Source organism: Lissotriton vulgaris, chromosome 1_1 (assembly GCF_964263255.1).
Source record: "Lissotriton vulgaris chromosome 1_1, aLisVul1.2, whole genome shotgun sequence".
In the NCBI taxonomy this organism is placed as follows: Eukaryota; Metazoa; Chordata; class Amphibia; order Caudata; family Salamandridae; genus Lissotriton; species Lissotriton vulgaris.
The window spans coordinates 1132854074-1133142431 of NC_141685.1; the positions used below are offsets into that span (position 1 = coordinate 1132854074).

At 47.3% G+C, this 288358-nt stretch overlaps 1 protein-coding gene across 1 annotated transcript; it reads right to left on the reverse strand.

The window, feature by feature from the left end:
• Positions 1 to 28482: 28482 nt before the first annotated feature.
• ACVRL1 (activin A receptor like type 1) lies at positions 28483 to 212001 on the reverse strand. The gene is made up of 10 exons (XM_086963787.1): positions 211620 to 212001; positions 134893 to 134969; positions 82440 to 82670; positions 81427 to 81638; positions 78258 to 78357; positions 71254 to 71400; positions 58729 to 59004; positions 54656 to 54853; positions 41174 to 41304; positions 28483 to 32376 (listed from the first exon to the last, which is right to left on the reverse strand). The coding sequence occupies exons 2-10, from the start codon at positions 134957 to 134959 to the stop codon at positions 32245 to 32247; spliced, it is 1494 nt and encodes a 497-aa protein (XP_086819913.1). The 5' UTR covers positions 134960 to 134969; positions 211620 to 212001; the 3' UTR covers positions 28483 to 32244.
• Positions 212002 to 288358: the final 76357 nt, after the last annotated feature.

The following is a 288358-nucleotide window of genomic DNA, read 5'->3' on the forward strand; positions in this document are numbered from 1 at the left end:
TGGCGTTTTTTCAACTTCTCAACCATAAGTCGATCCCGTACATTTTAGTAGAATACTTAATCACCGCCATGTTTTTACTAGCCACCCAACTCGGTTTTCTTTTCATATTACAGAGAGGTTCACGCACATTTTTTGCCGTGACACGACCCATCCACCGGCAGTCACCACGTAAACCATTAAGGTTAGACCCATTGCATTAGGATACATTAGCTTAACGTATTTGGACACTGTTCCGACGTTTTAATGCATGAACCAAGCTTTTCCCCGCGTGTCCTTCACCTACTGTTGCACCATTATTTAAACTTTCGTGAGACAGAAAGGAATGATTACGATTTTTACAGCGCTCCTTCACCTACATAAAATCGCACAAAACAACCACAGATTTTTAATGGCATGTCACAAGCAAAACACCACTAGAGGTCATGTTTATTATTTCTCAACTGCTGCATGTTTCATGGTACCCAGGCTTTTTCTTCACACCTCACAAATCACTTTCACACTTGTAATCAAACAGAATATAACACTCACAATAGCTCATCCTGTAACATGGATTGAAATGTTTCATTTTAATGCTTTCAGAATTTAAGTCCCCTGATGACGGGCAAGCCCGAAATGCATTGGGCATAAATGTTCAAATAAAGATGCAAACTCTACATACTATGGAAGTAATAGTATGGAACTGAAAATAAAATAAATATACAACTGTATGAAACAACCCACAAGAAACATTTTGTGAACATTTATTGAAATTGATCGAAGGCGTGCCTATTGGGGACATTACTCTCACAGGAGACAACACACCCTTCTCTTAGTCATGTCTCTCCCTGGATGTCCGTCTTTTTTTCTTTAGCAGACTTTATTGCACACCCTTGAACGGTTCACTGACATCATAATATACATCATGACGTGTACATTTGGTGTTTTGTTAAAACATTTCCATTACATATATTCTCGCGCAGAATGTTATACAATAGAGCTAGTTTTTGTAGGCATGGGGAGGGCTGACATCAAGTCTCGAACTGGGTTCCCTAGTTCCAAAGTCAGCTGCTCAGGGTCTTAGGCCACACCCTCTCCCCACATATTGCTGGGCATAGATATCAGTGTGTTCTGCTGGTAGTGGCCGAGATGAGTAATTAATTTTTTTCTTGTTTGTTTTTCTGTAGTCACCTCGAGAGGGGGTAGTGCCTGGGGCTGTAGAAGTTTATGAACTGAGTAGCTCACGCTGACACCATGTGTGACCTTGGGCTAAGTTGCAAGCCAGTTTACCCATCACACATTTTAGGAAGAATATCACCAGGTGTCTCTAGTTGGGAGACTGCATCACCCCAAAGGTGATTTCATGCCATTGAAAGACTGCTGGAAAAATAAAGCCATGTCTGGAGAATACCACTACACATCAGTATCTTACCAACGCAGTCACCACGCAGTCTCTTCTCTCTATCTTATGATGTCTGCCCTGCCACCATGTACTTCGGACGCACACCCTCACACCTCCTCACACTCACACACCCTCACAACCTCTCACCTTCACACACCCTCACACACCCTCACTCACGCTCACACCCTCACCCACCCTCCCACCCCATCACTCACCCTCCCACCCCCTCACTCACCCTCCCACCCTTTCACTCACCCTCACCCCCTCACTCACCCTCACCCCGTCACTCACCCTCACCCTCACAACCATCTCACCCTCACCCCCTCACACCCCCACACACCCTCACACCCCCTCACCCTCACACACACCCTCACACCCTCTCACCCTCACTCACCCTCACACCCTCACCCACCGTCACCCACCCTCACACCCTCAACCCCTTACACCCTCACAACCCTCTCACCCTCACTCATCCTCTCACCCTCACTCACCATCACCCCCTTACACCCCCACACACCCTCACCCTCACACCCCTTCACCCTCACCCTCACACCCTCTCACCCTCATCCTCACACACCTCCTCACCCTCACACCCCCTCACTCACCCTCACACCCCTCACTCACCCTCACAGCCTCATCCTCATACCCTCACCCCCCTCACCCTCAACACCCTCTCACCATCACTCACCCTCTCACCCTCACTCACCCTCACCCCCTCACACCCCCACACACCCTCACCCTCCCTCACCCTCACCACCTCACCCTCGCACACCTCCTCACCCTCACACCCCCTCACTCTCACTCACCCTCACACCCCCTCATCCTCACCCTCACACCCCCTCACCCTCACACCCCCTCACACCCCCTCAACCTCACTCATCCACCCTCACACCCTGCACCCTCTCACCCTCACACCCCTCACTCTCACACACCCTCACCCCCTCCCCCTCACACACCCTCACACCCTCACCCTCACACACCCTCACACCCCCTCACCCACCCTCACCCTTACACACCCTCACACACCTTCACCCACCCTTACTCACGCACCCTCACTCACACACCCTCACCCTCACACACCCTCACCCTTACACCCCCTCACCCTCACACCCTCAGCCACCGTCACCCACCCTCACTCACCCTCACACCCTCACCCCCCTCACCCTCACAACGCTCTCACCCTCACTCATCCTCTCACCCTCACCCCCTTACACCCCCACACACCCTCACCCTCACACCCTCTCACCTTCATCCTCACACACCTCTTCACCCTCACACCCCCTCACTCACCCTCACACCCTCATCCTCATACCCTCACCTCCCTCACCCTCAACACCCTCTCACCATCACTCACCCTCACCCCCTCAAACCCCACACACCCTTACCCACCCTCACCCTCACACCCCCTCACCCTCACTCTCACACACCCTCACACCCCGCACCCTCACTCACCCTCCCATCCCCTCACCCCCTCACTCTCACACCCTCACACCCCCTCACTCTCAGACACCCTCACACCCCCTCATCCTCACCCTCACACCCCCTCACCCTCACACCCCCTCACCCTCACTCTCACACACCCTCACACACCCTCACACCCCACACCCTCACACCCCCTCACCCCCCTCACTCTCAGACACCCTCACCCTCTCCCCCTCACACACCCTCACACTCCCTCACCCCCTCATCCTCACATACCCTCACACCCCCTCACCCTCACCCACCCTCACCCACCCTCACCCACCCTCACCCTCACACACCCTCACTCACACACCCTCACACACCCTCACCCTCACACACCCTCACCCACCCTCACCCTTACACCCCTTCACCCTCACACCCCCTCACCCTCACTCACACACACTCACACACCCTCACGAGCATAGCATAACAAAACATAGCATAGCATAACAAAACACAGCATAGCATAGCATAACAAAAGAAAAGCATAGGATAGCAAAACATAGCATAGCATAACAAAACAAAGCATAGGCTAGCAAAACAAAACAGCATAACAAAACAAAACATAGCATAGCAAAACACAACAAAGCATAGCATAACAAAACAAAGCATAGCATAACATAACAAAGCATAGTAAAACAAAATATAGCATAGTATAACAAAACATAGCATAGCATAACAAAACATAGCATAGCATAACAAAACATAGCATAACAAAAAAACAAAACATAGCATAACAAAACACAACAAAATGTAGCATACATAACAAAACATAGCGTTGCAAAGCATAGCAAAACATAGCATTGCATAACAAAACACAACAAAACATAGCATAGCATAACAAAACACAACATAGCATAGCATAACAAAACAAAGCTTAGCAAAGCATAACAAAACATAGCATAGCAAAACACAACAAAACATATCATAGCATAACAAAACAAAGCATAGGATAGCAAAACTAAGCATAGCATAACAAAACAAAGCATAGGATAGCAAAACAAAACATAGCATAGCATAACAAAACATAGCATTACATAACAAAACATAGCATAACAAAACACAACAACACATAGCATAACAAAACATAGCAAAACACAACAAAACATAGCATAGCTTAACAAAAAACAACAAAACATATAATAGCATAGCAAAACATAGCATACCAAACACAACAAAACATAGCATAGCAAAATAAAGCATAGCATAGAAAAAGACAACAAAACATAGCATAGCATAACAAAACATAGCATAGCATAACAAAGCATAGCATAGCAAAAGATAGCATAACAAAACATAGCATAGCATTACAAAACACAGCATAGCATAGCATAACAATTCAAAGCATGGGATAGCAAAACATAGCATAGCATAACAAAACATAGCATAGCATAACAAAACACAGCATAGCATAACAATTCAAAGCATAGGATAGCAAAACATAGCATAGCATAACAAAACAAAACATAGGATAGCAAAATAAAACATAGCATAGCATACAGCATCACTCCGCACCACTACAGCATCCCTCAGGGGCACCACAACATCACTATGCGCTACCACAGCATCACTGAACGCCACAGCATCACTCGTTCGCCATCACAACATCACTCAGTGCCACCCCAGCATCAATATGTGCAACCATTTAACAACACCTGGTTCAAATATGTTTTCTCAATGTTTCAAGCTTTATTACAAATGTAACAAAAAGATGTTAATATTTCACTTCTGTTCTTGGATTTTCGTCACAATTAAATACACTGAACATAATCTTCACAAAAGTTATTTACAAAACTTTAACCTATTGCCAATATGAATTACAATAACTTTTATTTAAGTATTAGTTATTGGAAAAAAAATTAAAAGCCATTGTCATTTGTAATATCAATACATGTAAGCCACGTAAATACAACACATATTGCATTACAAATGCTATAGGTGTCACATTTGCGAAAGTTATAACTATTGGCATTGTAAATGAGACCGCAATTAATTTTGCTATTTTCAAAAACAAAACATAAATACAAAATGTGTAATTTACAATACTAATAGCTCAAACTTTCCTAATGCGAGACCTATTGCATTGCAAATGCTTGTTCATAAAACGCTATCACGCCTGCACACAGGCAGCGATCACTACCAGAACCCCATCCGTCCTGCCATCGAGCAAGACACCATTGAGTAAGTACCGTTTTGCTGTGGCCCCCGATCTCCGTGCACTCTGATATTGTTGCTACGATCCCCCTAGCTCACGACCTCTAGCTCCCTTTCTACTTTATTTCATAGAATTCCTGGGCCGGAGCCCAATTGCTGCCGCGCTCACAGCCCCTAAAAAACGCCTCGAAAAGTAAGTATCGCCAGGCCTCCTTTTTAGGTTTTGCCTGGGGCACGGAGCTTTAGCTCCGCCCCCAGGAGAAATCTTTAGTTTTCAGTATGGGTGCCTTGAATACGCCCTCTGTTCCATTGGCTAGCTCCATAAATGGAGGCTAGCCATTGGAACAGAGATCTGTCCGTCAAGGCCGGACCAGATTCGGGGGCGTTCCCGCAATTTTTTCCCTCTCCGCCCCTCTGTGCGCGTCATCTCGGCGGTGGGCGTGTTGTTTTTTTTTTTTCTGTCGGGGCGTGTTTTCTCATTCCGCCGAAGATGGCGCCGGGGCCCGTCGACCACTGTTTCTCCTGCTCAATGCTCAGGTAAGCAGCATGTATTAATCTCGTTCCCCCCTCCCGCTCTCCGTGTGCCCGTTCCCGCCCCTGCCCCCCCTCCCGCTCTCCGTGTGCCCTCCGCTGTCGAGTCCTGGCGGCGGCTCAGACACCCTGTGTTTCCATGGGGGTTGCCTTTGTGTAGGCATAGCGCACTTGGTGTAACGTTGTTGTAGAGGCGATTCCACACGTTCTCAGTCGTGTGGTAATTGTCCCAGGTTGGAAGGCCACAAATTGCGGCGAATGTTTTCCCCGAGGCAAACCGGCAGCACTCCCAGTGCAGTGGATTGAGACGGTGGGGAGCTTTGGTGTAGTGGGGGGGGGGGGGGGGGGGGGGTGGTTCTATGCGCAGGAGTGCAGTCGTGGATCCGTGGGTGGTCACTTGCGTATTGCGGCGAATTTCCAGGCGTGTTGTCTGTGTGTCTTGCGGACACCTGCAGAGGGTGTGCGTGTGGAGGGTGGGCCATTGCATATGGAGCTGTGTGCAGGTGCGGGAGAGCTGGACTGTAGGGGTTGCTTTCTCACGTGTGTTGGTTCCGTGCACGTCATCAAGTACAAAGTTGTGCTTGGGTTGCACAGAGCGTGGGTGCACATTCGTGGTTGAAACACACGGGCTGTTGACGGTCCGGAATTGTGGAGGTACGCACGTTCTAGGTGTGTTCTATTTGTGTGTGCATAAGTGCGTTCTTGGTGCTTTAAATCAGCATGCCACAGCGGCCTCCATGGTAAGGGCCTGCAGTCAACGATCTGCCGTGTCAGTCCGGGCGTGTCAGCACTTCTCTAGTTGTGTATCACAAGATAAAATCAGCCGCCGATATACATGCGTATTCAAAAAGTGCCTTACAACATGCTCCGGGTGCTTTGCGATAAACTGCCAAGTGCTCATCAACATTCTCAAAGTGCTTCATGATAATCTACTGAGGCTGTCTCATGTTAACGCTCGACAAACCCAACCCGTAGTGCCTGCTTCATGATAATCTACTGAGGCCGTCTCATATGTTAATGCTTGTTCTTCCCCGTTTCCAGTCGGCTGGCGTTTCCGTCTTTGTGAGCTCCTCACGCCCCACCCCCCTCCCCCTACTCCCCACCCCCCTCGTTGCTTGTTCTTTCTGCTTGGGTTATCTGGGAGGAACAGTGCCCTCAAGCTACTCAGCTTGCGCCTGGGCACTTACACATTTCATTCAATATGTGTTCTTAAATCGGGGAGACGCAGGGAGGGGGGGAGGCGCCTTGGTTACTGGGGTTTATTTTGCGCACAAATTAGGGAAAACGTGTTTTTTCTTCCCCGTTTCCAGTCGCCACAAGCCGTCGGCTGGCAATGCTGCCTTTGATGCTAGTTACCTTAATCTGCAGCATCGCTCTGTGCTCACACTCCTTAGAGCTCTGTGTGGGTATTGTTCATCACAGTGTAGTTCGTTTGTTGCCAGGCAGGTGTGAATTGTCATTAACACTTCTGCACAAACTGCATTGTATTTCTGGATATTTTCAAGACCAGTTATGTTGTCGCCAATTCTGTATAATTCTAGTCTGAAGTAAAAAGATTGTGTCGTGTTAATGCAAGAAAGAATTCTGCCCTTTTTAAAGAAAAAAACACCTCGCATATGCCAAAAAAGGAACTGCGGAGCGCAGGCGGTTTAAAGTAATGCTTAACTATGGAGTCAAGACATTTAACTGGACCTCACAGTTTATGCAATTCCCTAAGGAAATGTGCAGCGTAGGCGGTGTAAAGACACTTAACTGGGCCTCACAGTTTATGTACTGCCCTTTACTGACGCCTACTCAACTTGTCCAATTCTGCGCCTCTGGCATTTTACCCATACGATGTATTTACCACACTTGACAGTTTCAACAACAATAATTATTTCTAGGTTAACCAGCTCAAAAGTTACTAAAAACACGAGCCTGCGCGTTTTGCTAAGGTTGGCTGGTCACCTTTTATTTTACATTTTCCGAGACAGTATTGTTGTGGTGCAAAATGACCAAATAGTGAAATATTTCCAGAGAAGGAGCCACATAATTTGATTTAGCCACGCAATTTAGTGAACACAGCCGCATCATTTTGTCCCCTATTGCCGCTTAAATGCAGTGGCCATGACTGTACTATAGTCGTACAAATACAAGGTATCTCGTCCTACAACATTCAGAATTATGTGTTGCACTGTGGCAGTGAAACAACTTTATTTTACTAGTGTTAAAAAACTTGCACAACGCCCCTGTAGTGCGGCATCACGGCCACCGGTGGGGCCCTGGGGTGGGGGCCTCCGAGACAGGTTCTACATGACAGGGGCAGTCACGTCTCCCTCTGCTGAGAGCGTGAGGTGTGCATTCCATCTGGGGTGAGGTAACGAGAACCCCTCAGGGAGGGGGCAGGGCGCGCCGGGGGCCAGTAGCGTCACTGTGCTGCGAGGGACAGGGGAGAGGCAGGCCCTCGCCCCACAACTTTTAAAGTTTTTTTGTTTTCTTTTCCTCCCCCGTGCCGCAGGAGCTGATCGAGGTGGACAGCGACGCCGTGGCCTTAATTTCTACAAGCCCCTAAATGCATCACAAAAGTGCCAAATTCAGACTGGCGAGATCCTCACACTTGGATCTGGGACACGCCAGGGCTCTCGGCATAAGCTTCTTCTTGGCATAACAGAATCTAGTTGTGTGATCAGACTGGCAGAGGGAGCAAGGTTGGAAGAGCGGGGAGGGGGGCTTCAGGGAGGCATCAGAGCAGTCACTGAGGTACCCCTTCTGGACCTTGTCTGTACATATCATTGTTATCAGGCAAGCTATGTCCTCGTGACATGGAGTCATCTGGTCATCCTAGGCAGACTTTTGAATGTGCCAGTGAGGTTGAAGGCGACGATGCCAGCAGAGGGAGTGTCCAATGGAAACCTGAAATAGGTAGATGTATGCATGGTTGGATGTCATGTTGCAGGAGCCCTGGCACTTCTTTTTAGGTTTCGCCTGCCGCAGTGTCTGGGGCTCGCAGTGTGTGTGGGGTGTGACTCGCAGTGTGTGGGGGGGGCTCGCAGTGTGTGGGGGGCTCTGTGTGGGGGGGGGGGCTCTGTGTGGGTGTGGGGACCCGGAAGTGTTTGGCCGGCCGACCAATCCCTGCGTGGCCGGCCGGAAGTCCCGCCCCCGCAGCCCGGTGACAGGAGAAGAAGCATGGCGGCTGGTTGGCCGGGCTCCCGTGAGCTGAGGGAGCCCGGCGGCGTCTCTCTCCCAACTCTTCAGTTGTCCAAAGTTTTCCGACCATGGAGCGGCATGGAGCTTGACCTCACTGTGTATGTTGTTTGAAGAAGTTTCTAAGCGGCTGCCTGCGTCCATCTGGGAGTGGCTTGTATGGGATATATTGTCCCCCATAACATTTGTAATATGGCCAATTCAAGTCACCAAGGAGCATTGTGACCTTCTAGGGGAAAGGGTCCGAAAGCGGGTTACTTAAAAAGGTCTTGGAACTGCAGGTGTCTTGCAATATCATTTTAATGTATAGTTAGGAAAGAATATATTCTTTATAATGAACAGTTGCAGAATAACTCTCTCCAAAGCTGTATGGAACTCTGAGGGTCTGATGTACATTGCCAGACAGTGTGTGGGGCTTGCAGTGTGTGTAGGGCTTGCAGTGTGTGTAGGGCTTGCAGTGTGTGTAGGGCTTGCAGTGTGTGTGTAGGGCTTGCAGTGTGTGTAGGGCTTGCAGTGTGTGTGGGGGCTTGCAGTGTGTGATGGGGGCTTGCAGTGTGTGATAGGGGCTCTCAGTGTGTAGGGGGGCTCAGTGTGTGGGGGTCTCGCAGTGTGTGGGGAGGGCTCGCAGTGTGTGGGGGGCTCGCAGTGTGTGGGGCTCGCAGTGTGTGGGGGGCTCGCAGCGTGTGGGGGGGCTCTGTGTGGGTGTGTGTGGGGGGCTCTGTGTGGGTGTGTGTGGGGGGCGTTGTGTGACTGTGTGTGTGGGGGGCTCTGTGTGGGTGTGTGTGGGGGGCTCTGTGTGGGTGTGTGTGAGGGGGCTTTGTGTGGCTGTGTGTGTGGGGGGCTCTGTGTGGGTGTGTGTGTGGGGGGCTCGGTGTGGGTGTGTGTGTGGGGGGTGCTCTGAGTGTGTGTGTGGGGAGGCTCTCTGTGGGTGTTTGTGTGTCATTTGCGAGAGATAAAGCTAGTGGCATTGTAAATGACAATGCCATTTATTTATGTAAAAAAAAACATAAATAAAAATAATGTCAAGAGCAATGCCAATAGCTCAAACTTTAACAAAGGCAAAACCATTGCATTGTAAATGCTTGTTTTCCGTTGTCACTGCCTATTCTTTCCATCACACCCACCATCCCCCTCTCTTTCCCCACAGCAGTCCGCATAGTACCCCGCCGCGCCGCCCATCTCCAGGACAGGCCGGTTAAGTGAGTATCGGTTTTAATCACTATTGCACATAGCGCAGTCTTCTTTCTAATAGTAATCCGTGCAACTTAACCTTCTCTCGCCCACTCTAATAGAAGTGCTCTACTCTATACAGCCAGTAGTACAGAGACTGCCTTACTTCGTATCCATTCCGGAGAACGCGTGATTCACACGCAGGTATACCCCCGACCCCTATCGATCTTCTATCACTTGTTACTGCACTTAGAACTTCGATTCACTGCGCCGGAAAATTGTTTAAATTTTCATTTAAATTGTTTTCACGAATGAAAAAGTCACGGGTTGTTATCACTGCGCCGCATTTTGTAAATAATTTTAAATTCCTCATCTTGTACCAACCCTAAACACATTGGCTATCGATCTGATAAGCATGTCTTTCGACTCACAATTGTTAAAGGCCCCACTTAGCAACCATTTCTTGCACCAATTGTAGCTTAGCCACTCGAAATTGTCTCCATCTGCCTGAGTGCTACACAGAGTGTGTTTTTTCGGCATGCTACCAACTTGCAATCAGTTTATGCCTAGCATTCTAACGCAACTTGCATATGTTTTTTCTTCTTTTTCTCCCCATTTCTCCCTCTACTTTTATGTAAATGTCATACAGGCTGAGGTTAAAATGTTCTCAAGACAAACATGATAATTTTTTGTCCTGATGATGATGCCTGCATTTGTGAGTGGCATCGAAACGCTGTCGACCTAAGAGCACCATATGTATTTAAACATGTTACATAATGTTACTTACAATGGTATGCTAATAACAAAACCAAGTCTGTAAAACTGAATACTAGTACAGACCGCCTTGTGCGCCCTTACATAAACTGTTTTCTCTTGTTTTGTCTTGTCTCCTATGGGTCACTGGATGTGCCCACTTCGTGTATAAATGTTAATTATATTAATCAGTGCCAAATACTGAAACCAATAAAATCCTGTCCGGCTGGACAAAGGACATACGTACTATTTAGCCTCTGAAGTGCAGCACTACCTCCCCAGTGCTGTGCACGACCATTGGACATCCATTCAGCACTAGTTCCAATGGACAGCGCAGCACTGGGGAGGGATATTTGCGCCGCATCTAAGGTGTTAGTGTATGCCTATCATTTACTTGATCCTGCAATATTACAAGCGGCACGCTCAGCTGATCCATTGCGGTAGGAAAACTCCACGCTCTCTTTCTTTCCGGACTTCACCCAGGCGGTGCAAAAACTGAGACAAAGCTTTCTTCCCGTAAAAAGGAAACTCAAAGACAAGGGCCTGAGATACTCTATGCTGTTTCCAGTGAAACTCAGTGTGGAGTAGGAGAGGAAGGCCTGGTTCTTCGGCAACCAGGAGATAGCATCGGACTGGGTGGACAGTAGAGTGCCGGAACGTTCTGAGGAGCGACATCAGGAAGCGACGGAAGAAGGACAGGAGCGAGAATGACACCAACTACGTGGACTGTTGAACTGAAATCATGGCCAGCTGAGATGGCTTAGGTATTCGCTTGAGTGGTCACACTGGAGGGACACTGACATTGATCCTAATTCAGGAGGAATTTTTTGCTGGGGGTGAGGGGCTGAGCGATGGTTCCTCCTTGTTACTACCTTTAGTTATTTAGATTAGGGTGGGGCAACAGGCACACTGCGAGTTGGGGTGGGGCATTGGCCTTATGCAGGGGTGCAGGGTGGAGGGGAGGGATGGGTGGCAGCGGGGCATGATGTTTGTTAATTTTTTTGATTGCAAGAGATTGTTCGTAAATACTGTTTATGTTTACGTTGGGTGACACAATCGCAGTGTACAGTGAAAGGAGAGGGGTAAATGTCTCGGAGTGGGCAAGGATCGGTGATCAAGGCGCTAAGCTGGAATGTTAATGGCCTGGGAGATAGAATCAAGAGGGGGATGGTGAATCAGTTTATAAGAAGACATGCCCCAGATGTTGTTTTGCTCCAGGAGACCCACCTGATCGGTAATCGATGTAAGGCCTTACATAGAGGCGGATATAAGTTAGTGGCGCCTGCAATCCGATCTACATGGGTGGACCAGAGAGGCAGATATGTGGGTGTTTCAGGACATCTGGAGGGTAGAACTGTGACATTCCTTTCAGTCTATGTACCGCCTGGTCTCCAGTCCGACACTTATCGTGATTTGAGTGCGGTTTTTCTCACGCTGCCCTTGGGCCCTTTGATTCGGGGGGGTGACCTTAACGCAGTATTAGATGGGGAGTTAGATAGACACCCAAAGCGGATACTCACACAGTCCCAAAGGTGGCTCCCAGATTTTCTAGAAACGCTGGGATTGGTGGATAGTTGGAGAGTTCGACACCCCACACAGACGCACTTTACTCATGTGTCTGCTGCGCATAATAGTATGTTGAGATTGGATTATGTCTTAATACCAGCAGCTGAAGCAGTAACAGTCAGAGAGGCCAGATACCTGGGTAGAGGCATATCAGACCATTCTCCCCTATGGGTGCGACTGGATAGTGGGCGCTCTGTGGCCGGTAAAGTTGCTCCCATTAATGCATGGCATTTAAAAGACCGAGCACTAAGAAGGAGATTATCCGAGCTTCGGATCATTATTTTCGGGAAAATGAGGGTAGTGTCACTTCAGCGGGAACACTTTGGGAAGCATACAAAACGGTAATTAGAGGTGAGGTCCTTTCCCTGGTAGCAAGGAAGAAAAGGAAACGTCAAGAAGATATAGTTAGGGTGGAAGGCGAGGTGGTGACACTGGAGATGAGAGTGGCTGAGTCCCTAAGTCAGGAGGGTCTCCATCTTCTAAAGTTGCGACAAGACGAGTATAGGAGTCTCACCAGAGAGAGAGCAATCGATCAGAATAATATCACACAGAGCCGAGTGTATGAGCATGGAGATAAGGCAGGGAAGCTGATTGCATGGCTAGAGTGAAGGGAGTGGGCATCTAGGCTAGTGCCAGAACTGGAAGGGAGTGACTCTAATATGATCACAGATCCACAAGAGGTGGCAGAGGAGTTCTCAGAATATTACAGGGGGGTAAATACCTCGATCAGTACATACTCTGAGGAAGAAAATAGTGAGATGATCAAAGACATAGGTATGCCGATGCTGTCAGAAGATGATAGGAAATATTTAGACTCCCCCTTCGCAGATGACGAAATAGCGCAGGCTATACGTGGGACGAAGTCTGGGAAAGCTACTGGCCCCAACGGGATACCTATTGAATTATATAAATTGCACGCCCAGAGGCTCGCACCATTTCTTTGCACCATGTTTCATGAGAGCCAGGAGGAGGGCCAACTGTCCTAAGACCAGCGCGTGGCCAACATTGTAGTGATTCACATGTCATTGAAGCCCAGGACGCAGTGCTCCTCCTACAGGCCTATCTCACTGCTCAATGCTGAACCTAAAATACTGGCCAAATTGCTGTCCACGAGACTGGTTAAAGTTATCACCACCCTGATACATCCTGATCAATCAGGGTTTATGCCGCGCCGAAACACTGCCTTAAATCTGCGCAGGTTACATAGTGTCCTCGGTCGCTCCTCGACCTTGCAGGAACCGGCTGTCCTAGTGTCTCTCGACGCCACGATGGCATTTGACAGAGTTGAGTGGTCTTATTTATTTGCTGTATTGAGGAAAATGGATTTTGGGGAGGAATTTATTTGTTGGGTCAGATTGTTGTATGCCAATCCCTTGTCCAGAGTAGTGGTTAATAATTGTAAATCAGTGGATTTCCCCCTTGAGAGGGACACAAGACAGGGCTGTCCTTTGTCTCCGCTTTTATTTGCACTGGCGCTGGAACCCCTGGCAGCGTGGGTCCGATGGGACCTAACGATACGAGGGCTGCGTTGGACGGCGGAGTGGGAAGACAAAATTTCGCTATATGCTGACGACATTCTGCTGTGTCTTACTAGGCCCAGAGCCTCTCTGATTTCCTTTTTTGATATATTGGCAAATTTTGGTAGGTACTCCGGGTGCGCGATTAACTGGTCAAAATCCGTATTATTTGTCTTAGCGGCGGAGCCACCAATGATTCCGCAGTCATGCCCCTTGCAGATTGAGCGGGTGGGTTTTACATACTTAGGAATTTATATAACGTTTGACTCGAAGCTTAGATTTACACGCAATCTGGGTTCTCCTCTGAACCGGTTTAAAAAAGATGTGGAGCGCTGGAAGGCTCTCCCGCTATCACTACTAGGGAGAGCTGTGCTGTTTAAAATGATGTCACTTCCAAGGTTCCTATATGCCCTTCAGAATGCGATGGATCCAGTTCCGATATCCTATTTTAAAGAAATAGAGGCGGGGCAGAGAAATCTCCTCTGGGACGGACAGCCTAGAATAGCATTTTTAAAGTTGACCCTACCTTGGTATGATGGAGGTATTGGACTCCCAGATCTGAGTAAATACTACTGGGCCTCCCAATTGGCTGCAATCAATCAAATAATATACGGTCTCCCACAAGATCCTGGCTATGCCATGGATCGTGAGCAAGCACCGGGAGGAGACGTAAGCAGGGCATTATATGCTAAAATTGGGAGATTCCCATTAACGGGACCCACAGCGCACGCTGTGAAGGTGTGGCATACTGCCAATAAAGCATTGGGCTGGGAGGGGAAATTAACGCTAGCAACACCTCTGCTTAATACTGAACAATTGGGGAGCCTGTGGAAATCGAAGGGCTTCGATAAGTGGGCTCTAATTGGTATTTCCCAGATAAAAGATGTCTGGAGCAAAAATGGGATGCACACTTTTGACGCTCTGAAAGTAAAGTATAAGCTACATGATAACAAACATTTCCGCGATCGGCAAATTAGGCATGCTCTCCTTGCCCGTGTCCCGGGGGGTGAGATGCCCCCTGATGCTTCGCCACTAGAAGACCGAGTTTTAGACGGACACCTCCCCGTGAAAACTATTTCCCTAATATATAGAAAGCTGGTAAATCATATGGAAGACCCATTAAGGAGACTTAGAGATCAGTGGGGGGAAGATGGTATGGAACTGGATGATGAAGACTGGACGGAAGCAGTTTCCTCCCCTAAGGTTGTGGCTATCCAGATGAGATTACGACTTGTGCAGTTAAAGATCCTCCCTAGGGTATATATTACTGGACCTCGATTGGTGCGGATGGGGCGGGGAGAGAGTGCCGACTGTAGGAGAGGATGTGGCGAACCTGGGACCTTTGTCCATGTCCTGTGGCACTGTGAACAAATACAAGATTACTGGTCAAAGGTTCATGAAGCAATGGCGGTGGTGCAAGGGAAAGAGGTGCGACTGGAGGCCCGAAGATGCCTATTGAATGTGTGGGAACCCACAGATCTTACTACATATCAGAAACAGTGGGTAACACTGGCCTGCATTGTGGCCAAAAGAAATATAGTGCACTTGTGGGGGGCATCTCGAGCACCCGTATTACGAAATGGGCTGAGGATTTAGACTGGTGCATGCTAAGAGAAAAAATGTATATGTCGCCAGGGGTTGCCCGGGCAAGTGGGGGAAGATCTGGGGAGCATGGAATGACTATAGGGGGGGATGTGTGAACCACCTGAAATAAGACTTGAAGCAGAAGGGCCAGAATCCCCTGGATCCTAATTATGGAATATCATTGTATTACATCCTATGTCGAGACGTTGTCACCCTGGTACTGAAGAAAATGTATTTTCACCCGACGTCTGTTACGTTGTTTTATTTTGTATTTCTAATAAAAACACATTTTTTTAAAAAAGAACATAGTAGGGTGGCAGGATCTTGCAAAGATGGGCTTGAAACTTGTTCCTGGTTCACCCAATCCTGTTCAACTCAATGGCACTGTAATTCTGTCAATTTCTGATGATAACAATTCTTTGGTTGACGACATTACTAAGGAATTTCCAGAAGTTTTCAATACAAAAATTGGTAGAATCAAAAAATTTGAGCACCTGATTAAACTTAAGCCGCATGCCATACCTGTCATTAATAAACGTAGATTCACCCCCCTTAGCGTAAGAGATAATCTTAAAAAATTATTGGATAAAATGGTCTCTGAAAATGTTATTGAATCTACTTTCTTCACAGTGGGTCAGACCATTGTAATCGTGAGGAAGAAAGATTCCAGCATTTGCCTCTGTGCAGATCTTCGGTCACTCAATCAAAATATCCTCATAGACTGTCACCCCTTACCCAAAATTCAAGACCTTTTAACTGGCATTGGTGTCTCAAAGTTTTTTATTTTGCTTGATCTGCGCAGTGCTTATCACCAGACTCCCCTTGCTTCTCAGTCCACTAGTTTGACAACCTTTATCACCCCATTTGGAGCCTATAAATATCTAAGATTACCATTTGGGCTAGCCTCAGCGGCGAGTGTTTTTCAAAAGTTTATGGATTCTCTACTTAAAAATATCAAATGTGTTCAAGCATATCAAGATGATGTGTTAATTTTTTCAAAGGATAAAGAAGAACATGTTAAAACAATTAAAGAAGATCTTCCACGTTTTAGGGATGCAGGAGTCACCCTAGGTCAAGACAAATGCAAGTTCTTTAAGTCAGAGGTAGATTACCTTGGCTATTCCATCTCTTCAAATGGTATCAAGCCTAAATTTTCACTTACCCAGGTCATCTCAAATGTTCAGATACCCAGAGACAAGGATGCCTTAAAATCTTTCCTGGGTATGACTGAATATTATTCCAGGTTCATTCAGGGATACTCACAAATTGTTCAGCTCTTACGAGAGCTTCTAAAAAAATATATAACATTTTTATGGTCTGTTGATGTAGACAATTCTTTCAATTTGATCAAGAAATCAATCCTTGAGTCACCAGCATTGTCTTCGTTCATGCCTGGTGTTAAATGTTCTATTTCTGTGGTCGCGAGTCAATTAGGCTTGGGTGACGTTTTATGTCAATGGTTTAGCTCTAATGAAAAAACCATATGTTTTGCTTCAAGGTCCCTCTCTCCTGCTGAAAAAAAATATAGTACCATTGAGAGGGAGGCACTCGCTTGTTCATGGGCGGTTGAAAAGTTTAAAAGTTATATATGGGGCTCACATTTCTTTTTATTAAGTGATCACAAGCCACTTTTACACTTGCTGAATAGTAATGGGACAGGGAAGGCCTCCGCAAGGTTGGTACGCATACTCTCCAGACTACATGAGTTCAACTTTACCATTCGCCACATTTCAGGTGGGTTAAATGTCAGAGCTGACTGCCTCTCCAGGCTTCCCCTAAAAGAAAACTCTACTATTACAACACAATATGATGAAGTAGAGTGTGTTGTTGCTTCAATTAATGATTCCATTTCAGTTTTTCCTTTCCTGTCACAGTCTGATTGGCTTAAAGCATATGAGAATGATCAGACTTTGCAGGCAGTTAAAAACATGATTATATGTGGTTGGCCAAAGGAGGGTTCTTTACCAGCTTCTTTGAAATCATATGCTAAGGTCTCAGCAGATCTTTCCATTGTGTGTTGATGTTTTAATGCGTGGGGATCAGTGCATTCCTCCTTCTTCAATTCGCATGAAGCTGGTTGAAGCTGCACATGAAGGTCATCTGGGTATAGGAGGTACCTCAAGGAATCTTAAAGAGCACTTTTGGTGGCCTGCCCTTGATAAGGATGTTACTCTCTGGGTTGACAAATGTGATGTTTGTTTATTATCAGATAAGCATTGGAGGATTAACAAACCAACCTTACATTCTGTTCCTGTGCCTGATGAGGCTTGGTGTAAGATTGCAATTGACTTCGCAGGCCCATTTGAACTTGTGTCAAGCAATGAGCGTTATATCATCGCTCTCATCGACTATTATTCTAAATGGGTTGACTTTGATTTTTGTGATTCACCTAGTTCTCTTTCCGTCATAAGATTTCTTAATATAATTTTTCAGTCAGAAGGATGTCCAAAGGAGATAGTTACGGATAATGGGTCACATTTTTGCTCATCAACCGTGCAGGATTACTTTACTAGTCGTGACATTAAACATCTCAAACTAGCTCTTTATGCTCCATCTTCAAACGTACTGATTGAAAGAATGAACAGATTTATTAAAGAAGGAATTCAATCAGCCTTAGCGTGCAATCTTCCAGTTGAGTTGTTTTTGAGAAAGAAAATTTGGTCATACCTCACACTACGACAAGGATTTTTCCTTTCAGACTTCTCAAGAAGAGAAATCCTAATGGAAGTTTTTGCCCAAGTTGGTTAAAGGTTCTCAAAAAAGACATTTCATCTTGTGTAGCTTGTCATGACAAACTCATCTTTAAAAAAAATGTTTTGCTTAAACAGGATCTACAAAAAAAAGTACTTTGACTCGTCTTCAGTCATCAAGGACTTTCAAATAGGTGATTGGTTCATTTTCCAAAATCCTAACAAAGCAAAAAAAAGGTTTGTCAACATTTTCGTTACCCATTCAAGTTGTCAAAAGTTCTAAAGGATCTCTTTTCCCAGAAAGGAAAGGGTGGTGGAGTAAGAGAGCAGTTGTCAAAATTTCAGAAGAACAAGCCAAAAGAATACTTATGCTCAAATCTCCTTCAAATGACTATGATTGTGCACATTTTCTTTTGGGCTCTCCTTCTGACAAGTTTCAAATCCTGTTTTATCTTTTGCGTCTGGTTCACCCTCTTCTTCTAAACTTTCACCAGTGAGTCAACCAAATATATCCTCATCAAATTTACAGTGCGAATCATACAAACCTCATCGCAACTGTACTATTCCTTCTAGGTTCAAAGACTATTACATGTCTTAATTTTATATTTATAATTTGTTAGTTTTCTTTTCATTTTATAGGAAGAGAGATGATGTAATGAGGTTTCCTTGCCTCACCTCATGTAAGTCTGTTTTCCATTTCCTTTGTGAATTGTCTGTTCCACACTTGGAACAGTTTTGCATGATTCTATGTTCTACATGCCGGTTTACTTCTAGAGAGTGTATCTTCAAACATGTTGATGTTTGAAGATGCATTTCTCGTGATCCCGCTCTCCAGTTATGCTTGCTGCTGTTGTGCGCCATTCACCGGTTGACCTGGCTGGAGAACGGCAGCATTCCTGTGATTTGCTGAATCAGAAGAATAAACCTTACTTTGGATTTTACTTTCATGTACCTGCCTCTTCTTTATGGATTTGATTATTGGAAACCAAGTACTTCACACTCAGACAGGCTCACATCCATGCAACAGGGCACAGCTGTGTGTTCACTACCAGTGGAGTGTCTTCGCCCCCAGGCTACAAGAATACAGGAGGCACATGTGACCTCAGAGTTCGTGAATTCTAAATGAGGGGCGTGACCATAGGAAAGGGAAATCCGTGTTGCCAAAGAAACCAGGAAGCCTGGAACAAAACACCTGAAGCAAAACTGAAGTAAGCAGATAGAAACATGCTGTGGACTCAACAGACACATTCACAGCTAAGAGCTCAATTTTATCTTTACATCCGATAGCTACACCGTGGACCCCTTGTTAGGTGTGGCACCTTCAGGCAGTCTTGAATGTTTACCCAAAACTACTATCCAGAGTACTGGAATTTTTAAATTATACATACAATGTTAAACAAGCACTGGTAAAGCAAATTGGTACGGCCTTGACAAGCCTAACATGCTTTTTAATGGGTTTTTTTTGCAAACACTTGTAATATACATTAAAAGTGATACATTAAATAACAAGCATTTGCAATGCAATAGGTCCTGCATTACTGAATGTTTAAGCTATTGGTGTTGCATTATTATTAGCAATGCCAATAGCTCAAACTTTAATGATGCTAGACCTATTGCATTGCAAATGCTTGTTATTACTTGGAGATACTGTCAAACGCAAATCCTGATTTGCATTAGATAGTAAATCCCACCCTAACACTTTGCACTGGGTTTGCGTCACACAAAGGGACGAAAACCCGACACAAAGCAGCAGCTGACCTGTTCCTTATATTAATGAAGACATCTTATGCACCTGGTCAAAGTATATATAAACCACTACTTATGATATTGTAGCTTTAATTTTAACTCGAGTCCAGATGAATGACTGGAATGTTGTTCTGGATGCTACAAAAGATCATTGTTTCCACTTCTGGAAGCCACGTGGAGCAATGCGCCCAGCCATGGGGGTTACACCGGAGCATGTCGTCCAATCCTACAAGCCTCAACGGGCTACTGTGTCGTGTTCATGAGACCACATCTAGGAAAGGACTATAGATCAGAGAACTAACTGGCTAGAAAAGTAGACTAGTGGTCTAGAGAAGGATTAAAGAAAGCCCAGAGAGGGGCACTACGATGTTCAGTGGCATGAAGCCCTGGGGACAACTGAGGAATCTATATGTGTGAGTGCACTGAAGGAAAGGGGGCGTGGCAGCGGCATCCAGATTTTAAAAATAGTAATCACTGAACCATTGACTATGCATGTCTACAGCTATCATGATGAGACTGGGAAGAGGTGCCCACGAACAACCTTAAAAAAATATATTTACAGACCAGGAGTAAATGCATGGGTCATATAGAGCAGATATGAAGCAGACAAACGCTGTAACAAAAATAATCAAGCATTAGCAAACCAATAGATCTGGCCTTCTCAAAGCTTGTCATGTTTTTTAACTTTTTTTTTGCAATACACATGCAATATATGTTAAATTGGCAAAAATATAAGAGGTTGTTCAAAATAAAGGCGTATCTTGCTAGCCTAGGAAAACCAGCCCTAGCACTGACGTGTAGTCCTTTCAGGCTGCTGTGCAAAAATCCATCACTCACAGTACAAGGCAGTCAGTGGATGAAGTGGGCAGTGCCCCATTCTGTATGCTGCAGTGACCAGATTTACACCTAAACAGACCAATGGGTGAAGGGGTTGACCAAAGCCCCACTAAATATGTATATGTATGTACATTTTGTATTTTTATTTAAAACGCAGGCTGGCAGGACAGCTAAAGCTGCCTCTGGGCCAGACCTAAATATTTAGGTTACATCGGCCCACCAGTCCTGGCACTGAAGTGGAATATTATTATTATTTTTGGGTGGCTATGTCACTCACTTTGAAGACAGCCAATGGATAAATTGAGCTAATCCAATGTCCCATGCTGCTTGCTGTTCCGGCTTTAGGGCTTTGTGACTGGTGGTGCCGGACCAGGTGTAGAGCTCACGGAGCGCTGTATTTTGAAATAATAGATGTTGATAAAAGTACTTGATGCTGAGTTCCTTCTGCGCCTAGCAATTGTAAGACAATAATAAAAAGATCAAGATAACTCTTGAGAAAGAGAAGTTCGGACCAGAGCTGCCTACTTTGGAACTGCGAAACTAGACTCAAGTTCCTGCATTGGCTCAGCATTTTGTTATTCTGGGCAAATCACTTAGGGGCAGATGTATCAAGATTCCGTTTTGCGAATCATAAATAGCGATTTTTTGCGAATCGCTATTTAGAATTCGCAAAATGGAATGTATGTACAAAATCACTATTTTTTAGCGATTCCTTATTATTCTTTATTTGCGAATTCGCATTTTGCGAATTCGCAAATAAAGAATAATTTCCAATGCATTCCTATGGGCCAGGAGGCCCATAGGAATGATAGTGCAATAATTCTCAAATTGCAAATTCGCAATTTGCTAATCGCAATTTGAGAATTATTTCAAGGGTGCAGGGGTGTCTCAAAGACACCCTGCTGCACCCCTGAAATTTACATGTGTGTGCATGTGGCACACATACATGCCCTATGGGCATGTATGTGTGTCACATGCCACCCTCACAAATGCCAAATAGGGCATTTTTAAGTGAAATCGCAAATTACCACCAACTACAAGTTGGAGTAATTTGCGATTCCTTAACACAAAATCGCAATTTCTAAATGTTTCATACATATCATTTAAGGAATCGCAAAATTTGCGCTTCCTTAAATGCTATGGCAAAATAAGGAATCGCAAATTATTGCGATTCCTTAAATTGCGATTTTTTCATACATATGGAAAAAATGCAAAAAGGCTGTTTGCGAGTCGCAAAGGCCGAAATTCTGCGAATTTCGGCCTTTGCGAGTCGAAAAAGCCTTGATACATCTGGCCCTTAATCTCCCATTCCCTAAAACAAGCTGACTCTGTATAATGGAACTGGAGCTAATGTAAGGCCTTCCAATGCCCTTTGGCCGAATTGGCCCTGTATAAGAAAACTGCAAACTCTTGTCATTAACGTACCTGCTGATGAGAATTTGACCCATAATATAGCGCAGATGGTTAATGTGCCTGCTGCAAACTACGTCATACAGCAGGTCACAGAATTCCATTTTATTTAGTTAGCTCAGTAGGGTACTGCTTTTGTCACAGAGATCCCTTTGTTACTCGCAGTGTATAAGTTACCATCTTAATATAGAACAGTGAACTATGTACTTGAGTCTAAGAGCTGCATGTAAACTGCTAATCTTAGGTTAGAACCTATGTTTTAACCTAGTCTTTTGTTATCCTAAGTCTGCTAAAATGGGGATTCATTTGGGTAGAAATTATTATTAATAAAACCAGCTCCAACCATTGTGATACGTTTTAAATCCTGAGTTTGTGAGTTTGAGACCAAGCACTCTTGAAATATAGTGCCTACTGGTATGGATGTCTTGTGACTCCTACACCTTATAGTCCTCTTTGTCTTATGTAACATTTCCTATTCATTTAGTTACACACTTGTATGATTCATTGTCTCTGCATAGTATGTGTGTGTGAGATGTAAAGTGCTCTGACATCCTACATTGGTATGAGTAGTGCTACAAAAGAAACAAGCACTGGCGTTGCCAATAGGTCTCGCAGTAGGAAAGTTGGAGCTATTGGTTTTGTAAATGACAAAGCCCTTTATGTTTTTAAAATGAAAAAAAAATAAAAGGCATTGTTATTTGCAATTGTAATGGTTCCAACTTTCCTACTGCGAGACCTATTGGCAACGTGAGTGGTGTTGCATGTGTGAGTGGCGTTGCGTGTGTGAGTGGCGTTGCGTGTGTGAGTGGCGTTGCGTGTGTGAGTGGCGTTGCGTGGGTGAGTGGCGTTGCGTGGGTGAGTGGCGTTGCGTGGGTGAGTGGCGTTGCGTGGGTGAGTGGAATTGCGTGGGTGAGTGGCGTTGCGTGTGTGAGTGGGGTTGCGTGGATGAGTGGGGTTGCGTGGATGAGTGGGGTTGCGTGGATGAGTGGGGTTGCGTGGATGAGTGGGGTTGCTTGGGTGAGTGGCGTTGCGTGGGTGAGTGTGGTGTTGCGTGGGTGATAGTGGGCTTGCGTGGGTGATTTCCCTTTTAATGAATATTTATTTTTTTAATCATGGTGAGCTGGCCACAGACATGTAGCCCCTAAGCACCGACCATACCCTTGTATATAACCCCCAGCAATTAAGGTTGTTGCAGGGTTAGAAACAACTCATGCAGCATAAACACAGGCAGGGCAAAACAGTGGTTTCACAGCAGAATCGGCAGTCTGAAAACCGTAGCAAGGCACAGGGTTTGGGGGACGGGCAAGCAATGAAGAGACAGGAAACAAATTAAATGGGGGAGGGAGGGCAGGAACGATTGGAAAGCTCGCAGAGGAGGAGAGATAAAAGCTGCAAATGCAGTAATAGAGTGATAGATAGAAAATACAACTTTGCTCAGGGTACTTTATCAATGAAATAAATATTCATCTAAAAAAGTTTGATTTCAAAGCGTCCTGTCCAGCTTAATGAGTGCGTGTTGCAAGCTGGTCAATGATGCCACAGAAAGGGCTTAAAAGTTTCCCCTCTTCTGGTAAGGACATGGATGGCTGCGCACTCTATGCACGGGGAAGGGTGGGTTGAGGGAAACGTTGCATTCGTGCTCGGAGGGTGGGGGAGGGCTCAACACCAATCCGGAAGGTGAGAGCGCTCACTTTGAAGCTCCGTGGGCTCCTGTGGTGACCTCAAACCAAAAGCTGTCTGGAGGCGCTGAGAGGCGGAAAAAGTTACTGGCAGCAAACGAATCGCGGCCGAGGTGGTCTTAAGAGGAAGGCTGTAGAGATCCAACTGTGTGGAAAAGGAACAGAGTGAGGATTTGGGTAGTGCTGACAGTGGAAAGCACTGTAGGAGTGGCTGGGCAATGTTGAAACTTACTCAATATACACCGGAAGGGAGCCCCTAGGATAAAGTGTGTCCAAGTGGGCAGATGCTGTGGTCAAAACAGCAGTTTTGAAGGGAGGCGTCGAAGCGCGTCCAACTGCAACGAGGAGACAAGGGGAGAGGAAGTAAACAAGGGCACTTCAATTAACCCAGGGAAGCGGATAGGAGGAGGACAGCACGGGAACTTACTAGATTGGATCGAGGTGCGTTCTGTTTCGGGGATCCGTTTACTGCGGGCTGAGGTGGGCGCTGTGGTCAAAACAGCAGTTTTGAGGGGAGGAGTTGAAGCGCAGCCAACTGCACCGAGGAGTCAAGAGGAGAGGAAGTTAACGAGGGCACTTTAATTAACCCAGGGAAGCGGACAGGAGGAGGACAGCATGGGAATTTACTAGATTGGATCAAGGTTTGGAGAGAGAGGGGAGGTGCTGGTGTGGGAGGGGGGAGGTGCTGGTGTGGGAGGAGTGCTGCTAGGGAAAGGCTGTGATTGCGTGGAGAGAGAGGGGAGGTGCTGGTGTGAGAGAGGGGAGGTGCTGGATCAAGGTTTGGAGAGAGAGGGGAGGTGCTGGTGTGGGAGGCCAGACAACAAAAAATAGGCGGCTTGTTTTACCCGGCGAACGTCGAACGTCACAATGGCAGCTTGGGAGCCGTGCTTGAAATGTAAAAATAGAAGTGCAGGGACTCGTTTCTGAGAAGTGCCGCCGGTATTGTCTAATTAAATGTATTATATCTCTTGAGAAGTGCCGGTACTCTCCCTCTTAAAATACTCCGTTCCGGGCAGCACCGGCCCATTTAAAGCACTGCTTACGGTAATTTACAGGAGGGGGGCGGTAAACGCACAGGACGGCGCCACGCAGAGCAGCAGAAAAGGACAGGCAGAGAGTTGTATCACATGTAAAGCTGGAGACCCTGTAAACGGGAGTCAAAAGCAGACCGGGAAGTGAGCAAACTAGAGGGACCAGGTGTCAGGTCAAGGGGCGAGAGGCGTGTAGAGATGACTAGGGGCTGAAACTTCCCCTTATTTTGCAACGCGCTGAACATTCGGAGGAGATGTCTGTGTGTCACGGAGACGTCCTTTGATGAGTTACTGCAAGAAGTAGGCGATTTGTACAGAACAGCACATTTCCATGCCACATTCCTGTAATACTTCCAAGGACAGACGTAATCCGTTTTATTTGCACAGAAATATGTCAAGCAAGTTTCCTGACCCTCTCCAAGTGCCCCGTGCAGTGCACGAGGCAGCTCCGAGCTCTTCGACAAACAAGCACAGGCCCGGGCACTGTCGCAAGAGGCTCGAGAAGGAATCCTCAGCCGGCGCGGGCTGTACAGCCAAGACGGCGAGCTGGCAGCGAAGGAATAAACACAACGACGTGATGCTTCCGAGAAATGCAAGGCAGAAGCCGTCTGGCCTGCCGTGACGTTCAATAGACTGTCTGGGGAATGCGGCAGGCTGCAGCAGTCCTGTCGATACTGCGAACGCTTCCGACCAACCACCCCTCCTGCCCCCACCCAGCGTACAGACTGGTTACTGTGTAGAACCTGAAGCATGTCAGCCAGGGTCTCACATGCAAGCAGGCCTCGTTCCTCGGAATTCGAAGTGAGGGGCGGAATGAATGTAGATCACACAACGGCTTTGGGAGCGGTGTTTGGTGCGAGGTGAGTTTAGTGCCAGGAGTCCTTTCCCTACAGAGAGCGCAAGACCTAAAGAGAAATCAACATTATAAAATGGAAAGGAGTAAAGCAAACACCCTAACCCTGGAAACAGGGCAGAGATTCCAAAAGACCGCATGGCAGGGTAAAACAACAAGAAAATACGAGAAGGGAGGGGGGAGGAGAGAGTGCGATGCGAGAAGCCGGATGGGGGCGGGAGAGCCTGGAGGGGGAGCGTGAATGCGCGGATTGGGAGGGAAGCCTGATGGAGGCGGGAGAGCCTGGTTGGTGGGCGTGAATGCGAGAGAGGGGAGGTGCTGGTGTGGGAGGGGGGAGTTGCTGGCGTGGGAGGAGTGCTGCTAGGGGAGGACTGGGCTGGGCTTGGATGCGATGCGCGTGCATGTACACGGGCACTGCATGAAAACCGCGGGGCTGAAAGCCCTTTGGTTTGAAGATGTTTTCGCCACATGAATTCTCGCTACGCTCGATGCGCTTGCGCGCATCGATAGGTCGCGAGACCTAAATAGGCGGCTTGTTTTACCCGGCGAACGTCGAACGTCACAATGGCAGCTTGGGAGCCGTGCTTGAAATGTAAAAATAGAAGTGCAGGGACTCGTTTCTGAGAAGTGCCGCCGGTATTGTCTAATTAAATGTATTATATCTCTTGAGAAGTGCCGGTACTCTCCCTCTTAAAATACTCCGTTCCGGGCAGCACCGGCCCATTTAAAGCACTGCTTAGGGTAATTTACAGGAGGGGGGCGGTAAACGCACAGGACGGCGCCACGCAGGGCAGCAGAAAAGGACAGGCAGAGAGTTGTATCACATGTAAAGCTGGAGACCCTGTAAACGGGAGTCAAAAGCAGACCAGGAAGTGAGCAAACTAGAGGGACCAGGTGTCAGGTCAAGGGGCGAGAGGCGTGTAGAGATGTCTAGGGGCTGAAACTTCCCCTTATTTTGCAACGCGCTGAACATTCGGAGGAGATGTCTGTGTGTCACGGAGACGTCCTTTGATGAGTTACTGCAAGAAGTAGGCGATTTGTACAGAACAGCACATTTCCATGCCACATTCCTGTAATACTTCCAAGGACAGACGTAATCCATTTTATTTGCACAGAAATATGTCAAGCAAGTTTCCTGACCCTCTCCAAGTGCCCCGTGCAGTGCACGAGGCAGCTCCGAGCTCTTCGACAAACAAGCACAGGCCCGGGCACTGTCGCAAGAGGCTCGAGAAGGAATCCTCAGCCGGCGCGGGCTGTACAGCCAAGACGGCGAGCTGGCAGCGAAGGAATAAACACAACGACGCGATGCTTCCGAGAAATGCAAGGCAGAAGCCGTCTGGCCTGCCGTGACGTTCAATAGACTGTCTGGGGAATGCGGCAGGCTGCAGCAGTCCTGTCGATACTGCGAACGCTTCCGACCAACCACCCCTCCTGCCCCCACCCAGCGTACAGACTGGTTACTGTGTAGAACCTGAAGCATGTCAGCCAGGGTCTCACATGCAAGCAGGCCTCGTTCCTCGGAATTCGAAGTGAGGGGCGGAATGAATGTAGATCACACAACGGCTTTGGGAGCGGTGTTTGGTGCGAGGTGAGTTTAGTGCCAGGAGTCCTTTCCCTACAGAGAGCGCAAGACCTAAAGAGAAATCAACATTATAAAATGGAAAGGAGTAAAGCAAACACCCTAACCCTGGAAACAGGGCAGAGATTCCAAAAGACCGCATGGCAGGGTAAAACAACAAGAAAATACGAGAAGGGAGGGGGGAGGAGAGAGTGCGATGCGAGAAGCCGGATGGGGGCGGGAGAGCCTGGAGGGGGAGCGTGAATGCGCGGATTGGGAGGGAAGCCTGATGGGGGCGGGAGAGCCTGGTGGGTGGGCGTGAATGCGAGAGAGGGGAGGTGCTGGTGTGGGAGGGGGGAGATGCTGGTGTGGGAGGAGTGCTGCTAGGGGAGGAGAAGCCGGATGGCGCGAATGCGAGAGAGGGGAGGTGCTGGTGTGGGAGGGGGGAGTTGCTGGCGTGGGAGGAGTGCTGCTAGGGGAGGACTGGGCTGGGCTTGGATGCGATGCGCGTGCATGTACACGGGCACTGCATGAAAACCGCGGGGCTGAAAGCCCTTTGGTTTGAAGATGTTTTCGCCACATGAATTCTCGCTACGCTCGATGCGCTTGCGCGCATCGATAGGTCGCGAGACCTCATAAAATCATTGTGAGTGAGGGACTATGGAGATATGAGGGTCGCCACTGGAGGGTGCAAGTGAGCGAATATGTGAGGGCGTTCAATGGGGCTGGGTGCCAACAGAGATTGTCACGCTTGGCGCCCCCAGCATTAAAATGGTGCTGGCTGTATGCCATGGTGGATGGCAGCAACATGTGAATGGCACTCCCTCAGGCCAATGGAAGACGATTTCTGACAAAAGCCCATGCAAGTATGTATTGAGGTATGTATTTTTTAAGGCGTCAATCCTAACAATATATTAACATAGACAGGGGTATATGCATGGATGAATCAAACAGCAGATGCAAGGTAGAAAAACTCTGTAAATATTATTTTTTTAAAAGACCCTAAAGACACATGGGAACATTGGTCCTGGAAAAGCCAGCATGAAGCTGCAGACCATATGTAGAGACAATTTGCAAGGATTAGACAGTGCGGGGTAGATTTACAAGCCCCTTGTGACACTTTTGCGCCACCATTGCATCACTTTTTGTGACGCTGCGGCGGCATAAATAATGTGCCACACTGCTCCATACTTATGAAGTGACGCATCTGGATGCATCACATTTCGTAAACTCCTGTGCTTTGATCTGTAGGTGATCCTGTCAGGTCAGGGCTCATCCACGAGCCCAGGAAAAGAGAATAGCTGTAAATTAGTAACCCCTGGATGTGGGGAGGAAGTGAAAATCTTTGCTCATATTTCTTGTGAAGTCAAAAGACAATGTGTAGGCCAATGGCAGAAGCTCTTTATTGCACTTTTATTAATATACCACAATAAAATATGTATCTAACAACCTACATATAAATATTTCACACACAATAATACATATTGCACTATAAGTTAATGCCATCTCTGGCATGCCCTGTGACAAAGTAAAGAGGGATGGTGGCAATGACCATTGCTCTGCCGCTACGCATGTCTCAGAACACTTAGCTCACTCCTCACTGAAGACGTTTTTCAGTAAATCCAAGGTTTGTGTGTGATCATCAGATGTTCTTTGCTAACCCTTAATCCACCTTTGTCGAAAACTACGTCAAACTGGCTGCATGTGGGAAAATTGAGGGAAAAAATACGGTTCTGGCGAAATATCGACTACGACAATAACGTAAAGGAAGCATAGATTTACTATTCTTAACTCTGTAAATACATCCCTTGAAGACATATATATCGTTATGGACTTATAAATGGAGATAAGAACAGAAAATCAATACTTACCTATACATCCTATATATACTTATCATCACAATATTGTGGTAGTCTATATTTTGACCATGGTATTTTGGCAGGGCAATATCAAAATATCAATATTTTGCAGCAAACCGGTTAAACCCAAGCCGTGCATGGGTGACACGGTATTAACGAAGGGTAACCAGGACTTGCCCATGAAGGATCAGGTCTTTAATTGCTAAATTCTATTCTGAAAAGCAAAGGATATCACAAAGGAAAATAAAGTTAAGTGTGCATTTGGTTCTGTTAAAAATATCCTTGTCCTTTTCAGTGGAGCTGTTCAAGCAAGAGCCGATCCTGGAAGGCATTATAAATTTGTTCAACCAAGCAGGCACTTCTGCACTGGCTCTCACTTGAGTCAAGAGGATGCCCTTGTCGAATTGGCAACCAATATCAACAATATGGTCCGTGATATACAATCACTGTTGTAAGTTGGATTCCAGTAGGAGACACTACCCGACTTGATCCTCAGTTCATCGATGTGGATTTGCACCTGGTTTCTACCACTGTGTTTCCACAAGTATGTGGAAACTGACAGAATCAGTAATAAATAAGGAGGAAAGTGCTAGGTAAGTCTGGGCCCACATGTTATTTCATGTTCTGTGTTCCAGGTAATCAAACTAGGAATTATATGTTACAGTGGCGGAAAACCATCTGGAAACAGTCATTCTATCCCCGGTATATCTGTCTCCCACACCATGCAACTCAGAATTGGGGCCTAAATCTTTAGTAAGTGTTTTCAAGGCTGTGTTGGTCTAAGTAGAGATTCTGTATTTTGTAGGCTCTATTTATGAAAACTACATGAAAACTGATATCCCTTTACTCAAGTGTGACCCTTATGACTTTTTTGCTTTATATATGTGTGTAGTCACGTCTTTAGTGGTGCTGCTTCCACTGGTATGCAAGGTTCGTTCACCAGGGAATGTATGGCTGGTGTGCATCCCAAAAAGGCTTCCATCAGATCCCATCCTACTTTGGACCATGATAGGTCAGGCAGTGCAAGGTGTTCTGGATAACCTATGACTATGTAGGTAATACACTCTTATATATAAATATATCTCCTCCCCCCCCCTGGAAATCTGGCATGGATCCATTCCTGGTGGACCTAGTTTGGATAACTCAGTTATGTATATTTGCAATGGCTCTAACAATCTCTGATGTTCCATTTAAAACAACTATATGAGTTTGAAATAATCTCTTACTCCGTACGTAATTTCACTTGCAAGAAGATTCTCCACGACTATGTTGGCAAAAACAGGTTTGCTAAAGTTTGAAGATGTAAATGCAGGTTGAGACCCTTTTTGTTCCTAAAGGCTTCTGTTGTGTTTGAAGGATTTGCTAAATTTCCATTCATTGGAGCAACAATAAACCAGATCTTTATGGAGGATCACACAAAACCTTCTGGAATTCAACCTATTAGAAGTGAAAGAATAGGTACTCTGGCCAGGGTCATTTGGTTAGATCCAAGCAATGGGCCAATTGCAAACACTCTTCCTCAAACTTAAGGGATAGTAGGTGTAAACAAAGTGAAGTGCATGAAAAGATAATCCTGCCCCTGCAACGTGTGCGGGTCATCAGAGATATTGCTTTCTCAAGAACATTTCTAAGTTTGTAGCAGTTGCAGATAGTTTTTGAGGCTCCTCGACCACATCAAAGCTGCCAGATGCACTGCAAGTGAATGCAAGGAGAAATTGATGTTCCAAATAATGTTCCCCCTGGCAGGCGATCCTTTCCCCTGCCAAGCAAAACTACTCTCTTCAAAGTGCCGAAATAGACAGGGAATCTTTGGTTAAAAACAGGTCTAGTTAGGAACACGGGTCTTGGTAATGGCCCGGTTGGACAGATCTTTTTGGGTCTACAGGAAGTTGGAAATGGGCCACCTTATAAGTTTATCAGCTCTCCTCCTGAACCAGTCACTAAGCACAGTGCCACCTTTATTCACCAGAGAGGAGCTATTACAATACGTAAAGTGGCTGCATACTCAGGGGATTAGGATTGAGCAGTGGATTTCAGGTTTTTTGAGTCCACCATGAGTGTTGATTTAGGGTTTTTGATGTCTTAATTTGTCACTTTTTCAAATAGCTTTGGAGCACTGATTTTTAAAAAATCTTTGATGACATTTAGGGTGTCAGTTTCTTATTTTCGATAACATACAGTGTGACTTGTGCTGGTCCCATGTCGTCATGCAGGTTATTGTTTTTATTTGTTTTGATGTTTTTCCACAGTCTTTTATTGTATGCGGGTTATTGATTATGCTGCTCTCATTCCTCCCTGGGTGATGAATGGAGGTCTTTGATGGCATGCTACATGTCAGCTGCAGGGCTCTGAAGGCACGCTGGTTGTCAATATCTTCTTTAATGGCCCAGTCGGTGTCTACAAGTCCTTGATGGCTTGTTGAGTGTCTTTCTGATGGCTAGCTAGGTGTTGATTGCTGGTCTTTGAAGGCAAGCTGGGCGTCAAGTGAATGTCTTCCATGGCATGCTTGGCGTACTTTGTTGGGCTTTGATGGAGCAATGCATATCTTGCAAGTCTTTGATAGTACAATTGACGATATTGTCAGGTCTTTGATGGCAATTTGGGAATTGTCTGTAGGTCTTCTGAAAACAGATAATTTGCAGGCCCTCTTAAGGCATTATGTTGTTACTGTCATATCTTTGATGGGAGCTGTTTGTCCATTTTTGTTTGTTTTGATTGCACACTAGCTGGATTTCAAGCCTCGTGGTAACATGGGTGAAGATTTTATGTCTTTGAAAAAACATTGGGTGTTGATTGCACATCGCCTGAAGATACATAGTGAATTATTATTTTACAGTGTGCGGTGGACCTTTGGGTCTTACTATGGCATGAACAGCATTGATTTATGGTTCGGATGGCATTTTGGGTGTCTGTTTCGGATCAGTGATTGTACAATATCTGCCGGTAACAGATTCCCTAAATATAGATCCTTTTTTGATGTCATATCATTGTTATCAAACTTGCCAACAAAGCCTGTTCTTTAACAGCTCCCTCGTGTTGATTGTTGGTCTACTGATAGCAAACAGGATGTTGTCTTTTGGTCCTGGTACACGCTGGCTTTTAATTACAGAAAACTTTGTGTTTTGAAATTCCAAAACCACTTTAGTTCTCAGGAAGAGATGGGCTGTGAAGGTTGCGTGACAGTGAAGGTTCCTTCCAAGGCATGCCCTTTGATGGTCAGTCTCTAAAACTGTCCCCAGTACAAGGTATGCGAGCCTGGGTCAGATGGACTTCCCTCTGAGCCATTAACACTCCTGCTTGGGGTTGGCGGCGTTGTTGAGCTTATTCAGAGTCTTTTTAATCCTGAGGGCTGTCAGGCGGGCAGACGGGCTTGGGTACCAGCATTCCTTCATGGTTTTTGCCAAAGCTGATAGAATCTGGAGACAACAGAGAGAGAAGTTGATGCAAAAGAGAAACTGCGGTTGATAAATATACCATAAGAGGCTATTTTTTGTGGACAGTGTGGGACAGTCTCAAGGATTCATTAAAAGGGAGCTCCATTTTCTGAGTAGGATTAGAGAAAAAGTTCCTGTCTAAATTTTGTGTTTTGGGACTTGCACTTTCTTAAAGTGGCAAGTCAGATGTCCGATGTACAAAATGCTCAGAAAGCCTCTGCAAATATGTCATATATTATTATTAATGTTGGTAATAATACCAAGAAGAATAACAACAACAAGTTAAATAATAATCATATTATTATCACCATCATCATCACTATAGCACTACAATAGTATGTTGGTGTGTATGGTTGAATATTTCTATTTAGTGAGTCTCTGTATTATTTTGTTTTTGTTTTGTCTTTGTCCTGCCTGTGTTTTTAGGTCTCGGACCAAAGGCTTTTCAAATTCGCGGGCGTGTTTTTGCAGTTTTCTCGCCGTGACGTCATCCGTCACTCAACAGCAAAAACCACGCCCCCGAAAGTGAAAATGTCGCCGCTTTTCGGACGCCATTTCTGCCCGACCACCGCCGCAAGAAGTCGAGAAGCTGCCGAGTCCTCCGGTGAGTTCTTGCTGTCCTGCCCCCCCTTGTTGCTCGTGCTTGCTGTCCTGCCTCCCTCGTTGTTCGTGCTTGCTGTCCCCCCTTGTTGCTTGTGCTTGCTCCCCTGCCCCCCATGTTGCTCATGCTTGCAGTCCTGCCCCCCCTCGTTGCTCGTGCTTGCTGTCCTGCCCCCCCTCGTTGCTTGTGCTTGCTGTCCTGCCCCCTCATTGCTCGTGCTTGCTTTCCTGCCCCCCGTCGTTGCTTGTGCTTGCTGTCCTGCCCCCCTCGTTGCTTGTGCTTGCTGTCCTGCTCGCTTGTTGCTTGTTCTTGCTCTCCTGCCCCCCCTCGTTGCTCATGCTTGCTCTCCTGCCCCCCCTTGTTGCTTGTGCTTGCTGTCCTGCCCCCCTCGTTGCTTGTGCTTGCTGTCCTGCCGCCCATTGCTTGTGCTTGCTCTACTGCCCCCTCGTTGTTCGTGCTTGCTGTCCTGCCCCCTCGTTGCTTGTGCTTGCTCTCCTGCCCCCTCGTTGCTTGTGCTTGCTCTCCTGCCCCCTTGTTGCTTGTGCTTGCTGTCCTGCCCCCTCGTTGCTTGTGCTTGCTCCCCTGCCCCCTCGTTGCTTGTGCTTGCTCCCCTGCCCCCTCGTTGCTTGTGCTTGCTCTCCTGCCCCCCCTCACTGGTTGTGCTTGCTCTCCTGCCCCCCCCCTCGTTGCTTGTGCTTGCTGTCCTGCCCCCTCGTGCTTGCTGTCCTGCCCCCTCATTGCTTGTGCTGGCTGTCCTGCCCCCTCGTTGCTTTTGCTTGCTGTCCTGCCCCCTCATTTCTTGTGCTTGCTGTCCTGCCCTCTCGTTGCTTGTGCTTGCTGTCCTGCCCCCTCGTTGGTTGTGCTTGCTCTCCTGCCCCCCCTTGCTGGTTGTGCTTGCTCTCCTGTCCCCCCCTCGTTGCTTGTGCTTGCTGTCCTGCCCCCTCTTTGCTTGTGCTTGCAGTCCTGCCCCCCCTCATTGCTTGTGCTTGCTGTCCTGCCCCCCCTCGTTGCTTGTGCTTGCTGTCCTTCCCCCTCGTTGGTTGTGCTTGCTCTCCTGCCCCCCCTCGCTGGTTGTGCTTGCTGTCCTACCCCCCTCGTTGCTTGTGCTTGCTGTCCTGCCCCCCTTGTTGCTTGTGCTTGCTGTCCTGCCCCCTAGTTACTTGTGCTTGCTGTCCTGACCCCCTCGTTGCTTGTGCTTTCTGTCCTGCCCCCTCGTTGCTTGACCTTGCTGTCCTGCCCCCTCGTTGCTTGTGCTTGCTGTCCTGCCCCCTCGTTGCTTGTGCTTGCTCTACTGCCCCCTCGTTGTTCGTGCTTGCTGTCCTGCCCCCTTGTTGCTTGTGCTTGCTCCCCTGCCCCCTCGTTGCTTGTGCTTGCTCTCCTGCCCCCCCTCGCTGGTTGTGCTTACTCTCCTGCCCCCCCCTCGTTGCTTGTGCTTGCTGTCCTGCCCCCTCGTGCTTGCTGTCCTGCCCCCTCATTGCTTGTGCTTCGCTGTCCTGCCCCCTCGTTGCTTGTGCTTGCTGTCCTGCCCCCTCATTTCTTGTGCTTGCTGTCCTGCCCCCTCGTTGCTTGTGCTTGCTGTCCTGCCCCCTCGTTGCTTGTGCTTGCTCTCCTGCCCCCCCTCGCTGGTTGTGCTTGCTCTCCTGTCCCCAGCTCGTTGCTTGTGCTTGCTGTCCTGCCCCCTCGTTGCTTGTGCTTGATGTCCTGCCCCCCCATTGCTTGTGCTTGCTGTCCTGCCCCCCCCTCGTTGCTTGTGCTTGCTGTCCTGCCCCCTCATTGGTTGTGCTTGCTCTCCTGCCCCCCCTCGCTGGTTGTGCTTGCTGTCCTACCCCCCTCGTTGCTTGTGCTTGCTGTCCTGCCCCCCTTGTTGCTTGTGCTTGCTGTCCTGCCCCCTAGTTGCTTGTGCTTGCTGTCCTGCCCCCCCTCGTTGCTTGTGCTTGCTGTCCTGCCCCCTCGTTGCTTGTGCTTGCTGTCCTGCCCCCTCGTTGCTTGTGCTTGCTGTCCTGCCCCCGTTGCTTGTGCTTGCTGTCCTGACCCCCTCGTTGCTTGTGCTTGCTGTCCTGCCCCCCGTTGCTTGTGCTTGCTGTCCTGCCCCCCCCTCGTTGCTTGTGCTTGCTGTCCTGCCACCTCGTTCGTTGTGCTTGCTGTCCTGCCCCCGTTGCTTGTGCTTGCTGTCCTGCCCCCTCGTTGCTTGTGCTTGCTGTCCTGCCCCCGTTGCTTGTGCTTGCTGTCCTGACCCCCTTGTTGCTTGTGCTTGCTGTCCTGCCCCCCGTTGCTTGTGCTTGCTGTCCTGACCCCCTTGTTGCTTGTGCTTGCTGTCCTGCCCCCTCGTTGCTTGTGCTTGCTGTCCTGCCCCCGTTGCTTGTGCTTGCTGTCCTGCCCCCCCTCGTTGCTTGTGCTTGCTGTCCTGCCCCCTCGTTGCTTGTGCTTGCTGTCCTGACCCCCTTGTTGCTTGTGCTTGCTGTCCTGCCCCCTCGTTGCTTGTGCTTGCTGTCCTGCCCCCGTTGCTTGTGCTTGCTGTCCTGCCCCCCCTCGTTGCTTGTGCTTGCTGTCCTGCCCCCTCGTTGCTTGTGCTTGCTGTCCTGCCCCCCGTTGCTTGTGCTTGCTGTCCTGACCTCCTCGTTGCTTGTGCTTGCTGTCCTGCCCCCCGTTGCTTGTGCTTGCTGTCCTGCCCCCCCTCGCTGGTTGTGCTTGCTGTCCTACCCCCCTCGTTGCTTGTGCTTGCTGTCCTGCCCCCCTTGTTGCTTGTGCTTGCTGTCCTGCCCCCTAGTTGCTTGTGCTTGCTGTCCTGCCCCCCCTCGTTGCTTGTGCTTGCTGTCCTGCCCCCCGTTGCTTGTGCTTGCTGTCCTGACCTCCTCGTTGCTTGTGCTTGCTGTCCTGCCCCCTGTTGCTTGTGCTTGCTGTCTTGCCCCCCACCCCCCTCGTTGCTTGTGCTTGCTGTCCTGCCCCCTCGTTCGTTGTGCTTGCTCTCCTGCCCTGCTATTGGCATTGTAAATGACAATGCCATTTATTTATTTATTTATTTTTAAAAACATAAATAAAAATATTGTCATGAGCAATGCCAATAGCTCTACCTTAAGAATTCGGAGTCCATTGCATTGTCAATGCTTGTTTTCATTTGCTTCCTGGGTTATGTTAACAATTATTTTCGAATAGTAGTTGATACTTGTTAAATACTGTAAGCTAAATTGTCAGGTAAACCTGATTAATTGGTTTGGACTTGTACTACTATTTCTTACGTCACGTAGATAAAATCACGTTTACGGTTTTCTAACTTTATATTGTTCTATTTTCTGGACTCTTGTAAACTATTAATCAATGTAATATAAATATCACTGGGCAATTGAAGATTTTGCCTCTTCGCTAGGCTGGGATGGGGCTCCGCTGCTAACCTTTTCTTAAAAAAAAATTGTTTTTCTTAATCACTGCTTCCTGCTTATCCATAACAAGGACATGCATGTACATTTTCAACATCTATAGTCATCGTGCATCCAAAGCTTTGAACATGACATCCCACTGTTTCACTCGATCTCACTGCCCGTGAGCCTAGTTACTCTAGTTTTGAGCAGAAGTACATTTTTTGTTAAAGGTAGGGTCTGCATCCTAAAAAACAATATAATAACATGATAACCAAAATAGGGAATCTAGATTCACACTTATCCACCCCCACCCACTTGGCAGCGACAGGCAGGCGGCGCTGTACCTCTACTATAAAAAATCAGGGGGTGCACTCGAGACTTGTTTATGGTTCATGTGTTCATGGTGCGAGGGGGCATGCTTGGTGACGTTGCATTAGCTGGTGATAAAGTGGGCCCAACGATTGTTTAACTTTGCATGCTCTCATTCGTTGCCATGGACACTTCAGTCAACATTTGTCCCCCTTCCAAAAGATCACTCTCCGCGTTCTCATCAGAACGTACTGCTCTGAGGCGGCATTCCTCAGCTACCCCACACTTCCAAAAATCATCCCTCCATTTTTCCCATTTGGGCGGTGCTGGGTGTATCCAGTGGATCTCTATCCGCCGTTTCGCCAGGACCAGTCCTCATAACGCAAACTTATAGCGCCTTCTAGTTCCCTTCTTCAATCAATCAATCAATCAGGACACTTGTAAAGCGCACTACATACCCGTGAGGGTCTCAAGGCGCTGGGGTGAGGGGGACTCTGAGTAGTCTTCTGAAGACCAGTAGGTCTTGGGTCTGCGGTAGGTTGGTGGGGAGGGTGTTCCAGGCCTTGGCGACGAGGTGGGAAAAGGATCTGCCTCCGGCTGTCGTTCTTCGGATGCGGAGGACAGCGGCGAGGGCGGCAGAGCGGAGCTTGCGGGTTGGGGTGTAGAAGCTGAGTCGTCTGTTGAGGTACGCTGGGCCGGTGTCGTGGAGGGCTTTGTGTGCGTGGGTAAGGAGCTTGAAGGTTATCCTCTTGTTGACAGGGAGCCAGTGTAGGTCTATAAGGTGGGGGTTGATGTGGCTGCGGCGGGGGATGTCGAGGATCAGACGAGCCAAGGCGTTATGGATGCATTGCAGCCGTCTTAGGAGTTTGGCCGATGCTCCTGCATAGAGGGCGTTGCCGTAGTCCAGCCTGCTGGTGACGAGGGCCTGGGTGACTGTTCTTCTTGTTTCAGTGGGGATCCATTTGAAGATCTTGCGTAGCATTCGGAGTGTGTTGAAGCAGGAGGAGGAGATGGCGTTGACCTGCTTGGTCATGGTGAGGGTGGAGTCGAGGATGACCCCCAGGTTGCGTGCGTGGCCAGTGGGAGTCGGAGCGGTTCTCAGTGCGGTCGGCCACCTGGAGTTGTCCCAGGTCGAAGGGGTGGGCCCAAGGATGAGGAACTCCATTTTGTCAGCTTTAGTCGACTGATCCTCATCCAGTCGGCGACGTCCTTCATTCCTTCGTGGAAGTTGGTTTTGGCTGTGTGAGGGTCTTTGGTGAGGGAGATGATCAGCTGGGTGTCGTCGGCGTAGGAGATGATGTTGAGGTCGTATTGACGGGCGACGTGGGCGAGGGGTGCCATGTAGATGTTGAACAGCATCGGGCTGAGGGACGAGCCCTGGGGTACGCCGCAGATGATCTCGGTGGCATTGGAGTGGAAGGGGGAAGGCAGACGCTCTGGTTTCTGCCAGAAAGGAAGGAGGTGGTCCAGTCCAGGGCCTTCCCTTGGATTCCGGCGTTGTGTAGGCGTGTGCATAGGGTGAGGTGGCAGACTGTGTCTAAGGCGGCTGAAAGGTCCAGGAGGATGAGGGCTGTTGTTTCTCGGTTGTCTAGCAGGGTCCTGATGTCATCCGTGGCAGCGATGAGGGCGGTTTCGGGTGCTGTGGTTGCTGGGGAAATCGGACTGGGATAGGTCCAGGATGTTGTTGTCTTCGAGGTAGCGGGTCAGCTGTTTGTTGACTATTTTCTCTGTGACCTTAGCCAGAAAAGGGAGCAGGGAGATGGGCCGGAAGTTCTTGAGACCTTTGGGGTCCGCCGTTGGTATCTTGAGTAAGGCGTTGATCTTGGCGTGTTTCCAGCTTTCCGGGAAGGTTGCTGTCTCAAAGGAGATGTTGATGGCCTTGCTGAGCTGGGGTGCGATGGATGTGCTGGCTTTGTTGAAGATGTGGTGGGGGCATGGGTCTAGCGGTGAGCCGGAGTGGATGGTCTTCATAATATCGCTGGTGTCCTTGTCGTTGACGCTTGTCCAGGAGAGTAGCTGGTCGGTGTTTGTGGTGGTGGTGGGGGCGGTGGCAGTGGCCGTCGGGGCGATCGTGGCATTGAAGCTGTTGTGGATGTCGGTGATCTTGCGGTGGAAGAAGGTAGCCAGAGAGTCGCATAGATCTTGTGACTGCGGGATGTCATTGGCGTTGGAGCTGGGGTTGGAGAGTTCCTTCACGATGTTGAAGAGCCCCTTGCTATTGTGTGCATTGTTGTCTAGGTGGTCCTTGAATGAGGCCCTCTTGGCGGCTCTAATGACCCTTCTTGGGTGTCGGAAGCACGCCCAGGAAACAGCGTTTTTTGGAGGTGGCGATTTGCACCGCCGTTGCTGTACTAAGGGACAGCACCACCTGGTTCTAAAACTGTACAGTACCAAGTCATATGCAGAAATGTGTCGGGGTCCATGCCACATCGCGGACACGCAGAAGACAACCCTGGGGTGAACCGTTTAGTCATCAATGGAGCGCACACCGCTAGCCCCTCCTCCGGATCGCCCCTCGGGACTCTGGCACTTGCAGTTCTTTAGTGGATCACCCAGGTGGGTGCAAGTCGGTACTTGTAGGACTGATGAATCTCTAGACCCGATACATGTCCCGGGTTTTAGGATATCGCCCGAGACATGTCTCGGGTTTCGGAATAACTTCCCTCATCAGTAGAGAAAGATCGTTAGGGGTGGAAGAGAAGGTCGCCACACAACAGTCAAAGGCCTCGATGCCAGAACCGGCACGCAGGTGCGTCGTCCAAGAGCCCGTCGGCCCAAAGCTCAAGGGAGCCATATTGTCTTTAGTCATCAATGGAGCGCACACCGCTAGCCCCTCCTCCGGATCGCCCCTCGGGACTCTGGCACTTGCAGTTCTTTAGTGGATCACCTAGGTGGGTGCAAGTCGGTACTTGTAGGACTGATGAATCTCTAGACCCGATACATGTCCCGGGTTTTAGGATATCGCCCGAGACATGTCTCGGGTTTTGGGATAACTTCCCTCATCAGTAGAGAAAGATCGTTAGGGGTGGAAGAGAAGGTCGCCACACAACAGTCAAAGGCCTCGATGCCAGAACTGGCACGCAGGTGCGTCGTCCAAGAGCCCGTCGGCCCAAAGCTCAAGGGAGCTATATTGTGTTTAGTCATCAATGGAGAGCACACCGCTAGCCCCTCCTCCGGATCGCCCCTCGGGACTCCGGCACTTGCAATTCTTTAGTGGATCACCCAGGTGGGTGCAAGTCGGTACTTGTAGGACTGATGAATCTCTAGACCCGATAAATGTCCCGGGTTTTAGCATATCGCCCGAGACATGTCTCGGGTTTCGGGATAACTTCCCTCATCAGTAGAGAAAGATCGTTAGGGGTGGAAGAGAAGGTCGCCACACAACAGTCAAAGGCCTCGATGTCAGAACCGGCACGCAGGTGCGTCGTCCAAGAGCCCGTCGGCCCAAAGCTCAAGGGAGCCATATTGTGTTTAGTCATCAATGGAGCGCACACCGCTAGCCCCTCCTCCGGATCGCCCCTCGGGACTCTGGCACTTGCAGTTCTTTAGTGGATCACCCAGGTGGGTGCAAGTCGGTACTTGTGGGACTGATGAATCTCTAGACCCGATACATGTCCCGGGTTTTAGGATATCGCCCGAGACATGTCTCGGGTTTCGGGATAACTTCCCTCATCAGTAGAGAAAGATCGTTAGGGGTGGAAGAGAAGGTCACCACACAACAGTTAAAGGCCTCGATGCCAGAACCGGCACGCAGGTGCGTTGTCCAAGAGCCCGTCGGCCCAAAGCTCAAGGGAGCCATATTGTGTTTAGTCATCAATGGAGCGCACACCGCTAGCCCCTCCTCCAGATTGCCCCTCGGCACTCTGGCACTTGCAGTTCTTTAGTGGATCACCCAGGTGGGTGCAAGTCGGTGAACCGTGCTCGTCGCTGTGGATCAGGTATGTCTGGTGTAGGTAATAAAACTGTATTCACTTGAACCGTGCATTAGTTGTAGCCTCTGCTAGCTACGGCAAAGCTCTCCTTCGCTCGCCGTCTGTCAGTGAAACAGGCAGGTCGTCATCCCATCTTGCTGCTAACCTACAGGTGATAGGAGGATATTCCTTTCTCTCGCTGGAGGTCAGGATGGGGGCAGCAACTAACGCCCTTGGTAATTTGAAGATATTGTCCCTCTGTAGGGTCAGTTTTTGGCACTGCAGTCAATAGCACTGATGATAGAAGAAAAGTGCAGCTCTAGGGGTTAGTGTGAGGAGCCATTGCCAGTACCTCTGGCAGTCAGAAGATACTGCTTCTGTCTGTCCGGGTCAGCCCTTAAGCCTAATGTGGATAAGAATGTGAAATAAAGGGTCTGTGGTTCCTTAAGGGTCCCTGATGAATGTGGATTATGCTACTTGAAGCCTTCATCGAGCACCTGGTACTCCACAAGTGTTCGCGTATTCACTATTTGAAGCCTCTGAGGAGATGTGTTCGGACCAACGGCATCTGCCACCCATACTACAAGCGAGTGCGCACTTACTGTGTCTGAATAGTAGGTGTTGGGGATGACTGGTCTCTGCTGGTCCTTGCACACCACCTTCTTCATGTCTTCAAAGCTCGGGTCACTTGGCACTACATCGAAGAAAGGAGGCCTGTACTCGTCCACCATCCCTGCAGGAGAAAAACAGAGCCGGTGAGTGCAACTACTGAAGCCGTCTACAGGTACTGCAAGTTCAGGCAGGCATGCACCTAATATCTGTGATACAGAGTCATTCTTCGAACTATTTGTTTGCTATTTTCACTTTTAACAGGACTCACCTTCGTAGTAGTATCAATAGCAATGTGTTACCACCACCTGTACATCCGCCAGTATTTTAATGCTGTTGCACCATCCACACTTTGCTTTTGATACTGCTAACTTCTGAAAAACCCAACAAACGGATGCACTAAATGACGTATTTTTAATCTTCTGCTTGCCGAAAGTATGGCAATGCTTACTACCAAAAAGTTTCCCACAATATTTCAGGACTGGGTTTATCATCTCCTCTAATATTTGGGGGTATTTCTATGCCTCCCCTACGAATTTCAGGGAAAGCATAAAAGTAGAGGCACTCCCGGGTAGGGGGGCAGGCGTGGAGGGGCAGCATAGACAAACTGGGGAGCTTGAAAACGTAGAAACTAGGTGCACAGCACCTGTAATCCCTGGCACAAGTTAAGCACTGAATGGCAGGGAGTACGTAGGGTGTGATGCGAAACGGAATGACTTTTTTGTGGTGTCTTGTATAAATGGGATAGCATCGTGTGCTGCGGTGCGTTATTGTGTGTTATGTAAAGTGATGCAATATTATGCTACGGATGGTATGCGTAGTGCAGTGTAGTATGAAATGGTAAGGTATATCGTTTTGTGAAATATTGTCATGCTGTCCCATGCTGCGTCATGACATGATATCGTATGGCATGTTGTGTGTGACGTGTTGCATTACGTTCTGGGTGTCACAGTATATTATACTATTATAGGAAGAGTTGCGTTACATTACATTATAGCTAACGCTATGATGTGGCCTGGATGAGATCGAATGTTATATGTTATGTATGTTGTGGTGTCATATGTTATGTGATGCTACACTGTAATATCGTATACTAAGGCATGATATGACCTTATAGAGAACAAGGTCGATACAAAAAGCACCACTGCAGGTTTTGGTAGTAAAACATTTTTCCCCGGCGGTGAGCGTAAAATATGACGTAGGTACAGCCGGGGCTCATTCCTTCAGCTGTGCAGTGTACATGGAAACTTCCGGCTGCAGGGCCCGCGCGGACAGGAAGCAGGGACAGCCCCGGTGGCGCACGTCCAGCTCTTCCCCGCTGCGTTCGCCGCCTAATCAGTGCTGTGCAAACAGAGCGCTGATTGAGTGTAAACCCGCCTTTAATCACAGCCCTGGGTGCTGACACCAGATTACACTGTTTATGATTCTCGCCCCTCCTGACATTACGAGCGCTGATAGAGGGGGCTTTCTGCACCCGGAGCCAGCAATATGTGGTCTGGGCGTGCTGCGGGAGAGGGACAGCAGCAACCTCACTGCGCGCTCCAGAGCCAGGGCTGCAGGGCCAGCAGCCGTGCCCTCCCAGAGGAAGCGTTTACAGGCCTGTACGGGCCTTTCAAAGAGCTAGCGCCTACAGGAGCAGCACTATGCGAATCGTGAGCTAACTGATGATGAGCTATAGGAACTGAAGCAGTTAAACGTGCGTTACGGAGCAAAGACTTACACAACCAACAATGTACGTTCAAAGAGCAAGCGATTACTGGACCGACAATGGGCGCTCCAAACTGGACCGGCGGCAATGTGCGCTTCAAGAGCGCGGTTACTGGATCAGCAATGTGCACTCAAAGAGCAGGCGGTTACTGGATCAGCAATGTGCGCTCCAAGAGCGCGGTTACTGGATCAGCAATGTGCACTCAGAGAGCAGGCGGTTACTGGATCAGCAATGTGCGCTCCAAGAGCGCGGTTACTGGATCAGCAATGTGCACTCAGAGAGCAGGCGGTTACTGGATCAGCAATGTGCGCTCCAAGAGCGCGGTTACTGGATCAGCAATGTGCACTCAGAGAGCAGGCGATTACTGGATCAGCAATGTGCGCTCCAAGAGCGCGGTTACTGGATCAGCAATGTGCACTCAGAGAGCAGGCGGTTACTGGACCGGCAATGTGCACTCAAAGAGCGGGCGGGTTACTGGACCGGCAATGTGCACTCGAAGAGCGGGCGGTTACTGGACCGGCAATGTGCACTCGAAGAGCGGGCGGTTACTGGACCGGCAATGTGCACTCAAAGAGCGGGCGGGTTACTGGACCGGCAATGTGCACTCGAAGAGCGCGCGGTTACTGGACCGGCAATGTGCACTCGAAGAGCGGGCGGTTACTGAACCGGCAATGTGCACTCAAAGAGCGGGCGGGTTACTGGACCGGCAATGTGCACTCGAACAGCGGGCGGTTACTGGACCGGCAATGTGCACTCGAAGAGCGGGCGGTTACTGGACCGGCAATGTGCACTCAAAGAGCGGGCGGGTTACTGGACCGGCAATGTGCACTCGAAGAGCGGGCGGTTACTGGACCGGCAATGTGCACTCAGAGACTGGGCGGTTACTGGATCAGCAATGTTCACTCAGAGATCAGGTGGTTACTGGATCAGCAATGTTCACTCAGAGAGCGGGCGGTTACTGGATCAGCAATGTTCACTCAAAGAGCGGGCGGTTACTGGACCGACAATTTGCACTCGAAGAGCAGGCGGTTACTGGATCAGGAATGTTCACTCAGAGAGCAGGCGGTTACTGGATCAGCAATGTGCACTCAGAGAGCAGGCGGTTACAGGACCAGCAATGTGCACTCAAAGAGCGGGCGGTTACTGGATCAGCAATGTGCACTCAAAGAGCGGGCGGTTACTGGACCGGCAATGTGCACTCAAAGAGCAGGCGGTTACTGGACCGGCAATGTGCACTCGAAGAGCGGGCGGTTACTGGACCGGCAATGTGCACTCGAAGAGCGGGCGGTTACTGGACCGGCAATGTGCACTCAAAGAGCAGGCGGTTACTGGATCAGCAATGTGCACTCAGAGAGCAGGCGGTTACTGAATCAGCAATGTGCACTCAGAGAGCAGGCGGTTACTGGATCAGCAAATGCACTCTAAGAACAAGAAGTTACTGGACTAACAATGTGCGTAACAAGAGCAAGTGGCTACTGGACCAGCAATGTGCGTAACAAGAGCAAGCGGGTACTGGACCAGCAATGTGAATTCCAAGTAACTTACAGGACCAGCAATGTGCGTGCCAAGAGCAACCGGTTACTGGACCAGCAATGTGTGTTCCAAGAGCAAACAGTTACTGGACCAGCAATGTGTGTTCCAAGAGCAAACGGTTACTGGACCAGCAATGTGCGTTCCAAGAGCAAGAAGTTACTGGACCAGCAATGTGCACTCCGAGAGCAAGCTGTCTGGACCAGCAATGTGCACTGCAAGAGCAAGCGATTCCTGGAACAGCAATGTGTACTCCAAGAGCAAGCGGTTACTGGACCACCAATGTGCGTACCAAAAATCAAGCGGCTACAGGTGCAGCAATGTGCACTACAACAGTAAGCAATTACCATGCCAGCAAAGCACACTCAAAAAGTAAGCAGCTTCAGGTCCAGCAAAGCATGCTACAGGCGCAAGTGGTTACAAGACGAGCAATGTGTGCTACAAGAGCAAGCGGTTATTGGACCAACAATGTGCGTTCCATGTACCTTACTGGTCCAGCAAAGTGTGCTCCAGGAGGAAGCAGTTTCTAGACCAGAAATATACGCACCAAGAGCAAGTGGTACCAAACCAGTAATGGGCGCTCCAAGAGTGCAGTTACTGGACCAGCAATGTGCGCTCAAAGACCAAGCAGTTACTGGGTCAGCAATGTGCCCTCCTAGAGCACGGTTACAGGACCAGCAATGTACACTCCAAGAGCAGGCGGTTACTGGATCAGCAATGTGCGCTCCAAGAGCGCGGTTACTTGATCAGCAATGTGCCCCCAGAGAGCAGGCGGTTACTGGACCGGCAATGTGCACTCAAAGAGCGGGCGGGTTACTGGACCGGCAATGTGCACTCGAAGAGCGGGCGGTTACTGGACCGGCAATGTGCACTCGAAGAGCGGGCGGTTACTGGACCAGCAATGTGCACTCAAAGGGCGGGTTACTGGACCGGCAATGTGCACTCGAAGAGTGGGCGGTTACTGGACCGGCAATGTGCACTCAGAGAGTGGGCGGTTACTGGATCAGCAATGTTCACTCAGAGATCAGGTGGTTACTGGATCAGCAATGTTCACTCAGAGAGCGGGCGGTTACTGGATCAGCAATGTTCACTCAAAGAGCGGGCGGTTACTGGACCGGCAATTTGCACTCGAAGAGCGGGCGGTTACTGGACCGGCAATGTGCACTCAGAGAGCAGGCGGTTACTGGATCGGCAATGTGCACTCAGAGAGCAGGCGGTTACTGCACCGGCAATGTGCACTCAAAGAGCAGGCGGTTACAGGACCAGCAATTTGCACTCAAAGAGCGGGCGGTTACTGGATCAGCAATGTGCACTCAGAGAGCAGGCGGTTACTGGATCAGCAATGTGCACTCAAAGAGCGGGCGGTTACTGGACCGGCAATGTGCACTCAAAGAGCAGGCGGTTACTGGATCAGCAATGTGCACTCAGAGAGCAGGCGGTTACTGAATCAGCAATGTGCACTCAAAGGGCGGGTTACTGGACCGGCAATGTGCACTCGAAGAGTGGGCGGTTACTGGACCGGCAATGTGCACTCAGAGAGTGGGCGGTTACTGGATCAGCAATGTTCACTCAGAGATCAGGTGGTTACTGGATCAGCAATGTTCACTCAGAGAGCGGGTGGTTACTGGATCAGCAATGTTCACTCAAAGAGCGGGCGGTTACTGGACCGGCAATTTGCACTCGAAGAGCGGGCGGTTACTGGACCGGCAATGTGCACTCAGAGAGCAGGCGGTTACTGGATCGGCAATGTGCACTCAGAGAGCAGGCGGTTACTGCACCGGCAATGTGCACTCAAAGAGCAGGCGGTTACAGGACCAGCAATTTGCACTCAAAGAGCGGGCGGTTACTGGATCAGCAATGTGCACTCAGAGAGCAGGCGGTTACTGGATCAGCAATGTGCACTCAAAGAGCGGGCGGTTACTGGACCGGCAATGTGCACTCAAAGAGCAGGCGGTTACTGGATCAGCAATGTGCACTCAGAGAGCAGGCGGTTACTAAATCAGCAATGTGCACTCAGAGAGCAGGAGGTTACTGGATCAGCAAATGCACTCTAAGAACAAGAAGTTACTGGACTAACAACGTGCGTAACAAGAGCAAGTGGCTACTGGACCAGCAATGTGCGTAACAAGAGCAAGCGGGTACTGGACCGGCAATGTGAATTCCAAGTAACTTACAGGACCAGCAATGTGCGTGCCAAGAGCAACCGGTTACTGGACCAGCAATGTGTGCTCCAAGAGCAAACGGTTACTGGACCAGCAATGTGTGTTCCAAGAGCAAACGGTTACTGGACCAGCAATGTGCGTTCCAAGAGCAAGAAGTTACTGGACCAGCAATGTGCACTCCGAGAGCAAGCTGTCTGGACCAGCAATGTGCACTGCAAGAGCAAGCGATTCCTGGAACAGCAATGTGTACTCCAAGAGCAAGCGGTTACTGGACCACCAATGTGCGTACCAAAAATCAAGCGGCTACAGGTGCAGCAATGTGCACTACAACAGTAAGCGATTACCATGCCAGCAAAGCACACTCAAAAAGTAAGCAGCTTCAGGTCCAGCAATGCATGCTACAAGCGCAAGTGGTTACAAGACGAGCAATGTGTGCTACAAGAGCAAGCGGTTATTGGACCAACAATGTGCGTTCCATGTACCTTACTGGTCCAGCAAAGTGTGCTCCAGGAGGAAGCAGTTACTAGACCAGAAATATACGCACCAAGAGCAAGTGGTACCAAACCAGTAATGGGCGCTCCAAGAGTGTAGTTACTGGACCAGCAATGTGCGCTCAAAGACCAAGCAGTTACTGGGTCAGCAATGTGCCCTCCTAGAGCACTTTTACAGGACCAGCAATGTACACTCCAAGAGCAAGCGGTTATGGGACCAGTAGTGTGCACTCTAAGAGCAAGCAGGTACTGGATCGCCGGTGTGTATTCCAAGAGCAAGCAGTTACTGGACCAGCAATGTTCACTCCAAGAGCAAACAGTCTGGACCAGCAGCTTGCTCTGCAAGAGCAAGCGATTACTGGACCAGCAATGTGCACTCCAAGAGCAAGTAGCTACTGGATCTCCTGTGTGCGTTCCAAGAGCAATCGGTTACTGGACCAGCAATGTGCACTCCAAGAGCAAGCAGCTACTGGATCTCCTGTGTGCGTTCCAAGAGCAATTGGTTACTGGACCAGCAATGTACACTCCAAGAGCAAGCGGTTACTGGACCAGTAGTGTGCACTCTAAGAGCAAGCAGGTACTGGATCGCCGGTGTGTGTTCCAAGAGCAAGCAGTTACTGGACCAGCAATGTGCACTCCAAGAGCAAACAGTCTGGACCAGCAGCTTGCTCTGCAAGAGCAAGCAATTACTGGACCAGCAATGTGCATCCAAGAGCAAGCAGCTACTGGATCTCCTGTGTGCGTTCCAAGAGCAATCGGTTACTGGACCAGCAATGTGCACTCCAAGAGCAAGCAGCTACTGGATCTCCCCTGGCTGTCTGGACCAGCAATGTGCACTGCAAGAGCAAGCGATTCCTGGAACAGCAATGTGTACTCCAAGAGCAAGCGGTTACTGGACCACCAATGTGCGTACCAAAAATCAAGCGGCTACAGGTGCAGCAATGTGCACTACAACAGTAAGCGATTACCATGCCAGCAAAGCACACTCAAAAAGTAAGCAGCTTCAGGTCCAGCAAAGCATGCTACAAGCGCAAGTGGTTACAAGACGAGCAATGTGTGCTACAAGAGCAAACGGTTATTGGACCAACAATGTGCGTTCCATGTACCTTACTGGTCCAGCAAAGTGTGCTCCAGGTGGAAGCAGTTACTGGACCAGAAATATACGCACCAAGAGCAAGTGGTACCAAACCAGTAATGGGCGCTCCAAGAGTGCAGTTACTGGACCAGCAATGTGCGCTCAAAGACCAAGCAGTTACTGGGTCAGCAATGTGCCCTCCTAGAGCACGGTTACAGGACCAGCAATGTACACTCCAAGAGCAGGCGGTTACTGGATCAGCAATGTGCGCTCTAAGAGCGCGGTTACTGGATCAGCAATGTGCCCCCAGAGAGCAGGCGGTTACTGGACCGGCAATGTGCACTCAAAGAGCGGGCGGGTTACTGGACCAGCAATGTGCACTCGAAGAGCAAGCGGTTATGGGACCAGTAGTGTGCACTCTAAGAGCAAGCAGGTACTGGATCGCCAGTGTGTGTTCCAAGAGCAAGCAGTTACTGGACCAGCAATGTGCACTCCAAGAGCAAACAGTCTGGACCAGCAGCTTGCTCTGCAAGAGCAAGCGATTACTGGACCAGCAATGTGCACTCCAAGAGCAAGCAGCTACTGGATCTCCTGTGTGCGTTCCAAGAGCAATCGGTTACTGGACCAGCAATGTGCACTCCAAGAGCAAGCAGCTACTGGATCTCCCCTGGCTGTCTGGACCAGCAATGTGCACGGCAAGAGCAAGCGATTCCTGGAACAGCAATGTGTACTCCAAGAGCAAGCGGTTACTGGACCACCAATGTGCGTACCAAAAATCAAGCGGCTACAGGTGCAGCAATGTGCACTACAACAGTAAGCGATTACCATGCCAGCAAAGCACACTCAAAAAGTAAGCAGCTTCAGGTCCAGCAAAGCATGCTACAAGCGCAAGTGGTTACAAGACGAGCAATGTGTGCTACAAGAGCAAACGGTTATTGGACCAACAATGTGCGTTCCATGTACCTTACTGGTCCAGCAAAGTGTGCTCCAGGTGGAAGCAGTTACTGGACCAGAAATATACGCACCAAGAGCAAGTGGTACCAAACCAGTAATGGGCGCTCCAAGAGTGCAGTTACTGGACCAGCAATGTGCGCTCAAAGACCAAGCAGTTACTGGGTCAGCAATGTGCCCTCCTAGAGCACGGTTACAGGACCAGCAATGTACACTCCAAGAGCAGGCGGTTACTGGATCAGCAATGTGCGCTCTAAGAGCACGGTTACAGGACCAGCAATGTACACGCCAAGAGCAAGCGGTTATGGGACCAGTAGTGTGCACTCTAAGAGCAAGCAGGTACTGGATCGCCAGTGTGTGTTCCAAGAGCAAGCAGTTACTGGACCAGCAATGTGCACTCCAAGAGCAAACAGTCTGGACCAGCAGCTTGCTCTGCAAGCGATTACTGGACCAGCAATGTGCACTCCAAGAGCAAGCAGCTACTGGATCTCCCCTGTGCATTCCAAGAGCAATCGGTTACTGGACCAGCAATGTGCACTCCAAGAACAAGTGGTTACTGGACCACCAATGTTCCTTTCAAAAAATCAAGCGGCTACAGGTGCAGCACTACAACAGAAAGAGATTACTGTGCCAGCACTGCACACTCAAACAGCAGGAGGTTTCAGGGCCAGCAAAGCATGCTATAAGCACAAGTTGTTACAAGACGAGCAATGCTTGCTACGGAAGTAAGTGGTGAGAGGACAATCAGTGTGCACTACAAGAGCAAACAGTTACAGAACCAGCAATGTGTGCTGCAAGAGGCTACAGGACCAGCAATGTACACCCTATGAGCAAGCAGAAACAGGACAAGAAATGTGAGCTCCAGAAGCTAAAGTAGTTACAGGACCAGTGCTGTGCACTCCAAGAGCAATCATGTACAGGACAAGCAATGTGTGCCACACAAGCAAGAGGCTGCTGCATGGGAGCAATGTGCAATCCAAGTGCAGTCGGTACAGTGACCTGCAATGAATGCTTCAATAGCAAGCAGCTACATGACCAATGATGTGCATTCCAAGAGCAAGTGCCTACAGGACCGTCAATACCTGCTTCAACAGCAAGCAGTTACAAGATGAGCAATGTGCCCTGCAGGAGCACGCAGCTACAGGATCAGCAATGTGCACTCCAAAAGGAAGCATCTACAGGACCAGCAATGTGTGTTGCTACAGCAAGAGGCTACTGGACAAGCAGCATGTGCTTTAAGAGGAAGTGGCTACAGAATCAGCAACGTGTGCTATAATAGCAAGCAATTACAGGACAAATAATGCATGCTTCAAGATGAAGTGGCTACAGGACCAGCAATGAGCTTTAAAAGAGATGGGGCAATTAAAAGACCAGCATTGCACATTCCATGTGTGTGCTTTAAGTGTGCAAGGTTGAGAACAGAGTCAGTACTAAGCAACGTATGCCAGACGGCTTACAGGAGTAGTCATGTAAGGTAGTGATGGGTGATCCAAGAACTGTAGGAGTTACATGATCAACATGTGGGGTGCAAGTACTGCAGAGGTTACAAGGCAAGTAATATGTACCTCAGCGAGTACCGAAGAAGTAATGATTACTTTGGGGTGCAGTCGCTATCACAGGACAAGTTAGTAATGTGTGACATGAGTGAAGGAGTCATTATGGGATTGGTAAATTGTACCCTCTAAATGTGTTTTCAAGTGCTGCAATATAAAGTATGACCATGATTGTACTACAGGACTTGTCTATCACTGTTCTACAGAATATGTTTGTAGGAAATCCAGATTTTCTATGTGACCATCCCAGATTTTTTGCCTTTTGTTGACACTATATTTTTGCTGGCTTTAAAACTCTGTGAACTTTACCCCTGCTAACTAGTAATAAAGTACCCTGTGCTCCCCCATTCAATACCTCTACCTAGTATATGGTACAAGTGTACCCAGGGCCTGTAACTTAAATTTCATTTGTGGACTGCAGAACCTATTGTGCTATCTACAATGGCAGTGCAAAATGGCCTCAGGCCTACCATTGTAGCCTGACCATGTAAAATGTAGAAGTGCAATTTGATCGGTTAAAATAAAACATATTGACAGGTCAAAAGCTCTCTTATAAATGTTAGTAAGTTACCCCAATGTAGACCTGGTAGCCCTCAAGGCAGGGTGGATGCTATTTAAAAGTAGGACATGGAGAGATTTAATGTTAACATGTCCTTACAGTGACTTGCACCCAAAAGCTACGTTTCACTGTGGCAGGCCTAGCAGTTCTACATAGAAAACCACAGTACTTATTAAAATCCTAATAATGTATCTCAGGAATGGGACTAGCTAGAAAAATAATTAGGTAACTTTTTTTTAATAAATATTAAGGAAAAGTAACTTTTAAGACAGTTGCTCTTTCCCTGCCTGAAGCTCCTGGCAGCTAATTTGCATTTGCTCTCCAACTTGTCCCAGCCAGGGGTTAGCATTGGAATAGGTGTGAAAAAGGTGTGAAATGCCTCCAAGGAGCACAGTAAGTGACAGGTCGACCTGAACTGGCAGGGATGACTTCCTTGAGCTCACCAGAATGGTGTGAACTGTGAGCATCCTTTTTAGCATTACAGTGTCAAGACCTGCTGGAGTGTCAAATCCTGCTTGACAGGTCTACTGAGGTTTGCATATAACACATGGTGAAGACTTGAAAAGAAAGAAACAGGATGTGAAGACAATTTTTATGTATCCACTGTCTGGTTGCTTGAAAGCTTTTTGCCTACCAGATGTCTATCTCTGAGTGTATTGGAGTACAGTGGCTGCCTCAAAGAGAATTTCTGAATTAGATTGGGGGGCTCACTAGGTTTACAATATTACACTCCCCCAACCCCTAGAGCCCAAATTGAGTATGGCAGCAGACTTTCACCATCTTGAAAATTCCCAAATTGAGTAGAGTTGGACCCGGGAACGGTTACCCGAATTGTTAGGACCTGCGGAGGAGCCATTCATAACCACTACCTCATGACAGACATAAATGTGACATCTTCAGGCATTCCCTTCAGAAGACTGCTTTTGATTGGCTAGTTGGCCTGCTTTTTAAAATAATTCCTTTTCTCTGGTTGGTTAATATTGTGCATCTGTCCAGCCTTTCGGTGCTTCGTTCCCTACCCGCGGACATCACAAACTGATTATTTTGGTTGGTCAGCTCTGGCCATCTCTTGACTCCTCGCTTCCACACCCTTCCCTCCCGTCACACGCAAATTCAGCGTCCATCCATGTCGTTGTATGGCGGGGGGAACATTTAGCCCCTTTTCCACAGGCCACTGGCCTGCTGTTGAAGACTGTCATAGGATCCAGGAGGTATGATCAAGATTAAACAAGCATTCACAATGCAATAGGTCTTGCATTACTGAAAGTTTGACCTATTGGCGTTGCAAATGATAATGCAACGCCAATAGCTCAAACTTTCAGTAATGGAAGACCTATTGAATTGCAAATACTTGTTATGTTTAGTCGTTGTACTATAGAATGTGTCGCCCATTGTAGTACAGAAGGAAGCTGCCACTATTCTACAGAATGGAAGGTGACCATCGTACTTCAGAATTTGCCAATCACTTAATAAAGAATGAAGCTGCCATTGTTCTACTGAAAGTGACCATCACTGTACCTCAGAATGTGTCTGTCATGGTACTACAATATGGGCATCTTTGCATTACAGAATGTGGTCCTTCCTGCGCTACAGAAATTGGCAGTGACGTTATTACAGAGCATGACCATTAATATGTTTCCTGTTGACAAGGACGTCCTTCTGTAGGTAAGCTTGCAGCTGTATGCGCCACAGTGCAGCAATAAGGTACTGCATGACAGCGGCAGAGAGTAGCGTGTGTAACACACTTCAATGTACAGCATGTGAAGGCAGCGTTTGTTTAGTTTTGCATGTGTGGCACATTAGAAGGAAACTCATGCCACTAAGGCCTAAGGGCCAGTTGTATGAAGAATTAATTTTGCGAGTCTCTAATTCCGCTTTCTTGCAACGCGCTATTAAAGACTTCCAAAATGAATTGTGCTAATGTGTCTCAGGCACATTAGCAATTCACAATGGGGTCGCAAATGACCTGCTTCATCAATATTCATGAGGCAGGTTGCAATTTGTGGCCCATAGGGAATGGGCAGTAAAACAAGGATGGTGGCCTACTGGGGACAGCAGACCACCATGTTTGTGTTTGCTTTGTTTTTTTTCCAAACGCAGCCCGATTCCTTAAAGGAAAATGGGATCCGTTTAAAAGAATAAAAAAGAAAAAGTTTATTTTCATTTTTTAAGGGCAGGCAGTGGTCCATGGGGCCATTGGCTGCTCTTAAAAACCTATTTCGCCTCCATTTGCGAATGGGTTTTCATCAGAATGAACTCGATTGTAAACAGCAATTTTTTTGCGACTGGTATTCAGTCGCAAAACATATCCACCAGCCTTTGTGACTCACGATTAGGAAGGGGCACCTTTGAAACTCCCCTTTCTAACACTGACTGACAAACTCATTTTGCGATTCGGTAACAGGTTACCAAATCGCAAAATAGGGGTTTGTAAATGGGAAAAGTCTTTTTTGCAGTTTCAAAGGGCTTCTAGCCCTAAATTACTAGTGCTGTGTTAATTCCGATGATGCTTGTAATGGGAGTTACTGTTCTTCCCTGATGGCTACCTTATGGTTCGACGCTATTGCAATTTACAGAATGAGCAAAATTCTGCATTGCCTAGATCAGACATGGCCGCCTTCGGAGACTCATTGCTTGTAACCAGTTTTTGACGTGACTGTTGTAATTAGCAATCAAAAGACGGTAAGTCAGGATGTATGGCAAGCATACTTCCTTCCTCTTTCATTGGGTCAAGCGGGAGAACTTCTACAGATGGACCCATGGGTTTCCTTTTGCAAATGTTGATCTGCCTCAAGGGAAGCCACTGACCTTGGCAGGAGGAAGACAGGCGGGAACTCCTGCTCTGCTGGAAATGGCTTCAGGATTGGCAGTAGGGTTCGGAAAGTGAACGGCAGGTGGCAGTGTCAAGCGGGAATGGACCCCTGTTGTTGGAAAGAGGAGAGTGTTTTCAACCACTCCCATTAGATGAAGGCAGGGTGTGGGGCTCCTACATTGCACCTCTCTTAATAGAAAGGTGAGGCTGGGGTTAGTCATTCCCTGTTGGAAGGATTTTAGCGGCTTCTCCTCATCCTGCAAGTGGCAGAACAAGTTGAATGTTCTTCCAATGGGAGCACCATGTAGTGTTTTCTGTCGCTGACTGGACACTGTGCCCAAACTTTGTGTTAGAAGATACTGCATGATCCTTTTAGGCAGTTAGTAAATTGTGTCTGGACAACACTTACGTAAAGCACACATTTGTAGAGCCTGCACTGACAGCGGTTCCTTTTCATTATAATGCTGCTTGTTTCTGTGCAAGTTAAAACTTGCAAATGCTGTGGAAGAGGCTGCAAGCTAACTGAACACAAGTCAGTGTTTTAGCAGTGCAGCAGCCTACATGCATTATAAAATCCCTCTGGTGACCCTACGTGACCCAATCCAGCACAATATGGTGCCTCATCGCGACTCACCATTAATGACTGTCCTTCGAGTGATCTCCCACAGCACCAGGCCATAGGCCCAGATATCCGTCTGTTTGTAGGATTCAAAGGAGTCTGTGCGGATAGTTTCATCCAGAACCTCTGGTGCCATATAGCGCTTAGTGCCAACTCGCGGGTTGTTTCCAATATCCAGGAAATCACCATTCTGGGAATGCATGACAGCCAGACCTGAAAACAAGAGATAAACACATGCATCAGAACTGGACTTGAAAACATACACCTGCATCAGAGCTAGACCTAAAAAAAAAACACACTTGCATGCATAAAAACAAGAAACACACACCTGTCTTGGAGGCAAACCACATACTCGCATCTGTCAGAGCCAGACCAGGCAGCTAGAAAGACACAGCTGCTCCTAGTCAGTCTTAATGTAAGTTGAGTTACAAATTTTGAAACCCAAAACCCACACATGCATCCGCCAGCTTAAAAACAAGAAACTCATACCTGCATCAGAGCGAAATCTAAAAAAATAAACATAAGCCTGCATCAAAGCTAGGCCTGAACACAAGAAACACACCTGTGTCAGAGCCAGACCCAACACAATAAATATGCATCTGCATCTGAGCCAGACCTAACACAATAAACACAAACCTACATCAGAGTCAGACCTAACACAAAAAACTAAGTCTGCACCAAAGTTAGACCTGCAAACTAGAAACCCACACATGCATCTGCCAGACCTGAAAACCAGAAACTCACAGTTGAATCAGAGTCAGATCTGAGCACAAGAAACCCACATCTATATTAGAGCAGAAGAAACATACTCGTTCATCAGGCAGACTGAAATACGTACCTGCATTGAAGGCAGACCTAAAAATAAGAAATATATGCCACTACCAGAGACAGATACAGCACAAAAAACACACTACAGTATCTAAGCCAGTCCAAAATACTAGAAATTCCCCCCAGCATCAGAACCAAAACGAACACAAGAAACCTATACAAGCCTCAACCTCACTCAAAAACAAGCATTGGTATAGCCAATAGGTCGCGCTTTTGGGACCTTATAAGTATTTAGTTATGCAGCACAATATCCTTGGTACAACAACAACAATTGTTGCATGGCGAAACACTTATAAGGTCCCAAAGGCGAGACCTATTGGCTATGCCAATGCTTTTTTATTTTTACAAATTAAGCATTGCTTCAAGTACACATCTACAGACAACAAGCAAGGCTAAGTCCTACCTAGAGAGTAAACAAATAACCAATCTGTGCTTACAGCCTGAACGGCAGCAAACACACCCGGCGTCAGCAATCTACCTACAGAGTTGAAATACTGTGTCCAGTACAACAGACGCTGGGGTTCGAGGCCTTTGAGGTGAAGAACGGCCTTGGTGCGAACAAAACAAAACTGTGAAACCGGAAGGCAGGACAAAATCTCGCACGTGTAAAGAAAGATGGGATGGAAGAAAGAACGGGTGACAGCAGGAAAAGAGGGAGGAATAAGGGAAGGATTGCAGGTGAGGTAAGAAGTAAGGCAGGTGAGGGAAGGAGGAAGAAGGAATATAGAAAAGACAGACGGAGAAAGGACAGACAGAAGGAAGAAAAGAGTGAAGGATGGAATAATGGAAGAGAGGCAGGAAAGAAAGGTAGGAAGCAAGGGAGCAGGGAAAGGAGAAAGAATGGAAAGTCCGGGATCCTGGGGCAAAGGATGGAGCGGCCGGCGGATACTATGGAGGGACAAATAGAATGAGGGAAGTAACGCCAGGGAACGTGAGAAGGAAAGGGAGGGATGTAAAAAAGGTAGGGCAGGAGGAAACATGGAAGGTAGGAAGGATGGACGAAAGAGGGAAGGTAGGGCGGAGCAGACCGAGGGAGGGGGAAAGAAGGAAGGTGGGCAGCCAGGGAAAGAACCTAGGGAGGGACAGAGAAAGGGGGCAAAGAGGGAAGGAATAAATGGAATGAGAAAATAATGGGGCAAAAGAAAGAAGGAAAAAGAAAAGGACGAGGGAATTAAGTAGGCAAATGTGAAAGAACAAAGAAACAAAGCGCAGGGGTGAAGATGCAGTTAGGTACGGGGAGAAAAGGATGAAAGATAGGAAGAACTAGGGCATATTCACAAAGAGCCGTCCAGACACAGCAAAAAAATCACAAATAATGTCCGTGCTGGAGGCGGCAGCTGGCAAAGCAGAGGAACACATGCTGACTTCATAAATCTGGGACAGGAGGCCTGGAGGCGCGCCCCTCCACGAGTCTTATCAGAGCCATTAACTCTCAGCATGACTCCCAGAGAAAGGCTTCGAGAGCAGGGTATGAGTGCAGGGGCCAGGGCTGGGCTTTTAATTAAGGCGTGAGTGCTGCTTTCACAGCCAGGTTCCAGTGAGGGGGGCGGTGCGGCTCCGGTGGCTCAGAGAGAGGCAGTCACTGACTGCGCTGCTGCAGCTGCAGTCAGGGAGTGAGAGCAGCACCCGCAAAAAGGGGAGAGAGTGAGGGAAGCTCCCTCAAAAGGGCAGATAGTGAGTGCAGGTCCCACAGCCAGGCTTGAGTGAGGGTCCCAGAAAGCGCTCAGTCACTGCAGCTGGTGCAGCTGGTATCAGAGAGTGAGCAATGAGAGCATCTCCCTCAAAGGGCGGAGAGAGTAAAGCGTGTGTGCAGCTCTGGCAAAAAGGCATAGAGAGCGAACAGTCACTGCACATCGAGCAGCAGGTATCAGAGAGTGAGGAAAGAGTTCAGCTCACATAAAAGGGCAGAGTTTGAAGAGTCGGTGCAACTCCTGCCAAAGGACAAAGGGGGTGAGAAGTGAGTGCAGCTCCTGAAAAAGGTAAAAAAGTTTGTGGAGTGAGTGCACCTTTCTGCAAAGAGGCATAGAGTGAGCGGTGCAGCTTCCGCAGTCGGAATCAGAGAGTCAGTGAGTGCAGTTCCCACAAGAAAGAACAGAGTGAGTGCAGCTCACAGCAGCCAGACTCGGACAGTGAAAAAGTGAGTGCAACTCCTGCAAAATGGCACAGAGTAAGGAGTGAATATAGCTTCTACAAAAGGGAAACAAGGAAAGAGGAAGGAGCAAACAAGGAGAGAGGAAGGAGTAAAAAAGGAGAGAGGAAGGAGTAAAAATTGAGAGAGGAAGAGAGAAAGGAGTAAAAAGGGAGAGAGAAAGGAGTTAAAAAATGGCAGCGCGGCCATGAAAGTGATGCTGTAAGGGTGCCCACAAGCCATGCACTTAATGAGCCATGACGAGAGAAGAGAGCCAGATGGCGCCTCTGCTCGTAACTGTGTGTGTAACAGCACGTTCTACGCCACACAAAAAGCTGTGGCCGGCTTTTTAAAGCCCACTCACTAAATGTCTCTTCAGCGCATGCGCTGGCTCAGGCGAGACCTAAAAAGGAACACATCCCTGCATCATAGCTAGGTGAAAAAACAAGAAACACATGCCTACGTCAGAATCAGAACTGACACAAGGAAACACACACTTACGTCACAGCTAGACCTTCAATGAACACATGCTTGCAATGCATCAAAGCAGATCTAACAGTAGAATCACACAACTGCATCAGAGCTAGACCTGAACACAAGAAAAACATGCCAGAGTCAGAGCCACACCTTAAACAAGAAACACACTGCTGCCACAGAGCCAGACCTAAAAACAAGAAACACACACCACATCAGATCCAGACCTGAAAAAAAATACAGTCCTCCATTAAAGCCAGACCTGAAAACAAGAAACACACATCGCATCAGCAACAATAACAAGAAACACACGCCGCCATCAAAGCCTTGAAAATAAGAAACACATGCCTCCATCAGAGACAGACCTGAAAACAAGAAGCACATGCCTCCATCACAGGAAGGTCTTGGCAGAGCATCTGAATATGTGACGATTTGCCTTGGTGCTGTTGTACAGAACAGGGATCACAGTGGAAAGAATGGGCTCCAGATGCATAAACAATGACACAGTGTGTGTTACCCCTGAAGTGCTTATGGAAGCCACTCAGGTGTAACACACACTGGTGTCCACGTTTCCAGTTCATTGGGCATGAATCCCCAACCCTGACTTCATTGGCCACAACACCACTGACTCTGTATAGATCTCAGGACTCTGGCTCACCCAAGTCTGCGATGCAGCACTGTTTGTTGGCCTTCACTAGGATATTGCGGCTCTTCAGGTCACGGTGCGCTATGGCCGGTTTGCCTTGTGTCCCGAAGATCTCCACGTGGAGGTGCACCAGTCCACAAACAATGGAGAGCGCCAGCCGCAGACATCCCTCCACGTCCACATTGGTCCTCTGCAGGTAGTCATACAGCGAGCCACTCTCGTGGTAGTGGGTGATGAGCCAAAGTTGGGTGCTTGAGTTCCGGGATGTCATGTCTGATGCGATAAACCCTAAGACAGGTGAACAAAAAGCATGTGGTGAGCATTCTCGTACTTTACAGAAGTCACCACTCCAACAAGTGCCTATTCGTGGCTCTTCCTCCTACTTTCAAGGTAACCTCCACCCCAGCTTCAGAGCAAGGATTCTTAGAGCCCATTAGCCCTAGCAGCAAGGCATTATTTAAAGCAAATACTTGTAATCTGGCCTCCTCATCTGGCCATTTGTGGTTGCACCGTAATCCAGTTAAGTGACAACAGTGCAGAAAAGAATCATCTATGTTACATTACTACGTCTTTTAAATTATTCTTTATGTAAAGCCACCATATTTGTGAAATATAGTGCTTATCTTGTGTGAGGTTGAATCTAGTGCAGGATATAGCTAATGGTGTTAAAGTGCACATCCCCATGCATTGTATAGAAAAAGAAACAAAATGTACTGGGTTTGGTTACTGAGGACCATATTTTCTGAAACAGATCAAATCAACCACTGTCTGTCCTGCACTTTTTACACATGACTAAAGAGATGCTTCAAGTACAATCAGCATCACACTGGAAATCGCAAGTAAAAAGAAAGTGTAGTACAACTAAAACTTGGCATGTCCCCAAAACGCCAATGTTTATATAAACATGTACACACATTTTCTCCTATAAAACAGTACGTTAAAACCCAACTAATTAATATTTTGAGAACAGGAGTGTCTCAACAATAACATACACATTTACCAGATATAAAACTCAAGGTGCACAACTTGCGCCAGAAAAGAAACCATAACAGCAATAATCATGTCCTGAAGAAGGTATCGCAGCAGCAAGGGGTGTAGCAAAGTGCTCTTTTTGCCATTTTCACCCCCACTTTTTGCCTGGTATCTGATGCAATTTTGACAGAATTGCACTGGGTTCCTGCTAACCAAGTCCCCAGTGCCAGATCTCTTTCCCTAAAACTGTACATATGTTCCCCCAATTGGCCATAACTTTAGCACCCCATGGAAGTCCCTAGTAAATGGTACCTCGAGTACCCAGGGAATGGGTACTAAAGAGGGTTCCTAAGGGCTGCAACATGTATTGTGCCACCCTAAGGCACACCTCACCTAACTCATGCAGACTGCCATTGCAGGCTGCATGTCTTGGTGCAGATAAAAGGGAAAACACAACATGGCACACATCCCTGTGTCAACATACAAAGACCTGGTTATGTATCACACATATATTTCCAAATTACAGGGGAATGTCACACCTTTTCTTTTTTAGTCAGACAGTGTTTTATATCTAATCATACACCCATGTGTCCTTTTTTATAAAAACAACTTAAAAACAGGCCGGTATTCCACAGAGCTTGACAAGTGTTCAAACCTAAAAGGTCAAGGAAGTGACTCACGTAAGCAACACCTAAGGAGCAATAGGTAGGTACTCACCAATTAGCTCACTATGTCATCATCAGCACTTGGCCGACAAAAACGGAAACCAACTCCCAGTTATTTTTGAAAAAGGAAAAGCAATGTGTCAACAGAAGTGATATTTATTCAAATCCAAACAATCCAATCCCTAAAGACCCCCGTTGAAAAAGGAGGCCTATTGTGCTACTCCCACATGATTAAAATTGAGTTACGGAAACAAAAAACAACTCTCTTTAAATTTCGTTGTGCTCCTTAGGTGTTGCTTACATGAGGCACTCCCTTGACCCTCCTCACTTTTTAGGTTTGAATACTTGTCAAGCTCTGTGGAATAACGGCCTGTTTTAAAGTTGTTTTCTAAAAAAAGACACACATGGAGTGTGTATGATTAGATATCAAACCCTGTCTCACTAAAAAAGACATGGTGTGACATTCCACTATAATTTTTATATCTATGTGTGATACATAACCAGGTCTGTTGATAATATTGAGTGGAGGGCGTCTTGGTTTAATTTCCCTTTCCAGCTCCCCCTTTTGAAATACACCTCCCTTTGTGGCATGCCTGCAGACACAAGCAAAAGGAAAAATTGATGGACGGGATGCTAAACAATGCAAACATTCATCCCCAGTCAGAAAGATCTGGGTTTAATCGATCGTTCTTTTTCTCACCATGTCACCCCAGTTGGACCCAGCCACTTGCAAATCAGTCTGGACCCTGTTCCTCCTGGGAACAGTCCAGCCCGAACTGCCAAGCCAGGCCCTCCCAAGGCCAGAAACAAGCATCCTGGGACCAGTTTTGGGGCATCACCCCTCATCAACCAGGCTAGCTAGAATCCAGTGGCGCAGTTAGCACGGGGCCCACGTCTGGACATACCATTCCACTTAGGGCACCAAATGCAATGGCATGCAGTATAGGTATGCCACCCCTACAGCAGGCCTTAAAGCCATAAGGTAGGGTGCACTATACTACATGTGTGGGCAAATATGCATGAGCAAATATGCCCAAGTGATGTCTAAGTCAATTCTTAGGTATCACACGTGCACGGGGAAGCCATTTAAATAGATGTGCTGGACACTGGTAAAAACAAGTTCCGCAGCTACATGATGGCTTCACTGAAATCTATGCTCTTTGGTATTGAACACCTTATAATAATAAACCCACACTGATTCCAGTGGTGGATGTATTAATACATGCACCCAGAGGGCACCTTGGAGGTGCCTCCTGAAAACCTGCCAGCCTATAGTGTGCTGGCTGACTGACGTCCACCAGCCTTTCACCACAGACAGGTTTCTGACCCACTGCAGGTGAGAGAAAAATTACCTGATCTGGCCGGAGGTGTTGTCACCTCCACCAAGCAGGATGGCTAATAATCAGCTTATCAAGACAGTAGGCTTTTGAGGCCTCTGTCGCTTTTGATATATAACTGCAGCATCCCAAAACAGAGGAAATGCCAACCCCATGACCTGGGCCCATTTTGCACCAGGAATGTTTGGAAATTAAATAAGCAGGGTGGCATGGTGCACTACCAGGCCAGTCACACCTCTAATGTGAGCTGCCTGATTTGCCCCCTTTCTGAAAATTCCACCATCTTGGGGATGGCAGAATTAGTAACTCTGGGACAGGGTTATGCTCACTTCCCATAGGAAATGGTCATAGGTGAGGTGTAGTAACCCCTAGGGTAAGTAGCCTATTTTCTATCAGCCTTCATTCCCCTTAATGCCTCTAAGTCTAGAATCTAGGGGGGCCCCTGGCACCAGGAAAGCAGATTCTGATGACCTAAGAAGAAGAACACAGAAGAGTCACAAAGAGCAAGAACTGAGGAGCAGCAACTGACTTGGCTCCAGCCGCCTGCCTGCTGCCCCCAACAATTGTGCCAACGATGACTCGTCCTGCATCTGCTCTGCCTCAAAAGCCTGGTTAGATTGCCAGCACTTTAAGGAGCAACCTGTATCTCCCGTGGAGTAGCAGAGCGACTTTCCTGCACCTTGCAGGCACCCAAGAAGAACCCTTAGGACTTTGTACAGTGATAACCCGACACCGTAAAGCACCATTGCACCTGTAACCCCCCCAGCCTGAGTCTAAGTGGGCCAATGGTGCCAACGGGGTTCTGATACCCCCAGAGTCGTACTTCACCCTGGGTTTGCCCAGGCTGGACTCCCAGTCGCCACCTGCATCCTCTTTGTGCAGGCCCCCTCAACCACAAGTGTCTCCAGCAGCGCGGACCCGACGCCTAAAAGCACCATGCATCTGGGCCCCACAGCCCGGGGAGAAGTGGACTGACGGTGTCCTTACCTGCCAAGCATCTCGAGGACTAAGCCCCCCTGTGGGTTCAACTAGACTGCCCCCCCCCCCCGTCCCAAATTGAAGCATTTTATCACGAGGACCATTTCCTATTGAAACGAACGGGGCACCTGACACCGAAAAGCACCACTGCACCTGGAGCTCCCAGAGCCTACTGAGGTGTCCTGTTGGTGCTGCCTTGGACTTTGCCCCATACTTAACTCCAAAAGATCGGTTCTGTAAGTCGCTGCTAAGTACCCGTATGCAGTATATGTGTTTTCCCCCTTAGAATACCATTACTGCTTTAAAGACAATACGTGCTATTTTCCATATTGGCGTGGATCTCCTTATTTAGTGTGTGTATAATTTATTAACTGTGTATATGCAACAAATGTCTAACACTCGTCCTTAATAAGCCTAAGTCTGCTCGACCACACTAAGACAAAAAGAGCACCTTGGGATTGTTCAAGTAAGCACCTGTCCACTCATAATGGATTCCTGGACTCTACACAATATAGCTCTTTTTGGTATATTAAATAAAGAGCCAGCTTCCTCCTGGAGGCAAAACATTTGTCAAACAGCTGACCAAAGTTTGACATTTTGCACAATTTATTAAAAATCCACTGGAGTTGCCGTGCATACCGTGGGATCACACTGTAGCCAATACAAAACCCCTTGTAGGCATGTTGTCACAATTTTTCGCCAGATGTGCTGTCGTTACTTGTTGACAATGAACATCAGTAATGAACAAGTAGGGGTAGCGCCTTTAACTCCTGCTTTCATTTCGTGTCCCAAGTCAAAGGGAACATGAAGGCCCTATCAGGAAGAAAACGTAACCAGAGCTCTAAGTGATATGTTCTTGTCAATAGCATTGACCTCTTTCTCTAGACCGTCAGCAGTAAGTGGGAAGCTAAAAGTAGGACACGCCTCAATCTGTGATATCAACAAGTGTCAAAAGGTACATGCTGCAACTTTCCCTACGCCAGCCCTATCATCATTTATGAGGAAGGGTCACTAACGTTTGATTTCGCCTCAACCATACATATTTAGATACCGATGGGTGAGGGATTTTATACATAGACGTTATCCTATGACACTCACTTATCTAGGAGTGTGTTGTAACCAAGTGGCCTCTTCCACTTTACAGAAAATTGAGGACAAATTCGCCCCAGATGAGATGCCTAAGTGCCTCCATCTTGACATATCTATTAGCCCTTTTGTAGGACGCCACTCTGTATCACTATAGGTGAGTCCTTTTCAATGGAGGAATGCTTTGAGTCTATGGCAAACACACCAGACACACATTTTTAGGTCGAGGACTCCGTCACACTGCGTAAGCTGTGGGGCGGAGCTCCGAAGATTTAATGTTTTTTAGTAAGGGGGCTTGAACCCGTCCCCCTTCTCCATTGGCTGGCTTCCTAAACGGAGGCCAGCCATTGGAGGAGAGGGACATCACTTGGTTCAAGCCCCGTCTTTTTCAGATTCAGGGGACGTTTTTTAAAGCTTATTTCTATTTACTTTCTCTCCTCTTCCCATTGGCTGGAATTTTACCTTCTAGCCAATAGGAAGAGGAGAGAAAGTAAACCACGCCCCCGAATCTGAAAAAGACTATGCTTTCTCCAAGGCATTTCTGCCTCGCCTCGGAGAAACGTGGACGTTTGGAGGCACCTCTCCTGAGTGGCAGTCGCATTTCCTCTCTACTTCAGTCCGTGTTGAGAGCATGTGGGTCTAAGCGAGTGCGTGAGGTAAGAGGGAGCTACCGTCTTTTAGAAAACCAAGTAAAACAATGCTAACGGTGCAGATGGAGTGACCAGACCGAGGTAACAATTGCCGCCCCCTCTTGAATATTCTTGGATTACATCGGCACAGATGACACGTTTAGCTTTAGAAAGCAATCCTGGATCATCCAGATTGGATTCGTCGTGAGCTATTGTACGGGCAGGGATCGCAACGGTCACCAGCCAATAAATAGGGCACCAGTTCGTGGCTGCGCATTTGCAGAGAGTCTCGGTTTACAGTTCTCCTTTCAGAGCGTGGTTTCCGACGTGGTCGTTCGTGCTTGTCACCGTTTACCAGACGCTGAAAGAAAGTTGCCTGAGCTCTGCGACTTTACTGCCCAAAGGATCATTGGAGAAAGGCTCGAACATCCCAGTGGCACTCGCTGGCATCACCCAGGCATGTGTCCGGGTGGGCAGCTGAGGCCAGCTGTGGAAGTATGCTCACTCGTGACCCCGCGAGCCCTGCTTGCAGAGCCAGCCCCCTGCTTCCGGGCCACGTTTTCCGCAGCTCTCTCCTTTGTTGTCAGCCCCCTTGATGGATGGGGGGCAGTACAACCCGGCAGGACAAAAAGCTGCACCCTCGATTTGTGTTCATTTGCATTAAAGTGCTTGGAACAGCTGTTTTGCTCGCAGAACCGGAGAGGCCGCAATCTGTCCTGGCTGTATTTGTCCTGCCTCCCGGGGTGAAAGACTGCAAGATTAATTGCTTTGAGGGGGGAGTCGGCGCTGCGAAGAGCCCTCGGGTGGGAGGGGCGCGCTTTACATGTGAAACGACCAGAATCAAAGGTGAGGCCGGACATGTGTAAAACAACTTGTGTATTGACATGCAGGGGAAAGTGAAGGGACGCCCCCGCCTCGGGGGTAGGTTTTTCGCAGCCAGCAGGTAGCCCGGCCTCCGGTTTCACCCTTCAAACCAATGTCAAGGATACTTTGCTTTGCACAGGGAGGTGTTACACAACTCGTGTAAAGGTGCACTTATCTGCGAAAACAGCACTTAAATGTCTTGGTGTTTGTTGACAGGATAAGGGGGAGGTGAATATATTCTATCTATATACATATATACTTATATATATATATATATATATATACATATACATACACACATATATATACACACACACACACACACACACACATATATATATATATATATATATATATATATGCACACACATATATATATATATATATATACACTAGCAGCCCGCCCCGACCTTGTCCAGGAGCATTCAGGCTTCCCCTACCCCCGCCTGCCCCGACATTGGCAAGCAGCCCGTGCCCCTGCCCACCCCGCCCCCCGCCTGCACCGACATTGCCTTTCCTCAGCCGATCTGTTTTCCCACCTGGCCCGACCCCCGCCTGGCCTGAGTCAATGGAGGTCGGACAGTACTACCTTCAAAATGTTCCACCCGTCACCTTGTTAGTCCCTGTCCCCCGCCTGCCCCGACCCGATATATATATATATATATATATATATATATATATATATATATATATATATATATATATATATATATATATATATATACATACACCTACTCCACTTCAATGTCTAAGAAGCGCTGTAAATAACAGGTATCACAATTGCCAAACATGATGATAGTCCATTTATGGATTGCTGAATGATAAAAGGCTATTTGCTTCACTTATTTTTGAATATGAACTTTGCAGACATCAGCAGTGAGTGTTAAACTCAGGAGGCTACTTTGTTATCTGGGCACTGCCAGGAGACAGACATTAGGCCACCAGGTCGGTGAGAGATGAGAAGTAAAGCGTGGCCCTCTGCCCCTCAGCAAAGTTCCGGTTCTTCACTAAACCCCGCCTTCCGCTGTTTCTGCTCCTTCCTGTACATTTGCCTCGGATTCAGAGAGAGGTGCAGTTTTCACCCGGAGAGGGATCATAAGTGCAGTTAAGAGGCTTTCGGAATCTGGCCTCGGGGGACAAATAAAAGGGCGGGCCCGGAGTGAGTTAACCAGCGCCGCTATGCACTCTCCTGCAGCCCGCACTGCTGGCGGGGGTGCGTGTCGGGTCCTTTCTCGTAGCGCACAATAGACGTGATTTATTGCCCTGCAAGGGGTGAGTTGGCAGTTCCATGAGCCATGAACGCAGAGGCACTGGTTGCTTCTTTGAAGAAAGGTGTGTGGCTGCACTTTATTGGGCTGCAGGCCCAGATGTTCTGCAGTGACTGCACCTGACCTCTCTGGTATGCTCAGCTCTACATCCTAATGAGCAGGGTTGGATTGGGATCAAAAATAGGCCCGGGCACCCAAAGAAAAAAAAAATTGCCTGAGTGCCCACCCTACTGATCCGACCCTGCTAACTAGGTCCTTGCTGCTCACTACTTACTGGTCATATAGTATAGACCATAAATATCGAACAGCTGACCCCACCCCAACAACAGAGATCAATGAAGGACATAGATGGACTGCTGTATAGCAGCAAAGAGATATAAGGGAAGAGGATGTCTAAAGACATTTGATAAGACATCAGATATCTGGGGAGTACAGAGAGCCCTTTCAAGACTTCGGAACGGTATAATATAACTTGTGAGTGCCCACATATTAGATGAGAGAGGTGAACTGGTATTGCGTCAACATGTTATGTTATGTTATGTTATGTTATGTTATGTTATATTAAATTTGTAGAGCGCACAGCTACTCAAAGTATCCCGGCGCTAGTTCCAGAAAGCCCAGCACACTCCCATCTAAAAAGGAAAAAAAAAGGAAAAAGAGAAAACCTCAGAAAAGCAGAGTTTTTAATTTCTTCTTAAAAGCTACCGGGTCCGACACCCTCCTAAGGGCCAGCGGAAGCTCATTCCAGTCTAGGCCTGCTTTGCGGGTGAAAGAACACCCGCCCAGCCTGTGGGAATTGAAACATGGGTTCTGTATTAAGAACTGGTCAGAGGAGCGTAGTTGCCTAGAAGGTTTGTAAAAGACAAAGCGCTTCTGAAGATAGAGCGGACCCAACCCATACAGGGCCCGTTGGACAATGGACAGCATTTTGAATTTAAGACGGGACTCAACTGGGAGCCAGTGCAGGTGACGTAGATGGATCCGCACACTCTGTCTTAGAGATAGTCTCAGGAGTAGTCTGGTTGCCGTATTCTGGACTACCTGCAGCTTCTTAGTCAAATAACCCGGACATCCCACCAGGAGAGCGTTGGCATAGTCCAGGCGGGAGAGGATCAGAGCCCGGACGACCGTCTCTTTGGCACCACCTGGCAAGATGGGGAGAAACTTCCTCAGAATTTTCAGGGTGCCAAAGCATGCTTCTCCTGTACGTATATCCAAAATTTGGTCTGGCGTAATTTTGTGACATTACACATGATGCAAGTCTAAAACTCTAGAGCCTGAATACATTCCTAGAAAATGCATTTAGATGATCTTCTGTATTTTCATCATCATTACGCTGTACTTGTAGAATGGCGTTGATTTGGGGGGCTGATGGAAAAATCTGAGTCAAATGTGACCTCCAGGTTTTTACTTTCTGTGATAGAGTAAACATCCTTACCAGATCTTGTGGCCAAACAAATGTTATTGTATCAATGATCACACCTTCCGGAGTTAACATTTTTAACACTGACTAATTCAGGCATGGGTAAATCTCTTTAACCTAAGCTCTGTGTGGGTGTAAATGCAATAGGTCATGCATTTGCGAGTGATTAAGCTATTGGCATTGTAAATGACAATGCCATTTATTTAACGATTACGCTATTGGCAATGTAAATGACAATGCCATTTATTTATGATTTAAAAAAAAAAAACACCCCCAAAAAATGTCATGAGCAATGCCAATAGCTCTACTTTTAATAATGCCGAGACCATTGCATTGTAAATGCTTGATTACTTACTACTATTCCTATACAGGTTGCCCCTTCGTATTTTGTCCTGATGAAGACCCCGATTAAAGGTTTTGAATGACCATTCTTTTAGCGGGTCAAAACGTCAACAACCTTTATGTACCTTGACCACCTTTATATACGTTAGCCTGGACTACAACATTCTCCTTGAAAAGTGATTTAATTTACTAAACCTTGATCCACAACCAGAAGGATATTGAATAGGCTATCTTAACAATAGACAGGCTGTGTGCAGTTGCCTGCGTGCATTGTGGTTCATCTTTTCAGTTCTTAAACTGTAAATATTCACCAGCATTCACTTTTGCACAATTGTCACTTGTTCCCTTGAATAAGCAACCACTGTGTTCCGAATCAGTAAAAATTTAATATAGGTGGACCTTTGTATATTTTATGTCTTTGTTGTTGTTATTGCTGTTTTCCCCTCTGTTTTGACACCATAAAGGCTCTTAACGATTCAGTGTGAGTTTGATCTGTGAGAATTTGTTTCTCTGTTTGGCAAGAAATCTTGACGTATTCCCGTTGGACCCTTTCGTTGCGTGTATCATGCTTTTTATCACAGTTTTTGTACAATTTTATTGTTGGGAATGCCACTGGGGCCTCTTCAATCTAAAACAATATTGAACAATAGCATAAATGTTATTTTGGTCACAAACATTACCATAGCAGCGCCTGTCACTTAAGGAAACTATTTTGTGTGTGGATTTGCTTCTTGTGAAATATTAGAATATTGTCGCTCATAATGAAGTTATCCAATGGATGAAGAGTGGTGACCCACTGCCCCATGCTGTAGTGGGAGGAAGGCAAATGTGAATGACACAACAACAAACCAATGGGTGAAGAGGGCATACTGAAAATGTACATTGACACATCTATACTAATATAATAAAGAGAGAGCCCAAACCTTTGAGGTGGGTAATCTCAGAAACCACAGCACCAATCACAACACCCAATACAGCGTTGGAAAGGTCAGTTGCATCAGAAGGACATAGGCTATGCAGACGCCCACCATATACATTTAAAAGGTAAAAGAACCGTGCCAGCAAAGTAATCCCTTGTGGACGTGTCTGCGTTGTGCTGTGGGCGTGTGCTGGGGGCGTGACAAACGCTGGGGGCGTGTGGTACATTCCGGCCTTCATGCCATGTCTCATATTGTGTGCTAATCCCACCCTGCTTCCTTTAAATACCCCTGCACCCCATAATCATAACCCACCCTTACTCCTTAAAATACCCCAACACCCTTAAACACTAACCCATCTTAAAGCTATAAATATACCCTGTACCCCAAAACCCAAACCTATTCCTAAACCCTAAAAATACCCCTGTACCCCACAACCCAAACCTAGCCCTGAACCCTATAAATACCCCTGTACCTCAAAACCTAAACCTACCCCTGAACCCTAAAAATACCCCTGAACCCCAAAACCCAAACCTAGCCCTGAACCCTAAAAATACCACTGTACCCCAAAACCACCCCTGAACCCTAAAATACCCCTGTACCCCAAAACCCAAACCTAGCCCTGAACCCTAAAATACCCATGTACCCCAAAACCCAAACCTAGCCCTGAACCATAAAAATACCCCTATACCCCAAAACCCAAACCTAGCCCTGAACCCTTAAAATACCCCCTGTACCTCAAAACCCAAACATACCCCTGAACCCTAAAAATACCCTAATACCCCAAAACCCAAACCTAGCCCTGAACCCGAAAAATCCCCTGTACCCCAAAACCCATACCTATCCCTAAACCCTAAAACTACCCATGTACCCCATCAAACAAAACTATATCTGAACCCTTAAAATACCCAAACACCCCAAAACATATACCTCAGTACCCCCAAACATATACCCCTATACCCATACTTACCTTATCCAAACATTTTTTTAAAACATGCTTTTACCATTCATGCATTTACAACGAATTTCATTGTAAATATATGCGTAGTAAAAGCATATAAAATATAATGCCATGCGTTATAATGGCATTGCGGAGTCATGGTACTTTCGTAATGAAAGTATGCGGAGTGATGGTATGCGGAAAGAAAGTTGCTGATTAATGGGTGTTTACCCTCCCCCGGTAAGTACATTGGTGGCACGGCGGCCCACATCTCCAGCAACATACTCATATTTTTTCACCACCCATTTGAAAAATGCACAGGTCTCTCTCATTGATGGCCAGCACCGACATACACTTTTAGACACACCTCCCGCCAAAGGTTCTAGAATTGCGAACTTTAGAGCTGGGGAGCTATGTTCGAATCTCGGCATCAGCTCAACATCCTGTGATTCCAGGCAAATCGCTTTGTCTCCCCATGCCTACCACAAATGAATGTGTTCTTCTGTAATGCAAATTGTGCTCATGCCATGTTGTCGAGTTTACGCTATATAATATTGCAAGGAAAAATAAAGTAGGGAAACTCGAGTTCACACACTACTGAACGCATACTCTTAAGTGCATCAGCAGTGCACTGTGAATCGGAGCGTTTCACAGGCCTGTCACAGATAAGAATTGCTATCAAAACGAAATCCTACAAAACAATATACTACTGGCCGGCAGCAATTCATAACCAGACAACGTCGGGACGGGCTGCTAGTAATTTTAATAAATTCAAAAGGCCTTGACAAGACCTAAAAAAGGATGAAACCTGAAGGTTGCCCATAGTAATTACCAGTGACTAAGGTTAGTGTAAGCTTTACGTTTGGTATCTTTCATGTCGTTACACCCCTGCATCACATCATGTTCCGGGTCACATAACATTGTACAGTTGTCGAGTTATCATTGTCTTGCTCACACCAACATAATTACTGAATGTCATGTGTTCATACCCCTGCCTTATGTCCTTGTGCACTACCGTGTGCGTTCTCACCCTTTGGGTTGGCAGTGTGCGCGGTCATGTGCCATGTCACGCTCATGAATGACTCGTTGGTAATCGTTGGCTCGTGCTTAACTTACCAAGAATGTTCTCGTGCCTCAGGAGGACTGTGTTGTAAATTTCAGTTTCCCGAAACCATGACTGCTCGTCGCGAGAAGAGAAGATCTTCACTGCCACGCTCTCACCCTGCCACATGCCTCTCCACACCTCTCCATACCTGCCTTTACCTGTGGGGTGAGAAAAACATGGCACATGGTGTCCGCGGCTAACGACTGAAACATACAAGTAAGCATTATGCAAATGCTGATAATATATAAGGCAAGTAATGGATTATAAATAAGCCACATAGTGTGCATCTTGAGTTGCCTCCATGTACATAATTTGTGCAAACCAAATTATATTGCACTCCTCTCTATCCATAGTACCTAGACTGACCATTTTCTACCCCTTCGGTCTGTCCGTAGAACTAAATCTAACTATGTGCTATTCCACGCCTACGACTGTCATATCAAGTCACCCAATATACCCCTTTGTGCCTTTGTCGTATTAAGTAGGACTATTTTCCGCTCCTTGCTTCGAGGTACTATGCCTTACTATATACCACTCACTGTCTCTATCTGTAGTACTCGGACAGTCAATATACCACTCCATGCCAGTGTCTGTAATACTAAATCAGACTATATTCTACTTCTTGCCCCTGTCCCTTGAAGTAAGGCAAGGAAAATGGTTAGACTTAAGGCCTGGTTTAGACTGTGGTTGCTCTTTCAGGGCGACCTAGTTTTATACTCTGTTGCCCTGATGGAAAATTGCACTCTAAATTTAGAGATTTCGATTGCCGCTGTGGACAATTCTTAAATTGGTAGAAACTGCCTCCACAGCAGTTCCTGTCAATGTATCGAAAGTGTGCCATACGGCTCCATAGACATGATGGAGATGTACAACACACTTTCAATTTCTTTTTTTACTTAAAAAAAAAAAGTCCCAAAACTGGATTTTCTTTTTGAAAATAAAAAAAACAATGAGCCACTCCCCATGGACTTTTTCTCAATGGTGGGAGGCATTGCAATGATATTTCATTATTGCCTTGGTAGAGGGGTGTGTCCGTGGGGTACCCCTCTCCGAACACAATCTTACCCCCAGTAGCTCAACCTTTTTCCTAGCAGCTTCTAGAAAGTAAAGGGTCCAAGGGAAACCATCCCCCGGGGCCAGAAGTGTAAGTTGGGCAGGCACATTGCCTGCCACTGTGCCTATGTCTGGGGTGGGTGGTTTGTGCAAACTTTTTGTCTCCCCTGCCCACGAGGAGCTTGGGCAGGGGAAGTGCCCAAGCAGGAGCAGAAGAATTGCTCACTCTTTGTGCAGCAGGAGCACAAAGAAGATGCCAGCTCTCGCGGAGCACTGGTAGTACGCAGGGATGCTGTGGCCTTGGAGCATCCCCCGTGACACCCAACAAATAAGTGCCTAAGTCTGTGGGTGCCCTAGGTGGGCTTGGGCCACCCACATCAAATAAGAAAAACCAAGAAGGCACAAGGCGCAAGACCACAGTAATGAGCGTAGCAGAGATCCATTCATTGTTTTTGCACAGAAACGGATGAGGAGTGCCCCATAATGCCCCTTGAGGAGTTTAAAATGTATCTTTTTGCATCTTGTGATGGCCCAAAAATACATAGGGGCAACACCAAAGTTTCCAAAGAGTGTTGTGGGGGCTGCAGGGAGGGCAGCAGCCACCCATAATGCCCCATATAAAGGTCCTCTTTAACTTAAGTATGCTTGGGTTTTTTGTCCATGACTCCCTGAGAAGTTTATCACTGTTTAAGCATTCTTAGAGCTGGAGCTTTTGCTCTTGAGCTCTGGAGTGCCGGGATCTCTTTTGGTTGATCATAAGGCTTGCATTTTGTGGCCTGTTGACTGTAAAGAAACATTCTGACACACATCTTCAATTTAAAATGCGTTATTGACCATAATGATATTGATCATACAACGTGTTACCATTATATTGAAAGCTATCAAAGATTAATGGTAGGCTTATGATTTTAATGGTGGTGTAATATTGAAACATAACATGTGGCTGATTTTCCTAATGTGGTACATCCTGCCAAATCAGGCCTTCCTTATGTAGAATGGCACCCCTTATGTTGTGATGTGGCATCTGGTATAGGTGACAGGGGGATAATATTATTTATTAGGGTGTATGTAAAAAAAAGTGCATTTTCTTTATAAAAGAAAAGGCACTGACTGGACAATGATTTATTGAGTATTTTTGTTGTGTTCCAGCGAATTGGGATTACTAGCCCACACCACTTCCCCTGAGAAGCCAATGGACTGCTCTGCTTCGGGGAACATACTTTACAACGGAACTTTTACAACGTGGTACCGTTACCACGCAGGTTTTACAACGAACGTCGTAACAACGACTTGCGCTGGAGGGCACTGTAGGATAGGGAATAGTTCAATTTACTATCCAAAACCTTCCCTACTATCCACGGGGACTGGAGTTGGAATAGTAAATTAAACTATTCCACTATCCAGCGCCCCCCAACGTAAGTCGTTGTAACGACTTGCGTTGTAAAGCCTGCGTGGTAACGGTGCTCGTGGTAATACCGCGTGTTGTACCGTCATACATCCCTCTGCTTCACTTCCTTGAGAGAGTCAAGTGCCACAATGGGTACATGGTTATTAGTAAAGTAAATAGAATATTGTGGACTTTTTGCTTGTGAAAGGCTCCCATCATTCACAGCTATTAAACCAATTTCTTACAACATTTCTTTCTCCGATGTCTCTTCAAGAAATTATACCTCCCTTGCACCATCCCAGGAAATGAGAGAAGCATGAACAATGCACCGAAGGATGAATCAACAATAATTTCGTGATATCACGTATCACAGAACTCGAAGTCATGACTTTGGGACAGATTTTGAGTTTGGAGTACAGGGTTCTCTTGTCAGAAATGCAACAGAGTACCTTGTCTGCCAAACGAGTGGATCGTAAGCTTTTCGTTGGCGGAGCCCTCATTGGCTTTGTCAATGAAAAGCTTCCTATGATTGCCCAATGTTGCATGAGCCATCCTAAGAAGGGCATTACACCTTCTGCCCTGTTTACAGAGGATGCTGTAAAGTCTTTTTTTTCTGGCCATCGCTGCAAGGAAAAACCTGGCAGTAAGGAACGGAAAAAAAACCTCGACTTCTTGGGCGAAAACTCTCAAAGAGGAGACCATTCGTTTTTTGTTTTTCAAATAGTAGTCCGTCAGTGTGGAAGACCCTGACAAACGAAGTACCATCTGCTAAAGTCTAAATCGGGCTTAAAATGCCAATCTGCAGTACTTTTGTGTGGGACTTCTGCTTTTTGCGAAACTGAAGTTTATTGTGTGTCAAGCACTGTACAGCTGTCTTTTGTTTATTATAAAGGAAGGAAAGAGGAATGTATGCCCGGGTCCCATGCAGCAGCACGCCGAGAAGAGTGTCGCGAAATTCTCGTGCTATACAGTGTCATAGTAAGGGATGCCATCAGGAGGTAACATTTTATCTTTCTGGACTCTGGACAGTGCAGTACCAGGTCCCTAGAAGCAGGGGCGGCTCTAGGCTCATGGCGGCCCTGGGCAGGGAGCGTAGGTAGGGGGCCCGGAAGAGGGGGTCCGGGCGGGGCAGAGCGCGGAGGCCATTGAAGAGGGGGGGGGGGAGGGGGGGTTAGGGTGTTTGGAAGTGGAACAGAGCCAGAGGCCGCCAAATCCCTGCCAGGGGCCACCACGCAAATATGTATCCATCCTCAGAGGATTATTATATTAAGGCTATATATTGCCGTGGAGGCCCCTGGGGTTTGGTGGCCCTGTGCAGGTGCATAGCTTGCACATGCCTAAGCCCGCCCCTGCTAGAAGGGAGGTTTCCTACAACATAACTTTGTGTTACTCATCATTCATATTCTGTTTCTCGTTGAGTAAGTGGCCTGGACAACCATCTGCCACAGGTTGTCAGAAGATGGACATCACCAATCAGAATAAAGTGGTTTCATAATGGAGACCTGACAAACTTCAAAACCCTTAATTGAGAGTTTTTGGACTTGTGTATGGCCTCCTACTTTCACCGGGGATCACTCCCCTGACACATCCTTATGAGCTTAACAAAGGGCGGGGCACTGTTACAGAGTGAGTGATGCCAGAAGTCAAGCACTCACTAAAGGGGAAAGAAAGGAGAGAGAGAAAGGGAAAGGATAAGGTGCTGGGTCTGGGACTCAGTGGAAAGGCAAATCTTGTCTCTTGTTGCCCTCACACACCCCAAATGATGTCATGCTTCATCATTCATGCAGCACACATAAAAGCAGCAAACAAGAGGAGAAATAATACATTTCTCCTCGTTGTGCCCTGTTAAAACAAGGTTTTCCCTGGTCTTCATTTTGGCGCAGCCGCATATTTACGCGACCCTTGTAAATATGGGGCAGAGTCAAAATCAATGGGTGTTGTGGTGGAACGCCCACCACTACACCCATTGCCCACCCGTTTCATGCTAAGTGTAGCGTGAAAGGGGGCCTTATTTACAAGGCACCGTTAAGCCACGTTAAGTGGTTTGACGCTGCCTTGTAAATAAGGTAAGCTCAAATCGCTGCCACAACGTCCGAAAAAGTGACGTTATGGTGGCCAATGGGGCTTGTAAATATGCCCCTCTGTTTCTCCCTTTCTGTGTTGAAGTTGGCTTTACAAGCTTTGCATTTTTAACCATCACCCTATATTCACACATCGTATTCACACACACACACACAAGCACGCACGCACACATACAGACGACACACACCTTGCACTGGGTCACACCTCCTTGACTTTGCATTGTGTTGTGATATGAAGCCCCACTCGGTGCAGGATAGAGGCTTCGTTGTGCCTTCCTTGATAACGTGTTGTCGTGCACGATGCACACATAGTCGGCGAGAGGAGACTTGTGCAATGTTAGCTCGGAGACTGCGCTGGAATCTTCTGCTACCTTAACCCATCCCAAAATTTGCCTATGGTGTTGCAAAATCTCATTTCAGCCAGTAACTTATTGCACAAAGTACCATATAGAAATGATAGTACAGAGGTGTATATTTACACAGTAATGGCGGAGCATTGATGTTGAGCACAAAATGCTAACACCACGCTCCGCCTTTCCAAAAACACAGGAATGGACTGTAGTTACAAAAATACAGCACATCCCTGCGTTTTCCCTAGCGCTGGCGCTAAATTAATCTGCCCAGCACCAACACAGGCACCCTTGCACCATGGTGCATGGGTGCCTGCGTTGAGGAAATGATTCTTTATGTGCAGGGAGGGGCCCCTTGCTTCACATAAACAATCACTAATGTTGATTTGTAACTCCTATGTGTGCTGCACACATCGAAGTGGCAAATTATCATTTTTTTTAAATGATCGTTTATGTGCAGGAAAGGACACCTTCCTGCACATAAACAATCATATATGGCGTTTTGCTGTTTCTATGTGTGCTGCACAATCAGGGCCGGACTGGGAACCAAAACCGGCCCTGGCAAAGTGCTCGGCCGCCCCCTCCCCACTCGGGGGAGTTGGAGGTGCCGCCGAGCGCTTTGCTAGGGCCGGTGTTCGGCCGATTTTGTTGCAGGGTCGATTTTGCAACTATGCTGCAAAAATGGCCCTGTAACAAAATCGGCCCCCAGGGGCTCAAAACCGGCTCCCACCCTTGTGGCGCACCGGGGGATTGCCCGGTGCCCGCTATAGCCAGTCCGGGCCTGTGCACAATGCAACACACATTGAAACAGCAAAAACGGGGAGCAATTAAGCATTTATCCTCGATTCACCATGTTAAGACCAGGTTTTTCCTGGTCTTAATTTTGGGTCTCCCTCCTATTTACGCTAACCCTTGTAAATAGGGGGCAGCGTTAAAATCAATGGGTGTTACAGCAAAACGCCCATCGCAACACCCACTTCCCACCCCTTTCACGCTAAGTGTGGTGTGAAAGGGTGTCTTATTTACAAGGCGACGTTAAGCAAAGTAAAGTGGCTTAACGCCACCCTGTAAATGATGCGAAGCCCCTATCGACACGGGAATGTTGTTAAAAGTGATGTTCCTGTGGTGATAGGGGCTTGTAAATATGCCCCAGAGTTTTTAAGTCGAATAGCAATATGCGGCAAACGGGCTTTGTATAAACCTGCAGTAGTTTTGTGTTTGTAGTCATGTACCAAAGGGCTGCTGGTGTATTTTGTGCAACAGCGGCAACAGCTAAATGCATACTCCTAGCACCTCCTCTCAGCCCTACCTCCCAAGGTGCAGCGAGTGTGTATGTGTATGTATGTATGTGTGTGTATGTATTTGAGCTTGTAAAGCGCACTGCTACCCGTAGGTTTTCTGGCGCTGTATAACGCTGGGGAACCCGTCCTGGCTTTCCCTGTGAGATGGTCCTACTGGGCACCCCCAAGGTGAAGCCAAGCATCCCCGGTGTTGATGGGGCCGTTTGTGGAGATTAAGCAAGGTATTGCCCAGAGTTGCTGAGTGGGACCCATGGTTAGAGTGGCACAGAGGCAAGATTTATCGAGCCTGCTGACATTGGGCCAACACCCTGTGTGGCCCAATACACTGTTACATTTGGAGTTGAGGTGGCACAGTGGTTATGGCTTCACTGGTCCTACTAAAGCAGGATGACCAGGTCTGATTTGCACATCACTGGTCTCTGTCTGGAGTGGGCAACAATGCAATGGACTGGAATGTGGCCCAGAGTATTGACTAGTGGCTGACTCTAAAGGGGCCATCTGGTGAAGAGAAATAAAAACAGCTCTCTTTATCCAGTTCTGCATCACTAACAATCATCAACAATAATTATTCCAGAATGTTCCTTAGTTTGGTGACACCTGTTGGGATTTTGAGACATACTGTGACGTCATTCACTGGATGACACATTTAAGCCAACAAGCATTTCTCCTATCACTATTTTGTTTAGTTTTAATAGTTATCAAGTCATCAAATTATATTGCATTTTACGTGAGAGAGGACTTTTGAACTGACACTAATATTTCTGGAACTTGCACACCATATTGAATCCTAATTTGCTTCTGTCTCTACAATGAACAGTTATGAATAATAGAAAGGTCTCTCACCCACGCACTCGACGAGCGTGATCTGCCGCGCCACGGTCCTCTGCACCAGGAAGGGTAGGCCGGAGCCACTGCCCGTGGTGCAGTTGTCTTCCAGAAGGTCCTGCCAGTTGCAAAGGGGACATCTTAAGGTTTTGTATTAGGTAGAATAATAACTTACAATTATTATACAATCGATGAGTATGGCAGATTTGTCAATATGCAAGGGGTGCTCAGAAAGCGTCAATGTCGTATTGACTGGACAAGAACACACCCGCTCAGCCACATACTAAGACATTTAGTCACATCACATTAGAACTATTATATTGATATCATTTAACAAGCAGATTCACACCACAATAATGACGTATGGCATAATTGGGGGTGAATGTCTGAAAAGTTTCAGCGCTCCGTCCATAAACTCTTTGTGTGTGCTCGGTTCGCCTAAGTGTGGCAGGGTATGCTCAGACGTGGGCCCCTTGCTCACTTTGCCACTGGATTCAAGCTAGCCGGGCTGATATGGGGTGTTATCCTGAAACCGGTCCCAGGATGCTTTTTTTCCGGTCCAGGGAAGACCTGGCTTGGCAGTTCGGGCAGGACTGTTCCCATGAGGCACAGGGTCAAAACTGATTTGCATATGGCTGGGTCCAAACTGGGGTGGCGGAGTGAGCTAAAGAAAGATGAGGGATTCAACCTGAGAACTGTGACTGGGGGTGAGTGTCTGAAAAGTTTCAGCACTCTGTCCATCATCTCCTTGTGTTTGCTTAAGTATATTTATGCCATGCAAGTTGTAGGTATATATGGTACATTCCGGGAAAAAGCATTCCAGTAAATAAAAAACCCAGACTAATGGCCTTATTTAGATTTTTGCGGACAGGATACTCCATCAAAATTTGATAGAAATTTTGTCTGCCATATTACAAGTGCCATTGGCTATAACCAGGGACTCACAAATGATGCTTTTCTATGGCAGCAGTGTTTTCCGCATGATTATGGATTTGCTGCATTTGTCACCTACACAATCCTCTGCTGCAGATTTAAAAAAATAGTTTCTAGCTCAAACGGATCAAAAATTAATAAAAACATTACAAAGTACTTTTGCGCTGTGGATGGCAAACAACCAGTCGCGGTCGGCAGTGGGAGTTCCTGCAGGGCGGTGACGTGGGGAGGGGGAGGGGCAGGGTAGGGGGTAGTAATGTATGGATTACGGAGTTTAACAGGTAAGTAAACATATAAATAAATAAAACTAATTTCGTTGCGCGCACTGCATTGCTTTTGGTGATGCAGTGCACCCAACTAAATTCATTTTATTTATTTATATGTTTACTTACCTGTTAAACTCCGTAATCCATACATTACTACACCCCACCCTGCCCGTCCCCCTCCCCACGTCACCGCCCTGCAGGAACTCCTACTGCAGACCGCGGCTACAAATAACAAAGGCTTACTGGTCATTTTTCAGTTGCTTATTGCTGTATTTGGCTGTTGAACTAGTTCTAACGTGATGAAGTCGTTGCACAGACAGTGTTACGAGATGTAAACAATTACGAAGCATTGCTATAAAAATGTGCTGCATTACGCTGCATAATTTGTCTTTCCTTGCTGCATAGTTTGATCCACCTTGCTGTATAGTTTGGTTCTCCCCTGCTGCATAATTACAGTGACCCTGGTTATAACACTCTTGCAATGTGGTGGATGGGACATAAGCCACATTGTATGTGACGAAGTATCCCATAGGCCAAGCCCTAAGTAGACTTCTATCAACCAGAGTGCACGTCAAATTCCATGTCATTACCACAAGACACATTCATTCATGTCATAAAACAATGCTTAATGCCCCGGATCCTTTCTAGATTCACTTCCACAGTTTTAAAAACAACTCAAGAAATACTCGCAAGAGCCAGTTATTGTGAATGGATCTCACCACACTGATTTAACCTGTTGCGCTCTTGTTATGGTTATCTTTCTTTTAATATTTCACATGAAAAAAGCAACACGAGTCATACATGTAAATCCCGATTGCACTATGCTATTTATGATGATTCACTCATTCACCACTAATCCTTTTTGGGTTCCAGAGCAGCGTACTACTCACTGAAAAGCTCTTTGACGCCTCATATGGAGTAGTAAGCGCTATATTAATGCAATTACAATTATTGAGTGATAGAAGAGGCATCGTGACCTACTTGATTCATAGCCTCCCTGCACACTCAACAATGGTAATAAATATGATATTTACAGTCATTTTTGAAGGAGGTGTGGGGCATCAAATTCCATGAGAAGTTTCCCCTTTCATATATCATGACCCATTCAATATTGGTAATAAATAGCATAATACTCTCTGCACATTTCTCTTTCTCACACTTATTATGCGTTTAGGCAATTCCATTGTACGACTATCAGCTTTTGAGGAATTGTTATTTTTCTTATTCCACATATCATCGTACATGTTAAAAAAATTCTTGAAAGCGCTGATATTCCAAGACACTGCCAAGTCATAAGTGTGCAATGCACAAATAGGACAACAGGTCACGACTCCAAAGCATATGCTTAAAGTGCAGTTTTCTTGTTTTTGGCTTATGCTTTAGATAAAAAATGAATATGTAATTCTGCCTAGAGAACCTATTTTATAAATGGATTATTATAGTGACGGCCGGTGCAAGTAAGTAGGAAGAGGTGGTGGTGGTGGGGGGGGGGACTTGGGAGCGACAAAGGACAACGTGGTAAACTAAAATGAAAAAATAAAAGAAAACCACTTACCTTGCGCTTGCCGCATCGCAGTCTGCTGTACAATAGGACAATCCAAAGTGTCATGGTAGGAATGATCTAAAAGCTCCCATGGTATTTTACCAAAGGCAACCAAGCTACAAACACATGGAATGCACACCTACCATGTGACATAGAGCAAAAGCTACAGGAGTGTGTGCTATTACTGCTCACTACTTTCACAACATTGGCACCCATACAGGCAGCAACAAGGTTGCTGCAACACAACCAGACCTCGTGTCAGTACCTCATGATTCACCACCATACACTCTTCCAATCAAACATCTAGGTCCACCAGTGACTTGGCCTGACAGATTGAGGGCCAGACTAGTGGCAGCTTCAAGCTGTAATAATACTAGATAATGTAACATAACTTGTCTTGCAGCTGTTGACTGTGGCTCCCAGCAAAGCTTGGAGAAGAACTCACCCCCAGTGTGCTGTCACCAACAATGGACGCCTTCAGTAGGTCTGGGTCTCCAAGTTCGCTGAGTTGGGCCAGCAGGCGCTTCCTGCTCCGACATCTTTGTTTCCAAATGAAGAGAGCGATGAGACTAGTCACGAGTAAGAAAACTAGCAGCGGAAGCAGGATGGCCAACAGAAGGTTCCTTGCACTGGTGTCAGGAGGCAGGTCCCCCAGCACTTCAAAGACAAGAGGAAGAAAGTAAAGAGGTAAATATCAAATGCTCTGGATCGGCTCTCCACTGCCTGTGCCCCGACTACTCATTCTGAGCACCGCTTCCGCTCAGCACAGGCTGCAGCCCATAAACTAAATCTTCTGTCTTCCACTTGTTTTCTTTTTCCACCAGTTATCAAAAACGCCAGCATGCATTGCACTATAACTAGGTTTTCATTTCTGATCCTCACCTTAGACTTAAAGTAAAAATCCATGCCCAAGTCTCAACTGAGTATCAAAGGGGGTGCAGGCCCACATAATGATTCTGCCCCAAGCTTCTCATTTTGGACTGAAACTTATTGAAGCAGATATAAATGCCTGGAAATTCCTCTAGTCATGAGAAAGACTTCAAGAGGTTCTGTAGGGCTGACCTACAGCTGTGTACCAGACCTCCAGAACACCTGGATGCACTCGCTTCTACAGCCATGATGTCTGATAAAAATTTAGGCCAATGGGCAGTAGCGTAGCACTTCAAACTGGAGGCGTTCTACCAAAATATCCAGCTTTTTATGTAGACTTACACTTAAACGACTGCACAGTACTGAACCCCAACATATCATCAGGTAAGTAGATGTGGTGTCAAAAATACAAAGTCTATTCTTCTCATGTATGCCTCCCCTGACAAAATGTTGGAAGTAGATATTCTGGAGTCAAATTATTAGGAGTTGCCCAACCTATTCCATGGACTGGCTTTCTTCTGCAGCATGCATCTAATTCTGGAGCTCACAGGACAGGGAAGCGCGCCAGTTCTGGTCAAGACTGCTCACCATGGATGCTGACTTGGAGGTCCCTGTTGCAGTCTGGTGAGCGGCAGCACTTCGTGGCCGCCACGCCTTCGATGATGCTGTTACAGTGGTTCTCGATGTTTGAGTTGTAGCAGCCCTTCCGTTCAGTTAAAATCCCAGAGTCTTGCTGTACACTGACAAAGCACGCTGCCCCGAGGCAAAGATTCCCAGTGCAGTAAGGATTTTCGCAGACACAGGTAAAGAAGGATATTTCTGTAAACATGGAACAGAGACAGACATTATTTGCTGGAGAGCATTTCTATATGATCTGGAATTAAAATAATTCACACAATATAGCAGATCCGTTGTTTAAGATATTGATGGCTAAACCCAATCTTTTTTATTAGGTAAGATTGTATGAGACTGACGTGCACCAATGTACAGATTAGGTAGTACGGTATGGTTCTGTACCCCATTATCACAGTTGAAATATTGACCAATATATATGTATCATGGCTATAATATGTACTTCTAAATATTATCACTGTGGAATTAATATTAGTAAATCTACACATATCTTCACAATACTATCTGAATCAATATCATTCTTTCAATATATGTAGTGGCTGATATTTCAGGAGTTCCTTTTATCTGGCACAACCAGAAGATATCAACGCTCTTATTTGGTATCACATGGGGAACGAGGAAATGAAATACTATTCTGTTTATTCTGTTGTTCCTTGCATTGTGCCCCTGTATATTTTATTTTTTTCGGTCAATTCGGTCAGTCCCGCAGGGCTCAGCCCTCAGTCCTCTTTTGTTCAACATCTACCTGGCCCCCCTCTTCACGCTCATTGCCAACTGGGGTGTTCAGGCAATTTCTTATGCCGATGACACCCAGCTGGTATTCCCCTACACAGAAATGACACAGGAATCTTTTGCAAATTTCAAAGGCTGTCTCCAGGACATTGCACACTGGATGAATACCAACAAACTAAAATTAAACGCCAATAAAACCGAAGTCATCTTCTTCGGTAAAGGCCCTGTCCCAGCCCCAGAGCTATGGTGGCCGGTGGAAATGGGTCCCTCACCCTTGCCCAGTCACTCGGCAAAAAACCTTGGAGTGAGATGGGATGATAAGATGTCTTTCTCCTCCCATGTCCAACAAGTGGCCGGCGGCTGCCTAAGTAAATTAAGAAACCTCCGTAAATTTCTTAAACTCCTTCCCGAGAGTTGCAGGAAAATGGTAGTCCACGCAACTGTCACTTCACGGCTGGACTACGCCAATGGTCTTTACCTGGGCCTCCCTAAATTCTTAATCCATAGACTGCAGGTAGTTCAAAATGCGGCTGCGAGGCTGCTACTGCGAATTCCATTCAAACAGTCAGTCTCTCCGCATCTTCGAACCCTGCATTGGCTGCCTGTCGCCAACCGGATAAAATTCAAAGCCCTGACACTCGCGTTCAGATCTCTGCATGGCTCCTGCCCATTCTACCTAAAAAAACGCCTTCCTAGGTATACCCAACTTCGTGCATTACGGTCTAATGACCGTATCCTGCTGGCTGTCCCACGAGCAAAAAAGGCGCGCCTTGGTGGTCGCACCTTTTCAGCAAATGTCTCTGTGCTATGGAACTCCCTACCTCAAGCAATCCAGCAGGCTCCATCTGAACCCTGCTTTAAGAAGTTGCTAAAGACTTGGCTCTTCTCTCAGCCTCGCTAGGTCTCCCTCTCCTGCCCCTGGACCTCTGTGGTACGTGCCATTCTTCTAGCGCCGGGACACCTCCCTGTGAGGTAGCTGTTCGCGCTCTATAAATCACATTATTATTATTATTATTATTATTATTAATTCCGTGTTAATCTTTTTTTCCCTTACTGTGCTGCCTGCTGCTAGCTCCCCCCCAGTTCCCACCTAAATCCGACCACCCCTGACCCCCCCGCCTCCCAGCTGCAAGTCCCGCCCCCCTACTCTACTTAATGGTGGCCGCTGCGGTGGAGCGCTAGCAAGACCCCAGACCCTCGGTCTGAGATCTGCTCTTCCCCAGCAGCTCCTCTGTGCCGTGCTCTGCCTCTGACCCCACCAGACAGGGTTTGAGACTCCTTGGTGCCCGGTGCTACGTTTTTGCCCCTGGTCGCGCAGGTATTGGCATTTTCTTCCTCTTGTTGTCATCGCATTGTGCCCTTGTATTTTTTATTTTGTCTCCGTTCTGTTATTCTGTTTTTTCTGTTGTTCCTTGCATTGTGCCCCTGTATATTGTATTTTTTCAGTCTATTCTGCGTTATTCTCTTTTTCCCCTACTGTGCTGCCTGCCATTAGCCACTAGCTCCCACCCCTGTTCCCGCCTAAATCCTCTGCCCCCGACCGCCCCACCTCCCAGCTGCACGTCGCCCCCCCCCTCAACTACCTAATGGTGGCCACTGCACGGTCACACAGCGGATGTGCGCGGCGGGGCACCTAAGGCAAGCCCGTCTGCGCCCGTCCGCGACCTGAACATGACCAGTGCCAGGAACCCTGGATCTGCAACCACCTGCCATGACGACACCACCACCCTCCTTGCACTCAACCCCAGAAAACTCAGAGACTGCCAATGGACCTCACCAAACACAAACCTCGGCCAATTCTCCTGCCTCCACTGCAGCCAGACCTTCACCACCACCACGGCCACCAACACTCCAGACGCCAACACCGGCGACACCATAAGGTGCATCCTCCTCAATGTACGCACCGTACACAAACACGGCATGGAAATCTGGAACCTACTCGACTCTCTCTCGCCTGATATCGCCTTCTTCACAGAAAGATGGACCAACGCCTCCTCCGTCCCCGACAACAACAACGCAATCCCGGACGGATACAAGATCCAGAGGAAGGACCGCCCAAACCACCCAGGAGGAGGTCTTGCCATTGCCCACATCACAGATTTCATCGCACCCCACGCCATCGCCTTAATGGACTACATACTTATTGGAGACCTGAATTTCCAACTCGACAACCCCAACAACCACCACACCACCACCCTCCACGACAACCTTGCCAACATCCGACTTAAACAACTTGTCACCACACCAACCCCCAGAGCAGGACACATCCTCGACCCCATCTTCACCGCAGATAAAACTTCCACTTCAGCCACACAATGCAACTGCCATGGACCGACCACCACTGCTAACACTTCACAGTCGAAAAAACACAAGGCACCCAAACCTGCCCCACACCCACCACGAAGGAACTAAAGCAAGGTTAGCAACGAGCAACTCCACTCCACCCTCAACCGAGACGACCGCATCTGGGCATCCAACGCAAACAGCGCAGCCAGAGAACTCCACACCCTGATCCGCAACTGTGCAGACGAGCTCACCCTGCTTCGCTACCACGGCAACAGACCCCACCACCTCTAAACTCAACTTCCAGAAAGGAATGCAAAATGACGCAGTCTGGATGACCAACAGCTGCCTGAAACTCAACGCCGAGAAGACAGAAGCCCTCGTCCTTGGAACCACCCCCTCAGCATGGGACCACACCTGGTGGCCAACCGCCCTCGGAAGCCCAGCTTCCCCCACAGACCACGCCAAGAACCTCAGCATCGTACTCGACTCATCCCTCACCATGAACCGACAGGTCAACGCCGTCACCTCCAGCTGCTTCAACACACTCCCAATCTTCCGAAAGACCTTCAAATGGATCCCCCATGAGACAAGAAAGACAGTTACCCACACACTCATCACCAGCAGACTGGACTATGGAAATGCACTCTATGCCGGCTTCAACAAGTCCCTACTCCGCAGACTCTAGACAATACAGAACGCCGACGCCAGACTCGTCCTTGACATCCCCAAGCACAAACACATCAGCCAGCACCTATGAAAACTCCACTGGCTCCCCATGGAGAAAAGAGTCACCTTCAAGAGCCTCACCCACACCTTCAAATGCCTACACACGAGCCAAAATACCTTAATGACAGAATCAACTTCTACGTACCAAAGAGAAACCTCCAATTTATTAACCTCGCTCTGGCCGAAACCCCGTGCATCCCCAGAGCCGGGGATGGCAGAAGATCCTTCTCCCACATCGCAGCCAAGACCTGGAATGAGCTACCGGCAGACATCAGATGCACCCCTTCCCTGAACACCTTCAGGAAGACCCTCAAAACCTGGCTCTTCGGTTAGGCGGATCTGCTGACCCCCCCCCCCCCCCCCCCACCACTTCAGCGACTTGAGACCCTCACGGGTGAGTAGTGTGCTTATAACCTCCTGATTGATGGAGTCATGGAAACATCCTTACAGGGTTAATAAAAGCATGCCCGGGGAGTGAACCATGCTCCGATTGCGGAGTTTTCCGCACTCCACGCTCCGCAAATCACATGCTCATGTTCCCCAACGTTAAGTCGGCAAGCAAGGAAAATCCACCTCCCAGCGAGAAATTTCCATGCTTGCTCGCACACCCCAACATTAAGTTTGCGAGCTGAAGCGAGAAAAACCCACTTCCCGGCGAGATTTCTAAATGTGGGCAGTCAGATTTCTAAATGCAGGCGAATGCGAGTGGTCACGACCGCTCACGTTGAGAAACCTTCAGTTAGCATTGAGAAAGTTAGCGCTTGAGTAGAAAATCCACTTGAGCGGCAGAAAAGAAGCAGCGCCCACTTGTGCTACACATGGTGCAGTTCATTTAGATTTTCCAGCACAGGACAAACACCCGGTGCTGAAGATCAACACAAACAGATGTAACCAAGTGCACACTGATGCTTGCGAAACTGCACGTTTTATGGTCACTTTGTGGAGTTCCGCGTAGCGGAACTCCCCGAACTCCGCCCAGGCGTTAATAAAAGAAGGTTCCATAACACTCATTAATGAGATTCTTTGTGGTATAATTAATGTATTGCTTTTTTCCCATTTCCTTATTAGTTTTACAACATACAACAATAACAACCGGTCGGGAACCCATCCCGGTTCACAGAGCAAACACATTGGAGTTACATTGTCCTTCCCGTCTGCCCCATAATCCAATATCCAGCATTATAATAAGAATGCACGTCATCGTGTATTTGGCATGTTTGTGTTAAATTTCATGAAAGACCTTGTGTGTTGGAGTCCAAGTAAGCAGTTATGATGAAGTCGAGGGAAATCATGTTGGAGTCCAAAGACGCTGTTGTGTTGTATGCTAAGGAAGCTGGCATGATGGAGTCCAAGCAAAGATTTGTGCTTGTGTTGGAGTAGCTAAAATTGGATGTGTTGCGGTCCCAGGAAGCTTTGTGCTGCCTTCCTTGGAAACAGTTGAGTCCCAGACGCATTGTAGAGTGTTAGCCCTAGCATCTGTTTGTTCTAGCATCCTAGATAGCAGTTGCGCTAGAGTCTCAGGAAACAGTTGTCATAGAGTCTATGGAAATAGTTGTGGTGGGGTCATTGAAAGAGGCTGTGTAGCAGAACTATGACGTTTTTGAGTCTATGAAAGCTGTCTTAACGGAGCCCAAAAAAAGAGGTGTTTATAGTCCATTGATGTGGTTTTGTCTAAGTCCACTAAAGCAGCTGCATTGGAGTACATTGAAGCTGCTGTATTGGAATCCATGAAAGCTGCTGCATTGGAGTTCACAGAAGCAGCTGCACTGGAGTCCATGGAAGCTGCTGCATTGGAGTCCATGGAAGCTGCTACATTGGAGTCCATGAAAGCAGCTGCGTTGGAGTCCACGGAAGCTGCTGCGTTGGAGTCCTTGGAAACTGCTGCATTGGACTTCATAGAAGCAGCTGCATTGGAGTCCATGGAAGCTGCTGTGTTGGAGTCCATGGAAGCTGCTGTGTTGGAGTCCACGGATGCTGCTGCGTTGGAGTCCACGGAAGCTGCTGCGTTGGAGTCCTTGGAAACTGCTGCATTGGACTTCATAGAAGCAGCTGCATTGGAGTCCACGGATGCTGCTGCGTTGGAGTCCACGGAAGCTGCTGTGTTGGAGTCAATGGAAACTGCTGCATTGGAGTCTATGGAAGCTGCTGCGTCGGAGTCCATGGAAACTGCTGCATTGGAGTCCATGGAAACTGCTGCATTGGAGTCCATGGAAACTGCTGCATTGGAGTCCATGGAAGATGCTGCATTGGAGTCCATGGAAGCTGATGCATTGGAGTCCATGGAAGCTGCTGCATTGGAGCCCATGGAAGCTGCTGCATTGGAGTCCATGAAAGCTGATGCATTGGAGTCCATGGAATCTGCTGTGTTGGAGTCATGGAAGCTGCTGCGTTGGAATACACGAAAGCTGCTGCGTTGGAGTCCATGGAAGCTCCTGCATTGGAGTCCATGAAAGCTGCTGCGTTGGAGTCCATGGAAGCTGCTGTGTTAGAGTCCATGGAAGCTGCTGCGTTGGAATCCAGGGAAGCAGCTGTTTTGGAATCCATGGAAGCTGCTGCATTCGAGTTCATGGAAGCTGCTGTGTTGGAGTCCACGGAAGCTGCTGCATTGTAGTCAATGGAAACTGCTGCGTTGGAAACCATGGAAACTGCTGCGCTGGAGTCCATGGAAACTGCTACATTGGAGTCCATGGAAACTGCTGCATTGGAGTCTATGGAAGCTGCTGCATTGGAGTCCATGGAAACTGCTGCGGTGGAGTCCACGGAAGCAGCTGCAATGGAGTCCATGGAAGCTGCTGAGGTGGAGTCCACAGAAGCAGCTGCGTTGGAGTCCACAGAAGCTGCTGCGTTGGAGTCCACAGAAGATGCTGCATTGGAGTCCCTGGAAGCTTCTGCGTTGGAGTCCATGAAAACTGCTGGATTTGAGTCCATGGAAGCTGCTGCATTGGAGTCCATGGAAGTTTTTGCGTTGAAGTCCTTAGAAGCTGCTGCGTGGGTGTCCACGGGAGCAGCTGTATTCGAGTCCATGGAAGCTGCTGCGTTTGACTTCATGGAAGCTGCTGCATTTGACTCCATGGAAGCTGCTGTGTTGGAGTCCATGGAAGCTGCTGCGTTGGAGTCCATGGAAGCTGCTGCGTTGGAGTCCATGGAAGCTGCTGTGTTGGAGTTCATGGAATCTGCTACATTGGAGTCCATGGAAGCTGCTGCGTTGGAGTCCATGGAAGCTGCTGCATTGGAGTCCATGGAAGCTGCTGCATTGGAGTCCATGGAAGCTGCTGCATTGGAGTCCATGGAAGCTGCTGCATTGGAGTCCATGGAAGCTGCTGCATTGGAGTCTATGGAAGCTGCTGCGTTTGACGCCATGGAAGCTGCTGCGTTGGAGTCCATGGAAGCTGCTGCGTTGGAGTCCATGGAAGCTGCTGTGTTGGAGTTCATGGAAGCTGCTGCATTGGAGTCCATGGAAGCTGCTGCGTTTGACGCCATGGAAGCTGCTGCGTTGGAGTCCATGGAAGCTGCTGCGTTGGAGTCCATGGAAGCTGCTGTGTTGGAGTCCACGAAAGCTGCTGCGTTGGAGTCCAGGTTAGTGATTGTGAATGTCAAGGAGCCACTTTTGTTGGAGTCCACGGTAAATTTCTGCCACCTTCCTGTGTCCAAGAGAATCGTGTTTAAAAGCCTTCGTACTTGCCACCATGCCCAGTGTGTAACTGATACTCTCTCTATCCCGCCCCATTTCACCAGGTATAGGACTGCTGGTGCTCAGTCCTCCAATGACTATTTCTTGAATGTTGCATCAATCAGTGAATCAAGGAAAGGTGGTAGGTCATTCTCGTGGCTCAGTGTGTGGCTCATTGGTAATCTGCAGACTTCGTGGCGCAGCAGATTTTCAGTTAGGATAGCTCCATGTAACATTATTTTGATCTGTTTTTTCTTGAATACTGTTTGGGAATCCCATCTATCTACGTATATGAGTGCATGTGAGATGTTAGATTCTCCTAACAGTAATGGAGCTGACAGTATGGACGTTGCCTTGTCATCACTATAGCTGTTTTTCTGCCATGATTGCTAAAATTATGCGAAATTGAGCTATTAAGTAGGATATGGCCCTCTGTCTCTAACAGATATGGAAAACAGAAGAATTGCGCGCACAAGATCAGTTATTTCGTGTAGTTCAAGAAAGAGAGGGAAGTTAATGAATGCCCCAACAGGAAAAAGCTGCACAAACTATTTTGAAATTCCAGGAATCTCTTGAGATGGACTCAATGTAAGTGGATGTGATAGAGCCCAGGCATGGGGTTCTATCGATGTCCTCAAAATCTGTGCTGGGATCCATGGATGTGGCTGCTTGGAGTCACAGAAACCAATTGTGTTGATCACACAGCAAGCCCCCGTACCACAGGCCATTGAATCTCAGTTATGTACTCGAAAAGGGTGTGGTGGGGGGGGGGTGGTACTCATGACCTGTGCTTTCGGTATCCCAAGCTATATAAAGCACTAAAGAGAATTAACGGGGGTTTATTCTGACTGAACAACATTTTTGAGTAAGTTCATTCCAAGTCGTCCAACATGGCCGATCCTTGGGGCCAAGTGCTCCCTCAGGGAGCAAGAAAGCCCCAAGGACACACGTCACATGATGCATGGAGGGGACATATCCAGGAAATGGATGCAGACATGGAAAAATAAAAGGTCAGCCGTCCCTTTGAGCCACCGGCGAAGGGATTGCAGGGAAGAAACAGGAGGCTCTAATTTTTCGGCACCAAGTACTGACAAATTAATCACCATTCCCATTGATTGGGGGGAGGGGCACAATTCACCTTACAAGAGACTACATTCCCCCGTTAATAATTAATACATTTTTTTCTGAGAGGGGATTTTATTGTGATTGCTACTCTAGAACCCTACATCACCGACATCGAAAACCTAATTGTGCCAAGGTTCTCACTGTTAAGTGTGTGACTACAGGGAAGCACTCCCCTGATCCCTGCATTGAGAAAAATGTCCTCAACATTCGGGTAAGCATGTGATATCCGCACGAGATGCTTGAATACCACCCATCTCTACACGTTGTGTGCTATGCTTCACTGTGTACTGTGTGAAACAAAACACGGTGTGTGTGTGTTTGCATGAATAAATATGTTCTGCTGGGAAAGAAACCTGCATATTTGTTGAAAAGCGATTTATACTCTGAACACAGAAAATTTCGTGTAGATTTCCAATAGAAATAGCACATAACATTTATGCTATGTTGTATGTTGTTTTGTATTGTAGGCGTGTGCAGTATTGTCTCTACATACATGTGTTGTAGTGTCTCATTATCAAAAATGTCTCACACTAAGCCAGAGACTTTACATCCTGATGAAGCAACCGACCCATACAAGCAAAACAAATCCAGCCAAAATATGCTAGTGCACTAAAGACGGTTGGGTCGTTAGACCCCATGTCAGTTAATACCTTCACCACATTTTAATCCAGTCAGGGTAACGTAGAATAGAGTGACCACAGTGGACAGCTCTAAACTGTTTTAAGTTCCTTCGATTCTCTAGCCCCTAACACTGCCTTTAAAAAACAAAAAAATCCTTGCCCCCACATCATCTGGTCGAGACCATGCGAACACCATCTGCGGTCCGGGTGTGGGAAAGCCCGTTGAGGAAGCAGGCCACAAATTGTGGGTGAGGTATTTTCATTTCCCAGAGGAAACTCTTCGGGAATTTCGAAGGCAAACTTGTGTAATTGTAGCCCCATTCTTTCTTTTTACTGATGTCCATGGAAGCTGCCAACATGCAACCTTGTTTGTGGTACGTGTTGTGTCCTGCGAAACACGTTCTAGAGTCTCGACAGACACCGAGTTAGTAGCCACTCCCCTATGGGAGTGGGCACACTTGCACCCCCACACGCATCCCTCACAGGCGTCACGAGTGAGGTGACCCTGTCAATAAAAGGACCCGGGTGCACGTGCTCGTGGCCAGTTGATTAACCATAGCCACGGTGTCTGCGTCAGTCATTTAGCATCATGTGGGCCTACAGCCCTAAATACAACAGTACGGAGTAAATGGCAGCTAAGTAAAACATACAGACAATGTATGGCTCTACCTTCATCTTTGAAACTGCAGTGAAAATTAGAAAATAAGATAATTTGCCCTTAATGTGATTGGTAAAAAAAATGTAAGTGTTGATATGAATATACAAGAAAGCATCATTTTTTGCCATAAAGAAACAAAAACCTCTGGAAATGTGCACCATTATTTTAGGAAATCCCTCTTGAGTATACATTTTCTGGATGCCCTTTTCTACATAATCATTTATGCTTAGCATCCACAGATTGTTTGTTCACAGAGGGCCCTATGCTTTTGGTTGGTTGATAGCTTTATTTCGATATGCAGATATCATAAAAGAATTACAAATGTATATAAAACAGCACATCGTAAAGAAAAACTGTTGCAAGTTAAAAAACAGGTGAGATAAAAGAGTTCTGTTTGTACATCAAATAAATTAATTAAAATGGAATTAAATTGAAATAGACAGTCTTTTTAATACTTTGTAGGTAGGCTTTCAGGTTGTGACACGACTTACCTATCATTTTAAAGAGGGAAAGTGACTGAGATAGAGGTTGAGGTCGAGGACGGCATTGCTAAGGCGGCACAAAGACGTCTGTCGCTCAGCTTCTTGTGGGTTTGTGGCCAGAAGGGAAGATTAAGTTGTGAAAATCAAAGCATGGTTTATTTTTCACAAAAGAATCCCATTGGCCTCGAGATGCAGAAAGAGACAGGAGTTTTCAAAAGGATCTAACATCCGCTCCCTTCAGTAGTCGCCATGCACCTCGCAAAAGAGGGATCAGCGTATTTGGGAGGATTAGCAAGCCATAGACATATCAAAGGACAAGGGATCATCATTCAAAAGTCTGAACAATCTCCCTGCCACTCTCTTATTGTCTCCTCCTGGTCTAGTCTGTACTCTGTCTAGACGCGACTCCCCTTACAGCGCCGGACACACACTTCACTTTACCTGTCATGGGAAGAAGGTGCTGGTCTCAAAGGCAATATTGGTCTTTCTAGGGTTTTTTTTATGTATCTGAGCTTGAAATGTATTCAGTAGCCAGGTCCTTTGACAATAACAATGATGTCATTGACCCAAATTGTTGGTATAGGAAAACAGTCACCAAGACACCATCAGCAACCATTTTCAGTAAAGGTTGGCGTCAGGGATGAGTAAAGACCTTAGGCAGAGCGAGTGGGTTCACAGAGGTCCTTATGCCCCACTTAAGGGCACTCTTCCCATTGGATACTGATTTCAGGCCCTTGAGGTTACCGTGCGGCAGGAGTGCACAAAGAAACCAAACCTCTTCTCCTTGGAGGCTAAAGATCTACAAGATGGCCTATCTAAAATCACAGAGTTTCAGGGTCACACAAGCAGCCATATTGGTTGCGGAGGGAGGGTGTTAGGTGACAGAGGGATATAAGGCTCTTGTACATAGGTGTGTCTCAGTAAAACAAAGGGGAATATTTACAAGCCCCTATCCCCACCACGACGTCACTTTTCTCGCCGTTGTGGTGGAGATGGGGCATCACCTTTTCACAAGGCAGCGTTAGGCACCCTATACTTGGCATGAAAGGGGTGGGCAATGGGTGTTGTTGTGGGCGTTCCACCTCAACACCTATTGATTTTGACAGTGCCCCGTGGCATAAATATGGGGCAGCTACAAAATTAAGACCAGGAAGAACCTGGTCTTAAGCTGGCACCAGTCGCGGCTAGGGGTTCGCGCGGGGAATTTAATTTAAAAAAAAAACCTTACCTTCCTGGGTCCCACACCGTCTCAGCTCCTGGCCTGGTCCTGTGGAGAATGAAGCAGGCAGCCTCCCTTCCCTTCCCTTCCCTAAGCCAATCACAATGATGCAATGGCAGCATTGTAATTGGTGGGGACAGCTCCCAGCCATGCGCCTATGGGGAGGCCATTTTCTCCATGTAGGTTGCATTCAGCCTACATGGAGAAAAGGGAGAGTGTGCATGACTGGTTTGGTCGGCCCCAGAGAACGGCCAAACAATCAGGGCCCGCAGCATTGGGCTAGGCACTCCTCCCCTGCCCTCCAGCAGACCTGAAACCAACCAAAATCTTCTGCTTTCTTGCAGTGCAAGAAGCAGAAACATAAAATTGTAGTTTTATCGTTTTTTGTTTCTGTGTCTCGCACTGCGAGAAAGCAGTGGGGTGACGCTCCTCCTCCCTAATGGAGGAGCTGCAACTGCCTGGCACAACAAGGAGAAATGTTTAATTTCTCCTCGTTTTTGCTGTTTCCATGTGTGCTGCGTTGTGCAGCACATATAGAAACAGCAAACTGCCATTGCTTGTTTATGTGCAGGAAAATGTTCCTTCTGCACATAAACAATTATTAAAAAAATAACGTTTTGCAACGTTTATGTGTGCTGCATTAATCAGCACACACAGAAGTTACAAAGGGCCATTTCAGATGGTGTATGTGCAGGAAGGGACACCTTCCTGCACATAAACAATCCTTCCCCTCAACGCAGTCACCCTTGCACTATGGTGCAAGGGTGCCTGCATTGGCATTAGGCAGCTTTATATAGCGCCAGAGCAAGGGGAAACGCAAGGCTGTACCGTATTATTGTAAATACAGCGCAACCCTGCGTTTCTGAAGAGGCAGATCGTGGCGTTAAGCCAAGGAGGCTAACACCACACACCACCACTTCCTTGTAAATATGACCCAAAGTCTTTCCTTTTTGTGGCAAACCACTACTGAAAGATAACTCCTGTCTACAAAATTAGAGTTGTGAGCATGAAGTCAATAAGCTCAATCCTCCTGGTAAAAGGTTCATTAAATGTAAAAAAAAATGGCTGTTATTACATTTTTATGCTATGTTACCTATACGTCCAGGTATGTGATTGCCTCCTTTATCTAAATGAAGCATGTTTTTTGTGGTGCACAGAACTCTGGGAAGCAGAATTTCAACTCAGTTGGAAGACTCACAATCAATGCCACCTGTTACAGATGGTCAATATGGCATGTGATGGGATGCATTCTGTTGTGCCCACTGCCTTTCTTTCCAGGCAGCTCTACCACTTGAACATATGAAAACACTAACAATATAAAAGGAACAAGCATTTGCAATGCAATAGGTCTCACATTTGCAAGAGTTTAAGGTATTGGCATTGAAAATGACTATGCCGTTTATCTATGTGTTTGTTTTTAAAACAGATAAATAAAAAGCATTTTCATTTACAATGCCAATAGGGTGATCTCTTGCAAATGCGAGACCTATTGCTTTGCTTCCTGTTGCAGCGGAAGAGAGGGAGCAAATGGGGACAGGAGGAGGAGTCCGCTGCAGTGAGCTGTGCCGTTTAAAAGAATGGTGTGGCTCGCCGAAGTCTATTTTTTCAATATTGTAAGATATTGGTAAAAACCGCAGCACGCCGCCTGTGGCGCACTGCTTACTAAATCTTACAATTTTGAAAAAATAAACCTCGGCGAGCCGCGACGAAGTAAAGAAATGCGCAGCTCGCCAAAGTCTATTTATTTTAATATAGTAAGATTTTGGTAAGCAGTGCAGCATGCCACCTGTGGCACGCTGCTTACTAGAAGCATACAATATTGAAAAACTTTCTTTTCTTCATGATGGCTCGCTGAAGTCTATTTTTTCAATATTGTAAGAATCTGGTAAGCAGCGCAGCACACCACCTGTGTTGCACTGGAGGAGAAAATCATTAAAGAAAATAGTGCTGACAGACGGTAAAGAAAACATACGTGTAACTAAACAAGTATAATGGCCAGTCCTCATGGGAGGTTACAAATGTAGACTAGGCGTTACTAAGGAGGGACTAGCAAGCCTATTAACAAATCAGAAGCCACTATTTACAAAGGACAATGACACACGCCAATAAAAAATATGGGCGGAGAGTGGGAAGAGCTTAAAGTCCATACCTGAATACAGCATGCCTCGCAGAGCAGCGTATGCACTGCTCAGGCCCAACCTAAAAATTAATGGCACAGCTCTAGGAACTCCACTTGTCTTTTTTACCTCCACTATGAATGAAGACTATTAAAGTTTGCTAAATTCCTGTGTTCCTATCGTAATGGACCGAACTTCACTTCACTTCACTAGTTTACAGGTACACAATTGACATGAGTGAGGCCTTGTCCGAATGCCAGAGCTGCCAGGGGTTAACCATAAGGCTTTATTATTAAATTGCACATGAACGTCAATTCAGGAAGTGACATCACACGCCCTTTGACCCTCATTTTCACTCACACATACATTCTTACAAATACTCACACATTCACACTCTCTCTCACATAAACACACTCTCACCCACAAGCACACACACAACCTGCATTTAAAACCATTTTTTTTACTAAACTCAGCTGCCAGGCAAGGTCATATTCCAGCGCATTAATATTAATAAAAAATATTACACTATTAGTGAATAATGTACTATTATTCACAATTAGTGTAATAACAAATTGACAGAAAACAAGGAGAGTGGAACCCTAAAAGACGTCCATAAAAAGAGCTGCTGCAGTGTTCCTTCCAGGCACTCATGTTGACACGTCTGAGGCCAGGGGTCACAAAGGCAGTGCCAGGGGTCGCAAGGGGAAAACCAGGGGGTCACTGCGATGACCCCTGGCGACCCAAATGACGTCCATGAAATTGCATCAGACAAGTGGTTACATGTGCAAAAAGATAGTCAACACTTTTGGAAAGAGCATATCTTTGTAAGGAACACTGCAAACCGGATGTATTTCAGTTTCGCCACGTGACTTTGTGTTGAAGCACACGTGGCACTCGTTTTGCATGTTCGACATGTCATGCTGTAATCTTCCCAACTAAACTAATGTCATTATCTTAAAGGTGGCATCTCTTATTACCTTAATTTGTCTGCGTACAGAAAACCCCGAATGAAGGGGCATATTACCAAGGAGTGCGTTGGAAAACGCACAACGCACATTCCCGTATCGCTGGATTTCATCGCCGTTTTAGCGCGCAATTATCAATGCGCATTAGGCAGGGGAATAGAAATCCGGCGATATGGCACATTAGCGCATTAAAACAAACGTTGTTTTCACGCGCTAATGTGGGCCTTGATAATATGGGGGGGCTGATCCACACCCCCATGTTATCAATGCCCAACGCCTGGTCTGAGCAGCCGTTGAGATACCTGCGATAAATGAGTTTATCGCAGGTCTTTTCCTCCCATCGCCTTCCTTGGTAATAGGGTGTTCCCACCTCCAACCACATTTTTCATGTGGTTGGACGTGGGAACGCCCACTTTGCATGTCATTAGCGATGTTTATCGCCGACATGCAAAGTGGGCTTGGGCCAGGCTTTAAAATGCCCTTGTTAATAGGGCTCTAGCAGCATCGCCGCTTTCTCGGCACAATTCGCCGAAAAAGCGGCGATACTTGCCCTTGGTAATATGCCCCGAAACCCCCACAACTGTACTGACGTTAATTAGTTTGTTTTCCAAGGGTGAGTTTTAAGAGGCCAAAAAAGGACTCCTTCTGCCAGCCACTGCAGTAATGATAAATCTTTTGTGTCTTAGTATCTGCAAGAACCTAATCACAACGCAGGATCTAACTTCCTTGGAAATTCCTCCAGCAGTCTGCTTCCTGGTGAAGGTCAGCGTGTGCCTAGGGAGCCAGATGGCTGCTGTTATTGTTGTCTGGGCGGGGAGTCGCCGCACCGGGCCCTCCCTTGACCGACTCCCAAGCGTCAGAGGCCTTTGAAATAGAAGTAGGGAGGCATTTCAAAGGAAGTTGGTAGGGAGCCATGTTACTATTCAGAGCCGCAAGGAGGCATGTCCCATCAAACACCAAACACAACAAAGAGCTGCAAAAATGCACTAGCCCAAGAAAAAGGAGTCAGTAGGTAATCTGCTTGAAAAGCAAGCAATCTAGAATTTATAAAATCCTGTCAATTAACAAGCTGTGGCCAACCACGCTGGAGTTTCTTTAGAGATAACTTAGCTGTCTGACTCCATCTTAGGGCTCGCGCTGGAGATCCTTGCATTGTACTAAACTGCGCCTTCATCTATCACACTGCTACTCGCTGTGTCCTAAAAAACGATAACTGCACCTCAGTGGTCATCACGCATGACATGGAAACACTTCCTACATAGGATCAAAAACAAAGATTACACCCTTCCAACTACACACCATAGCATATTGCTCATGTAGGCAAGTGCTTCAGTTCCTCACAAAGTGGTAGTAAGCGCTATATAAATACTGCAATACAATACAATACTCGCATACATGGCAGCCATGTGAGCTGAGCCTCTTGGCTGTGGTGCTCAGTTCCTCGAAATGAGGGGGGATGGGGTGTATCAGGACAAAGCAAGCAGTTGAGACAAGTCAAGTAGCTCCGTTGTAGACCAGAACACTTAGTTCCAAGTTTTGTGTCCAGAACACATTAAGAACTGGGAATTGGAACCTGGAATTGGGATTACATGGCTTGATGCCAGGCACATGATGTGCTGTTCCTGTGTCTTTTTTTACAACGGAGTGCAAAGCCAATGTCTAACAAAGGGAAGACGGTGCCTCACATAGACCTGCGGTGGTCTTTGGGATAGAAATTAGGATGTTTTGGTGGCCATGGCACCAAGACCCAAGACTTCAGTTGCACTTTACAACTGACTCCCAACATTCTACATTACAATATATTACTCACAATGAGGCCAATCCACAAAGCATTTATGAGTATTGGATGCAGTATTTAAGAATTGGTTTTTTAAGTACTCTAACGTGCCTTTGAGAGTGGATAACAAAATGGTAAACTCCCTATGGGTAAAAGTGCCAAACAGGGAACAGTCCTTTCTATTTTTACTAATTGTATACGATTTTTCCCATTTTACTCCCATTTTATACATTTGGTTGCCAAGTCACAAAGATGTGTAACACGGCAGGACTGGGAACAGAAACCAGCCCTGGCAATCAGCTCGACCGGCTGGGGGAGCTGGGTGGGGTGTATGGGTGGGGGTACGAGTGGGAAGCACCTCTCCCTCTGCCGCTTTTGTTATAGGGGCTGATATTGTAGCACTGCTGCAAAACCGGTCCCGTGTAACAAAAACGGCTCCCACGGGTCCCAAACCAGCCCCCATCCTTCCGGCCCACCGGGAAAACGCTGGGTGCCTACTACGACCAGTCTGGCCCTGGTGTGTATGCGTGCGTGAAAGACTACTGCTATAATATTAGTGCCTCAAAGTGCTTCCACAAAATTAGCTTGTAAATCCTGCCTAGACATATCTACATTTACATGTTACAGTGCCCTAGGTGTAGCCAAGGTCTTTTTTTGACAGTTTCATATAGCGCAAACTTGATACAAAGGTATCAGAGCACTTTATATGAGAACCAGTTGCAGTACAGACAGACACATTCATTTTTTTAGGCATGGGAGATTAAGTGATCTGCCCAGAATCACAGGATGTTTGAGCTTCCCGCCAGACTCGAACCTGGTCCCCCAGCTTCAAAGTCAGCCTGCCATGTCCCTCCACGATCGCTTGTGCAGCAGCCTCGATCCCTTGATTGTAGCCACAATCTACACACCTGGCCATGCCTTCCTATCGGAAACTCTAGTCCTCCATGTGCAGCCATGGTCCACTATAGACAGCCATGACATGCCACCAAGTGCCACTTGCTGCCACTGCTCCCCATGGGCAGCATATGGCGGTGCTTCTTTGTTCACCGCGTTTAACGCACACTATACCCCTTGTCTTCCGCACAGTGAAGGACTGCTACCCCTGAAGATGCTTTGCAGCAATACTACCTGGAAAACTTGAGTCCTTGCCTAAAGTGCCTCATATTTTCACCTAAGAGTTTGAAATTGTTTAATTGTGTTTTACTTGTATACAAATGTTTTAATCCTCTTTGTATGATTTTTAACTAAATCGAATAAAGATTCTTTGACTGACTTGCCTCATATTTTCACCTAAGAGTTGTTTGGCTCTCTGCATTTTCAAATATTCTATATTTTCTATGATGAGTGGTTTATGCAACACTAATTCCCAGTAGTGAATGGTCTTTTGGGAGTCTCCCTACAGGCCAATGGTGTGTTCCTACACTCAAGGGTTCCGCCTTTTGAAGAGCTCCTCATTAAGGGCGCATTCACAATCACTTTTGAGGTCTAGAAGAAAGGGCGACAATTCTTTTCCCTTCATCTTTCTTCTTCATTAAAATTTTTATTCTTTAATGTCTGGAAATGTACAATAAGAGAGCAGTATTTGAAAGTAGAAACAACACCACCAAGTAGTACATTTACAAGAAATGTTTATGCCACCTACATGTAGTGGGTAATTAGAGCGAAATCAGAGAATACTAAGAAAGATAATCAGAGAAATATGCCTAAGTCAGGTACGAACAGAAGATGTTATAGAATTGCTTGGTATTACTAGTTATCCACCCATATCTCACTTAGGAACCCTAGTTGCAGGTGAGGATGTACAAGAAGGGTTGGGGCAATAATTAAAGTTATTGATTGGTTCCTAAGTCCTTATTGTTGTTAGTACATGAATGTGACACTTCTGTCACAACTGCCTCTCCTGTCCCTGTAATAAAGCTCATACATGTCTGTTGTATGAGCTACAGATCAAGACCTGGAGTGGTAGCTGTGGACTACATTCAAAGCAATGTGAATGTGTGCACCACTCTCTATATTGCAATAAATGCGTGGGTCTTGCCTAAGTCCTGCTGTTGGTCACAGGTAGAGGTAGAGGTGCAGAAGACCAAGTGTCAAGAGTAAAGGGTCAGTGTTCAGATCAAAGGCCCTTATGGCATCGTGATAAGTACCTTTACCAGAAACACTAAGGGCTTCATTTAGATCTTGGCGACGGGTTACTCCTTCACAATGGTTACGGATATCCAGCCCGCCAAAATATAAATCCCATAGGATATAATGGGATTTAAATTTCGGCAGGTGGGATATCCGTCACCACTGTGACGCAGTAACCCATCCGCCAAATTCTAAATCAGGCCCTAAGTAATGAAGTGGTCAATCAAATCCAGCTCCAATTTACTACTTTTTCACGCAGCACAGTGCAGCAGCCGTAAATGCTGCACTGGGTAAAAGAAGAGAGGAGGAGAGCTCCAAATTTACTCAAATAAAGCACTCCCCTTCCCTCTCCCTAGCGGCAGTGCTGGAATTAGCTGCCGTGCTCCACAAGACGCCTTTGCGCCAGGGTGCAAGGGTGTCTCCGGGAGTCTAGCATAGGTTTTGTACTGGAAGGGTGGCCTTCTAGTACAAAATACTATGATGAGACTCACTTCAAATCCTTTCCCATTTTGTATGCATGATGTACAATGCAGCACAAGTTTGACAAGGAAGGAGAAATTAAAGCATTTATCCTTCCTTGCACCTACCTGAAAAGGGCACAGTTTTCTAATGCTAAAACTTGTCTACTTTGTTTAGGTTATTGGGTTTAGCATCAGAAACCTTGGGTAGTTGTATGGAAACACCAATGCTCCACCCATGGTACGCCCCCTTGGCGCTACATAAGGCAAAGAAGAGCTATGCGATGCTTTGCCCTACTTTCACGTTATTTCCAGCGGTAAAACAAATTGAGGGCTGGAAAGTAAATTGCAAAAAAAGATTTTTTGCCTATTTGCCTCACTTTTGTGATGCAAACAGGGCGTATAATCTTAGCAAACCTCTCCCAGAAAGCATTCAGCAACGACAAAACCCTTAAACTTGACACTCAAATGATGATTGTTATACCCTAAGGACATTAAAAGAACAATATGAGCATCTGAAAAACAAAAGAAACAAACAAGATGCCTTTCCAGCGATCTATAACTAATAACAACTCCTACACATACCAATCAGTATCGCACAACTCGTCAAAGTATTGTTGTAGGGGCATCCCACAGTCATATTAAAACATGTAGGTGACCTAGACCCTAATAGCTAATGAGATGTCGTCAGTAACTACAACACTGAGTACCAGTTCGATGTTACCTCCAGGTGTACATCTAAGACAAAGAAATACTACACTGGAGCAATCACATGACAAACAACCTCATCTAAACACAGATTCCATAATACACAAAAAACTTCTACAGATTGATGAAAGAAGAAATATAGGCTTGCTTTGATATACAGCTCAATCCGGCACAAACAACATTTCCTAAATCCCCTTGAAAGAATTGAAAGAGAGGTGATTGATTAATCAAAGCAACGTGCTCTCAAACAACATACATCATAGAAATGATAACCATTGCAAAAGTAACTTAACACAACACTCAACATCGCAGTCTATTGCTGAAAAATGATGCAGTGTTAACTAAGTATTCACAACATGGCGGTACCATGCAATAGTCTCCAGATAACACGTCAAATGACAGCGTTAAAATCAATGGCAACCACAAAAATGCGAAACACGAACGCAAAAAAAGTGGCGATGAGGCCAATCGCAATAAAACAAGCAGCGAAAACCAGTGGCAAGACTGCAAATCCCACGAATCTGGCGGGAAAATGCACTATAAAAGCTACAAAAACAACACACCAGAAACAATCCAAAGTGCGTAGCAACGTGGATGCACCCTGACCAAGTGCAGAGGCCAATGCGAACACCACAAGCCTCACAGATCACCAGCAAGGAACAACAGGGTCGGGGAAGGCCAAGGAGAACAGGGAGAGGAAGACGGGGTGCAGTCCGCAGGAAAACCAGATCAGCGTCACAGAGGTGATAGAACACTACCATCAACTGACCAACAACTAGACTACCGTGAATGCAGTGGGAGTGTCGAGGAGGCCAATGGAGGAGGCCAAGAGGCGCTGGAATGATGTGAAAATCTAAACCATGCACCAAGCCGCTGCCAACAGGAAGGCAGCAACGGCGACAGGAGGTGGGAGTCCTGCGCCACAGGAGGAGCTGGAGGAAATGGAGGCCACAGTCCTCAGTGTGGAGACGGTGCAAGGAGTCGGGAGTCCAGACACAGCTTGGGAGGACCTGGCACAACAACAACAGTGTGAGTAACGGCCAGGGACTGGGGGGACGGGGGGAGATGGGCACAATGGCACACATGCACAACATGCACAACGATGTGTAGCACACTACACACCCACAGTTACCCAGGATCATGTCCCTGATTCCCGTGGCACACTGCAGCACACACACATAGGAATCACAGCACAACCCACGACAATGTGGCACAAAGTGCAACACCAACACTGCAGACCAAGGGACACAACTGGGCATGCACATGTGCAGAAACAGGCCATTCACATTGAACAGAGCTGGAAACTGTGAGATACATATGTATGTGTACAACCTCACATCTGTCACGTAGTCCAAACGTCCACTGTCCCCCTCAAATTGCCAGCACCCCCAAACAGTCACAATGTACATTGTCACACAGTCTGCATGTCAACAAGAAAAAATGCGCCAACATACATATCAACACAAGGTCAACATGCATCTCCCCTTCACATTACAGAGGGACAAACAACACCTCCAGCAGGGCAGACCAGACAACCCATCAGTGATGCTGGAGATGACCACCACATCTCCGACACTGATGCCCTACAACACCTCATGGACATCTCAGGCAACCCACCCCCAGGAGCAGGGCAGCCAAGCTACATAGAGGAGACCCCAGCCCCTGCACAGACCACACAGCAGGAAGCACCTGCCACCACAGCTGGCTCCCAGCACGCCACCGAGCCACACATTGCATTCAAATGCGAGGTGTCAGAATGCCAAAAGGAGTTGTCCGAGCAGGTGCAGTGGGCTCAGAGCTCATGGAAGCAAAACTACATCACATACAGGGTGTCGATGTCCCATCATGGACCACCTACACCCCACAAAGGAAACCCACATTGCGAATGAGACACATGCATTTGCACATTTCCTGTTCTGAACCACGCCCAGAGCCCCGAAATTACCATTGACACACCCACGCTGGACCCCCGTACGACAGCCCAGTACACCCATCTTATGTACTGAGGGACTGACGACAAAGCTACATCTCCAAGCTCTAACCCGCTGCCTGACATGGCTTGCGTCCACTGTACACAACACAATGTAATGTTTAGGGCCCGGGGCCCTCATACACACATCATGACCACACGGACACACCCAGATAGTTTTTGGAACTGGCAATGGGCACGGGTGCCGGCCCCTTTATTGGCAGGGTCACATGTACAGTGACCCCTGTGTTGTGGGGTGAGTGTAAGCCAGCCCTCAGGGAGTTGTTGGTGCTGGCAACAAATACAACAGTGAAAACTATGAATACAGAAACAGAAAACACTAGCATTACAGAGACAACTGCGGAGCATAATAGAGGTAGCCGGAGCAAGTCCAGAGGTCACACAATGTGCAAACAGAAGTGTCCGTGAGTTGCAGTGCATTGAGGTTGGGGCACTAGAGCTGAGCATGCCCTTGTGAACAAATTCTCTAGGTTTGCGTCCCGTCGGGACATTCCTGATGCAGCTGCAGTGGGTGGTGTCACGAGCGGGCGGTGTGGGTGGGTGTTGTCACGAGCTGTCTGAGTCAGAGGTTGGCGAGGTTGTCGAGCATGGCGGTGGAGTTGGTGTCGTTGTTGTTCTCGAGATGAAAGTTCAGGTTTCCTAGGAGGATGTAGTCCGTGGAGGCGAGGGCGTGCGTGCTGACGAAGTCGGCGATGGAGTCGCTGAACTTAGGTCAGGGTCCGGGGGGTCTGTAGGTGAGGGTTCCTCTGAGGGTGGTGTTGGGATCGGTGTGGATCTGAAAGTGCATGTGTTTGGCGGTGCCGAGTGTGTTGTCGGTGTTGGTCGATACTCTGAGGGTGTTCCTGTGGACAATGGCGATTCCTCCTCCTGTTCCGTTGGTGCGGTCCCTGCACGTGATCTTGTATCCTTCCGGGATGGCAATGGCGATGTTGGGTGTGGAGGCAGGGTTCAGCCAGGTCTCTGTCAGGAAGGCGGCGTCAGGGGAGGTAGAGTCGAGGAGGTCACAGAGTTTGACGGCGTGTTTGCCGGCACAGTGGGTGTTGAGGAGGATGCAGCTGAGGTCGTTGGATTCCTTGGTGCGCGGTTTGGCTGGCCGGATGCTGCTGAAGTTGCAGTTCCGGCAGGTGAAGGGTCTTTGGGTGCGCTTTGGGGTTGCCCGGTAGCAGGTGTGTTCTCGTATGGGGTTGAGTTCGCGGAGGGTGCTGGTGTTGTAGTGCTGAGCAGGGGATCAGGCAGAAGATGGTGTCCTAGACAGGTGTGAGCATCTCCGTCAGTCTGCCAGTACGACCATTTTGACAATTGGAGGTAGGAGTTGGTCCTGGTGGCGGTGGAGTATGCCTCCTGTGGTGATGCGACATCCGGACCTGTCAGAACTCGATTTGATGTGTGAGCCCTAGTGGACCGCAGTTGAAGCCGGAGGCAGAAGACAGCACAGGGCCACAGAAACATGACATTGACAACCCCAAGGCCATCGTCACAGAGGCCATCCAATATTCTATCAGACAGGGTCCATGACTTCAGCTGCACAGGGTTAGTGGCCCTGGATGCACAGCGGCCGGCACAGGCACCCTGCCACGGGACGGTGATTTGCGGTGCACTGAGGTAGGGCCACGCAAACTGAGCGGGTCCTCATGGATGTCTGAGGTGAATGTGGTGGAAGGTTGCAGGGGACAGTGGAGTGTGTCCTCCAGGGCACGATGCAGAGGGCAGAGCCGTGCGGAAGCAGCAAATGGAGGAGTGAAATCCTGTAGCCTTGTTTCACCACCATTTAGGTATCAGCTACATGAGGATGAAGACAACCCCCAGTCCATAGACTCCGATGCCACCAAAGTTCAACCAAAGAGTGTACATGAATGTCGGGGAACAGTCTTAGTGACACCAGGGTTGAGAGGGGATGCAGTCTGTGATGATGCCGGTACAATGATATGAACTCGGTCATTGCTAAATAAAGACTCAGTCCCAAATGTGTGACCTAATCAACCGCAGTGTAGTCCGGAGGCAGCAGTCAGCAGTGGCCCACAGCCATGTGTTGTTGGCTCACGGTGCACAGAGTTAGTGACACCAGGGCAGTTGACTGTAGTGTTCAATCACCTCCGTAACAATGAGCCTTTTTCCCTCCTAACTGCCATGCGTCATCCTCCTACACCTCTCCTTGCGTGCAATGATATGTACTCTGCCGTTGAAAAATTGATGCTCAGTTCCAATTGTGTGACCTACTTGGGTGCAGCGTGCGTCGAGGGCAGTAGTCCGCGTGGGCCCACAGATAAGTGCGGTTATGATGCACTACTAAAACCTGGTGGCACCACATTGAAGGGAGTATAGTGACATCAAATTAGCCATAAATATTGTTCTCTGCCATAGTGTAATCAAGACTCAGTTCCAAATGTGTGACCTACTAGTCCGCTGTGTAGACTGGTAGAGTACGTCAACGAGAAAGGAGTACTGCAGGCCTTGCTCGTGGAGGCCGTGATGGTTTTAGCTGGTTGCCAGGTTCGTGGGCCTCGGTCTTGAAGCTTGCACCGGCACTTGGTGGGCCCTCTTCGACACACGCCGATGTCGGCAGGTGAGCATTGAGGCCTGGGTGCGCAGGGGCGGGCAAGTCAAATTCGGGAACTAGCAGCCTGGGGTGCTACAGGCGCACAGGATCGCAGGCCACACCACTCACGGCGATGGCCTCATGGCGGGTTGAGGGGCACTGCCCCGCCAGAAATGTTGGGCATTCCAGAAAGGGACCAGACCCAGAGCTACCTGCTTTTTATTCACACCGCTAAGCTGGCCTGGCGTACACCGGGCCAGCCCACTCCGCTCACGCATACTGGGGGGACGTAACAAGCTACATTTCCTCGATCTTCCACTGTGGCTGGGGTGACATGGTTGCGTTCACTGTCTACTACACTCCATACACCAGCAGTGTATGTCGACATGGATATATGTGTGGGCTGCATACTGCAGTCTGGCCATCACATCCACGCCACACTTGGCAATGGATACATTCTCATTCATGGGTCACTTGCCTCCTTCGCACATGCCTGGTTCGCACCTCTCCCCATATTCAACTATTGTGTGGCTGAGGTGCAATGACATTGATGGCTCATATACATTGCTGGCCCAGGTTCCCACAGTAGGTTGTGCTGTCGTGTCTGGTCGGTGGGCATGTTGTTTGACATGTTGTATGTGAGTTTGTAATATGTGCATTCCCAGTGTTGTGTGTTGCATGCTTGTGGAGTTGAGGTGTGTTGTGTTCATTTGGTACTTGCCAACGAGCAGTGCGTTTCCTTAGGTGCCATCCTGGAAGTGCCGGTTGATGATGAACTGTCGGAAGATGTAGGAATCAGGCACACTGCCTGGGTGGTTGTCGGCGACTTTGTTGGAGATTTCCCGGAGAACGGCTATTGCCTGCACATTGATGGAATGCGTGTGCTTTCTGTTGCGGTTATTGTGTGCAGTGTTGCCAGGGGGCACCAGTAGGACACAAGTGCAGTCAATTGCACCCACAACATGCAGGAAGCCAGCTATGGCGTAGACGCCTTGCTTGGTCTCCAGCTGTTCCAGCGCAGTGTGGGGTTAGTATAGGTACTGGGGTACCAAGCTTGTGATGACATCCAGTACAGGTTTGAGGAGCTTTGATAGGGCTCCTCCGACTCTGGCAGTTGTTGGTTGGTAGGAACCAGAGGCCGACAGGTGCAGCACGGCCAGCAGCTTTGTCTGAGGTTGGATGTTGGTTGTCCTTTTGAGCCTGTGGTGTGTAATGTCATTCTCTGGTGTTGGGTGTGTGAGGTTGGTGCGTTTTCAGGGGGTTGCTGTCTTTACGTGAGCTGCCTCAGTGTTGGTTGGAGGGTAGGCGGTTGGGATAGTGGGTGTGGGGTGTGGTCCTGGGGGTGGTGATAGTGGGTGTTATGGCCCTCTTGGGTGTCAGGGCTGCATGATCAGTGGCTCCATGGCATCTGTTGCCCTTCAGGTGTAGCTCTGGGCTGGGTTCCCTTTTGTGGTGCAGGCTGTCGTCCGACTTTACACCAGGTCAGAGCTGGCATTAATTTCCTGCTGCTAATGTGCCTTATCACCTGTTTTGTGATCTTATCGCTGATCTGGCTGATCGTTGAGAATGTTGCGGAGTGGTGTTGTTGAGGCTTTTGGCACGGGAACGCCTACTCTGCATCGCATTAGCGATAGTTGCCGGGGTCATCTGTGGCAATGTTTTTGCGGCTAATATTGTGGGTACACTGGTAATATGGGCTGTTATCACCTGCTTGTGAATAGGGCGTTAGTTTTATCGCAACTTTGGCTGCGATAAAGTGCCAATAACACAGTGATAGTTCCTTGAGAATATACCCATAGGGTGACAGAGGGGTGTTAGTTATGCCTAATTATACTGAATGCACGTATGAACGACTTAGCAAACAGCTCAGAAGAAGCAACAACCACAGAATACTACTACAACAAAATACGTTTATCTGTCTGTACCATACGCGTGACCTGGTACCACTGTCTGTTGTAGAACATGGTCCACACATAAAAACCAAACAAAAGTCAAGGTCGGTATCTTAAAGGACAAATCCAAAATACATCCCACCAAAACCTGTTTACAACATATGGGACAAGGTATTCAACCACGATTCGACTAAGCTTAGCTGGGAATAACAATGAACAGACCTGGAAACACCATTAAATGTACCCAAAAGAAGGCTCCTTCTAACCTCCAGGCTCCAAGGTATGAACTCCCTGGTAAAGCAGTGGGAGCAACTATTCGTTGGGCTGTCAGACCAATATTCCTATACTGAAGACTTGGGCCACACATGAGCCAGCGATGACCAAACGTGTGAATCCTTCACTACAAAAAACAGCAAAATTAGGAAAACACCCATTATTACCTGATATAATAAAGCAGCCTGTAGGAAATGTTTTCTGGAGAAATCTTCACAAACCATAGAACCATGTTAAACCAATTCCAAAATAGCACAGCAAACCATATAACAAGCATTTGCAATGCACTAGGTCTCGCATTTACGCAAGTTTAAGCTATCAGCATTGTACATGACAATGCCTTTTATGTATGTTTTAAAAACCAAAATTTGAATAAAAAGCATTGTCATTTACAATGGCAATAACTCAAACGTGCGTAAATGTGAGACCTATTGCATTGCAAATGCTTGTTCCTTGTGCTCCCCAGCATAGTTTTATATTTAGCTAGATTGCAGGTGACCACCCAAAAAGAAACAAGGATGGCCCCCATTCCCATGGCCATGCATGGCATGAACAATGCTTAGTAGCAGAAGGAAGAAGTCATCAAGAAAAGCCTTTTGTTACCTACACCACAAAGTGGTGAGACTCCCTACTGCCTCTCCCTTACGAAATCTGCTTAGTGTCATGATTGGACCCACCCCGTTCCATGTGCCTGTGATGAAAGGGGTGTGTGCTAAGGTAACACGGGTGAAGTATGGGGTATGCAGGTCCCCTCCGTGTACTGATGACCAACACTGCAAAGTGCTCCAAAGGCATAGTGGTAGCTGAAAGTGTGCAGCCTATCATTAACTGCATGCCCCCTTCTGCTAATCTCTTATGTTCATCTCCCCAGCATCAGGAACTGTACGCCAGGTTTGGGGGTTTTGCTCTTGAATTCATATACCTATCAATGAAGAGGGAATATTTTGTTGTGTCCACCTTCCCTCACTTTTAGAAGTCAGTTACAGCAGATCAGCTTCTGGCCTGAGAAAAGTAAAACATGAACAAAGAACAGTGACCAAGGGCTTGGCCATAACAAAACACACAAAAGGCAGGGCAGCTTCCCATTAGGAGCACCCTCGACCTGTTTCTGGCAAGAAGAACCTACTGCAGTAACAGCCTCTGATTGACTGCAGAAGTGTCTGGTCAGATACAAAAAATCAGTCTACGTTACAAGATCCCTGCCATCATTAAAGAAGCTGGAGCGATCAATGTCAGTCTTCAAGGAGCTGAACTGTTCTTACCACAAGATGAAGTAACAAGCCTGGGAGTTGTGTGTGTGCGCGAGCGCTAAAAGGACATTTTTAAAAAGCACGCGAGTGGTGCGCGCGTGCAGCGGCAAAAGTGAAAGCAGCTGCAGCGTCCTGCGAGTGTAAGGGTGGAAAGACAGATATGGCCTGTGCGCGTTACCGTGCGCATAACCGCACACTTTAGGACACACAAAAAGTGTGTGTTCGGATTTTTAAAGCCCACTTACTAAAAGCCTCGCCAGGCAGTACATGCGCTAGCTCAGGCGAGACCTAAAAAAAGACACACACACCTCCCAAATACATAGGACAATAACCCAGATGCACAGTTCCCTTATCCGCTATCAAAAGAAAACAAATAAAATACACAACTCACCTGAACTCCTAACACAACCGCTAAACAAAACGAAATACAGCAAACTACTAAGAATCAAAAAACGTAAGACCAAAACGAAGGGTCAGCCATCACATGCTAGACAGTGAAAAAGGACAATCCATTAAAATCCAAATATGTCAACAATTGCCATGACAGTTTATTATACTGTGGTCAAGTAGTACTTTTAATTTGTGCAATACTTTGGTACCCCACATTTTAATGAAGGGTATGTCAGATCTGTAGCCATGCATTTTAAAAATATAGCTAGTATATGTGAAGCCCTTACATTCTGTCGTCATTGTGCACCAGTTTACTGCTGTCAATGTATTCGGCGCCACCTCCCCTCCCATAACCCCCCTCCCTCAAGAGGGCAGCTGCAATGGATATATGTGTTGGATTGAAGTGGGTTGTCACTTAACGCTGTTTTGTTTGAGCCCCTCGTCTGCTACGATGAGGTTAGGTAAAGCAGACTATTGGTTTGTATGAGTATATATATGTATGTCTATGTATCTATCTATCTATCTATCTATCTATCTATCTATCTATCTATCTATCTATCTATCTATCTATCTATCTATCTATTTATCTATCTATCTATCTATCCACCTATATACATACATATAGTTAGAAATTCAGCACTTATAGTTAGTTATCTCAAGTAACTATAACCTGTGCCCTAAGGTAACTATAACGCGCAGTCACACCATGCACAGTTTTCTCATCAATATTTTTACAGCAAATGTTGCAGCGACATTATCAATGATGTCATAGAAGATGTCATGAGTGATGCAACATGTGGGGTAATCAGCAGAGCATAGCGAGGGTGCGAGTTATAGTTAACTTAGGGCACTAGTTATAATTGCTTGAGAAAACTCTAACCATAACTGCTGAATTTCTCTGGTTTTGTGTGTAAAATCTGAACCTAACTATAACGTGCCTGCAACCTTTGTTTTTGAGTGAATTTCTAAGGTTTTTTAAATTATACTACCTAACTATAACATTCCTAGACCTTTATTTTTCCTGTGAATTTCAATGGTTTTTTAATGCTATTCCCTGTCTATAGCATCCCTGTAACCATTGTTTTTTTCAGTGAATTTGTACGTTTTTTTACGTGAAGTAATATTTAATTCCCATACGTTAATCCAACAGTCACCACACACAGTGGGGAGATGGCTGCAGGGACTAGCCTGCGACTAGACCTTGCATTCAACACCCTGCATGCAGCCATCCTCACAACATGCATGGCCAAAGACTCGCGGCCACTTGCTGGGCTGATTTTGGTCACGGGGACCCCATACCACAGGACCCAGCCAAAGTTAAAAGGGAGTGGGAAGCAAGCTAGGCTGATATCGGCCCAGGGACCCCTTCCCACCGAGCCCGAACAATTCCCACCCACACTTGTTTTTAAAAAGAATGCTGCAACGGATCTGCAGATCCTCAGCAATTTGAAGCAAAATTAACAAAAAAAATGTTTGGGCTTGGCAGGGTCCCAGTGGTACTCCACCACCAGGCCTAGTGGGTTCAGGCTATTTCTACCCTGCACCCTTGTGTTTTTTTATGTTTTTCTTGGGACTTGGGCCGAGTCCTGAGTCCCAAGATGGCTGCCAACACTTCCTGGTTGAAGTGGTGGCAGCCAATCAGATCTCACCATGATATCTGTCAGATACGTGGACCCTAGATATCCATAAATCTTTTTTCTTTACTGACTCCAAAACTACTGAACGGATTTACACCAAATTACAAAAAGCACTCTTTCTGGACCAAGATCTAGATTTATGGCAAATTTGGTGTGTTGGACCCGGCCCTTTTGTTTACGCCGGAACAACAGCCAAATTACAGAAAAAACTCCAACGCATTCAGAACGCCTCAGCCAGACTTATCCTAGACATCCCCCGCCAAGCTCACATATCCGGTCACCTGAGAGACCTCCACTGGCTCCCCGTCAACAAGAGAATAACGTTCCGTCTACTCACCCACGCACACAAAGCCCTCTACGACCTAGGACCCAAATACCTCAACACGCGCCTGACCTTCTACACCCCCACCCGCCAACTACGATCGTCCAATCAAGCCCTCGCCGCGATTCCACGCATCCAAAGATCCACCATGGGAGGAAGATTCTTCTCCTACTTAGCGGCCAAGACCTGGAACTCTCTCCCCACCCACCTCCGCCTTACACAGAACCACCTCTCCTTCAGAAAACAACTCAAAACTTGGATATTTGATAAGTAACGTTCCCCCCCCCCTCCTTCAAGCGCCTTGAGACCCTCTGGGTGAGTAGTGCGCTATACAAATTCTAACTTGACTTGACTTGACTTGACCCCGAGACTTTTTGCTTTTTCCTAGCCTGTTTCTGTGACCTGGTGTTGGTGATTTTAGGCCTCTGCGCACTTTTTCACTGTGGTACAGTGTAAAGTACTTGAGCTCTCTGTGTATGTGTGGTGAGTGACCTGCCCTCCCATAGGAATGAATGGGGAATATGTATGCCCATGGTAGTTCCTGATGTGTGGGGAGTGCAGGGTCGAGTTTGATATGTACAAACTCGTGAGATTGAATGCTGCGTAATGATATATGCGGCATGACTGTGTCTAGTGTAGAAGTGCCACTTTTAGAAGTTGGCATATTGGTGTAATTTGTGTCTGGCGTGTGATTGGCTGGTGAGCCTGGTCCAGGAGTGCCTGGGCCTGCTTGTGGATTGACTGTCTGGTTTGAGGGTGACAGGGGCTGGGGAGCCCCAGGAGGTTGTCTGAGTCAGCCCGTGGATGAAAGGCTGCATCTGCTGCCAGGAAAGTGGGAGGAGATGGCACCTGGGAGTGAAGAGGGCTGTGCCTGCCTGCCACAATACTGGCTCCACCTCCTGCTGGGCGACTGTCGTCTCTGCCCCTCACACTGAAAGGAGTTCCCTATAACCAGTTCTAGCTGGTTCTCACACTGCCTGCACCCTTTAGACAAAGGAATTTACAGTATAAAAAGGGGCTGTGTCCCCTTACAATTGGTTCTTGTTTGTTGACTTGAACAATTAGGTTCTTGTTTGCTGACTTTATTTGTGCTCTAGCGTCTGGGAGCGCTTGATTTGCTATTATAGTGCTTGGGAGCGCTTTACTTTTAACTTTCTGGCAGAGCACTGTGGTTATCCCGTGTGGGAAGCGCTCCTGCCCTTTGTGTGGCCTCGAGTGCTTCGTGGGCACTTTATTTTTATTATCACAGGTATTCTCCCGTTCAGGGGCCCCTTTGCGAGTGCCTACCTCGCTACTGCAATTTAATGGGATTTCGAGGGTGCCCACCCCTCATGTGGCATCAGGAGGATCTCCGCCGCAGCCGTGCCGTTTTTCATAATGTCCGTTGCGTCCGCGGCCCGCCTGGTTGTGGGCGGGGGTCCGCGGGACGGAAGCAGGCAGAGGAATGCGGGCGGAAGGAGAAGCGGGCGGAAGGATGATGGCGCCTGCCTGTGCGGGGCTCCCATGCGAAGGGAGAGCCCTGCAGGCGCCAGCGGTGATGTCCAAGAGCGCTCCGAGGTTTGGGCGCTCTTCCACTGCACGGCCAGGATCCCCGGTGGACTGGAGAGGATCCCGGCGCCCGTCCTGCATCAGAAGGAGCCCGGTGAGTGTTGTCGGGCCAGGGGGGGAAGCTCCGTGCGGTGCCGGTTTGAGGCACTTGAGTCAGGGTGGCCCCGGATGGCAGTGGGCCGCCCCACCGCATTCTTGTTTGGCCCACGAGGGCCTCGGGGGTATTGCTGTTGGTTTCCGAGCCCTGAAGGGCTCCGTGGCATTTCTCAGAGCCCCGAGGCTCCCACGAGGGGCAGTAGTTGTTGAGTCCCCGTGTGAGGGGCTTCATCGTCGTGAGGCGGCATATGTGTATTATTAGAGCCACGAAGCTCCAAGGGGGCCATCTTTGTTTTAAGGAGCCTGAGAGGCTCAAGGGCATGTTGCCTTAAGGAGCTAGATGACTCCCTCGCCCCCATTATGTCCCAGAGCCTGTGTGGCTCCAACGTGCGCAAAGTTCAGAGCCTGTGAGGCTCCAACAGTTGGCGCAGTTCTGTTCTAGGGTCAGTGGGGACCCTGTCGCAGTTTGTCTCCAGCTGCCCAGTAATTAGTGGGCAGCTGCACCGTTTAGGCGCAAGATGGAGAGTGAGTCCCTGAGAGGGACAGAGATGGCACAGAGGTGCCCGGCCAGTCACAGCTGCACAGCACTTAGTGCTAGCTGCAGCGTTTAGGCCCTTGGGAGTGTTCCCAGGTGCCCAGCAAGTAGTGGGCACCTGCTACGTTTAGGCTTGTGCTTGGACTGGCGCTGCTGGCAGCGCACCCTGACATTTGGACACAGGGCGTCTTAGCCCCAACAAGGCCAGTTGGCCTAGGGACTGCCACAGGTGGTGGCTTATGTAAGTTTTGTGGTTACCTGCTATGTTTAGGATAGTAATTGCTAAGGTGTTTTTGCGCTATTGAGTTATGTTCTGGCACCTCTGAATGTGTTTATGCATCATGTGTCTTCCTTGATTTTTCACCTCTGAATGTTTTTATGCATCATGTGTCTTTCTTTCCCTGCGCTGCACCTCTGAATGTTTTAGGCGTCATGTGTCTCCTAGCGCTGCACCTCTGAATGTGTTTGTGATGCATCATGGGCCTTGTTCTTAACACCGCTGAATGTGTAGGTTTATGCATAATGTGTTTCCCTTTACTACTCCTCTGAATGTGTTTCATATATCATGGGTAATGTGTTCTTGTTTATACCCCTAAATTTATTTTATTCTTAGGTGGTTGTTCTTTTAGTACAGGTGGTACTTACCTGTTCCCAGTAGTGACTGGATGTGATTTATAACTGTTATCTTGTGCTATATTTATTCTAAGTTCTAGAAGTGCTATTTCTAAAAGTGTTGATTCTGACAGTGGCCCATGTGGCCCTGTCCTGTACATAATCCCTTGTGAATATTGCCCGTGCCAGTTGGCACAATGTACATGTGTGATACTATCTGATGTGTGTTTACAATACAAAAGTTATTTTATAATAACCTTGTGGGGAGTTCCTTTTGTGGTGTGCCTAGGATGTTGTTGCTGTTGTGTGCTGGTGCAAATGCTTTACACATTGCCTCCGAGTTTAGCCTTACTGCTCGTGCCAAGCTACCAGGGGGTGAGCAGCGGTTATCTTGGCGAGTGACTCCCTTGCCCTGACTAGAATGGTGGTTTCTGCCTGGCTTTGGCGTCAGCCTTAGCCTACCAGAAATAGCCAGTTCTAACATGGTGTAATTACATTCAGCGGTTCAGGCTGCAGTCGTTTTCAAAATCCCTATGGGAAATTGCATGGGGAAAACGCATTATGGGACCCTGCTCTTTCTCGGCCCCTGCTTGATGAATCACCCTGAAACTTTCAAAATAGCGGTTGATGTGAGTGGCCAACTAGTTTTGAAACTTTTGTGAAGATTTGTCAAACAGCACCAAAGTTATTAGCAAAACACAAAATGCTTTTCCAACGCAAACTAGGTTGCTAACTTTAACTAACTACTGGTTATATATATATATCCGGTAAACATCCTTTACCATGAAGTTTTTACCACGCGGTACCTTTACCACGCGGCCGTTACAACGCAAGTCGTTACCACGACTTGCGCTGGAGGGCGCTAAAGCATTAAAAATAGTAAATTTACTATCCCAACACCTTCCCTAGGGTCCACGGGGACTGGTGTTAGAATAGTAAATTATACTTTTCGAAATCCGCGCCCCCAACTCAAGTCGTGGTAACGACTTGCGTTGTAAGGGATGCGGTGTAAAGGGATGCGTTGTGACGGTACGCGTTGTACCGTCATACATCCATATATCCTGTACGCCCCAATCACTGGAACGGCAAACCAGGCAAGGACCTCGTACTCGCTCCTCTATGTAATCACTGACCTCCACACCAATCTTCGTGTTAAGCAGTGAGAATTTTATTAATTTAAATCGGCATAGAATCGCTGGGGCTAGTGCCCTCCATGACGCGTTTCGCTCCTCGTGGAAGCTAGGTTATATATATATATATATATATATATATATATATATATATATATATATATATATATATATATATATATACACACATACATATACACACACACATGAATATACATATAAGTATAAATATTATATATATTTTATATATATATATATCATATTTATATATATGTATATTCATGTGTGTGTGTGTGTATATATATATATATATATATATATATATATATATATATATATATATATATATATATATTCCGTTTTATATAGCGCAAACTCGGCCCATAGGCATTAAGCCCCTTATACGAGCACCAGTTAGATAACAGATGGTCACATTAATTTCTTTAAAATGCGGAGTCCCGTGACTGTCAGGTTTTTCTCTCAGATGAAGGAGCAGGCAGCTCCGAAACGCGTAAGAGACAGAAAACTTTAAAACTGCTTTGTAAAATGAATGCCGGTTTTTGGAATAAAAGGGTTCTGTGAACCATCCAGAGTGGAGTGGCGTCTTCGAGCTGCAGGGCAACTCAGGTTGGAAGATATATATATATATATATATATATATATATATATATATATATATATATATATATATATATATATATATATTCCGTTTTAAATAGCGCAAACTCGGCCCATAGGCATTAAGCCCCTTATACGAGCACCAGTTAGATAACAGATGGTCACATTAATTTCTTTAGGCACTAGGAGATTAAGCGATTTGCCCAAATTCACAGACTGTGTGGTGCCAACGCCAACACTCACACCTTGTCTTCAATTCCCAAAGATGGCAGCTCTGGCTGTAAGGCCACATCCTCTCGCTTATTTATTTAATGGAGTAAATCTGATTGGTGTTGTATAAGCAAAAATTGTATATTGAAGTGTTTCCTCCATACTTCACTTTACTTACTGGTGCCAATGTTGATACTACCAATTTTAAATACTGATTTTCTGTACAAAATGAAAGCAGATGGAGAAAAGAGAGGAGAGAAATGAGTATGTCAAAGAGATAGGGTTTTAGCGAGAGAGGTAAGAACACATGGAAAGAGAGAAAGATGAGAGGACAAAAAGCGAAACATAGGCGACACTGACAGAGATAAAGGATGCCAAAAAGGAGAATGCAGTGGAGGATCCTAAACAGGGGCTTCAGGGTGCAGCTCTGACTCCTGTGAGACACTTCCTGTGAGGCACTTTTCATTTCCCCTTGCCACAATTGCTAATTTATTAACTTTGCACACGTTTTGTTCTTTCATGAACACTGCCTGTGTGCAGGTCAGCCGTCCTGGCCTTATCTCCAAGCTTTTGATGAAAGTAATTGGAGGGGAGGGGCTAAGAGGACTGAGCGATGATCCATCTACAGATACAGAGTGCTATTTTAAAACCCAGCACTCCATAGGTGGATGTCTGGAGTCTGCATGTGAGGGGCGTAGTTCATCTAAGATTAGGGCGGGTCTTCTACTTTTCAAACCTGACCCTGCAGCTCTGTCTGGCTCTTTCCTGGGAATCATGACTTGTTGCTTTCAATGTCCAGCATTAGATTCCTGCTTGCCTGCTCTCATGGAGCCTCCACTTTGCCAGGAAAGAAAGCAAGGTACGTAAACAAAATGTTGTTTCTTTCTGCATGTGAGTGTGTGTTTGTGAATGAGACCGTGTGAGAGTATGTGTGTGTGTGTGTGAGCATGTTTAAGAGTGCCAATGAGAGTGAAAGTGGGTCAGAATCAGTAAGAGTGAGAGGGTGTGAGTATGTATAAGTGAAAGTAAGTGTGAGGGATTTAGTGAAGGTGTGAGTCAGTTAGCAGTGAAGGGAATTTGCGAGAGGGAGTGGAAGTGCGCCAGGGTAAGTAGCTAGCAACGGTGCAGCAGGTGCAATTCAACCAGTGCCAAAGGCAGAGGGGCCGGCTGAATCTGATCTGAAAAAGCAGAGCGCCTGTACATCAAGGAGTGTGAAAGGGAGTGTGTCTTTGTACGTTTTTGTTTAAGTGAGAGTGAGAACCAGTGAGTGTGAGTGTGTTTGTGTATAAATGACAGTGAGTAAGAGTAAGAGAACAAGCATGAGTGAGTTAGAGTGAGAGGAAAAGAGAAAGAGAGTGAATGCGAGTGGGAGTGACTATGAGTGAGAGTGAGAGCGTGCAAGTAACTAAGAATGTATGTATTTGCATGTTTTATGCTTATGAGCCTGTGTTTTGCCATGGCGTACTCAATACAGTTCTGGGCTTATGTTGGCACGTATGGTAAAATGCTACTGCTGACATATTAGAGGTACTTTTTGGCATAAGTGAGTGCACCCATGGCAAAGTGCAGACCCTGACATTCTAGAAGTAATTCTTAGCACGGGGCACCCGTGGAAAAATGCTGCCACTGGAACATTGGGTGTAATTCTCATCATAAGGGAGGACACGTAGCAAAATGCAGACCCTGAAATATTGGAAATAATACTTGGTATAGGAGGACTTATATGACAAAATGCTGGTGCTGGCATACTGAAGCTCATTCTTGGCCTCAGAGATGGCATCCATGGCATATCGGGGCTGAGGGGTGTGCTGGGTGAAATAAACCATGATAAAATGCTGGTCTGAAATACTGGAGACAAATTTTGACACAAAAATTTGTCTCCAGTATTTTGACTTACGCAGGCAGTATTGATGGAGCAAGGATTCGCACGTATAGCGCCTTGCTCGTATGCAAAACCCTTGTCTGAATTGCATAATAATATTAACACCATTATTCGTCATTTGTAAAGTGTTTTCCCCTACACGCGGGTGTCCCTAGGATGCTTGCTTGTTTGTCTTTTCACGTACTAACGAAGCTTGCACTGAAAATGGCTGCTTTGCCGCAAATTCAGTCTGCGCATGCGTCGGTCATACCCATGTGATGTGACGCACTCGCATTCTGGAGGGATTCTGTGCTCATGCGCATTGATGCTAAATATGGCCGCTTGTCTCTCACCACGCTCTCTGCTTACTGCAGCAGCTTTTAGCCTATCTATTCTTTCGCATTAATCCCTAATGCTATAGTTATTGTAAAAGTAAGGGTTGGTTTTCCTTTATCATGGTATACAGTGCGATCATTTTTATGTATGATTCTAATTTGTCTTCGCTTACTTTTCATGTACCGCGTCTTTGTGGGCTGGGTAAATCATGAGCGGAGCCATGCTTGAAGCTCTGCTGGGCACCGTCACCTGACCAGAGAAAGTTCCAACTGCGCAGAAGCTAAACCTAGCCAGCTGGCTCCTGAAGCACAATGCGCCTGGGAACACCGCTGGGAATACGGAGTCTCACCTTGAAAGAAGCAATACTGTTGCTACTTATTGAAAACTGTCCTGTACTGCTGTATTCTATGCATGGGAACGTGAACCTGAGGGGCGGGTATTCAAAATTGCATATTTAATGATGTGAAACTGAATTCTAGGAGGTGGTAAAGACCGCACCACCTCTCCTGACCAATCACAATGTGGGAAACTGTCACTTGCAACATTAATGGGTGGTCTAAGGGTCCCCAAACTGTATAACTACCCTAGTTTAGCTTAGGAAAATTGTCCGACTTGTCCGAGTAGCAGACCTGTCACTGACCCTACGATCTCAATAGGTGCTCATTCTGAAAGTGCTGCGGAGCACTTTGTCCTTACTTTCCACAAACTCCCAAGGGGTGGAAAATCCTAAGTGCTGGCGAAGCACTTTGCTGGGGAATTCGAAAATCCAATCGGGGTTTCTGGCGGATTACTTGCAGGAGGGGGTAACGCAGGCGTTGCTGTCCGAAGCTGTGGGTGTTGGTCGTACCCTGGGAGGCCCAGTCCTTGATCCGAACCTGAGGGGTATCCTGTCCTTATTCTCCGTGAGCTGTACCTGCTCACAGTCTGGCATTCCTTTTCTGAGGGTCCCTGTCCCCGTCTTCCCAACTGACCCGTGGCCAGGGTTGGTCTTCAATCTGAATTAGGTAAATATAGATTGTGGGTTTGCGTATCTCTTTTTCTCTCTCTCTCTTTCTCTCTCTTGCCTGATCTGTTAGAGCATTTTTTCCTGTGTTATTGCCTTATTGCCATTGAACTTATATGTGCCTGAATTTTAGTTGGTTCCTTCTCTCCCCCTCTCCTTTAGAAATTCATTGATTTTATAAACCATAGCATGTTCCCGTTTTTCCCTTTCCTTTAGTGGTTTGCAGTGAGCTTAGCAAGAATATTCTGAACGCTTAGGTTAAGTACATGTTCTAAGTCCCATCCCACTCCTATGTTCTAGTATAACGTTGCAGTGAATAGTACGTGCTAAAACTTCTCCCTGTAGTTTCCCATATATTCTAAATGGTCATATTTTTTGTGCAAAGTTACCTTTTGGTACTGATTTTGATGTTTGATATATTACTCTGTGTATCGCTTATTATTTTGGCTTCTTCACTTTGAAATCTTATATAAAAACTCGAACTTAATCAGGTGTCTGTGGTCATTTTACAAAACTGTGGAAAGTATTTTAAGGATTTTAAGGTGTATTGGATGTTAGGCCTGTCTACTTTTCCTTAACAGCTCCAGGTCCGTCAAGGAATTGCGCCTGTGGTAAGTCGGGTGCATGGTAAGCAGAGGTAAATCCAAACTTGATTACTCCTAGCAGCGTGCAGGAGGAGAAATCCTCCCCCAGTTTCACCCAAACGAAATTAATGTGTTCTTCACGCCGAGGGCCCAGTGCGTGTTAGAGAATTGGTATCCCGGGTGACCTGGGGAAAACTGCGCGCTCTAGCAGTAATTTCTGGCTAGCAGAGGATGGTTTGGACTAGTTGGATTAGGTAGGCAGGATAGCCGTGAATACAAAAACGTGCTGCTGATTGTTACTGTATGCTGATTGTTACTGTATTTTTACAATATTTTTGAAATGTGTTTTTATATGTAAAGGTTCATGAATTTGCATTGCTGTTATAAATACTGCATGTTGAATTAACCCAGAATTGTTTGTAAATGTTCAGTGTAGTCTGAATCCCCGGGGAGGTATTTTAGCTAACGGTGAGTAGAATCCGGTTAGCTGTTGAAGTCACTAGGTTTGAGATATTAGTGCAGGGTTAAGGATAACTGGAAGCACTAATTAGGACCTTTGTTTCTGGAGTGAATGATAGCTACGAGTCCATTATAAAACTTTCATTGCGATATCACCTAGTAAGGGTCGCATACGGGAGGAGTAATAGGGTCTCCGAGGCTTGTCTGGTAAGTAAAATAGTTCGCTGGTGAAATCCTGGCTCAGTACATATCCCCGATCAAGGTGGATGAGTCAGAAGAATAACGGGTTCTATGTTACTAGTGTGTAGGGACAGGCAAAGAAGTCTATCCAGAGTGAATGAAAAGTAGACAGAAGTGGTTTACTAGTAGCGAAAGAAAAGTCTTTTCTCTCTTTAGAACACTCAGACATAGTGGCAAACGTTGTGTATTGTTAACTAAAACCTGCACTCGCACTTTAGAGAGAGTAAAAAGTTTCCGTTACCTTGTGAAGGCGGGAGTCAGTCGGAGAGCTGCTCTGACGTCACTCCGTGCCGCGCTGGTATTGGTCAGGACAGCGGGCGGGTAGCGGAGCTGAATTTGTGAAGGAGGGGTGAGTGCCGAAACGGGAGACTCTGTCTTGCGAAAAGGCCGCGCACCCATTGGTTGATCGTAGTTGTATTCTCTGACCTGATTGGGTGGCGCGAAATAAAAGTCGCGCTAGCATTGGAAGCACGAAAGTAAACAAAATTAATCAAGCCGAGTTAGAAGCGAGTCTGGAGAGTTGTATGTGGTATCCAGACTTCATACCGAATCCAAAGCACCTAGGATTTCATAAGGATCAGCTTATACGAGGTAGACCGCACATGATGTATGGAATAAAGAGAAAATTGTCATTTTCGGATAAAGTGAAGAACTTTTTCAAAACTGACAAACCCATTAGAACGAGAGAAGGCGTACTCATTCCCCCGCCAAATACCCCTGCCTCTTTTATGATGTTTGATAAAGGGTATCACACTTGTCTCTGGCTAGAAAATTGGGCAAAGTATACTGTAGATGACGGAGTCCTGGCATTCCCTGTTGAAGGTACATTTAATGGTCGGATCCTGTTTAACTTAAGGACCCGCATGAATGAATTACACCCTAGACCTAGGTTGACCCAGTACGAAGCTTTGGAGGAATGGGAGATTGAGGCTGCAGAGCGAGATAAACCCCGAATGGATAAGGGAGTGAGTAGGTGGTATCCCAGACTTCCAACGCCAACCAAAGAGCAGAAAATGAAACAGTGGAGGCAGTCTATGTTAACTGAAGGGCTGTTCCCCATGATGGGAGTATTAGAGGAGAAAAGAGGAAAATGTAAAGCAAAAACCCATCACCTAGCACCTACGGGGGATGTAGAAGATGAACACCTGGAAGACTTGTTAATGAAGGATCCACCTCCCTATGTAGCGGAATCAGATTCGGTGCATTCCCAAAGTTCTGTTACCAATTACCCCCGGAGTGGGATGGAAAGTGATACAGACAGGACAGCTACAAGCAGTAAACATAGGGGAAGGGATGAGTTTTGCAGACCTAAGTCCATAGTCCCGAATTATCAACCATTCGGGGAAAGTCCCCCTCGATTGGTTACCCCGACTGCCCCGAGTATTTATCCATCCTTAGTACCCCAGGTATTACATGGCAATACTGCTGAAAGGGGGTTGCAGGAAAAGGAGAGAGAAGTCCTGACTAGACAGCGAGAGGACTTAGCCAGAACCATTGCACAGATGCATCCCCATCCTGAGGCCTTGACCATTCCGGTAACTATTGGTCCTGCTATCCCAATGTATAAAAATGACTTGATTAGTCCCCTTCCTCCTGTCATCACCCCAATGCTGCCTACTACTAGCTTCCAGACCCCGAGGAAAGAAGTGTTCATAGATGAGGATCAGGAAAGTGAGTGTGAATCTGGAAGTTTAATGGATTTGCCCATAAGGGAGCCGAGGGCCAGTATAGTAGGGGCAAGAAGTCAGCCTAGACAAAAGGAAGTGGTGATTGAAAGTGCATCTGGAATCAGGAACGCCTCTTTAGTTTCCCCTGAAGAATTAGACAGGTGGACAAAGGAGATAGAGAAAGAGACCACTTCTCAACCTAAAACATTGGAAATATATAAATTAAGAATAGAAATAGAAGAAATGATGGCTGGGAACGTGGGAGTTGAGCGCCTGAGCTCGTATAGTGAAGAAGAGTTACTATTCATCAGTAAAAATCTTACCCGGAGTGCTAGGGTGCTCCACGAAAAGATAATGGATGCCGCCACAGAAATGGGAGTTGATGTTAGTCGCTCCAAAATCCTTCAGAAACCCTACAGAGTGGACTTTTCAGACAAGGACTTAGAAAGCCTGAATGTGATGGGGAAACAGATCCAAGTAAAAGAATTGTTGAAACTCCTGCAGAAATGGGGCGAAGTGGGGAAGTGGAGAACAAGGTGGGCAAAGAAGAAGGAAGGCAGCAGGGCTGGGTCAGTAACTTCAGAATTCGTATTAAAGGAAGTAACCCCCACAGAAAAATTGTGTCCCATGAGAGAGGTCCCGGGAGGGAAGTACGTCCATGTCCCTTGGTCCAGGCAAGACATTGTGTCATTTACAAATGACTTCCCGAAATTACGCGAAAAGCCAGTTGACTGGTACCGACAGGTAGAGCGTTTCATAAAAGTTCAGAAATGCCTGCTGAAAGACCTGGATGGGTTTTTCGATATTGTGGTCCCTGTAGATCTGTGGACGGAATGTAAAATAGAGATTGATTGGCCTAATGATGAATATCCCAGAGATGAGAGAACGGGAGCCCCTTCAGCGGATGTTATGAGGAAATATGACCAGGTCATACAGTATCTTAAGAAAAAGGTGCCAGCCAAAGAGACAGATTGGACCCGAATAGATAGAACAACCCAAGAACGTGATGAGACAGTTCATTCATTTTACGAAAGGTTACTACAGGTATTCAAAACTTACAGTGGTATTGATAATGTGGACATGAAAGACATGACCCATTTCAGTTACAGATTTGTGCTAGGATTAAGGCCTGAAATATCACAATGGATTCGAGATAACAAAATCAGTTGGCAGGGAAAGCCCATAGATGATGTCCTGAAATATGCAAAATACTGCGAAGATGAAATTGAAAATAAAAAGAAAGCCCTCAAGGAAAAGGTGATGTGGGCACAGGTAAAATTAGCCGAACAGCAAGAAAAACAGTTAAGTAAAATGACTTCTGATAATAATGTTCCGAATACCAATTCTGGGGGGGGAGGAAAGCCCAGACCTAAAATGAGTCGTGAGGAGGCCATGAAAAAGTTTCCGTGCCATGGGTGCGGCCAGATGGGGCATTGGAGAGACGAGTGTCCACACCTACAGGCCGGTAATGCTCCTGTAAATGGTTTAAATCCACAGGTACCGAAAGAGGGGACAAGGAAAACCCAGCAACAGGTAAAATTACCTCCAGTACCTCGCGCTCCTAGACAGAATTTTAAGAATCAGGGTCAGCAGAATGAGAGGGCGGAAGTATGGGAGGTTGAGAGTGAAAGAAATGCAGTCATTCCACAGTACCTGCTAAGTGATACCTTCCTTTGTGAAGATCAAGATTGACGGGGCCTGAGAGGGGAGGATGAGGAGTGCGTACTTGGCGCCTCCTTACCGGTAGACCAGACTGGACCATACATTGAAGGAAAGGTTGAAGGCAAAGACGTCACCTTTCTGTTGGACACTGGTGCTACCAGATCCACTGTAAGAACAGTGGATGTTCCTAACCTACCCCTCTCGGGAGAAGCGATCCAAGTAGTGGGCGTATCGAATCAGATAATAAGTACCCCTGTAACTGAACCAATGGAGATTTCTATAGGAAATTTCAAGGAAATGCACAGATTTGTGGTCTGTGATTCCAGTCCTGTAAATCTACTAGGACGTGATTTGTTGTGCAAGATGCGTTGTACCATTTATTGCACACCAAATGGCGTCGAAATTCAGACCCCCGATGAAGATGGCCTGTACAAACTGATGTTAGTCAGACAAGATGCTGACATTAAGCCTTTGACAATTGAGGACTTACCTGAGGAACTCCAGCTAAGGGTAGTACCCGAGGTGTGGGATTTCACAGGAAAAGATGTAGGCCTGATGGCAAATGTGGACCCGGTTAAAGTAACAATAAAAACAAATGCTGTATACCCCAAAACCAGGCAGTACAAAATGAGTGCAGAAGTGAAGGCAGGAGTAGCGACTGAAATCACGAGGCTGCTAGAAGCAGAAATAATAGAGGAAGTGCTGAGCAGCCCCTGTAATTCGCCTATCATTGGGATCAAAAAGCCTAGTGGGAAGTACCGGGTGGTGCAAGATTTGCGCAAGGTAAACCAAATTGTTGTGCCTTGCTGTCCTATTGTACCCAACCCTGCAGTGATACTCTACCAGATTCCTTGGAACGCAGAATGGTTCACTGTCATCGATCTGTGCCACGCATTCTTTTCCATCCCATTGCATCCAGAAAGCAAGTTCCTTTTCAGTTTTGAATTCGACAGTCGTATCTATGTCTGGAATCGTGTCCCTCAGGGGTACACTGAAAGTCCATCGATTTTCAACCAGATACTGAAAAAGTGCCTTGAATCCCTAGTGCTGCCGAAAGAGTCTGTTTTGGTGCAGTACATAGATGACCTATTAGTGGCATCTAAAACCCAGTCCGACTGTGTCACTGACACAATTGCCTTGCTGAATCACCTAGGAAAAGGAGGACATAAAGTGTCGCCTGACAAACTACAATTCTGTAAAAACTCAGTAAAATATCTGGGGCACCAGATAGAAAAAGGAATCAGGAAGGTCACTGCCGAAAGGATCAAGATAATTAGAGCAATGGAACTGCCCACGACCCAGAAAGAGGTGAGAATGTTCTTGGGAGTTGTGGGTTACTGCAGGCAATGGATTGCAGGATTTGCGGCTCTAGCCCGACCCCTGATAAATATGACAAAGAAAGGAGTGGAAGATCCCGTCCATTGGGACAGTGAGAGCATGAATGCTTGGGTAACTCTGAGAAACTGTCTGTGTACCGCACCTGCATTGGGTATGCCTGAGTACACTAGACCCTTTGAACTGTTCTGTGACACCAGAGAAAATTGTGCTCTTTCAGTCCTGACCCAGGAGCACGGATCAGTCAGGAGACCAGTGGCCTACTTTTCAGCCACCCTAGATCCAGTGGCCGCTGGATTGCCTGGCTGCTTAAAAGCCGTTGCTGCTACTTGCGTCAGCCTGGAACAGAGTGAGGGCATTGTCATGGGACATCCCGTCACTGTCTATGTTCCTCATTCTGTTGTCATCCTACTGACTAGAACTAGGACCCAGTACCTCACACCTAGTCGGCTGACTAAGTATGAGAGAATTTTGATTGGTGCTGAAAATGTAACTATCTCCCGGTGCAATGTCCTAAATCCTGCGACACTGTTACCTGTCCCTCTGGATGCAGAATCGGATGAGGGTGGGGAACATAATTGCATCGATCTGACTGAATATAGCACCAAGCCCCGTCCTGACATTCGTGAAATAGCACTACGGGACGGGGATAAAACAATGTTTGTGGATGGCTCGTGTTTGAGACATGAGAGTGGGAGTCTGAGTGCTGCCTATGCTGTGGTTACTCTGACAGGAGTCGTCGAGGCATCTTACATGCGCGAGGTGAAATCTGCACAAGTGGCGGAGCTTATAGCATTAACCCGAGCATGCAAGAGGGGAAAAAGCAAAAGAATTACTGTTTACACAGACAGTCAGTACTGTTTCGGGGTTGTTCATGACTTCGGCCAATTGTGGTTGCAAAGAGAATTCATGACTTCCTCTGGCACACCTATCCGAAATGGGAAAGTAGTGCATAACTTACTGGAAGCCATCCAATTACCCAAAGAATTGGCTGTGGTCAAGTGTGCGGCTCACAGATCTGGAAATGATGATGTGACTGCCGGTAATAGGTACGCTGACCAAATTGCACAGTTTTGTGCCCGACACCAGATGTCCCTACAAATTGCCCGGTGGGATGGAACCAGCTGCCAACTTATGTTGTTTGATAATGTGTCAACGTGGGAAGAATTGAGAGAGATACAACAAGCCACAGACAGGCAAGAAAAAGGCAGGTGGGCCGCAAAGGAGTGCGAGTTGCGAGAAGATGGTGTGGTGGTAAACCCGGCTGGGGTGCCTGTACTGCCTGATAGCTTGATCGACCCCATGGTCAGAATGATACATGAGCCAACACATATGGGAAGAGATGCGATGTGTCGGGTGTTTGACCAAGTGTTCTATAATTCAAAGTTCAGGGACCAGGCGGAAAGGCTTTGCCAGAGGTGCCTAGTGTGTCAGCAATTCAATGCAGGAAAGAAGACTGTAGTGAAACAGAGTAATATTGGAAAGGCAGTAGGTCCCTTCGTGAGAATACAGGCAGACTTCATAACCATGCCCAGATGCAACGGATATAGATATGTTTTAGTCATAGTTTGTCTATTCTCTAGGTGGGTGGAAGCATATCCAGCTAAGAAAAATGACGCTATAACCACAGCCAAACTATTGCTCAGGGAGTTGATACCTAGGTATGGGATCCCAGAGACGATCGAAACGGACCAAGGTGGGCATTTTGCCAACGATGTCCTATTGGAACTCTGTAGAGCATTCAAAATGAAGCAAAGACTGCACTGTGCCTACCACCCAGAGGCTTCTGGGGTAGTGGAACAAATAAATGGCACTCTGAAGTCCAGACTGGGGAAAATGTGTGATTCCACAAAAATGAACTGGATAGAAGCTTTACCCCTGGTGCTGATGAGTCTGAGAAGTATCCCGAATCGAAAGACTGGCCTGAGTCCCCATGAAGTGTTGATGGGAAGAGTGATGCGCCAGGCATGGGTACCCGGAAACAAACTGCTAAGCATTTCTGATGATATGGTGCTAGAATACTGCAAGCAGCTGGGTGACCAAGTGCGTTCTCTCTCTCAGCAGATTGGAGAGACTGAAGACGAGTGGCCAAAGACTCCAGCACACAACCTGCAGCCAGGAGACTGGGTGGTGTTAAAGAAACACACCCGGAGCAGCTGCTTGAAGCCAAGGTGGGGAAAGCGACGACAAGTGATCCTCGTCACTACCACTGCTGTGAAGTGCGCTGGTGTACCGAAGTGGATCCACGCCAGCCACACAAAGCGGGTATCTGGAGAAAACGCGACTGGAGCTGAAGGCAGCACAGCTGAAGAGACCTCCGAGGAAGAGAGTCCGGAGCTAGCTGACATCGAACTGCCGAGCACAAGTCAAGACGTTGAATGGTATCCCGCCGACGAACCAGTTCATGATCCAATACGAACAAGGAAATATTCCTACTTAGACAGTGAGTGGGATAGTCCAGGTGAGTCAGAAATAGAAGAAGCAGGTCAGGTCAACGAAAGCCATAATACACCTGATCAGGACATAGGCCAAGTAGGGTCAGATCAAGATCTCGAGACTCCTCCTGGAACTCCGGAGCCGAGAAAGGGACAGTTAGAAATTAGGGCTGACGTTCATGCAGAAGAGAACGAAGAGATCGAAGAGCATGAACAGGAACAGATAGAACTAGATCAAAGTGCTCAGACAACGGAAACAACAGTAACAAGAAGTAAAAAGAAAGTGCGATTTGAATCTGAGCAGGGACAGATTAGCGACCAGGCAGAAGAGATAGACGAAAGACCTGGAACTAGTCAGACAGGCAGGGAATCAGAAGTACCACAACAAAAAGTGAAAAGAGTGCACGAGGAAGGAGAAGTCTCCTCAACCACTGGGAGGCACGGAGGAAGAAGTACACCTCGATACGTCAAGAGACTAAGGCTCAGACTAAAGACAGTCGAAGAAAACGATAAAGACCGAAAAAGGGCTTTAAGTGAAAGGAATGCAGCCCAAGGCAAATCGCTGAGAAAGAGCGACAGAATAAAGAAACAGAACCGACTGTATCGGAGCCCTGAGTGGACGTACTTTGTGTTGGAAGAAATTGACGAGCCTCACCACAGTGGCAACAGTGACAACGAGTCCATTGCTGATCGGAGTTCGGACGAAGACCCTCCTTAAGTGAGCCCTGAAGTGAGCCTTTGGTGCAAGGAAACGGAGAGGGGTAGCAAAAGCCACCTGTAAGCTAAAATGTCTGATCCGAGTGTCTCTGGGAGATCCCGCTGTGGGTGTCTCAAAACCTGTTGTAAGATATGCTTGTGTAGTGTAGCTATGCTGATAGTAATGTGGATAGGACTAACAGTTTTTCTACCTTTTATGATAAGTAAGAATCCTAACTTGTCCCCAACTGAACCCGAAGTAGTAGATGTAGGAGTTGTACCGACTGCAGAAACACCACGAAGGCTAGAAAGACGCGACAAAAGAGTGGGACTGACACACACACGACCTGATTTAGAAGCACCAGATGAGGATGGACTACACTTTCACAAAATGAAGAACAGGACACACTTAAATGTTTTTGCTAACTTGTTAGTGCATTATGTAGAAGCTATGGAAATAGAGGACTGTTATGTCTGCATGAAGCTGCCAACTTCAGTGGCTGAAGGCGTGACATACCACCATCTACCTTTGACCTATGGAATATCCTGTAGTATATTAGCTAGCTTGTTCTATAGAAGCTCCTTGCAGTACTATTATTCAAATGAGGACGTAGTATTTTCTGAACTTCCCATTAGAAGACATTTGAACCGTGTACATACTACAAGTGACGTGACCCGCTATATGGGAGAATATTTCCTGACTATAGGTAACATAGACTTAGATCAAGCAAAAGAAGACAATCTGACCTGTTCTCTGCAAGAGCAGGAAAAGATGTTTATAAAGATGGCAGATAGAAGGAGAGAAAAGTTTCAGAAGAAGGCAAATGACGAGAAGGAAAGAGTTCCTAGGTGGGCTGAGCACATGGATAACACCTCAGAAGGCGAAGCCAGTCCTGCCTTGTTGCTGGATTTTGAAGGAAAAGGGAAACTTTGTATCCATAGGGAAAAGACAGAGTACTATAACAATGTATTCATCGGTTCCAGCGAGTGTGAACATAATTATAAGGTAATCGGAGGTTGGGGTTTCAAAAATGGGTCAGAACCTGTGTTTCCCGGAATATATTATATATGTGGGAACAAGGCTTATTTCAAATTGCCAGATCACTGGTATGGAAGCTGCTACTTTGGCATTGTTTTCCCGAAAATATACCATGTGAGCAATGCAGCTGGAAGCGATGATGAAACTAATGGCTTAGTGCGTAGTAGACGCGAGAGTGTAGGCGAAATTGTAGGTGATATTTTTAGTGCACTGATACCTGGAATGGGGGTAGTTCTGAACACCCATAGAATCTGCAAATTGTCTACAGTGGTGGACCGGTTATCAACGGACACTGCTGCTGGTTTCCTGCTGGTCAATACTGAAATGGTTGCGATCAGATCAATGGTTTTACAAAACCGTCTTGCCCTTGACACCCTATTAGCAAAAGAGGGCGGAGTCTGTAGAATGCTGAGAGCGCAACATTGTTGCACCTACATTCCTGATAAGAGTATCGAATTAAAACAATATGTGAAGAACATAACTAATTTGGAAAAGGAACTCAAACCATTAGAGGTTGACAGTGCCTGGACGAGACTGACTGGAGGTCTCTCCTCTATAGGTAGTTGGTTTACTAATCTAGGTAGAAATATTTTGTGGAAAATACTGATGCCAATAGTCATAATAGGTGTGATTGTATTGATCATTTTTATCTGCTGCAAATGTCAGAAGTGTAAAAAGAAATATACAGTAAATCCGAGGGGGGTGAAAAGAAACATTGATGAGCTAGAATTAGAAGAGCTGAAGAGTGCAATTTATAAAAAGGCGAAAAATCACCACTCTCATAGGGAAGCTGAAAGAAAACTAAACAATAAGTTTATTGAAATCGAAATGGACGATATGAATGAATGAGAAAAGTTGGCATCTGTTTCCTTCATGTAGTGATGATAGTAAATATCATCAAAGAGGGGATTGATGGAGCAAGGATTCGCACGTATAGCGCCTTGCTCGTATGCAAAACCCTTGTCTGAATTGCATAATAATATTAACACCATTATTCGTCATTTGTAAAGTGTTTTCCCCTACACGCGGGTGTCCCTAGGATGCTTGCTTGTTTGTCTTTTCACGTACTAACGAAGCTTGCACTGAAAATGGCTGCTTTGCCGCAAATTCAGTCTGCGCATGCGTCGGTCATACCCATGTGATGTGACGCACTCGCATTCTGGAGGGATTCTGTGCTCATGCGCATTGATGCTAAATATGGCCGCTTGTCTCTCACCACGCTCTCTGCTTACTGCAGCAGCTTTTAGCCTATCTATTCTTTCGCATTAATCCCTAATGCTATAGTTATTGTAAAAGTAAGGGTTGGTTTTCCTTTATCATGGTATACAGTGCGATCATTTTTATGTATGATTCTAATTTGTCTTCGCTTACTTTTCATGTACCGCGTCTTTGTGGGCTGGGTAAATCATGAGCGGAGCCATGCTTGAAGCTCTGCTGGGCACCGTCACCTGACCAGAGAAAGTTCCAACTGCGCAGAAGCTAAACCTAGCCAGCTGGCTCCTGAAGCACAATGCGCCTGGGAACACCGCTGGGAATACGGAGTCTCACCTTGAAAGAAGCAATACTGTTGCTACTTATTGAAAACTGTCCTGTACTGCTGTATTCTATGCATGGGAACGTGAACCTGAGGGGCGGGTATTCAAAATTGCATATTTAATGATGTGAAACTGAATTCTAGGAGGTGGTAAAGACCGCACCACCTCTCCTGACCAATCACAATGTGGGAAACTGTCACTTGCAACATTAATGGGTGGTCTAAGGGTCCCCAAACTGTATAACTACCCTAGTTTAGCTTAGGAAAATTGTCCGACTTGTCCGAGTAGCAGACCTGTCACTGACCCTACGATCTCAATAGGTGCTCATTCTGAAAGTGCTGCGGAGCACTTTGTCCTTACTTTCCACAAACTCCCAAGGGGTGGAAAATCCTAAGTGCTGGCGAAGCACTTTGCTGGGGAATTCGAAAATCCAATCGGGGTTTCTGGCGGATTACTTGCAGGAGGGGGTAACGCAGGCGTTGCTGTCCGAAGCTGTGGGTGTTGGTCGTACCCTGGGAGGCCCAGTCCTTGATCCGAACCTGAGGGGTATCCTGTCCTTATTCTCCGTGAGCTGTACCTGCTCACAGTCTGGCATTCCTTTTCTGAGGGTCCCTGTCCCCGTCTTCCCAACTGACCCGTGGCCAGGGTTGGTCTTCAATCTGAATTAGGTAAATATAGATTGTGGGTTTGCGTATCTCTTTTTCTCTCTCTCTCTTTCTCTCTCTTGCCTGATCTGTTAGAGCATTTTTTCCTGTGTTATTGCCTTATTGCCATTGAACTTATATGTGCCTGAATTTTAGTTGGTTCCTTCTCTCCCCCTCTCCTTTAGAAATTCATTGATTTTATAAACCATAGCATGTTCCCGTTTTTCCCTTTCCTTTAGTGGTTTGCAGTGAGCTTAGCAAGAATATTCTGAACGCTTAGGTTAAGTACATGTTCTAAGTCCCATCCCACTCCTATGTTCTAGTATAACGTTGCAGTGAATAGTACGTGCTAAAACTTCTCCCTGTAGTTTCCCATATATTCTAAATGGTCATATTTTTTGTGCAAAGTTACCTTTTGGTACTGATTTTGATGTTTGATATATTACTCTGTGTATCGCTTATTATTTTGGCTTCTTCACTTTGAAATCTTATATAAAAACTCGAACTTAATCAGGTGTCTGTGGTCATTTTACAAAACTGTGGAAAGTATTTTAAGGATTTTAAGGTGTATTGGATGTTAGGCCTGTCTACTTTTCCTTAACAGCTCCAGGTCCGTCAAGGAATTGCGCCTGTGGTAAGTCGGGTGCATGGTAAGCAGAGGTAAATCCAAACTTGATTACTCCTAGCAGCGTGCAGGAGGAGAAATCCTCCCCCAGTTTCACCCAAACGAAATTAATGTGTTCTTCACGCCGAGGGCCCAGTGCGTGTTAGAGAATTGGTATCCCGGGTGACCTGGGGAAAACTGCGCGCTCTAGCAGTATCAATGGCAACATTCCGGTACTGGCTTATAGTATGTAATTTTTGGCATAAGGGGTAGCCATAACAAAATGCTGGCATTGGCAAACTGAAGGTAATTCTCAACACACGGTGAATACAGAAGACATTTAGGTACTACGCCTTCAGCACTTTCAAAGATTATCAGCTGCCACTGGGAACCAGGGAGAAATTGCAGCGAGATAGGCCATGGGAAGAGAAAAATTAGAGAGCGGAAGAGAGGACAAAGAGAGAACGCTAGAGAGACAGCGAGAACCTAGGACAGGTGAGAGAAACGAGAGAGAGAGAGAGAGAAAGAGGGAGAGAGATCACAGACAAAGAGAGAGGGGAAGCAAGGGAAAGCAAGGAGATGGACGCCCAAGTTCATCCACACTGAAGTGATGCAGCTTTGGTCAAGGATGTCAAACATGCCGGCCGAGCAGCCAGTGACTTCCTGGCCATGAAGCAGGCGAGCCAGAGGCCTAGAGTATCCCGTCCATCGGGTGTGCGCAGAGAGAACTTCCCCATGTGCCGTAAAAACACCCACCGCACTCCCTGTTCCTTTACTTTGGGGGGATGTTTGTTGGTGGAGACAGGATTGAGCAGGTTAATAAGAATGCAAATATATGTTGCCGATGGATGCAGGCAGCCAAGAAAGTCTCAGGTGAAATAGCATGGATGGACTATAGGTTTGGTAAGTTGGACAAGGGTGGTGCAATGAAGGGAGAGAAAGCGGGAGCTCAGCAGCCCTGGTCCAAGCACGGGCAGCTGGCCACCAGACCAGTAAGTATGAACTTGTGTTGGAATGTTGGAGCAGAAGGCAGAGGTGGACTGGCACACCCAAGGACCGGAAGCCTGGGATTCTTGGAGTAATGGTGGAGCAGAAGGCAAGCAGGTGCACGTAGGCCTGGAAACCTCTAGGCCAACAAGACCTTGTAGAGCGAAAGGGCAGCAGGGGGCCAGTAAACCCAGTGTGGGTCCAGGAGGCCTGGAAAAGTTAAAATCAGTAATAACAAAAATATGGGGGAGGCGTTGGGGTGTTAGAGCCAAATGGGATGGGTTGGTTTGTTTAGACTAGCGGATGAGGGGTTAATTTAATGTAGCTTGAGCCTTGATGCGAGCGACTTCCCTACTGTGAATGGCAGAAGGAGAGTAAATGACAAACGAGAGCTTTGCCCCCCTCTGTAATAAAGGAGCTATTTTCAGAAGCTTTGTAGCGAGTCGTGTGTGCTGTCAATCCCCAGCGGAAGCTGCGACCCGGGTCTTCCAGTTCACAGGCAGGATGGGCTGTGCTCGGCGTGGGCAGCGTTGAAGCATGTGGGGCTTGTCCAACATTCCCTCTCGAACGGCTGGGGGAGAGGAGTTCTGTAACTAAAACTGGACTCACCCGTCCGGATGCTCGTCGGAAAGGCCAGGATTGCCAGTGGTATAATCCAGCTGTCACGGGGCCGCATGTTGTCCTCCCTGTAAAAAACGTGAGTTATTAATGGACTCGTCTTTGTAATCAGACACTTAGAGAGATGTTCCCAAGACTTTTCAACATCTGTCTCAGGCCAGACAGAGCAGTCACAATAGACGCACTTGGTAGTGTACCAAACTCCCTTTAATATAACTCTTAAACTCTGCAGTATATAAGCTATAATTTGGCATCACATTTTACAAATAAACTGTGGCTTTCATAATATAGAACAAGCATTAGCAATGCAATAGGCCTCGCATTAGAAAAGTTTGAGCTATTGGTATTGTAAATGACACATTTTTTATTTATGTTTTGGTTTTGAAAATATCGAAATTAATAGCTTTGTCATTTAAAAATGCCAATAGTTTTAACTCTCGCAAATGTGACACCTATAGTATTTGTAATGCAATATGTGTTGTATTTATGTGACTTAGATGTATTGATATTACAAATAACAATGGCTTTTATTTATTTTAATAATTATTACTTAAATAAAAGCTATTGTAATTTATAATGGCAATAGCTTAAACTTTTGTAAATAACTTTTGTGAAGATTATTTTCTTTTTTTTTTTGATTTAAGGATTTTTATTGAAAAAATAAAGTGGCATATACATTGGCAGTTTTACAACAGTGCTGAAGAGAGAGAGGAAGAAAAAAGAGAGGGGGGGGGGGGGGGGGAGTTAGTGTGGCTTCTTTAAATGTTCGTCGAGTTGTTTCCACATGTGCTCTTGGGGCGTGTGTTCTTTCGAGAGGTTGCCCGTGATGTTGTCTGCTCCTCTTAGGAAGGTGACCCAGTTGATCCATGTTTTGAAGTTTGCTTTCGCCGTGTTCTTCCAGTTCGTTAAGATTATCTTCAGGGCTGCTGTCAGGAGCAGGTCTAGGAGGTCTCTTTCTTCCCTGCCGTTCAGGTTTGCTGTTACATGCCCTGTCGCTAGTGTCACATAGTTTAGTACTAAGTCTGTTTGGAGCATGTCATTTATGAATGCGTTTATTTGGGCCCAGAACCTCTTGACTTTGACGCACCCAAAGATAAGGTGTTCAAGTGTGCCCTCCTCTTTCTGACAGTTCCAGCACTCGCCTGAATCTGCTATTCCGCTTTTGTGGAGTCTTGATGGGGTCCAGTAGGCTCTGTGGAGAAGCCAGTATTTTGTTTGTGCCAGTTGCGGGGTGATCTTGCTTTTTGTGGCTGAGGCCCACATTTGCGCCTGTTCCTTTTCGTTTAGCTGTCTGCCCAGGAGTGTAGCCCATGAGTTTGTTGTCTTCTTGTTTAGAGACAGGGTCGTCGGGGCGAGCAGTTTGTAGATCTTGGCGGTCTGGTGTCCCGCCGAGTTTAGCATTAGCACGTACTTGACGATATCCGGTTCTTCTCGGGTTAGGTTTGCTCTTGTTATGGCAGACCTTATTTTCAGAAATGTGTATAGCTCTCTGTTGGGGAGGTTGTGTAGTTGTTGTAGGTTTGAGAAGGTTAGCTGCTTCCCCTTTGTTTCTATTTGTTTGGGAAGGCTTATCCCTTTTTTGATCCATGCATCATAGTCTATTACTGCCCCTTGGTATGATATTTTTGTGTTGTACCAGATGGATTCCCATGTTGTACCTCTCAGTTTCTGTGCCATTCGCTTGTCCACCTTCATCAGCGCTTCTCTGGTGTGCTTCAATATGGTGTTGGACCATAGGGGGTGTTTGTTTGCAGTTAAGATCGCTATCGGGTGTAGGCCTCCTAGGAGCTCGCTTTCTAGTTCCAGCCAGACTGGTTTGTAATGTTGTGTTCCGTCGATCCATGCGAATCCTTGTTTGGCTAGGCAGGCTGTCTGGTAGGTTTTGAAGTTTGCCAGGTTGAGACCACCCAGTTCCTTCGCTAGCCTCAGTTTGGGTAGGCTAATTCGTGGTTTTTTGTTTCTCCATAGGAAGGTGTTGATCAAGCCATCTAGTTTTTTGTGGAAGCCTTCCGTCATTTGGATCGGTAGCATGTTTAGAGTGTAGTTTATTGCGGGTGTGATCATCATTTTTATCGTCTCTATCCTTCCCCACCAGCTGATGTATTTTGGCGACCACAGTTCTAGTCTGTCTTTGACTTTTTTTAGCAGGGAGTCTTCGTTGTGCTGTATCGTTGATGTTAGGTCCCTTCCGAACTGTAGGCCAAGGTATTTGAGTGGTTTCGTTTGCCAGGCTAGGCCGGAGTCTCCTAGTACAAGTTTGGTGGTGTGTATGTTCATTGGTTTGCATTCCGATTTGTCCTTGTTGAGTTTGTATCCGGACGCTGCTGCATATTCCCCTATTGCCTCCATTAGTACTACGATCGACGTTGCTGGCTTGGTGGTGGTGATGAGGATATCGTCCGCGTACGCTGCCAGTTTAACTGTCTTCTCTCCGATCTTGACACCCGTTATTCCCTCATTGTCTCTTATTTTTGCAAGCAGTGGTTCAAGTGCCAGTAGGAAGAGACCAGGTGACAGTGGGCATCCTTGCCTGGTTCCTCTTTCCAGTAGGAGCGGGTCGGATGTGCTCCCGTTGACCACTATTTTTGCTCTCGGTTTGTTGTACAGGGCCATTGTCATTGCTATGTACTTCTCCCCTAGTCCAAACTTTGTCATGCAGTTCCTGAGGAATGGCCACGAGACTCTGTCAAAAGCCTTCTCCGCATCCAGTGCTATCATGACCGCCTGTTCATTGCTCTGTGTTGTGTGGTTGATCAGATGGCATAGTAGCCTTGTGTTGTCTTGCGACAGCCTGTGTTTGATGTAGCCCACTTGTGAGTTGTGTATGATGTCAGGTAGAATTCTATTAAGTCTGTTAGCAAGCACCTTTGCATAAATTTTGCAGTCCACATTTATGAGTGATATGGGTCTGTAGTTTTGCGGGTATTGGTGGTCTTTACCTTCTTTGGGTATTATTGTGATGTTTGCCTCTCGCATGGTGTTCGTCATCTCCCCTTTCCTTATGCAGGCGGCGTACGTTTCCGATAGTATTTTCTTGATGTTGGGGCAGAAGGTCTTGTAGAACACGGCGGAGTACCCGTCTGGTCCTGGGGCTCTGTTCCGTTTTAGCTGATTGATTGCGATTATTTTCAGTGTATTTTATTATGACGAAAATCCAAGAACAAAAGTGAAATATTAACATCTTTTTGTGACATTTGTAATAAAGCTTGAAACATTGAGAGAACATATTTGAACCAGTTGTTGTTGAATGGTTGTACAGATTAATGCTGTGGTGGCGCTGAGTGACGTTGTGGTGGCAACGAGTGATGCTGTGGTATTCAGTGATGCTGTGGTAGCGCATAGTGATGTTGTGGTGGTGCTGAGTGATGCCGTGGTGATGCGATAGATAGATAGAGTGAGTGCGATAGATAGATAGAGGGAGGGCGATAGATAGATAGAGAGAGGGCCATAGATAGTGTGAGGGCGATAGATAGATAGATAGATAGATAGATAGATAGATAGATAGATAGATAGATAGATAGATAGATAGATAGATAGATAGATAGATAGATAGAGTGAGGGCGACAGATAGATAGAGTGAGGGCGACAGATAGATAGAGTGAGGGTGACAGATAGATTGAGGGCGACAGATAGATAGTGAGGGCGATAGATAGATAGAGTGAGGTGGCCTCATGGTGAACATGGTGGTGGCCGTGGTAGTGGTGGTGGACGTGGTGGTGGTGGAGGTGCGTGTGGTGGTGATGGTGGGCGTGGTGGTGGTGGACATGGTGGTGTTGGATGTAGTGGTGGTGGATGTGTGGAGGTGGTGGTGGATGTGGTGGTGGACGTGGTGGTGGTAGTGGACGTGGTGGTGGTGGTGGAGGTGGTGGAGGACGTGGTGGTGGTGGACAGGGTGGTGGAGGTGGTGGTTGTGGGCGTGGTGGTGGAGGTGGTGATGGGTGTGGTGGTGGATGTGGCGGTGGTGGATGTGGTGGTGGACGTGGTGGTGGTGGAGGACGTGGTGGTGGTGGACATGGTAATGGTGGACATGGTGGTGGTGGATGTGGTGGACATGGTGGTGGAGGTGGTGGTTGTGGACATGGTGGTGGAGGTGGTGATGGGTGTGGTGGTGGATGTGGTGGTGGTGGACGTGGTGGTGGTGGATGTGGTGGTGGACGTGATGGTAGTGGGCGCGGTGGTAGTGGACGTGGTGGTGGTGAACGTGGTGGATGTGGTGGTAGTGGACATGGTGGACTTGGTGGTGGTAGTGGATGTGGTGGTGGTGGAGGTAGACGAGGTGGTGGTGGCGGACGTGGTAGTGGCCTCATGGTGGACTTGGTTGTGGCCGTGGTGGTGGTGGTGGACATGGTGGTGGATGTGGTGGACATGGTGGTGGTGGACGTGGTGGTGGATGTGGTGGACGTGGTGGTGGATGTGGTGGACGTGGTGGTGGATGTGATGGACATGGTGGTGGTGGACGTGGTGGTGGTGGTAGTGGTGGTGGACGTGGTGGTGGTGGTGTACATGGTGGAAGTGGTGGATGTGGTGGTGGTGGTAGTGGTGGTGGAAGTGGTGGTGGTGGGTGTGATGGTGGTGGACGTAGTGGTGGTGGATATGGTGGTGGTGGTGGATGTGGTGGTAGATGTGGTGGTGGTGGTAGTGGACATGAGGGTGGTGGTGGTGGACGTGGTGGTGGTGGAGGTGGGTGTGGTGGTGTTGGACATGGTGGTGGTGGATGTAGTGATGGTGGATGTAGTGGTGGTGGATGTGGTGGTGGTGGAGGTGGTGATTGTGGACGTGGTGGTGTTGGACGTGGTGGTGTTGGACGTGGTGGTGTTGGACATGGTGGTGTTGGACGTGGTGGTGTGAAACATTGGAAATAGCTAGAGGCATAGAGAGATCTGTTCTAGCATCCAAGGAGTTTGGTAAATGCAAAGTGTGTTTAGAAGAAAGTGTGAATACAATCTCATAAAGCCAAACCTTCTTCTAATACTAAGGTAGAGTTTAAAAAATAGGACAAAAATTGAACATGTTTCCGATGAGGATCTAAATCTCACGTTGCCAGTTCCAGCAATTTTCCGGCAGTTGGTAAGGCCTGCGTAAGTGCAGAAGAGTTGGCAAGTTTGCATGTGTGTGTTAAAACTTACAGAAAGTCATGTTGGCAGATACACAGGATGATTTTCATTCTGGCTCCAGTCGAGATGAGGCTGATTTTAGAAAAAGATTAGTATTGTCTGTTAACATGTTATCAGCCTGTCCTCAATCCTTATCTGGAGGGACGGAAGAAAAAGGGGTTGATCCTGTTTGAAATGTTAAAAAATTGGAGAAATTTAAACCAGAGTCCCTGGAGAATCAGTGTCCACTATCACGATCATATCAGACACACTATTTTAAAAAAAGCTGCCTAAGTTGCTGACTTTAAGTAGGACTCCGTGAAATTTAAAATCACAGAGGTGTAATTCAGGCAATTTTGTGAATTTCACATTATCCCTGAAATTACACTGTGCTTAATTACGCATCAATCATGGTAAAAATTTGCTGCTAATGCGCCCTTCGTGGTAAATGTTTTTTGTGGTTGCCAAGTAAAAAAAGAATGCGATCAGCTGTTGCTCGGGTGTTTTTTTGCACTTTATCCTAAAATGTAAAAATGTACTCAAGTACGCATTTTGTGCTACAACTTGGTATAAAATTATAGATTTGCATAATTACTCTTATTTTTGCAATCATTTGCTGCAATTTCACTTATCTGCGCAAAAGCGAATTACACAAATTCCGCTTACACGTAATTTTAAACATTCTATATGTGTGCAACCCAAGTTCGTAGAGGACAAAATGTCTTGAGTTAAAAGCTGACGGAATCTGTGGTGACATGCAGTTCTCAAGTCTGAATCTTGCCGAGGCCAACTCAGCCTTCCGTGCTTTCAAGGCTGATAAAGTGAGTACCACTAAGTTAGGTAGCACTAAGCCTATTATTTATAGCAATTACAAATGACTGCAGTTTAGGAAAAAATCATAACTTTGGTTTTAAAGTACAAAGCAACAGCCTGATCATCAGACACATACATCGTAGTTCACCCCAGCCTAGGGAAACTGCAGTTGTCCCGAAGGCTTCACAATTGTTCTAAAGAGACGAATGAACTTAAGAGTTGTTTTTGCCAGGGCACAACATGATTGAACCTTCCTATAATTCCACAGTGAAAACATTTCTGACCTGACCTGTAAAAGGTTCAAATAATGATGTGATTTGTTAACTTCCGACACAGGGCAGCATTTGAGAGAGGAAAATTTGTTTCGGGGTCTCCTAACTGTCAGAGGCGAGGAAGTTCTCTTTAGCCTGAGGCCTGGGAGGATGGAGGGGAGCGATGGCATCCCCATTTAATTTGATTGAAGCAATTAAGACCCCTTCCTCGCTGCTCCTCGGTGCTCTCACATGCAAATTGACCCTAGCTCGCAGGGGTGCTGTGCTTAGTAACTTTCCTGCCTGCCGAGTCCATGCCTTAGAATGGCACAGGAGTGCGGTGTCAAATCAAATTGTCTGCACAGAAACCTGCACGCCATTAACTTTGGATCGGCCTGTTGAAGCCTTAAAGAGAGGCAAAAAATGTTCTGATGTGGTGCAGAGAATGCCGGATTAGGAACCAAATGAAGTAAAAAGAGCATTGGCCGCGAGACGCAGGAAGCTTGGAACAGAGATGAAGAAAGGGGGGGTAAGGAAGATAGAGGGAAGAGAGCGAGAATTGCTTGATGAGTCTACGTCTTGCAAATACACAAATAAAAAATATAACAAACTCATTACAAAAGTTAGTTTCTGTGTTTTTCCCGCTAAGTTATCTTTACTAACCACAAAGTGCTTTCCTAGCGTCCTGTTGTGGCGTGAACAGAGAAGAGTGACATTTTATGCGAACTCCTTAATTTCGATGTCTGTGTTCTGGTCTTTTTAACTTTACTCAAAAGTAAAGAAATAGAAAATAAAATTATTTATGTTATTTTGCTATGATCGCAGCACACGCCTTTACGGCGCCGCGAAAGTGAAAAGAAACATGGCACAAACTGAAGAAATAGAAAATAAATAAATAAAGGCTTATTAGGGGTGTTTGTAGTGAAAAACGATGACACGACTGAACAAGAGGGGCAAGTAAGCATACGGTTGCGCGCCCTTGGGTTTCACTGGAGCTGAGGAGTGTTTAAAATCGCCCGTTCATAGGTGCGACTTCACGGAGCTCAAAACAATAATGAAAATAACAGGCGGGGGAAGGAGAGGAAGGAGAAATAGATGGAAATAGTGGCGGTAGAGATAAAACAAGAGGAGGGAAAGAATCAAATGGTTAGAGCAAAGAAGGACAGCAAGAGAAAGACAAGAGAGGCAGCGAGAAGGAGACGAGAGAGAGGGAGAAGTGAATAGGGAGGAAACGAAAGAGCGAGAGAACCAGGAGGAAGAGAGATAAAAAGAGACAGAGGAGATTATAAAGATAACAAGTGATCGCGATCACCAAAACAAAACAAGCTCTTGGCATTGCTGTGGTGGGGAGGTGGGGGAGCGTGAGCGCATTCCTTTGAAGTCTGATGCGGGGGCGGGGGAGCGGCAGCCTTTGAAGTCTGATTGGGGGGAGCGGCAGCCTTTGAAGTTTGATGCGAGGCACAGACAAATAAATGGTGGTGTGTGACGTGGCTGGTGTTGTGCACGATCCTGTCTCACGTGAACTGTGTCTAATCAGCCGTTTTTGGTAGACTTTTCTTTTCCCCTACTATAATCTCGCCAGCAATGCGCAAGCGCATTGGCTCAGGCGAGACCTAAAAAAGCGGTACCCCCTCTGCTTTTAAGATCCCCCTTCCCAAGCCCGAGAATTCCTTTAGCTCATTCATCTGCCTTACCTAACGCTTATCCATCAAAGAATCTGTGCACCTCCTTTCATTCCTCACTAGGTACACATCTTGTGTTTACCCCCATCGCCTGTTCTTTTTCTACAGTGCTTAACCCTATTGCTGCTGCCGTCGGTCGTTGGACGTCGCGCCAGCTACCTCCCTGGTGCCGCGCACATCTAACGGCCGACGCGGCCGCACCCGTTTCTTCGAACGGTTAGCACTGGCGCTGAACGTTCGAAGCAGTAAACGGGTTAATTTATGCTGGTGTTTGCTGGGGCTCAGCACCGGCACTTATTTCTGACAATACACCACATGGTTGCACTGTCTGTCCATTTTTGAGCAGTGTACATAAGCATCTGTGTGTAACAGTTTAAGAATAAACATTATATAAAATAATAATACCAGCTCGCCCTGACTATTCACACAAACTTTGGGGGACATGACATTGCTCAAAATGTCATTTTTGTTGGAATGTGATGGGTGGTAGGTATCGTAGGGACTGGTATTTGGCAGTGTTGGTTGGTGTAGTGGTTGGGGCAAGCTGAGGTGGTCTCCTGTGAAATACTTGGGGCCCTTACGTTTTTTTCTTTAAATGAATAAGGCACCGTTTTAGCACCTATCATTCACAGCATATCAGTTCAGACCGCTCCTGTCATCCTCTTGAGCATGTGCGTCTGTCCAACAACCAAAAACAGCATTACTGAAACAGAAAAGGCTTCTCCAATCCCGCCTCCTTGGCTACTGCACCAATCCCAGAGTATAGCTGTCACACAGACCACCCCACTGGACCAACCAACCCAGAGAGGAATTTCTTGGAAGCACTGAATGCTGCCCCTCTTGGGAATCATACTTTGTATTTGACAGAAAGAAGAGCTTGAAGTATGTAGGGGATTCAGGGGAGAACAAATTGTGCTTCTGAAGTGAGGTTGGCTTGCATTGTATTGTATAGTGTGGAATGCGCCCTGCTTATAGAGGAGCATAATATCAAACTAGCTCTCATTACAAAGTCCTGGTCCGATGAAGCCTCTGGACCTGACCTCGGCAAAGTCACTCCACCCGGTTTCTTTTGTCATACTCTTGACAGACCTATCAAAAGGGGTGGTGGGTTGGCAGTGATTTATCACAACACTTTGGAGCCCTCCTTCGTTAAGGCCTCTACCCGGGCATGTGAGGCACTGTCAATCAGTGTTCAGACATCTGACCATGACACACTCAAAGCCATCCTCCTCTATCTCCCCCCGGGTCCAAGAAGTGCGTTCCTAGATTCTATCGGAACGCTTCTTGAGGAGGGGTTGTGCGGCAAGTCCTTCACGGTCATGGGCGATTTTAATTTTCATCTTGAAGACCTCACCGACCCTGATAAAGTAAGACCGCAGCAAATCTTTAGCGGAGTGGATCTCAAGCAGCTGGTAAAAGACCCCACCCATATCGTGGAGCATACATTAGATAAACAAAATGTTAGTAACCCGAACCACGCACACACGAAAGCACTGCCACTCTCCTGGACTGATCATGCTGCGATTTTATTTGAATTCAAACAGGCTAAGAATCATCAGCATAAACCTTTTTCCAAAGCCTTGTCAACTACAAGGGCCTAAATAAATGGTCTCCTGAAAGCTACAGCTTATCCACCGTTATTTAATATAGAGGAAGCCACAACTACCTACACAGAATCGGTAGACTCCGCTTGCAGGAAATTAGTGCCAGGCAAACAGTGCATCCCCAAGCGGGCCTCTCCATCAGCCCCTTGGTACTCAGAAAATCTAAAAGCACACAACAACACCCATAAAGAGGCCTTTAAAGTTTGTCTTGCACATTACAAAAAACTTCTTTTCGATACCAAAAAATCATACTTTGTGGAACAAATTAGGAAAGCAAAATCCTCATCTAAAGAACGTTTTAAAACTATTACTACACTTACAACCTCCACTAGCCCTAGGGTAGGCAGTAGTCTGGAACTTTATGAAACTCTGGCGGCCTTCTTTTTGCAAAAGGTGGAAATCATTTTCTCCTCCTTTACTCTTCAGCCAAACGACGCCAACAAGGCCTCAGCTATAGGATCTCCCACTGATAATATGCCTTTCTCCACATTAGATTGCTTTACGCCGTTGGACCCACAAGGGATTACCAAGTTATTGTCAGAGATCCGATCTGGTTCCCCTCTGGACCCTTGTCCAGTCTCTGTACTTAAATTGGTTTCTGATATTATAGGGGCAGCCCTTACCCCTCTGTTCAACTCCATTTTTAAATCAAGTTATTTTCCTCGACCCTGGAAAACCACATCTATTCTTCCCTTATAAAAAATCCCAATCTGGATCCCAAAAATCAGAACAACTAAAGGCCCAACTCACGTCTTCCTCGCCCAGGAAAAATGATTGAGAGGGCCATGAACGGCCAACTCAGTACGTTTCTCCAAACTAATTCTCTGTTGGACTCTACACAGTTCAGTTTCCACGTGGAACACAGTACCGAGCTGGCTCTGATTAAATCTACGGAGAAGATCAGAGAGGCCCTGGACCAGGGAGGCGCCACCATAATGATCATGCTCGGCCTCTCGGCCGCCTTCAATATGGTCCATCATGAAATTCTGATGGACCGTCTGAATGTGGGGTCCAGGGCAAGGCCTTGGATCTTCTTAGATCTTTTCTTACCGACAGGACCGAAACTGTGGACCTGGTTGAGGATAGATCTAGGCCTTTCTCTCTCCCCTGTGGAGTGCCACAGGGGTCTTCTCTCAATCCCACATTATTCAATGTGTATGTGACACCACTGCCAGCCCTTATCAGATCTTTTGGGTTCCCGATGACCTTGTATGCGGACGACACGCAAATCGTGTTGTCTCTTCAGAATGGTAAAGAGGTGGAAACGGAATGAAGATGCCACGACTTTATGCAGGTGATCGCGGGTTGGATGGCATCAAACTGCCTTAACTCAATGCAGATAAAACAGAGGTGATAATATTTGGGACCATCTCTAACCTCTGGATGCCGGACTGGTGGACTACTGCAATGGACATGCTCCCGGTCTCTGCGGAGAAGGCTAAGAACATAGGGGTGATCGTTGACTCTAAACTTTCTTTTGGCGATCACATAAGCAAGGTTGTCTCAACTAGCTTCTACATTCTTAGAATTCTGAGGAAAATTAAACTCCTCCTTCCCGAAGACAGCCTAAAGATAGCAGTCACAGCACTCATTCTGTCACAACTGGATTACTGTAACAGTCTCTACTTGGATATCCAAAAGAGACATCTGAACAGGCTCCAGATCGAGCAGAAGCGGCAGCCAGGCTACGAACAGGTACTCCCAGGTTTGTCTCCGTAAGAATGGGACTCAGAAATCTGCATTGGCTCCCGGTGAGACAATGTGCACAATTCAAGGTTCTTTGCACGGTTTGTAAGGCCCTTATGGGCATTGGTACTGCCTTGCTGCAACAGGGTATTGATGGAGCGAGGTTGGAAACAAAAATGTTTGTATACCCCTCGTGAAATTGCTTCTCCATAACAGTAACATGAATTATTCGTGTGGTTTTGAAATTAACCAACATAGAATGCACATACACAAACACACGTGGGATATTAATTTGCATATATTGCGAACCATAATCTACTAATCAAGTAATGTTGTCTTGTTTAATCTGTGCGCGTTTGTCATATTCTAATCGAAATTTGCATGAATATGCTTTGTGTCTGTCTTATTGTGGCATAAATGATGGAGAATGGTGAGTAAATCATGCTTATGTGTTGTTTAAATTGCTAGGTAATAACTAATTGGGATATCTTAGAATGGGGGAAGGTAAACAGAAGGGCTATGTTTCCAAAATTAATGTTTATTTGTGTTTGTTTCTATAATAGTTCCCAATTGTGGCCTAAGTGGCCCATCAAAAATGGAAGCTGTCTGCGACTCCGAGTTTGCGATAATGTGCGCATGCGTGACAGAACTTGGAGAGCGCGCGAGCAGCCTGTGCCTGTGTGGAAATTGAACAATAAGGTGATGAGGTTATGCTCATCCACCCCTTGAATTGACCAATCGGGACAGTCTAAGACCCCAAAAGTTACAACCTTTAGATAGATAAGTTAGTGAAAAAGGGTAAAAGAGGACGTTTGGCAGTATGAAAAAAAAGCATGCTTTTCGATTTTATCTTTGCACCCCGACATGCAGCCGGACTGCCAAATCTTTTCCTATGATGCAAGGACTTTGACATTTTTCTGAACTTTAACTTTTGAATGCGTGCGAAGTCCTATCAATATATATAAAAAAACGAATGTAAATCTGTCTGTTTGTCCTTTATGCATTACTACACCATAAATCTGATCGGCATGAAACTTTGAGAAGTTGTTGAGTACACTCCCGCGAAGGTTTCTGGCAAAAAAACTTTTAAAAAACGTTAAACTTTAAAAAAAATAAAATTGTTAAAAGTTATTGAGTACACTCCCACGAAGGTTTCAGGCAAAAAAAAAGAAACATGTGTTAAATATCGTCCCTCGTCCCCCCAGGGCCCTCATAATCTTTCCAATACTGAACGTTTACAGTTTCCGGTGCGACTCGCTTTTGCAATGACCATCAACAAAGCACAAGGACAATCGCTGCAAGTGTGTGGACTAGATTTGGAGAATCCGTGCTTCTCACATGGACAACTGTATGTGGCCAGCTCACGCGTCGGAAAACCATTTGATTTATTCGTGTACGCACCAGATGGAAAAACAAACAAAAAACGTGTATCCACAAGCACTCGAATAAATAAACAGAATTTAAAAAACACTTAAAATGTTTTCCATATTAAATTGAATAAGTTTCAATAAAAATGACACAATGTAAATTGAATGTTAGCATAACAAGTTTCCTTACATTTCCTTTCTTCTGAGATCGCAGCAAAGCGTGACGGGTAAGCTAGTGGGAGATGAACATCGAGAGAGATAAAGAGATGTTTTTGGGAACTATTCTGTAATTATGCTGATGTCCGTGTTCTGAAATCTTGGTAATATGAATTTTCGTTTATTTTCTAAACTTCTATGCTAATAAATATAAATGTTTTGAATTTAAACACTTTTTCTTTTTAGGTTATTAATGCTTAAATTAATATTAATTAGAGTTAATAAAAAAGAGGTCATGCTAGGAGATTTAATCTCTAAATAAAAATTAAATAAATGGAGAATTAAGCTGGTCTTGTTGTCCTTTAGTTAACTTTTACTAGCAGATCCAATTGACAAATAATGGTGGTGTGTTTGAATGTTTTCTTAAAATCAAACCATGGTAATAGAAATAAACTGCAGATATATATAATGTACACAATGTAGTATTAATTTAGACACTTCGTTATAATCCAGCAGCTCTCCTTTGGTCTTCACTGAATCCTCGGAGCAAGGTAAATGTGTGTATGAAAGACTTGCAGTGTTATGGGCTGAACTGATGAGTAATGTATGAACAGCTCTCTGGGATAAGGTGATGGTTTTACAGAGAATTTCTGGAGCTGTGCTGCATCAGTTAAATACTTGGTAGCAGAGCATAGGTTGCTATAGGTTAACTAGAATATATAATGTATAGAGCAAAGTATATGGAATTTTGATGTACAGAATTTATGACTAACATATGTTGAGTTTGCATTGCGTTATATATGTATTCCGGAAAAGGCTTCTGGAAAGTGGGAAGCTGGTCACTCTGTCTGCAGGCAGAGGAAGTGTGGTAAGTGAAGTCGCACATCACATAGTCTGTTTCAAAGTAGTGACATTGTCGTATGTTACAAGTTTAGGGACCTTTTTGTGTAAAAGTGGTGAATGTATAGCGAAGGCAACCTGTAAAGTCATAGGCTTGAGCACAGGGATCATTGCGTATTCTGTCTTAAAACTTAACCCTGAGAAAGTAATAGAGTTTAACCTGAGCTTGAGAGAAGGGTAAGGTAGAGGGAAGTGCTACTTTATCGGCAAAAGTTAAATTCTGTGGTAGAGAAGAGGTAAGCGCTGTCTACTGGAAATACAGAATACTTGTGTGATTGAGGAAACTATCACTTTGGTTTTAGCGAAACAGACGAATGGAGTTGTTTTATGTGGTTACTAACTGGTTTTAGTTGTATAAAAGTGTAAATACAGGGTGCAGATACATTTTGTAAAGGAGGGGTCAGTCAAAGCTGCAGAAGCCGGAGCAGGGCTGACATCAAAAGTGTCACGCTGGGATTGGCCCTCGTGACTAAGACAGAGTAAGGGCTGATTGGTGCATCAATCAAAGCAGTAAAATTATTGGTTGAGCACAAATGAAACGTACCTTGTTCTAATTGGTGCGTTAGTGTGAACCGCGCTGTGATAGGCTGGTGTAACGTAGCAGTTTTCGGAAGAGTAGGCGATTGTTTTGAAAGTCAGGAAACTATCAGAAAAAAATAGAGTTTTATTATGGAGCGGAGAAAGAAAAATCTACATGGTTTCAAAAATTTAAAAATGTGTTTAAAAAAGATAAGACAATGGTGACAAGAGGGGGAAAATTGCTTCCTCCGCCTAAAACGCCTGCATCGTACATGATGACAAAATATGGCTACCATACATGTATATGGCTAGAAAATTGGGCTAGATATACCAAGAATGATGGTGTATTAGCTTTTCCGGAAGTAGGATCTTTTAGTCTTGCAGTACTAAGAAATTTAAGAGACAGAATGATGAAGCTTGAACCAAGACCTAGACCGACTCAATTTGAAGCATTGGCTGAGTGGGAAGATGAGATGCATGATTTGGAACGAGAAAGGTTTGAGGATTACATAGGACCAAAGAATAGATTCCGTGGATTTTGGAGAGAAACTCATGAGAACAGAATGCGGAGATGGAGAAATACTAATATGTGTGATGGGATGTATCCGGTTAGAATGGTTGATGAAGGGGTAGGATGGAAATGCATGGAGAAAAGAAATAATGTGGAGACAGAAAGGAATGGTTATGAGGATTGGGAATCAGAGGATGCAGTGCTGGAGGAGATATTAAATAGAAGACCACCACCATATCAACCGAGTTCTATAAGTACAACTCCAAATGCTCCACCAATGGAGGATACGTTTGCTTAAACCCCAAGACGATTTTCAAATTTCAGAGATCTTCCAGAAAGAGTAGAAATTAGATATGATTCTAATGCCCCACTAATAGAAACTAGACTTACTTGTACACCTAAACAAAATGATGGAAATAGAGGAAATGTGGTTAGAGTAGAGAGGCAAATTGAAGAACAACCAAGTACTTCTGAATATATACGTTCTACAAATGAATTAACTGAAAAGATACAAAACTCACTAAAAATATAGAAGCTGTAACTGTCCCCGTAACAATAGGTCCTTTAATCCCGGTGTTTGAAAATCAGAAAATAAAAGAACCATCTTTAACAATTCCTTTGAATCAAAGTCTGCAAAAAGTAAGAGAAAAGGTTTATCCAGATTTGTCTGAAGTTAGGCGTACTAGCCATATGACACCGCCTGACTTGACTTTTAACCAAAGTCTTCTGTATAAGTTTCCAACTTGTGCGGAATCTGATTCTGTGACTCCTGAGAAAAGTATGGAGAAAATTGATTTGTCACAAACCCCAGTAGGACCAACAGAACAGGAATTAAGTGATTGGATTAAAACTTTGAAAGTAAAAGAACACGAACCAAAAATATTAGATGTGACTAGACTAAAAATCGGCAAGGAAGAATTGATAATTGGAACAGATAGATTAAAAACATACCAAGATGATGAATTCATGTTTATGTGTAAAAGCATTACTTGGAAAGCCAAAAATATGCATGACCGATTAGAAGGATTGTCAAGTGAGCTGAATGTAGATTATGTAAAGTATAAAGCGTTACAGAAACCCTACAGAGTAGATTTTACTGAAAAAGACATTGAGAATATGAATACCGCAGGAAGAATAACTCAAATAAAAGAATTAATTGTGTTACTGTGAAAATGGTGAGACGTTGATAAGTGGAAAGTGATATGGGCAAAGAAAAGAGAAGAAAGTAATGATAAATCAACATTAGCATTCCCAGTAAGAGAAAAATAACCTGTAGTAAATGAATTCCCTAGGAGAGAAATACCAGGGGGAGGATATGTACATGTTCCTTGGTCTAGACAGAATATATTATCATTTGCAAATGATTTCCCCAAACTAAGAGAAAAACCAGTAGAATGTTATCGACAGGTGGATTGATTTGTGAAAGTTTCAAAGGTGCTATGGGAGGATTAGATGGATTGTTTGACATAGTGGTACCAGCAGATCTATGGTCTGAGTGCAAGATTACAGTGGATTGGCCTAAAACTGAATATCCACAAGATAAAGTAACAGGTGCTCCTGGACCTGAAGTAATGCGAAAGTATGAACCAGTGATAGTGTTTCTGAAAAATAAAATACCACCACAAGAGACAGATTGAGTAAAGATTAACAGAACATTGCAAGAACCAAATTAAACAGTACATGCATTTTATGAGAGACTGTTATTAGTGTTTAAACAGTACAGTTGATATGAGGAGTTGAATGAAAAAGATATGAGTCATTTTGTAAATTGCTTTGTGTTTGGATTAAGACCAGAAATAGGGGACATAATTAAGCATAATCTGATAGGATGACAACCCTGTTCCATTGATGAAGTTTTGAGACATGCAAAATACTGAAGTGATGAGATTGAGATAAAACAAAGAAAGCTTAAAGAGAAAGCAATGTGGGCACAAGTAAAAGTGGCCGAACATAAACTAGCTCAATTAGAAAATAAAAAGGCAGAAGGAAATCAAGGAAGAATGAAGGGAAATTTCAATAAAACAAAATTAACGGGAAATTTGGATGAGCTAAAGAAAAAATATCCTTGTCATAATTGCGGCAGGATAGGGCATTGGAGGAAAGAGTGTAAGTATCCACTAAAAGGTTAATTCCGAAAATACATCATTGAATCCGCAGGTGCAGAATGAGGTAATTCAACAGCCATCGCCACAGCAGCAGGTAGTTTCTCAACAAAGTCAGGTGCCACAACCTCCACTTCCACACAGTGTAAACTTACAGAAATACAGTGCAGAGACAGGATTCTGCGGAGGAGAACAGGTAATAAGCACACAAAGAGTAAGTGTGAGTCCGCAGTTTTGGTTGAAGGAAGATGGGAGTGAGTCGGATGATAGTTTCTGACGGTGCCTGAGAGAGGGAGAAGAGTGCATACTTGGCGCTACTCTAGAGGTAGATCAATCTGGTCCTTTTGTGAATGGAAAGGTGAATGTTGTAAATGTGACTTTCCTAGTGGACACAGGTGCTACCCGTTCTACTGTCAGGTCAGTAGAAGTCCAAAATCTTCCTCTCTCTGGAGAACACATCCAAGTTGTAGGTGTAGCAAATAGGCAGATGAAAACATCTCTAACAAAACCAGTTGAAGTAGAAATTGGAAATTTTAAAGTCATGCACTGATTTGTGGTGTGTGACAGTAGTCCTGTTAACCTTCTTGGTAGGGACATTCTGTGCAAAATGAACTGTGCCATTTATTGGTCACCAGATGGCATTGAACTTCAAATCCCAGATGAAGATAGCTTGTATAAAATGACCATGTCACTGATAGAACCAGAGAAGAATAGTATGTTTCCTGTGTTTGATCGAGAAAAGATACCTGATGAATTAAGAGAGGTAGTCAAAGAACGAGTGTGGGATTTCACAGGAGAAGAGATTGGATTAATGAAAAATGTAGATCCTGTGAAAGTTTCTGTAAAGGAAGGAGTAAGTTACCCAAATATCCATCAATACAAAATGACAGCTGAAATAGTTGAAGGAATAACCCCTGTGATAAATAAAATGATTGAACAAGGAATTTTGAGAGAAATAGAAAGTAGTCCTTGTAATTTACCTATAATGGGACTGAAAAAGTCTAATGGAACGTTCAGAATAGTGCAGGATTTGAGAAAGGTTAATAAAATTGTTGTTCCATGTTGTCCAATTGTGCCAAACCCAGCAGTAATTCTATACCAGATTCCATATGATGCAGAATGGTATACAGTCATTGACTTATGTAATGCGTTCTTTACTGTTCCACTACATCCTGAGAGCCAGCCAATATTTGTATTCCGGTTTGGAGACCGTATTTTGGCATGGTGCCGAATTCCTCAGGGGTGTACCGAGAGTCCATCTATCTTTAATCAATTGCTAAAGAAATCATTAGAGAGTCTAAGCATGCCTGGAGAATCAGTTCTTGTTCAATACATTGATGACCTGTTGGTGGCATCCAAAACAAAAGATGAATGTGTTTCAGACACTGTTGCATTGCTAAATCATTTGGCAGAAGAAGGACATAATGTGTCCCCATCAAAACTACAGTTTTGTCAGAAAGAAGTACAATATTTAGGTCACAAGATTGCTAAAGGAATTAGACAAGTCACTATGTACACGCAGAGTTTGCTTAGTAGCTGCTGTCATCTAGTTAGCCACCTCAAAAACTTTACTGAAGGCAAAATCGTTGAGAATGGCTGTGTGTGTTAATGTTAGATTGATAATCGTGTGTTTGTATTGTACAACCTTCTAGACAGTCTTTTACGTGTTCAAGCTAGGTAAATGTTCTGCCTAGCTGTTTCTGGACCAGGGTCAGCGGACTCGATAATTCTCTCGCCTCGGTGCCCACTCTGATCAGCGATCACACTCGGCAACTCTGGGCATTAGCTTGCCACATCTTTACTAACGGCCCCACCAGACCGCCGGGGATGCCTGGTCTCACCCTGGAGATACCCATTAAGGGACCATCTCTCAGGGAAGCCAGGAAGGGTTTCGCAGCGGTCGAAGCGCCTTGGGACCCTCCGGGTAAGTAGTGCGCTATATAAATGCCTATACATACATACATACTATAGAAAGAATTAAAATGATAGAAGGAATGCAACCTCCAAACACACAGAGACAAGTGAGAATGTGTCTAGGAATCGTAGGTTACTGGCGACAATGGATTAGTGGATTCTCACTAATAGCCAAGCCCTTACAGAGGTTGACAAAAGCAGGTATAAAAGATCCTATAGTGCTGAATAAAGCTGAAATGGAAGCTTTTGAGCAACTAAAAACCAGTCTATGTGAAGCACCCGCATTAGGAATGCCTGACTATGAAAAAGAGTTTGAACTGTATTGCAGTGAGAGAGAAGGATGTGCATTATCAGTTCTACTTCAAAGACATGGAAAATTGAGAAAGCCAATTGCATATTTCTCAGCTGTTTTGGATCCAGTTGTAAGGGCATTGCCCGGATGTTTAAAAGCAGTAGCTGCCACAAGTGTGAGTCTGGAACAAAGTAAAGGTATAGTAATGGGTTTTCCTTTGAGAGTATACCTACGTCATTCAGTGGAGATTCTTCTTACTAGGACAAATACACTGTACCGTACCAATAACAGAATGACAAAATATGAAAAAACAATCCTATGTGCAGATAATGTAACTATTTCACGATGTGTGAATGTGAATCCATCTACACTGCTACCTGATGTTATGGATGTTGAAGTGAGAAATGAAGTTGATCACAAATGTTTAGATGTTCTTGAATACTGTACCAAACCAAGGCCTGACATCATTTTATTTATTTATTTATTTATTTATGCAGTTTTATATAGCGCGGACTTTACCCGAAGGCGTCAGAGCGCTTTGCAATAGGAACAGAAATGATACAAACTGAGAACATTACACGAACAGCAGATTGCAAAAGCATACGTTACGTTACATACGGTAAAGTGATCATTGTGAGCAAACAAAAATACATGAGGTAGTAAAAATTGTGAGCAAACAAAAATACATGAGGTAGACAAGGTAATAGTGACACTTCTGAGCAAACAAAATACATGAGGTAGTAAAAATGTGAGCTACCAAAAATACATGAGGTAGTAAAAAGTGCACAAGAGGAAAAAGTGACAAGTGTGCAGGCTACAAGAGAAAATAGAGTTTAATTTGAGGTATAATACTGCAATATATGCTAGACACTCAAGCACAAGAACAAACGTTACGTAGGCAAAGGTGGCACTTGTGCAAGTATCCAAGGTAAAAAACATGTGAGAGGAAGCAAACCGTGTGTTACAGGGGCAAAGTGGTGAGTGCAAGTTGCAAGAGGGTACCAAACACAAGTACATGGATAATACTGCAGTAAAAGGCAAACACTCAAACCACAAGAACACACTGGGAAGGCACTTCCATGGACATGAAAAGTAGAAATTTTCCGTAGTGGGAGGTCTTCCTTTATATAAAAGAGAGGACGTGAATTACTTTTGGAGGTGTCTCTGGAGGAGGAGAACTTTGAGGTCCCTTTTAAAGGCCTGTGAGGATGAACCGTTGCCTGAATCTGATTATGTAATGTTTGCTGATGGCTCATGCTTAAGAACAGATGAAGGTGCTCTGAGTGCTGCATATGCTGTATGTACCGTAGCAGATGTCCTAGAAGCATCTTGTCTGAAAGGAATTCGTTGTGCTCAAATAGCAGAGTTGATTGCTTTGATTCGAGCATGTGAACTGGGAAAAGAGATAAGGGTCACCATAGTGACTGACAGTCAGTATGGATTTGGGGTTGTCCATGATTATGGTCAACTGTGGTTCTAAAGAGGTTAGATGACTTCTGCAGGATCCCCCATTAGAAATGCCGAATTTGTGAGAATGTTGATAGATGCGATTCAATTACCTGATAACATTGCTGTTGTGAAATGTGCAGCTCACAAGAAGGGAGATGACTATGTCACCAGAGGCAATAGGTATGTGGATTCAATTGCAAAATATTGTGCCAAAAATCTTGCATCTATAAATCCGGACAGACAAACTGAACATGGTTCAAGTCCTTTAATGCTAACCACCGTAGTTGAGACATGGCAGGAAGTGAGACAGATGCAGGAAGAAGCTAGTGAGGAAGAGAAAAACTTCTGGTTAAAAGCAGGATGTAGGCAGAGAGAAGAGGATGAAATCTGGGTTTATAAAGATGAAAGACCAGTAATGCCTGATAACATGATTTCAAATAAGGCCCGAATGTATCATGGTCAAGCTCATATTGGAAGGGACGCCATGATAAGGATGTTCAGACATACATGGTATAATCCTAAATTTAGGATGATTGCTGAAAGTCTGTGCCAGAGGTGTCTTGTTTGCCAACAATTAAATCCAAGGAGAAAAACTGTTGTGAGTATGGGAACCATAGGATGGGAGGGAGGTCCATTTACCCGAATGCAATTGGACTTCCTAGAACTGCCACCTTGTAACAGACTTCGATATTTACTTGTGATTATTTGTCTGTTTTCACTGTGGGTAGAGGCTTTCCCCACAAGGAGGAACGATGGAGTAACTTTTACAAAACTATTGTTAGGTGAGATAATACCACGCTACGGTTTCCCAGTAACTATTGAGACAGATCGTGAAACACATTTTCACAACAAATTAATGCAAATGATTTGTGAAGCACTGGACATTCGTCAGAAATTGCATTGTGCTTACAGACCAAAGGCTTCTGGGGCAGTTGAGCAAGTAAATGGAACAATAAAAAACAGAATTGCAAAAATGTGTTTGGCCACTGGATTGAACTGGCCTGGTGCTTTGCCACTTGTTCTGATAACCTTGAGGAGCATACCTGATAAAAGGACAGGATTAAGTCCACATGAGATTTTAATGGAAAGAGTGATGAGGCAAGCATTTGTGCCAGTTGATAAACTGTTGACTATTAATGATGCTATCATACTGGATTACTGCAAAAATCTGTATGACGTGGTAACTTCTGTGTTCTATCAGGTGGGAACTGAGGCAAACTCGAAAGAAAAACATCCAGCTCATGATCTAGTTCCTGGAGATTGGGTTCGGATAAAAGTTCACAGAAGAAGAAATTGTTTAGTGCCTCGCTGGCAGAAGACCAGACAAGTCATTCTGGTTAGCACGACTGCTGTGAAATGTGCTGGTGTAAAAAGATGGGTACATGCCAGCCACACCATTTGTGTGCCTGAGCCTGAAAATCCACAGGACGAGAGTGAAAGCACAACTGATTCAGATTCTGAAGGGGAACCAGAAAAAGATCCAGATACTTAAGCTCAACCTGTTCATCGACATCTGGAGATATCAGATGCTAGTTCTGCGTCTGAAGGAGAAAGTGAAACTGTTGAAGTCCCAAATTTTGAAGATTGATCTGTAAGTCGAGATCTGGTAGAAATTGATACGAGTAAGGACACTGAGCAAAGTGAAGATAAAACTGGTAGTCAAGAGAATACTAAAGGACAGTCTAAAAGCTCTGAAAGCAGGAACCAAAATCTTAAAACTGGTGAACAGGAAAAAACTCATGAAGAGGATGAGCTTCCAAGTACGAGCTATAAAGAAGTTCCTAACAGAGTAAAAGTACTGACCAAAGAGAAAACAAGTTCAGAGAAAAACCAGACATCATAAAGTTCACTGTAAATAAAACTGTAGAAGATCTGAAACTGAGACTGATGACAGTGATGATGAAACTCAGTTAAGGAAAAGTTCAAGAAAAAGAGCTTGGAGAGTGGAATGTAGCATTGTAGAACCTGAAACAAAAAGAGCTCGAAAAGGAGATAATTGGCCCAAAGGAACTGATGGACTGAAATTCAAACTGGTTAATAAAGCAAAAGTACCAGAAGATCAAGTAAATGAAATAACCAGTCAAAAGGAGTTGTTGGGAAAGAAAATAGAGATTGTGCAAATGCCAAAAAGAGTGAGAAGACCAAATCAAAAATACAAGTCACCTGAGTGGACCTACATGGTCTTGCCTCCAATAAGTGAAGCAAATAGCAGTCAAGAAAATTTGAATTGCCAAGGTGAAGAAAAAGAAAGTGAGTAAACTGTGACTCAAAGAAAGAAAATAATTACTTGAAATGTTTGGGAAAGCATAAAAGAAAAACAAGATTTGAAATCTTGGTGGAAAAAAAAAAGTGTCTCTATACGCGAATGATCTTATGATCTTAACATCTGATATCAACACAGCATTCCCATTAGTAATTAATCTGGCACAAAAATTCGGCAAAATTTCCGGCTATGAAATCAACGCCACAAAAACCGAGGTAATGGTATGGAACATTACTAATACGACATTACCAGTACAACCCTGTGACAATATGAGATATTTAGGTATTAAAATTTTAAATGATATCAACCAGATTGCCCACATAAATTTTACCCAGGTAGCCAAAGACTGCAGGAACTTAATGAATTCTTGGAGACATCTCCCATTGACGCTCTTGGGCCGCTCGAATCTGGTCAAGATGTCCATCCTGCCTAAGTTGACCTTTATTTTCAACAGTTTACCACTTTACTTTGAGAAGAAAATGATAGCAAAGATGCAAAGTGACATTACTTCATTTATATGGAGGAATAAGTCTGTAAGAATCTCTTGGAATAAACTAAGGCGCCGTAGGGAGAAGGGGGGTCTGGCTGGCCCCGATATCCAAATCTATGCCTGGGCATTTCAGTTGGCACATGCTCGAATCCTATTTAAAACTCCAAAAGATCAGGGCATAGGCCTTATGTTTTCTACACTACTAAAATGTGAAGGTTTAAATCAAACAGGATTTTTATTTAAGTTTGGAGATCCAAAATTTTTTAAGAAAATTAAGTTGAAGATACTACAGGGCCTAGCAAGAACCTGGTACAACCTTAGAACTACTACCAAAATAGGCTACTATTCCAACGGTTCTCCTATATGGGATCTTCCAGCTCCACCTGAATGGACTAAAGATGCATTGATAAGCCCGCTAAAAGAAGCTGGGATTTTGACTTGGGGAGATCTCTTTTTTGAAGGGGAAATGTATTCCTGGGAACATCTAGTGAGTAGGGTAGGCTCAAACTTATCAAGACTGAAATTTCTCCAGATCTCCAGTTGGGCGGCAGCACAAAAATCTGACTCCACTCGCCAACTAATCCCTTCATTGGGTGATATCAGCCAACTAGAATCCTCCCTACTTGACAATGCCCTAAAAACCAAAGAGGTTTCCCATTTCTATAATTTAATCTTAGAGGAAATAGACGGAATATTCCACCTTCCAGATCATCTTTGGGGTCGTCTATTGTCGATAACTAATCTGCATGAACTTTGGGAAATATCCTTTACCGTGTTATGGGATATTGTAAAACCAGCGTGGCTGCGAAGAAACCACCTCTTTACCCTCCATAGGGCTTATTATTCGCCTCAGAGGTTGTCCAAATTCTCACCTGGTACTCCAGTGGCCTGCCCTCGGTGTGGACAAGTCGAAGCCTCAGATGCACATATGTTTCACGATTGCCCACATTTAACATTTTACTGGCAATCAATAAGCAACAGACTAACATCTTCTATAGGTACCATGGTGAATATAGATTTAGGCCTTGTAATCTTTGGAGTAAAAGACAAAAAGCGTAGTGCAAATAATAACCTTTTGTTCTACTCAATTTTGGTGGCTCGACGAGAGATTTGTAAGCGTTGGAAAGAGGCCTCCCCACCGACACTACAAGATTGGAGTTCCTCCATGCTTTCTATATCGAAACTAGATTTATCTAGAGGAGGTAAACCAGAAAAAAGAGCTTTTTGGTTGAAACTCGATTGGTCTCAATGAGTAGAAACTGGGTTTTTTTTTTTTTTTTTTTTCCCCCCAGTTCCTATGATTACGAAGCCATGTCGAACTCCTTTTTGCTTATTCACATCTGTCCTTCATACCTAAGGTCAATTGTGGCATAGGCGGTGGTGTAATTTGGCTAATGGCAAGTTCCATCTTGTATTGTTAAAGGGGTTGTGACTTAGCGTTAAGCTAATCTAGCTGTAGGGTCTTGGCGCTCCCTCTTAAACGACCGACCCCTACCAGTCATGTACTGAGACAGCATTTTAGTCTTCCAAGTCACACTCTTTCGAGCCCACGGCTCTGATGGTTCAGCCATGGTTGAGATGAGGAACAAAAAAAAAAGAAAAAAAACCTGTAAGTGTAAAGTAAAAGTTTAAAGAGAGACAATATAAGGGTGGAAAAGATTGCGAAAATCGCCGTGTATAAAACAAATGGCTACTAATGAAGTAACTCAATCGAAGTGTTCTATTTTTAGAAAATGGTGTAGAATGTGGTTATTATGTACTGGATTATTAATGTTGGCATGGTTGATTTTAGCTATTATTATTCCTTTTAGACCAGACTTTGAAAAAATGAAAGCAATGAGATTATGAAAGAAAAGGATAATGATTTGAAAAATGAAAAATTGCATGTGTATAGACCTGAAATTCATCAAGATAACTCCATCAGTGACTTCTCTCGAAATAAATTTTCAAGGTTAATATCTGAGCATGTGAGAACTATGGATGCCAGCGACTGTTACGTCTGTGTGAAATTTCCAGCATCAGTGTCAGAGGGTGTGACCTATCACCATCTTCCATTAACATATGGAGTTACATGTAGTGTATTAACATGTTTATTTAATAGAACAGGGAAATTAGAATATTATTATTCAGATTCTGATGATGTTTTCGTAAAACCTAAAATTGTAGCTGAATTGAATCAAATTAAGCCCGCAAAAGTTTTTTGAGAGTATTTTTTGGAAACACAAGAATTGACACATGATTATGCGTTTAAACATAATTTGACTTGTAAAATGCGAAATGAAGAAGAAGTCTTTTAAATATGGTTGAGGAAAGATTACAGTATAAGAGGAGAGAAAAAGTGAAACAAACTAAATCTACAAAGTGGACGTTTGAGGAAGATAATATTGAAGGACATGATGTGAATGTGGCCATAAATATAGATACACCATTATTAGGGAAATTATGTATTCGGAGAGATAATACTGTGTATGATAATTATTTTGTGGGAACGAGTCAATGTGAAGATACATATATCATAAAAGGGGGCTGGGGATTTAAAGGTGGTAATAACCCAGTCTTTCCCGGGATGTATTTCCTGTGTGGGAACAAAGCTTATTATAAATTACCTGATCACTGGTACAGGTCCTTTTACGTAGGCCTGGTCTTTCCTAAATGTTCCATGTAGATAGAGGTACTAATGGAATTCATGAAATAGGTAAACCTTTAAGTCGTAGAAGAAGAGAAAGTGTGATAGAAATAATAGGTGATATTTTTGGAGCACTGATACCAGCAGTGGGTATATCCTTTAATGCAAACAGAATAAAAAAATTGTCAACGATAGTAGATCATTTGTCAACAGACACCGCTGGAGGATTTTTAATGGTAAACACTGAAATGGTTGCTATGAGAGCTATGGTGATGCAAAATCGACTTGCTCTTGACATAATTCTGGCAACAGAAGGAGGAGTTTGTGGAATTTTAAAGGTACAACACTGCTGTACCTACATTCCAGACAAAAGTCAAAACATTGAAAGATATATTATAAATCTTACAGAGTTGCATAAGGAAGTTGAACCACTGGAGGTTGATGGTGTTCTTGAGAAACTTGGTAGAAGTTTTTCAGCAGTTAAAAATTGGTTTTATGAAATAGGTAATCTATTATAGGGAAGGTACTAATTCCAGTAATAATAATAATAATAGTGATTTTAATTTTAAGATCAAGTTGTAAACTTAGAAAAAGAAAGATTGTCAAAAGGTCTGTAAAAAAAAGTAATTGCAGAGAAACAAGACAGAGAACGTGAAAAGGGTGATATTGAGATGGAAGAGTTCAAAGAGAAACGTTATCAAGATAGGAAGAAGATAGAAGAAACCAGAGTGTAACTCATACTAACTAAAATAATTTGAAACATGTTAAGATAAAAATTTACAAAATTTTGGGAGTTATTTGGTGATAAATCACCAAAGGAGGGAGTTGATGGAGCGAGGTTGCAAACAAACATTTTTGTATACCCCTCGTGAAACTGCTTCCCATAACAGTAACATGAATTGATCGTGTGGTTTTGAAATTAACCAACATAGAATAGAATGCACATACACAAACACACGTGGGATATTAATTTGCATATATTGCAAACCATAATCTACTAATTAAGTAATGTTGTCTTGTTTAATCTGTGCGCGTTTATCATAATCTAATCGAAATTTGCATGAATATGCTTTTTGTCTGTCTTATTGTGGCATAAATGATGGAGAATGGTGAGTAAATCATGCTTATGTGTTGCTTAAATTGCTAGGTAATAATTATTTGGGATATCTTAGAATGGGGGAAGGTAAACAGAAGGGCTATATTTCCAAAATTAACGTTTATTTGTGATTGTTTCTATAATAGTTAACAATTGTGGCCTATGTGGCCCATCAAAAATGGAAGCTGTCTGCGACTCCGAGTTGTGATAATGTGCGCATGCGTGACAGAACTCGAGGAGAGCGCGAGCAGCCTGTGCCTGTGCAGAATGGGTCAAGGACAGTGTGGCCTGGCTACCAGAATGGGTGCCAACTTTTTTGAATGTCACCATCGTGAACATGGGAAAATTTGCCCGAAAAACCATTTAAAGGACACAAGCGGAAGAGGACTGCTAAGGATAATAGTAACTTTATTTTCTCAATTATAACGATGACTCTGCAGAAATTGAACAATAAGGTGATGAGGTTATGCTCATCCACCCTTTGAATTGACCAATCCAGACAGTCTAAGACCCCAAAAGTTACAACTTTTAGATAGATAAGTTAGTGAAAAAGGGTATAAAAGAGTACGTTTGGAAGTATGAAAAAAATCTTGCTTTTCGATTTTATCTTTGCTCCTCGACATGCTGCCGGACTGCTAAATCTTTTCCTATGACGCAAAGACTTTGACATTTTTCTGAACTTTAACTTTTGAATGGGTGCGGAGTCCTATGGGAGATGAACATCGAGAGAGATAGAGAGGTGTTCATGGGAACTATTCTGTCCTTATGCTGATGTCCGTGTTCTGAAATCTTGGTAATATGAATTTTCGTTTATTTTCTAAACTTCTATGCTAATTAATATAAATGTTTTGAATTAAAACACTTTTTCTTTTTAGGTTATTGATGCTTAAATTACTATTAATTAGAGTTAATAAAATAGAGGTCATGCTAGGAGATTTAATCTCTAAATAAAAATTAAATAAATGGAAAATTAAGTTGGTCTTGTTGTCCTTTAGTTAACTTTTACTAGCAGATCCAATTGACAAAAATTGGTGGTGTGTTTAAATGTTTTCTTAAAATCAAACCATTGTAATAGAAATAAACTGCAGATGTATATAATGTACAAAATGTAGTATTCATTTAGACACTCTGTTATAATCCAGCAGCTCTCCTTTGGTCTTCACTGAATCCGCGGAGCAGGGTAAATGTGTGTATGAGTGACTCACAGTGTTATGGGCCCCACTGATGAGTAATGTATGAATAGCTCTCTGGGATAAGGTGATGGTTTTACCAAAAATTTCTGGAGCTGCGCTGCATCAGTATTCAATGGTATGTTCCAGGAAGAGCCCTGCGCTCCTCGGAAGCAAAACAAGTGATCATTCCTCGCTTCAAGAAAGCCAGCTGGGGTGGCAGGAGCTTTTGTCATTGTGCCACAAAGGCATGGAATAGCCTGCCTTTGCACCTTAGAAACTCAACTGATCTCCTTCCATTCAGGAAGGGATTGAAAACCTGGCTCTTTACATAAACAGCTTTATTTCTATCCTTTCCAGGTAGGCAGTGCTCAGTGCCAGGACACCATACGGCAACAGAGCGCTTTAGAAGTCTCAGTAACATTAACATTAACATTGCTATTAAGCCTTGCCTAGAGACAACTATAGCAGTTGTTGCTAAATACCTACAACGGCCGCCTCCCTTCGGATTTGTTAAAGAATCCCACCTTTGCAAAATCCAATTGCAATTTGGACTTCATACTTGTTTCCCTTAGCCTTTGGCATTATTTGATTGATTTGAAAGTGGCAAGTAGGGAGGAAAGTGACCACTATCCTTTAGAACTTTACATTGATGTGCAACTGTTTAATGATATTACTGCCAATTTAACTACTCCAACATCTGAGACCATCAACGGCAAAATATGTGAGGATGTACACATAAATAACAATAGGCGTGCAGTAAAATGGCCCCATATTTTGTCTGATGGTAAGGCCCTAGCATCGGTGTACTCTCTTTTTGGGGAAATGTTCGGACCTATAGCTGGTGATTCTTTCCTACCGATCCATTTTGATCACTTTATTGAACTGCACAATGTCTTTTTCGGTGAATTAAAAACTTGCTTATCAAAAATGCCAAGGAAAAAACAACAAAATATAAGAGTGGGGAGTCACGGAAAATTATGGTATGATCATACATGCAGGCTGGCCAAGAGAAATCTCCTGCTTGCCATCAAAAGCAAATCAAAGGAAGGAGTCAAACTTGCAAGGGAGGCATATAAGTGTGCCCTAAAAACATCGAAAAAATTATGGGAAGAGTCGATCTGGTCAGAAATGTTAATTGCTGCAAAGACTAATGACAATGTTGGCTTTTGGAGGCTGGGGGCAAACGAGGGGCATGCAGGTAGAGCTGTAAAAGACACGTTTTTGGATGAAATGACATGGGTGACCCACTTCACATCCCTTTATAAACAATATGACGGTGATGACAACAAGATACCATGGTTCCCTCCTCCCATTGAACCCCTCGACTTCACATTGGAGGAAACAATAAGGGCGATTAACAAACTAAAAAACTGCAAAGCACCAGGCCCTGATAAAATACCGGGGGATCTATACAAACATGACATTGAAGTATGGGCTCCTTATGTAAATCGTTTGTTTAATGTTTTGTCTACAAACTGTCGCTTTCCAGATAGTTGGCGTGCAGCGGAAGTTGTGTTAATTTTTAAAAAGGGGAACAGATTGGTACCTTCAAACAATAGACCAATTAGTTTAATGGACATCTTGCAAAAACTCTATTCTAAACACCTACTATTCCGGATTAATGATTGGCTGGAGGACTCAAACATAATTTCCAAATTCCAAGCTGGCTTTAGGAGCAAGATTAGTACTATAGATCAAATATTCAGATTCTGCTGTTTGATCTGGAAGTACGTGCACATTAGGAAAGGTCATTTGTATGTAGCTTTCGTAGACCTGAGAGCCGCATTTGACCTTGTCCCCCGCAACTTGCTCTGGAGGACCTTAAGTGAGGCAGGCTTGCCAGGATGTCTTTTGGCCCAAATAATAGAGTTGCATGCTGGAAACTATGCAAACATCAGGTGGGGTCCTAATGGCGAACTGACACGTAATATCCCTATTGAACGTGGGGTTCGTCAAGGGTGTGTCTTGGCCCCTACCTTGTTTTCTTTGTTTGTTAATGATGTTCCCAATTATTTGAATGGTTGTACTAATGATTCCCCGCAGCTTAACGGAGAGAGGGTGCCCGCGTTGCTCTTTGCGGACGATACCATTCTCATATCACAGACCAAGAAAGGACTCCAGACACTCTTAAACTCCTTTAGCTGTTATTGTATGACCAAGGGCCTGGAAGTAAATGCTGATAAAACGAAATGTATGGCATTAAACCCTAGCAAACCGGACAGAGGGTTTTTGACTTTAAATGGCCAGAAACTAGGAACAGTGGAAAACTTTTCCTATCTGGGCGTTACACTTGTATCCAAACTAAGCTGGAAGGCCCAAATTGAAAAAAGTAAGGTATCATATGCCCACAACGTCAAACCAATCATATGTAGACTAAACACTAGTACAAGCAAGAGTGTAACCCCTGTCTTAGAGCTTTTTAAATTTAAAATTCAATCTGCAGTGTTGTACGGAGCAGAGATTTGGGGACCGTGGGCCAGAGATAGCTTTCAGGGTTTGGATAACAAATTCATGAGAGCTATTGTAAGGGTCCCAAATAGTACACCCTTAATACCCCTCCAGCTAGACCTGAATCTTAAAAGAACAGATTACTTTGCCATTATAAGACCATTATTGTTTTGGGTTAGGTTGTGGTCTACCCCAGAACTGCTTGAATACAGAAATGGCCTCCAAGAATTGTTGATCCTTGATTCTTTCAACTCCATTTAGTGGCTTGTACACATTAAGAAATGGTTCACGCTTCTGGGCCTGTACTCTATGTGGGAGAATCCAGATAATTTACCGGCTTTCTCCAAATCCATACTAAAACGAGCCTTTTGGTCTTACATGAGTGACAGGCTCATACATGAAAGCAGAGTTGGATCCCTAACCCAAGATTTTTTATCTTTTAAGGACGAACCCCTCTTCGAATCCTTTTTAGATGAAATAGAGCCACCTATTGCTAAGTCCCTTTATCTGAAGTTTAGATATGGGATTCTTATGTTGAGCTATAACACAGAACGTTGGTCACAGAAAAGATTGGGAGGCCCGAATGTCAATAGCGGGTGTTGTTCTATGTGTTTAAACCCCTGCAAGGAGAATGAGGTTCATATGTTGTTTATATGTAGTGCCTATCTGAAGGCTCGAAAGAAATGGCTAAAACCCATGTGTAATCTCCTAGGAACCAGATCCTGCTTTACAGCATATAGGATCATAAAAAGCAATACAACTCAGTTTATTGTATTTAGCATAAGTAGGTTCCTCTACTCTGTGTATATTACTCGCAGGAAACTTGGACAGACACTTTGAGTAGATCCTTTGTATATATTGATAAAAATCTGTTGCCAAAAAGAAATCTGTTCTAAACTAAGGAGATAAAAACTAGCTTTTGTATTACATTTTTAACCTTATTGTTTTAAAATGTTGATGTATGTATGTTATTACAACTGTCTGTTTTTATTATAGGTGTCTTTTATGGCCAAACTGGCCGAAATAAAGAAATAAATAATAAATTAACATTAACATTGCTATTAAGCCTTACCTAGAGACAACTATAGCAGTTGTTGCTAAATACCTATTGTCTACAATACAATACAATACACAGAGTGGGCTTTGCGTCAGCATCTTCCCTCAGCTCTGTGTTCTTAATTCAATTGCATCCTTCCTGTAAATGTCTGTCCTTCCCCTGGCACATAGCTTCTTCACCTCATTTCTGATTATATGAGCTGAATCCTTCCACCTTTCACCCAAGGGGACTATTTATTTTTGAGAGCGCATCACTTATCTCACTCTCTCCTCCAGCGTCTTTCTTCTTGCCTTTCATTGATCTTCCTTTCATGTCATACCCTCCTCTTTCTTTATGGTTTTCTTGTTTTTGCGAAGGCTCAAGAGCCGCACAACGCTGCCAGACTGTTCACTTCTGGCCATCATGTGCGTCACGTTCTCACCAGCTTGTCTGATCCGCAAGTTCAAATGCACACACACAGCCTGACAACTTGAAATTATTTGCATGATAAAAACATTCCAGCGTACCTGCTCATGCGTGGCTTGCATGCTCACGCATGAGCGGCCCTCTGGAAATGTTTTTTTAAAAAATCATAAACTAAAAGAAAAAGCATTCCTAAATGGCCACCAATGCATGCACACGCTTGTGCGTGCATGGGTGCCATCTTGGATTTTTGTTTTTTATTTATTTACTTTAAGCCATGCTAACAAGAACTAACAAAGCCAAAAGCTTTCTATCGCAATATAAAAGATAAGCACGTTTGGCTTTGCAGATCATCTTTGTGTGTATGCGTACAAAGGTTGTACCAAGGGGTCTTTGGGGGAGCAGCCGACCACCGGGAGGCTTGCACCCCCAGGGGTTTCGTGCCAGTGGTGCGGCCTGGAGCCCAATTGGGCTCGGGTTGTACGTGTTTAGGGCTGGGGGTGCGGGGGAAGTACTTAAGCGGACATTTTGTCTGCCGTGTCACCATTTTTTATAAGGAGACAGGACAGCCAGTCCGATACGTTTTTCTGGGGTCATTTTGGCACTTTTCATTTAAAATGAATGACCCAAGAGTAGCGGAAGCCATGCACCTGCACGCCGAAGCAGGGCGCATGATCTAGTGGTGCCGGCGGCGCATGAGGAGTGGCCGCTGTGCCTTGCGGCTGGAGGGGTGGCGGCAGCGGTGTGGGCCTGCTCGCCTCCATGGGCCCACTGCTCCAAGTCAGAGAAAGCGGTAGGTGAGAGTGGCCTCGGGAAGACGGCAGCTGCTTCAAAATGACAGTCGAGGGGCAAGGGGCGGGGTGCCACGCAGCGTCCTGCGCTCAAGTTTGTTCAGGGGAAGGGAGGTGCTGCTGTGGCAGGGCCTAGCCATGAGGTCCCAGCGGCAAAGGAGGTTGCATGTGACACGCCAGGGGCGAGCAAAAGTCAGTGGCAGGAAGGGGTAGAGGTAGGTGGGCCGAGGGGGCCCAATGCATAGGGGGCAGGGATAAGTCTCCACAAGGGGTGAAGACATGGGGTCTACCCCAAGGACAGGAGGTCTGGAGGGAGCCAGGCAGGGAGGGTGGCCAAGGGAAGGGGAGAGGGGTCCAAGAGCACATGGGGCCAAGCAGGGCAAGGCACGGCAGGGGAGGGGCTTGGCACCAGGCAGTCGCAGGAGAGGCCAGGTTGGGCCCCCCTTTCTCCCTGGCCAGGAGGGGCTGGCTGGACAGGCCCCCATGGGGGCTCAGATCCCTCTGGTCGGAGGAGGGGGGCTGGCTGCAGGGGGAGCAGACTGGGGCAGCAAGGGACAGGGAGAGGGGGGCAGGGGTGGCCTGGGGGTTGAGCCAGGTAAGCAGGTTCAGGGCCCAGCATCCGCATTAGTGGCAGCCATGTTGGAATGGAGTCACAGGTAAGAACAGGAGGTGCTGGGGGAGGAGGGCAGGCATCGGGCCACCCCCGGGGGTCAGGACGTACATGCCCCAGGGAGAGGAGGGTCCAGCGTGGTGGGGGGCACTCATAAGGGGTGGGGAGGAAACAGGCATGGCAGGTGTAGATGAGGAAGGGGACAGCAGGCAGGGGGCAGGGGGTTCCACAGGCGTAGGTCAAGATATAGTTATTTTTTTGGGAAGTGGTGCCCAGGGCCAAAGAGGGGAGGTGCAGAAGGAGCTTCTAACTCTGGCTTACCAGACCTTACTTTTCCTTTCCAGGAGTGACATGATGGCGAGGTAGAGTACTCGGGTGAGTCACATGTGGCTCCACGTTGCTGAGAAGGGAAGGCAAGGGCAAAGGCAGCCAGCTGGAGTACATTATGGGACGATAAAATCACTGCCAAACAACTTTCAGAATCTACTGAGGCGGTGTGACAACCCTGCAGGGTCAGTGCGGCCTCTAGGGCTGGGGTGTGAGGGCAATCATGCTTGACAGGAGCAGAAGGATCTTTTGCACCACCATGGTCCTCAGAAGCAGATTTACACGAGCTAATATGAAAGAGGCGGGTCAGCAGAGAGGTGCTGTGGAACTAGGGGGCAGGCACTGAGGGTCTGGAAGGGGACATACAGTTAGATTATGATGAAGACAGCCTTGAGGAAGGAGAGATTGTGGAGGAGGATGAAAGGGGATCACAGCTGGGAGGGGTGTAGTAACAATGTGCCAAGTATGTTACAGGTCTGGAAACATGGAGATCTCCTGGCCTGGGTCGACGTGGGCTAACCCCCTGCACGACTTGTTAGGCGGCTGGATCCGGTGTGGACGCCGACCTTGACGCCAGGTAAGGGCGCAAAAGGATGTGGTCCACTTGTAATGCCCCGGGGCAGGGTATCAGTGGGGACAGATGCCCTTAGTGGAGAGGCTGAGGGGGAAGTGCGATTGTGCAAAGGACTGTATGTCAAGAATACAAGAGTAGGCACTGAGGGGCAAGCAGCAGTTGCTGGGAAGACAGTAGGGTACTTAGCGGACGGTCGGTAGTACGAGGGACGGGAGACGAGGTCAGGTAAGGACAAGACACCAGGGGAACGTCAGGACAGCTAAGGGGCTCGGGGAGGAGCCGCCAAAGAGAGCCACAAGATAAAAATTAAGAAGCTACCATAGAAGGGGTGACTAAGCCATCGGGGGCGCACCTTAATAGCAACAACAAAACACTTATCTTCCACCTCATTTACCACCCCCAGGCAACACCACCACATTCACTGAACACCTGTCCGACCGGATTGCCCACTGCTCTCTCTGAGATATGAACAACCTTATTCTGGGCGACCTCAATCTTCACTGGAATGAAGAAAGCAACCAGCTACTCCAGAACCTGAAGGAGCTGCTTCACAGCGACAACCTTACCCAACACGGCTTAGATGAAACCCATAACAAAGGAGCAATCCTAGATGCAATTATGGCCCAGCACAACACTGTCATGATAGACCGCATCCTGCCCGTGGACTGGTCCGACCACCACTTAATCCTTTTCCATCTCACTCAGCCTATCACACCTAAACTCCCCACCCAAGACCCTCCGAAATGGACTAGAAACTTCACCCAGATTAACATGACTGACCTAGAGGGAAGGGTTAACTCTCTCCTCAATGCCTCCACGGATGGTCTATCCACAACAGACCTCACCGTCCACTACAACTCAAACATGACATCCATTCTAGATCAAGTAGCCCCCTTAAAACTAAAAAAGAAACAGGAACATCCCATACAGATCTTGGTTCAACACAGACATTAACAATGAAAGAAGACAACTAAGAGCTACAGAAAGACTATGGAGGAGCAACCCTCCTCAAACCTACTCGAACAACTCAAAGCAGCCCGAAAGAAATACCAAAAACACATCAGCAGTGAAAAATCCACCTTCTTCTGCGCCACCCTGGACAACGCAAAAACATGGCCCAATGAACTGTTCAAAATCATCTGACAACAAACCTCCAAAGCCCTGGAATCCTTCCTACAGGCCTCCAAAGTGTGAAAACTTCACCAACTTCTTCGAAGATAAAATCACCAAGATTGAGCTCTCACTGGACATCATCGTCAACCCCGTCTGCAAAAACCTGCCTCCAGTGACAATAGATAGCTCGCCCAAGCACCCCACAAAAATCTGGAAGAACTTCAACCCCATCCCGGAAACTGAGATCCTCAAACTGATCTCCACCTCCAAACCAACCTCTCACGTCCTTGACTCGATTCCCACCAAACTGACCAAAAAACTGAGTCTCTCCATAGCCCCGTTCTGGAGCAAGATCATTAACAGCTCCCTGAGAACCGGCATCATACCTGAATGCCTCAAAGTTGGCCAAGTCACGCCAATACTAAAAAAAACAGGCCTTGACTCCAAGGAACTGAATAACTTCAGACCCAACTCCAATCTCCCCCTCCTATCCAAAATCCTGGAAAAATGTGTCCTCCAACAACTGACTCAGCACATGGATAACATCAACCTTCTTGACCCCCACCAATCGGGTTTCAGAAAAGGCTACAACACCGAGACCACAATCCTTAACATCACAGACGACATCCAGAAATGCCTCGATACCAACCAATGCTGCCTCCTCATCCTCCTAGACCTATTGGCAGCCTTTTACACGGTTGATCGCCAACTTCTCATCAAGGCTCTACAAGACAGGATAGGAGGTGATGAGGTGGTCCTACGCTGGTTCTCCTCCTTCTTACACAGCCACTCACAAAGGATAAAAATAAAAAACTTTACCTCGGGCCTACACCCTGTCAACAGGGGCGTACCCCAAGGTTCAGTGCTCTCACCTCAACTGTTCAACATATACAGTGAACCCCTCACCACCCTACTCAAAAATGCTAACATCCCTTTCTACCTCTATGCAGATGACACCCAAATCTATCTTGAAACCTCCTCCATTGATGACATTCACAGACTAAATGTCACTCTAAAAGAAATCCAACATTGGCTGTCACTTAACCACTTAAAACTCAACCAAGAAAAAAATGAAATACTCCTCATCTCCAACATATTTCAGAATGGATAAAAGCTTTGGGTGCTCTTAACGGCAATTACACTCTGACCCCCTCTGTTAAATCATTAGGAATTACCCTAGACTCAAAACTCGTAGTGGCCAATCACATCAAAAACTCTGCAAAGAGTGCCTTTGTCAACCCGAAGTTACTTAACAAAATAAAACCATTCATCCCAACCAACATCTTCAAACAAGCCATCCAATCACTGGTGATATCCAGACTCGACTATGGAAATGCCACCCTCACTGGTACAAATATATCTCACCTAGCGCCCCTCAGAACTACTCTCAACGCAGCAGCTAGAATGGTCACTGGAATCAGGAAATACGATCACATCTCACCAGCACTCAGAGAACTAAAATGGCTCCCAATCGAACTGCGTGCCAGATACAGAACTGCCCGCCTCACACAAAGCCCTGCACACAGAAAAACCTCAGTATTTGGTTGCCAAACTCAAGAGGGCTTGTCAGACAAGGAACCTCAGGAGCTCAGTACCCTACTACTCATCCCTATGAAAACACGCAAACAAAAAATTGCTGCACGGTCCTTCGCCGGAACCCTTGTCTGGAGGATACTCCTTTATTGAGCCAGTGTTTTTGAGAGGGGTTTAAGTTGGGGTGTAAGGGGCCAAGAGTAGCCAGGTGGGTGGAGAACTTGAGATCAGTAAAGGGACACAAAGCAATAGTGTGGGGCAAGTTGTGCAAATAAGTTGAAGAAGGGCGAATGACAGGACCATTCCGACATCTTCCTATCACAGACTTGATAATGTCACTGATTGGGGTGGGGCCCAAAAAGGAACCCGGGCAATTTCGATTGATTCAGCACCTATTGTGGCCAGAGGGACCCTCAGTGAATGATTACATAGCAGAGGAGTTCACATCATGGTCGTACTTGTCAGTAGATGTAGCCAGGGCACTAGTGGAAATGGTAGGGAAAGGTGCAGAAATGGCAAAATGTGACCTTAAGTCAACCTTCCGTTTACTGCTGGTACACCCAGAGGATTTCCAATTGTTGGGAATACAATTTGAAGGACGACTTTTTGTGCACAAGGCATTTCTTATGGGATGTTCCATTTCATACGCCCTGTTTGAGCGTTTAGCTCGTTTTTGCAATGGGTTTTTACATGGCAGACGGGCAAAGTGACTGTGACACACTACCTTGACGACTTCTTCCTGGTGGGTCGACCTGGCTCAATGGACTGTCAACAACAGGTGAACAGTTTTCAAGAGCTCACAGGCTTACTAAGAGTGCCCCTGGCAACAGAGAAGACACAAGGTCCAAGTACAGTGTTGTCATTTCGGGGCATTGAATTGGACTCGCTAGCAATGGAAGCATGCCTGCCGACGGACAAAAAATTTAACATGATTATGCTGATTGACATGCTGGCCAGACGGAAAGTGACAGTAAGGGAGGTGCAATTACTGCTGAGACACCTTGATTTTGCATGTAGAGTAGTACGGGCAGGAAGGACTTTTTGCAGGAGACTCTGCAGGTTCCTAGTGGGAGTCACACTTCCACACCACCACTTGCGACTGTCCGCAGGGACAAAGGAGGATTTACGCATGTGACAAAAGTTTCGAGAGGACTTTAATGGCATCCCAATGGTGACGTCCAAAGAATGGTAATGGGACATGTACATATACTCAGACGCAGCGGGGGCCCTTGGTTTCAGACTGTAATGGCTGGGAAGATGGTGAGCAGAGGAGTGGCTTTGCATTGGAAGAACGGGGGCAGGAGCATTGCCTTTTTGGAATTATTCCCACTGGTGGTAGGAACAATAGTATGGGGGCAGAACCTGACACACAAGAAGGTTGTCCTCAGGATAGACAATATGGCAGTGGTACAGGTGGTTAACAGGCAACCGGCTAGGGATGCACAGGTACTCAAGTTAATGCAGGTATTTGTTCTACTTTGTCTGAAACATGACATTACCTTTCAAGCCAGAAATGTGACAGGCGTGGACAATGACATTGCGGACGCTTTGTCTCATTCACAGTGGGAGAAGTTCCATGGTCTGGCCACGGAGGCGGTCAACTGCAAGACAGCGTTGTCGGTGGGGATGTGGTCCATCACAGACAAAGGATGCTTAAATTGGTGGTAGGGTCGTTGGCTCTCTCCACTAGGATGGCATATAGATAGGCTTAGCTAGAATTTATTGCAGGGGGCAAGGAGATGGGATGACAGGTGGGCAAGAGAAAAGGACGTAGTACAGTTTATTCTAGATATGATTGACAAGGGCCTGTCCAGAGTTACGATTACTGCCAAATTGGCAGGGATCGCCCTTATGGGTAAGCTGTGGTGGGGGTATGCACCTTCAGCAGGCGAGCTAGGTAGAATAATCTTGGATAAATGGGCAAGAGAAAAAGGGGCCAGGCCCAGAATTAGGAGACCAGTGTCTAGAACATTATTGGCAGCCATGTTACATTGGATACTTAGGATTTGCAGGAATGAGGAGGAAACAGTGCTATTCGTGACATTAATGTCTTGGATGTATTTCAGGGCTTTTGGGGTTTTCGAGTTGGTGGGCAGAACAGGCCGCGAAGGCCTTCAATGGAGGGAGGTGCACATGATAGAAAGAGTGGTGGAGGTGAAGTTAAAGCAATCAAAGGACGGACCAAAGGGGTAGTGCTGAGAGCCTTAGAGGACATAGAGGTATGCCCAGTGAAATGGGGGGGGGCTCACTGAAGGGCATTTCGGGGACAGCCAATGGGGGTGTGTTTAGAAGGGAGTCTGGAAAGGCGGTCATGGCGTCTCAGTTGCTTTGGGTGATGCCGAGAGCATTGAGACTATTGAGGGAAGTACCGGGGAAGGACGGCACTCACTCCTTTCGGATCGGGGTTGCGACGGATGCGGCAAAGCAGGGTTGGAGGGAGGACAAGATCATGTGCTTAGGGAGGTGGAAGTCGGATTATTTTAAAATGTACATTAAAATGTGGGAGATGGGGCATGATGATGTTTAGTGTATCTGTACTTATTCTTGTGTCTTTGCAGGTGCAGTGGTCGGGCCAGCTTCGGCAGAGCTGTCTATATGGATAGTGGGGCATTCTTTTGTTAAATGGGCAGAGTGATATGAAATTCAAAAAGGGAAAGGTTTGAATTTTGGGTTAGATCCATATTATTCAATGTTTCGTAGCATGGAAAGGAAGGTATGCGCTGGCATGAGCTCATATCATTCTTTAACAAATGCATATAAAATAACGTTTGTTCGGATGCATTGATTGTGCACCTGGGTGAGAATGGCCTGGTGGTGTGCAAAGCTTTGTGCTTCTTAAACAAATGAAGCCGGATTTGTTAGCAATCAAACAATTATGGTCAGGGTGTTTTCTCATTTAGTTAGAATTGATTCCCAGGAGGCATTGGAGAGGGGCAGAAAGGCCAGTGGCAATTGACAAAGCGAGGAGAAAAATTAATAGGGACATGAGGAATTTTTGTGAAAATGAAGGGATAGGAAGAGTAGAACACCCAGAATTGAAGTAAGCGGCGGTGTATTTTTTCAGGGATGATGGTGTACACTTGTCACGCTTTGGGATAGAATTGTATTTGATACAGATGAAAGAGATCATAGATAGATCATTCAATTTAAGGCGATATCCAAAACTCCCTAGGTTGGGGGGATCAGAAAAGTCATAAATTAAGCGCAGGGGGAGGACGTTTCTGAGTGCCGTGCTTTTTAGTGCTTTTTTAGGTTAAATTTATGGTGGACCACAAGTTAATCCGGGAACAGGAAATAAAGGGAAGTTAATTAGGAGAGGTTTAGGTAGGTAGTCGTTTTAGAAATAGGTAAGAGGTTCCAGGATTAAAAATTCCACAGTTAAGGTTTGTATAAGGGTTGTAAACAGTTGCAAAGAATTGGAGAGGGGGAGCCTTAGGGGTGGGGGAGGAGACAAGATAGTTGAAAAATGTATAGCGAGGATTAGTTTTGTAAGGCAAAGGTCAAGGTTAATGTTTTGTAAGGTGCACCTGTCTTCAATAAAGCGGCCTTTTCACACTTACACAAGTGTTCTTTTGGTCTGTGCTGCACCTCCCCCTCTAGCCCAATGTCACTGTATCAGCAGATCAACAATACTACTGGATCACATCACGATTTACTTATAAATTACCATAATTTATAGCTATTCAATAATTAATTAAACTACCTTAGCTGTGAATCTGCACAGCCATTGGCCTAGCAGACGGACAGCATTGAGTATGACTCAAACAGACCTATTTCCTGTTTTCAGACATATTTAAAAATAAACACAGACAGGGAAATGGATGTTTTTCTGTCTGTATACATTTGCAAATCAGGAAAATGGGAACCTTATTTATTTTACACTTTTTCAATATTACTCTCTTTGCCCTTTTCTTTTATTCCTGCTTTTTTCTTCCTTTGCTTGTCTTATAATCCTGCCACCTCAATGTCTAGCTAAAAAAAGACAGTTTCCCCTGAAAACTCAGCATATCTCCTTAGAGCTCTGTCATCTCTCCTCTGTATTCCTTTCCTCTCCCTCCGCCACTGATCCCAGCATTCATTTACCCCTGGACTCAGTATTCCTCTGAGAGGTCACACCAGACTTTGTTCTAGAATATACTTTCTTGTGATTGATTGTCTGTGCCTCTATAGAGTCCTACGTCCCAGCACTACTGTAACAAGTATTGGCTTTGCAAAGTGGTTTTGCCATGTTGTACACCAATTTGGCTTTAGTTCAGCATGGCTAAAACTTAGTGGTATCGAGTGTCCTAGAGTGGAGGGGGGGGGGAAATAGAGTGCCATAGACTGGATTTGTTGGATTAGAGTGTCAAGAGTGAACTAGGAGGATTAGAGAGTCGTAGAGTCGAGTAGGGGGAGTAGAGTGTCATAGAGTTGAGTATAGGGGAGTAGAGTTCAGTGGGTCAGTAGCAGAGAGTGTCGTAGAGTGGAGTGGAATATGGTGGAGTTGTTTGGAGAGGATTGAGGTAGTGGGGTGAATTGGATTGGAGTAGATCGGGATGCATTGGATTGGGGTAGAGTGGTTTGGATTGAGTGGGGTGCACTGGATGGGGTCGATTGGATTGGAGTGAGGTGGATTTAAATGGCGTGAGGTGGATTGGATTGGGGAGAGGTGAATTGGATTGGGGCGGATTGGAGTGGGGTGGTTTAGATTGGTTTGGGGTGGATATTTTGGAGTGATAGGACTGGCGTGGCGTGGTTTGGGGTGTGGTTGGTTGACATTAGAGTAGGGTGGTTTGAAGTGGGTGAATTAGAGTGGAGTGGGGTGGATTAGACTGAACTGGAGTGAGATGGATTGGACTGGACTGGAGTGTGGTGGATTGGAGTAGGGTGGGGTTGGGTTGATTGGACTGGAATGGGGTGGACTGGAAGGGAGTTGGGTGATTTGGATTGGAGTTGGATGGATTGGAGTGTGGTGTGCTGGATGTATTGGACTGAGTGGAGTGGCCTGAACTGGGGTGGTGTGGATTGGACTAGGGTAGAGTGGGATGGATTGGAGTAAAGTGGGGTGGACAGAACTGCAGTGGAGTGAGGTGGATTGGGGTGGACTGGATAGGGTAAATTAACTTGAAGTGGAATGGTTTGAAATGGGGTGGGGTTGGTGGATTGGATTGGGGTGCGGTGGTGTGGTGTGGGGTGGGGTGGAGTGGACTGGAGTGAGGTAGATTCTAGTGGGGTAATGTGGATTGGATTGGGATGGGGTGGATTCGAGTGGTGTGAAATTAATTGAGTGGATTGGACTGGAATGGGACATGGTAGAGTGGAGTGGGGTGAATTAGAGTAAAATGAATTGGATTAGATTGGATTAGATTGGATTGGCATGGGGTGGGTTGGAGTTGTATAGATTGGATTGCAGTGGGTGAATTGAATAGGAGTGGGGTGGATTGGACTAAGCGTGGTGGATTGGGCTGGGGTGTGGTGGAGTGCATTGGATTGGATAAGGGTGGGTGAACTGGTCTGGGGTAGATAGGATTGTGGTGCATTCGATTGGGGAAGGTGAGGTGGATTGGTGTGGGGTAGATTGGATTGGGTGGATTGGATTGCTGTGGGGTGGATTGGATTGGGGTGAGGTGGATTGGGTTGGAGTACGGTAGTTTAGAGTATAGTGGATTGTTTTAGATTGGAGTGGAGCAAATTGTTTTGGTTTGGAGTGGGGCAGGTTCAAGTGGGTCTGATTGGAGAGGGACACAATATTTTGGATTGGTGGGCAGCAGATTGTTTTAAATTGGAGTGGGGCAGATTGTTTTGGTTTGGAATGAGGCAGATTGGAGTGGGACAGATTGTTTGTAAATTGGAGTGGGGCAAATTGGAGTGGGGCAGTTGTTTTGGATTGGAGTGGGGCAGATTGTATTGAATTGGTGTGAGGCAGATTGGTGTGGGGCAGATTGGAGTGGGGCAGTTTGGAGTGGGGCAGATTGTTTTGAATTGGAGTGGGATGGATTGTGGTGGATTGAATTGGAGTGGGGTGGATTGGATTGGGGAGATAGTTAGGAGGATTGGGTTGGAGTGGGATAGATAGGATTGGGCTGGATTTGGGTAGATTGGATTGGAATGGGGTGGATTGTGGTGGATTGGAGTGTGGTGAATTGGGATAGAATGGGTGGATTGGGATGAGGTGGATTGGAGTGGGGGGAATGGAGAGGGCTGGATTGAAGTGGGCAGATTGGAGTGGGGTGTATTGGACTGGGGTAGATGTTTTTGGATTGTAGTGTGGCAGATTGGAATGGGGCAAATTGGAGTGGGTTAGATTGTTTTGGATTGGAGTCAGGAAGATGTTTTGGGATTGGAGTGGAACCGGTTGCAGTATGGCAGATTGTTTTGGATTGGAGTGAGGAAGATCAGAGTGGCTGGATTGGAGTTGGGATGATTGTTTTAGATTGGAGTGGGGCAGATTGAGTGGAGCGGATTAGAGTGGGGCAGAGATTGGAGTGTGGCAGATTGAAGTGGAGCGGATTAGAGTAGGACATATTGGAGTGTGGCAGATTGCTTTGGATTTGAGTGGGGCAGATTGTTTTGGATTGAAACGGGGAAGATTGTTTTGGGCTGGAGTGGGCCAGATTGGAGAGGAGCAGGTTGTTTTGGAATGGGGTTGGACAGATTGCTATGGAGTGGGGCAGATTGCTTTAAATTGGAGTGGGGAAGACTGGAGTCGGGCAGAGTGTTTTGGATTTGAGTAGGGTGCTTATTTTGGATTGGAGTGGGGCAGATTGGAGTGCAGAAGATTGGAGTGAGGCATACTGTTTTGGATTAGAGTGGGGCATATTGTTTTGGATTGGAATGGGGCAGATTGGAGTGTGGCGGATTGCAGTGGGGAGATTGTTTTGGATTGGAATGGGGCAGATTGGAGTTGAGCTAATTATAGTGGGGCAGATTATTTTGGATTGGAGTGGATTTATTAGAGTGGGGGATAATTGGAGAGGGGCAGATTGCTTTGGATGGCAGTGGGGCAAGTTGTTTTGGATTGTAGTGGGGCTGATTGAAATGGGGCAGATTGTTTTAGATTGGAGTGGGGCAGAGCGTTTTGCAGTGGGGCAGATTGTTTCGGATTAGATTGGGGCAGATTGGAGTGCAGTATATTGTAGTGGGGAAGATTCTTTTGGATTTGAGTGGGGCAGATTGGAGTGGGGTATACTGTTTTGGATTGAAGTGGGGCAGATTGTTTTGGATTGGTGTGGGGTAGATTGTTTAGGATTGGACTGGGGCAGATTGTTTTTGTATTGGAGTGTGGCAGATTGTTTTGGATTGGAATGGGGCGGATTGGAGTGGACAGATTTTTTGGCTTGGAGTGGAGCAGATTGGAGTGGGGCAGATTGTTTTGGATTGGGGAAGAATGGAGTGGGCAAACTGGAGTGGGGCAGATTGGAGGGGGGCATATTGTTTTGGATGGGAGTGGAGTGGATTGGAGTGTGGGGGATTGGAGGGGGCAGATTGTTTTGGATTGTAGTGGGTCAGATTGGTGTGGGTCAGATTAGAGTGGGGCGGATTGGAGTGGGGCACAATGGAGTGGGGCAGATTCAAATGGGGCAAGTTGGAGTGGGGCAGACTGTGTTGGATTGGAATGTGGCAGATTGTTTTGGATTGAAGTGGGGCAGATTGTTTTGGATTGGATTTGGGCAGATTATTTTGGATTGGAGTGGGGCCGATTGTTTCGTATTGGAGTTAGGCAGATTGTTTTAGATTGGAGTGGGGCAGATTGGAGAGGGCTAGCGTAGGGTGGATGGAAGTGGGGCTAATTGGAGTGGCAGATTAAAATGGAACAAATTGGAGTGGGGAAGATTGGAGTGGGGCAAGGTGATTTGGATTGGAGTAGGGCGGTTATTTTGGATTGGAGTGGGGCAGATTATTTTGGATTGGAGTAGGACAGATTGAAGGGAAGAAGATTGGAGTGAGGCATATTGTTTCGGATTGGAGTGGGGCATATTGTTTTGGATTGGAATGGGCAGATTGGAGTGTGGCAGATTGGAGTGCAGAAGATTGGAGTGAGGCATACTGTTTTGGATTAGATACTTTCAGGGAGGTGGGAGCGCACCAGACACGCCCCAACAAAATTACCTTTTGCATGATGGTTCATGTAGTTCATTATTTCTCGCTCAGTTCAATTCAAAGTGTTCATAGCCAGTGCTGTATTATTAGTTTCAATTCGTATCCCTAGACAAGTGTTTCATGATTCCTCAATCGTCAGTAGGGAAAAAAAGCAAAGTTCATAGGTTGCAGGGCATGCTGCCTTGTCTCTCAGGACCAGTTCCACTCACAGCATGAAGGTGCAGGCTCCCGAGCTCGTCAGCTCACAGGAATTTGATACTTTCAGGGAGGTAGGAGCGCACCAGAAACGCCCCAACGAAATTACCTTTCGCATGATGGTTCATGTAGTTCATTATTTCTCGCTCAGTTCAATTCAAAGTGTTCATAGCCAGTGCTGTATTATTAGTTTCAATTCGTATCCTGACGATTGAGGAATCATGAAACACGTGTCTAGGGATACGGATTAGAGTGGGGCGTATTTGAGTGGAGAGAATTAGTGTGGTGCAGATTGGAGTGAGGTAGATTGTTTTGGATTGAAGTGGAGCTGATTGGAGTGGGGCAGATTGTTTTGGATTGGAGTGGGGTAGATTGTTTAGGATTGGACTGTGGCAGATTGTTTTGGGATTGGAGTCTGGCAGATTGTTTTGGATTGGAATGGGGCGAATTGGAGTTGAGCAGATTGGAGTGGGGAAATTTGGAATGGAATGCATTGGAGTGGGCAGATTTTTTTAACTGAGCGGAGTAGATTGGAGTGGGGCAGATTGTTTTGGATTGGGCAGATTGGAGTGGGGCAGATTGTTTTGGATTGGAGTGGGGCAGATTGGAGAGGGGCAAATTGTATAGGTTTGGAGTTGGGCAGATTGCTTTGGATTGGAGTGGGGCAGATTGTTCCGGATTGGAGTTAAGCAGATTGTTTTAGATTGGAGTGGGGCACATTGGAGAGGGGTAGAGTGGGGTGGATAGGAGTGGGGATGATTGGAGTGGCAGATTGAAATGGAACAAATTTGAGTGGGGCAGATTGTTTTGTATTAGAGTGGTGAAGATTGTTCTGGATTGGAGTGGGACGATTGTTTTGGATTCGAGTTGGGCAGATTGTTTTGAATAACAGTGGGACAGATAAGAGTGAGGCACATTGTTTTGGAGAGGGCACATTGTTTTGAATTGGACTGGGGCAGATTGGAGTGGGGTGGGTTTGGAGGATTGGGGTGTGGTGGATTGGAGTGGAATTGGATTGGGGTCAGTGGTTTGGATTGAAGTGGGGTGGGGTGGATTGGTGTGGGGAGAATTTGATTTGGGATGGATTGGGGTGCACTGCTAAATTATGTGTTAATGCATCATTTCAGCAATTACACATAAGAAAGAAAGAATGTTGCTTTGCAAAATTTGGAACAAGGTAATCCTCATCTTTTGAGAACAATGCTCCAGAACAAAAAAAGAAAAAATTAAAGAAAACATGAGTGCAGAGTGAGAAGAGAAGACTTGGTAAAATAAAAAGAATGTTAACTATAGAAATAAATCTTTGCAATTTTGTTTGTTCTGCTGGGCATGTCTTTGCCAGTTTCACGACTTCTGTTTGAAGGGCACTAAAAGTTAAAAAGAACAAAATCGTACCACAGTCATGTTGAGAGCAGTGAACGGCACTGATTAAGTTGAAAAAATGAGTGCATGCTCCCTGCTCCACAGAGAGGAACGGAAATGATGCTAGGCCTGTAGTGACGAATTACGAGGCATGCAAGCCAACAAATGTAAGAACGAGAGGGCTCCAAGGTCTTCTTTGTTGACAACAGTGTCTCGCAAGTGAGACGCATGCGCTAGCGCTTGCTTTCACTGGCTCGACCCTAAAAAGTAGAGTCAGGGACTTGTAGGGGCCCTGTAAAATACCCTTGGAGATGCCTGGTCCTCAATTAGGGTTTGCCAGGAATCGCAGCTGCTAACGCATTACTCCTGCTTACAACCTCTCACATCCTGCTAGCAACCACTTCCGTCAGGTCAATCGATATGCTATTTGCTATCAAGAACCTTTTACAAATTATGAGATTAGGAACATTGAAAACACGGATACAAAGTGTGAAAATCTTTTAATTCACTGTTATCAAATCAGAACGATTTTTCGCAGGGACCAACCAATAAAGCACATGCAGATTTTTTTTCATGTAATGTCACTTCCTGTAGAATCAAAAGACCAAGACGATGTGATGTCACTCCTGCTACCCCAGTCATACTGGAGCAAGGGCACAGGTTCCTTCTCCGGATATTGATCTATTGGGCTGCCAGCCTGAGCCCAGTGCTGACAGTTGCTAACTTGGTGACCCACTGGTAGCTCTAATTGCAGAGGTGATGTCCGAGTCGACACCTCCCCCAGGACACTATGTCGACACACATCAAGGCCAGTGAACAGCCTTATTGCCCAGTGTCTATCATGGGGCAGTATCCAAACAGTTCCCATACATTTTATTTAAAAACAACTGTTCCTGAACGGTGTTTGAGAGGGGAGAAGAAGCTCCTCCTCTGATAAGTAAGAGAAGGGAGCGGCAGCTAAAGAAGAAACTAGCCTTCTCTCCAGGGCGCCTTCTGTCTGAAAGAAATGCGAATGTGTGCAATTAGTTAATCGGCAAATCTGAAGGCTGCTTGGGAGCCAGTACTGGTTTTAATTGATGCAATTTGGAATTTGCCCTTTTAATGGAGACCTATAAAGAAGCTTACACTAGGTACAGTTAGCGTCTTACTAAAAATATACCCTTTGAACGAACTGTAAACATTTAACCAATCTTTTTGCACATTTTGCGACAGCTTATTTATACTGTTTGCAACTTTATACTGTAGTATATAATTGTAAACTGGGACATATGCACCGTCCTTTCTGTCACAGATTGAACCGCTTAGCATTATAAATGCACAGCACTATTTCCACAGTGCACCCACCTGGATTCAAATCAGTGAACGTCCCGTTACACCCACAGACAATTTAAGTGATTGCTTTAACCAACTGAGCTTTCCTAACAGAATTTTTTTTATTTGCCACAGACAAATGTAAGTTGCCTTTATTTCTCATTTAAGATGTGTGCATTATAATTTATAAAGAAAACACAAGGAGATGATGGACGGAGTGCTGACACTTTTCAGACACTCACCCTCAGTCACAGCGTTCCGTCCATCCTCTCCTTGTGTTTGCTTTGTTCGCCCTAAGTTGGCATGGTATGCCCAGACGTGGGTCCCTTGTTCACTTTGCCCCTGGATTCAAGCTAGCCTGGCTGATGAGGGGTGTTACCCTGAAAAAAGTCCCAGGATGCTTGTTTGTAGCTCAGGGAAGACCTGGCTTGGCAGTTCAGGCTGGACTGTTCCCATGAGGCACAGGGTCAAGACTGATTTTCATATGGCTGGGTCTAAACTGGGGTGGCGAAGTGAGCTAAAGAACAATAATGGATTCAACCCAGATCTGTGACTGGGGATGAGTGTCTGAAATGTTTTCAGTGCTCCGTCCATCATCTCCTTGTGTTTGCTTTGTTTGCCCCAAGTTTGCAGGGTATGCCCAGACGTGGATCCCTTGCTCACTTTGCCACTGGATTCAAGCTAGCCTGACTGATGAGAGGTGTTACCCCAAAACCGGTCCCAGGATGCTTATTTCTGGTCCAGGGACGACCTGGCTTGGCAGTTCGGGCTGGACTGTTCCCATGAGGCACAGGGTCAAACTGATTCGCATATTGCTGGGTCTGAACTGGGGTGGCAAAGTGAGCTAAAGAACGATGATGGATTCAAACCAATTCTGTGACTGGGGGTCAGAGTCTGGAAAGTTTCAGCGCTCAGTCCATTACCTCCTTGTACTTGAATTATATTTTATAGGCATTAACCTTCAGGTGAAATGCCAATAAAATAGAGAATATTTTGCTCTTTTCAACCATGTCCCTGATCACACCCTCTCCCTAATTGCAGTACCCTCCAGTACCACAGTTCCCATACTTTTCTTTATGCTCTACGACCACTAGTGCAGGCGCAACCTCAAGAGTGTGCTCCTTCGTTTTAAAGAGGTAGTGGCCTCTGCACCTGTGCCGTCTTACAGATCCAGATCTTGTGGCAAAGGAGTTGTTGGGAAGTGTACTGACTACGCATTATAAAGATGTTGCCCAAAGTCAGTACACACCCAAGGATGGCCCTTGAAAGGGGGTCCCAGTGATATCCCCGGCATGCTCCTGCAAGGCAGGTGTATTCACTCACTTTCAAACGCACCCATTTAAAGGCGCATTGCACCTCATACAGGGACAATGCTCGTCTATTACTGACAAAGACGTGCAGGTACAGTGAAACAGGAACACAACTTTATTCTGAATCATTTACAATGACTAGCAAGTTGCAATATTTATGTACAGGGCAAGAGCTGGTCTGAACGCATCCTCCCAGCCTTGAGGACTGCTTGTGTCAGAGGGGGTTCCACTGGCTCCATCTCTTTACTTGCGTTTCCTTCTCAGGTTAGCGCAGGTAGCTGAACACTCATTGCTGATTCCTGTTGCCATAGATTAATACATTTATGTCCTGAGCCACGATGAATGGCCAATGACTGTTGTAAGAAATTTTTGTCAGTTGAACTTCTGCATGTACACACACTGGGGCAGATTTACAAGCCCATTGCAACACTTTTGTGCCGCCGTCACTTTTGTGATGCAATCGGCGGCGTAATAAAAGCGGCAAATTTAGGACCTGACGCATCTAGGGAGATACGTCATGTTGTAAAGCCCTGTGTCACATTATACCTGCGTCAGGTATAATGTATGCAGGGTCGGCGTTCCCACGCAGAAAAGCATCGTAAAAGTGACGCAGTGAAATCTACAATATTTCACTGCGTCACTTCTAGGACACCACTGCATAAAAACCTTACGTCTGCTTGGAGCAGACGTAAGGAGTGACGCAGTGTAATGGGAATAGGCCTTAAAATGATTTGCTGGAGTTGCATTGTGCTTGCGACATGACTCCTTCAATGCGTGACTTTTGCCCCGACAGATGTGTCAGAATTTCTGATGCATCTGTTAATACTTGCGGAATGGTGCACTGTATTGTAAATATGGTGCATCCATGGAGGAGCAAGGGTTTCTCAGGATGGTGCGGGGAAAGTGACGCACCTCTACAGATGCATCACTTTCTTGTAAATCTGCTCCACTGTCTCTACGTTTTCCTTTCACTGTGTGATCACTTAGGCAATTGGCAATGTTCTCACTGAAATGGTGCCAAGCTTAGTGCACTTCCAGGAAAGTTTTGAAACATTACATTGTTTACTATCCTATTAGCCTGTTTCGACTTATTTAAGTGAATCAGAATAATTTTGTGACCACTGAGTGTTTGAGTATTTGCAAATGAGACAATAGTGAACCCGTGTTTCCTCAAGTATCAAATACCCAGATCCCTTTGGCATACTGGGTTGCCCCTGTGCTTATACAATGGTGACACTACAGTTAGCACATTTTTTGTAATTCAGACGTGATGCATAGCTGCCAAGTTTCCCAGGTCCATGTGTGAAGTGCTGCTTCAGTTCAAGATTTATGTTTTTTAATTCTGGGACTTTTAGTGTTGTTTTATAATGGAATAAACATTACTACTAGTCCCAGAATTCAAAGAAAAAGCCTGGACTGGAGCAGCACTTCCAGCATGGACTTTGGAAACATGGCAGGGCTAGTCATGTGCGTCTAGTGGGGAATATCTTTATACTTCGAAAATGAGGGTATATACACACAATCCCTTTCTTTTAGTGCTGTATGCTCAAGGAAAGAGGAGCACACACAAATGTACTGTGTTTCAATCCCAATGAGATCAAGAAATCTGTACTTGATAAAAACTGCCATTTCCTGTAAAGACTGTGCTTTTGATAGCTGTGTGGTTTTTGAACGACTGGTTTATTTTTGAGCATTTAAAATGATTTGTTTCCAAAAATATGATGGTGGTTGTAATGAAATAGACCTAAGAGTTCTTGCTTATCATTAATGGCTTGAGATCGGCCTTCATTTTCTGAGCAACTTCTGTGTATGTATATATATATATATATATATATATATATATTGTCAAACAAAGCTTTCCTGGTTCGAGGAGCACACAAAAACGGACCCAATGTTGGCTTGAGTCAGCAATCATTTATTCTCAAACATTTCATTTACGTTTTTGCCTTACGCGTTTCGAAGCAACCTTCTTGTTCACAGGCATTAATGAGGCTTCGCAGATTTGAAAGGCGTCTTCCCAGCATGCTTTTATCCTTTAGAAGGTGTTTGAGAATAAATGATTGCTGACTCAAGCCAACATTGGGTCCGTTTTTGTGTGCTCCTCGAACCAGGGAAGCTTTGTTTGACAATTAATTCACGGTTCTTCAGCCGTGAGGAGGCACCGCTCGCTAACTCAAGAGGCCAAGGACACAGAACTACTCCAAGTCCGATTGGAAAAACAGACTGGCGAAAATATGTTGGCAATCCTTTACTTTCCAGCCACTGAGGATTTAAAAATAATGAGAAAATATTGAAATGTGGCAGCGCTATAAGGCAATTGGTAGACAGTCAAAATATCGAGTTGTAAATATCGACTTACCATAATATCGAGTCTGTAATATCGAAGGAGCATAATATCGAAGGCAAGAATATCGTAGGACAGAATATCGACCCAAGGTAAGTAATATCGAAATACTTAATATCGATGTAAGTAATATCGAAGTTAGTAATATCGATAGCATATATATCGATGTTAATAATTTCGATGACACTAATATCGATATTTGTATTATTTTATAGTTTTTTATTATGTATGTGTTATATGTTTAATTTAAGTATTTAAAATAATTACTATTATATGTGTATACATTTTCTATAATAATATAGAAATTTATAAGTAAATTTGATGTTTTAGTACCGGAGCGGGTTGTGGGTTTATAGGGGAATAGGGTGGGAAGTAATTTAATTATGGTAAGTTGATTAATAATTAGTAGGATTAATTAATTAATTATAATTATTTGGTAATTAATATTGATTAATTGGGAAATAATTAATTGATTAATTGATATATATTTTCTGTAGCGGGATGTGGGTTTATAGGGGAATAGGGTGGGGAGTAATTTAATAATAATTAATTAATTAATATATGTTTTTAAATATTTATAACTAATTAATTGGCAAATAATTAATATTAATTAGTTAATTAATTAATATAATTTGGTACATATTTTAAATTAGTAATTAATTGGTAATTAAATAATATTAGTTAGTTAATTACATTATTAGAGTAATTTATTTATATATAATTTTTAGTTACTGTTAATTAATTAATTGGGGAAAAATGATAATAATTATTAAATTATATTAATTACAGCTTATGTGCTAATATATTTACTTTATTGTTATTGTTAATTACTTATTAATTGCTAATTAAATAATATTATTTAACTTTGGGTTAAGGAGTATTTTTAGGGTTCAGGGTCATTTTTGGGTTTTTGGGTAAAGGGGTATTTTTAGTGTTCAGGGTCAGTTTTCAGTTCATGGGTAAAGGGGTATTTTTAGGGTTCAGGGTCAGTTTTCAGTTTTTGGGTAAAGGGGTATTTTTAGGGTTCAGGGTCAGTTTTCAGTTCATGGGTAAAGGGGTATTTTTAGTGTTCAGGGTCAGTTTTCAGTTCATGGGTAAAGGGGTATTTTTAAGGTTCAGGGTCAGTTTTCTGTTTTTGGGTAAAGGGGTATTTTTAGGGTTCTGGGTCAGTTTTCAGTTCATGGGTAAATGGGTATTTTTAGTGTTCAGGGTCAGTTTTCAGTTCATGGGTAAAGGGGTATTTTTAGGGTTCAGGGTCAGTTTTCAGTTCATGGGTAAAGGGGTATTTTTAGGGTTCAGGGTCAGTTTTCAGTTCATGGGTAAAGGGGTATTTTTAGGGTTCAGGGTCAGTTTTCAGTTTTTGGGTAAAGGGGTATTTTTAGGGTTCAGGGTCAGTTTTCAGTTCATGGGTAAAGGGGTATTTTTAGGGTTCAGGGTCAGTTTTCAGTTCATGGGTAAAGGGGTATTTTTAGGGTTCAGGGTCAGTTTTCAGTTCATGGGGAAAGGGGAATTTTTAGGGTTCAGGGTCAGTTTTCAGTTCATGGGTAAAGGGGTATTTTTAGGGTTCAGGGTCAGTTTTCAGTTCATGGGTAAAGGGGTATTTTTAGGGTTCAGGGTCAGTTTTCAGTTTTTGGGTAAAGGGGTATTTTTAGGGTTCAGGGTCAGTTTTCAGTTCATGGGTAAAGGGGTATTTTTAGGGTTCAGGGTCAGTTTTCAGTTCATGGGTAAAGGGGTATTTTTAGGGTTCAGGGTCAGTTTTCAGTTCATGGGGAAAGGGGAATTTTTAGGGTTCAGGGTCAGTTTTCAGTTCATGGGTAAAGGGGTATTTTTAGGGTTCAGGGTCAGTTTTCAGTTCTTGGGTAAAGGGGTATTTTTAGGGTTCAGGGTCAGTTTTCAGTTCTTGGGTAAAGGGGTATTTTTAGGGTTCAGGGTCAGTTTTCAGTTTTTGGGTAAAGGTTTTTTTTTAGTAAATTAATTATTAATACTTATTGTTTAGTACATATATATTATATCTTTACTGTATATATTTTTATTTATTAATTTTAAACATTATTAGATACTTTTAAATATGTTTATTTTATTTATTAGTGTTATATACTTACTTTTACATTTATATATATTAAAAAAAATCGATATTTTTAACATCGATATTTTTTACAACGATATTATTTTTTCGATATTTTTGTACTTACCATGTTGTAGATAGGATGTCGATATTTTTGCCCTCGATATTGTTGACTCGATATTCTTGTAGGTCGATATTTTTGTAGTCGATATTCTGTCATAGATCCAAGGCAATTGAATAACATTGTACTACACATCCCAGCATGCATGGAATATGAGACTCACCTTCTAAAGGATAAAAGCATGCAGGGAAGACGCCTTTCAAATCTGCGAAGCCTCATTAATGCCTGCGAACAAGAAGGTTGCTTCGAAACGCGTAAGGCAAAAACGTAAATGAAATGTTTGAGAATAAATGATTGCTGACTCAAGCCAACATTGGGTCCGTTTTTGTGTGCTCCTCGAACCAGGGAAGCTTTGTTTGACAATATATATATATATATATATATATATATATATATATATATATATATATATATATATATATATATATATGTATGTATATATATATATATATCTCCACCTGTAAGTTACGATAAGTAACTCAATGACGGCCACTCCAATTGTGCTGTTTGCAGTTTCTTTTAATGGAGACAGCATTGCACGACGCGTTTCGCCTCCATGAGGCTTAATCATATGCAGCTTTACAGGGGATGGGTTCGTTAGCTTTCTTAAAACGTGACTCTAAACATCGAGAAGGGACTAGTGCCCAACAGTTCAAATTAAAGTGACAGCAAGGTTCTTGTAATTCATCATTTCATGGCATAGTGCAGGGAAGTACTCCGCAGTTACCTCAGGACAGTTCCTTAGAAATGCAGTATTTTTAATACATGTTTCCCGTTACTATTTTTCATTACTGTTTTCTCCCTGTGTCCTTTGTACCACAGTAACCAGAATGCACCATTGCTGTCTCTTCGTGAGTAGTGTCCCCCAATGTAGTTTTTGGCAAGACTTTCACCTTCGGGTTAATCAGCAGCTTAGTACAAAATGCCTTTAAAAGGAACAATTCCAAGTGTGGCTTGTATTTCCCAGCAGTGATGTGTTCCGAAGGGTATCTCGCTACCATCCACGTTATGTTCCGTTTCTTTTCATTTGTCCTCCAAAAAGCATCTTTCAGCACGACTTTATTTTTTATAATAATTTTCTTATTTAACATATTTCATATTTATTATTTTACATATATATATCTATATATATATAAAAATTGATATTTTGTACAACCATACTTTGTACATCAATATTTGTTCCCGATATTTTTGTACTTACCTGTTTAAGTATAGGGAGTCGATATTTTTGCATTCTATATTTTTTCATTGATATTTTTCACTTCTATATTTTTTACAACAATATTCTCTCAGTGAACCGTAACAAACATCTCATATTAAGAAACTCACACTGATGCCAGTGTTTGATTTATTGATACATGCCCACAGAGAGCACCTTTGAGGTGCCCCCTGAAACCCTACCAGCTCCGGTGTGCTGACTGACTGGTTTTCGCCAGCTTGCCACCCGAGACAAGCTTCTGACCCACAAGGATGAGGGTCTTTGTTCTTAGGAGGCTAGAAATCAAGGCTGCTTGGGCAGAGGGTGTCTACATCCCCACCCACAGGATGACCTGCAGATTAGCATTCCAAGGCAGGGGAGCTTCAAAGAACCCACTTCCTTTGATATGCGTATATGGCTTCTCGCATAGAAGAGGAAAGTCAACCCCCTTTGTCCAGAGCCTTTTGGCTCCTGGACAAGTGGTAAAATTAGCTAGTCAGATAGGTGTGGCCACCCTCAGGCTTGTACCACCCCTATGATAGGCTACCTGAAGTGGAAGCGACTTTACAAAGTTAGCCATTTTGGTGAAGGTGTACTTAGGAGCTCTGGAACAAGGCTATGCCCACTTCCTACAGGAAGTGGTCATATGGGGACGTAGTGACCAGTGGCTGATACCATCAATCTAAAGTGGTGGGGTGGCCCGGGGGTTAGGGGAATAATAATACATATAAAAAAGACGTATCTGCTGCTACCGGCCGCCTCGGTACTCCTCTCCTCCCGGCAGTCCATGGGCCACACATCACAGGCTCCCCACCCAATCCAGACACTGTTCTCATGCTATACCTACATGAGAGAAGCACCAGGATTGGCCTGAGCGGGATGGTCTAACGTTCGCTCAGGCACAGGGAACCTGTGCGTTTTCTCCACCCAGCTGTGCAACACAGCTGGGTTGGAGAAATCTAACTGCTCATGTCGGTCTGGCCGTCCTAAGATGGCCAGCCAATCCAACATGTACACTTACAGTGCCTACCATTCCACCTCCCTGCCATGGCCTTGCCCCGCCCCAGACTCGCATCAGCCAAGTAGTTCGGGAAAAATTATATGATGATAAAATTGTTTTATTGTCATTTTATTTTTCATCTGCTGCTTCTTAGAAGTGGGGTGATACTCCTCCGTCGTTACGAAGGAGTTGTGCCTGGTAGTGACCGCAGTGGTAGGTGGCCCATTGGCTACTCCCCTAACATCCCTAAATTCAGTATTATGGGAAGGCCTTGGCACCAGAAAACCAGATTGTGATGATTTGCGAAGAAGATCCCTGAAGAGCAGTGAAAGGAGAAGACTGAAGAAGAGCAACTGACTTGGCACCAGCCCTGCCGGCTTGTCTGCTGTTCCCCATCAAACCTACACTAAAGACATCTCGTCCTGCAGCTGTCATGCCTTCAAAGACTGGGAGGATGGCCTGCCTTCAATAAAGACTCAAGACTTTCTGTGGAACAGTGGAACTACTTCCCTGCTTCCTGCAGGCACCCCAAGAAGACCCGTGAGGATTCCGGAATTGCCAAACCCGATGTCACCAAGCACCACACCACTCAATCCCCCCAGCCTAAATTAAAGTGGGCCAATGGTGCCAGCGTGGTCCCCAAGCACTCAAGAGACAGAGGCCACTTTGGGTTCACCCCTGGTGAACTCCCAGATGTCCTTGCAGCCTCTGTTTGTAAGCCTCTTCAATCGCAAGTGCTTCTGGATGAAGTAACTTGGCACTTCAAAGACCCTCTGGACCTGGCCACCCTTGCCCGAGAAGAAGAGGACCATCAATGTCCCCACATCCCATAACATTGTAAGACTTGAACCCTTCCGTTGGTTCAGCCAGACTTGCCTCCCAGTCCAAATCTTCAGCTTCTTTTCCCACAGACCGATCCCCATTGACTAACCTTGGGCACCCGACACTGTATTGCACCACTGCAACCGGCCACTCTAGTGCCTCTGGAGGTGACCGGCTGGTGGTGCCTAGAACCTTGCCCAATACACACCTTAAGTCCCGGAGATTGGTCTTGTAAATCACTGTACTTTACCTGAATGCCGTACTTGTGTTCCTCCCATAGGGTAACATTGCAGCTTCTGGAAAATGAACTGTGTTGACTTTTTAAACAGCAAAGTATTTCTCTTGAAAAACGTACTTACCAAATCGTAGTGATTCTGGTGCCTAAACATATAAAACAAGCATTAAAAATGCAATAGGTCTCGCCTTTCATTAAGTTGAAGCCATTTGTTTTGCTATACAATACCATTAGCAAAGGCAAGACCTATTGCATTTTCAGTGTACTCGGGCCCCTCTGTAAGTCGGGTCGACCCCATCAATCTGGAAGAAATACTTATAACAATTTGGTCAGTTGCTTTGGAGAAAGCATGCAAAACAATAGACCATGTTTGATGGTGTAACACTATACAAACTAACTAGGCACGCTTTGCACTGTTCATACATAAAAGCGTTGAGTAACTACAGACAAACTGATAGAACCCAGAGATTAGAAGCAGAGCCGACTTGTGAAAGACAGAATACTCAGAAGTTTCAGCTGAATTCCCCTGGATTTCCCTCACCTTTGGCTTCAGATCCCTCTAAGATTTGGGGGCAGGAGAGGGGCGTTTGAACTACGTGGGATGGCACACAGCTTCCAGGAGGCATAGAGTGAAGTCCATAATTGGAGAATGGAATAATATGGACAATGCGTATGCAGCTGAATGGGAGGCTAAGATAAGTGAAGGAAGCACCAGTAGTGATCGTGAATGAAAGAGAATGAAACAGAACAAAGGGCCGACAGAAATGGAAGGGAGGCAGTGGCAAGATGAAATAAATGAAAGTTAGGTAGAATAAAAGCATACATATATAGAACTGTTAAAGGAAAACATGATTCCACATAGCTAATTTTTAAATCAAAACCGAAAGCTTTCATTTTCTCTTGTTTCTCTGACGGGGATCCGAGCGAGGTTTCCAGGAACACTGCACAGGGGACGCAATGTCGATAGAGGACTGCGAGGGGGGCCAGAGTTCTCAGCGGCCGTCCCTGACATAGACAAGAGAGAGGAGGAGGCATCCCGAAGAGAGGGCACAAAGTGTGAGCCTCAGTAAAAGTTAAAGCTCAGCGTTCATGAAGTGGGCGCCGCACTGAGGCAGGAAAGCACTTGTTTCATCAAAATAAAACAAGAATTAAAACAAGAAGGAGGGGTGTGGTACAGGGAACAGGCACCCTCAGAAAGCATGCAGCAAAGAAACAAGCTGGGCCAGAGAAATGAATGGCACGTCAGCCGTTGTTGAAGGTAAACGCAGTAATAGCTAAAAAAGTGCTTAGCGGCTAATTAAGAGACACTGTCTCCCACCGCAAGTAAAAGATCCAATCCCAGTGGGCGGGGCCAAAAGTGGACAGGGTGGTAACCAGGAGGGACTAAAAAGCCTCCTGGACAATACTAACACCCCGTTTTGCATAATTGGTGACGCAAAATGACGCGCACCGATAGAAAACACGGGCGGTGCAGAACAAGAGCTTCTCAAATTGTATCGATTCCAAGAAGCCTTCGCACGGCGAGAGTAGCGCATGCGCGCTGCTAATGACAGGCGAGACCTAAAAATATGTGCTATTTTTATAAGTTGGTGTAGAGCTCCTTATTGAGCCATGTGCATCATTTTTGTTGACTATTGTGTGTATTTGCAGATGTTTAACCCCTTCACTGCGCGCAAGATTTCCCCGCTGTGCGGGCCAATTCCAGGCGTGTGCAGATCGAACCGCCCCTGGCCATCCGACGCACACGCCCACCGTGACGTCGGACAGCCCCCAGCCGACCAACGCATGGAAGAGGTTGACACTCCTCTCTGATAAGCCTTAGGCTACTCGACCACACTACCCACTAGAAGAGCACCTTGGGATTGCTAGAGCAAGCCACTGCCCACGTATATGTAAAGCCCTGGACTCTCTGCGCCATATACCTAATTCTGGTATGCCACATAAAGAGCCAACTTTCTACAATTATGTTGTTAAACTACACATCAGGAAGGTAGCACTGCATGGTATAAAGCCATATTGCAATGAGTATGTGAACACTGAGCTTTGCAGAGCCAGTGAAATGTTAAACTGAGCTAAGCGCTTACTGCTGCCACCTGGTGCTACCAATAGATCACAATGTCGACCCCAGGCTGGGCCAACTCGAACTTTCATCCTTCCAAGGCCGGTAAATTCCGTACCATTTGGCAACTGTAGCACTTGCTACTTACAGAAAGCAGAAATTGCTATAAGTGCGATTTTAAAAGCTACACAAAAACTGGTTATAATTAAAGCTTTTGGTTTCCTGCTTTTACATATTTTTACAGGTATATGGAGGCAGAAAATATCTATTTCCCAGCCTGTATTTATTTTTTTTAAATGGGGGGGGGGGGGGGGGGGGGGAGGAAAATGTTCTGTCTAGAGTGTTTTTAATGCTGTCATGACTTTCAGGCCAGTGCCTGTAGGATTGCCAAGCAGAAATTTTAAAAAGTCATAATGTTTCCAATAGATTTTAACGAGCTGCAGGTGTGCTCATGCGTGTTCAGTGCCCCTTATGTATATTGATATTTAGCACTTGGCTTCTTTTAGTGCTAAACTCATCAGGCGTTGAAGTATGAGAATAATATCTGGTAAGGAGAAATGATGAAAAATACCAGCGGCGGCTACTTTAGTAACAAAACATGGATAAACACAGAAAAGAACATCAAAAAAAGGACTAAGGATTTAGACAGACGGAAAATAAATACCATACAACCGGGGAAGCTTGTTACTATTAGGAGAGCTTTGTGCCCTTGGCTTACAAAATGAATTTGGCTTTATGGAATCGCATTATGAGCTTCTTGTGATGAAAAGCGTGTGTCCCGTCTGCCTGGGCCTTGATTCTGAGGTGAAATTCGTGTTAGAGGGTGGCTGGGGAGAATTAGGCCCTCATGGAGAGATTATCATTTCTCTGTTATGAAAACAGACCCTTTTAACTGTATTACAGAAATGTGCTCGATCAGATAATACATGTCTGGGGTCATGGGAGAGTGCAAGGCTGAGCACCGGCTATGAGGCCTGCTTCCAGACTGGGGTTGTGTAGGCGTGGGCCTGCACGTGGGACAGCTAGAACCTAAGGGAGAGAATATGGCCTAGTGGGTGGGGTGGTCGATCTCAAATCGAGGGAACCGGGTTCGAGTCGGCAATAATGCTCAACGTCCAGTGATTCTTGGCAAATCACTTCATCCACCATGTGTCCTTGTGTAATGCAACTGGTGCTCATGTAAAGTGCACTGATACCTTCAGGTCAAGTTCACGCTATATAAAACTCCAGAAAAAATAAATGAATAACCCAACAGACAGGGATGGAATGCAGGCCTGAGAGGTGCATGGGGGCCCCAACCCTTCAGAGGGCTCCCGATCAGCCAAAGGCAAATAAATATATATCTGAGATACGGGAGACTCAGAGACCCCTCGTCACATTATGCAGGGTGCCCCATCATGTTGTGCTACGCCACTGCTAAAAGAGGCGCTGAACCAGATCCCGTTTTAAACCCCAAGCCGCAAAAGTAAACTTCTTGAAGTTAAAAAAAGATATTAGTCACATAAAAAATTATTTCCCTCTGGGAGCATGAGCGGGTAATCAGTGGGCACTTGGGTTTTACATCCCCTCATACATACATCATCTTCTTCTATATTAACCAACCCCGTGTCCTTAAGATGAAATCGTTTTAGCCTGTGTCATTTTCAGTCAACAGCACACAGAATCGAGAGGCTTGCAGTCCCACACTTATTAAGCTGCACATCACTTTTGTATTTGTAAAGCACGGTTCATTTGTAGTTATCTTGGTGCTGAATAACAGACGTTTATTGTTACCCAACGGTCCTCATTTTATCGACCTCAGATGTATAAAAGGCTGAGTGGACCTGCTGGTATTTTAACCTGTGACCATGAGGTCGAACACAGGCCCCTGCAAAGGATGCATTAGTCCACTGAGCCATCAGACATATAAGTGCCATATGAAAAAGAGGATATCGCAACTCCCTTTGAGACGATGATGTAAGCCACTATATTGAATGACAGACTATGGTCCTGCACTAGTATCTTAGCCAGAATATTGATTACCCCAATGTCATGAGGTGAGTGTATAAGGTAAATATAGATGTACTATTAATTCTGGACCTGTGTCCTTTGAAGGTGTATATTGTCAAAGAACATAGGTGTGGGTTAAGAATACTAACTCTGTCCATCTTTATTTTGCACACCATGCCACCTCAGTGTGGACCCAGCTATATGCAAATCAGTCTTGACCCTGCTCCAACAGGAACAGCCCAGCCCTTACTGCCGAGCCAGGTCCACCCTGAACTTAAACACAAGCAACCCAGGAACGATTTCGCTACTGGCACGGTAAACAAAAGAGCAATGGATTTAACCGAGATCTGTGCCTGGGAGTGGATGTTTGATTTGTTGAGCATTCCTTCCATCATTTGTCTGCACAGCATTTATATACTTATCTTCACATTGATGTGGTTTCAATATTATGGATACAATATTTTGGCACTGTGATATAGGTTTATATTTAAAAGTATATCATCATTCACTGGGAACTGAGTACACAAGGAGTTCTTCCAAGTGAATAATTTTAAGGTGCATATTTGGGTGAGTATGTGTGGAAATATATTTAGCTGACAATGTGTATTTTAAGAAGTCCTAGAAACCGATGTTTAGACTTTAAATTAACTTCCCCGCCAGGATAGAAATACCTTTCTTTCAGTGGCGGCTGGTGATATTTGAAAGTGGTGAGGCGCTGCTGAGGAAACGAAACCAAGGACAGCGGCCCTCTAGAGGTGTGAGTATGTGGGCTGCTTCGAGGAGGAGGCGGAGGTGGGCCTGGGGACCTGAGCTGGCTTTTACTGACACCCCTTGCTGGCTAAAGTGCAGCGTCAGTCTGCTTATCTGCTTCCAGTCGCAGCCTGCATTACGGGTGGGGGGGCGGTGGAAATGGGGTTGTCGCGCTGCAGAGGGGATGGGGGAGGCAGGAGGGGTTTAATGGAAAAAAAATTATAAAAGTAAAACTTACCATCCCGAGACCCCCGACTCCCGCCGTCCTGCGCTTTGAATTCCTGCAGTCATCAGGAAGGCAGCCTCCCTCCCCTCCACCAATCACAGTGCTGCAATGGCAGCGTTGTGATTGGTGAGGCCGCTGCCCCACCCGGGTCATTTTCTCTATGTATGCAGCAGCATACATAGAGAACAGAGAGAGTGAGCGGTGTGGCTCGAGGGCAGGGGGGAGTGGTTTGCCCACTGTTGTTCATACTGATGGTTTGGGCGGCCTCATATGTATGCAGCAGCATACATAGAGAACAGGGAGAGTGGGCGGTGTTGCTCGAGGGCAGGGGGAGTGGCTTGCCCACTGTTGTTCATACTGACTGTTTGGGCGGCCTCAGTCAGTAAGGCTTGCTCTTACAACAGTAAGAACAACAGTGGGCAAACCACTCCCCCCTGCCCTCAAGCAATACCGCCCACCCCCAACCAGGAACTTCTGCTTTCTCGCCGTGCGAGAAGGCAGAAACATAAATGGTAGTTATTACCATTTATGTTTCTGCCTTCTCTCACGGCGAGAAAGCAGGGGGGCGGCGCCCAAACACCCATATAGAGGATCCTGCCACAGCTTTCTACTCATTTCATGACATTTACACACATCATGAGAGCAGTGAAAGGGTTAAACTGCTCCATATTTATTGTTTAAGAGCATACATGCCCTTCAATATTTTCTTCAATGAAGGTTTGGGACAAATTTATGATGGAATGATTTGCACCCTACTGAAGGCTTAAGTAATCATCCTGGAAGGTGAAACAACAGACCGTTCTCTTTATAAATTCTCTTTAAATAGAAACATTCTATTTATATTTCCTAATGTTCTTTATACGATTCAGCGGTCCATTTTTGACATCCTCAATGGGGAAACAATAAGACTACAATACTTTCTAGAATGTATGGCCAAAGGCAAGCCCGTCTGTGCCTGGACCATGCCGAGCACCAGGAACTCTGGTTCTTCCACCTCGCACACCTACACCACCACAGACCTTAGAGCCCTGGATCCTTGGTGCATCGACAACAACTGCTACCCCACATCTTCAGGCACCACCAGCAGTCCTTTCTCCTGCCAGCACTGCCATTTCACTTGCAACACAGATGCAACCAACACCACAAGAGATACTGCCAAAGAGACAGCAAGAAGGACTGCATCCACTGCGCCTACCGAGACCACCATGGCACAACTCCAGTGCATTACACTCGAAGCATGATCACTCAGCAAGCATGCCATGGAGATCTGGGACACAATCTCATGCCTCACCCAGGACATCATCTTCTTCACAGAGACCTGACTGAATGCCCTCTCCGCGTCAGACATTGCCATCACCACCCCTGAAAACTACAAGATACCACATCAGGACCGAACCAACAAACACAGAAATGGAATTGCTATCATCTACAAGGATACCATTTGCTGCATGACCTCCTCATACAACTTGACCACGATAATGGAACATCTCAACTTCCAACTTCACACAGAAGTAAGAAGCACCATTAGGGGCACCCTTGCCTACAGACCACCAAAACCACACCCCAGCTTCTCCAACGCCATCCCTGACCTCATCGCCCCAATCACCATTGACTGTCAGCACTACATTTTCCTAAGTGATCTTAACTTCCAACTTGATGAACCTAGCGACACCAACACTTCTTCCCTCCTGGAAAGCATGGGCAACACCGGCCTCTCCACAGGGCACATGCTTGACCCCCTTTTTCACACCCAGCTACATAGTCAAATATAACCATGACTCACAGCTCGCCTGGAATGATCACTACAGCTTCCACTTCACCATCTCAAGATCCACCAACACTGGCACCATGCACCCCAACTTCCCACACAGAAACAGGAAAAAGATATCAGAAGACCAGTGGAACAATGCTCTCAACTCCCACCTCCCAGACACAACATACATCCCAGAACTGGCTGGGAAGAACTTCTCCCAGTGGATCAGAGAATGCATCAACACAATCGCCCTGCCAAGCCAACCACACCCAAAGGACCTGTCAGAAGAGATAGCTAGTTCACCGAATAGCTGGAATCCACCAAATGCAACTTTCAGCAACTAGAAAGGAAGTGGTGCATCAGCACCACTGCCTCCTGAAAGAAACAAAGAAGACCGCCCAGCAGACCACATAAAAACCAGCACAAAATGCAGCAAGGAGTTCTTCACCATCATGAAGGAGTTCAACATACCTGCAGCAATCGAGAACAACATTACACCCTCCCAAGAACTGTGTGACAACCTGGTGGAATTCTTTCATGACATGATTAGCGTCATCTATGAAAACTTCAAACAAAAACCCCCACCGCCGGAAGCATGAGCCTGCTCACACCTATGAACACAAACCTTAAACACCGGCTCACCCATTGGAACCCTCTCTCAACTCAAGCCACAATCTCCATCATGAACTCTGTGCATTCAGGAGCACCCACTGACCGATTACCCACCACGTCTTCAACCTCAGGAGCATGACGATTGGCAATAAACTCAAGAAAGTCCTAAATACCTCCATCACCTCAGCCTCCTTCCTTGAGGACTGAAAACACTCTGAAGTAAGTCACCTCCTGAAGAAGAAACCATCCACTGACACTACAGAACCAAAGAACTACCAGCCCATCACCCTGCTTCTCTTTCTAGCAAAGGTTCTCAAGAAGGCAATCAACCTGCAATCCACCGAACACCTGGAAGACAACAACCTCCTGGACCCCTCTCATTCCGGATTCCAAGCCAACCACAGCACTGAGACAGCCCTGATCACAGCCACCAACGGCATGAGGGCGCTCCTGGACCAAGGCGAAAATGGCAGCCCTCATCCTCCTGGATCTGTCAGCTGCCTTTGACAGCATTTCCCATCACATCCTGATCAACAGACTCCACCACATCAGAATCTAGGGAGACGCCATCAAATGTATTGCATCATACCTCACCGGAAGAACCCATTCTTCTCGGAACCCAAAAAGATCATCTACGGCATCCCCTGAGGATCGTCCCTCAGCCCCATCTCCTTCAACATGTACATGACACCCTTGGCCATCCCTGTCAGATCACACTGTATGCCACAAGGTGACGCTGTCTGGCTACGTTAGAGATGACCACAAGAACAGTTCATTATTAGATCAATATACATTAAAAATTACTATTACTTACCGCCCAGGCCATTCTTATAGCTTGGGCAGCCTGAAATAGTCTGATTTGTCACGCTTGGAGGAGTGTGATGGTTAGTATAGTTGTATTGTTACTATCATTGGTAGCGCTTGCAGGGTCAATGAGTGGTGCAGTGGCCTCCTGATGAGAGCCTTAGCACTTATTTTTTTCACAAATTAAGCACTAATTCAATCAGTAGGATTAGCAGGTTTTTTACTAATGGGTTCTAGTGTTATTTGAGCTTTGAATTTTGTGCTTTTTATTGTTTGTGCGACTTTGATATTAACGGTTTGTAAGGTTATTTTGGTCTGGGATTTTAGAAGTTAGTAAAGTTTATGGGGGCTTCCGATTTTGGCAGTTTGTAAGGCTATTGTTGGCTCTGATTTAAGCACATACATAGGGCCAGATTTGAACAATGTTTATGGTTTGGGTGGGCTCTAATTTCAGATGTGTAAACAGTTAAAGTGACTCCAAATTTAACAGTTTGTAAGGTTAGGGGGACCTCGGATTTTAGCATTCCTCAAGGTTAGTTAATCTGGAGCTGATTTTAACAATTTTTACACTTATTGTGGTCTTAGGTTTTGGAAGTTAGAAAGGTTTGTGGGGTTCTGATTTGGGAGTTTGTAAGACGATTGTGAGCTTTGATTTTGTTCATGTTTGCACAATTTCCGATTTTTGCAGGTTGGATGATTAGATTGAGCTCTGATTTTAGAGGTTTGTTGTGTTCATGTGGGCTTCCATTTTAACAGTTTGTAAGGCTATTGTGAGCTCTGATTTTAGACTTAAGTAAGGTTACAGAGGCTCTGATTTTAGCACATTTCAAGGTTAATATAGGATCAGGTTTTAACAGTGTGTACGGTTTGTGTGGGCTCTAATTTCAGATGTATGAACGGTTAGTGTGGCTCAGAATTTAACAGTCTATATGTTCAGTTTGAGCTCTGTAAAATATTGCAACGTTTTTTTGTGCTCTGTGATTAAAAATATTAGTAAGGGTTGTTTCGTTCTTATTTTAGCAGTTTGTAAGGTTATTGTGAGTTTTGATTTTAGTTGTTCATATAAGCAAAATTTTTGATTTTTATACGTTAGTGACTGATTTTAGAGATTTGTAGTACTCATGTCACGTGGGCTTTCATTTCAGCAGCTTTTATAGTTAGCGGGGCTCTGATTTTAGTACATTTTAAGGCTAATATATGATCTGATTTTAAGACTGGGTACGGTTTGCGTGGACTCTAATTTCAGCTGTATGAACCGTTAGAATGGCTCGGATTGTAAGGCTAGTGAGTATGGCTCTGATTGTGGTGGTTTGTAAGGTTAGTGTAAGGTGTTGTTTTAGCAGTCAGTAGGGCGGGTGTGTCTTTGATTTTAGCAGTTTATAAGGTACTGTGAGTGCTGGTTACGTCTCGCCTAAGCAGCACTTGTGCTGTCTCTTCGAGACATGCTGTATGCAGGTATGGACTAGAAGCTCTGCCCATTACACGCCCATCTTTTCAATTGGTGTTCTGTTTAATTCAGATACTCTGTCCACCACCACCCCCTTTTCTGAATCGTTTTGTCCACCATAAGCGTGGAAGGGTATACTCAGATGTGAGTCCCTTGCTCATTGCACCATCAGGATTCAAGCAAGCCGGGCCGAAGACGGCTGAAATGCCAGAAACCGGTCCCCGGAAGCTTGTTTCCTTCCCAGTATAAGAATTGGCTTGGTAGTTTGGTCTGCCCTGTTCCCATGATGCACTGGGCCAGGGACAGACTAATTTGCATATAGCCAGGTTCTGAACTGGGATGGTGCAGTGAGCTAAAAAACGGTGATGGATCAAGCCCTGATCTGTTGACTGGGTATGAGTGTTCTGTTTAATTCAGATACTCTGTCCATCACCACCCCCTTTTCTGAATCATCTTTTCAATTGGCTCATGTTATTGTCCTTTCTAAATGGTTGCTTTTGATAGGTCAATAGGCTTAGTAGTCTCTCCTTCGTACCGCCTTTTCTCCTTTTGTAACCTCCCATGAGGACTGGCCCTTTCTTACTTGTGTGATTACTCGGTATGTGATAATTACAGTCTTGAGCACTATTTTCTTTAATGGTTTTCTCCTGCCTGTAACAACAGCAGCCTGTTGCAGGCAGGAGAAAAACATTTACGAAAATAGTGCTTGAGGCTGTAGTGTGTTTGCTGCGCCAAACGCTGCATGCCTTTTTTTCTGTTTAGTCCTTCGAATCTGTAATGTATTTGCGGCGCTTAACACCACATGCCTTTTTTCTGTTTAGTCCTTTGCGTATAACAAAATTAAATAAATAGAAAGCTAATGTGCGGTCGCCATTTTTTCCCAATTTGTTTGCTTTTGCTTCAATCGCGGCACTTGTGCTTTAGCTTTAAACATCTTAAGCTAAAGTGTGGGAGCCGCGGTTGCTTCAAAAGCAAAGAAATTGAAAATAATGTTTTTCTATTTCTTTACTTTTGAAGCAATCGTAATCACCAGCGCTTTAGCTTAAAATGTTTAAAGCTACAGCACGGGCACCGCAATTGTTTTCCTTGCTGTATATAAGCATGGCTCCTCTGCTTCCTTCTACAATCTACACAGCGGAGCCATGCCTGTTGTCTCTTGAGAGATGCCTTATCACTCTCCTGTGTTTACAGCTGCTATGTACAATGTGCCATCTTTCTGCAAGTCAGATCTTAATTATGCCTCTGTGGTGAGCTTGTGTGCATCACATAAGACAATCCATGCTGGTCTTTGCCTCAAAAGATACATATTAGTCTAAAATGGCTTGTAATTAGGGTGACAAGGCGTCCCTGTTTTGCCTGGACGGTCCCAGTTTTTCACCTGCTGTCCCAGCAGATTTCAAGAAATTTAGCTCATATCCCGGTTTTCATAGAGGGTCGACTGAAAACGGTGGGAGGGGTTTTTTCTGTTTTACAAAGCAGGGATAGTTAGCAGTTGTTTCAAGAAAGCAATTTTAATTAACGGGCAAGCTACTGACTTTAAAAATTGGATTTTATGTATGTTCTTACTGCCTGTTCTGTAATTCTCTGCTGAGGAGCGCTCTCATCGCTTGAAGTAAAACTGTAGTCCTTCTATTTTTGTGAAATGTCCCCGTTTTTGGCTTTAAAATTCTGGTCACCCTACATGTAAATCAACATATATGGGAGGAGGTGTGGCCTAACGGCAGAGCTGCCCACTTTGGAACTGGCAGACCAGATTGAGTCCCGGTGGCAGCTCAACATCCTGTGATCCTAGGCAAATCACCTCCCCTACACGTGCTTAAAATATAAATAAATAACAACGAACATGACCTTCGGTAAAGTAATCTGGTTCTTAGGTCAAATGATCCAGTATCATTGGCCCCTTTGCGCTACAGACTGCAAAAAAACCAGTAGCATTTGCAATGCAATAGGTCTCGCATCTGCAAGAGTTTGAGCGATTGGCATTGTAAATGACAATGCCTTTTGTTTATGTGGTTTGAAAACCTGCAAGGGGTGCGTAAACACACACTTTGTACTTCTACTCCTTGGTTACAGAGAAGCAAGGCTAGCAGTAAAAGAGATGCAGTTATTGGCTGCCTTGCTTCTCGTAAGCAACGACTATAAGTACAAAGTGCGTGTTTATGCACCGCTTGCAGGTTTTCAAAACGCATAAAGGCATTGTCATTTACATTGCCAATTGTTCAAACTTTTGCAAATGCGAGACCTATTTCATTGCAAATGCTTGTTTTAAAACTCCCCAGGTGAGCGCAAGCAACCATTTGAGCACGTTCTATGGTTAATCTGAGCTCTGCTTTTAGAGGTTTGTATGGTCGATGTGGCTCTGATTTTAGCGATTTGTAGGGTTCCCACAAGCTGTCATGTCTGTAGTTTGTAAAGATAGTAAGCTCTGTTTTTTGTTGTTTGCAAACTTACGATGAGCTTTGGTTTTGAAAGTTTGTAGGGCTAGTGCAGACACATTTTAGCAGTTTGTAGGGTTGATGTGAGATATTACTTTAGCAATTTTTCAGGTTAGTACAGAGAAGTGAAGACAAAAGAAGAGGAGCGGCCGAAAGATGGGCTGAAGAAAGACGCCCAAAGGGAAGCAACACAAGAAGACTTAACAGAACAAAGACCAAAAAGAGAAGGCAAGAAGTCCAAGAAACTGATTGAGGAGATGCAGAAACGGAGACCCGTGGACACACTTTTTCTTCTCTTTTTCTTCCTTTGCCTGACTCTGTTATGGCTGCTCTGTTGTTTACAATGTCCTTTTCTTTGATGTCCTCTTTAAGATGGCCGCCGCTCTTCTCGCGAGATTTCGCGCTCGAAATCTCGCTCTCGCCTGACTTTGAAATGGCCGCCCACCACGCTCTCGCCTCCAATTGGTCCAGCCGCCTGGAACTAAAATGGCCGCCGAGACTCTCAGCCTCTCGCGAGAGCTCGCGCGTCCAATTTCGAAGCTTCGCGCTTACCGCGGATGTTTCTTTTCTTGCTTCAGAGGCGGTCAGGTGGGCTCCGATATCGCTCTTCTCCTCCTTTCTTCTTCTCACCACTGATCCAGGGTGGGCACCTGGTTACTCCTGATGCGTGTGAACGTCGATCCACACGTCGATCTACGCGTCGATCTGCGCGTCGGCTCGTTTCCCCTCGTCGCCAGTTGTCATGTCCTTGTAGCCGGACTGCCGATACACCAGACACAGGACACAGGTGAGGGTATGTAGTCTTTCTTTATTGTCTTTGCAGCAGCCAGCCTCAGCACGTCCTGTCCCCTTGATCCGTCCTCTTGGTGTCCGTCCCCTTCCTGTCCCCTAGCAGGATGTGGTGTCCGGTGACCTGGTCACCTCCCTCATGACCCACAGGGTCCTAGTGTCCCCTCCTGTCCAGTCGCCCATCTGTCAGGTCACTACATACAGGATTCGATTTTAGTAGGTTCGTCTGGCCTCTAATTTTTGCAGTTTGTAGGGTCAAAAAAACTCTAATTTTAGAGGCTTATAAGGTTAGTGGGTTCTGATTTTAGAGATTTAGAAGGTTAGTACGGACTTTAGTTTCAAAAGCTTTTAAGGTGTGTGCGGGATCTAATAATAGCAGCTGGTGAGCTTGTTGTGGGGTTTGAAGTCAGCAGTTTACAGATCTCAGAACTTCACTGTCTTTGTTTTTAGGGTGAGCTCTGCTTTCAGAACTTTGCAGGGACGTCGTTAGCAGTTTATAAACCTGGGGTGGGCTCTGATTTCAGCAGTTTATTGGGGTATTACGCCAGGCGTAGCTATCAATAGTGTACCAGGTGCAGTCGCACCGGGGCCCGCAGGTGTGAGGGACCCTCTGGATCCTAATGAGATGTTTTTACAATAAAAACAGGGGATGGGGCTTCCTCTTTGCTTGCATTGGGGCTCCTGTCAGCTTTCCGAGCCCATGGGTACCAAAGGCTCTGTCCGGGTGATTTCAGCAGCCCTAAGAGTCAGCCAGCCAGACCTCAAGGCTCAGATGGTTATCACATCCACGCATTTTTGAATTCCCATCGTCCCAAAAGTCCCAAGTGTTCCCGCTCAGCAGTCTCTATTCTTGAGTCAGTCTGGGTCCAAAGTAAACATGTTTCAGACTTCCAGCCCCTAAGCCTCCCCCATTCTCGGCTCCCCCTATTGACTCTGAATAAACAGGTCTTGGGTATTCTAAATGTGGCTCTCATCTGTGTCTTTTAACCCGTTTTCTTTTAATAAATGTTGATTTCTTCTGTTTCCTGCTATTCAGTAACCGGCCCCCACCCGTCGCCATAGCAGCCAGAACAGGAATCAAGATAGGGAGATGTTGGCTCTGATGGGACAGTGAGTCACGCACACAGAACCAGGCGGTGACCCAGATACACTCTGTCCCAGAAGCCAGACAGGCCAGATGTGGACCAGATAAACTCGCCCCCAGAACCCAAGCAGACCCGGGGCCCAGAGGTGGAGCAGATATACTGTGCCCCAGAACCCAGGCAGACCCGGGGCCCAAAGGTGGACCAGATATACTGTGCCCTACAACCCAAGCAAACCCGGGGCCCAGAGGTCGACAAGGCACACTCTGCCCCAGAACCCTAGCCGACCTGGGGCCCAGATGTTTACCAGATATACTGTGCCCCAGAACCCAAGCAGACCCGGGGCCCAAAGGTGGACCAGCTATACTGTGCCCCAGAACCCAAGCAAACCCGGGGCCCAGAGGTCGACAAGGCACACTCTGCCCCAGAACCCGAGCAGACACGGGGCCCAAAGGTGGACCAGATATACTGTGCCCAGAACCCAAGCAGACCCGGGGCCCAGAGGTTGAGCAGATATACTGTGCCCCAGAACCCAAGCAGACCCGGGGCCCAGATGTTAACCAGATATACTGTGCCCCAGAACCCAAGCAGACCCGGGGCCCAGAGGTGGACCAGATATACTGTGCCCCAGAACCCAAGCAGACCAGGGGCCCAAAGGTGGAGCAGGCACACTCTGCCCCAGAACCCATGCAGACCCGGGGCCCAGAGGTCGACAAGACACACTCTGCCCCAGAACAAAAGCCGACCTGGGGCCCAGATGTTAGCCAGATATACTGTGCCCCAGAACCGAAGCAGACACGGGGCCCAAAGGTGGACCACATATACTGTGCCCCAGAACCCAAGCAGACCCGGGGCCCAGATGTTAACCAGATATACTGTGCCCCAGAACCCAAGCAGACCCGGGGCCCAGAGGTGTACCAGATATACTGTACCCCAGAACCCAGGCAGACCCGGGGCCCAGAGGTGGACCAGATATACTGTGCCCCAGAACCCAAGCAGACCCGGGGCCCAGATGTTAACCAGATATACTGTTCCCCAGAACCCAAGCAGACCCGGGGCCCAGAGGTGTACCAGATATACTGTACCCCAGAACCCAGGCAGACCCGGGGCCCAGAGGTGGACCAGATATACTGTGCCCCAGAACCCAAGGAGACCCGGGGCCCAGAGGTGTACCAGATATACTGCACCCCAGAACCCAGGCAGACCCGGGGCCCAGAGGTGGACCAGATATACTGTGCCCCAAAACCCAAGCAGACCAGGGGCCCAAAGGTGGAGCAGATATACTCTGCCCCAGAACCCAAGCAGACCCGGGGCCCAGAGGTCGACAAGGCACACTCTGCCCCAGAACCCAAGCCGACCGGGGCCCAGATGTTAACCAGCTTTACTGTGCCCCAAAACCGAAGCAGACACGGGGCCCAAAGGTGGACCAGATATACTGTGCCCCAGAACCCAAGCAGACCCGGGGCCCAGAGGTGGAGCAGATATACTGTGCCCCAGAACCCAAGCAGACCCGGGGCCCAGATGTTAACCAGATATACTGTGCCCCAGAACCCAAGCAGACCCGGGGCCCAGAGGTGTACCAGATATACTGTACCCCAGAACCCAGGCAGACCCGGGGCCCAGGGGTGGACCAGATATACTGTACCCCAGAACCCAGGCAGACCCGGGGCCCCGTGGTGGACCAGATATACTGTGCCCCAGAACCCAGGCAGACCCGGGGCCCAGAGGTGGACCAGATATACTGTGCCCCAGGACCCATGCAGACCCGGGGCCCAGAGGTGTACCAGATATACTGTGCCCCAGAACCCAAGCAGACCTGGGGCCCAGAGGTGTACCAGATATACTGTGCCCCAGAACCCAAGCAGACCCGGGTCCCAGAGGTGGAGCAGATATACTGTGCCCCAGAACCCAAGCAGACCCGGGGCCCAGAGGTGTACCAGATATACTGTGCCCCAGAACCCAGGCAGACCCGGGGCCCCGAGGTGGACCAGATATACTGTACCCCAGAACCCAAGCAGACCCGGGGCCCAGATGTTAACCAGATATACTGTGCCCCAGAACCCAAGAAGACCCGGGGCCCAGAGGTGTACCAGATATACTGTGCCCCAGAACCCAAGCAGACCCGGGGCCCAGATGTTAACCAGATATACTGTGCCCCAGAACCCAGGCAGACCCGGGGCCCAGAGGTGGACCAGATATACTGTGCCCCAGGACCCATGCAGACCTGGGGCCCAGAGGTGGACCAGATATACTGTGCCCCAGAACCCAGGCAGACCCGGGGCCCCGAGGTGGACCAGATATACTGTGCCCCAGACCCAAGCAGACCCGGGGCCCAGATGTTAACCAGATATACTGTGCCCCAGAACCCAGGCAGACCCGGGGCCCAGAGGTGGACCAGATATACTGTGCCCCAGGACCCATGCAGACCTGGGGCCCAGAGGTGGACCAGATATACTGTATCCCAGAACCCAGGCAGACCCGGGGCCCCGAGGTGGACCAGATATACGTGCCCCAGGACCCATGCAGACCCGGGGCCCAGAGGTGTACCAGATATACTGTGCCCCAGAACCCAAGCAGACCTGGGGCCCAGAGGTGTACCAGATATACTGTGCCCCAGAACCCAAGCAGACCCGGGGCCCAGAGGTGGAGCAGATATACTGTGCCCCAGAACCCAAGCAGACCCGGGGCCCAGAGGTGTACCAGATATACTGTGCCCCAGAACCCAGGCAGACCCGGGGCCCCGAGGTGGACCAGATATACTGTGCCCCAGAACCCAGGCAGACCCGGGGCCCAGAGGTGGAGCAGATATACTGTGCCCCAGAACCCAGGCAGACCCGGGGCCCAGAGGTGGACCAGACACACTCTGCCCCAGAACTCAGGAGAGTAGGGGGGGGGGGGGGGGGGCAGAGGAGGAACAAAGACACTCTACCCCCCTCCCCAAAGAAAACGCAGTCAGACCTGGGACCCAGAGGTGGACCAGATACACTTTGCCCCCCAGAATCCAAGTAGACCTGTAGCCCAAAGGTTGAGCAGATATACTCTTCCCCAGAATCCAAGCAGATCCGGGGCCCAGAGATCGACAAGACACACTCTGCCCCAGAACTCAGGAGAGAGGGGGGGAGCAGGAACAGACAAACTCTACCCCCCCCCCCCGCAAAAAAAACGCAGTCAGATCTGGGGACCAGAGGTGCAGCAGATACAGTCTGCCCAGAACTCAGGACAGCAGGGGCTAGAGGAGAAGCGATACACTTAACCTCAAAACCTTGCAGACCTGGGCCCCAGATGTGGCCTAGATACACTCTGCCCGACAAATCAAAACAACAGGGGCCAGAAGAGGAACAGATACGCTTTACCCTCCAGAACCAGGCAGCCCTATGGCCCAGAGATCTCCCAGACTCAATCTGCCTCAGAACTCGAGGGCAAGGGCCTGGAGGTGGGCCAGGTACCCTCTACCCCCCAGAACTAGGCAATAATGGGGAATGAGGTGGACTAGATACACTCCTCCCACAGAACCCAGGCAGACCTGAGCACAGGGGTAGACCAGAGACACCTTGCCCCATTGACTCAGAATAGCTAAGGCCCAGAAAGGGGGCAAATACCCAGGCAGTGCTGGGGCACAGAGATGGCAAAACACACTCTTCGCCTGACCCCACGCAGGCCTGGAGCCTGAAGGTGTGCCAGGTACACTCTGGAACAGAGTGTCCTGGGGCACAAAGGTGCACTTTGTCCAGCATGCCCACAGACACGGGCAGTGTCCCCAGGCAGACGGAGTCTACAGAGTAAGACCAGATATAATGTGTTGACAGAACATGGGCAGAACTAAGGTACAAAGGCAGAATTCTTGCAATCTGCTGCCCAGGACCCAGAGACAGCTGGTCACAGAGTTCTATCCAGATACGCCCCAGGCCCACAGTCATCCAGGCTCTTTCAAAGCATATAAATTAGAGGGCAAAAAATCACTGATTATGTTTCCTTATGATAAAACCAAACTTATAGTAACTCACAAATCTTATTATAGTCTGAAATACAAGAGCATGCGTGATTGGCTGATGCAGCTATACATTCTCCTGGGTACTGAGTCAAACCTGGAGTGTTTTCATGAGTTTCTCTTAAGCTCAGCCTATTAACGCTATAGCTCTTTAGCAAGAGTAGCTGGAATACTGCGCTGTAAAATGGATCGCCTAGCTGTATTTCTGAAAATTCTTTCTTGGGGAGCACCTCACCCACTCCCAAAAGTCTCCTACTGGGGTTGATGTTATGCCTGCGGGTGGAACAAGCAAGAATGAAAACAACTCAACTTCCAAAATACGTTTTTGTTGCAAAACGAGCAGGGCCACTCGTATTATACAATGCTGCCACCTCATCCACCATTGGCTGCAAAATCTACAGATTTCAACAACAAAAAATTGTTTGTAGCTCAAACGGTGAAAAGTTACTAAAAATGTGGCACCACTGGTTGTCGCGCCGTGGAAAGCTCTTCGCAAAGCTTGACTGGTCACCTTTCTGTTGCCTTTTTTCTATATTTGGGTGCTGGAATGATACTAATGAGGTGACTCCTTTGCCCGGGAACTCTTACCGTGTGCAAAAATTCCCAAAATAATATAGTAATACTAATACAAAATGTGCGGCATTACACCACATGATTTGTCGTTTCTTGCTGCAATAGTTAGTCAAACCTGCCGCATAATTCCAGTGGCCTGCGTGTACGTATCACTACACTCTCAGCCACTGTCTTCATCGAGACTGGCAACGATCTATCATTCAACAGAACACAGAACTCCCAACACACATCGACGTGGTTTTGTTCTGCCTCTATTTATGTATAACAGTTACAGCACCCATTACCAGGCGCTAAAGCCACATTCCTGACAGTCCTGCACCCCTGTAGGGCAGCGGGCACCCGGGCCATTATGGAAGACGTGTAAGCGACAAGGTACAGCCCTCTGGCCTCGCCCATCAAACACCAGGCACACTGAACACATCATTCACCTGGTGGCACCACTGTGCGTGCATCTTCCATGCGGTGTTATGGAAACCTCAGAACCCTTCAGAGTGATCCTCGGACAATGGTAAGCGCTTCGAGGCCATACCAATAGCAGAATGGGCGCTACACAAATGCCAATACCATAACCCGAAACAACCTTTCTCTCTGCAAGATTGATGTATTAAAGGCATTGTCACCTCAAGAGACTCTCCAGTTCCTCAAAAACCCCTCTGACTCCAGGGAAGGAAAGCCCCAGCCCCATGGCTCAACTTGTCCCATGGTTGCCGGTTCTCGTCTGTGTAGCCAAAACACGTTTTTCACATTCGGAGTTTGACAGCAGAGCTAAAGAGTAAGGCAGAAAAGCGATAAAGTATGGGGAAGAAAAAGATAGGAAAACATTGACAGAGGAAAAAAGAAGGGAATACAAAATGAACTGACAAGCGTGACAGAAAAGGTATGAAGTGTAGGATGGAGTAAGAAAGGCATGAGAGGGAATCAGGACTAAGGCTTCAAGCCGCTGTAATTACACCAAACACGAGGAGCCACATGCCAAGAAACTTCCGAAAGTGAACATCAGTTTACATTCTAAGCGGCAGCCCCGACAAACTAGTTTGTGCACTCGGAGGTCGTGTAAGCGCCTGGCTGCTTGTAACAAGTTTGAGCGCTAGACAAACGAGTCAGCTGTGATTATCCACACACACCTCATCTACAGCATCCTAGAAAGGAATGTTGCCACAGAACCAAGGCTAGTGCATGAACGGGCTCACTAGGAGCGCCTACTTTTAAATATCCACTATTCGTGCCAAACACTCAGAATAAATGTCACTTAGAGTCACAGGCACCAGTGTGGTATACACTGTTATAAACAGCCGGCTTCTTAAAACTATTTTTTTTTAACGAATTACCTGTGCAGCTTCCGTAGTCTGTTTCCCGCTCCGGCTCCAAGAAGGGGGCTTAGAGGGGCCTCATGGCGCTATGCTGACTAGAGGCAGACTGTGGCTCTCCTTCTCCTTCTCTATCGCGCTCCTCTCTTCCTCTGCCTTCTTCTTCAGAGACTCCTTCGCTATTTTCGTCCTTTCCTCCTCTCTTACTCTCCTCCCGTTTTCCTCTCCCTTTCTCCTTTGCCCCCACTCGTGCTCTCCCTTTTTGTTCCCTCGGAGCTCTTCCTCCCCCTTCTATAGTTCCCTTCTCTCCTCCTCCGTTCCTCTCCCGAGCAGCTCTGATTCCCTTTCGCTGGCTCCTCGGCGGCTCGCTTCCCCTCTCTCGTTTCCTCCTCCCTCTCTGAATAACCCAGGCATTCTGTGTGTTTTTTCTCAGTCAAACAATCCCGGCACTTCCTGTTCCCTTTACGCTAAGTCCAGGGCGCATCGTCTCGTGACTCGGTTCCTTTTTAGGGACCCGGCAGTCGTGGGAACCGGGCCTTCAGAGAGGGCTGAACGAGAGGCTGTCGGAAACTGTCAGCCGGGGCGGCGCGGGTTCGAGTGTCTGGGAGGGAGAGGGCTGATGGCGAGACGGTGAACATGGTGACCAGGGCAGGAGTGGGAACCCAAGACAGCCCTGGGAAACGTGTCAGTCCGCTCCTTTCCCCTCTGTCTCTCTCTGTACCCCCTCGCCTCCCTCATGCCTTCTGTAAGTACCCGGGGGAAGCTGGAGAAAGTGACAGAGGCGCCAGCAGTGTTCTCTTGCCTTAAAACAAGCAATTGCAAAACCAGTAGGTCTCCCCTATGCGAGCTATTGGCTTTGTCAATGTTTTATTTTTATTTTTTAGAAATGTTGCACAGGAGCACCGCTGCTAGCACTCAGAACCATCTGGGACCCCAAAGCAGCACTGGTCGGAGTCAATGCTCCCCCCGCTCCCCCCGCTCCCCTCCCCCCTCCCAACGCAGCTCCACCATTGTGGGTCTGCCCTTAGTGCCACTCGAGCTCCTCCTTTGGTAGGGGTTCGAGACCCTCCTCCACCACATGCTTCTCCCTGCACCTCATCCCTGGTGGTCTAGAAGAAGAGCTTGCTCGTCTGCTAGTCCACTCTGTGTACATATCACCTTTTTAGGTCTGGCCAATTCCATCCCGCAGGGATGATAGGCGGGATTTATAGTAAGCAATCCGAAAAGTCTACCCAGCTGCGGATCGCATACAGTTCATGTGAGCCAGGTGCGTGCACAGGAATTCGCTCCCCCTACCCCTCCCACAAAGCAAGACAAGACAAGAACATTAAAGCGACCGCGGCCGCTCTGATTCCATTTGCCACCAGCCACTTCACGCCCTCCGCAGGTCATAAACAGGACCATCCGTTCTTGAATCGGAATGCTGGCATGGTTGCCCAGCCCCCCTCCCAGCGCTGCCTGATCTTCTTCAAACGGTACAGAAGGGGGTAGTAATGGACGGAGCATATGAACCAATCAAACACTCACACCCAGTCAAAAGATCTGGGTTTATTCCATCACCGTTCTTTAGCCCACTCTGCCACCTCAGTTCAGACATGGCTATATGCAAATCAGTCTGACCCTGTGCCTCATGGGAACAGTCCAGCCTGAACTGCCAAGCCATGCCTTTCCTGGACCGGAAGCAAGCTTCCGAGGACCGGTTTCTGGCATTCCAGCCGTCTTCAGCCCAGCTTGCTTGAATCCAGTGGCAAAGTGAGCAAGGGACTCACGTCTGAGCATACCCTGCCGCACTTATGGAGGGCAAAAGCGGTACAAATGGGGGTGGTAATGGACGGTGCATCTGAACCAATCAAACACTCACACCCAGTCAAAAGATCTGGGTTTAATCCATCACCGTTCTTTAGCCCACTCTGCCACCCCAATTTAGACATGGCTACATGCAAATCAGTCTGACCCTGTGCCTCATGGGAACAGACCAGCCCGAACTGCCAAGCCATGCCTTTCCTGGACCGGAAACAAGCTTCCTAGGACCGGTTTCTGACATTCCAGCCGTCTTCAGCCCAGCTTGCTTGAATCCAGTGGCAAAGTGAGCAAGGGACTCACGTCTGAGCATACCCTGCCACACTTATGGCGGCCAAAAGAGGTACAAAAGAGGGTGGTAATGGACGGAGCATCTGAACCAATCAAACACTCACACCGAGTCAAAAGATCTGGGTTTATTCCATCACCGTTCTTTAGCCCACTCTGCCACACCAGTTCAGACATGGCTATATGCAAATCAGTCTGACCCTGTGCCTCATGGGAACAGTCCAGCCCGAACTGCCAAGCCATGCCTTTCCTGGACCGGAAACAAGCTTCCGAGGACCGGTTTCTGGCATTCCAGCCGTCTTCAGCCTGGCTTGCTTGAATCCAGTGGCAAAGTGAGCAAGGGACTCACGTCTGAGCATACCCTGCCACACTTATGGCGGCCAAAAGCGGTACAAAAGGGGGTGGTAATGGACGGAGCATCTGTTTCAATCAAACACTCACACCCAGTCAAAAGATCTGGGTTAAATCCATCACAGTTCTTTAGCCCACTCTGCCACTCCAGTTCAGACATGGCTATATGCAAATCAGTCTGACCCTGTGCCTCATGGGAACAGTCCAGCCCGAACTGCCAAGCCATGCCTTTCCTGGACCGGAAACAATCTTCCGAGAACCAGTTTCTGGCATTCCAGCCGTCTTCAGCCCGGCTTGCTTGAATCCAGTGGCAAAGTGAGCAAGGGACTCACGTCTGAGCATACCCTGCCACACTTATGGCGGTCAAAAGCGGTACAAAAGGGGGTGGTAATGGATGGAGCATCTGAACCAATCAAACACTCACACCCAGTCAAAAGATCTGGGTTTAATCCATCACCGTTCTTTAGCCCACTCTGCCACCCCAGTTCAACATGGCTATATGCAAATCAGTCTGACCCTGTGCCTCATGGGAACAGTTCAGCCCGAACTGTCAAGCCATGCCTTTCCTGGACCGGAAACAAGCTTCCCAGGACCGGTTTCTGGCATTCCAGCCGTCCTCAGCCCAGCTTGCTTGAATCCAGTGGCAAAGTGAGCAAGGGACTCACGTCTGAGCATACCCTGCCACACTTATGGCGGCCAAAAGCGGTACAAAAGGGGGTGGTAATGGACGGAGCATCTGAACCAATCAAACACTCACACCCAGTCAAAAGATCTGGGTTTAATCCATCACCGTTCTTTAGGGTCAAGGCTGATTTGCAAATAGCCAGTGTCTGACCTAGGATGGTGTGGAGTGCAAAAAAACGATGGATTTAGGCCCAGGTCTTTGTACTTGGGTGAATGTAAGACATTGTTCTGCATTCTGTCCATCAACTGTGTTTTTTGCAATTTTCACCCCGAGTGGGCTGGGTATTCTCAGACGTGAGTCCCAGGCTCTCCACATCACTGGAGTCAAGCTATCCAGGCTGAAGAAGGCTGATAGGTAGAAACCGGTCCCTGGATGCTGGATTCCGGTCTAGGAAAGACATGGCTTGGTAGGTCGGGCTGGACTGTTCCCATGAGGCACATGGTCAAGGCTGATTTGCATATAGCCAGTGTCTGACCTAGGGTGGTGTGGAGTGCAAAAAAACGATGGATATAGGCCCAGATCTTTGTACTGGGGTGATTGTAAGACATTGTTCTGCATTCTGTCCATCAACTGTGTTTTTGCAATTTTCACTCCAAGTGGGCTGGGTATGCTCAGACGTGAGTCCCAGGCTCTCCACATCACTGGAGTCAAGCTATCCAGGCTGAAGAAGGCTGATAGCCAGAAACCGGTCCTTGGATGATTGATTCCGGTCTAGGAAAGACATGGCTTGGTAGTTCGGGCTGAACTGTTCCCATGAGGCATAGGGTCAAGGCTGATTTGCATATAGCCAGTGTCTGACCTAGGGTGGTGTGGAGTGCAAAAAAAGGATGGATTTAGGCCCAGATCTTTGTACTGGGGTGAATGTAAGACATTGTTCTGCATTCTGTCCATCAACTGTGTTTTTTGCAATTTTCACCCCGAGTGGGCTGGGTATGCTCAGACGTGAGTCCCAGGATCTCCACATCACTGGAGTCAAGCTATCCAGGCTGAAGAAGGCTGATAGCCAGAAACCGGTCCTTGGATGCTTGAGTCCGGTCTAGGAAAGACATGGCTTGGTAGGTCGGGCTGGACAGTTCCCATGAGGCACAGGGTCAAGGCTGATTTGCATTTAAACAGTGTCTGACCTAGGGTGGTGTGGAGTGCAAAAAAACGATGGATATAGGCCCAGATCTTTGTACTGGGGTGAATGTAAGACATTGTTCTGCATTCTGTCCATCAACTGTGTTTTTGCAATTTTCACTCCAAGTGGGCTGTGTATGCTCAGACGTGAGTCCCCGGCTCTACACATCACTGGAGTCAAGCTATCCAGGCTGAAGAAGGCTGATAGCCAGAAACCGGTCCTTGGATGATTGATTCCGGTCTAGGAAAGACATGGCTTGGTAGTTCGGGCTGGACTGTTCCCATGAGGCACAGGGTCAAGGCTGATTTGCATATAGCCAGTGTCTGACCTAGGGTGGTGTGGAGTGCAAAAAAATGATGGATTTAGGCCCAGATCTTTGTACTGGGGTGAATGTAAGACATTGTTCTGCATTCTGTCCATCAACTGTGTTTTTTGCAATTTTCACCCCGAGTGGGCTGGGTATGCTCAGACGTGAGTCCCAGGCTCTCCACATCACTGGAGTCAAGCTATCCAGGCTGAAAAAGGCTGATAGCCAGAAACCGGTCCTTGGATGCTTGATTCCGGTCTAGGAAAGACATGGCTTGGTAGTTCGGGCTGGACTGTTCCCATGAGGCACATGGTCAAGGCTGATTTGCATATAGCCAGTGTCTGACCTAGGGTGGTGTGGAGTGCAAACAATGATGGATTTAGGCCCAGATCTTTGTACTGGGGTGAATGTAAGACATTGTTCTACATTCTGTCCATCAACTGTGTTTTTTGCAATTTTCACCCCGAGTGGGCTGGGTATGATCAGACGTGAGTCCCAGGCTCTCCACATCACTGGAGTCAAGCTATCCAGGCTGAAGAAGGCTGATAGCCAGAAACCGGTCCTTGGATGCTTGATTCCAGTCTAGGAAAGACATGGCTTGGTAGTTCGGGCTGGACTGTTCCCATGAGGCACAGGTTCAAGGCTGATTTGCAAATAGCCAATGTCTGACCTAGGGTGGTGTGGAGTGCAAAAAAATGATGGATTTAGGCCCAGATCTTTGTACTGGGGTGAATGTAAGACATTGTTCTGCATTCTGTCCATCAACTGTGTTTTTTGCAATTTTCACCCCGAGTGGGCTGGGTATGCTCAGACGTGAGTCCCAGGCTCTCCACATCACTGGAGTCAAGCTATCCAGGCTGAAAAAGGCTGATAGCCAGAAACCGGTCCTTGGATGCTTGATTCCGGTCTAGGAAAGACATGGCTTGGTAGTTCGGGCTGGACTGTTCCCATGAGGCACAGGGTCAAGGCTGATTTGCATATAGCCAGTGTCTGACCTAGGGTGGTGTGGAGTGCAAAACATGATGGATTTAGGCCCAGATCTTTGTACTGGGGTGAATGTAAGACATTGTTCTACATTCTGTCCATCAACTGTGTTTTTTGCAATTTTCACCCCGAGTGGGCTGGGTATGATCAGACGTGAGTCCCAGGCTCTCCACATCACTGGAGTCAAGCTATCCAGGCTGAAGAAGGCTGATAGCCAGAAACCGGTCCTTGGATGCTTGATTCCGGTCTAGGAAAGACATGGCTTGGTAGTTCGGGCTGGACTGTTCCCATGAGGCACAGGGTCAAGGCTGATTTGCATATAGCCAATGTCTGACCTAGGGTGGTGTGGAGTGCAAAAAACGATGGATTTAGACCCAGATCTTTGTACTGGGGTGAATGTAAGACATGGTTCTGCATTCTGTCCATCAACTGTGTTTTTTGTGATCTTTTTCAAAGGCAGCTTGTTACCCGAGCTGCCCTCTGCCTTTGTGTTCTGAACTCTTTCTTGGATTTCACACACAGTCCGTAGCGCTTCCTTCTACCAAATAAGCGCTAAAGCGCTTTCAAATGTTGTTCCTGGTGCAGTGCCATTTTACTGGACGAGCGTGATTTTTTTTTAATTAAATCATTCTTTTCTCATTGACGATACTAAGTAGCCCCCTCACATGAGTGAAAGCTCGCTAACCAAGAAACCAAATAAGGCACATGATTATGTTTTGCTTTATCACAATCTTGAAATTCACACACAGTCCGTAGCGCTTCCTTCTACCAAAGAAGCGCTAAAGCGCTTTCAATTGTTCCTGGTGCAGTGCCATTTTACTGGACGAGTCCGTAGTGCTTCCTTCTACCAAAGAAGCGCTAAAGCACTTTCAATTGTTGTTCCTGGTGCAGTGCCATTTTACTGGATGAGCGTGATTTAAAAAAAATTGCATCATTTTTTTCCCATTGACGATACTAAGTAACCCCCTCGCATGTGTGAAAGCTCGCTAACCAAGAAACCAAATAAGGCACATGAGTATGTTTTGCTTCATCACAACATTGAATGGGTGTACTTTCGGAATGCTTCCAGTTTCTAAGCACCCAATTAAGGAGCACTTCCACCACACACACACCACCAGACGTCAGTGCATGCTTTCATCAGGAATACACACCACCTGCCGTCAGTGCACACTCATCAGGCACAGACACCATCAGTCATCAGTGCACGCTTTCACCGGGCACAAAGACCACCATCCGTCAGTGCACGCTTTCACCAGGCTCAAACACCACCAGTCGTCAGTGCACACTTCCACCACACACACACCACCAGACTTCGGGCATGCTTTCACCAGGCACACACACCACCAGCAGTTAGTGCACACTTTCACCAGGCATACACACCACCGGCCGTCAGTGCACACTCACCAGGCACAGGCACCATCAGTGCACACACACACCACCAGCCGTCAGTGCATGCTTTGACCAGGCATACACACCACCAGCCATCAGTGCACACTCACCAGGCACAGACACCATCAGTCGTCAGTGCACGCTTTCACTGGGCACAAACACCACCAGCCATCAGTGCACACTTTCACCGGGCACAAACACCACCAGCCATCCGTGCACGCTTCCACCACACACACACACCACCAGACGTCAGTGCATGCTTTCACCAGGCACACACACCACCAGCCGTCTGTGCACCCTTTCACCAGGCACACACTACCAGCGGTCAGTGCACGCTTTCACCAGGCACACACATCACTAACCGTCAGTGCACGATTTCACCAGGGATACACGCCACCGGCCGTCAGTGCACACTCACCAGGCACAGAGACCATCAGTCATCAGTGCACTCTTTCACTGGGCACAAACACCACCAGCCATCAGTGCACGCTTTCACCAGGCACAAACACCACCAGCCGTCAGTGCACGCTTCCACCACGCACACACCACCAGACATCAGTGCATGCTTTCACCAGGCACACACATACACTACCAGCCGTCAGTGCACACTTTCAACAGGCACACACCACCAGCCGTCAGTGCACGCTTTCATCGGGCACAAACACCACCAACCGTCAGTGCACGCTACCACCACACACACAACACCAGACGTCAATGCATGGTTTCACCAGGCGCACACATGCACACACAACCAGCGTCAGTGCATGCTTTCAACAGGCACACACCACCAGCCATCAGTGCACGCTTTCACCGGCACAAACACCACCAGCAATCAGTGCATGCTTCCACCACACACACACACCACCAGACGTCTGTGCATGCTTTCACCAGGCACACACACACCACCAGCAGTCAGTGCACGCTTTCACCAGGCACACACCACCAGCCGTTAATGCACGCTTCCACCAGGCACACACATCACCAGCCGTCAGTGCACGCTTCCACCAGGCACACACACCACCATCCATCAGTGCAGGGTTCCACCAGGCACACACACTACCAGCTAGCAGTGCACACTTCAACCAGGCACACACACCAACAGCCATCAGTGCACAATTTTTACAGGGACACACACCACCAGCCATGAGTGCATGCATCAATTGTTAACGCATCCACAATTAACTATTGTTGCAATCGCAGTATGGCGCACTTTACTTTTAAACATGTCAGTGCACACTTTCCCACCAGGCACACACACCACCAGCCTTCAGTGCACGCTTCCAGACACACACACCACCAGCCTTCAGTGCACGCTTTCACCAGGGATACACACCTCCGGCCGTCAGTGCACACTCACCAGGCACAGACACCACCAGCCGTCAGTTCACGCTTTCACCGGGCGCAAAAACCACCAGCCGTCAGTGCAAGCTTTCACCACACACACACACCACCAGACATCAGTGCATGCTTTCACCAGGCACACACACACACACACCACCAGCCGTCAGTGCACGCTTCCACCAGGCACATACACCACCAGCTGGCAGTGCACACTTCCACCAGACACACACACCACCAGCCATTAGTGCACAATTTCTACAGGCACACACCACCAGCCATCAGTGCACGCATCAATTGTTAACGCATCCACAATTAACTATGGCGCACTTTACTTTTAAACATGTCAGTGCACACTTTTCCACCAGGCACACACACCACCAGCTTTCAGTGCACGTTTCCAGACACACACACACCACCAGCCGTCAGTGCACAGTTTAAACATGCACACACACAACACCAGCCATCAATGCATGCTTTCACCAGGCACACACACCACCAGCCATCAGTGCACGCGTCTACCAGGCACACACACCACAAGCCTTCAGTGCACGCTTCCAGACACACCCACCACCAGCCGTAAGTGAACGCTTTCACCAGGCTTACAGACCACCGGCCGTCAGTGCACACTTTCACCAGGCACTGACACCATCAGTCGTTAATGCACGCTTTCACTGGGCACAAACACCACCAGCGGTCAGTGCACGCTTTGCCGGGGCACAAACACCACCAGCTGTCAGTGCATGCTTCCATCAGGCACACACTACCAGACGTCAGTGCACGCTTTCACCAGGCACACACACACCACCAGCCATCAGTGCACGCTTTCACCAGGCACATACCACCAGCCGTCAGTACACACTTCCACCAGGTGCACACACCACCTGCCGGCCAGGCACACACACACCACCAGCCTTCAGTGCACGCTTTCAACAGGGACACACACACCACCAGCCTTCAGCGCACGCTTTCACCAGGCATACACACCACAGGCCGACAGTGCACTTTCACCAGGCACAGACACCATCAGTCATCAGTGCACGCTTTCACAGGGCTCAAACACCACCGGCTGTCAGTGCACGCTTTCACCGGGCACAAACACCACCAGCGGTAAGTGCACGCTTTCATCAGGCACACACCACCAGACATCAGTGCACACTTTCACCAGGCACTGACACCATCAGTCATCAGTGCAGGCTTTCACCGGGCACAAACACCACCAGCCGTCAGTGCACGCTTTCACTGGGCACAAACACCACCAGGCGTCAGTGCACGCTTTCACCAGGCACACACCACCAGACGTCAGTGCACACACCACCAGCCATCAGTGCACACTTTCACCAGGCACACACACCACCAGCCATCAGTGCACGCTTCCACTAGACACACACCACCAGCCGGCCAGGCACATAAACACCACCACCCATCATTGCACGTTTTCAACAGGCACACCCACACCACCAACCATCAGTGCATGCTTTCACCGGGCACAAACACCACCAGCCATCAGTGTACGCTTTTACTGGGCACAAACACCACCAGCTGTCACTGCACGCTTCCACTAGGCACACACCGCCAGCCGTCAGTGCACGCTTTCACCAGGCACACACACATACACCACCAGCCGTCAGTGCACGCTTTCACCAGGCATACAGACCATCGGCCGTCAGTGCACACTTTCACCAGGCACTGACACCATCAGTCGTCAATGCACGCTTTCACCGGGCACAAAGACCACCAGCCGTCAGTGCACGCTTTGCCGGGGCACAAACACCACCAGCTTTCAGTGCATGCTTCCACCAGGCACACACCACCAGACGTCAGTGCACGCTTTCACCAGCCACACACACACCACCAGCCATCAGTGCACTCTTTCACCAGGCACATACCAGCAGCCGTCAGTACACACTTCCACCAGGTACACACACCACCTGCCGGCCAGGCACACACACACACCACCAGCCGTCAGTGCACGCTTTCAACAGGGACACACACACCACCAGCCATCAGTGCACGCTTTCACCAGGCATACACACCACCAGCCGACAGTGCACTTTCACCAGGCACAGACACCATCAGTCATCAGTGCACGCATTCACCGGGCTCAAACACCACCAGCTGTCAGTGCACGCTTTCACCGGGCACAAACACCACCAGCCGTAAGTGCACGCTTTCATCAGGCACACACCACCAGACGTCAGTGCACACTTTCACCAGGCACAGACACCATCAGTCATCAGTGCACGCTTTCACCGGGCACAAACACCACCAGCCGTAGGTGCACGCTTTCACTGGGCACAAACACCACCAGACGTCAGTGCACACTTTCACCAGGCACACACCACCAGACGTCAGTGCACACTTTCACCAGGCACACACCACCAACCATCAGTGCACACTTTCACCAGGCACACACACCACCAGCCATCAGTGCACGCTTCCACTAGACACACACCACCAGCCGGCCAGGCACATACACACCACCACCCGTCATTGCACGTTTTCAACAGGCACACCCACACCACCAGCCATCAGTGCATGCTTTCACCAGGCATACACACCACCCGCCGTCAGTGCACACTTTCACCAAGCACAGACACCATCAGTCGTCAGTGCAGGCTTTCACCGGGCACAAACACCACCAGCCATCAGTGCACGCTTTCACTGGGCACAAACACCACCAGCTGTCACTGCACGCTTCCACTAGGCACACACCACCAGCCGTCAGTGCAGGCTTTCACCAGGCACACACACACACCACCAGCCGTCAGTGCACGCTTTCACCAGGCACACACCACCAGCCGTCAGTGCACACTTCCACCACGCACACACACCACCAGCCATCAGTGCACCATTTCTACAAGCACACACACCACCAGCCATCAGTGCACACATCAATTGTTAACGCATCCACAATTAACTATTGTAGCAATTGCAATATGGCACACTTTACTTCTAAACATATTCATCTAAAGCGCAGCATGCCACCATTGCTACAAAAAAAAGACACATTTTTTTGGCCTACAATGTATAGACTTTTGTTGTAATTGGTGTTGCAATATTTCGCAATGCCAATAGCTCAAACTTAATTAATGCGAGACCTATTGCATTGCAAATGCTTGTTCTGTTTGCCTTGGCTCTGTTTTTACCTTTTCTCTGTTTTTGCATTTTTCAGTTCTGTGTTTTACTGTTTGCCCTTTTCGGTTTGCCTCTTTCGGTTTGTCTTTTCTGCCCTTTCTATTTACTCTCCACCGCTGCTGCACCCGCGGCCCATCCCCCCAGCATGTCACGCCCGCTTCCGCCTCCCAACTGCTCATCCTCCCCAACTCCTACTTAATGGCAGACGCTGCCCAACCACGCAGCGAGCATGCCGCTGGCGTGTTGAAGGCGGGCCAAATGCAAGCCCCCCAGTGCCTGTCCGCGACCCGACCGCGAGCAGCGCAAGGGACCCTGTTCCTCCACCCCCCCCCCCCTACTGGTAGGACTCCAGCACTTTCCACGCAACTGAACCCCGGACGCAACAACAACTGCCATCTCTCGACACCGAACAACGCCAACGGTCCGATCGCCAGCCGACACTGCCTCTCCATCTTCACCCACCTCCAGACCCTGGAAGCCAACCCGCTGGATGCCAGCGCACACAAACCTCTTAACTGCATCCTCCTCAATGTGCGCTCCCTGCACAGACACACCATAGAAATGTCGGACCTCCTCATTACTGTTGTTCCTGGTGCCGTGCCATTTTACTGGACGAGCATGATTTTTTTAATTAAATCATTCTTTTCCCATTGATGATACTAAGTAGCCCCTTCACATGTGTGAAAGCTCACTAACCAAGAAACATGCACTCCGCAGGTCATAAACAGGACCATCTGCTTGTGAATCAGAATGCTGGCATGGTTGCCCAGCCCCCCTCCCAGCGCTGCCTGATCTTCTTCAAAGGTAGCTTGTTACCCGAGCTGCCCTCTGCCTTTGCATTCTGAACTCTTTCTTGGATTTCACACACAGTCCTTAGCGCTTCCTTCTACCAAAGAAGCGCTAAAGCGCTTTCAATTGTTGTTCCTGGTGCAGTGCCATTTTACTGGACGAGCGTGATTTTTTTTTAATAACATAATTCTTTTCCCATTGACGATAATAAGTAGCAGCCTCGCATGTGTGAAAGCTCGCTAACCAAGGAACCAAATAAGGCACATGATTATGTTTTGCTTCATCACAACCTTGAATGGGTGTACTTTCGGAATGCTTCCAGTTTCTAAGCACCAAATTAAGGAACACTTCCACCACACACACACCACCAGACGTCAGTGCACTCTTTCACCAGGGATACAAACCACCGGCCGTCAGTGCACACTCACCAGGCACAGACACCATCAGTCATCAGTGCACGCTTTCACCGGGCACAAACACCACCAGCTGGCAGTGCACACTTCCACCAGGCACACACACCACCAGCCATTAGTGCACAATTTCTACAGGCACACACCACCAGCCATCAGTGCATGCATCAATTGTTAATGCATCCACAATTAACTATTCTAGCAATCGCAGTATGGCACACTTTACTTTTGAACATGTCAGTGCACACTTTTCCTCCGCTACCGCCACATCGTTGGACGGCGCTCTTCGAGTTTGACTAACCCGACCGTTTTCCGAGGCCCCTCGAGCAATTGCCGAGCTTGGGATCTACGACCAAGTCTAGACAAATTGAGTTGTCCTGTCTCTCCGATCCTGTTCACAATTACTCAGGATTAACACCGCATGCAACCCTCTACCTACAGTACTCCTTGGGAGCCTGTCTAATCCCGTATCAATTTATGATCCTTCTGAAACTCCGGCCCCCTGTTCAAGTGATACAGGACATCCGGCTGCACTCTCTTGGCTCTGTAGTCCATTAAGGCCAGCCTTGGCCTTATACCTAGTTCGCGATTTGGGTTTCGCGGTGGATATTCCTCTACGACTGAGTGGGATTCCTCGTTTCCTACAGCAGAGCGCTTTGTAGCCTGCTGCTCATGATTTTGGAGCCCCCCCCCCCGTACTTCACCCCGTCTGTCCTGATGAAGACCCCATTTAAGGAATCAATTTGACCTACAATACAGGGGTCGAAACGTCGACGGCTTGTTACTCTCGGACATCCGGTTTCAAGTCCCTGACATTACCATTGATGTGGTTAACACTGGAGAATGTCTTTTCCATAATAAGCATCTATTTTGTCCTCCAATTTCGGATGTTACTTTTGAAATGTTGAATTGCTAATGTCATTTTCGTGATTAGTCTATCTCAATATGACTATCACTTTTTCTGTAATTCCTTCTAATGAGCACCCCCTTTCCCTTCCTTCCTCTCCCCTCCTCGGGGCTTCTTAAGTTTGCTAATTGACTACCGAACATATGTCATTAATTTGATGTGTCCAGTTTTGTTAATAAATTGCAAATACTGTGAATAAGTTTTTGTATTTTTCATTTGGAAGTGTTCTCAACTTTCACCAACTTCTTATTGTTATTCTTCCTCTTGCGGGGACCCCCTGTTTTTCATGTACCACTTTTCCATCAGGCACACACACCACCAGCCTTTAGTGCACGCTTCCAGACACACACACACAACTAGCTGTCAGTGCACGCTTTCACCAGGGATACACACCTCCGGCCGTCAGTGCACACTCACCAGGCACACACACACAGCACCACCGGTCAGTGCATGTTTTCACCTGACGCACACACCACCAGCCATCAATGCACGCTTCCACCAGGCACACACACCCCCAGCTGGCAGTGCACACTTCCAACAGGCACACACACCAGCAGCCATCAGTGCACAATTTCTACAGGCACACACCACCAGCCATCAGTGCACGCATCAATTGTTAATGCATCCACAATTAACTATTGTAGCAATCGCAGTATGGCACACTTTACTTTTAAACATTTCAGTGCACTCTTTTCCACGAGGCACACACGCCACCAGCCTTCAGTGCATGTTTCCAGACACACACACCACCGGCCGTCAGTGCACGCTTTGCCACCAGGCACACACACAACCAGCCATCAGTGCACGGTTTCAACAGGCACACACACAACACCAGCAGTCAATGCACGCTTTCACCAGGCACACACACCACCAGCCGTCAGTTCACGTGTCTACCAGGCACACACACCACCAGCCTTCAGTGCACGCTTCCAGACACACATACCACCAGCTGTCAGTGCACTCTTTCACCAGGCATACACAACACCAGCAGTCAATGCACGCTTTCACCAGGCACACACACCACCAGCCGTCAGTGCACTTGTCTACCAGGCACACACACTACCAGCCATCAGTGCACACTTTCAACAGGCACACACACACCACCAGCCATCAGTGCACGCTTTCACCAGGCATACACACCACCGTCTGTCAGTGCACACTTTCACCAGACACTGACACCATCAGTCATCAGTGCACACTTTCACTGGGCACAAACACCACCAGCCACCAGTGCACGCTTTGCCGGGGCACAAACACCACCAGCCATCAGTGCACGCTTCCAACAGGCACACACCACCAGCCGTCAGTGCACGCTTTCACCAGGCACACACCACCAGTCATCAGTACACGCTTCCACCAGGCACACACACCACCTGCCAGCCAGGCACACACACACCACCAGCCGTCAGTGCACGCTTTCAACAGGCACACACACACCACCAGCCATCAGTGCACGCTTTCACCAGGCATATACACCACCAGCCGTCAGTGCACACTTTCACCAGGCACGGACACCATCAGTCGTCAGTGCACGCTTTCACCGGGCACAAACACCACCAGCCATCAGTGCACGCTTTCACAGGGCACAAACACCACTAGCTGTCAGTGCACGCTCCCGCCAGGCACACACCACCAGCCGTCATTGCACGCTTTCATCAGGCACACACACACACCACCAGCCATCAGTGCACGCTTTCACCAGGCACACATCACCAGCCATCAGTAAACACTTCCACCAGGCACATACACCACCAGCCATCAGTGCACCATTTCTACAAGCACACAAACCACCAGCCATCAGTGCACATATCAATTGTTAACGCATCCACAATTAACTATTGTAGCAATCGCAGTATGGCACACTTTACTTTTCTCTACCCCTGCTGCACCCGCGGCCCCTCCCCCCAGCATGTTGCACCCGCTCCCGCCTCCCAACTGCTCATCCTCCCCAACCCCTACTTAAAGGCAGATGCTGCCCATCCACGCAGCGAGCATGCCGCTGGCGTGTTGAAGGCGGGCCGAATGCTAGCCCACCAGTGCCTGTCTGCGACCCGACCTCGACCAGAGCCAGGGACCCTGGTCCTCCACCCCTCCACTGGTAGGACCCCAGCACTTTCCACGCAACTCAACCCTGGATGCAACAACAACTGCCAGCTCTCGACACCGAACAACACCAATGGCCCGATCGCCACCCGACACTGCCTCCCCACCTTCACCCACCTCCAGACCCTGGAAGCCAACCCACTGGACGCCAGCGCATACAAACCACTTCACTGCATCCTCCTCAATGTGGGCTCCCTGCACAGACACGCCATGGAAATCTGGGACCTCCTCAACACCTACACGCCGGACGTCGCCTTCCTCACAAAGTCCTGGACCAACGCCAGCTCCGCACCCGACATCGCCACTGCCGTCCCCGACGGATACCAGATCCTGAGGAAGGACCGCAACAACCGCTCAAGAGGAGGCTTCACCATAGTCCACAGAAAGCTCCTTCCAACTGACCACCATCAACTTGGACAACGCCTCACCCCCCATGGAGCACATCCACTTCCAGATCCAGCCCAACCCCAGAATGATGCTCCATGGAATGCTTGCCTACAGACCTCTTGGACCCCGCACCCTCTTCACCAACGTCATGGCAGACTACATCGCACCCCACACCCTCGCCTTTGCAGACTCCACACTACTTTGAGACCTGAATATCTACCTGGACAACCACCGTGATCCCAACACCACCACCCTCCTGGAGATCCTCACCAACATGGGACTGAAGCAACTCACCTCCACCCCCACTCACACTGCGGGACACACACTCTACCCCATCTTCACCGGAGGAAAGAACATTCACTTCAGCACCACTAAGGAACTAATCTGGATGAACCACCACTGTATCCACTTCTTCTACATGAAACCCACTGCACACAAGCACAAGTGCCACCTCCCACGCAGCAGATGGAACAAAGTACCCGAAGAGCACTTCTCCACACTGCCACCCTCACCTGCATTCTACCCCCAACTACAAAAGACCCCAACACAGCAGCAAACAGCCTACACCTTTGGGTCACCAACTACGCCAACACCCTCGCCCCCCTTCAGAACACCACAAGATGACACACCAGAAAGCCAGCTGGTTCACCATGGATCTCCTCGAATCTAAACGCTCCTGCTGACGACTGGAGAAGAGGTGGAAAAACAGTAAATCCCTGGAAGCATGCTCCGCCTACAAAACGGCCATCACAGCATACCACCAACTCATCAAATCAACAAAGAAAACCTATACCCAAATCAGAATCCTCCCCAATGCCCACAACTCCAAGGAACTCTTTGCCATCCCACAGGAATTCACCAAACCCAACAGCGAAACAACCAACGTTCCTCCCTTCCAAGACATCTGCGACAAACTCAGCTCCTTCTTCCACCACAAGAGCAAGACGCTCTACGCCAACTTCGACAACCAAGACCACAGCACCGCCTCAACCCCCACGCCTAATGCTGCCATCCAACAGACCCTTCTCACCTGAACCCCTCTCACCACAGAAAACACCTTAAAGACAATGAAGAGCATCCACTCCTGAGCACCTTCTGATCCCTGTCCACCGCACGTCTTCCGCAAGGCCGCCACCGCCATTGCAACTGAACTACGCCAAACCATTAACTTCTCCCTTGAGACCGCCACTTTCCCCGACATCTTGAAGCACGCCAAAGTCAACCCTGTCCTTCAGAAGCCCTTTGCAGACCCGACAGACCTTAAGAACCTCAGGCCCATCTCACTTCTTCCCTTCGCAGCCAAAGCCATCGAAAAGGCCGTCAACACCCAGCTAGCTCACTTCATAGAAACCAATGAGATCCTGATGCCTCCCAATCCGGATTCTGCAGCAACCACAGCCAGTCGCTGGTGGGGAAGGAGACCACTATCCTTGCCCCCACCAGCGACATCCACACCATCCTCGACCAAGGCCACACTGCAGCCCTCATCCTCCTTGACCTATCAGCAGCTTTCAACACCGTCTCCCATTGCTCACTAGCCACCAGACTCCATGACGCCGGCATCCAAGGAAACAATAAGCAATAGGGGAACCCTACTCACAACAAAACCTGGGTACTGGTTATATATAAAGAAACAATGGTTCCTGTGGACATTTGGAGCTGACTTAAGCAATAAGTGTGCACAATGGCAATGGAAAGCACTTGGTAATGTCAGAAGACAAGAAAACCTCTACACAGTTTACTCAAATTAGTGTCTTTTTGTAACAAAATATTTTTACATTAAATCATATATACACTTCTTTTAATCAAAATCGCAATTCTATGTGCATTGTGTCCCCAAGTGAAAATGGAACAAAAAAGTGACTATACAAGGTGAATGTAAGAAGGGGCCATTCATATACACGTTTTCAACAGCATAAGTACACAATGATACAGGCTGAGTTATGGCGCGTTCTTTGTGCTTGGGTAAACTGTGTAGAGGTTTTCTTGTCTTCTGACATTACTGAGTCCTTTCCATTGCCATTGTGCACACTTATTGGTTAAGTCAGCTCCAACTGTCCACAGGAACCATTGTTTCTTCATATATAGGCATCCAAGGAAAAGCATTAGAATGGATACAAGCCTTCCTATCAGACAGAACACAGAGAATAAGACTCTCACCCTTCCTCTCAGAACCGACAGAGATCAGATGCAGAGTCCCCCAAGGATCCTACCTCAGCCCCACCCTCTTCAATGTTTACATGGCCCCCCTTGCAACCATCGTCAGAAACTACAGGCGCAGCATCATCTCATATGCTGATGACAGCCAGCTCATCTCTCCCTCACCAAGGAACCCAATACCATGAGGAGCAGCTTCCAAGAAGGAATGGAGGCCATCACGACCTGGATGAGCAACAGCTGGCTGAAGCTCAACTTGTAGAAAACAGAAGTTCTCATCTTTGGATCCATCCTCTCCACTTGGGGCAACACCTGGTGGTCCCCCACCCTTGGAAACCCACCCACTCCAACAATCCACGCACTCAACCTCAGCATCATACTCAATTCTTCACTCACCATGAATCGTCAGATCAACGCTGTATCCTTCACATGCTTCAACACCCTCCCAGTATTGCGCAAGACATTCAAATGGATCCACCTGAATCCAGGAAACCCGCCACCCTCACACTCATCACCAGCAGACTTTACTACCGTAACACCCTCTATGCCGCAATCAGCAAAAAAACACTCTGCCGCAAACTACAGACGGTCCAGAATGCCGCAGCCAGTCTTATCCTCGATATCCCTCAATGCGACCACATCAACCAACACCTCAACAAACTTCACTGGCTCCCTGTCGAAAGAAGAATAACATTCAAGCTGCTCACATAGGCCTACAAGGCCCTCCACAACGTCAGGCCACAATACCTCAACGACTGAATCTCCTTCTACGTCCCCATGAGAAACCTTCACTCAGCCGACCTCGCTCTAGCCACCATCCCACGCCATCACAGGACCAGAGCACGCAAAAGATCTTTCTCCTATCTAGCAGACAAGTCCTGGAACAAACTCTCCAATGGAGCCTGACACTGCACCAGTTCAGGAAGGACCTCAAGACCTGGCTATTCGCCTGACTCCACTGGAGCTGCCCACCCCCTCCCCCAGCACCTTGAGACCCTCACAAGTGAGTAGCGTGCTTCACAAACACTGATTGATTGGCAATTTTGTCAGACTGGCCCCTGCGGGGTGAGGTGGGGGTGAGGCAAGCGTGAAGCACTGCTGCTTAACAAAACCGTCCCCCAGCACTGCTGTTTTGTTCCTTGGGGCCGATATTGCAGCACCGCTGCAAAACCAGCCCTTACCCTTGTAGCCTTCGGGGCAAATTCCTGATGCCCGCTATGGCCAGTCAGGCCTTGCCAGCACTAACAGTGTCATGGTGCCTTTTTTTTTTTAATTGCTGGCGGGGAGGGCTGAGCATGAGGTAGTAGTGTAACACAAAATGGTGGGTCCTCCTGCAGAATGTTATAAAGGTCCTCAAGTGTGTCATGACTCACAAATATTAATTTGTTAGGGGCTGAATGGGGGCCCCGTTGATAGGGCAGGCCCTTTAAAATGCAGGGGCCCTCTGCTCCTCAGGGGCTGCAGGGGCATAGCATACGCCCCTAGCATGAGGCAAGACAGAGGTAGGGCGCGTGGGAGACAACACAGACAGAAAGAAAAAGCGATATAACGTGGCTGGTGCTGACTGCATCATAGCAGTATTTTTTTGAAAACTTCTGGCGTGGAGGGAGGGCAGGACATGAGGCAAGATGGAGGGAGTGCGTATGGGGAGCAACAAGGACAAGAAGTAAAAGTAAGGGTTATTACACCACCAGCACTGGCCACGTCATAGCGCTTTTGTTTTTATAGCTGGCAAGAAGGGAGGGCATTGCATGAGACAACATGGAGGGGGTTGGATCTGTGAGGGGGCAAAATAGACAAAACAAATACAATTAACTATGATGTGAGCAGTGCTGGCCACATCATAGGGCATTTCTTTGTATTGCCGGATGGGAGGCAACTCAAAGAGGGGAAGAAGAGGTGGGTGGCCAACAATGATAGAGAGGGGGTGTGCAGGAGGCGCTAGGAGCAAGCAGACCAACACAAATGTATGCACTTACATGTGGTGCTTCAAGAAAAAGAAACAAATAGCTCCCACAATGCAAGCAGCAGAAGGATATGTTTGGTCATGTTCCAGGGGCAGTTTAAACACAAGAAGAGGATGTGAAGCCTGCACAGGTTAACAAACCAGAATCAATCAAATGAGAGTGACAATAAAGCTGACTGTTAGAAAATGGGTCTCTAGTTGGCAGAGGTATGCACCCTGATCAAGTAGGATCCACAATCCTAGTCAGGGTAAGTCACTACACAATCCCAAATTATCCTATGCTAACCCTCTGGTAGCTTGGGACAGAGCAGGCAGGCTTAACTTGAAATGCAATGTGTAAAGTATTTGTGCAGTAACCATTACAACGATAAAGTAAATACGCCACAAAAAGACTTCACAACAGTTTAGAACAATAGTGAATATGTATCCGAGTAAAACAAGACCCAAACATCAAAATCCATCACGTAGAAGTTGAGATGTGGAATTTTGTAGAAATAAATGCAATTAATTGCTTAGAAGCAGGTAAATAAATGGTCACTTCAGGTCGGGAGGGACTGGTGCAAATCCATAGTTCAGGCCAACCGAGATGGAGCGCAGGCTGGCTACAGGGACCCACTTCGATCCTGGTGCACAGTCTGCATGGTGAGGCTTTGCGCCACCCGGCGTCGGTTCCCGAGAGGCTGTGCAGCAAGGCTTTGCGAGGCTCTGTGTCATACGACATCAGTCCTGAGAGTCATCACCTGCGCCGTGAGGCTTTGTGAGGCTTCACGTTGCTTCCTGTCAAATTTGACAGAGGCTCAGCTGCAGAACCTACTTCAGAGGTCCAGAAGTTGGAGGGGGCATCTCAGGCAAAGGTAGGACTCACAGAAGGCAGAGTCCAGCAGCACCAGCAGAACTGCAGGAAGTATTTTGTGCCCCTGAGATTTCAGAAAAGGGAGGCAACCTAACAAACCCTTGGAGATCAATTTGGAGGTAATGGAGAGTCCCACTCTCCTTCCAGCAGAGTCAGGGAGCAGCAGGGCAACAAGCAGGAAAGCAGTCCTTCCAGAAAAGCAGTCCAGTTGAGTCCGTTGGGCATCACCGCAGAACACTGACAGAGGTTCAGTTAAAAATCCAGAAGTTTCTGATTTGGGAGGGTCAGATACGTAAACCCGAATGTGCCTTTGATGTGGGGGAAACTTCAAAGAGTGGTTTTGAAGTGCACAAGCACCCCTTTCAAGCCAGTCCTGTCTGCCAGGTTATCTATGGGTTTCACAAGCCATTTGTGTGGGGTCAGGGCATTACTCCTTGATATCCCAGTGCAAGCCCTTTTCCTTCCATCTGCCCAGGCCAGCCATCGGAATTCAGATTTATGCAAGGGGGTGTTCAGGCACCACTGGCCTTCCTGAGTTTATGGCTGTCGGGGAGGAATGCATGAATGGGATCTGTCACCCTGACCAGATGAGTATTGGAGACAGGCTGGAGGTCACAAAGAGCAAAGTTAGGACCAGAAAAATGCCCACTGTCTGAAAGTTGAATTTATTATTAACAAAAGTAACTATACCCAGGCCCACTAGAATTATGTGGTAGGGAGGGCCAAATTGTACAACAGAGTTGAGTAAATTATGCAGCAAGGAAAAGCAAGTTATGCACCGTATTGTGATAGTATTACTTTATTGTTTTGTCATTTGTACACTATAATACGGTCTGGGCTTTGGTTGTACCTTAACAGTACCAGTTTAACAGTCAAATATAGCAATAAGCAGCAGAAAGGTGACCAGTCAACATTTGCAAAGGGCCTTCCATTGTGTTTAAATAACACCCAAACTGTTTGAGCTAGAAACAATTTTGATAAAATCTGCAGATTTTGTAGCAGATTACGTGGCAAATGGAGTACTTACTTACCTGTAACTCCAGTTCTGTAGTAGGGGTATCTCTGTTATAGTCATAATCTAGTGAATAGTCCCGCCCATGTACGGGGACCCCGGAGCAATCAAAAATAATCTCTTAAGCTGTCTTCTTTGCAATCCTGCATAGACATTTAAGAGAAAATCAAAGACAAATAATGCAGCCTACAATTACAAGGCTACACTGGCCAGTACTTCAACTAAAAGTGAAAAGGATAGCCAAATAAAATCAAATTTTACACATATTGCCAAGTTTCACCCATAGAGAAACTTCCCTTCACCAAAATCCTTGAAATGATAGAGAGGAAGGGCTGGACAGACAAGCCCCATAGGCTGCCATTATGTGCCTAGAAAAGGGATACTGTGCCTTTAAGGAACTCTCCAGAGACCCTTGGTATCCCAGGATGCACAGCCAAAGTCCTTTTACTTTCAGTTCTTTTTGAAGGTGTATAAAGCAACGCCTGTAGCATTCAGTACATTATCATTTTCTCCACCAGGGAGGAGGGCGGGCGCTTAATACTGTAACAGAGATACCCCTACTACAGAACTGGAGTTAAAGGTAAGAAACTACTCCTTCTGTAGTAGGGGATCTCTGTATATAGTCATAATCTAGTGAATAGAATGGCAAGCCCATCCCAACAACCAAACCGGCAGTGGAGGAAAAAGACAACACCACTACTAGTTAAACAGATTTCTCAAAGAAGCCTGCCCAACCCGAGCATCTGCCCTGGCATCAGAGTCCAGACAGTAGTGCTTAGCAAAGGTATGGACCAACTTCCAAGTGGCATCCCTGCAGATATCTCCAATAGGAACATCGCATAGCAAAGCCGTTGTCGCTGCTTTGCCCCTGGTAGAATGAGCCTTAGGCTTACCCACTAAGGTCTTGTTAGCTTTCTGATAACATAACTGGATACAGGACACAATCCAGCTTGAGATGGACTGTTTTGCGGTGGCAAGACCAGTCCTGACTGACCCATAATTGACAAACAATTGGTCTGACCCACGAATGTCCTTGGACTTATCCAAGTAGAATTTCAACACCCTTCTGACATCCAGGGAATGTAGAGACATTTCCGCTGGAGTGAAAGGATTTTGAAAAACGTAGGTAAAGTTATAGTCTGATTGACATGGAAATCAGAAATCACCTTAGAAAGGAACTTAGGGTGAGTACGCATCACAACCTTAGCAGCATGAAATACAGTATAAGGTTCTTAGCAACACAATGCCTGAATTTCACTCACCCTGCGGGCCGATGTAATGGCCACAAGGAAAGCCGCCTTCCATGATAAATGCTGCAGTGAAGCCTTATGAATAGGTTCAAAAGGTTCCTTCATTAACCTGGACAGCTCCACATTCAGCTCTCATGAAGGCGAAGGACTCCGAACAGGAGGAAACACTTTCTTCAATCATTCCAAAAAATCTTTAATCACAGGGATCTGGAAGAAGGATGTCTTTGAAGGGCATTTCCTGTACGCAGTTAATGCTGCGAGGTGAACCTTAATAGAATGACAATTAAGGCCAGACTGAGTCAAATGCAAAAGCTATGGAAGAATGACATCTTCCTTGCAGGTCGTTGGATCATAGTTCTTGGAAGTGCACCAGATGTAGAACCTCTTCCACTTGTAGGCATAGGAAGTCCTAGTGGAAGGTCGCTTAGCCTCCTTGAGTATATTAATGCAATCGTCAGGCAGATTCAGGTGTCCATATTGCACTATCTCAGGAGCCATGCCGCCAAACTCAACGATGAGAGGTTAGGGTGCACCATCTGCCCCCGAACTTCGTGAGAAGGTCCGGCCGACACGGCAGCCGCAGGTGGGGTAGGAGAGACCTGTGAAGCAGGTCCGTGAACCACCACTGTCGGGGCCACTCCGGAGCAATGAGGATAATCCGTGCTCTGGACTGAGACAGGTTGATGAGTACCGCTGGATTCAGGGGAATGAGTGGAAAAGCGTACAGAAAGCTGTTCGACCAGCTGATCCATAGCGCGTTCCCCAGAGTGCCCGGTTGGTAATACCTTTAGGCGAAGTCTCAGCATTTTCTGTTTTCTGCAGTGGCGAACAGATCTACGTCTGGAGTGCCCCACCTGTTGAAGATGTTTCCTAGCACTTCATCGTTGAGAACCCACTCGTGGTTTTCTTGCACCAGCCTGCTGAGTGCGTCCGCCTGAACATTCTGCACACCTGGCAGATGGGTAGCCATTATGGTCAGTCCTCTGGCTAGCAGCCAGAGCCAGATCGCCTGCGCTTCTTGTGACAATGTGTGCGATCTCGAGCCCCCCTGCTTGTTGAGGTAATACATTGTGGTCGTATTGTCCATCTGTACAAGCAAGGAGTTGGTCTGGAAGGACGGATGAAAGGCCTTCAGCGCCAAGTGCACAGCTCTGAGTTCCAGGAAATTGATGTGATACGTGGATTCCGCCGGAGACCACGTTCCTTGGATCTGTAGATGGTCTGAATGTGCTCCCCAGCCATGGAGAGAAGCATTCGTGACGATAGTCTGAATGGGAATGTCCTTGTGGAATGGAACCCTTTTGAGGAGATTCTCTGCTGAGCACCACCATCTCAGGGACTGTTGAGCGTGAAGAGACAGCCGGATCCTGTTGTCCCAGCTCCCCGGCTTCTGGTCCCACTGATCCTCCAGACATTCCTGCAGCGGCTTATGTGGAGGCGTGCGTGTGGCGTGAGGAAGATGCAAGTGGCCATTGACCCCAGTAGAGAAGACACTGTCCTCACTGTCATAGATGGAACAGCTTTGAGAGCCTGAGCCTTCCGAAGGATCGATAAGCATCTCTCCTCCGAAGGAGACACGCTTGCCGAAAGAGTATCGATGGAGGCTCCCAAGTACTCTAGGCACTGGACAGTAGTCGGAACAGACTTGGACATGTTTATGTGCAACCCCAGTTGGTTAATCAGAACGGCCGTTCTGTTGAAGTGCAATTGCGCTTCCTGGAAGGTGAAGGCTTTGATCAGCCAGTCGCCCAGGTACGGGTAGACAAACACCTTGTTCTTTCTCAGGTGCGCTGCCACCACCGCCATGCACTTTGAAAAAGTCCTGGGTGCAGACTTCAGTCCAAACGGTAGTACGGTGTACTGATAGTGATTGGCGCTGACTAGAAAGCGCAGGAACTTCCGGTGTTTCTGTGCAATTGGCACATGGAAGTACGCATCCTATAGATCTATTGTGCAAAGCCAGTCTCCTCTTTGTAGCTGAGGATAAATCTGGTGCAAAGGCAGCATGCAAAATTTCTCCCTGCAAATCCATTTGTTTGCTTGTCGCAAATCCAGAATGGGCCTGAACTCGTTCTTGTCTTCTTGCGCAACAGAACCATGAGTAAAGGCCCTTGCTCCTTTGAGACAAAGGGACGTCTTCTATTGCCCTTTTTCTTAACAGGGTATCGGCCTCCACTTGGAGCTCGCGCAGCTGGAACTGCGAGCGAACCGGTGGAATTTCTGGAGGAGGGCTGACAAAACGAAGACTTTATCCATTGCAAACAATATTGAGCACCCACTTGTCCGGAGTAATTTTTCTCCACTCTGCCAGGTAATTTTGTATGCTTTCCCCCACCGGAGTGGGTAACGGACGAGGGGGAAGTAGCACCTCAGGGCTTAGACCCAGCCGGTCCCATGTTCGCCGAGGAGGACTGCTGGCCGCCTCTGCCCCTCTGACGCTTCTGGAAAGGCTGCCGCTGGTACCGCTGCTGCTGTTGTTGCTGCTGGCCAGCATGACGACCTTGCCCTCGCTTCTGGGAACCATATCTCCTCTGGAACGGACGGAAGGACTTCCTTTGTTCCTTTGGTTTCTCCAACCCAATGGCCTTCAATGTCTCTGCTTCCACCTTCATGTGGGTAATTTCCTCATCCGCATGCTTCCCGAAGAGCGTCAATCCAGAGAACGGCAAATTTGCGACTCTCTGCTACGCCTCCGGTTTAAGAGAAGTAAGGCGCCACCAGGAATGGCATCTTAAATAAATGCCATGGCAATAACCATGAGCCGCCAGGAGAGAGGCGTCCGCCGCAGAACTGATGACTTGATTGGAGACCATCATGCCCTTGTTCAATATGTCCTGGAAATCTTCCCTCCTATCTCTCGGGAGGAGCTCGATAAACTGTTGCAGAGATTCCCACAAAGCGCGGTCATAACAACCCAAGAGCGCAGAGGGACTCGCCGCTTTCAATGATGTGGCAGCCGTACCGCAAACCCTCCGTCCGTCTGAATACATCTGATGGCTCTCCTTGTCCGGAGGCACCGTAGAAGACGGAGCAGTAGCATGCTGTTTCTTGGCTGCTGTCACAATGACAGAATCCAGTACAGGATCTGACCTCAAGAACGCCGGATCAGAATCCTGGGGCCTGGACTTCTTTTGCAGCAGAGATGGAGCCGACTTCACCGAAGCCGGGGTAAAAAACGGCTCCATGGCCGGTTCCTCCAGTCCTGGCACCAAGGGCAACAACGGGCGAGAAAGATGCCGTTTGTGCAAAGTCTCAAAGATCACAGAAGTAGATGGTGTGGGTACCGTCAATGTGATCCCTAACTTTGCTGCCCCCCTCAGCAGCACCTCCTGAAACGTCACAATGTAGTCCAAAGGTGACACCCTCATAGGAGGGGAATCCGATAGTGTTGGAGAATACCTCCGGTCACTCGAGGGGCCCGTGTACAGGTACCGCGACCTGTCTCTCCGATGGCGGTGACGAGACCTTGTGGAGGAGCGGTGTCTACTGCGAGTGTGGTCCCTTCCTCTAGACCTTGATCTAGATCTCCTGGGCTTTAACGGAGCCGCCGGTCTTAGAGGAGGCGGAAGTGTAGGAGTCGGAGACGGAACCTCAGGCCGAGGTTGTGGAGGTAGGGGAGGTGGTGTAAGAGGAGGCAGGGGCGGTGTAGGAGGCGCTGGAAGTGGAGGAGGAGGAGAAGGAGGAGGAGGAATCGTCGCTGGAGGAGGAGGAAGCTGTGGGGGAGGCATCCCCGGAGGCAGTGGTGGAGGTGTAGGAGTCCTGGGACTAGAAGGTGAATAGGTCCGTGAATACTAAGATTCCAATGACCTCACCACTCTCTTCTTCTTCTGAGCAGGCCTCAAAGAAGATGTTCTGGAGGCAGACCTTCTCTTGGATGAGCGCCGGCGCCGCCGTGACCGGGAGCTCGCGGATGAAGACGACAGACTGACCACTGACGCCTGGGACACTGTCCTGGTCCTTGAACGTCTCCTCGAGGCGATTTTTCCTTCCTCAACATCGACCCCTTTGACTTTCTACTTCTTGACGTCGATCTTCTAGACGTCGACACACTTCTCGACGTCAAATGTCTTCTCTTCGACGCCGACTTGCCTCTTCTCGACGTCGACCGTCGCGTCGACGTTGAGAGCGAATGATGGTACAGCCGCGATGGCGAACGTCGTCGCCTCCTGGACTCATCTAGACGTCAATGGTGTGTTGACGCAGGTGAAGTCCTCGATGTGGACCTCGTCCGAGGTCTCGACGTCCTGCCCCTCGATGTCGAGCGGCGACACCGCTTGGACCCACAGCCCTGGGTCGACGGTGAGCAGATGGCGGTCATACCTCTCGACGCCGACGTCGAAGCTATTGACGTCGACCGGGATCTGTGCCTTTTCTGGGCCTTTTCTTGACTGGGGGGCCCCCCAGAGGCCGAAGCACGGGCAGAGGATGATGACAGAGTCCCTCCTATCCCAGACGTCCCATCTGGTTCTTCATGTCTCCTCTGCTCAAGGCCTTGGAGACGAATCTGTCACGCAGGATCCTCCTGGAGAAAGAGTGACAGATATCACAGGAGTCAGGGACATGGGTGGAAGGGAGACAGAGTATACATACTCTGTGGGGGTCAGATTTAGCCTTCTTCCTTCCACACTCAGGGCTCTTGTCGAATAAAGTTGGCACTTTCGAGAGAAAGAGGTGGTAAAACTGGTTAAAAAACACAGCAAATGGAAGAGGAAGACCCCAGACGTAGAGTGAAACACTCAAAACACTAGATAAGTGCCAACAATTTAAGAAATACCCAGAAAGGGAGAGCTCAATGCTCCAGGGTCCTGCTAGCAGGTGCCGGAAAAAAGAACTGAAAGTAAAAGGACTTTGGCTGTGCATCCTGGGATACCGAGGGTCTCTGGAGAGTTCCTTAAAGTCCCAAGATACCTCAACGACCGCCTGAACTTCTACACTCCCACCAGCCAGCTTCGATCGACCAGCCACGCCCTCGCCGCCGTCCCCTGCATCCGAAGAGCCACAACGGGAGGAAGATCCTTCTCCTACCTGGCCGCCAAGACGTGGAACTCCCTCCCCACCCACCTCCGCCTGACCCAAGACCACCTCGCCTTCAGGAAGCAACTCAAGACCTGGCTGTTCGAGCAGTAGCGGACCCCCCTATCCCAAGCGCCTTGAGACCCTCCGGGTGAGTAGCGCGCTATACAAATGCTTTGATTGATTGATTGATTGATCGGTATCCCTTTTCCAGACACATAATGGCAGCCTATGGGGGCTTGTCTGTCCAGCCCTTCCTCTCTATCATTTCAAGGATTTTGGTGAAGGGAAGTTTCTTTATGGGTGAAACTTGGCAATATGTGTAAAATGTGACTTTATTTGGCTATCCTTTTCACTTTTAGTTGAAGTACTGGCCAGTGTAGCCTTGTAATTATAGGCTGCATTATTTGTCTTTGATTTTCTCTTAAGTGTCTATGCAGGATTGCAAAGAAGACAGTTTAAGTGGTTATTTTTGATTGCTCCGGGGTCCCCGCACATGGGCGGGACTATTCACTAGATTATGACTATACACAGAGATCCCCTACTACAGAACTATTATTATGTTAAAAAGCACCACAGCTGCACAGTTGCATAATTCCAGTGGCCCGACTATACCTCAAAACGGTTGTATGCAACACTCAATACAGCAGCAGTGCACACTCAACGCAAGACTATAAGCCCCAATCACACACCAAAAGACTCGTTTACAGGCAGGTACGCCTTTACCATGAAGATTGTGGTGCCCATAAGATGGGATTCCTCAAACACATGGCCATACTTCCTGTTCAAGAAACCATATATTCCACCAAACACTTTCTAGGGAGACACTGCAGGAGAGAAGCAAATCATTGTTAGGGCAATGACTAACACAGATAGAATCAGCGGCAAGCAGGTAAACCAAGTCATAAACGTTACCTGAATTTCCACCAGATAAATGGGTTCCGTAGCAATCAGGAAACAGGGGTTGAGGCACCTCCTGACTGTGGGAACAATCTAACCGCCACCTCTGTGGATCGCATCAGTGTGCAGGGTCACGTGACATTGTGGACAACAAAGTGAACAGCGTGTATGTTCTCGCACAGAGCCCACTGCAAGCAGAGGGGATGGCAGAGAGTCATCCTGACTGTCACAAGTGTGACCGATAACTTCCTTCAGATGTCATGTGCAAGTAACTCAAGTTCTTTTTCCCACGGGGAAAACAAAAACAAACTATACCTCAATCTAGCCGTGAGAAGGTGCTTTAGAAATACTTGTCCAAGTAGAACAATCATTGGCAAAGCCAATTGGACACACCTTTGAGATCTACTGGCTCTTAATGCCCTTTGTTCATACTGCATAGCAAGATTATGCACTGGCTGTGCCACTGATTACATGTGCATTCGTCATAACATGCGTGAACTTCAAGCGACATTTTTCTAAATGTACCCACCCGTGATGTAGTGGTAAACAAATATAAAAATGAAAAGGGCTTTTTCTTTCCAAAGTTAAAGCACTGCTAAGAATTTTTTTTTTAAATGGGAGGAGACAAGAGGCAACAGAGTAGTGGGTCAGGGTAGTGGGTGGGATGTATTGAAAATAAGTCCACAAGGGAGCAACAAAGGCAGGGAAAGAAATACACAGGAGAAAACACAGGCGCAAGAGCAACAGAGAAGTGTTAGAGAGAAGCAGGATGGAGCTGGAAAATATGCACACATGGAGTGATTATGCAAAAAGAAAAAGTAGTTTTCTAAAATTGAGCAGTGAAACGATACAAGAAAATGGATGGGATTCTAAGTCCCTGTAAGTTAGAGCTTTACAAACATGCGGGTGCTCCCTTTAAGGGGATTATGGTAATTATGGTGAACAAGCTGACCACCTCTCCATTCAGAAATGAACCTGTGGAATGCGGACACTTGTTTTGGGGCTAAGGCACATTGGCGCCCGAAGTAAGAGGGGCAAAACCTTTGTGCTACTGCAGTATCTCTGATGTGTTGTTTGTTGGTGAGCGGGTGCAGCAGCCACCGGTGGCAGCGATTAGAGGTGGAGCTGTGTCAGGGCTCATCGAGCAGGATAGCTTTACAATAGTGGACACGGAGGTTGACGGGCAGGGAACTACATTTGCCATCACTCCATCCATAATGACGGCGTATGCACTATTGCAAGCACGCTCCTTGACGTGCCGTCAGCAGATCGGTATATCCTAAGATGGCACCTGGACGAAGACACCGATTATTCTTTGTGTTCCTGTTGCCTGGGTACACGGACGGTAAGGGTGCGGATGCGCACCAACCTGCTTTCTTGTTTTCTAGTCCCAATTGAATTCAAGAGTTTTCCGTGATTCCTCTCTCGCTTTTCCTCCCCCGTTGGCGAGACGCACCCAAGTCCTGGTGGTCTCATGCGGGAGGAAAGACCGGTGTTTTGTTTTCTCCCATTGGCGAGACACACACACACTTCTCTTGGTGGTCTCATGCGGGAGAAAATACTTTTCTTAATAACACTTCTCTGGGGGCATTAGCACTCGTTGTAAGGAAACAGTGAGAGTAGCCCTCGCCTGGCTAATTGGCAAATCTGCATTGTTTATGGCACAGGATATTGGGGAATATAAACTCTTGTTATGGTGAAATAGCGAAGACTCAAACCCTGAGTGTTCATTGGCATTCTCAGTATAAGAAAAGCCTGTTTTATGTTTAGGCTGTGGGGTTTTAGGTTTAAACCTATAATAACTGATAAAACCCCACTGAAAGAGAAATAGCCCTCACCAGTGAAAACATATAAACACTGAAAAAACATGCACAACCGCAAACTAAATGCCATTCAAAGAAAGGAAAAAGAGTGAGAGAGTCATTTGTTTCCTTCCAGAAGGGGCCAATACAATGTAACTTTGTTATACAAGCTAGCAGTAAGAAAGACTACAATTATTCTGCTTGAGTTTTGTTGTTTAGGGATGCCACTAAAATATGGTTTCTTCTTCCTTTTGCTTTTTTCAGTTTTGTGGCCTTTGGTCGAAAGATTCAAGGTTTAGAAGCATGTTTTAGGTCTCGTTTAATTATTTTATAAACTGTAGAGTATCAGGAACTATCAAAATCATATTTGATATTTTGGATGCGTTTGATTCTTTCACTGATAGGTAAAATGGCTGGTTTCATAAGAATCTTTCCTAATATGTGTCATCACATTTACTCACAGAGAATGGGTAAAAACCCTTAATACATCAACCCACAGTTTCTAGTGGGTCAGTATTGACAGTAGGTGAATTGCCAACACCTCAGGCTTTAAACATTCCATGCAAGGTATAGTGATAAGTATATGTATAAAGAGTGCTATCAACAATCATCTGGGATAATGGTGAAAACATGACACAAGACCTTTGGAAAACATGGAACACAGTGTCACTTGGAAGGCTCTGCAGGCAAGGTTCTTTCCAAGTTCAACAAAGATTGGAGTGATATTGTTTGTATTTGCAGTGATTCAGCAACGTATATGGAAAAGTAGTGTGATGACCTGTCAAAATTGATCCCCGAGCTGAAGTGATTTCCTGTAGGAGATCCTTGCCACTTGTTAAATGGTATGCTGAAGGCATCTTTACAATTTTCAGAATTAATGAGGGATGCTATTGACTTTTTAGTCCATTCTGGTGGACTGTTTTCTTATGCACAGGAACTAAAACGCAAATATTTATAATTTTGCGCTTTGTGTGGCATCAAAGAAAGAGTCATCCCAACTGTGTCCCTTAGCTGATGGTTCTCAGTCCAAGGGCTATGATTGCTATATTATCCATGTAACAACCGTTTACAGAATTTCTGCTGAGTGATGATGCCAAAGGCAAGAAATATGAGAATCTTTGGTCGTATTAAGATAGTGATGTGAAAAAAGTGCACTCTACTGCATTATTAGATTTTTACAGGAAAACATAACTGCTGTAGTGGGCATAATAAAAAAAACTAGAGTCTGAAAAAACCTGGTGTGTCAAGTGTTCAGCATGATTGGTGTAGATGTGAAACATCTCCTTGAGAGTAGGCTGAGCGACACCTTTAGTGACTTTGGCACTGCAACATGTTCCATGTTAGAGTGCTTGTCACTTGGTAAGCAAAGCAATGTTGAAGAGCAATTTAGGAACGTTTATTTTACAATGTATGAGAAATGGCTTGCAATGATGCATAGAAATGTCCCTTTACCACCAATGGCATTTGAAGTCAATGTTGTAGAACCTGTCCTGAGAATCGCAATTTTCAAGTGCACCAGTATTGGCATGTAAAGCTATGTCAGTGGCCAGACTTAACAAATTGCGTACTGGCTGTTTTGGTGTTGCCCTTCTCAAGTGCCATGTTGGGAGGGCCATTTCACAGAATTTTACATGGTAAGGAATGAATGAGCACATATGACCAAAGACTCACTGAAGAAGTATTGTATGGTGTACTACAATAAGTTTAATTTGCTAAAATTTATTTGGACCTCATATACACTATATGTACACTGTCTATATACCATGTTCTATCAGTGCAGAAAGCAAGCAATAATAAAAGCAAAACGTTCCATAAACACAGGAAAAACAATTTTTATATTGTTTTTAGTGGCGCGAAAATGTGTAACCACTGATAACAACTGTTTTTTAAAGTATTGAAATCACTTGAAAACACTGAAAAAACACCACCAGAATTTACCAAAAATAGAAACTGAAAACAGGAAAGCCTATTTATGTTGCTACCACAACTTTGTTGAATGCACATTGGAATTGTCTGGGGATAAAGCATTTCCAGTTCTTGTGCATTGCGACAGAGAACTTTTAAAGACCCTTTGGATGTACATTGTAATCTTGGACACTGTGTTATCTTATCGTTTACAGGAGAGATCAGTTGGGGGTATACAGGGCTAAACTGTCAGACTTCAGTAGGGGAAAAGCACGATCCTATTGAAGGTATGCACATAATTGTCCTACCTGTTGATAAACTAAAGCCAGAGTATCTGTTGATTCCTTGTGTTGTCTGTGGAGCCTAACTCTGTATTTCCTCATGACAGGCTCATGCTGGTACCTTGAGATTACCCTCATATCTCACCCCATCTAAGGCCATCATTATCTTATTTTACAGGTATCTATATAGTCATATATGTATAGTGAAAACCATCCTAGCTTGATAGTACACAATAGAAATGAATAGGTAGGAGTTGAACCTCATAGTAATGCTGTTTCTTTCTCTCGTTTACTATTAGGTCTCCCTCCCTGCTGTTCCTACCCTTTCCTTCCCTCACTTGACCATCCCACTAGAGGATGTATTCTATCCCGACTTGGGGTTGTCGAAGGTGGACCCCATAGAGCTTCAACCTGTTCCTGAGGAGAACCTGGTGACCGTGACAGAATAATCGGCCCACGTTTACTATCCTCCTGGTCAGGTGGGCGCAAACATGGTGACGAGGGGTGGGCTGAAGTCACGTAATGGACGTTCGCTGGGAGGGACAGGAATTGTACCTATTTCTGTGCCTCTCCACAAATTTCCGTTACGTGGCACCCGCCCCGGCCTCCCCGGCCATCCGCCTCCCGCCCGCAATATTAAAAAGATTAAAGCCTTAAATAAGATTAAAAACACTTACCTTATAGCGGGGACATCTCTTCCGGGTCTATCGCACCATCTTCTTGAAACTGCGCCTGCGCGGGAGCCTCCGCATGCGCATTTCTCGCCAGGAACTTCCGGAAGAGCGGACTTCCCATGGAAATTTGCCCCGTTTTTCCGCCGCCTTTATTCCGGCGGGGGGAAATTACCGCACATTCCGTGGGTGGAACAGAAATGTCCGCCCACCCCTAAGTGCAGTCAGAGTTGGCGACCTCACGTAATGAGAGCACCATGTTACAGGCTAGAGTAGAGCGCATGCAGAGGAATCCCTTCGATGCAAGCTGCTCTTCTCTCCCACAGTCTAGTACAGTGGTAGTGGATGTACCCTCACAGATCCCATTACCCTCCCCAAAAAGGTATTATGGGGACATGCACAAAGTCCAGGTGTTTCTGACCCAGGTGATGCTTCACTTCCACTGTAAACCCAAGATGTTCTCTACAAATCAGGTCCGTGTAGCCTTTCTCATCTCTTATTTAGCAGGAGACGCTGCCCAGTGGGCAGTACCCATAGTTTGAAGAGACGACCCCCTCCTCCATGACTGGGATGCTTTCAAGGAAGTGTTCGAAAAGACGTTTGATCGCCGAGTGGAAACATTTTCAGCAGATAAGGAATTACTTGAATTAAGGCAGAGTAGCAAGGACCTCTTGGTATACTTGAATACCTTTCGTCGACTGGTGGCAGAGACGGATTGGCCAGAGTCTAAGCAAGCAGCTATATTCTATCAAGGCATTTGGACGATCTGAAAGATGTCATTGCCCAAGTGGATCCTAAACCAAAGACGTGTTGCACATTGATAGAACTAACGTTGCGCCTAGATCACCATTTGAAGGAACGCAAAGGTGATCATCGAAGAAGGAAACGGGGACCGCAACACGTGGAACAATCGAGAACAACCGAGCACAGATCAACTACCTCAGAACCCACTGTAGATTTGGGGGTATCAGGGCCTCACTTACACCCCAAGAACAAGACTTTCGAAGGAAACAGGGGCTATGTTTGTACTGTGGGAAGAAAGTGCATTACCTACGGGAGTGCCCTGTTAAACCTAAGAACAGTCGTCCCAAGTTCGGTCAAGTAGCCTGAGATGGCAGCAGACAAAACGTTGGAAAACTGATTTGTGTGAGCGGTGGAGAAGGGGACTCCATGAGCCGAAATGAAATCCCTTCGGTGAAGAATGATGTCTCTGTCCACCCTGAACACTTCTTTATCAAAATGAATATTGTTATAGGAGAAGACAAAAAACCAATTTGTGTAATGGTGGATTCAGGGGCCACTGGTTGCTTCATGGATGAAGAAGAAGCTCTCAGATTGGGAGTGGAATTAATTAAGAAGAGAATCCCGCAACAAGTATTTGCAGTGGATGGTAAATTACTGGACTCAGGTCCCATTCAGTTTCATACAAGGTAGCATGAATTATGGTACCTGGATGATAATTGCAAGTTAATTATGTTCAACATCATCCAAGCTCCTCAATATGGGACGATCTTAGGGTTACCTTGGCTTCAAAAGCATGATCCCACCGTGGATTGGTCTACTTTAGCTTTAAAGATCAAAAACTCAGTGTTCTGTACCACCGACTGCATTTATCCCCCCACTGTTCCAACCAAAGCCTTATCTTGGCGTCATCACATTTCCAGGGCCGCTGAGAAAGATGTGGAACTACCTGATTGTTATCAAGAGTATGCTATGGTATTCAGCTATGGCATGGCTGAGGAATTACTGCCGCATCGGATATACGATTGCCAGATAGATCTCATCCCAGGTGCGGTGGTTCCTTGCAGCAGGATTTATGTATTGACCAAGCCCGAAAACCAACTTCTGAGGCAATATCTAGACAAATACCTTTCTTTGGTGTTCATTCGTCCCTCAAGGTCGCCTGCAGCTTCCCCGCTTTTTTTTATACCGAAGGCCAATGGAGCGCTTCGAATATGTATAGACTTTAGAGCACCGAATGCCATTACAGTGAAAAATCAATACCCTCTTCCCCTTGTCTCGGTTTTGCTTGAACAAGGAAAGGGGGCTGCGATCTACACAAAACTCGACCTTCAAGGGGCCTACCATCTGATTTGAATGCGAGAAGGGGACGAGTGGAAGACCGCCTTCAAGACTCGGTATGGACTTTATGAATACCTCGTTATGCCTTTTGGCCTTTGTAATGACCCCTCCCCCTTCCAGTTCCTTCTGAATGATGTTCTCCGTGAGTACCTGGACCGATTTATGGTCGGATATATCAACTGCATCCTTATTTTTTCTGTGAACACGGAAGAAAATCAGGATCATGTTCGGATAGTGTTACAAGCCTTGTAAAGGAATCACCTTTTTTGCAAGATCAGCAAGTGTGAATTTCACGTCACTACTGTGGAGTTTTTGGGAGTAATGCTCACTCCGGCAGGCCAAATTATGGCTGAAAGGTAGGTAATAGCATCACAGAGTGGCCCAACCCGAAGACTGTACGTGACGTACAATGCTTTTGGGGGTTCGCCAATTTTTATAGGCGTTTTATTCATCATTTCTCAGCTTTGGTGGCACCCGTCACACATTTGTTAAGGAAGAATGTTACCTTCCAGTGGGATGATGAAGCCCAAACCGCCTTTGATGCCCTAAAAGCGGCTTTCTCCTCCGCTCCTATCTTGGCCCATGCAGATCCCGAGTTATCCTTCATAGTAGAAGCCGACGCTTACGACGGAGCAATAGGAGCCATTCTATCTCAAAGAAGTCCATCCACCGGACAGCTGCACCCTGTTGCCTTCATGTCTCGTAAACTGAATAGTGCCAAAAAGAACTACACAATTGCCGAGAAGGAACAGTTGGCCATTAAAGATGCCATTACGGAATGGAGACATTGGCTCCAAGAGGCCAGGAACCTAGTAACCGTTTACACAGATCACTGCAATCTGCAGTTTATGAAATCTACCCCGACAGCTTACTCCTCGTCAATTTAGGTGAATGATGTTTTCTCTGAATACCATTTTGTTATCACCTTTCGGCCTGGAAGAGACAATAAAAAAGCAGATGCTCTAACCAGGCAAGGCACTCAGTTGGAAGAGAATTCAAACCCAGAACGTGGAATTATTTCACCGGATCAAGTTGTCTGTATGACCCAGACTAACGATTTCCTCCACAAAGTAAGGAGGGGAATTCAGACCTCCACTTGGAGGGACTTGGAAGATGCTGCATGGGATTCCCATGAAAGGCAAGCACGTTCTGTTACCTACTAAAGACGTACGACAACAAGCCTTTCACTGGTTTCATACCCTTCCTTGTGCGGGACACAGTAGGGGTCAGAAGACCATTGAAAACACTCTACGGCGATTTTGGTGGCCCTCTCTCCGCAGAGACATCCTTCTTTGGGTTCAGGGTTGTGGTGTCTGCGCTCAGATGAAGACTGATAAGAGAAAGACCCAAGGCCTGTTACAACCCATGCCCACTCCAGAAAATTCTTGGGAACAATGGTCAGTTGACTTTATTGTTGGATTACCTATGAATCAAGGGTATACGGTCATTCTTGTGCTCGTGGACTATTTGACCAAATTGGGACACTCTATAGCCTGTAAACAACTTCCTGCTGCAGGGCAGTTAGCAAGCCTATTACTAGTCAATGTGGTTAGACTACATGGGCTTCCCCGCACTATAGTGTCAGACAGGGGCACTCAATTCGCAGCACAATTCTGGTCAAGTTTGGTGTTCTCGGTTGAACATATCTTCGCTCTATCCACCAGTTTTCACCCGGAAACAATGCCAAGATGGAACGGTTGAACTAGACCCTTAAGCAATTTTTGAGGTGTTATGTAGACACCAACACAGAGGCGTGGGTGGACTGGTTATGGATAGCATATAATAATGCTCTTCATAGCTCTACACACCATTCACCATACTACAGTTCGTATGGTTTTCACCCATGTTTTGTCCCTTTTGTAACACCTATTTGCTCACTGAAACTCCCCGAAATGCAACAGAGATTATCGCACATTAAACGAACCTTACTTGACACCTCACAACATCTCAAACACGCCAAATACTTGTACAAAAGGAAGGCCAATAGGCATAGGAGACCCGCTCCAGAGTACAAAAAAGGGGATTTGGTATGGCTCTCTACAAGGAACATTCGCTTCAAGAAGCATCGTTTTCAAAATCTCAAATACATAGGTCCCTACAAGGTTCTACAACGGGTGGGGCAGGTAGCAGTGAAATTGTGCTTACCTTCACATTTTCGTATACATCCTGTTTTTCATGTCTCTCAGTTGAAACCTTCCTATAGTCCAGTCAAGAGGCGGCCTGTCCCTTTATGGGTTGATCAGGACCTGGAATATGAGGTCAAGGGTATCTTGAACTCCAAGATATCCAGAAACCGTTTATGGTACTTATTTATTATTTAGAAGTTTTCTATAGCGCTGTCAAGACCAGAAGGTATCAGAGCGCTTTACAGTGGGAGCAAAGTATATAATCCACAGAAACAAGACAAGTGAGCGATAGACAATGAAAGAGTGACATAATATAGAGCGGCATAATTGTCATGTAGAGCGACTTTCGTTTCAAGGTTCTTAGGGGTCACAAAGCTCTATGGTTGCTGTCTGTCCCGTGTTGTCCACCACCAAGGGAACGGGTAAGGAATAGGGATTGTGCTTGGTATCATGGAAGAGATACGGATCTGAGGAAGATTCTTGGAAACCAGCCTCCTCTGTACATGCTCCCTGGCTGGTGGTGGCTTTTCACAAATGGTTCCTGGATAGTCCTTGGTCCTGTCAGTGCTCTCCGAGGGGGGATGTACTGTCATGGCTCATCGAACAGGATAGCTTTACAATAGTGGACACAGAGGTTGACGGGCAGGGTACTACATTTCCCGTCACTCCATCCACAATGACGGTGTATGCACTGACGCAGATCGTTATATCCTAAGATAGCGCCTGGATGAAGACGCCAATTATTCTTAGTGTTCCTGTAGTCATGGGTACACAGACGGTAAGGGTGCGGATGCTTTCTTGTTTTCTAGTCCCGATTGAATTCCCGAATTTTCCGTGATTCCTCTCTCGCTCCCCCCTCCCCCCGCCCCCCCGCCCCCCCCCACCCCCCCCCCGTTGGCGAGAAGCACCCAAGTCCTGGTGGTCTCATGCCGGAGGAAAGACCGGTGTTTTGTTTTCTCTCGTTGGCGATACACAAACACTTCTCTTGGTGGTCTCATGCGGGAGAAAAGACTTTTCTTATCTCTGGGGGCATTAGCAGACTCGTTGTGAAAAAACAGCGAGAGTAGTCCTCACCTGGCTAATTGGCATCACTGCATTGTTTATGGCACGGGATATCAGGGAATAAAAACTCTTGTTATAGTGCAATAGCGAAAGACTCACCCTGAGTGTTCATTGGCATTCTCAGTATAAGCAAAGCCTGTTTTATGTTGCTACCACAGCTCTGTTGAATGCACATAGGAAGTTTCTGGGGATAAAGCATTTTCAGTTTGTGTGCATTGCGACAGAGAACTTTCTAAAGACCCTTTGGATGTACATTGTAATCTTGGACACTGTGTTAGGAGTTGAACCTCATAGTAACACTGTTTTTTCTCTCTCGATTACTATTAGGTCTCCCTCCCTGCTGTTCCTACACTTTCCTTCCCTCACTTGACCATCCCACTAGTCCGAGAGGATTTATTCTATCCGGACTTGGGGCTGTCGAGAGGTGAACCCCCTAGAGCTTCAACCTGATCATGAGGAGAACCTGGTGACCGTGACAAGCTGCCACTCGCTCGGTCTCAGCCTGCAGGTTTGCGAGACTGCAGGCTCTTTGAAGTGCTCATATATGCATTGGAATAGCCATGATGGAGTGAGGGAGGAGGTTGGGCAGAGCAGTGAATGCTGGGGAGAAGGAGGGAGGAAGCATTGCTACCAGATAGTGCACAGCTCTGGCTGAACTTGGCAGAGCAGTGAATGCAGTGGAAGCTTTGCCACCTGATAGTGCACAGCTCAGCCTGAACATCACAAACAAACACAACTTCTGTCGTGCCCTTCCCCCGATGCACACGTAAGCCAAGCAGGCAGCAGATAGTTAGGGCGCTGTTGTGCAGGAGGAAGAGGACGGGGTAAAGAAAAATAAACACACACCCTCGGGGAAACCACATCTGACATCGGATGGTCTTCCCCTAAACAGCAAATGCAGCGAGATTACAATTATGGCCCTGTTTACACAAAAGCTCAGAGCAATGCAAACACTGAGTGCACCCTTGTGTGAACTGCTCTTAGACAAGTAAAAAAAGTTGCTTTAACAGTTGCTATAATGGGGCAAGTGAAATGATACATGTAATAGGGGCAGTCCTCATGGTAGGTTACAAATTATTAAAAAGAGGGACTGCAAAGCATATTCACCAAACAAAAGGAGGCATTTAGGAAGGACAGTAAAAGGATCCAATCAAAAAGATGGGCGATGCTTCAACCCCATGTCTAGAGACAGTGCATGCTCTACCAAGGTGAGACCTAAAAAAGAGGCCTAATGGCCCCTTAACTTTGGGTTTTGTTATGGGCTCAGCTTGCATCTGATAAGCCCGTCCCCACCTACACGTTGCTGCTCTGAACAAAAGCAGACAACATGCAGGCACTGCTGAAAGTGTCCCAGTGTCAGAAAATGACACTGGGATGAGTTAGCAAATTTCTGTGAATTCCGGGAGAAGTAGAAAAGAAACGTGGCACTCCGCAAAAAGCAGCCAGCTTTGCAGCAGGTAAGACAGCTGAAAATAGTGGGTAGATGGCGTTTAGCCTCGACTTGAATCCTGTCTATTTCACTGCCTAAATCATTCTCCCTCTCTCTTCCTGCTGCACCAGCATCAGTGTCCTTGTCAGGATTTTTGTGGTCTCGGCATATTTAATTAATTTTTGTATGGCCCAGTTACGGAAAATTTAAGATATAATTCAGGATAGTTGGGATTATGTGGGGTCAAATTAGCAGGAAATGCATATTTTCAATGTTGTTCTGAAAAGAGGCCCCTACCATAATTCTTGCCCTGGGCCCCAACATCCTTAGGATGAAACTGCTAATTAGTGCATTCTGTTTTAGCGCTTTTGGGTGAGTGACACATTGGCATCAGCAAGATATTTGGTGCAGTGTTGTGGTATTGGTACATCCACTGTCTTCTGTTATGTCTCTACATTTTGGTGAGGATCCAGTTTGGTGCTGTGTCTATCAGGTTGTGTTGCATGTGTTAAAGCATTCAGATGCTGTTTAAGGGTAGCAGACAACATTCTGAAACAAATCAAAAGTTGTAGAAACTGCCTTTTTGGTTCTTGTGCTTTAGAGCCAATGCTCTAAAATATATAAATAGTGGGATTTGACTTCAAAAGGTGAAAGAGTAATTTTACTCTAAGTGATGTCGACTAGTGTATCATTCTGCCTCCCAGAAGTCTCTGACCTCATGCCATTAGCTGGTGTATCATCCCACCTTCAAGACAGTGCTTCTATTGAACTACATCTGAAAAGTACACTCAATAACCACACTGTTAGTCACATTCAGTTCTTAATATCCTATATGCATTCTATATAGAAAGCAATCATTTAAGCTCCTTTTTCAGAGCACTCACGAATTCATTAGTTCTGTCTTCATTGTGATTAAAAGCAGTTGTGTTACTGGGGTGGAAGATACCCCATCCCCAACCCAACCTGATCCTTTTGGGTATAATGGAAGGCGTGGGGGGGCACCAGGGCTGAGAGGGCCTTCCTGGGTACGGCCTTCTTCGCCGCCAAGCGCAACATCATGGCACGGTGGATTATTACCACTCCCCCTACTGTCACACAGTGGCGCCATGGGATTGACAGGTGTGCCCAGCAGGAGAAGGTGGTGTTTGAGACAAGAAGCTGGCCCCGTAAATATGTGCGTGTGTGGGGGAAGTGGTTGCACCTTTGACTTGCTGTCTCCATGCCCCAACTCCGGGGAGGCTCAGAGTTCACCGTTCTATTTATGTATATGCTGACTCATTGGTTGTAACTTTATATGTGATGCTGAATACTTGGCTTGTGCTTGGTCTTGTTAGCCACCTTGTGGCTGTTAAAACCCAATAAAAGCTTTTATAATAAAAACAAGCATTTGCAATGCAATAGGTTTTGCATTTACGCGAGTTTAAGCTATTGGCATTATAAATGACAATGCCTATTATTTTTCTTTTTTAAAACATAAATAAAAGGCATGGTCATTTAAAATGCCAATATCTTAAACTCACGTAAATGTGAGACAGGCGCCGCGCTCAGTATTAAATTTAAAAAAATTTATAAAGAGACCAAGCATGGTATTCTTGAAGCGGCATCGCCTTGCTCAGCTTTAAAGTTAAAAAAACAAAAAGAAACTGAGCTAGTTGTCCCTGAAACGGTGATGAAATGAATATGTTTAGCTACCTTGCTTGTGTTTTGTTCTTATGTTAAGTTAGCATGCGCTGCACCAGTTTATGTTTGCCGCCAATTTGAATCATGTCGTCAGTTGCCTATTCCCTCCTCGAAAAGCAGACTGCTGAAAGTCCCATTAACCCAAGGTTAGACCTTGCCCTGCTAATGAATAAACTTTTCTTATCAACGCATTCCTTTCCCATAGATAGATGGTTTCTCACACTAGCCTAGCGGTAGACACGTACTAAACAACCTTGGCATACATATAATATGTGCCCGGCCTAAGAGTCGAAACTCATCTTACTGTACTTCTTTGTTTTAGCTGCACCTGCTAGTAGAAGTCCATCATGGGCAGGACTTTCTTTGATCAGAAATGTACATAATGTATTTCTATGTTTGCTGAAGTCAATCCCTCTGCAGCAATCCTAGGAGGCTGGTCAGAATGGACTCTGCTTGAGTGTACCTGAATAAAATATATTCCTCAGTATAAGATACCATAGGCAGGTGAGCGAGCTTTGATAAAAATTGTGCAGGATTTGATTGAGAAAGAAGTGGTTGAGGATACGACTGCTAATGTTTTTAATAGCCCTATTCTTCCCATTATTAAACAGGCACTTTTCGGTCCCTCTGAGTATCAAGAAGATGTGTATCGCTTTGTGATTGATTTGCGTGAAGTTAACAAAATAGTGATTCCCCAGTTTCTGGTGGTCCCTGACATTACGACTCTCTTGACGATGATTCCTTCTTCTGCTAAATTATTTTCTTTCATTGACTTGAAAAATGCATTCTTCAGTATTCCCATCCGTCCTGATAGCAGATATCTGTTCGGGTTCACCCTTGCCAGTAGAAGCTTTAGATTCAGTTGCGCTCATCAAGGCTATACAGAGAGTCCAAGTATCTATAGTCAGGCATTGAAAGGTCAGTTGGATTCCTGGTCACTCCCTACAGGTAATATATTGCTTCAGTATGTCAATGACTTGCTCAGCGCTTCGGATATGGAGCAAGGTTGCAGAGACAGTACCGTTAAGTTGGTGCTACATTTAGCTCAACATGGCCATAAAGTATCCCATTTCAGTATTTTTGACAGGCGGTCACCTACTTAGGTTACCTACTGTCGAAGGAGGGTAGGAGATTGACCCCTGAGCGCATCAGTACCATTGTTAAAATGTCTGTTCTGCAAGCTCAGCAAGATGTGCGTACTTTCATAGGTATCACTTCCTATTGCAGGCACTGGATACCTGGCTAGTCGCTGCTTATTAAGCCTCTGCTTACGCTAACACTAAAGGATGTGCATGAACCCTTGCCTTGGACGCCAGCGTGTCAGCAGTCTTTTGAGCAATTAAAAACTGTGCTTTGCTCGGCTTCAGTGCTTGGTACCCCTAACTACGCTAAATGCTTCATATTGTGCATTCATGAGATGGATGGTTGTGCACTTTCTGTTTTAACACAAAAATTTGGAGATAAGCAACAACTGTGTGCTTATTTCTCTGCTGTGCTTGACCCTGTCGCCCGCGCCCTCGTGAGCTATCGAAGCGCAGTCATAGCTGTGGCTGTCTCAATAAGGCATTTGGCAGGACTCATACTCGATACTGACCTCACAGTTATAGTACCGCATGCTGTGGATACACTTTTGAATAAGACAAGGACACAGCACCTCACCAGGGCACGTCTGACAGGTCACAAGCTAATGTTCTTTCAAAAGCACATTACAATCAAACGCTGTGCCTCTCTGAATCCAGCCACGCTACTACCCCTCCGTTCTGAGAATGAGAACATTGACAAACATGATTGTATCTTCCGGATGGAAGAAGAGATGAAAGGACGGGTAGACCTGACTGATGTTTCCTTATCTGACCCCCAAGGAGAACTATATGTCGATGGCTTTTGTTTTAAATTACCAGATGGTACCACAACAGCTGCGTATGCGATTACTACACTGTGCACTGTAGTTGAGACATCACAAGTTCCCTATCAGTTGGCCCAAGCTGCAGAGGCTAATCGCCCTAATCCGAGCCTGTTAATTGAGTGAGGTACTGGTTGTTAAAATTTATACTGACCGTCAGTACGCCTTCGGAGTCGTCCATAATTTCAGGCGGCTCTGAGCAGAGAGAGGGTTCCTTACTTCCCACGGGACAAGAATACAGAAAGGCCCTCTCATATATAGGCTTTTGTCTGTATTGGCACTCCCTAAGAAATTGGTGATAGTAAAGTGCAGCGCCCATAAGAAAGTTACTAAAAATGTGGATAAGGGGAATGCTTTTGCAGGTCAGACGGGTATGAAAACATCCAGAACTAGGATGAAAAGAATGTTTGTAGCAGGTCCTACTAGGCGGGTGCCCGAGGTCTCCATGTTTGAGGATACACTTGACAATGTGAAGGAAATACAGAGTGAGGCCAAGGTGGAGGAATTAGCAATGTGGCAAGAAAGTACAGAAAACTTGAACGATGAGGGATCTTGGATTGATAAGTCGGGGAAGCAAAGATGGATGTTGCCAGAAACATATGTTCTTCCTGTAGTGGCAATGGCCCATGGCCCGGCCCATATCTGTGCTAACGGTATTTGCAAGTTGTTATACCCCGTATGGCAAAATGACAACATCTCAAAGACAGCTACACATTTAGTGAAATACTGCATGGTGTGCATAAAGCACAATCCTGGCAAGGTTACCTCTACACCACCCAGTAATTTTGCACCTCCCATTTTCCCTTTTGAGGTCCTTCAAAAGGACTTCATAGAGATGAACAGGGTCAATAATTTGAAGTATGTGTTGGTGGTTGTGCATTCAGTAAATGTGTTGCGGCCTACTCCACTAAAGAAAATACAGCCATTGCAATTGCAAAGATACTCCTGAAGGAGTTCTTTCCTTGATCGGCTTGCCCCATTTGATCTGGAGTCATAATGGAAGCAATTTCAATGCCAAGGTTATTCAGTTAGTTTGTGAGGGACTACACATCAGACAGAAGTTTCATGCTGCGAATCACCCCCAGTCAGCAGGTTTGGTTGAAAAGTACAATGGTAATCTCAAACTGAAATTGGCAAAGATTCAGGATACCACTGGGTTGCAGTGGCCAGATGCTTTACCACTAGCTCTTTTGTCCACAAGAACTATAGCACATTCTAGGACAGGATTGTTACCCTACGAGATCGTGTTTGAATGCTCAGTGAATGTTTAGGGCGAGGTTTTCAGAGATTGAGTTCCTTTTGTTAACCGATTAACTATGTCAGTTAACTGAAAATTTGCGTTCTATTCACCAACAGATTTGAGAAGCGCTTCCACCTATACCAGAGGGGCCCGGTCATAAAATCCAGCTGGGGGACTGCTTGTTGCTCTGAAATTTTCAGCGGAAGAAGAGGTTGGAGCCCCGTTGGAAGGGGCCCGGGCAAGTCCTACTCACTACCGGGACTGCCGTGAAAGTCGCTTTCCAAAAGAATTGGATTAATTCCGGTCACTGCCGCAGAGTACCCTTGAACTTACCCTATGACAAGTGGATGAGGGATAAAAGATACCTCAGTTTGTCCCCTTTAGTGACGCACAGCTTATATGGACCCAAACGGATGCTGAAAACGACGATGTACTATATGCAGCAGTCCCTCTGGAAATTCGAGCAATAAAAGAGCCCTCTTCATTGACCCCTCCGTGCCAGGAGTTACCAGGTACAGTTTGCGTCCTCGGTTGAAGAACGGTGCACCAAAAGAGAAGTCAGATTAGTTAGGGATGGACTGTGCAAGTCAGGGTGTACTTTGTCATAGTACCATCGGTGTTAGTTTAGGAAGAGGTGAGATTGGTGCATTGTTCTGACACTGGACAGGATAGAGCGAACGTGCTGCCTTGGAGGGGGTACATTTTCCTGTACGATATGGGATTCCTCGAGAGCTAGGGCTGAGCAGCTCCACCGCCCGTGCTCAAGAGCACCAATGTTGATGAACAATGGAAGCCTGTATCAATGTCGCTCAGATGGACACTGGGAACAATTGCCTTTGTTATTCATTTTTACTGTATTTCCCTTTTTGCTTCATAATGTATCAGTTTGGTCGGCCTATTAATGAGGAGAAACAACCATTTGCACCACCGCGTCCAGCACGGGGTTGGTCTACAAAGAGTAAAGTAGTTTTTGTATTAATAGTTGTGGTTGTCCAAGTAGCAATACTTGGAATATCTTGTTTTCTAGAGGAGAAGTGTTCTGTGCATTCCTTGGATGGTACAATACCTATTCCCCCTGAACAAATTTTTGTTACTTTGGCCCCTCACAAAGGAGAACACGGAAAAACTTACACATATAATATCTTTATACAAATGTTGCATCAAGCTCATGACGTGTCCAAAACAACACATTTTTGGGTTTGGAATTGCTCCCCTCAGTTACTCATAAAAGTGAGAATTTGTTGTCCATGCATTTGTCATATCTAGGAAGTTGTGAGGGTTGGTTTGCATTGTTTGTTATGGTACACTACCATTTCCACCACTCCACTCAGGTTATGACACCTGCTGATTCTCGCACTGTGGTTATTTATATACGCTTTCATCATAGGTTTACTCCTATAGGTAAGGCAGGACTAAACATCTCTGGTACTTCGTCTCCAAACTCCTGTCGGAGCAAATAATACAAGGTGAAGACCAACACATGGCTTTGAATGGAAATGGCTGATTTCTAGAAGTTTAACACATCTGAGTATTTCCAGCCTTTCCAAGATAGTAATGTCACTAAGGACAAACCAATACCAGTGTCTGTGGTCAGCTCAGCAACTGCTTTCTGTGTCCAGGGGAGGGGGGAGATAGAGGTGGGGGAAAGTAAATGCAATTTCACCTACCCACTCAGCACGATTAATAGTCTTCCTTAGATCTTGCCCCCTTATGTCTATTTTGTCTGTGGATCCAAGGCTTATGTCTGGCTTCATAGGGGAAGGTCAGACAGATGTTACCTCTCTCTTCTCCTTCCCCCGGCGTATGTTGCTCCGCCCACTTACCATAAAGCTCATCAGCTGCAGCATAGGAGTGTGTACTTGCCCTGAGTCAGAAGGGTAATTGACATGAAGGATATAGATCAGATAGATGCCACCTGCCAACAGTTTGAGGATGCCTTGAAGGGTATCATACCCCTTTGGGGCCCCATGTCCATTAGCCTTAAACTTTGTCGGTTAACAAGAGTTGTTGAAGAGATTATTAATACAACAGCTGTCATTTGAGATGTCATCAGTGATGCCACTGACCATGTCATGAATGATCTAATATTTGACATCATCAGCAGTGGATTGCGGGTGCGCGAAATATAGTTAGTACAACTAACTATATAGGAGCAATTTCAATGGTTTTGTATGATTGAAATGTCCAGCTAACTATAACACCCCTTAAACTTATAGTTTTTTGAGTGAATTTCAAAGGTTTTTTAAATGCTAATTCCTAACTATGGAAGGCCTGAAACCTATGGTTTTTTCAGTGAATATATATATCAAATGAAGACTCCCGCCACTTCCACCATAGCCACGGCGGCGAAGAAGGAGAAGCGAACCACTTAATCAGGAAAGATGTTATTTATTAAACCATATCCAAGAAAGCAATCCGACAGATGACGCGTTTCGGGCTCGAGAGCTCTTGATCACATAAAGACTGGTTAGTTTGTAGCCATTTATAAACAATATGCCTCATCCCATTTAGGTCACATTGCCAGCCCTTTGGCATTAACACTGAAAAAAGACTATAGCATACATGTGTAGTTTCTAGCGAACTGATTTCACATATTGTTGTGATTATCTAATAAAGTTCTACTACATCGAGTTTGAAATATGTCAGATATATAATATATATTTAAATCTCAATTCATATTGAGTCCTTTTGAAAATTAGGCTATTACTGGATAAATCCATTTATAAAAAATAATCTTATAAACAAGCCAACATTATATCTGCATAAATGCAATGAGCTTTACGACCATCATAGCATTAGTGGGTATGATATGCATAGTAACAATTTTATACATGTGAAGTAGTGCAAAACAAATCTCAAAATTGAGATAAAATAAAATAACAAGGCAAATCAATAGATTGTGTATTGAGATAGTAGAAGAAATATCAAACTCGGAAAAAGCTGTTTTGTCCCTTGTATCAACTTCACCCATATCTCCCATATGCAATCCACTGTACGTATCCCTTGCATCAGTGCAAAATAAATAAAAGTGTGATTTTATTTATTGTTCCTATATACATCAGTATACAGGAAACCTTAAAATTCCTTGAAAAATTAATTAAAAATGTGAACATGGAGGCAAAACAGTCCTGTATATATATTTATTTACATGTATGTATGGGTAATGGGTTTGTATGTACTTGTAAAACACTTGAATTTCGTGGTAAAGGCATGCATGCTAAAGACATATGCATTGTAAAGTGAATATTGGTAAGTATTAACACTATATATACACACACACACCTATACTCACTATTAATGTTATAAAATCCCTTACCACCCAAAAAACCTACACCCACCCCACACCTTTAAAATTCCCTTTCGACCCAAAAACCTACACTCACCCTAAATCCTACAAATTCCTTTTCCACCCAAAAACCCACACCCACCATAAACCCTAAAAATACCCTTGCAATCCCAAAAACCCATACCAACCTTAACCTCATAAGTGCTGCGCCTAGTCCAACGGCCGACGGCACCACTACCTCGGGAGTGCTGCCGTCGGCCGTTGCACGTTCGAACCTCACCTGCGCAATGGAACGTTCAGTACTGGAGCTGGGGGTTCCATAGCTGCTAAGGTGTTAAACCCTAAAATTACCCTTGCCACCCAAAATCCATACCCACCCTAAAATTACCCTTGTCACCCAAAAGCCCATACCCTCCGTTAACCCTAAAAATATAGTTATCACCCAAAAACCCATATCCACCCTAAAATTACCCTTACAACCCAAAAACCCATACCCACCCAAAACCCTAAAATTACCCTTGCCACCCAAAAACCCACACCCATCCGGATCCCTAAAAAATCCCTTTCCACCCAAAAACCCATCCCTACCCTAAACCCTAAAAATACCCTTGCAATCTCAAAAGCCCATACCCACCCTAAATCCTAAAATTAACCTTGCCACCCAAAAACCATGTGCACCCTAAACCCTAAAATTATCCTTGCAATCCCAAAACCCACACCCACCCTAAATCCTAAAATTACCTTTCCCACCCAAAAACCATACCCACCTTAAACCCTAAAAATACCTGTGCATACCCAAACCGTAAAATGTAACTTTGCCATCCAAAAACCCATACCCACCTTACATACCAATATTACCCTTGCCACACAAAAAACCATACTCACCCTAAACCCTTAAAAATACACTTGCAACCCTATATATACATATATATATACACATATATATTTTACACGTAATACTTACCTTTAATACTTACCAAAATACTTACATTTAAAAAAAAACATTTTTAACGCAGAGTATGGCTTTACCTTTAATGCATTTACAACGAAATTCAAACACGTTTTCACACAGTAAACACTATTTTAGAAAAAGGTTTCCTAAACTTATTCTGTTAAAAAACAAAACATCCACTCTACAAAACCATATAAAATACAGCTATCAGCGTGGCTTGGATGCCGAGCGGACTGGTGGCGTGAGCCCGGAGCTACGCTCCCGATCCCCGCTTTTATCCTGAAAAACTGCACGAAATCCACCCTAAAGTGCATCATTCGATCACTAAAGGACACCTGAACAGCAAAGGACCCCCAAGCGACGGACTCAAGGTGCCCATGGCGCTAACCGGCTCGAGAGAAGAACGAAGAAGGGCCAAGGGTGCGATGGAACAAGATGGCGACCTGAGCTGACGCTCAAGACCCCAGATGGCGGAGTCCCCATAGCGCCCCTTTGGTGGACGGCCTGAGACGGAGGGGTTGTCGCCTGAGCTCGCTTGATTCTCCCACCGCGCTGTGAGCGGGGGAGTTTGCCGGACCTGTAGCTCGAGTAGACCGGATCTCCTACGAACAAAGGCTGAGGTGCGCAAGATGGCGGCTGCCTTGGCACCTGATAGCCGTGGAGAGCTCAGCACCTGGCAGTAGAGCAGGTAGGCGAGAACGACCTGGCCCAGAGGCGTACTGGGCACGCATCCGGAAACATCCTGAGAGGGACCCCCGATTCCACGACAGCAGAGTGGGAAGCGCCACCCCAAGTTGTCCCCCCACGGAGGGGTCAAGGTGCGGGCCTGATCACCGGAGCGACACCAGCGGGAATGATCAATGCTCGGAAGACCGAGTGACTCCGGGATGACTACTCATTGACTGGAGCCAACGGAGGTGGCACCGGCGAACTGAGTTTCACTCTCCCTGAGGGGTCCGGCAGCCTGGGGTCGGAGCTGGCTTGATCCTGTTTGTGACGGAGCAAGGGCCTACGCAGCCACGCTGATCGAGTTGTGGCGCTCCCTGCCGATATTAGACACTGGAGAGTCGCGGCCGAGCGGACATTGAAGGTGCCCTCCACTGAATGGACGGAGAGGGATCTGTGGTTTCTCCCCCCACCTTTTCTCCAGTGAATGGAATGGGGAAACCTAGGGGAAAAGTGGAGGAGGCTGCGAGCTCGGGAGCGGTGGAAGGCCCACCACAACCCCCGACAGACCTACAGCAGCTGCAAAATTGCATCTTGGAAGCCATTCAAGCCACCAAGGAAGCGCTACAGCAGGATACTGCCCAAGTGTCGACGGGCCTGGGGCTGTTGCGAGCCGACCATGATAAACTGAAGGACAGGGTCAAAGCTGCAGAACATACCCTCAAGGAGATACTGCCCGTGCACAAATCTATGGAGGGGAGACTAGGGGACGCGCTCGACCGCATTCAGGCCTTGGAGAGGAGGGCGGAGGATGCCGAAAATCGTAGCAGGCGCAACAACGTGCGCTTGGTGGGCCTTCCGGAACAGAAAGAAGGGGACGATATGGTAGGATATCTTGAACAATGGCTGAGGACGGAGTGGCGCCGGAAGGCCTTTCACCCTTCTTCACGCTGGAACGGGCACACAGGGTCCCGGCTCGACCTCCTAAACCGGGCCAATTGTCCCGCCCGGTAGTGATAAAATTGCTGCATTACAAGGACCGGGACTGGCTGCTACAGAGAGCAAGGGACGTGGGTCCTTTCCAGGTGGACAACAGCAGGGTGACGCTTTTCCCGGATTACACATATGAAACGCAGAAACTGCGGGCCTCTTTCTTGTCGCTCAAAAAAGAACTTCGAGCGGAGGGTCTGGCGTATTCACTTCTGTTCCCGGCCAAACTCAGGGTGGTGGTGGACGACAAGGCGATCTTCTTCCATAACTTGGCAGACGCCTGGGCGTGGTGCGACACGTACAAAGCCGGCACCGATGGTGCGAAGTATAGAGCCGAGGACGAACGGACACAGCAGCCGACTCGGAAATCGCAGAGGATCCGGAAGCGTCGACAGAGATCCAAAAAACCGACGGAATCGCAAACTGAAGGCGAGAGGAAAGCCGCGCTGCAAGCGGTAATGGAACTGTCGGGAACTGCGAGATCCATATTGTGCGACAGCTCGGAGGCGGAGGGCCTAGTTACTGGCTCAGAAGCAGAACAATCGGACTTGAACAGTGTTAAGGGCACGGACGTCACACCACAGACGTCGAGAGGCCTTATGGACGAATGATACTGGAGATGCCCCACGCCAGGATGGTAAGGTGCTTGGGGCGTACCTCAGCTGGCAGATGGCGACAAACACTGAAAGTGGGATGGAACTCTGGACTCGCATGGGGGGATCACGGGTTGGGGGGAATGGGACTAGGTTGACCATCTTCGGAGCCGAGCAACTCCTTTCGGGCCCATAAGGCCACCGTAGTGTTGACTGCGGAATAGTCGGGTTATTGGGGGTAGGACGCTAGGTCCTCAACAAGTTTGGATGGGCGCTGCGCTTGCTAGGCTAGGCCTTGTTCTGGGGGGGAGGGCGCTTAGAGTAGTTGGGGGCTCTCGAGGCGGGGTGGGCGGGTAGGGGGGCTCTGTTGCGTTGGGACTGGGGGGGGGTGAGTGTGACCCTGTGTGCCAGGCTGTACACCGTTACTGGACTTTGCAGTGCATCATGGGATTATGGCTAATAATGGGCATGTAAAGTTCCTAACCTGGAATGTGAGGGGTCTGCACACGATGGCACGGAGGCATAAAATACATGCATATTTGGTCCGGAAAGGGGTGCAGATAGCGCTGCTGCAAGAGACGCATCTGACGAAGCAGGAGGGTATAGCGCTACAGAGAAGATGGAGGGGACAACTGTTTCACACCACATATTCCGCATTCGCCAGGGGGGTGCTGATTTGGGTGCGGGCGGGGACTCCTTTTCAAGTCAATAAGCACATCATAGACCCGGAGGGTAGGTTTGTAGCAGTGGAAGGGAAACTGAAAGGCAAGGACATAGCGCTGTTCAGTGTGTATGCACCTAACATTGACCAAGCGTCCTTCTTCACCAAAATTTCGGGTGTGCTGGCAGGGTTCTTAGCTGGCCCCATCATAATGGGAGGGGATTTTAACTCGGTGACTGATGTGGAGCTGGATAGATCTCATCCTCCACTAGGGACGTCTCCCATGCACCGCCTAGCGAAGCGTAGGTTGCATTGGCAGGAGAGTTGGGAACTCCAAGACGCCTGGCGGGTGCATCACCCAACGGCGAGAGATTATTCCTTCTACTCTGGGCTGCACGACCTCCATGTCTGCTTGGACACTTTCTTGTGCTCCTCACAGGTGTTACCGGCGGTGTCCAACTCGGAATACCTTGCACGCACGATCTCCGACCACAATCCCCTACTGTTGACCCTCAATTGGATGACTGAGACACCGCGGGTCTCGACGTGGCAACTGAGGCCGGACACACTGGATGACTTGGTGTTCAGAGAGGCGCTGGGTGACCGGATAACGTGCTATTTTGAGGAGAACGAGGGCACGGCATCGTCTAGAGCATGGGTACTCACAGACTTTCTCTAAGGGGCCAAATTTACAGTGTAGTTTGTGGCCGAGGGCCGCACCGGTGGGGGCGTGGTCAGTGAGAGAGGGGGCTGGCTAGAGACAAAAAAAAACTGACCATGAGGTTGAACACAGGCCCTGGCAGCGGATGTCTTTGTTCACTGAGCCACCAGACCGAGCATACACACATATCTCTCTCTCTGTCTCCCTCCCTCTCTCTCTTTCTCTACCTCCCTCTCACTCTCTCTCTCCGTCCGTCCCTCCCTCCCTCTCTCGTCTCCCTCACTCCCTCTGTCTCCCTCACTCTCTCTGTCTCCCTCACTCTGTCTCCCTCACTCTCTCTGTCTCCCTCCCGCTCTGTCTCCCTCCTTCTCTCTGTCTTCCTCCCTCTCTCTGTCTCCCTCCCTCCCTCCCTCTCTGTCTCCCTCCCTCCCTCCCTCTCTGTCTCCCTCCCTCTCTCTGTCTCCCTCCCTCCCTATCTCTGTCTCCCTCCCTCTGTCTTCCTCCCTCTCTTTCTCTACCTCCCCTCTCTGTCTCCATCCCTCTCTTTCTCTCCATCCCTCTCTTTTTCTCCCTCCCTCTCTTTTTCTCTCCCTCTCTCTCTGTCTCCCTCACTCCCTCCCACTTCCTCCCTCCCTCCCTCCATCTCCCTCCCTCTCCCTCCCTCTCTCTGTCTCCCACCCTCTCTCTGTATCCCTCCCTCTCTTTGTCTCCCTCCCTCTCTCCGTCTCCCTTTCTCTCCCTTTCTCTAACTGTCTCCCTCCCTTTCTCTAACTGTCTCCCTTCCTTTCTCTAACTGTCTCCCTTCCTCTCTCTCCCTGTCTTCCTCTCTCTCTCCCTCACCCTCTTTCTCCCTCCCTCCCTTTGTCTCCCTCCCTCCTTATGCCCCTGCCTCCCTCCCCTCCCCTGTCTCTCCCTCCCTCCCCGACTCTCTTTCCCTCCCTCGCCTTCCCCTGACTCACCCTCTCTCCCTCGCCCTCACCTGACTCGCTCTCTCTCCCTCCCTCTCCCTCCCCTGACTCTCTTCCTCCCTCCCCTCACACTCCTTCCCTCCCCTCACACTCCCTCCCTCTGTCTCTCCCTCCCTCGCCCTCCCCTCACTCTCCCTCCCTCTGTCTCTCCCTTCCTCGCCCTCCCCTGACTCTCACTCTCCCTCTCCCTCACCCTGCCCTGGCTCTCCCCGACTCTCACTCTCCCCTGACTCTCCCTCTCTCTCCCTCCCCTGACTCTCCCTCTCTCTACCTCCCTCCCCTCACTCTCCCTCCCTCCCCTCACACTCCCTCCCTCTGTCTCTCCCTCCCTCGCCCTCCCCTCACTCTCCCTCCCTCTGTCTCTCCCTCCCTCGCCCTCCCCTCATTCTCCCTCCCTCTGTCTCCTCCCTCCCTCTCCCCTGACTCTCCCTCTCTCTCCCTCCCCTGACTCTCCCTCTCTCTACCTCCCTCCCCTCACTCTCCCTCCCCTCACACTCCCTCCCTCCGTCTCTCCCTCCCTCGCCCTCCCCTCATTCTCCCTCCCTCTGTCTCTCCCTCCCTCGCCCTCCTCTGACTCTCACTCTCCCTCACCCTGCCCTGGCTCTCCCTCCCTCCCTCTCCCCTGACTCTCCCTCCCTCCCTCCATCTCCCCTGACTCTCCCTCTCTCTCCCTCCCCTGACTCTCCCTCTCTCTACCTCCCTCCCCTCACTCTCCCTCCCCTCACACTCCCTCCCTCCGTCTCTCCCTCCCTCGCCCTCCCCTCATTCTCCCTCCCTCTGTCTCTCCCTCCCTCGCCCTCCTCTGACTCTCACTCTCCCTCTCCCTCACCCTGCCCTGGCTCTCCCTCCCTCCCTCTCCCCTGACTCTCCCTCCCTCCCTCCATCTCCCCTGACTCTCCCTCTCTCTCCCTCCCCTGACTCTCCCTCTCTCTACCTCCCTCACCCCCCTGGCTCTCCCTCTGTCTCCCTTCCCTGACTCTCCCTCTCTCGCCCTCACTCTCCCTTCCTCAACCTCCCCTGTCTCTCCCTCCCTCGCCCTCTCTCTCCATCTCTGTCTCCCTATCTCTGTCTAGGCAAGGTGTATTAATTCTATTAGAAATATCACGAAAAGCAAGAACTATTTGCTGCACACATCGAACCACCTTCCCCAGCCTTCCCAAAATCTGCAGCACATTATTAGTGACTCCCTAATGTAGAGGGTGCACGAGAGCTGGCTGGACCACTGCAGCAGAGATCAGGTGTAATCCGGAGGGCAGAGATTCCAAATAAGGCTGGGCTGATTCAGACTTTCATCCCTTCAGTGTCGATAAAACAAATGCTACTCGAGGCTGCGCAGAGTGATCTCCAAGTGGCTCGGTTCAATCAGTCACGGGGTTTGTCCTGATCACAGTAATTGTCCAACAATCCCCCCCCTCCTCTGTGGCAGCCCGGGATGAGTCAGCTTGCCTGGCGCGCACACAGCTGGAGCACTTCACAGGTCTTTAAAAGACCATTAAATCGTTAATGAGGCTTTGTTCTGTTTCACCTCTTCTGAGGCCCCTGCAGCTCCACTCTATGGCTGGAATTTCCCAGCCCCCCTAGAGCAGAGCCTCTCCGAGTCAGGCTGCATCAACCGCCGGTGTTTACTAAAACTCTTGAATTTTATTTTTTTAAATTGGTACATGTCTGCAAGGTCCGGTGGGCCGCCAAGGAAGGCTTGCCGGGCCGCCACCGGCCCGCGGGCCGTACTATGAGTACCCCTGGTCTAGAGCATACGAGTGGGACTCCTTTAAGACAGTTGTCAGGGGCCATTGTATAGGGAAATACACGGGGGCTCGCAGATCTTTGTTGGACGATCTGGAGAGGGCAGAAACAACTTTGCGCACCGCTGAGAAAGAGCGCCTCAACCGCCCAGAGTTACAAGGGACGGTGAGTTCTGCCAAGGAGGCGGTGGCTGTGGAGATGGAACGGCTCCGCTGTTTCGACCATAAATCCTACTTGTCAAGGGCATACGCGGAGGGGGGATAAGGCGAGGACGCTGCTAGCCTGGTTGGCCAACCCCACAAGATGGAGCCACCCTATTTTAGCCATTGAAGGGGAGGACGGCCTAGTTCGCCACACCCAGGCGCAGATATTGGAGCGCTTCTGCTCGTACTACGAGACGCTCTATGAGAGCGCGCTCGAAGGGCGGAGACTGAGATAACTGCTTTCCTGGAGGGCCTGCAGCTGCCGCGCTTGGAACCAGAACAGGCGGAGGCTCTGGACAGGGGCATAGAACTGGGCGAGATAAGGAGCGCGGTGAAGAAGATGGCCGAAACAAAATTCCGGGCCTGGATGGGCTTCCTATTGAATTCTATAGCAAGTATATTGACCAACTAGCCCCGCGGCTTTAGGCGGTGTACAACAAAGCTAAGGCTTGGGGGGGGGGGCTGCCTGCATCCATGTGCGAGGCGCTCATGATTCCACTTTTGAAGCAGGGTAGAGAGAGCAAACACCCAGCTTCCTACAGGCCACTGTCCATGCTGACAGTGGACTACAAAATCCTGAGCACAATCTTGGCGACCAGGTTACTGCAACACATGACGATGTTGGTCCACAGTGACCAGTCTGGCTTTATTCCCGCCCGCAACACGACTGCTAACATACGCCGATTGATACGCCTGCTGGGGGAACCGTGGCCTGCCACGCACACGCCGGTAGTTCTGTCGATCGACATAGAAAAAGCATTCGACAGCCTGGAGTGGGAATACCTATACATGGTTATGCAACACTTCGGCCTTGGGGACGGGTACATACGTTGGACGAGAGTCTTATACGCCTCGGCGGTGGCACGGGTGCGGGTGGGTCCCCTTGTGTCCAACCCGTACCCAGTTAGTCGAGGCACCAGGCAGGGATGCTCCCTATCCCCCCTGCTGTTCGCTTTAGCGATCGAACCTTTCGCGGCGGAAGTCAGGAAGGGGCTTTCTTTCACGGGCTTGACTTATCGGGGACATCCACAACTTATCTCACTGTACGCAGACGACCTCCTGTTATATCTGGAAAACCCGAGGGAAGCACTGGAGGGGGCGGAGAGACTCCTGGTGGCCTTTGGCAGATTGTCTGGGCTGCGGGTGAATTGGCCTAAATCATGCCTGTTCCCGTTACGTCACGGCGAACGCAGCTTGCATGGGCGCCGGACTGCCTGAAGTATTTGGGAGTGTATATATACCACAAGGCTACGGACCTGCTGGAGGGCAACGTGGGTCGCTGTATAAGGGCGCTAAGTGGTAATATGACCTTCTGGTCTACTCTCCCGCTGTCAGTCACGGGACGTATATCCCTGGTGAAAATGATTGCCTTGCCGCGCCTCCTCTATTACTTCTGCACTCTGCCTATCTGGATACCCAGGTCGATGTTCCGGCAGCTGAGATCTTTATTGATCTCCTTCCTCTGGGGTACGGGCAGGCGCAGAATCGCTTTAGCAACGCTGCTCCGACCGAAGGATGAGGGGGGCCCGGCGGTCCCTGATTTTGAGTTATATTATCTGGCGGCGCAGCTGCAGACCTTCACACAGGAGGTGGCGCGGGCGTACCGAGGACCAGAGCAGGACAGAGAAACGGGCACCCCCCGACATGTGCTGGCATTCATCACTTTACAACAGAAGCTGTTTCTTAGGGATCTGTCGCTGGAAGAGCAGACATACAGACTCTGCTGGAACCGGGCGCAGAAACGGGCTGGGGTGCGACGCATGTATGCGCCTGAGATACCCCTTGGTATGATAATGGCACTCCCGCATTGGGGCGACTGGTCGAGGCTACAAGGATGGGAAGAGGCGGGACTGCAGATACTGGGGGACCTATATGAGAACGGGGAACTGACCCCCTACCAAACGCTGCAGGACCGCTTCGACCTCCCGAGGGGGGACATTTTAATGCATGCAGCTGTAACACGCGCGATGCAAGCACACTGGGGGAGAGGACTCAAGAGCCCCCGACATCAATGGCCTGTCAATATACAATGATGGCGGCCGGTACGTATAAAGCAGTGACATGCATCTATTCGCGAATGTCACGCGAAACGTTGCAACCCCTAACCACGCTGAAAGAGGCTTGGGAGCTGGAACTGGGGACTGAGATCCCAGATACCACATGGGCACAGATAGTGCGGCGGGCGAGAAAGAGTACAAGAAATGCCCGTTTTCAGCTGATTCACTTCTATATACTGCATAGGGCCCATCTCACACCCAGGAGGATTGAAAAGTACTTTGGAGTGGCAGATGCGGCGTGCCCCAGATGCAACACAGTGGGGGCAGACCTGGGCCATATGCTCTGGGATTGCACACACTTGCGGGACTACTGGAGGTAGGTTATTGAGACCTTGAATACAGTTACCGAAAGGGAATTACAAATCTCCAAGGCTGTGGGCTTGCTACACTGGTTCCCGCATACACCCAAAAACAGGATCTCGAGCAAGTTTGTGGATATGGGTCTGGTTTTAGCTAAAAGAGAACTGACGAGGAACTGGAAGTCGAAACGATGCCCAACGCTACGAAGGTGGACCAATGAAATGCTTAAGTGGGCAGCGAGCAAAAGCACGCTCAGGTACCAATTGGCCAGCTGCAGATCAGACGACAGGGCACTGGAAGCGGCCATGGAATGGGAGATGCTAGTGCAGGCTCTCAGGGACAGCACGCTAGACGAAGAGGACAGCCTCTCTGAGTCGAGTGAAGTAGTACCCCATCACTAACCAGTTGCACATTCCCAACACGACATCGACACTCCTGATTGCACACACACATGGACTTTATGGCAGAGCTTAGGCGCAGAGTCGAGCTCTGGGGGGGAGGGGTTAGTTGGGGTAGGTGGAGAGTTGGGTAGAAGGGAGGGGGGGCTGGGGTGATTAGAGGGGTGCGGGCGAAAATGTTAAAAGCAGGTTCGACTACTCAGAATATAACAGCAGTCATATGTGCAAGATGGCCAGCAGGTCGACCCACTGACTGACCCCGCCCGATCCCCGGGATGTGGGCTTAATGGCTGTGTATACTTTGACACTGAAGGTGGGGGGGCAAGGCGGCGCCTGTGGGGAAGAAACATTGTACATATGTGAACTGCACCTTTTTCCTGCAATAAAAACGGTTTAAAAAAAAAATACAGCTATCCATCATTTTAGCCCAATAGTAATACATCTTTCAAATACAATCCAAGAGTGCCATCTACTGGCCAGAGGTAGTTGTAAATGCATTAGTGGTTAAAAGACTCGTGATTCAGGTTCAGTCGTTGTTAAGGAGTCGTGGTTCAGGCACTTCGTTATGAATGAGTCGTTGTAAAGGTTGTTTCCCAAGGCTGAGAGGTGGTCGCGAGTGACTCAGGTGGCCCAATCTGGTCACTTCCTTCAGCGAACACTGCGCTCATGAAAGCTAAAATAAAATAAAAAATAAACAGAGTGCGGTGTCCCAGAATGGACACCGCACTCAACATAAAAGTTAAATATAAATAAATAAACTGAGCTCGGTGTCCCTAAAGCAAGTGCAGTGCTAAGAATACAAATACATTAAAATAGCATCCTCCATTGTCCCCATAAGTGCCCATAAACAAGATAGTGCTGACCCGCTAGATAAAGCAGACCGTGTAACGAGCCAAGTAAAAGGTCCAGTCGTTATGGGCGGTAATAACAAATGGCGACAAGGAGGGAATAACAAGCCTCATAATGAATCTGAAGCCAGCATTTACCAAGGACAATGACACCAGCCAATCAAAAGTATGGCTTGAGAGAAGGCGAGGCTTACACAGCATACTCGACTCCTGCATGCCTCGCAGAGCGAGAAGCCCACATAGAAGCTGCAACTCGTCATTTTTAAAATGATTGTTTATGTGCAAGAAAGGACACCGTCCTTTTCCTGCATTTCTCCTTGTTGCGTCATGTTAAGACCAGGTATTTTTTGGTCTTAATTGAACTTGAAAATAAGGGGCAGCGTCAAAATCAATGAATTTTAGAGTGGAACACCCATTGCCCACCCCTTTCAGGCTAAGTATAGCATGAAAGGGTGCCTAATTTACAAGGCGGTGTTAAGCCACGTTAAGTGGCTTAACGTCGCCTTGTACATAAGGACAAAGCTCCTATCGCCACAGAAACATTGTTAAAAGTGACAGTCCTGTGGTGATAGGGGCTTGTAAATATGCCCCTTGGTGTTCCAGTTTCTAGGTGTAGAAAGGGAGTTGGGCTACTTTGGACTTGCAATAAAGTAGCGCAGAGGGTTAATATGCCTGCATCAAAGAATAGAACCGTATTGAAAATAGATAGCTAAGTGGATTAGTAAAGTCACCCTTTACCAGCACTTTAAAACAAATGAAATGTATACTAGAGAGGGACTATGGCGAGATGAGGGGCCCTTTTGCCAGGTGGTATTGAGCAAATCTGAGGACGAGGTCATGGGGGTGGTGTGCTAAAAAAGATTGTCGCACTGGGCGCCACTAGCGCTGAAGCTGGCCCTGCGGGGGACTGACTGCCACTTTGAGAGATTCCAACTGCCTGTCAGGGATGTTTGTGATGAAAGTGCATATACTGCATTAGTGGATGGACTTTCCTCTAAGGTCATTTGAGCACCCTGTTGTTGTTTTTTGCCCGCTCAGAAGTAACAATAGCCTGGACGTACAGGGAGTTTTCTGCAGTGCTTAATTTGTAAAAAAAAAAATGTAAGTGCCTGGGTCTTTCTCAGGAGGCCCCTGCCAGCACTGCCAATGACAGCCCCAACATACATACTACATGTGTGATAATTCTGACAATTCTAGGCCACCCAAAGCTATAAGAATGGTATAAGTGGCAGATATTATAAATTTTTAATGTATATTGAATTATCAAACACTGTCTGCTCACTTGAACATTTGAAAGACAGCACCACCATATGGAAGACTGTCATTAAAGCCGGTGTTGAGAATAAAGTGCAGGTGATGAGCACCGGAAATAATTAAGCACTGGTTTTCTCCTAGCATGTTTAGGCCACTGACGGCCTTGCCCCCCATGACAAACCCGGTCAGGGAAACGAAAAGTGTAGGTGGTCTCGCCTATACTGCCACTGTGACCCAGGGTCCTGAGGTTGCTGGGCCGCTGGGTTATGGGTTTCTGACAGTGGAGCCAGCTGGAGCTTATAATGCCCAATAACAGCGCCCCAGGAGTTACCAGTGCCAGGACAATAGTACGTGTGGAGGGAGGCGGAGAGGATAAGTTAGCAAGCCACGCTCCAGGACCTCAGATATAGGGACCAAAAGTGCTGCTGAGTGAAAAGCCTGAAAGTGTTGCACCTATTATGGGGGCCATACCATATCTATGTTGAAGGTACGACCTGGAGCCCTGTCTTCTAGTCAGAAAGGCGCAGGTTCACTTTCTTGATGGGCTTGCCAGACCTGTGGGGTCATTATGCAGAAGCTTGTAAGACTTTCTGAACCACTCTAAAGTCCTTGTAGCCGCTGCACTTTGTCAGGCAGCAGCTCTGAAGTTCTCCCAACTGGCCCCTTTGTCATGCAAGTAATGTTCAGCCACTCCTGGTTTTCCAGTCATCAGCTACAAGCATGATGGTACTTGTGGTTTTTTCATTCCCATTACAAGTATGGGCCTGCGAACAGATGTAGGCTGAAAACATAGGACTTGCTGAAATTTCCCCTCATGGTATGGAGCTAGTTGACATGGCTCAAACTATCTGGTCAGCCCAGCCGTGCTCTAGGTTTATGATGGGGGTTTGTGACCCAGATCGCGTGTACCCCTGAAGCACACAAGTAACACAATTATTAATAAAGATTTACATTATAATTCCCACGTTTCCCAGGTCCATGCCTGAATCACTCACCCAGTCCTGTCTTTTTCTTTGCATTCTGGGACTTGTCCTCCTAATTTCATACTGGGTTCAAAAGACTACAAATCCCAGAATGCAAAGAAAAGTCCCTGGCTTGGATGAGCTACTCACACTTGGAGATGGGAAATATGAGAGCTCTATAAATGCAGCTTCATATGAACCAAGCAAACATATCCACGTATACAGCGCCATTTTTAACAAAAACAGATGCTGGCCAGAGAGTGACTTCAAAGCAAGATCAACAAGAACATCTGATCACTGCTGGAGTGCAGATGGGCTTTTAAGCATGGTTTCTGGATCTGCGTCTACGGTAACAAACCCCCCAAATCTCCATCCTGCATTTCTGCCGTTAACCGAGTAACATGTACATTGACACCCGGGGCCGGAGAGTCGATTGAGATCTAAAAGCATAGTATTGAGGGTTTAGATTTGCTTCTCACCCTGGAAACACTGGTTTAAAATTTGGATAAACAATTATTTTTGCAGCACAGTTGTGTAAATGTATTGCCTGCAAAGCAATAGGTTTTACACACAGTTCTGTAGGGAACCTTATGAAATATTCCAGTAATTCATGATTTAACATAGTACCGAGGAGCACCATTACTCAATAGCAGCAGCCTCATTATGTTTCAATTACAAAATGACGTGCCACTTCCTGGTGGCTGCGTTCAGTGTGAGAAAACGATAGCCCATCCTGCCTGCCAATCAACTCTCTACGTCGCAGGCTGCCAGGGGGCATCCCCTGGGTCCTGTATGCCTCTCCGACCAGGGGTGGCACACCCATAAGGCCAGGTAAGACAGTAGTTTAAGAGTGCCGCTGGCACCGTATAACAAGAAAAGATCCCAAAACTTTGTTTTTAGGTCTCGGGCCTAGCGTACACTGCGCAGCAGTGTCGCGCAGCCAGAGTCCTTTTCTCGGGTTTTGAAAATGGACCTAGAAATTCCACGCAGCTTGTGTATGTTATTTCCTAGGTCCATTTTCATTGGCATTTGCGTTCGTGTACTTTTAAAACAGAACACGCAATAGGCCATAGGCGGTCGCGTAGCTCCATCCATGGCCTATTGGTGTCTGTTACGCGCACCAAAGGCCATATGTCTTCAATTATCAGGCCAGACGCGGCCGCGATAATTGAAGACATATGCTCGCAGTAGTGCGCCCGCGAAAGCGATCACTTTCAGTGTTGCTTTTGTTTTTGTGGAGTGCTTTGATGCTGGTTTTTTCATGTCGCTAGTCACGTTTTGAAAACGGCCATCTTTGAATTGGGCAAAATCTTGTTGCTTCAGAAAAGAAATTACAAGACGCAACCACAGAAGACATCTTGAACTATGGAACACTTCTCATTTGTACCAAGTAGACGCGTGATGAGTAGACGCACGCGTGCTTTCCATTTTAGAACGGGAATGCTACTCGTACAATACAATTGGAGGACAACAACCAGATGCAAACGTGGCGGACCCTCTGTTTTGTTTGGACTGTCCTTCTTCCTTACCCGTACACTCTGCAAGCATAGAGACGCCCATCTGCTGTCATTCCTAGTAGTTGTCAGCTGGTGGTTTGTGATTCGGGTGCCACCGAGCGGTCGCTGGTGGTAGCACCGGCTCGGTGCGCTGCCGCTGCTGTCAGTGCCACGGTGTCCAGGAACCCCACAGGCCGTTCAGCAGAGATTGCCCCCGGCCCAGCTTGACCCTGGAGCGCCGGCAGCGGCTGGAAGAGCTGAGCAGGAACTCCCGGCAGTGGCTGCAGCGCTCCAGGATGTTCTCCAAGATCACATCTATACTGCAGCACGCCAAGGAGGCGGTAAGCAACCGGGTAGAAGGGGAGGGCTTGCTACCGGTCCACGCGAGTCCGGGGATGTTCGGCCTAGACGTGGAGTTGCGAAAGGAGGGAGGAATGGGGTCACTGAGAAGACACTAGTCTAGATATCCGATATCTTAATGAATGTACGCCAAGTGCAAGGCCTGGAGGCGTCGCTGAGCAGACCCCAGTAGAAGGGCTATAAGAAGAGGGAAGCCTGGTAGGGGAATTCGAGGATGAGGCCTAGTATGAAAGGACATGGGTATTGTGAGGAAGTGGACACTTTCTAGGTGAGTAACTGAACTGCATTGCTTGGCTGAAGAGCGGACATGTCCAAGTTCCCTACAGCCTTGGAATGCAGGGAGAAGAGGCCAAGCCAGGTGAATCATGCAGCCTATATGGCACAGGTGAAGAAATGAACTGTCTGCAACTCATGATATAAGGAGAGTTTGCTGGACACTCTGAAGCCTCTGACACAACGTGCACAAGCAAGTTCTTGCAGCCCGTGAAACACAGTAGTTAAGGGAAATGGATTAGCTTGCCATAAGCGGCGTACTCAGTTAACAGCCCCATCTTAAGAAAGGGTATCATGAGTGTTTCTTCTATGCCTGATTTATAATGTCAGCAGGGTCTTTCTTTGGTTGCATTCCTGTGTTTTTTTTTTCCATTTGCTTTTCTTTTTTAACCGAAATCACGGTTTAAGTAGTTTCCACCATTTCTAAAGTGCTCCTACAGTTATTGATCTTCATGCAAAGTACATCATATTTGGTCACGGTGAGCAAGAGCCCAAAACCATATCATAATAAGATGAAGCCTGGGGGAAATGGCAGGTTTGCTGTGTTCTCTCTTATTTTGATCAGTGAGTTCGCCAGTGGCCCGTCATATCCTTATAATGAATCAACAGTAGTTTATTTCATCAGTACAATAATGTATGCTTGTTATTGTAAACAGGATTGTCATATTCCCTGATTGATAGTGATTTTTTTGTACTGTTCAGAAGTGGACTGCTAACATTAGAAACTACTGTGTTTTAATGCTAAAAACAAGTAGTCTTGTTAGGATGGTACATAATTAAGCAAACACCAAATTTTGGTTGATTGATTTCAGATTCCCAGCTGTCTTGTTAGAATTATAGATTGCAGATTTGTGTACTCAAATTTAGTTCTAGAAAGCCAAAGCGCTTAGCTATATAATGGAGCAATCAAGTCCCTATTTAATTAACAAGCCTTGACAATACTAGTAATTATGGCTTATTGCTGAAAGTGCGTCTGAAATCACAGGTGAGTTTAGAGCATCAGAGTTTGAACCGTAACGGGTTATAAGCACCACCAGACACCACACAGCGCACAATGCCAGGGTTTGTTTGGGCTAATCGGGTTTATTTTTGCTGCTTCTGCGGTCTGAATGCATCCACGGGCCCGATATCATTCGAATTTCTATTTGCACATTGCAACTGAAGTGTGTAATCAATATTGCCTAAGTTCCTTGATATGTGTGTAATATAATGTACAGTGTCTCGAGCCCTCCCTCCAATGGCCACATTCATAGAGAATCTTTCTTGCGCCTGCGTTGAGAAAAGGAGAGAGCATTCTGATTTACTCAATGTAGGACTAGAAAGTTTTTATTTTTGTTGCATTTCCCTAAATAATCCCAGTGGAGTCGATTTGTTTCCAGTTAGTGGTGTAAGTGGGGGCCCATCATGAGTTGCGCAAGCTTTCCCCATCTCAGCAGTGGTGTGAGAATCCCCCATGGCGTCAGTGGCGTGAGTGGGCCTATCTTGAGTAGTGTGAGGGGGCTGATCATGAGTGGGGTAAGCCATCCCCATGGCGTCAGTGGTGGGATGGGGCTGATCATGAGTGGGGTAAGCCAACCCCCATGGCGTCAGTGGTGTGAGGGGGCTGATCATGAGTGGGGTATGCCTTCCTCATGGCGTCAGTGGTGTGATGGGGCTGATCATGAGTGGGGTAAGCCTTCCCCATGGCGTCAGTGGTGTGATGGGGCTGATCATGAGTGGGGTAAGCCAACCCCCATGGCGTCAGTGGTGTGAGGGGGCTGATCATGAGTGGGGTAAGCCTTCCCCATGGCGTCAGTGGTGTGATGGGGCTGATCATGAGTGGGGTAAGCCAACCCCCATGGCCTCAGTGGTGTGATGGGGCTGATCATGAGTGGGTTAAGCCTTCCCCATGGCGTCAGTGGCGTGAGTGGGCCTATCTTGAGTAGTGTGAGGGGGCTGATCATGAGTGGGGTAAGCCTTCCCCATGGTGTCTGTGGTGGGAGGGGGCTGATTATGAGTGGGGTAAGCCTTCCCCATGGCGTCAGTGGTGTGATGGGGCTGATCATGAGTGGGGTAAGCCTTCCTCATGGCGTCAGTGGCGTGAGTGGGCCTATCTTGAGTAGTGTGAGGGGGCTGATCATGAGTGGGGTCAGCCTTCCCCATGGCGTCAGTGGTGTGATGGGGCTGATCATGAGTGGGGTAAGCCTTCCCCATGGCGTCAGTGGCGTGAGTGGGCCTATCTTGAGTAGTGTGAGAGGGCTGATCATGAGTGGGGTAAGCCTTCCCCATGGCGTCAGTGGTGTGATGGGGCTAATCATGAGTGGGGTAAGCCAACCCCCATGGCGTCTGTGGTGGGGGGGGGCTGATCATGAGTGGGGTAAGCCTTCCCCATGGCGTCAGTGGTGTGAGTGGGCCTATCTTGAGTAGTGTGAGGGGGCTGATCATGAGTGGGGTCAGCCTTCCCCATGGCGTCAGTGGTGTGATGGGGCTGATCATGAGTGGGGTAAGCCTTCCCCATGGCGTCAGTGGCGTGAGTGGGCCTATCTTGAGTAGTGTGAGGGGGCTGATCATGAGTGGGGTAAGCCTTCCCCATGGCGTCAGTGGTGTGATGGGGCTGATCATGAGTGGGGTAAGCCAACCCCCATGGCGTCTGTGGTGGGAGGGGGCTGATCATGAGTGGGGTAAGCCTTCCCCATGGCGTCAGTGGTGTGAGTGGGCCTATCTTGAGTGGTGTGAGGGGGCTGATCATGAGTGGGGTAAGCCTTCCCCATGGCGTCAGTGGTGGGAGGGGGCTGATCATGAGTGGGGTAAGCCTTCCCCATGGCGTCAGTGGCGTGAGTGGGCCTATCTTGAGTAGTGTGAGGGGGCTGATCATGAGTGGGGTAAGCCTTCCCCATGGCGTCAGTGGTGTGATGGGGCTGATCATGAGTGGGGTAAGCCAACCCCCATGGCGTCTGTGGTGGGAGGGGGCTGATCATGAGTGGGGTAAGCCTTCCCCATGGCGTCAGTGGTATGAGTGGGCCTATCTTGAGTGGTGTGAGGGGGCTGATCATGAGTGGGGTAAGCCTTCCCCATGGCGTCAGTGGTGGGAGGGGGCTGATCATGAGTGGGGTAAGCCTTCCCCGTGATGTCAGTGGTGTGAGGGGGCTGATCATGAGTGGGGTGAGAGGGCTGATTATGAGTGGGGTAAGCCTTCCCCGTGGCGTCAGTGGTGTGAGTGGGCCTATCTTGAGTGGTGGGAGGGGGCTGATCATGAGGGGGGTAAGCCTTCCCCATGGCGTCAGTAGTGTGATGGGGCTGGTCATGAGTGGGGTAAGCCAACCCCCATGGCGTCAGTGGTGTGAGTGGGCTGATCATGAGTGGGGTAAGCCAACCCCTATGGCGTCAGTGGTGTGAGTGGGCCTATCTTGAGTGGTGTGAGGGGGCTGATCATGAGTGGGGTAAGCCTTCCCCATGGCGTCAGTGGTGGGAGGGGCTGATCATGAGTGGGGTAAGCCTTCCCCATGGCGTCAGTGGTGTGAGTGGGCCTATCTTGAGTGGTGTGAGGAGGGGCTGATCATGAGTGGGGTAAGCCTTCCCCATGGCGTCAGTGGTGTGAGGGGGCTGATCATGAGTGGGGTAAGCCTTCCCCATGGCGTCAGTGGTGTGAGGGGGCTGATCATGAGTGGGGTAAGCCTTCCCCATGGCGTCAGTGGTGTGAGTCGGCCTATCTTGAGTGGTGTGAGGGGGCTGATCATGAGTGGGGTAAGCCTTCCCCATGGCGTCAGTGGTGGGAGGGGCTGATCATGAGTGGGGTAAGCCTTCCCCATGGCGTCAGTGGTGTGAGTGGGCCTATCTTGAGTGGTGTGAGGGGGCTGATCATGAGTGGGGTAAGCATTCCCCATGGCGTCAGTGGTGTGAGTGGGCCTATCTTGAGTGACGTGAGGGGGCTGATCATGAGTGGGGTAAGCCTTCCCCATGGCGTCAGTGGTGGGAGGGGCTGATCATGAGTGGGGTAAGCCTTCCCCATGGCGTCAGTGGTGTGAGGTGCTGATCATGAGTGGGGTAAGCCTTCCCCATGGTGTCAGTGGTGTGAGGGGGCTGATCATGAGTGGGGTAAGCCTTCCCCATGGCGTCAGTGGTGTGAGGGGGCTGATCATGAGTGGGGTGTGAGGGCTGATCATGAGTGGGGTAAGCCTTCCCCATGGCGTCAGTGATGTGAGGGGGCTGATCATGAGTGGGGTGTGAGGGCTGATTATGAGTGTGGTAAGCCTTCCCCATGGCGTCAGTGGTGTGAGGGGGCTGATCATGAGTGGGGTAAGCCTTCCCCATGGCGTCAGTGGTGTGAGGGGGCTGATCATGAGTGGGGTGTGAGGGCTGATTATGAGTGTGGTAAGCCTTCCCCATGGCGTCAGTGGCGTGAGTGGGCCTATCTTGAGTGGCGTGAGGGGGCTGATCATGAGTGGGGTAAGCCTTCCCCATGGCGTCAGTGGTGTGAGGGGGCTGATCATGAGTGGGGTGTGAGGGCTGATCATGAGTGGGGTAAGCCTTCCCTAGGCGTCAGTGGTGTGAGGGGGCTGATCATGAGTGGGGTGAGAGGGCTGATTATGAGTGGGGTAAGCCTTCACCATGGCGTCAGTGGCGTGAGTGGGCCTATCTTGAGTGGTGTGAGGGGGCTGATCATGAGTGGGGTAAGCATTCCCCATGGCGTCAGTGGTGTGAGGGGGCTGATCATGAGTGGGGTGAGAGGGCTGATTATGAGTGTGGTAAGCCTTACCCATGGCGTCAGTGGCGTGAGAGGGCCTATCTTGAGTGGTGTGAGGGGGCTGACCATGAGTGGGGTAAGCCTTCCCCATGGCGTCAGTGGTGGGAGGGGCTGATCATGAGTGGGGTGAGAGGGCTGATCATGAGTGGGGTAAGCCTTCCCCATGGCGTCAGTGGTGTGAGTGGGCCTATCTTGAGTGGTGTGAGGGGGCTGATCATGAGTGGGGTAAGCCTTCCCCATGGCGTCAGTGGTGGGAGGGGGCTGATCATGAGTGGGGTAAGCCTTCCCCATGGCGTCAGTGGTGGGAGGGGGCTGATCATGAGTGGGGTAAGCCTTCCCCATGGCATCAGTGGTGTGAGGGGGCTGATCATGAGTGGGGAGAGAGGGCTGATTATGAGTGGGGTAAGCCTTCCCCATGGCGTCAGTGGTGTGAGGGGGCTGATCATGAGTGGTGTGAGAGGGCTGATCATGACTGGGGTAAGCCTTCCCCATGGCGTCAGTGGTGGGAGGGGGCTGATCATGAGTGGGGTAAGCCTTCCCCATGGCGTCAGTGGTGTGAGTGGGCCTATCTTGAGTGGTGTGAGGGGGCTGATCATGAGTGGGGTAAGCATTCCCCATGGCGTCAGTGGTGTGAGTGGGCCTATCTTGAGTGGCGTGAGGGGGCTGATCATGAGTAGGGTAAGCCTTCCCCATGGCGTCAGTGGTGGGAGGGGGCTGATCATGAGTGGGGTAAGCCTTCCCCATGGCGTCAGTGGCGTGAGTGGGCCTAGCTTGAGTGGCGTGAGGGGGCTGATCATGAGTGGGGTGAGCCTTCCCCATGGCGTCAGTGGGCCTATCTTGAGTGGTGTGAGGGGGCTGAACATGAGTGGGGTAAGCCTTTCCCATGGGGTCAGTGGTGTGAGTGGGCCTATCTTGAGTGGTGTGAGGGGGCTGATCATGAATGGGGTAAGCCTTCCCCATGGCGTCAGTGGTGGGAGGGGGCTAATCATGAGTGGGGTAAGCCTTCCCCGTGACACCAGTGGTGTGAGGGGGCTGATCATGAGTGGGGTGAGAGGGCTGATAATGAGTGGGGTAAGCCTTCCCCATGGCGTCAGTGGCGTGAGTGGGCCTATCTTGAGTGGTGTGAGGGGGCTGATCATGAGTGGGATAAGCCTTCCCCATGGCGTCCGTGGTGGGAGGGGGCTGATCATGAGTGGGGTAAGCCTCCCCCGTGGCGTCAGTGGTGTGAGTGGGCCTATCTTGAGTGGTGGGAGGGGGCTGATCATGAGTGGGGTAAGCCTTCCCCAGGGCTTCAGTGGTGTGAGTGGGCCTATCTTGAGTGGTGTGAGGGGGCTGATCATGAGGGGGGTAAGCCACCCCCATGGCGTCAGTAGTGTGTGTGGGCCTATCTTGAGTGGTCTGAGGGGGCTTATCATGAGTGGGCTAAGCCTTCCCCATGGCGTCAGTGGTGGGAGGGGGCTGATCATGAGTGGGGTAAACCTTCACCATGGCGTCAGCGGCGTGACTGGGCCTATCTTGAGGTGTGTGAGGGGGCTGATCATGAGTGGGGTAAGCATTCCCCATGGCGTCAGTGGTGTGAGTGGGCCTATCTTGAGTGGAGTGAGGGGGCTGATCATGAGTGGAGTAAGCCTTCCCCATGGCGTCAGCGGCGCGAGTGGGCCTATCTTGAGTGGTCTGAGGGGGCTGATCATGAGTGGGGTAAGCCTTCCCCATGGGGTCAGTGGTGTGAGTGGGCCTATCTTGAGTGGTGTGAGGAGGCTGATCATGAGTAGGGTAAGCCTTCCCCATGGTGTCAGTGGTGTGAGTGGGCCTATCTTGAGTGGCGTGAGGGGGCTGATCATGAGTGGGGTAAGCCTTCCCCATGGCATCAGCGGCGCGAGTGGGCCTATTCTTGAGTGGTGTGAGGGGGCTGATCATGAGTGTGGTAAGCATTCCCCATGGCGTCAGTGGTGTGAGTGGGCCTATCTTGAGTGGCGTGAGGGGGCTGATCATGAGTAGGGTAAGCCTTCCCCATGGCGTCAGTGGTGTGAGGGGGCTGATCATGAGTGGGGTAAGCCTTCCCCATGGCGTCAGTGGTGTGAGTGGGCCTATCTTGAGTGGTGTGAGGGGGCTGATCATGAGTGGGGTGAGAGGGCTGATTATGAGTCGGGTAAGCCTTCCCCATGGCGTCAGTGGTGTGAGGGGGCTGATCATGAGTGGGGTAAGCCTTCCCCATGGCGTCAGTGGTGGGAGGGGGCTGATCATGAGTGGGGTAAGCCTTCCCCATGGCATCAGTGGTGTGAGGGGGCTGATCATGAGTGGGGTAAGCCAACCCCCATGGCGTCAGTGGTGTGAGGGGGCTGATCATGAGTGGGGTAACCCTTCCCCATGGCGTCAGTGGTGTGAGTGGGCCTATCTTGAGTGGAGTGAGGGAGCTGATCATGAGTGGGGTAAGCCTTCCCCATGGCCTCAGCGGCGTGAGTGGGCCTATCTTGAGTGGTGTGAGGGGGCTGATCATGAGTGGGGTAAGCCTTCCCCATGGCATCAGTGGTGTGAGGGGGCTGATCATGAGTGGGGTGAGAGGGCTTATTATGAGTGGGGTAAGCCTTCCCCATGGCGTCAGTGGTGTGAGGGGGCTGATCATGAGTGGGGTAAGCCAACCCCCATGGCGTCAGTGGTGTGAGGGGGCTGATCATGAGTGGGGTAAGCCTCCCCCATGGCGTCAGTGGTGTGAGTGGGCCTATCTTCAGTGGTGTGAGGGGGGCTGATCATGAGTGGGGTAAGCCTTCCCCATGGCGTCAGTGGTGTGAGGGGGCTGATCATGAGTGGGGTGTGAGGGCTGATTATGAGTGGGGTAAACCTTCCCCATGGCGTCAGTGGTGTGAGGGGGCTGATCATGAGTGGGGTAAGCCTTCCCCATGGCGTGAGTGGCGTGAGTGGGCCTAGCTTGAGTGGTGGGAGGGGGCTGATCATGAGTGGGGTAAGCCTTCCCCATGGCGTCAGTGGCGTGAGTGGGCCTATCTTGAGTGGTGTGAGGGGGCTGATCATGAGTGGGGTAAGCATTCCCCATGGCGTCAGTGGTGTGAGTGGGCCTATCTTGAGTGACGTGAGGGGGCTGATCATGAGTGGGGTAAGCCTTCCCCATGGCGTCAGTGGTGGGAGGGGCTGATCATGAGTGGGGTAAGCCTTCCCCATGGCATCAGTGGTGTGAGGTGCTGATCATGAGTGGGGTAAGCCTTCCCCATGGTGTCAGTGGTGTGAGGGGGCTGATCATGAGTGGGGTAAGCCTTCCCCATGGCGTCAGTGGTGTGAGGGGGCTGATCATGAGTGGGGTGTGAGGGCTGATCATGAGTGGGGTAAGCCTTCCCCATGGCGTCAGTGATGTGAGGGGGCTGATCATGAGTGGGGTGTGAGGGCTGATTATGAGTGTGGTAAGCCTTCCCCATGGCGTCAGTGGTGTGAGGGGGCTGATCATGAGTGGGGTAAGCCTTCCCCATGGCGTCAGTGGTGTGAGGGGGCTGATCATGAGTGGGGTGTGAGGGCTGATTATGAGTGTGGTAAGCCTTCCCCATGGCGTCAGTGGCGTGAGTGGGCCTATCTTGAGTGGCGTGAGGGGGCTGATCATGAGTGGGGTAAGCCTTCCCCATGGCGTCAGTGGTGTGAGGGGGCTGATCATGAGTGGGGTGTGAGGGCTGATCATGAGTGGGGTAAGCCTTCCCTAGGCGTCAGTGGTGTGAGGGGGCTGATCATGAGTGGGGTGAGAGGGCTGATTATGAGTGGGGTAAGCCTTCACCATGGCGTCAGTGGCGTGAGTGGGCCTATCTTGAGTGGTGTGAGGGGGCTGATCATGAGTGGGGTAAGCATTCCCCATGGCGTCAGTGGTGTGAGGGGGCTGATCATGAGTGGGGTGAGAGGGCTGATTATGAGTGTGGTAAGCCTTACCCATGGCGTCAGTGGCGTGAGAGGGCCTATCTTGAGTGGTGTGAGGGGGCTGACCATGAGTGGGGTAAGCCTTCCCCATGGCGTCAGTGGTGGGAGGGGCTGATCATGAGTGGGGTGAGAGGGCTGATCATGAGTGGGGTAAGCCTTCCCCATGGCGTCAGTGGTGTGAGTGGGCCTATCTTGAGTGGTGTGAGGGGGCTGATCATGAGTGGGGTAAGCCTTCCCCATGGCGTCAGTGGTGGGAGGGGGCTGATCATGAGTGGGGTAAGCCTTCCCCATGGCGTCAGTGGTGGGAGGGGGCTGATCATGAGTGGGGTAAGCCTTCCCCATGGCATCAGTGGTGTGAGGGGGCTGATCATGAGTGGGGAGAGAGGGCTGATTATGAGTGGGGTAAGCCTTCCCCATGGCGTCAGTGGTGTGAGGGGGCTGATCATGAGTGGTGTGAGAGGGCTGATCATGACTGGGGTAAGCCTTCCCCATGGCGTCAGTGGTGGGAGGGGGCTGATCATGAGTGGGGTAAGCCTTCCCCATGGCGTCAGTGGTGTGAGTGGGCCTATCTTGAGTGGTGTGAGGGGGCTGATCATGAGTGGGGTAAGCATTCCCCATGGCGTCAGTGGTGTGAGTGGGCCTATCTTGAGTGGCGTGAGGGGGCTGATCATGAGTAGGGTAAGCCTTCCCCATGGCGTCAGTGGTGGGAGGGGGCTGATCATGAGTGGGGTAAGCCTTCCCCATGGCGTCAGTGGCGTGAGTGGGCCTAGCTTGAGTGGCGTGAGGGGGCTGATCATGAGTGGGGTGAGCCTTCCCCATGGCGTCAGTGGGCCTATCTTGAGTGGTGTGAGGGGGCTGAACATGAGTGGGGTAAGCCTTTCCCATGGGGTCAGTGGTGTGAGTGGGCCTATCTTGAGTGGTGTGAGGGGGCTGATCATGAATGGGGTAAGCCTTCCCCATGGCGTCAGTGGTGGGAGGGGGCTAATCATGAGTGGGGTAAGCCTTCCCCGTGACACCAGTGGTGTGAGGGGGCTGATCATGAGTGGGGTGAGAGGGCTGATAATGAGTGGGGTAAGCCTTCCCCATGGCGTCAGTGGCGTGAGTGGGCCTATCTTGAGTGGTGTGAGGGGGCTGATCATGAGTGGGATAAGCCTTCCCCATGGCGTCCGTGGTGGGAGGGGGCTGATCATGAGTGGGGTAAGCCTCCCCCGTGGCGTCAGTGGTGTGAGTGGGCCTATCTTGAGTGGTGGGAGGGGGCTGATCATGAGTGGGGTAAGCCTTCCCCATGGCTTCAGTGGTGTGAGTGGGCCTATCTTGAGTGGTGTGAGGGGGCTGATCATGAGGGGGGTAAGCCACCCCCATGGCGTCAGTAGTGTGAGTGGGCCTATCTTGAGTGGTCTGAGGGGGCTTATCATGAGTGGGCTAAGCCTTCCCCATGGCGTCAGTGGTGGGAGGGGGCTGATCATGAGTGGGGTAAACCTTCACCATGGCGTCAGCGGCGTGACTGGGCCTATCTTGAGGTGTGTGAGGGGGCTGATCATGAGTGGGGTAAGCATTCCCCATGGCGTCAGTGGTGTGAGTGGGCCTATCTTGAGTGGAGTGAGGGGGCTGATCATGAGTGGAGTAAGCCTTCCCCATGGCGTCAGCGGCGCGAGTGGGCCTATCTTGAGTGGTGTGAGGGGGCTGATCATGAGTGGGGTAAGCCTTCCCCATGGGGTCAGTGGTGTGAGTGGGCCTATCTTGAGTGGTGTGAGGAGGCTGATCATGAGTAGGGTAAGCCTTCCCCATGGTGTCAGTGGTGTGAGTGGGCCTATCTTGAGTGGCGTGAGGGGGCTGATCATGAGTGGGGTAAGCCTTCCCCATGGCATCAGCGGCGCGAGTGGGCCTATTCTTGAGTGGTGTGAGGGGGCTGATCATGAGTGTGGTAAGCATTCCCTATGGCGTCAGTGGTGTGAGTGGGCCTATCTTGAGTGGCGTGAGGGGGCTGATCATGAGTAGGGTAAGCCTTCCCCATGGCGTCAGTGGTGTGAGGGGGCTGATCATGAGTGGGGTAAGCCTTCCCCATGGCGTCAGTGGTGTGAGTGGGCCTATCTTGAGTGGTGTGAGGGGGCTGATCATGAGTGGGGTGAGAGGGCTGATTATGAGTCGGGTAAGCCTTCCCCATGGCGTCAGTGGTGTGAGGGGGCTGATCATGAGTGGGGTAAGCCTTCCCCATGGCGTCAGTGGTGGGAGGGGGCTGATCATGAGTGGGGTAAGCCTTCCCCATGGCATCAGTGGTGTGAGGGGGCTGATCATGAGTGGGGTAAGCCAACCCCCATGGCGTCAGTGGTGTGAGGGGGCTGATCATGAGTGGGGTAAGCCTTCCCCATGGCGTCAGTGGTGTGAGTGGGCCTATCTTGAGTGGAGTGAGGGAGCTGATCATGAGTGGGGTAAGCCTTCCCCATGGCCTCAGCGGCGTGAGTGGGCCTATCTTGAGTGGTGTGAGGGGGCTGATCATGAGTGGGGTAAGCCTTCCCCATGGCGTCAGTGGTGGGAGGGGGCTAATCATGAGTGGGGTAAGCCTTCCCCATGGCATCAGTGGTGTGAGGGGGCTGATCATGAGTGGGGTGAGAGGGCTTATTATGAGTGGGGTAAGCCTTCCCCATGGCGTCAGTGGTGTGAGGGGGCTGATCATGAGTGGGGTAAGCCAACCCCCATGGCGTCAGTGGTGTGAGGGGGCTGATCATGAGTGGGGTAAGCCTCCCCCATGGCGTCAGTGGTGTGAGTGGGCCTATCTTCAGTGGTGTGAGGGGGGCTGATCATGAGTGGGGTAAGCCTTCCCCATGGCGTCAGTGGTGTGAGGGGGCTGATCATGAGTGGGGTGTGAGGGCTGATTATGAGTGGGGTAAACCTTCCCCATGGCGTCAGTGGTGTGAGGGGGCTGATCATGAGTGGGGTAAGCCTTCCCCATGGCGTCAGTGGCGTGAGTGGGCCTAGCTTGAGTGGCGTGAGGGGGCTGATCATGAGTGGGGTAAGCCTTCCCCATGGCGTCAGTGGTGTGAGGGGGCTGATCATGAGTGGGGTGAGAGGGCTGATTATGAGTGGGGTAAGCCTTCCCCATGGCGTCAGTGGTGTGAGGGGGCTGATCATGAGTGGTGTGAGAGGGCTGATCATGAGTGGGGTAAGCCTTCCCCATCGTCAGTGATGGGAGGGGGCTGATCATGAGTGGGGTAAGCCTTCCCCATGGCGTCAGTGGTGTGAGTGGGCCTATCTTGAGTGGTGTGAGGGGGCTGATCATGAGTGGGGTAAGCATTCCCCATGGCGTCAGTGGTGTGAGTGGGCCTATCTTGAGTGGTGTGAAGGGGCTGATCATGAGTGGGGTAAGCCTTCCCCATGGCGTCAGTGGTGTGAGTGGGCTTATCTTGAGTGGTGTGAGGGGGGCTGATCATGAGTGGGGTAAGCCTTCCCCATGGCGTCAGTGGCGTGAGTGGGCCTATCTTGAGTGGTGTGAAGGGGCTGATCATGAGTGGGGTAAGCCTTCCCCATGGCGTCAGTGGCGTGAGTGGGCCTATCTTGAGTGGTGTGAGGGGGCTGATCATGAGTGGGGTAAGCCTTCCCCATGGCGTCTGTGGTGGGAGGGGGCTGATCATGAGTGGGGTAAGCCTTCCCCATGGCGTCAGTGGCGTGAGTGGGCCTAGCTTGAGTGGCGTGAGGGGGCTGATCATGAGTGGGGTGAGCCTTCCCCATGGCGTCAGTGGCCTGAGTGGGCCTATCTTGAGTGGTGTGAGGGGGCTGATCATGAGTGGGGTAAGCATTCCCCATGGCGTCAGTGGTGGGAGGGGGCTGATCATGAGTGGGGTAAACCTACCCCATGGCGTCAGTGGTGTGAGTGGGCCTATCTTGAGTGGTGTGAGGGGGCTGATCATGAGTGGGGTAAGCATTCCCCATGGCGTCAGTGGTGTGAGTGGGCCTATCTTGAGTGGTGTGAGGGGGCTGTTCATGAGTGGGGTAAGCCTTCCCCATGGCGTCAGTGGCGTGAGTGGGCCTATCTTGAGTGGTGTGAGGGGGCTGATCATGAGTGGGGTAAGCCTTCCCCATGGCGTCAGTGGTGTGAGTGGGCTGATCATGAGTGGGGTAAGCCTTCCCCATG

Coding starts and splice junctions, on each gene's coding strand:
- ACVRL1 (XM_086963787.1), bottom strand. CDS start 134,959: ATGCGGCCCCGTGACAGCTGGATTATACCACTGGCAATCCTGGCCTTT. Junction 78,358..81,426: donor TTGGTGACAGCACACTGGGG/GTGAGTTCTTCT, acceptor TGCAACTGGCAG/GACCTTCTGGAAGACAACTG. Junction 41,305..54,655: donor TCGAAGGACAGTCATTAATG/GTGAGTCGCGAT, acceptor TTTCTCCTGCAG/GGATGGTGGACGAGTACAGG.